General features: G+C 37.5%; 1 protein-coding gene across 1 annotated transcript; it reads right to left on the reverse strand.

The window, feature by feature from the left end:
- Window positions 1–65,021: 65,021 nt before the first annotated feature.
- On the reverse strand, window positions 65,022–208,188 carry ABCB7 (ATP binding cassette subfamily B member 7). The gene is made up of 16 exons (XM_065915787.1): window positions 208,003–208,188; window positions 123,607–123,684; window positions 121,488–121,574; window positions 108,597–108,716; window positions 93,679–93,811; window positions 92,337–92,605; window positions 91,682–91,770; window positions 91,502–91,589; window positions 90,500–90,674; window positions 89,418–89,575; window positions 88,689–88,852; window positions 88,405–88,534; window positions 85,429–85,600; window positions 83,061–83,164; window positions 74,065–74,172; window positions 65,022–66,342 (listed from the first exon to the last, which is right to left on the reverse strand). The coding sequence occupies exons 1-16, from the start codon at window positions 208,168–208,170 to the stop codon at window positions 66,127–66,129; spliced, it is 2,259 nt and encodes a 752-aa protein (XP_065771859.1). The 5' UTR covers window positions 208,171–208,188; the 3' UTR covers window positions 65,022–66,126.
- Between the last annotated feature and the right edge of the window lie 80,170 nt (window positions 208,189–288,358).

Raw genomic sequence — 288,358 nt, forward strand, 5'->3', positions numbered from 1 at the left:
GACTCCGAGAGTTGGTGATAGACAGGGAGGCCTGGCGTGTTCATGGGCTCACAAATGGTCGGACACAGCTGAGCGACTGACCTGAACTGAACTGAAATTAGTGATGCCATCCAGCCATCTCACTGTCTCTCTGTTCTCCCCATGCCCTCAATCTTTCCCAATATCAGGGCCTTTTCCAGTAAGTTGGCTCTTTGCATCAGTAAGTTGGCTCTTTGCTCCAAAGTATTGGAGCTTCAGCATCAGTCCTTCCAGTGAATATTCAGGGTCAGTTTTCTTTAGGATTGACTGGTTTGACCTCCTTGCTGTCCAAGGTACTCTCAAGAGTCTTCTCTAACACCACAGTTTGAAGGCATCAATTCTTTGGATCTCAGTGGTCTTTATGACCCAAGTCTCACACCTGTACATGACTACTGGAAAAAACCATAGCTTTGACTATACGGATCTTTGTAGTAAAGTGATGTCTCTGCTTTTTAATATGCTGTCTAGGTTTGTCATAGCTTTTCTTCCAAGGAGCAAGTATTTTTTAATTTCATGACTGCAGTTACCATCTGCAGTGATTTTGAATTCCAAGAGAATAAAATCTGTCACTGTTTCCACTTTTCCCCCATCTGTTTTCCATGAGTTGATGGGACTGGATGCCATAGCTTCATTTTTTGAATGTTGAGTTTCAAGCCAGCTTTTCCACTCTTCTCTTTCACCCTTATCACGAGTCTCTTTAGTTCCTCATTGCTTTCTACCATTAGGGTGGTGTCATCTGCATATCTGAAATTGTTGATGTTTCTCCCAGCAATCTTGATTCCAGCTTGTGATTCATCCAGCCTGGCATTCAGCATGATGTACTCTGCATATACATTAAATTACCAGGGTGACAATATACAGCCTTGACATACACGTTTCCTGACTGTGAGCCAATTCATTGTCCCATGTCCAGTTCTAACTGTTGCTTCTTGGCCTGCATATGGGTTTCTCAGGAGACAGGTAAGGTGGTTTGGTATTCCCATCTCTTTAAGAATTTTTCACGGTTTGTTGTGATCCACACAATCAACGGCTTAAGTGTAGTCAATGAAGCAGAAGTAGATGTTTTTCTGGAATTTCCCTGCTTTTTCTATGATACAACAGATGTTGGCAATTTGATCTCTGGTTTCTCGGCCTTTTGTAAATCCAGCTTGTACATCTGGAAGTTCTCAGTTCATGTACTGTTGAAGCCTAGCTTGAAGGATTTGGAGCATTACCTTGCTACCATGAAAAATGCGTATTACAAATATTTTGGCATGTGTCCACTCTCACACTGAACTGAGAATTCCTATCTCCTTGAGGGCAGGAAACTTGCTTCCTTCTCTTTGTGTTTCCATTCTTCAGGCATATATTTGTGGAATAAAATATTTAAATAAGTGAATGAGCTGAAGACTTTATGCATACTTTTATACCAACCATGGCCACACAGATGAGTGCTCCTAATGGATTCTTCCAAAGAACAGTTGATTCTCTTTTGAGCCTAGTTTGGTCAACATGTGTATCAACAACCAGATGAGACTGAGCTAATTGCCGGCTCCTCATTCAACATGAGGTCACCCTGACCAGGACCACTGTCTCTACAAGAGGTTCAATTCCAGGGTTGGTGTGACCCTAAAGATAACCCATCCCATAGAAGATGCCCTCATGTCTCCTTGCCTGAAGTCAAATGGCAATACAGAGGGAGGGGAGTTTAGAAGAGGAAGTAGGAAGGGCAAAAAGGACAGTAGGGAATGAAAGAGAAAGGAGACAAGGAGGGAAAGATGGGGTGGGGGTAGAAAGAGCTAGGAAGGAGGGGTAACAGAAATAAGCAGATGTGCCACCTTAAATCAGATGATGGATGTTTTAGGTATTAGCTAATTGTGCCATCCTCATGTAAAATAATATCCATTGAATTCTAGTCATGCACTCTGACTAACAATGAACACCTGTGCCCTTTACACTTTGCAAGAATAGTAGCAAGGTACAGTTGACATAGGCTCTTGATGTGAGGCAGATATATATTCAAGCCCTGAGCTGTGTGACTTTGGGCATAGAACAACTCTCTGAGGCTCATTTTCCTCATATTTAAGATGGGAATAATATCTACTTTGAAAGATTATCTACCTTACAAAGATTAGTGGTACTATACATGAAGTGCTTGGTAAATAGGAGGTCAACAAATGATAGCTACTATTATTATGTGCTTTCAGGAGGCTGCATAGTGAAAAAACACAGACTTCAGAGACAGATCAAGGTTTGAATCCTGTTTCTGCCATTACCAGCTGGATTTCACATCCTCCTTCTGAGAATTAACTCTGTCACCCTTTGAATTGCTACCTATGAGGTACAATATAAGAGATAGAAGCATGGTCTCTGGAGTTTTAAACCTGGTTTATTGTGTAACCTAACATTTCAGAGCCCTACTTTCCCCATTTCAAAAGTGGGAGGAATAAAAATAGTACCAATTTCCTAGGGTTGTTGTGAGGATTAATTGAGTTAATTTATGTCAGATGCTTAAAATTGTTTCTGGTAGATACTAAGATCTCAAAAAAAATTACCTATTATTATCCTAAAATACTTTATGCACTTACCATCTCATTTATTTCTCACAGCATCCTGTGAAACGTGTATTCCATTCTCATTTTACAGTTAAGAAAACTGAGGCTCAGGCTTCTTCAGACTCCTATAGGTAGTAAATGATAGAGCCTAGACTAAAAGGTGTTCTCTCAGTAGCTTTAATGTGTCCCTCTTCTCCTCCACTTTAAACCCTAATACCTACACTTTTTCTCAGTACTTTTCATTGAATGCCATACAATGTGTCAGGTGTGCCAGAAACTCATTCTGGAAATGCAATATAGACTCATTCTCTACAGACATGCTGATGGACTTTGAGCCTACTTGTTAGAAGAGACATGACTTCTGAACATTCACCTACATATCTATCACCTTCTATGAAAGCTAGATCTACCACTTACTGCTCTGCAGAAGTTGTTGAATATCGTCTTCCTCCAGAAATCAGAATTCTCTTTCTTTGTACATTTGGTCATCCTGCCAACATGCTTTCACTTTTGTCTGACCTAATCAGCCAGAATCTAAAGATCTAAAATATTAATTTCCATAAACACACTTATAACCCAGCAAAGTTGGTTAAAAACACATTTATGTAAAGAAAATTCTAATTCTCTATAGACTTCCATTATAAAGTTAACATCATGTTTCCATGGAAACTGTCCCCATAACACACTGAATCAAAGCTCTTGGTGAAGAAGGGTCAACTGTGCTGTGTTGCCTAGGACTGGGCAAGACTGGGCAGTGTGTGAAATGATGTACATGAAAACAAAGTGATATATAAATAGAAGATAGTATTAGTAGTAAGAGCAGTAGAAGCATCCACTCTTGGCCCCACAGCCACTCTTGCTTACTTTCAGTTTCTGTAGGGGCTTCCCTACCTTTGATCTTTGTAAACTGTACTCTACCCTCCACCCCAATACCTATCATGAGCACTCCTTATCATGCCTTGTTGTTTTTTTTCTTCCATAGCACTTACTAATACTAATTGTTTTACATATTTATGGGGTTTTTTGGTCCCTCTCTCTTTAGAATGTAAGCAACATGATAATGAAGTTTGTTTATTTGATTTCACTGTTGTATCCCAGAGCCTGGAACATCTTGCCTGATATATATAGGTGTTCAATAACTATTTTTTGTGTATGATGGTTACCTTTACTTATTTATTTTTTATTGACACATAGTTGATTTATAATGCTGTGTTAATTTATGCTGTACAGCAAAGCGGTTCAGTTTATGTATACATTCTTTTCCATTATGGCTTATCATAGGATATTGAATATAGTTCCCTCTGCTATACAGTAGGATCTTGTTTATCCATCTTGTGAATTATAGTTTGTATCTTCTAACCCCAAACTCCCAATCCACCCTTCCTCCACCCCCTTTGGCAACCACAAGTCTGTTCTCTATGTCTGTGAGTCTGCAATAATTATTTATTGAAAAAAGGAAGGGATGAATGAATGATTAAATGATGACTGTTGCTCCCTCTGTATGAAAAATCTCATCTATATGTCTCAACCTCCCCCACAACCTCTGAATGCAGCAGAAGTATCACTTCCTCAAGGATAAGATTTCCTGCTGCCTTAATTTTGGTTGTATCACCCTATCAAATCTTGTTACTACAGCCTATGCTTTTCCTATAGAACATACTTGCAATTAAATAACAAATTCTATCTTATTTGTTGTCTGTCCCTCTCAAGACAGACACTCTATGTTGGCAAAGATTACACTGTGTTCGCCTCTATATCCTTAGTGTCTAGAGTAGAGCCTGACACATAAGAGGAGCTTAGTAAATAAGGTATGAGTGACTGAATGGAAGTTGTGTCAGTTATGGAATGGAACAGAGGGTCTCAATTTAAGCACTTACTCTTTAGCATAGAATTCAGACATGTCTAGAAGAGTGGTGGATTAGGGTGTTTAGTGATCTATTTAGATGAGGGTTTGAGACTTGTGGGAAATAATTCAGCCTAAGGAAAAACAGAATGGAAGCTGACAAGGTTGGATGGATAGCATGATAAAGGTAAAAGTGAATAGAACATTAGTTGCAGTGTCTACCACTTAGTTTGCTCTTTGTCCCAGGTCTTGGGACACTCAAGCCTGAGTTTTAAAAAGTGTGTAATGGGAAGAAAACCAGTGATAGCTCTTTTGCCAAAAACAGAAGATTTTAAAACATGGTGTAGCCCTGCTTTGGGAGCTTTCCCAAAGCCCTGCTTTGGGAGCTTTGGGAGTATAGCCTAAACATGGAGCTACAAGAAGACCCATTTTGGCTTCCAGTTCAAGATGGTGGAGTAGAAGGACATGTGTTCATCTCCTCCTGCAAGAGCACCAAAATTGTAACTAGCTATTGAACAACCATCGACAGGAGGATGCTGGAACCCACAAAAAAGAAAAAAAAAGATACCCTATGTCTGAAAACAAAGAAGAAGCCACAGTGAGATGGTAAGCGGGGCACAATCGTGATAAAATCAAATCCCATACCCACCTGGTGGGTGACCCACAGACTGGAGACCCACAGATTGGAGAACAATAACACTAAAGAAATTGTCCCACTGTTGTGAAGATTCTGAACCCCACGCAAGGCTTCCCAGCCTGGAAATCTGACAAATGGACTGGGAATCACCATGGAATCTGACCTTGAAGGCCAGTGGGATCTGATTATAAGCCTTCCAAAGGACTGAGGGAAACAGATTCCAGGCTTGGAGGGCACAAACAAAATTTTGCATGCACCAAGACCCAGAGGAAAGGAGCAGTGACACCACAGGAGACTGAACAAAAACTACCTGCTAGTGTTTGAGGGCCTCCTGTGGAGGAGTGTTTCGGCAGGGGCTCACCACAGGGACGGTTGCACTGGAAGATCCCCCTTGGCGTAAACCCTCTTGGAGTTCGCCATTAACCTGTAGAGCCTGTAGACCCCCCAGGGCTGGGTCGCCTCAGGCCAAAAAACTACCAGAGAGGGAATGAAACCCCACTCATCAGCAGATAATTGGATTAAAGCTTTACTGAGCAAGGCGCTGCTCACCAGAGCAAGACTCAGTTTTTCCCATCACCAGTCCCTCCCATCAAGAAGCTTACACAAGCTTCTTAGCCTCATCCATCAGAGGGCAGACAGAATAAGCAAGAAGCACTGTCTCACAGCAGCTAAAACAAAAATCAAAGTACAGAAAGTTAATCATGATGAAAAAGCAGAAAATTATGTCCCAGATGAAGGGACAAGATAAAATCCCAGGGAAAAAAAAAAAAAAAAAACTAAATAGAGAGGAGATAGGCAACTTTCCAGAAAAAGAATTCAGAATAATGATAGTGAAGATGATCCAGGATCTCAGGAAAACAATGGAGGCAAGATTGAGAAGATGCAAGAAATGTTTACAAAGACCTAGAAGAACTAAAGAACAAACAAACAGAGGTGAATAATACACTAGAAGGAATCAAGACTAGAATAACTGAGGCAGAAGAATGGATAAATGACCTGGAGGACAGAATGGTGGAAGTCACTGCCATAAAACAGAATATAGAAAAAAGAATGAAAATAAATGAAGACAGCCTAAGAGACCTCTGGGACAACGTTAAACACACCAACATTCATATTATAGGGGTCCCAGAAGGAGAAGAAAGAGAGAAAGGACCTGAGAAAATATTTGAAGAGATAATAGCTGAAAACTTCCCAAACATGGGAAAGGAAATAGTTAATCAAGTCCTGGAAGCACAGACAGTCCCAGGAAGGATAAACCCAAGAAGGAATACACCAAGACACATAGTAATCAAACTGACAAAAATTAGACAGAGATAAAATATTAAAAGCAACGAGGGAAAAACGACAAATAACACACAAGGGAACTTCCATCAGGCTGTCAGCTGATTTCTCAGCAGAAACTCTACAAGCCAGAAGGGAATAGCATGATATATTTAAAGTGATGAAAGGTAAGAACTTACTACCAAGAATATTCTACACAGCAAGATTCTCCTTCAGATTTGATGGAGAAATCAAAAGCTTTTCAGACAAGCAAAAGTTAAGAGAATTCAATACCACCAAACTAGCTTTACAACAAATGCTAAAGGCACTTCTCTAGGCAGGAAACACAAGAGAAGGGAAAAACCTACAGAAAATAAACCCAAAATATTAAGAAAACGGTAATAGGATCATACATATCAATAATTACCTTAAATGTAAATGGATTAAATGCACAAACTGACAGAAATAGACTGACTGGGTGGATGAAAATATGTGCATGTATGTACTTCCACTTACCATATCACTTTGCTTGACCCACCCCTACAAACTGTATGTTATTGTTTTATATTGTTAAGTTAATCATGTTCCCATAATGGCTTGCAATTGCAATTATATTAGTTTTTTCTGGCGATTGATTCTGAAAACTGATAAACATCTTTTATTATTGTGATTATGTAACTATTACTCACTTAATACCATTGTATCATGATTCATCAACAGAAATATAATAGAACTTTATATCACCAAAACTAGGATCTAATAGAAGAAACTGTAATAAATTTTTAAAATTCAGATGCATATTAGTTGAACAATACAAACGCTCAGGTATAGCTTTTTTTCTCCAGAGCTCCAGATATGTTTCTAATTAGCAGTCATGTTTTAAAAAAACTGAACTATATGATGATTGTTCACTTTTACCTAGCTTGTTTCACTTTTTCTATTTTCTATTCAGTGCTCGCATTTCATTTGGTTTATGTTCTCCAATGTCTCCATTTCTTCTTTTTTTCTTGATGTTCTTTCTCAAGCCTTTATCAGGTGTAATAGAAAAGCTTTTGTATATATATATGTATTTTAGAAAACTTACGAATTTTTGCCTAACTAAAAAATTGATGACATTTTTGAGTCCACTTGTTTGATTTAATATGAATAGAATGTTAGATTTCTAATTAAAAAATAGATATGCAACAAGCAACAAAGGCTTACTGTTTAGCATAAAGAACTATAATCAATATCTTGTAATAACCTATGATAGAAAATGATTTCAAAAATAATATGTTTATCTTTGTATAACTGAATCACCTTGCTGTGCACCTGAAACATTGTAAGTCAACTATACTTCAATAATATATATATATTTTTTTTTTAAAAAAAAGAAGACTCATGGTGAAGAAAATAAGGTCAGCTCCTGGTGGCAGCACCATCTTTGGCAGACATTGACTGTGGTGACAGTGATGCCAGCAGTGGCTGCATCAGCTCTGGAATATGAGATGCCTGCAGTTTAAGTGCCCCAAGGAAGAAGAAAATGGTGGAGATAAGTTTCAACTGAGAGGATTGTGTTTGTGAGGACATTTTTTTGGCAAAACCTAAACACAATTAGGTTACAATATTCTAATCCCTATCTAGTAATTTACTTTGTAGAATTTATTTTGCCAAGTCTAGGATATTCTGTTTCTTTTGGTAATAACCAGGGACAATTTAGCCTCAGATGCCCCAGTCATGCCAGCAATTTTCAGCAACATTCACATCTCTCTCCTTCCATGTTTTCAACTGATTGTGTTGTTTTTAATTTAATTTTTTATTGAAGGATAATTGCTTTACAAAATTTTGTTGTTTTCCGTCAAACCTTAACATGAATCAGCCATAGGTATCCGTATATCCCCTCCCTTTTGAACCTCCCTCCCATCTCCCACCCCACCCCACCACCTCTGCCCCTGTTGAGTTTCCTGAGCCATACAGCAAATTCCCGTTGGCTATCTATTTTACATATGGTAATGTAAGTTCCCATGTTACTCTTTCCATACATGTCACCCTCTCCTCCCCTCTCCCCGTGTCCATAAGTCTATTCTCTATGTCTGTTTCTCCACTGTTTCCCTGTAAATAAATTCTTCAGTACCATTTTTCTAGATTCCATATATATGTGTTAGAATACAATATTTATCTCTTTCTGACTCACTTCACTCTGTATAATAGATTCTAGGTTCATCCACCTCATCAGAACTGACTCAAATGTGTTCCTTTTATGGCTGAGTAATATTCCATTGTGTATATGTACCACAAATTCTTTATCCATTCATCTGTCAATGTACATCTAGATTGCTTCCATGTTCTAGCTATTGTAAAGAGTGCTGCAATGAACAATGGGATACATTTTTTTTTAAATTTTCGTTTCCTCAGGGTATATGCTTAGGAGTGGGATTGCTGGGTCATATGGTGGTTTTATTCCTAGTTTTTTAAGGAATCTCCATACTGTCTTCCATACTGGCTGTATCAATTTGCATTCCCACCAACAGTGCAAAAGTGTTCCTTTTATTCACGCCCTCTCCAGCATTTATTGTTTGTAGATTTTTTGATGATGGCCATTCTGACTGGTGTGAGGTGATATCTCATTGTGGTTTTGATTTGCATTTCTCTAATGGTGAGCTCAGATATGCAGATGACAACACCCTTATGGCATAAAGTGAAGAGGAACTAAAGAGCCTCTTGATGAAAGTGAAAGAGAAGAGTGAAAAAGTTGGCTTAAAGCTCAACATTCAGAAAACTAAGATCATGGCATCCAGTCCCATCACTTCATGGGGAATAGATGGGGAAACAGTGGAAGCAGTGACAGACTTTATTTTTGGGGGTTCCAAAATCACTGCAGATGGTGATTGCAGCCATGAAATTAAAAGACACTTACTCCTTGGAAGGAAAGTTATGACCAACCTAGATGGCATATTAAAAAGCAGAGACATTACTTTGCCGACAAAGGTCTGGCTAGTCAAAGCTATGGTTTTTCCAGTTGTCATGTACAGATGTGAAAGTTGGACTATAAAAAAACTAAGTGCCAAAGAATTGATGATTTTGAACTGTGGTGTTGGAGAAGACTCTTGAGAGTCCCTTGGACTGCAAGGAGATCCAACCAGTCCATCCTAAAGGAGATCAGTCCTGGGTGTTCATTGGAAGGACTGATGATGAAGCTGAAACTCCAGTACTTTGGCCACCTCATGTGAAGAGTTGACTCATTGGAAAAGACCCTGATGCTGGGAGGGATTGGGGGCAGGAGGAGAAGGGGACAACAGAGGATGAGATGGTTTGATGGCATCACCGACTCGATGGACATGAGTTTGAGTAAACTCTGGGAGTTGGTGATGGACAGGGAGGCCTGGCGTGCTGCGATTCATGGGGTCGCAGAGTTGGACACGACTGAGCGACTGAACTGAACTGAACTGAATGATGAGCTACGTTGAGCATCTTTTCATGTGTTTGTTAGCCATTTGTATATCTTCTTTGGAGAAGTGCCTTCAACCAGTTATTTTAAAAAAATAAAGTAACAGCTTTATTTAGATATAAGTAACATAACAAACAATTTACCATTTTGTTTTTGGCCACACCACACAGCATGTCAGATCTTACTTTCCCAACCAGGGATCGAACCTGCATCCCCTGCAGTGGGCACAAGGAGTCTTAACCATTGGACTTCCAGGAAGTCCTTCAACAATTCACCATTTTAAAGTGTACAACTGAGTGGTTTTAGTATATTCATAGGGTTGTAAATCACTTTTAGAACACAATCATTGCCCACAAAAGAAACAAGAAATTCTGTACCCATCAGCAGTAATATGCCATTTTCCCCCATCTCCCCCTAACCCTACACAACCACTCATCTATTTTGTCACTATAGATTTGCTTATTCTGAACATTTCATATAACTAAATGGGTCATATAATGTGTGACTGCCTTCTTTCACTTAATATAATGTTTTCAAAATCCATTCATGCTGTACCATGTATCAGAGCTTCATTCCTTTTAGTTGATAAATAATATTTCATTGTATAGATATTTAAATTTATTTATCCATTCATCAATTGATGGACATTTAGGTTTTTCCATTTGGGGGCTGCTATGAATAATACTGCCATAAACATTCAGACTAGTTTTTGTTTTCATTTATTTTATGTATATATCTGGAAGAACAGTTTCTGGGTTATATATGGTTATATTTCATCTTTGGAGTAGCTACCAGACTGTTTTTCAAAGAAGCTGTACCATTTTACATTACCAGCAGGAATATATGAAGGGTCTAACTTCTCTACATCCTCACCAACACTTGTTATTGTGATTGTAGCCATGCTGTGCTGTGCTATGCTAAGTTGCTTCCATCATGTGACTCTTTGTGACCCTACAGGCTGCAGCCCACCAGGCTCCTCTGTCCATGGGATTCTCTAGGCAAGAATACTGGAGTAGGTTGCCATGCCCTCTCCAGGGGATCTTCCCAACCCAGGGACTGAACCTACATTTCTTATATCTCCTGCATTGGCAGGTGGGTTCTTTACCACCAGAACCACCTGGGAAGCCAATAGCCATCCTAGAGACTGTGAAATGGTATATCATTGTAGTTTTCATTTGCATTTCCCTAATGGCTAATGACATTGAACATCTTTTAATGCACTTATTGATAACTTGTATAATTTCTCTGGAAAAAACTTTATTCAGATCCTTTCCCCATTTTTAATTGGGTTATATGACTTTATAATTGTGTTGTAAGATTTATCTATGTAAAATGTGGTTTGCAAGTATTTTCTCATTCTTTTAGTTTTCATTTCAGTTTCTTAATGATGTCCTTTGAAACACAAAAGATTTTAATTTTGATGAAGTTCACTTTATCTATTTTTTCCATCATCACTTTGGCTTTTGATGTCTTATCTCAGAAACTACTGTCAAATTTAAGGCCATTAAGATTTATTCATATTTTCTTTGAAGGGTTTTGTAGTTTTAGCACCTACTTTTAGATCTCTGTTCAATGTTCAGTGTAAACATTTTTGTTTCTGGGCTTTCAAATGAATCCCACAAATCTACATTTCTGTCCTTAAGCCAGTACCTCATTATCTTGAATACTGTATCTTTGTACTAAGTTTTTAAATTGCAAAGTGTGAATCCTCCAACTTTTGCTCTTTCTCAGGAATGTTTTGGCTATTGGGTCATTGAATTTACATGTGAATTTTACAATCAGCTTGTCAATTTTTCTAAAGAATACAGCTTGGATTTTCATAGGGACCTGTAGAACCAATTGGGGTTGTGTGTGCATGTGGGCGGTCAGTCGTGTCTGACTCTTGGCAACCTTGTGGACTTTAGCCCACCAGGCCTCTCTGTCCATGGGATTTCCCAGGCATGAATACTGCAGCAGGTTGCCATTTCCTTCTCCTGGGGATCTTCACCACCCACAGATCGAACCCACATCTCTTGTGGCTCCTGCACTAGCAGGCAGGCTCTTTACCAGTTGAGCCAAGGGTGACCTAGAGTAAAGCAGTTTAGAAAAGTTTTCTCAGCAAATCAATAGGTCTCAAAAGTTTACAGAGAACCTTCATACTAGAGGATGTGGCTCTCTCTCTCTCTCAGAGAATTTTCAGTAGTTGCTCCTAACCAAAACTGAAAGAGAGAATCTGACATAAATGTCTAGCAAGTATCCTTCCATAAGACTATCTGGAATATATCTCTGAACTGCATAAATGTGCCAACATGCCCTCTCTACCTAGCTATCTTACAGGTACTTCAAAATGAATTTGTTACTTTCTCTACAATTCTACCCTGTCTCCTAAAAACATCAGAGCCATCCTTGTCTTCCTTTTTGCCTTCATCCAAATCTATTCTACCTCAGCAATCTCTATTGAATATGCTCCCTGTCCCACCCCTCCCACCTTCTTTTTGTTCCTACTGCCACTGCCCTAGGTCAGACCTTGATTCTGGACTATTATAGAAACCTCATCAGTTTTGCTACTTTGCTTTTTTTGACCTTATGTGATTTTCCATATCACAGCTGGCATGGTATTTTTAAAAATGTAAAACTCATCCTATCATTCCCTTGTTTAAAAACCATTAATGGCATTTCAATGCTGACAGTAAAAGCATCCTTACATCTTTAACATACAAAGCTTTACATGACCTATATCTTAGCTATCTTTTCAGCGCCTCTTCTCCTTACCACTTAATTTCCACATGTATACCCTCCAGTCATATCAACTGTATTGTTGATCATCCTGTTCGGGATGCCAATTGTCTTGCTGTTCACACTGTCCACAGTGTTAGCTGAACCTGCGGTAGGCAAGGCGTGAACTAAGAGGCTGGAAGAAGACTGGAGGAGTCATAGGAACTGCAGACATGTTTATTCTCTCCTGGCTGGCACAGCAGAAGCAGTCATAGCATAACCTAACAGAACACAACCTCTCCCTCGCTGACACAGCAGCCATAACAGTATTCTCTCCTGGCTGGTGCAGCAGCTCTAGCAGTAGACACACTATAATCTCTTCTCTTGTGGCTGACCCAGTGGACACAACCGTGACACAGCAGTAATATCGCTGATTTATGGCTGGAGCTGACATGTCCCTACAGAACAAAGTAGCTCGTGACCAAGCTCGAGTACCTCATTACGCACATGTGCAGTGCTACAGATGATCTCAGTTATAAGTTACTATTTACAAAATGTGGGACAAAAAAGCCTGAACATGCCATCTTGGCTGATTTGCTCTCTCCCCACACCAACCTTCATAAATTTTCCTAATACGCTATGCTTATTCATACCCCATGCCTTTGTACATCTTATTTCATCTCCTTCCCATGGTCTCTGCCTGGTGAACTCATATTTATCTATCAGTCCAGTTCACAAGTCACTTCTTCTGTGAGGACTTTTCAAGCCTGAGGTAATCAGTTTGTTCTCTATGTCATGTACAATTCACTGTTATAAGCACATCATGTTATAATTGCTTTTCTAACATCTCTGACTGCCCCACTAAACTCAGTAGTGGAAACTGGGTCTAGGTTGGAATCATCTTTACATCAGCCTCTAGCACAGCACTTGGTACAAAGCAGGCATTAAGAAAATCTTTGTCAACAATCAATCCTTCAACAAACAGTATGGTCTTATTATTGCGGCTTTCAGTAAAGTCACATTGGCAAATGGATAGAAACCTCATGAACACCTGGATTCAGATGCTCACAGTGATAGATCTAGATTTTAGTACCAGAAAACTTCTTCTACAGATAAAAAGGGATTTTCTCCCACTAGACAAATTCATTTTTGAGAAGAATTTTAAAAAATATTTAAAAAGAATATTAGGACTTCACATATATAAACAAATAGGAAGCTAAAGATGAAAACTGCATTCATTTCAGAAAATACTTTCAGTTTTTTGGATGGAAAGGGACTTTATTTAAAATTATGGTTTGAAGCAACCTAGATGTTCATCAACAGACGAAAGGATGAGAAAGCTGTGGTACATATACACAATGGAATATTACTCGGCTATTAAAAAGAAGGCATTTGAATCAGTTCTAATGAGGTGGATGAAACTGGAGCCTATGATACAGAGTGAAGTAAGTCAGAAAGAAAAACTCCAATACATTATATTAACACATATATATGGAATTTATAAAGATGGTAACAATAACACTATATGCATGAGACAGCAAAAAGAGACACAGATGTAAAGAACAGACTTTTGGACTCTGTGAGAGAAGGCGAGGGTGGGTTCATTTGAGAGAATAACATTGACACATGTATATTATCATATGTTAAATAGATCACCAGTCCAGGTTTGATGCATGAGATAGGGTGCTCAGGGCTGGTGCACTGGGATGACCCTGAGGGATGGGATGGGGAGGGAGGTGGGAGGGGAGTTCAGGATGGGGGACACATGTACACCCATGGCTGATTCATGTCAGTGTATGGCAAAACCACTACAACATTGTAAAGTAATTAGCTTCCTATTAAAATAAATAAACTAATTTTAAAAAATGGAATTGAAAATGTAAAAATGCAAAAAAAATATAAAATTATGGTTAATTACACATACACACATACTAATCATTAAATAAAAAATTTGAGAGTTCATATTCACATTGTATTAAAATAATTATATGTGTTTTAGCAAAGGGAAAAAATATGGTTGTTTTTGTTGAAATACTTAATTCTCTTTTTTAATACAGTCTGGCAAAAAATAACACCAATATTCATGATTAACCTGTTGAATAGTAGATGACTTGTCTCCTAGTGACCTCACAAGTACCTGCTTCAATTAGCTATAGCAAATAAAAATTTTTTTTCATCACTTAGTTTCCTTATGTAGGTGCAAAATCAATCTGAAAAGAGGAAAAACATGTCATTACTTCAGAGTGTCTTGGTGTGTACCTTATAAAATGAAGCCTACATCTACTGCTGAGTTGCAGAACCTGCATTAATGCTATAGCAAACAAGAAAGCATTTTTCCATGAAAAATGTCACGATGTTGTAGTTAATAATCTGATTCATGAATCAGACAGATAGAGGGTTGGTCTCAATGACCTCTTATTTCCCTTCCATTCCCTTCCCTTATTTCCTTCCATTGCCAATATTTTATAGCTCCATGAAACAAAGTCTTCCTAGCCTGTGATTTAAATATATTTACTTTAAATAAAAACCACTTTACTACAAAGCACATTTGTATGTCTTTCATTACAAAACCAAAGATGGACTTTCATAAAAGGGAAAATTGGGACCAAATGATAATTTTAAAAGTACACACTCAAGAATGCAAGAAGTCTTTCCAAGTGACAGTTAAAGGGGGGAGGGAAAGATCATTTACTGATAAAGTATTAATAGTACTTCTCAGTACAAATCAAACAGTACAAATAGTATCTCTCATTAGAAAAATTAGTATAAGGTCAGAAACTATCTACCTCTAGTAAATCCTTTTAAAATAGCAAACTACTGATCTATTTTTTATTTAACTAATCTTTTTGAACTGCTTATAATTTAAAGTTACAACCTTTTTGATACACAGGATATAATCATCTTTTAAAATAATTATCTTGTGATTTCTTTTAGGGTTAATTTTCCCACCTGATGGCTTTCCTCCAGATGTAGAAAACCTCCAGCAAGGCTTCGAGAGGAATATAGCATAGTCAAGGTCACTGGTTCTGGTATCAGTCTTGGGGATTCAGATCTCTTATGACCTTAGGTCAGCTCCTTAAAGGAAATGAAGTAAAGTTTTACTAGTTATAAAATGGATTGTAATAAGGATTAGGTGAGATAACTTTCTTCCAATAATAAATGATCAATAATGGTTGGTATTATTAGGTTGCAGCTCACAAATGATCATTGGCATTTAGAGCTACTTGAATCTTCATTTTGTAGGGCTTTCTCAATTAAACATATCTTCATTTTTTTTTTTTTACCTTTTCATAAAACTTTGTTTTATTTTTCTTACATAAATAGAGAAACAAAAAAGGGGCAGGAACTTTTAAAAGACTATAAATGTGAACCTGTGAGGGTGGCTAGAGATTTTAGCTATTCACTTGGATTTATAAGGGGCTTCCCAGGTGGCACAGTGGTAAAGAACCTGCCTGCCAACACAGGAGACACAAGAGATGCTGGTTCGATCCCTTGGTTGGGAAGAGCCCCTGGAGTAGGAAATGGCAATCCACTCCAGTATTCTTACTTGGAAAAATCCCATTGACAGAAGAGCCTGCAGGCTACAGGCCATGGGGTTGCAAAGAGTCAGGCATGACTGAGCACACATGCAACTGGAGTTACAAACAATTTCACTCAATGAGTTTTTTCACTGTGTAAGGGAACAAGATGGCCTTTCATTTCACTTCACAAAAATAGGAAACAGGATGAGAATCACTGACTTAAGTTGTAGCCAACAAAAAGAGCGGATTGATTTGTTGAATAAGTAGTTATTTATCTAGTGTCTCTAATGTGCAAAGTTAAGGCAAATTCCCACTATAGGGTACCTAGATGAGGAAGATGCCCTCTTTGCTCTTGAGGAGCTTACAGTTATATGGAAGAGGTAAGAAAACATAACTTTGCTTTAAAATGAAGTATAGTTGGGCTTTGCAAGTGGCACTAGTGGTAAAGAACCCATCTGCCAAGGCAGGAGATATAAGAGACATAAGAGACACAGGTTTGATCCCTGGGTTGGGAAGATCCCCTGGAGAAGGGAGTGACTACCCACTCCAGTATTCTTACCTAGAGAATCCAATTGACAGAGGAGCTGGGCAGGCTACAGTCCATAGGGTCACAAAGAGTCAGAGATGACTGAAGTGACTTAGTATGCATAGCTGATTTACGATGTATGTTAATTTCTGCTGTACAACAAAGTGACTAAGTTATATATGAGTATATCAGTTCAGTTCAGTTGCTCAGTCGTGTACGACTCTTTGTGACCTCATGAGCCGCAGCACGCCAGGCCTCCCTGTCCATCACCAACTCCCGGAGCCCACCCAAACCCATGTCCATTGTGTCAGTGATGCCATCCAACCATCTCATCTTCTGTCGTCCCCTTCTCCTCCTGCCCTCAATCTTTCCCAGCATCAGGGACTTCCAGTGAGTCAGCCTTTTGCATCAGGTGGCCAAAGTATCGGAGTTTCAGCTTCAGCATCAGTCCTTCCAATGAACACCCAGGACTGATCTCCTTTAGGATGGACTGGTTGGATCTCCTTGCAGTCCAAGGGAATCCCAAGAGTCTTCTCCAACACCACAGTTCAAAAGCATCAATTCTTTGGTGCTCAGCTTTCTTTATAGTCCAACTCTCACATCCATACATGACCACTGGAAAAACTATAACCTTGACTAAATGGACCTTTGTTGGCAAGGTCAGGTCTCTGCTTTATAATATGCTGTCTAGTTTGGTCATAACTTTCCTTCCAAGGAGTAAGCATCTTTTAATTTCATATATATATACATACATACACACATTCTTTTTTATATTCTTTTCCATTATGGTTTATCATATAATATTGAATATAGTTCCTCGTGCTATATAGTAAGACCTTATTGTTTATCCTTCCTATATGTAATAGTTTGCCTCTACTAACTCCAAACTCCCAATCCATCCTTTCCCCACCCCCACCCTACCCCCACCTTGGCAACCACAAGTCTGTTCTCTGTGAGGCTGTTTCTGCTTCATAGATTAGGTTCATTTGTGTCACATTTCAGATTACACATAAAAGTGATATTATATTGTATTTGTTTTTCTTTCTGACTTATTTCACTTAGTATGATAAATCTCTAGTTGCATCCATGTTGCTGCAAATGTCACTATTTCATTATTTTTATGGCTGAGTAGTATTCCATCCTATTATATACATATACCACATATTCTTTAAGCAATTCATCTGTGAATGGGCATTTAGGTTGTTTCCATGTGTTGGCTGGAGAAGAAAATGGCAAGCCACTCCAGTATTCTTGCCTGGAGAATCTCATGGACAGAGGAGTGGCAGGCTACAGTCCATGGGGTTGCACGACTGCAGTGACTTAGCATGCACGCATGTCTTGGCTATTGTGAATAGTCCTGCTATGAGCATAGGGGAACGTGTATATTTTGAGTCATAGCTTCATTCAGATATATGCCCAGGAGTGCAATTGCTGGATCATATGGTAACTCTATTTTTAGTTTTCTGAGAAGTCTCCATACTGTTTTCCATAGTGGCTACATCAACTTACAATCCCACCAACAGTGTAGGAAGATTTCCTTTTCCCTACACCCTCTCCAGCATTTGTTATTTGTAGACTTTTTAATGATGGCCACTATGAATTGTGTGTGGTGTTACCTCATTGTACGTTTCATTTGCATTTCCTTAATAATTAGCGATGTTGAACATCTTTCCATTTGCCTATTAGCCATCTGTATTAGCCTTAGAAGAAATGGAGTAGCCATCATGGTCAACAAAAGAGTCTGAAATGCAGTACTTGGATGCAATCTCAAAAATGACAGAATGATCTCTGTTCGTTTCCAAGGCAAGCCATTCAATATCATGGTAATCCAAGCCTATGCCCCAACCAGTAACACTGAAGAAGCTGAAGTTGAATGGTTTTGTGAAGACCTATAAGACCTTTTAGAACTAACACCCAAAAAAGATGTCCTTTTTATTATAGGGGACTGGAATGCAAAAGTAGGAAGTCAAGAAACACCTGGAAACAGGCAAATTTGGCCTTGGAGTACGAAAAGAAGCAGGGCAAAGTCTAATAGAGTTTTGCCAAGAGAATGCACTGGTCATAACAAACACCCTTTTCCAACAACACAAGAGAAGACTCTACACATGGACATCACCAGATGGTCAACACCGAAATCAGATTGATTATATTCTTTGCAGCCAAAGATGGAGAAGCTCTATACAGTCAGCAAAAAGAAGACCAGGAGCTGACTGTGGCTCAGATCATGAACTCCTTATTGCCAAATTCAGACTGAAATTGAAGAAAGTAGGGAAAACCACTAGACCATTCAGGGATGACCTAAATAAAATCCCTTACGACTGTACAATGGAAGTGAGAAATAGATTTAAGGGACTAGATCTGATAGAGTGCCTGAAGAACTATGTATGGAGGTTCGTGACATTGTACAGGAGATAGGGATCAAGACCATCCCCAAGGAAAAGAAATGCAAAAAGGCAAAATGGTTGTCTGAGAAGGCCTTACAAATAGCTGTGAAAACAAGAGAACTGAAAAGCAAAGGAGAAAAGGAAAAATATTCCCATTCGAATGCAGAGTTCCAAAGAATAGCAAGGAGAGATAAGAAAGCCTTCCTCAGCGATCAATGCAAAGAAATAGAGGAAAACAACAGAATGGGAAATACTAGAGACCTCTTCAAGAAAAACAGAGATACCAAGGAAACATTTCAAGCAAAGATGGGTTCAAAAAAGGACAGAAATGTTATGGACCTAACAGAAGCAGAAGATATTAAGAAGAGGTGGCAAGAATACACAGAAGAACTTTACAAAAAAGATCTTAATGAGCCAGATAATCATAACGGTGTGATCACTCACCTAGAGCCAGACATCCTGGAATGTGAAGTCAAGTGGGCCTTAGAAAGCATCACTACGAACAAAGCTAGTGGAGGTGGTGGAATTCCAGTTGAGCTATTTCAAATCCTGAAAGATGATGCTGTGAAAGTGCTACACTCGATATGCCAGCAAATTTGGAAAACCCAGCAATGGCCACAGGACTGGAAAACGTCAGTTTTCATCCCAATCCCAAAGAAAGGCAATGCCAAAGAATGCTCAAACTACCGCACGATTGCACTCATCTCACACACTAGTAAAGTGATGCTCAAAATTCTCCAAGCCAGACTTCAGCAATACGTGAACCATGAACTTCCAGATGTTCAAGCTGGTTTTAGAAAAAGCAAAGGAACCAGAGATCAAATTTCCAACATCCGCTGGTTCATCGAAAAAGCAAGAGAGATCCAGAAAAACATCTATTTCTGCATTTCTGACTACGCCAAAGCCTTTGACTGTGTGGATCACAATCAACTGTAGAAAATTCTGAAAGAGATGGGCATACAAGACCACCTGACCTGCCTCTTGAGAAACCTGTATGCAGATCAGGAAGCAACAGTTAGAACTGGACATGGAACAACAGACTGGTTCCAAATAGGAAAAGGAGTACGTCAAGGCTGTACATTGTCACCCTGCTTATTTAACTTATATGCAGAGTACATCATGAGAAACACTGAGCTGGAAGAAGCACAAGCTAGAGTCAAGATTGCCAGGAGAAATATCAATAAACTCAGATATGCAGATGACACCATCCTTAGGGCAGAAAGTGAAGAGGAGCTAAAAAGCCTCTTGATGAAAGTGAAAGAGGAGAGTGAAAAAGTTGACTTAAAGCTCAACATTCAGAAAACTAAGATCATGACATCCAGTCCCATCACTTCATGGGGAATAGATGGGGAAACAGTGGAAAGAGTGTCAGACTTTATTTTGGGGGGCTCCAAAATCACTGCAGATGGTGATTGCAGCCATGAAATTAAAAGACGCTTACTCCTTGGAAGGAAAGGTATGACCAACCTAGACAGCATATTAAAAAGCAGAGACATTACTTTGCCAACAAAGGTCCATCTAGTCAAGGCTATGGTTTTTCTAGTAGTCATGTATGGATGTGAGAGTTGGACTGTGAAGAAAGCTGAGTGCTGAAAAATTGATGCTTTTGAACTGTGGTGTTGGAGAAGACTCTTGAGAGTCCCTTGGACTGCAAGGAGATCCAACCAGTCCATCCTACAGGAGATCAGTCCTGGGTGTTCATTGGAAGGACTGATGATGAAGCTGAAACTCCCATACTTTGGTCACCTCATGTGAAGAGTTGACTCATTGGAAAAGACCCTGATGCTGGGAGGGACTGGGGGCAGGAGGAGAAGGGGACGACAGAGGATGAGATGGTTTGATGGCATCACCGACTCGATGGACATGAGTTTGAGTAAACTCTGGGAGTTGGTGATGGACAGGAAGGCCTGGTGCGGTGTAATTCATGGGGTCGCAAAGATTCAGACACGACTGAGCGACTGAACTGAACTGAACTTATTTGCCATCTGTATATCTTCTTTGTAAAAATATCTATTTAGTTCTTCTGCTCATTTTTCAGCTTTTTTTAATTGCTGTTGAGTTATATGAACCATTTCTTTATTTTAGAAATTAAGCCCTTGTCAGTCACATTGTTTGCAAACATTTTCTCCCATTCTGTAGATTATCTTTTCATTTTGTTTACAGTTTGCTGTGCAAAAAGCATGTAAGTTTGATTAGTCCCATTTGTTTATTTTTGTTTTCATTTCTATTTCATTGGGAGATTGACTTAAGAAAACATTGGTAAGGTTTCTATCAGAGAATGTTTTGCCTAGGATCTCTTCTAGCCGTTTAATGGTGTCATGTCTTATGTGTAAGTCTTTACACCACTTTGAGTGTATTGTTGTACATGGTGTGAGGGTGTGTTCTAACTTCATTTATTTACAGGCAGCTGTCCAACTTTCACAGCATCCCTTGCTGAAGAGGCTTTTCCCCATTTTATATTCTTGCCTCCTTTGTCAAAGATTGACCATAGATATGTGAGTTTATTTCTGGGCTCTCTGTTCTTTTCCGTTAATCTTTATGTCTGTTTTTGTGCCAGTACCAGTTTTGATGACTGCAACTTTGTAGTATTGTGTGAAATCCAGGAGGGTTCTGCCTCCTGCTTTGTTCTTTTTTCCTTTTATGATTTCATATGAATTTTAGGATTATTTGTTCTAGTTCTGTGGAAAGTGTCATGGGTAATTTGATAGAGTTAAATATGTCCATTGCTTTGGGTAGTATGTTCATTTTTTTTTCTAAATTTTTAATTGCAGGAAAATTGCTTTACAATGCTGTATTGGTTTCTACCATACAACATCATGAATCAGCCATAATTATACATATACCCCCTCCCTGTTGAGCCTCCCTCCCATCTCCTATCCCACCACTCTACCTCATCACAGAGCAGCAGGTTGGGTTCCCTATAATATATAACTTCTCATCCAGCCATTTTAATTATATTAATCATCCTAATTCAAGAGCATGGGATATCTTTCTATTTCTTTGAATAATCTTTAATTTCCTTTATTAATGTTTTACAGTTCTCGGCATATAAATCTTTCTCCACCTTGGTCAGGATTATTCCTAGATATTTTTTCATGTGATTTTAATATATATTCTTTTTCTGATATTTCATTATTAGTATAAAAAATGCAACTGCTTTCTGTATTTAATCTTGTATCCTCCTACCTTGCTGAATTCATTTATCAGTTCTAATAGTTTTGTGTGAAGTCTTTAGGGTTTTTTTATATACAGTATTATGTCATCTGCATATAATGACAATTTTACCTTTTTCCTTCCAACTTGGATACATTTTATTTCTTTTTCCTATCTGATTACTGTGACTAAGACTTCTAATATTATATTGAAGAGAAGTGGTAAGTGGGCATCCTTGTTCCAGATTTTAGCAAGAAGGCTTTGAACTTTTCATGGTTGAGTATTCTATTGGCTGTGGGTTTGTCATAAATAGCTTTTATTGTGTTTTGTTCCCTCTATATCCACTTTGGTAAGAGGTTTTTTTTTTTAATAATGAATATATGTTCAATTTTGTCAAGTGCTTTTTCTGCATCTATTGAGATGATCATGTGGTTTTGTTTACTTCTTTTGATGTGGTATATCATATTGATTGATTTGTGTATGTTGAACCATCCTTGTGAACTTGGGATGAATCTCACTCACAGTGTATGATCTTTTTTATGTGTTGCTTGATTTGGTTTGTTAATATTTTGTTGAGAATTTTTGCATCTATATTCATTAAAAACATTGGCTTATACTTAGAAAACATAAGTTTAAAAGCAAGATTCACTGTGCTGAATGCAAATAGATTAGCACAAAGTGTGGTCAATTTCTCCTAATACCTTGAAACATTATCTCTTGGCATAGCAAGTATTCTTTATTCATTTAAAACATTAGTCCATGCATTTTAACTGAAGACCCAGAATCTTGCTTCTACCTACTTGTTCTCAACACAAACAGAGCTTAGGTCCACCTTCAATTTTCCAAACAAATTGAGAAGGGCAGAAAGTTCTCACATTAGCAAAAGATCTCACTTTTTTGGTAATTGTTGCAACTGCTTTCTCACAAAGCTCTGTTGTTACTATCATTATTGGTATAATTACAGAGAGCCAAATGGGCTGCCATTTCTCTGGCAGGCACCATCTGCCTCTTCAAATTAAATTGAGCAAATTAATCGGTTGCTAGATCTCTTATTGATGTAGTGGACATAGTGATCTGTGGTGGTAACAATAATAGAGAGCCAGGTTTGAGTACTAACTCTACCACTAACCAGCTGTGTGACCTTGGCAAAATCATTTTCCTCCCTATACCTTCATTTCCTCATCTGTAAAAATGGGGCTAGTAACAGTAATCTCACAGAGTTGGTGTGAGACTGAAATGTGAAAGTGTTTCATAATCTACACAATTGTGTGCATGTGGGTTGGGGAGTCATTTTGTTTTTGAAACCAAGTTTGTCTTCCTCCAATCCAGAGCATCTTTAGAATTATTGGGATTTTTCATCCAAATTGATTTCTTTTTATCACAGTGGGGTTGTGAATATCTTAAAGAAAGCTTGCAGGTTTTCAGTTAAACACTTGAAGTTTACTCATCTGGATGAAATATTTTAGGACCTGGTGATCACTTTTTCTGATTTCTCTCTTTATAAAAAGCCAAAATTTCCACCATCTCAGAGGTGGTGTTTTTTGTTAGCATGTACAGGAGGGCACAAGAAGATGATGATGATAAATAGTGTTGAAGATGTGAAGGGGCTTTAGAAATTAAATAGTCCAACTTTCTCATTTTATGCTTCCCTGGTGACTCAGCTGGTAAAGAATCTGCCTGCAATGTGGGAGACCTGGGTTTGATCCCTGGGTTGAGAAGATCTCCTGGAGAAGGGAATGGCTACCCACTCCAATATTCTTTCCTGGGAAATCCCATGGACAGAGGAACCTGGTGGGCTACAGTCCATGGGGTCCCAAAAGAGTCTAACGTGACTTAGCAACTAAACAACGAGTCCTGTCTGCCTTTCAAGCTTATCATAAGGATGTAATGAAGCAATGGATATGAATGGGGCTTTTGAAACATTACATACATTTTTGTTTTAGTATTGTTTATTAGCACAATAGCAAATGCAGATTTAAGCAGTTCACAACTTTGAACCAATCCACTAAGCAACTCCTACTCCATGCCTTACAGTTGACAGCCTAAGATATTTTACTACAGGTTTTCACAAGGTCATCATTGCATTTTGGGTATCCCTTTACTGTCCAGATTTGGGGAAGCAGAGCCTTCCTGTTTTTAGGAGGGCAAGTTTCCATTCCTGATCCATATGAAAGAAAATTTAAAATGTCAGAATTGAATAAGCAGAATGGAAAGAATAGACAATGTGGACAAATAAAAATATTGATTTTTATTAGGTGATGAGAAACTAGGCAATTACGGTCTCAGATTTCTGCTGTTATTATAATAGAAAACTATAAAAATGAGAAAAGTAAAGATAGTTGCTTGGAATTAATTATGTAAGTTCATAGCTTTTGTTTGAGTTGCAACATTACTATTCATTTAAAAGCCAGAAGAGAAGGAGAGAGATTTCACTTTTTTCTGATAGAGTGATGGGATTACAGTAAAATAAAATAAAGGGTAGCTATAGGCCTAGGTTCCATTTATGTGTATGTGTGCACATATAAAACCACCTCTTGCTAAAAGATGATGATACTCAAAAGCCTTCAGAGAGAGTGTGACATCTGCTCTGGGGGAGTCACACTTGGGACAACTTGATTGACCATTTTTGGCACGTTCTGATCTAAACTGGATTGTCTATTGGCTAACCATCTTTTTTTAATTAGGTCCAACTCTCAGCAGGCACATATTTCCATCTGGTTAAGTTTAGAATGCAAGCTGTTTTTTTTTTTTTTTAAACTACCTTAAACCAATACTAGTCTAAGCAAAGGGGTGATATAAATCAGGGGTGAATGTCATAGTTTTGAGGGATCTTCAAGCCTGGATTTAAAGAAGAACAAGGATAAATATTTTTAAAAGATATAAAAAGAAATGGAGAGAAAGAAAATGCAGACATCTACAAAAACTGGTGCACTTGGATGGTAAAACAAGAAGCTAATGTGTTAGGTGCCTGCATTCTCTCAGTGGAGGGAGGTAGCCATAATGAACAGGTGCTTAGTGCATAGACAGCTTTCTGCTACTTGGGTCTCTCAATGTTTCTATGTCAAGTACTAGCTTTTGAGACAGTGCATCATATTATCAAGTCACATAGAGATACAAGAGAGATGACAATAAGCAAAGCAATTTGGTGTATAACATACTAGTGCAGGACGGTAAATCAGAGGCCTGAGGGCTTTGCTTGGAATCAGGTCAATAACGGTGTTGTTGGCCCTTGCTTAACCTCCTCTGCCCTTCATTTTTGGTATTAATTCCCATAGACTTGTTTAGGGACGGAAGGTGAAGGGCAAGTCAGATGATTGAGAAACATGGTTACTATTTCTTTAGAATGTGTTCATAACCCTGATATTGACAGAGCAGCCTGAGGCAAAGCCTCCTATATCCAGGTGCTTTGTGATTCTGTCATAGGCTGGGGTTTAGTGGATGTCCCATGGTTGTTAGAATTTTGTAAAAACACTATTCATTTGACTAATAGCCTGGATCAGGCTGGCAATGCCAGGAAGCAAGTTCTGGCTGGTGTCAGAAATCCAGGGGTGGTTTTTTTCAATTAAACATTTTAAATTTTGAAATATGTAAGCTCATAAGAAATCGCAAAAATATAGAGTTCCCACGTACTCTACATCCAACTTTCCCCAATGATAATATACTATATAACCATAGTACACTATCAAAACCAGAAAAATGACATTGGCACAATATTATAAACTACATACATGCCTTATTCAGATTTCATCAAATTTTACATGCATTCATTTATTTGGGTATTTTTAAGTGAAATTTTATCACATGAAAACTACCACTACCATCAGGATACAAAAACCTTCCATCACCAGAAATAAGTTCCCTTGTGCTATCCTTTTATAGTCAGTCACACCACGAGTGTTCAGTTTTAACTAAATTTTAACCTCTCTAAAGTGGCCTCTGTTAGAAAATACTCTCCTGAAACCGCTCTTCCAGATCAAACTGCCATGTCTGACCTCCAGAGGAACACTGTTTTCTCATTAGTCTCTGGTACAAGTGTGAAAAATTTTCTCTTTGCTTGGTTTCTCTTAGCACAGCTATAAAAGGTTGAAATTTTTAAAAGAAAAAAAAAATGAAGGGAGAACACAAGGAAAATAAAGAAGCACAAAACATACACACAAAAAAATCAAGCTTCCAATAAGCTCCGGGAGTTGGTGATGGACAGGGAAACCTGGTGTGCTGCAGTCCATGGGGTCACAAAGAGTTGGATATGACTGACTGGCTGAACTGAACTGACTTAACTTGCTTACAAGGCTCTTAAGTCATACCCCATGCTTTATTCTGTCTCCTTAGCTACTTGTGCTTAAGCCCCTAGACAGTGGTTACCACAACTCCTAGATATCTTGACTATTTTACTCACCCTCCAAATCACCATATGGCAGGTGTCACTGTATTTCCTGTTACCTATTCCTTACTTTCCTTTCTTTCACCAAGTACCCCACATCTTCAAGCCTATATGGCCATTCACTCAGTTATAGTTTCCCATCTAACATTATATCCACAACTGATTGGTGACTAAACCAACTAATATTCTCATCCTTCAGGTGAGACACTGAACAATAATATATAAGCACACCTCACTGAGAGTCAATTTCTAGGTAGGTTGATAAGAAGTCCGGGGTCCCCAAGGAGGAGAAAGGGGTCTGAGGCTCTAGAAGAGGAGATAGGTGTCTGGAATTCTCAAGGAGGAGAAAGGGTCAAACATCTTTTTTCCCCCTACATTCCTTTGTCTTAGTCACATAAAATGTTTTTTTTTTTCTTTAAGCCCTGAGCTGATGATTACACAACAAAACAACTGTTTAAACTCTTCAGTAAGGATTATATAACAACAGTGTATCCTGCTTGAGGACAGTTTCTCCTTTATGAAAACCTTCTGACTAATCCTTTTATCTTAAAATGTATATTATGGGAGTGGGTCTGGCAAAATTTTTACAACCTTGAGACATTCTTTTAATTTATTGTAATAATCAATTAGAAAACCATATAACTTCCCTTCTAAGACTAGCAAGTGAGGCACTCTCCATCCCCCTTCTGCTGTCTATGTCAGAAGCTTTCTCTGACCCTTTTCACTTTAATAAAACTCTGCTACACAGGTTCAGCTGGTAAAGAATCTGCCTGCAATGTGGGAGACCTGGGCTCGAACCATGGGTTGGGAAGATCCCATGGAGAAGGGAAAGGCTACCCACTCATGTTTTCTGGCTTGGAGAATTCCATTGACTCTATAGCCCATGGAGTCGCAAAGAGTCCAACACAACTGAGCGAGTTTCACTTTCACTTTCACACAAAAGCTCTTGAGTGATCAAGCCTGGTCCCTGATCCTGAAGTCAAATCTTCTTCGGAGATTGCAAATCTGACATCGTTCACCATAAGTTGTCATCATTTTATTACATTTTGCTTTACTGCTTTGCAGATATCAGTTTTTACAAATGAAAGGTTTTGCCATTCCTGCATTGTCATATGATGGCTAGCATTTTTTAAGCAATGAAACATTTTAAAAATTAAGGTATGTACATTGCTTTTTAGACATACTGTTTTGTACACTTAATAGGCTACAGTATAGTGTAAACATAACTTTTATATGCCCTGGAAAACAAAAAATTGGTGTGACACACCTTATTGCAATAATCACTTTATTGCTGTCCTCTGGAATGGAATCCACAATATCTCCAAGGTATGCTTGTGGTAGTAGCATAAAGCCTTAAGATCTCTTGCTACAGAATTCCAGAAAGTAACCATAACATCACTTAGAGTTATAGGGTATGTTCTCACATAGTTGTCTGTAAAAGGGTCTTCTCTTACAGACAAATGTGTGAACTCGGGGGGAAAGGACTATATGATTTGTCTATGGCTGTGTAACAAATTACCACAAACTTAGGTACTTAAAGAAACATTCATTTATTACCTCATAGTTCTATAGACGTCCACACATAGTGTAGCAGTGTTCTCTGCTCAAAAGCTCACAAGGCTGAAATTATGATCTTGGCAGGAGACTTTAGCAAAGAATTTGCTTCCAAACTCATTCAGGTTGTTGGAGAATTCATTTCCTTGAAGTTATAGGATAGAAGTCCCTACTTTCCTCCTAGCTATTGACTGGGGAATTCTCTTAGCTGTTAGAAGATGCCCCTCTCCATTGGCAGTTCACAACATGGATGTTTGCTTTATGCCAGACAAGCTGGAGTTCACTCTCTGATTTCTTCCTTGGAGAAAACTTTCTACTTAATTTAGAAAGATAGTAATGATAACCCTATATGCAAAACAGAAAAAGAGACACAGAAGTACAGAACAGACTTTTGAACTCTGTGGGAGAAGGTGAGGGTGGGATGTTTCAAAAGAACAGCATGTATATTATCTATGGTGAAACAGATCACCAGCCCAGGTGAGATGCATGAGACGAGTGCTCGGGCCTGGTGCACTGGGAGGACACAGAGGAGTCGGGTGGAGAGGGAGGTGGGAGGGGGGATCGGGATGGGGAATACGTATAACTCTATGGCTGATTCGTGTCAATGTATGTCAAAACCCACTGAAATGTTGTGAAGTAATTGGCCTCCAACTAATAAAATAAAATTAAAAAAAAAAGTGCTCATGTGATTAGGACAGACCCACTATATAATCTCCCTATTTAAGATCAAGTATGCCATAGGATATAACCTAATCATAGGCATAAAATGAATCATTTTCACAGTCCTTGGGACTATTCAGTACATGAACACCAGGAAGAGGGAAATCTTGAGGGATATTTTATAATCCCACCTACAACAGGACACACTTTTTCTTTTTAATTTCCCTTGAATGCCTTATTCTCCATCCAGAATGAAGGCTGAATGATGTATTAATATATCATAACTTCTCAATTGATATGCCATGAACAGGTAATACGTAAGGTCAGATATTGATTCCTTCAATCTTTGGGAAGACAAATCAGAGTCTGGGGTGAATGAACCCCTAAGCTTAGTGAACTCAAGCCATGCACTGTCTTGGTCACATGTCTCAGGAAGCTGTGAAAATATTAGAATTTTTCTATGTGTGCCTGACACAAAAGAGATCAGAAACAACTTTAATAGTTTTGGAAGATCTAAACAAGCTATTCAGACCAGTATGAAATGTGTTACGAACTTAGATATGACAACTGTTCTAGACAAGGACACTGTGATACTTGACAATGACTTGGATATGAAAGGTACTATTTAGAATACAGACATGCTACCCAAGAATTGTGTGTGTTATGAACATTAAAATTAAAACTGAATTTTCCCCATTATATGATTAAATAGGAAAATTTATGAAGCAATAAAATATAAATCTATGTTAATAGGCACACACAATGTGCTGTGGGCTTAGTCGCTCAGTTGTGTCCAACTCTTTACGACCCCATGGACCATAGCCCACCAGGCTCCTCTGTCTATGGGGATTTTCCTTGCAAGAATACTGGAGTGGGTTGCCACACCCTCCTCCAGGGGATCTTCCCAACTGAGGGATCGAACCCAGGTCTCCTGCATTGCAGGTGAATTCTTTACCATCAGAGCCACCAGGGAAGCTCCAGTTTGTGACAATAACAATATAAATGTGGATGGAAGAAGTGGTATAGGAGGAGAATATCGTGTAGGACTGAAGCAAAGTTTGTATTAACTAAAACTAGATTGTGATAAATTTAAGAAATTGTAATCTTCAGGGTAATAATTAAGAAAATAACTAAAAATACATAGAAGGAGGGATCAGGATGGGGAATACATGTAAATCCATGGCTGATTCATGTCAATGTATGGCAAAAACCACTACAATATTGTAAAGTAATTAGCCTTCAACTAATAAAAATAAATGGAAAAAAAATAAAGGTAATATACTGTAAAAAAATACATAAAAGGAAAAGAGAAGGGAAGCAAAGTTACAATACAAAACAAAAATCAGTTAAATACAGAAGAAGACAGTGTTGAAGTCAATGAATAAAAAAGGCATCAGGCACAGAAAACAAAGAGCAAAATGGTGGAAGTAAGTCCTTCCTTATCAGTAGTTACTTTAAATGTAAATAAATTAATCTTTCCAGTTATAAAGGAAGAAACATGAACCAACTAACTATACACTGCCTACAAGAAACTCACTTAAATTAAAAAACACAAATAGGTTGAAAGTGAAAAATTATAAAAAGATATCTGATGCAAACAGTAACCAAAAGAGGGTTGGGGTGGCCATAGCAAAGTCAGAAAAAATAGACTTTAAGTGAAAAATTGTTATAAGAGAGAAAGAAGGACATTATATGTTGATGAAAGGATAAATCAATAAAGAAAATATAACATTTATAAATATACACATATCTAACAAGAGAGACCTCAAATATATGAAACAAAAATTGACAAAATTGAAGGACAAAATAGACATTTCTACAATAGTATTTGAAGACTTCAATAATCCAATTTCAGTAATGGATAGAAAAACTAGACATAAGATAATAAGTAAATAATGGACTTAAACAACACTATAAGTTAACCTAACAGACATGGACAAATACAGAATATTCCAAACAACAGCAGAATACATGTTATTCTCAAGTGCAAATGAAAATTCCTCTGGGTAGACCATACTTACAAAATAAGTCAATAAATTTCAGAAGACTGAAATCACACAAAGTATGTGCTCCAACAACAATGGAATTAAACTAGAAATCAATAGCAGAAATAAAACTGGAAAATTTACATGTATCTGGATATTAAATAACACATTCTTAATCAATGGGTTAAAGAGTAAATAACAAAGGAAACTAGAAAATGTATTTTTAGTGAATGAAAACAAAACCACAACATACCCATACTTAGAGGATACTGGAAAAGCAGTTCTCCAAGGGAAATCTATTGCTGCAAATCCCTGCATTAATAACAGATTTCAGGCAATTCCCTGGTGGCCTAATGGTTAGGATCCCAGACTTTCACTCTCAAGGGCGTGGATTCAGTCCCTGGCTGGGGAACTGAGATCCAGCAAGCCTTGAGGCACAAACAAAACAAAACAAAAACAAATAGCGCATATCTTAAAAAAAAAATCTAAAAGTAATATGTAAATTTACACCTTAAAGTACTAGAAAAAGAAGAGAAAATTAAACACAAAGCTAGCATAAGAAAAGCAGTAATAAAGATTAGATATAAATGAAACAGAGAATAGAAAAACAACAGAGAAAATAAAACCAAAAGTTGGTTATTTAAAAAGATCCAAAATACTGACAACACTTTAGATAGACTAAGGGAAAAAAAAAGAGAGAGAGAAGACTCAAAGTACTATAATCAGGAGTGAAAGGGGAACACTGCTATCTATCTCACTGAAAAAAAATATTATGAGAATACTATGAATACCTGTATGAAAATAAATTGCAATAACCTAGATGACGTGAACAGATTCCTAGAAATACATAAACTGCCAAAATAGACTCAAGAAGAAATAGAAAATCAGAACTGACATTTATATAAGTGAACAAGCTGGATTAGTAATCAAAAATTTCCTAACAAAGAAAAGTTCAGGAAGAGATAGTTTGAAAAACATTTAAAAAAGAATTAACACCAATTATTCTCAATCTCTTCCAAAAAAATACAGCAGGATAGAATGCTTCCTAAATCATTCTATGAGGCTAGAATTACTCTGGTACCAAAGCCAGACAAAGACATCACAGGAAGAGAAAATTATGTGCACCAACTCTGAATGCAAATATCCCCAACAAAATACTAGAAAACTGAATCCAAGATCATATTTCAGTTCAGTTCAGTTCAGTCGCTCAGTCGTGTCCGACTCTGTGACCCCATGAATCGCAGCACGCCAGGCCTCCCTGTCCATCACCAACTCCTGGAGTTTACTCAAACTCCTGTCCATCGAGTCGGTGATGCCATCCAGCCATCTCATCCTCTGTCGTCCCCTTCTCCTCCTGCCCCTGATCATATTTAGAGGGATATATATATGTCAATTGTCCACATGAAACTCATAAACTAACATTACTTCAATAAAAAATAAATCTAAAATAAATAAAATAAAACCATTTAACTTCCAAGAGAAAAAAAGATCTAGTAGAATTTATCTCAGGAGATATTCAGAGTAGTATTCATAATAGCCAAAAAACTGAAAATAAGCAAAATGCTTTATCAACTTGTAGATGGATAAAGAAAATATGGGTATATTCATATAATAGAATACTATGCAATAATATAAAGGCGCAAACAACTGATACATACTAGACTATAGATGACATTCAAAACCATTAAGTGAAAGAATTCACTATTTTAGGTACAAAGTATTATTCTGGGTGGTGCTGTGGAGGAATTTAAATGAAATTTCAAAAGAAGCTTACAGTAAAGAAAGACACAAACACTCATGTCCACTCATGTCCACAAGTCCAAAGTGTGAAGGATGTATGAGATCAGGAGAGATGAATTTCAATTGGAGATAGCAACATAAGTTTTTTGAAAGATGAAAATTTTAGCTGGACCTTCTTTGAGAAATGAATAAACCTTTGAGAATAGTACAACAGTGCTCAGTGAAGCAGTAATAAACAAGGGCCAAAAGGTAAAAGTAAAACATATGGAGGGTCTTAAACGCCAGTCTGAGGAATTCAGTTCAGTTCAGTCACTCAGTCGTGTCCAACTCTTTGCGACCCTGCAGCATGCCAGGCTTCCCTGTCCATTACCAACTCCCAGAGCTTGCTCAAACTCACGTCCATCGAGTCAGTGATGCCATCCAACCATCTCATTCTTTGTCATCTGAGGAATTAGGATCTTATTAAGAAGTGAGCCCAAGTATAGATATATGTTTTAGAAAAATAATTCTGATAGCACTGGGGGATAGGAAGGAATGAACTGGAGGGGAGATGAAAGTAGAGGCACAGACCACTCAGGATTCTACAACCTCCATTTGAAAGTAATAAATGGTGTTGGATGTTTGAGGTAATAAACCTAATTTAGGAAAGTGCAATGAGAACAAAGATAAACTACAGATAGGCTAAGAGCAAAGGTCTGCTGTTTGAATGAATAAACAAATGGTAAATCAATGTTATTTGGCAAAATACTGGTTTTTGTGGAATTCTGAAGACATCAATAGGTGACTAGAATGAGGCGTCTGACTTTAAAGAAAGAATATAAGAAGGAGTTGTATTGTGATATACTTGTGTATCTGATATGAAATATTGTTTGGAGAGTTCCAAATATGTTTTGAGCAGGTCTTTGGGCAATCAATGGAGGAACAGCAAATGCTGGAGCTTAAAATAACTCAAGCTTCACACTAGTCTAAGTTGGGCATTTCTTAGGTTTTTCTTGGACTTTTAATCTTTCATTTGCTCATACATTTTTTTTTTCTAAAAGTCTAAATGTAATTTTAGGATAGTTTCTTAGTTCAATTTTTGATAATAAAAGTCTGATGACCTCTTAAATTCACAGAGTAATAGATAGAACATGCTGGAAAAAGACTTATAGGAATGGAAAAATACTTTAGAGCCTTAATTTATTCAACGGAGGTAAGGAGGCCATTTAAAAGGGTATTAACAAGAATTAAAAGGTGAGAAGCTCTATAACTGTTTAAATTATTGAAAATCTACTATGTTTAACATACATTTACTGAGACATAAGTGAGGGCCTTACTAGATGACATGGGAGTTACAAAGGTAGACAAAATGGTCTCTGCCCTTCAGGAGCTTACAGTCCAGTGTGGCATAGATAGGAAAAAAATCACAGTGTGTACAGGCCTGGGTAACTAGAAGAGTGGCTAGTACCTTAGTAGGAGTGAGAGGAAAAAACCTGTATTTGTTTTTATATTGGGCCACCTGATTTCTTTCTTTTTTTTGGTGGGGGGTCAGAGTTCGTGGCATGTAACATTCCTTAAATATTATACTTTAGCATCTCTCAAAATGTATGGAGTGGAAATGGGCATTTTGGATTGGAAAATAAAAGATAACTTTATTTGTAAGTCTTGTTGTGGCATTCAACTTTTATATTAAGGAGTTCAATGTTTTTACATATATTCTCACTCTTATACCACTCCTGTGAAGTATATGGAGACAGACATTAACTAGAGTTTGCAGTGAGGTCATCGCTCCAAGATCCCTCAACAACAAATAGCAGAGCAAGGACTGAAAGGTAGGTTCCCTAATTCTCACTCTAATTTCCCCTAATTTAAACTCCACTCCTTCTCAAGATGATACTTTAAAAAACACATTAAGTAAAATCCTCCCCATTAGGTACTGTCAACTATAATTTGTTTGGGGCTTCCCAAGTGGCACAGTGGTAAAGAATCTGCCTGCCAGTGCAGGAGACACAAGAGACACAGGTTCATTCCCTGGGTTGGGAAGATTCCCTGGAGTAGGAAATGGCAACCCAACCCAGTATTCTTGCTTGAAAAAATCCCATGGAGAGAGGAGCCTGCAGGCTGCAGTCCAGAGGGTTGCAAAGAGTCGTACATGACTGAGCATACACGCAACTATATTTTGTTTATGACATTTTTGCTCATTCTAAATCTTAGTCCCTGTAAATATATTAAAAACATTGCACTGGAATTTATTGGAGATGGATTTTTAAGTCTAGGCAGACTTGTAAGTGTCTGTAGACTGAATTCCCAGTAAATTCCACCATTAATAGGGACTTTATAAGTCTGAGGTGTGTGATATTCCCTGTGAATTCACCGAGAAGAAGGGCAAAAACTGAGCTTGGCAGCTGCTTTCCCTTAAAAACTGGAGCCCACTTTGATATGGTAATTACTGCTTCCCAGATGCCTGTTTAAATCATATCCCTATAAGATTAGTCAGTCAATACACTGAGTTTCCTATTATGTGCTAGGCATGACATAAACTAGAATTCCACCATTTACTAAGTCAGAACACCTGTAAACAAAGAGAAATTGGAAATCTAGATCTGGTTACCAAACAGTTCTTTCTTTAGACTGTAAGTTCTTGAATGTTGTGTGTGGATGGTTACAATTTGTGTGTGTGTGTGTGTGTGTGTGTGTGTGTATACACACTATATGTGGAAGTGAAAGTGGTAGTTGTTCAGTCGTGTCCGACTCTTGGCGATCCCATGGACTGTAGCCCGCCAGGCTCCTCTGTCCATGGAATTCTCCAGGCAGGAATATTGGAGTGGTTAGCCATTCCCTTCTCCAACGAATCTTCCCAACCTGGGATCGAACCTGGGTCTCTTGCATTGCAGGCAAATTCGTCACTGTCTGAGCCACCAGGGAATATATATACATATACCAGTAGGGTTTCCAGGAGGATAAAGTACAAATTCTCTTGTTCGTAAAAGTTGTAGGGGTATACTCCATATCTTGATTGAGATAAAAGTCAAGGAAGAGTCTTAAATTGCCAAAAAGTTCTTTGCTATGAATAATCTAAGTCTTTCCTGCAGTAAAAGAAAGACATTAACTCTTGTTCTGAATAATATTATGAGGGGCTATGTAAAAGTTAGAAAAGGAGGAACTCATGATGAGTCCTGGCCTTTAGAGGCTCTGTCATTCATTCATTCATTCAATGATTCATTCATTCATTCATTCAATGATTCATTCATTCATTCATTCAATGATTCATTCATTCAGATATGCATACAGCAAATATATATTGAGTGTCTGAGTGAAAGTGAAAGCCGCTCAGTCATGTTTGACTCTTTGCGACCCCATGGACTATACAGTCCATGGAATACTCCAGGCCAGAATACAGGAGGGGGTAGACTTTCCCTTCTCCAGGGGATCTTCCCAACCCAGGGATCAAACTCAGATCTCCCACAGTGCAGGAGGATTCTTTCCCAGCTCAGCCACAGGGAAGCCCAAGAATACTGGAGTGAGTAGCCTATCCCTTCTTCAGCAGATCTTCCTGACCTAGGAATCGAACTGGGGTCTCCTGCATTGCAGGCGGATTCTTTATCAACTGAGCTATCAGGGAAGCCCATGTTGAGTGTCTACATTGTGCTAGTTACTGGGGATACAATGGTAAACAAACATTATTATGTGACTTGAGGTAAATCACCTCTCTTCTTGGGCCTGAATTTTTTCATCTATAAAAATTAAGGTCTGGGATTTGATCTTTAAAAACACTTTTATCCTTGAAGTAAAGATATGAGTGTGAAAATGCTTTGCTAATGGCAAAACACTGTAAAAAATGTTGAGTATATGCTTTGTCCAAAGACAGCACATGCCACAAATTTGTTTTCCCACACTTATTTTCAAGGATTAACTTACTTGCACAGAGTTCATATAGCTCACTCTAAGTCACTGTTGAGACCATGACTCTGTCTCTGTCTAGAAAACAATTTCCTTGACAAGAGATCACATTGCTAATAATGCTTGGAGCTTCAAGTCATAAATCAAAATTCTATATGCAGAACACTTCTCTAATGTTTTGGTCTCAGTACCAATTTAGAACTCAAAAGTACAGAGGACTCCAAATAGCTTTTGTTCCTATTGATTATATCTATCAATATTTACTGTATTTGAAATTAAATCTGAGAAAAATGCAATATATCTGTTTACTAATTTATTTTAAAATGATAAACCTATCACATGACAGAAATAATGTAACATTGTAGTGAAAATATAGTTTACAACAAATTAGTGAGAAGGCTGGCATAGTTTTACAGCTTTGGAAATTTCTTTAATGTCTGACTTAACAGAAGACAGCTATATTCTCCTATCTGCTCTGTATTCAATCTACTGTGATATGTTGTTTTGAAGAAAATTTAGCCTTACTCAGAGATATAGCTGGAAAAGGGGGGAGTATTTTAACAGCTTTTTTCAGATAATTATGGATATTCTTTTTTGATTCTACAACAAAATTTGACCAGTGGTAGTTTCTTTTTTTATTTTATTTTTTTTTTTGCGTACTTTTTTTTTTTTTTTAATTAGTTGGAGGCTAGCTACTTCACAACATTGCAGTGGGTTTTGTCATACATTGACATGAATCAGTCATGGAGTTACATGTATTCCCCATCCCGATCCCCCCTCCCACCTCCCTTTCCACCCGATTCCTCTGGGTCTTCCCAGTGCAGCAGGCCCAAGCACTTGTCTCATGCATCCCACCTGGGCTGGTGATCTGTTTCACTATAGATAATATACATGCTGCTTCAGTAGTTTCTTTTGTAAAAAATAATTTTATTTATTTTTGGCTGTGATGTGATTTCATTGCTGTGTGGGCTTTTCTCTAGTTGCAGTGAGTGGGGGCTTCTCTCTAGTTGCTGTGGATGGGCTTATTGTGGTGGCTTCTTTTATTGTGGAGTATGGGCTCTAGGGTGTGTGTGCTTCAGTAGTTGTGGCGCATGAGCTCAATAGTTGTGGCTCAAGGGCACTAGAGCACAGGCTCAATAGTGGTGGCACATGGGCTTAGTTGCTCTGTAGCATGTGGGATCTTTTTGGACCAGGGATCAAACCTATGTCTCCTGCATTGGCTAGCAGATTCTTTACCACTAAGCCACCAGGGAAGCCCAGTAGTTTCTTAGAGTTGACACAGTGTAGAATCTGAAACCATATAGATGGATTTAGACTCAGTTACACTGAAATCTATTGGTCTATCTTGCCCTTTGAATGTATCTTTTTCCTATGTGTGATTTTGTTACATCACTCATATGGAAAATATTAATACCAGTTCACTGAATTATGTATGTATTCCAAACACTGATGCATTCCATTAAAAAACATCAAAAATATCACATTTGTTAGTATCACCACTGATCTCATCAAAAAAGTCACTAAGTATAGGGAAGCTGTCAGGTTTAGAGTGGTAGATACAATTTTTTTTAATTCTAATTTTTTCCTGAAAACTCAAAATTTATCACTGGTAATAAATATGGTTCACTGCTTTCCTTGCTCACTTCATTAATTTTCAAGAAAACATCTGTCAAATGCTCAATTCTGAATAACCATAGTTCTACCAGTCCTTCTTTCAAGTAAAAGTGGCGTTCCATGGAAAAAAAGTGGCTAATTTGGCTCTCAGTTCAAATAAGTGTAAAAGTGCTTTTCTTGGAGACAACTATCACACTCCAATGTACACTGAAAGTGCTTTGTGTATACTTTCCATTTCATCCTAAAGAATATTTTTAAAACTTGTGCTCAAGGGTTGAGTTAATAAACTGACTTTTACTACTTTATTAAGGATATTCTGAAATGAAACTAGCACATTTATTTCAGCATATGATGGTGAAGAATACAATGTCTAGGTATAGTTTGGTACCACTGTCTTGATTCATGCTGAGAGACTGGCAGTTTTACCTCCTAATGCTGTTGCACCATCAGAACAAAGGCCAACATGGTTGCTCTAGGATAAACCATGAAATTCAAAAAAGTTATGCAGCAAAAAAAGAAGTCATGCAGCACTTCCATATTATTAATACTTGTATGTGTTTCCATGCATTCTCATCAACTTCAGCCACATTTAGATTCAGGCATTTTTAAGGCAATAAATAAGGAGGAAGAAATATGTCATTCTTCATATTTGTAGCTAAATATTTAATTACATGACTTACTGTATCATTGGAAAGTGTCTGTACCACTATTTCTTTTATTGACTTTTCATTCAGTAGGCATTCATTAAGCAATGTCAACTGTACAAGGCTTAATTAGTCTCTTAGTTACTGTGTGTGTTTTGCTAGTCAATTTATGATAATTGCAAGGAGATCAAACCAGTCAATCCTAAAGGAAATCGGTCCTGAATATTCATTGGAAGGACTAATGTTGAAGCTGAAACTCCAATACTTTAGCCACCTGATGCAAAGAACTGACTCATGGGAAAAGACCCTGATGCTGGGAAAGATTGAAGGTGGGAGAAGGGGACGACAGAGGATAAGATAGTTGGGTGGCATCACCGCCATGATGGACATGAGTTTGAGTAGGCTCCGGGAGTTGGTGATGGACAGAAAGGCCTGGCGTGCTGCATTCCATGGGGTTGCAAAGAGTTGGACACGATTGAGCTGAACTGAACTGAACTGATAAAGCCAAGAGAAACAGTTTTCATCATATTTAATTTGCAGTTTCACCTAGTTTCTTTGGAGTATAGTCCTCCCTTTCTTGACTCAAAAAACTCTATAACTCAATTATCATGTCAGTTTCAAGATAAAAATATTTTCAACATCTCTAGAAATGGTTGGAGTAGCTATAGGTTGAGAAAGTGGTAGTCTCCTTTTTATAAGTCAATGATCCATCACTAAGAAAAATATAAATATGACTTTATAATAGTATAAATATTAAATTCTATAATAAGCTTTAGATAAAATGTAAAAAATTTGGAAGGTTTTGAAAGTTTTAAAAAATTTAGCCACACACAAAAAAGTGTATTTACTTCTTGTGCTTCCACATAGGCATTGGGGAATCTTTAGAATTTTTAAATCACTATTTGGTGGATAATAAGGAGATTACAGAGATTATTGAAGGTATAACCATAGATGGGCTTCCCAGGTGGCAATGGTGGTAAAGAATCCACCTGCTAATGCAGGAGGTACAAGAGATGAAGGTTTGATCCCTGGGTTGGGAAGATCCCCTTCAGTAGGAAATGGCACCTCACTCCAGTATTCTTGCCTGGAAAATTCCATGGGCAAAGGAGCTTGGCGGGCTATAATCCATGGGTCCATGGGGCCACAAAGAGTTGGACACAACTTAGCACTGAGCACATAACCACAGATAGCCTGTAAGAAACAGTTGAGTAATGAGAACAAACTGAATTATTTGTAACAGACTGGTTCCAAATAGGGAAAGGAGTACGTCAAGGCTATATATTGTCACCCTGCTTATTTAACTTATATGCAGAGTACATCATGAGAAATGCTGGACTGGATGAAGCACAAACTGGAATCAAGATTGCCAGGAGAAATATCAATAACCTCAGATATGAAGATGACACCACCTTTATGGCAGAAAGTGAAGAAGAACTAAAGAGCCTCTTGATGAAAGTGAAAGAGAAGAGTGAAAAAGTTGACTTAAAGCTAAACATTCAGAAAACTAAGATCATGGCATCTGGTCCCATCACTTCATGGCAAATAGATGGGGAATCAGTAGAAACAGTGGCTGACTTTATTTTTGGGGGCTCCAAAATCACTGCAGATGGTGATTGCAGTCATGAAATTAAAAGACGCTTACTCCTTGGAAGGAAAGTCATGACCAACCTAGACAGCATATTAAAAAGCAGAGACATTACTTTGTCAACAAAGGTCCATCTAGTCAAGGCTATGATTTTTCCAGTAGTCATGTATGGATGTGAGAGTTGGACTATAAAGAAAACTGAGTGCCAAAGAGTTGATGCTTTTGAACTGTGGTGTTGGAGAAGACTCTTGAGAGTCCTTTGGACTGCAAGGAGATCCAACCAGTCCATCCTAAAGGAGATCAGTCCTGGGTGTTCATTGGAAGGACTGATGCTGAAGCTGAAACTCCAATACTTTGGCCACCTGATGCGAAGAACTGACTCATTTGAAAAGACCCTGATGCTGGGAAAGATTGAAGGCAGGAGGAGAAGGGGACAGCAGAGGATGAGATGGTTAGATGGCATCACCAACTCAATGGATATGAGTTTAGGTAAACTCCAGAAGTTGGTGATGGACAGGGAGGCCTGGCGTGCTGCGGTTCATGGAGAGTCATACACGACTGAGCGACTGAACTGACTGATAAACATAAACACCATAAATACCAAATAATACCAACATAAATACCAGATAAACATAACCATATTTGTATCCTAAACCTACTACCTTAGAAAATTCTAGAAAACACAATAACATAAACATCAACTATCTGAACAATGATGTCATTGTATATCACGTAGACTCTGGAAAACACTATACTTAGGAGAGGATGAAAATGAAAAAGGCAAATAATGTCTGAGTGAGGTAGACTGGGACCTGGCATACTTTGCTGCAGTGCTGCAATGCTTACACCTGAACATAACTCTCCTGGAGCAACAAAATAAAAAGAAACTACATGGGACTAAAAATAACTGCATGCATGTGCAAAGAGACCAAAAAACCCAACTACCACTTCTGAGGAGCCTGATGCTAAAACAGGGTATTTGAGCAAAATCAGGGTATTGAGCATGACCCCTGTACTCAACACCACTCGAGGGGTGAGCAAACAACCTAAGTCATCCCTCTAGCCTGACCCCTGGAGACACCCTTACCTTCTCCCCACATAAGGAACAAGCACATCCTCCCCATTAGCAAGTGAGCAAGGGAAACTGTTACTTGTTCTTACTCCCCATTGCTTCAGCAGGGACCCCAATAAAGCCTTGCCTGAATTCCTTGTCTGGCCTCTAGTTGATTTCTATTGATTGGGGACAGCCAAAAACCCTGGCCAGTATCTGATTTATGGCACCCACCATGAGGCAGGTGTCCTCTTCTGGGGAAAGAATTTAGCCACCTCCAGGGCCACTGAATGCAGCTTCCCAATGGTGACATCTGAACCTTTTGTTTCAACATCACCACATTTGATAAGCCTACCTTCTTGACTCCTGGTGGCCTCAGTACCCTCATTTAGGCAATACTTCTCCCTCCTCCTCATCCTTTGCCCTCCCCTGAAATCTGCTTCTTCTCTATTTTCTCCTCTTTCTGTCCTGGGGTCTTTCTTTTATGTAGTTTTGTCTACCCAACTGCACCTGCAAATCTCTGCCACAGTTGTGGGCACAGCGGAGCATTTGAACCTTGAAATACAAAAGCACTACACATTGCCTGAGATTCTAGCCTTGGGTTGCTTGGTAGGATTTTAAAGAACAAAAAGAAAAGAAAGGAGCTTGCATTTTTCTCTCCTCTGCATTTACAATGTATTAATAACTGTTCTACCTGGGCTCCAGGAGCTTGTATCTCTCTCTTCTGTTTCTACAGTCTAACTATTCTGCCTGGGCTCTCAGGAACTATCTGATTCATCTGTAGTCCCCAGATTGAGGGCAGGGGAAAGGGTCGTTTCAAATTCAAGTGGGAAAACTATGAGATCTCTGATTGTTTATGTCTTTATGTAAAAATTAACTTGTAAATGACATGTATTTAATTAGGAAGGAAATGAGTGTTTATATACATTCTCAGAAATATAAAGGAGGCTCACCAGAATATATTTTGTGTTCATGTGAACTGGTAAATATTCAATATTTAATAAACATCTGGTATTAGAGTTAGCTTAAGCTTGTGGGTTTAATGCAGACCTGTCTTTAGAGTCATCAACATTAAGTATAATACTTTTATTATACCTATGGTTACTGAAAGTCAGTACGTGCACATTATTTTTGTTATGAAATTTGTCAACAGGAAAAATAACCTGATATTAAATTTTTAAGTAAATGTAACTAGGATAAGAACTTTTTGGTAGACTCTATAGCAATAATTATGTTTTGGAACTGTCCAGCTAAAACAGTCTCTCCATATCTTGGTAAATCGAAGCTAAGTTAAAATGACAGTAATGCATTATCCAGGCCATTTCAATAAGATAAAATACTGGAACTTTAATTATTAACAGGTCTAAATTTACCTACTTTTCTCTTCTTGTAAGAGAGAAATTAAGCTGTTTTGTGCCACCTTGAGATGTTCTCTACCAATCTATAGGATGCTAATGAAAAAGGTAGTTCATAGTTGTTTAAGAAAAGTAGAATTGTGTTTTCAGAAAGGAGGAATGAAAAAGTATTTTTTAAAGGGAAAAAAAGGGTGATTTTGTCCTTAAGCCAGTTATTTCTAAGTGGAAAGAATAAGGGACAAAGTATGGCTTCAGAAAGTTGCAGAAGGTTTGTGGAAGAGGAGCACTGAGAAAAGAGTTAGGTATATGGTCAGGATTTTCTAAAGTTGGATTATATTTAATTAGGTAAATGGATTTATCTGTTGTCCCAGAAGGGAGGGACCAGTTCCTCCAGGGTTAACTCCTAGCAGAACTTCCTGTCACCTAGGATCAGGAAAAGTATGCTATCTTAAGGAAGTGGCAAATGGAGAACGGAAAATCAGAGTATGTTGATATGCCCTTCCTTTTAATTGATTTAGCCCAATGCAAACAGAGTATGGGAAAGTTTTCTGAAGACCCTAGTATGTTTGCTGAAGGGTTTCAGATCCTAACTCTGGCCTTTGATTTAACTTGAAAGGATATCCAAATAGTCCTACCTACTTGCTGTGCCCTGAGGAAAAACAGAGAATTTTGGCTGCAGCCCATGAGTATGCTGACCAACTCACCAATGACTAGTCCAAATATTGCTTTATGGGTAGAGATACAGTCCCAATTCAGGAGCCTAATCAGAATAATAATTCTTGGGAAAGAACAGAAGCCAGGAAGCACATGATCCAATGTGTATTAGAAGGGATGAGAAAGTATATCAAAAAGCCAGTTAACTATGAGGTTAAAGGAGTGACCCAAGAAGAAATAGAATATTTAGCCATCTTTTAGGGACAACTTGTGGAAGCTTTTAGAAAATTTACTAACATTGACCAGTCCATTCCCAAGGATCAATCCATGCTGGAACAACATTTTATCAACCACTCTGCCCCTGATATTAGGTGAAAACTCCAAAAGTTACAATCAGGCCCACAAACCCCAATGCCCCAACTCCTAGAGGTGGCCTTTAGGGTATTTAATAATCGAGATCAAGCTGAGGAGGAAGAGAGAACCTGACATGAAAACAGGCAAGCCAGGGCTTAAGCTAAATTGATGGCCATAGCTGTCACCCATGCCTTGCAACCTCAGGACAACCCAAGGAGGCCAAGGAAGTTTTAACCATTTGCTTGGAGATAAATCAGAAAAGGGGAATGCTTCAAATGTATGTCAACTGGCCACTGGGGATGAAAATGCCAGAAAGAAACTCCTGTCCATGCCCACTCTACCAACAAACAGGTCATTGGATGTGGAAAATGTCCTCAGTCCCAAAGGGAATGGGGGCTTCCACTCCTAAGATAGCCATGCTGAATGACTGAGGTGGCCCAGGGATTCTGGTGGCTCCTGCCAATGAGATGTCTATCTCCACTGAGGAGCTCCAGGTGGTCCTTGATGTGGCTGGTAAGAAAATCAGCTTTTCTAATTGATACAGGAGTTACCTGTTCTGTCCAGATCTTTCTCACTGAGCCTCTTTCCTCCAAAAGTTGTACTGTGACAGGTGTTGACAGAAAGCCTCACACTCATTTCTTCTCTGGGCCTCTCACATGCCAGTTTAAAGGGTGTTTGATCTCACATGTCTTTTTAGTTGTGCCTGAATGTCCTACCCCACTAGTGGGGAGAGACCTTCTGGACTCCCTCAGAGCCATATTATAATTAGGACGCTCCAAAGCAGCCCCTTTGCTTGACTCTAAGACAAATCAGCTAGAAAAGCAAGGTTTTATTCCTAGTCATATTGTACACTCAGTAAACCCTGAAGTTTGGGACAAAGGAATTCCCAGAAGGGCCATAAGTGCCCAACCTGTAAAAATTAGCCTTAAGCCAGAACTCGCTTCTTCTAACAAGAGACAGTACCCCATAAAGTTGGAATCAAAAAAAGGTTTGAAAACTCTCGTGGAAAAATTCTTAAAACATGTTCTTTTAGTGCCTTGTTAGTCTTCATGCAATACCCCTATTCTACCAGCTGTTAAGCCAAATTTAGAATATCAAATGGTATAAGACCTTAGAGCAGTAAATGATACAGTGGTTCCTATACATCCCGTTATGGCCAAAGCTTATAATATATTAGTCCAGATTCCTGGAGATGCCAAATGCTTTAACTGTGCTTGACCTCAAGGATGCCTTCTTTTGCATACCAGTTTATCCCTTATCTCAGTATGTTTGCCTTTGAGTGGACTAACCCTGATTCAGGCCAAATGCAACAATATACCTGGGTAGTATTATTGCTTCAAGGGTTTCAGGACAGCCCACACTTGTTTGTCTAGGCCCTAAGAAAAGAACTCAAATAAAAGAAAGGGTATGTAGATGTACATAGTACATAGATAACATATTAATATGTAGTCCCACCATGGAGGCCTCAGATCAGAATACCATTCAAGTTCTTAATATCCTGGAGGCCCAGGGCTATAGGATCTCCCAGAAAAAAAGCACAAGATCTCAAAGCCACAAGTTAAGTATCTGGGACATATTATAAACCCTGACAGTCATCTTCAGATAGAAAACAAGCTATATTAGGTCCAAGTGCCCTGAAGACCTAAAAAAAATACCCTTCATACTTTCTTAGGCATGGCAGGATTTTTCAGAATTTGGATTCCAGTATCCAGACTAATGGCTAAGCTTCTATGTGAATCCACTTAAGGCCTAAATACTACAAAGAACCACTACTTTGGACTGAGGAACAAGAAAAGGCTTTAAATAATATCAAACAGGCCCTCACCAAAGCTCTTGTTCTGGGTCTCCCCAATTTAAAATAATTTATCTGGTATATGGCTGAAAAACTTGGGACAGTCCTGGGGATCATTGTACAAAAGCTACTAGAAGTTCCACAGCCTATAGGCTATTTTTCCAAACAGCTAGATTCCATGGTCCAAGGGTGGTCTGGTTGTCTCCAGGCGGTAGCTGTCAATGCTTTATTAGTGGAAGAAGCTAACAAGCTTACCTTTGGACAGTCACTGGAAGTCCAGACTTCCAAGGGATTCTGGAGATTAAAGGCCACCACTGGCTAACTGGAGACTGACTTAATAAGTATCAGGCTTTACTTCTTGACTCCTCAGAGGTAACCCTCAAAACCTGCCACACCCTCAACCCAGCTAAACTAATGCCTCTGGAAAGCCCAGAACTAACACATTCCTTGAAATCCTAGACCAGGTTGAAGCCTAGAGGCCTGATGTAACAGATCAGGCCATAGAAAAGCCTGAGGAAGAATAGTTTACTGATGGCAGTAGTTTCATTAAAGATGGAGTCAGGAGGGCAGGGTATACCATTGTGAGTGTTTATAGCGTTATAGAAGCAAAACTTTTGCCACGTAACTCTTCAGACCAGAGTACTGAGCTAATAGCCATAACTTGAGCTTTAACCTTGGAGGAAGAGAAAATTATAAACATATGTATATAGACTCAAAATACGCCTTCTTTGTTTTACACGCCCATGAAGATATCTGGAAAGAGAGAAGACTTTTAAATGCAAAGAATTCCTCTGTATGGGGCTCAGATTTTACATCTCCCAGAAGCAGCTCAAAAAACCAAAACTACTAGCAGTCATTCACTGCCGTGGGCACCAAAAGGAAAATTCTCAAATTGCCCAAAGGAACAACAGGGCAGATTGGGAGGCAATAATGCCCATACCAGCTAGAAAACAACATGGATAAAATTCAACAATGAGCCACTTGGCTTCAGCAGACAATTAATCCTTAATTAACCAATCCTTACTATTCATTGATGTTAGTCACTCAGTCATGTCTGACTCTTTGTGACTCCATGGACTGTAGCCCACCAGGCTCCTCTATCCACGAATTCTCCAGGCAAGAATACTGGAGTGGGTTGCCATTTCCTTCTCCAGCGGTTCTTCCCAATCCAGGGATCAAATCCGGGTCTCCATCATTGCAGGCAGATTCTTTACCATTAGAGCCACCAGGGAAGTCACTATTCATTATGGGTGGGGAAATTAAAAACTAGTTCTCTAGTTTGTTCTCTTGGATCCCACAAGGTATAAAAAACTTTCTGGCGGGAGATTTTCATTTTCTTATAGCCCTTTTCTCTTTAGTCATCATGATTTATGCTATATTTTGTCTAGTGCTTTGTTGTCTTCCCTACTATTGTAAACCTGTGACTAACACTTTTTGGTCCAAGAAAGAGACCAGTTCAGTTCAGTTTAGTTCAGTCGCTTAGTCATGTCTGACTCTTTGTGACCCCATGGACTGCCGCACACCAGGCCTCCCTGTCCCTCACCAACTCCTGGAGTTTACTCAAACTCATGTCCATTGAGTTGGTGATGCCATCAAGAAGGAGACCAAGGACCACCAAATCCAGATCTTCCCATTCTAAAAATAGAGAAACATGTTAAACTTTAACCCTCAGATTAGTGAAAAAAGAACATATACTGAAGCAGAATGGCTTCCTGGCAGGGGTGACATTGCCTCCCCTCTTTGATCAACAGTTAAGGAAGCCCTCCCAAAGTTACCCTGGTTCCTTTCCTTTATAGGCCCTTTAGTGGCTATTGTTGTTCCTCTCATTTTTAGCCCTCATTTGTTTAACCTTTTGGTTAAGTTTATGTCTTTTAGGCTCCAACAGTTTGAAGGAAGGCTCAGGATGGCTAAAATAATTCAACCAATTCCAGTGGAGGATGGCCCAAATCCCTATAGGTCCTTGGAATAGTCAATGAGGGACTTCTATACTTCTAGGGTAGGTCAGGGTCTATGGCCCTGATTCAGTAGGAAGAACTTTCAGAAGAGACCTTCAGCCCCCTAATCCCTTAAGAATAAGGGTGTAGAGTCTCTAAGGGGGGATGAGACAGATCGGGACCTGGGGCCCTTTGCTGCAGTGTTATAATCCTTGTACCTGGACATAACTCTCCTGGAACAACAACATACAAAGAAGCTCTAAAGGACTGAAAATAACAGCAGGCATGCAGAGATAGGGCAAATTCTGGACAAAAGATACAAAGAGACCAAAAAACCCGGATGCCACTTCTGAACAGCCTGGAGTAAGGGTTTTGGGGGCAAAAGCAAGGTACTGATCATACCCCCTACACACAACACCACCAGAGAGGTTGGGAAATCACCTATGCTATCCTTCTATCCCAACTCCTGGACATACTCCTACACTTACTCCATATAAGGAACAAGCTCCACTCAGCAAGGAAGCAAGCAAGGGAATCTCTTATTCTCACTCCCCACTGCTGCAGCAGGAACCCCAATAAAGTCTTGCCTGAATTTCTTGTCTGGCCTGTAGTGAATTTCTATTGATTGGGGGAGGCCAAGAAGCCTGGTCAGTATCATGAATATAATTATAAAAACTGCCTTGACCTCACAGACTCTGGAGAAGCTCATGAACCCTCAGACCACATTCTGAGACTCTCTGATCTAGATTTCCCACTTCCCAATATGACATGGAGCCATTCAATTAATTTCTACATGTTTTCTTGCTTGCAAGATGAAGGAAATTTAGACTGGGTGACTTTCTGAAATTGCTTGCAATTCTCAGGTAGGAAGACAAATGATTAACAGAATAATTATTCATAATCCTCCCTAAGTTTACTTATTCCCCATTAGATCATGATTATGATTCACTTCAAATTTGGTAATATGCCTTCTCCAGTCAAAAGTAAAGTATTGAGAACAGAGCAGTCATAGAAAAGGTAGCCTGTACATTTTCTCCCCAAGCAACAGTTTCCAATCCTTCCCTCCTTTCTCCTTAACAAATTAGTTTCTGAAACAGGAAAATAGTTATTGAAAAATATCCTTAAGTGTCCTGAACAATTAAAATATTTTTACTACTGCTTCTTGACAACTGTAACGACAATACCTATAGAAGTTACACAAAGAAAAAAAGAATCAAAACCTATCAGTACAAAAACAAAAACAATGACAACAATGAAACAAACTAACAAAAAACAAAGGAAGCCAGGAAAGAGAAAAGGAGGGATAAAAGGACTACAAGACAATCAGAAAACAGTCAACAAAACAAAATGGCAATAGTAAATCCTTTCCTATCAATAACTACTTTAAATGTAAATGGACTAAAATACCCAATAAAAAGATACAGTGATTTTTTTCCATTGTATATCCTTGCCTCCTTTGTCAAAGATAAGGTGTCCATAGGTTCGTGGATTTATCTCTGGGCTTTCTATTCTGTTCCATTGATCTATATTTCTGTCTTTGTGCCAGTACTATACTGTCTTGATGACTGTGGCTTTGTAGTAGAGTCTGAAGTCAGGGAGGGTGATTCCTCCAGTTCCATTCTTCTTTCTCAAGATTACTTTGGCTATTCGTGGTTTTCTGTATTTCCATACAAATTGTGAAATTATTTGTTCTAGTTCTGTGAAAAATACCGTTGGTAGCTTGATAGGGATTGCATTGAATCTATAGATTGCTTTGGGTAGAATAGCCATTTTGACAATATTGATTCTTCCAATCCATGAACACAGCATGTATATTATCTATGGTGAATCAGATCACTAGCCCAGGTGGGATGCATGAGACGAGTGCTCAGGCCTGGTGCACTGGGAGGACCCAGGGGAGTCGGGTGGAGAGGGAGGTGGGAGGGGGGATCGGGATGGGGAATACGTGTAACTCAATGGCTGATTCGTGTCAATGTATGACAAAACCCACTGAAATGTTGTGAAGTAATTGGCCTCCAACTAATAAAATAAAAAAAAAAAAAAAAAGATACAGTGATTACATGGACTAAAAAACCAAGATCTCACTGTATGTTGCTTACAAGAAACTTACTTTAGATTCAAGAACACACATATGCTGAAAGTAAATGGAAGGAAAATAATATTCTTAGCAAATGGTAAGAAAAAGAGAGCAGGAGTGACTACAATTACAGCAGACAAAATAGATTTTAAGTAAAAAACTGTCTCTAGAGACAAAGGTCAATATATAATGATAAAAGGGTCAATTTAAAATGAAAATATTGCAAAGATAAATATATGCACCAAACATCAGAGCACCTAAGTATATATGGAAATATTAACACATCTGAAAGGAGAAATTGACAGCAATGCATTTATAGTAGATTTCAATAACTCACTTTCAATAATGAATAGAATATCCAGACAGAAAATAAACAGTTGACCGAAACAACACTATAGACTAAATGGACATCACAGATGTATACAAAACTTTCTACCCAACAGCAGAATACATTCTTTAGAAGTGCACATGAAACATCTCCAGGATAGATCATGTTATGCCACAAAACAAGTCTTAATAAGTTTAAGAATATTGAAATCATACCAAGTATCTTTTCCAGCCGCAGTAGAATGTAACTAGAAATCAGTAACAGCAAGAAATGGAAAAATTCATGAATATTTGGAAGCTAAATGGCATACTTTTAAAGAACCATGGGGTCAAGTAGGAAATCAAAAGGTTAAAAATGATTTTGAGACAAAAATAAAAATGCAGGATACCAACATGTATGGGATGCAGCAAAAGCAGTACAAAGGGGGAATTTTATGGTGAAAAATGCCTACATTAAAAAAGAAGAAAGACTTCTCTAGTAGTCCAGTGGTTGGGACTTTGCCTTCCAAATGCAAGGGCTGCAGGTTTCATCCTGAGTCAGGGAGCTAAGAACCCACTCGCTTTGTAGTCAAAAAACCAAAACATAGAGCAGAAGCAATATTGTAACAAATTCAATAATGACTTTAAAAATGGTCCACATTTTAAAAAATGAATGTAGATGAAAAAGTTCTCAATAAAATACTAGCAAACTAATTCAACAGCACATCAAAAAAGACCAAGTGGGATAGGTCTGAGATGCAAGGTTGGCTTAACATATGCAAATCAATCAATAAGATATACTACATTAATGGAATCAAAACTACATGATCATCTCAATAGGTTCAGCAAAATCATTTGACAAATTTCAATATTCATTCATGATTAAAGCTCACAAAAAATAGGTATGGAAGGAACTTACCTCAATACAATAAAAGCCATGTATGAAAACCTCACATCATAATCAGGGAAAATCAGAAAGTAAAGATGCCCACTCTCCATTCAATATAGTACTGAAAGTACTAGCAAGAGCAATCAGACAAGAAAAAGAAATAAAAGGCATCAAAATTGGAAAAGAAGAAGGAAAATTATCTGTTTGCAGATGACATAATCCTATATATATAGAAAACCCTAAAGACTCCATTAAAAACTCTTAAAACTAAGAAACCGATTCAGTAAAGTCATAGGATAAAAAGTCAACATATAATCAGCTGGATTTCTTTAAGCCAACAGTGATCAATCTGAAAGGAAGAAAATCCCATTTAAATGGCATCAAAAAAATAAAAACCTTAGGAATAAATTTAACTAAGGAGGTGAAATATCTGTTCACTCTCAACCAAAAAACATTGGTGACAAAAGTGAAGAAGGCACAAATAAATGTAAAGGTATCTGTTTTCAGGCACTAGAAGAATTAATATTGTTAAAATGTCCATACTACCCAAAGCAATCAGATTCAATGTAATCCCTAACAAATTCTTACAGCATTTTTCACAGAAAGAGAACAATCCTAAAATTTGTATGAGTCCACAAAAGACCCTGAATAGCAAAAACAATTGAGAAAGAATAAAGCTGGGAAAACTGGATAGCCACATGCAAAAAATCATTGCCAAGACCAATGTCAAGAAGATTTTTCCTTATGTTATCTTTTAAGAGTTTTATGATTTCAGGTCTTACACTTAAGTATTTGATCCATTTTAGAGTTATTATTGTGTATGGTGTAAGATATGGGTCCAATTTCATTCTTTTGCATGTGACTATCCAGTTTTCCCAGCACCACTTATTAACATTAAAGGAAGTGTTCTTTCTTCATGGTGTATTCTTAGCATCCTTGTTGAAAATCAGTTGATCATATATGCTTGGGTATGTTTCTGGGCTCTGTATTCTGTTTCATTGGTCTACGTGTTTGTTTTTATGCTAGTAACATACTATTTTGATAGATTTCTAATGCGATTTAAAATCAGGAAAAGCCTCCAGCTTTATTCTTTCTCAGTTGTTGTTGCTATTCAGGGTCTTTCGTGGACCCATACAAATTTTAGCATTGCTCTACTTCTGTGAAAAAACCCTAGTTAATTTTGCAGTATGATGCTTTCTGAATGTACTGAAAGCAGAACTCCCCAGTGGTTTCTGCTCATACCTTGACCCCGTCCTTGGAAATTCTCACCCATTTGTCCTAGGTTCTTCAGATATGTATCCAGGATTGAAGGAGTTGAGAACCACTCCTTGACTCCAACATAATTGAATAGTCTTTGCAGATCATTTGATGGGGATTACTTTGTCAACAAAGGTCCATCTAGTCAATGCTATGGTTTTTCCAGTAGTCATGTATGGATGTGAGAGTTGGGCTATAAAGAAAGCTGAGCACTGAAGAATTGATGCTTTTGAGCTGTGGTGTTGGAGAAGACTCTTGAGAGTCCCTTGGACTGCAAGGAGATCCAACCAGTCCATCTTAAAGGAAATCAGTCCTGGATGTTCATTGGAAGGATTGATGTTGAAGCTGAAACTCCAATACTTTGGCCACCTGATGCGAAGAGCTGACTCATTTGAGAAGACCCTGGTGCTAGGACAGGTGCTAGGTAGGAGGAGAAGGGGACAACAGAGGATGAGATGGTTGGATGGCATCATCGACTCAATGGACATGGGTTTGGGTAAGCTCCGGCAGTTGGTGATGGACAGGGAGGCCTGGCATGCTGTGGTTCATGGGGTCGCAAAGAGTTGGACACGACTGAGTGACTGAACTGAACTGATGTAGAGCAGATTCTAGCTCTGCTTGTTGTCAGTTGGCTAACTCTCGGCTTGTTGCTCAGTGATTCAAGATCTCAAATTCATCATAGTTGTGGAGGCTTGATGTCCAAAACAAAGGTGTTAGCAGTGTCATGGTCCTTCCCAAACCTCTGGGGGAGGATTCTGTCTTGCCTCTTCCAGTTTCTGGTAGCCTCAGGCATTCTTTGGCATGCAGATGCCGTTACTCTAATCTCTGCCTCTGTCATCAAATGGCTATGTTCTCCTTGTGTCTGTCCTCACACATTTTAAAGTGGAGCCAAGGAGTGGTTCTCAACTCCTTCAATCCTGGATACATATCTGAAGAACCTAGGACAAATGGGTGAAAATTTCCAAGGACGGGGTCAAGGTATGAGCAGAAACCACTGGGGAATTCTGTTTTCAGTACATTCAGAAAGCATCATACTGCAAAATTAACTAGGGTTTTTTCACAGAAGTAGAACAATGCTAAAATTTGTATGGGTCCACAAAAGACCCTGAATAGCAGCAACAATTGAGAAAGAATAAAGCTGGAGGCTGCTATTCTACCCAAAGCAATCTATAGATTCAATGCAATCCCTATCAAGCTACCAACGGTATTTTTCACAGAACTAGAACAAATAATTTCACAATTTGTATGGAAATACAAAAAACCTCGAATAGCCAAAGTAATCTTGAGAAAGAAGAAAGGAACTGGAGGAATCACCCTCCCTGACTTCAGACTCTACTACAAAGCCACAGTCATCAAGACAGTATGGTACTGGCACAAAGACAGAAATATAGATCAATGGAACAGAATAGAAAGCCCAGAGATAAATCCACGAACCTATGGACACCTCATCTTTGACAAAGGAGGCAAGGATATACAATGGAAAAAAGACAATCTCTTTAACAAGTGGTGCTGGGAAAACTGGTCAACCACTTGTAAAAGAATGAAACTAGAACACTTCCTAACACCATACACAAAAATAAACTCAAAATGGATTAAAGATCTAAATGTAAGACCAGAAACTATAAAACTCCTAGAGGAGAACATAGGCAAAACACTCTCCGACATAAATCACAGCAAGATCTTCTATGACCCACCTCCCAGAATATTGGAAATAAAAGCAAAAATAAACAAATGGGACCTAATGAAAATTAAAAGCTTTTGCACAACAAAGGAAACTATAAGTAAGGTGAAAAGACAGCCCTCAGATTGGGAGAAAATAATAACAAATGAGGAAACAGACAAAGGATTAATCTCAAAAATATACAAGCAACTCCTGAAGCTCAATTCCAGAAAAATAAACGACCCAATCAAAAAATGGGCCAAAGAACTAAACAGACATTTCTCCAAAGAAGACATACAGATGGCTAACAAACACATGAAAAGATGCTCAACATCACTCATCATCAGAGAAATGCAAATCAAAACCACAATGAGGTACCATTACACGCCAGTCAGGATGGCTGCTATCCAAAAGTCTACAAGCAATAAATGCTGGAGAGGGTGTGGAGAAAAGGGAACCCTCTTACACTGTTGGTGGGAATGCAAACTAGTACAGCCACTATGGAAAACAGTGTGGAGATTTCTTAAAAAACTGGAAATAGAACTGCCATATGACCCAGCAATACCACTTCTAGGCATACACACTGAGGAATCCAGATCTGAAAGAGACACGTGCACCCCAATGTTCATCGCAGCACTGTTTATAATAGCCAGGACATGGAAGCAACCCAGATGCCCATCAACAGATGAATGGATAAGGAAGCTGTGGTACATATACACCATGGAATATTACTCAGCCGTTAAAAAGAATTCATTTGAATCAGTTCTAATGAGATGGATGAAACTGGAGCCCATTATACAGAGTGAAGTAAGCCAGAAAGATAAAGAACATTACAGTATACTAACACATATATACGGAATTTAGATAGATGGTGGCGATAACCCTATATGCTAAACAGAAAAAGAGACACAGAAGTACAGAACAGACTTTTGAACTCTGGGGGAGAACGTGAGGGTGGGATGTTTTGAAAGAACAGCATGTATACTATCTATGGTGAAACGGACCACCAGCCCAGGTGGGATGCATGAATCAGGTGCTCTTGCCTGGTGCACTGGGAGGACCCTGAGGAGTCGGGTGGGGAGGGAGGTGGGAGGGGGGATCGGGATGGGGAATACGTGTAACTATATGGCTGATTCATGTCAATGTATGACAAAACCCACTGAAATGTTGTAAAGTGATTGGCCTCCAACTAATAAAATAATATTAAAAAAAAAAAAAAAAAAAAATAATAGCCCTGCTATCTTGGGCCAATTGTTTAACCTCATTACTCAATCTCATGTGCATTAAAGTATGATCTGCCTTATAAAAAAAAAAAATAAAAAATAAATCACATTTAAAACATTTAAAACGTTTTAATGTGTTTTAAATGTCCACATTTAAAACGTTTTCACATTTTTCTGCCATATTTACTGAATGAGTGATATTCACACAAACCCTATTTACCAGGGCCTGAAAACTTTTGTTAACCAGAAGGAGTTCATTAAAAAACTTTACCACACTTGTGTTAGAGCTGGTCATGTTAATCATCTTAGAACATTAACTATAATTTTAAACATTAAATTAGGATGGCTACACAAACGGATGCAGAGACCACACAAACAAGATGTATTCTGAGCTAGAGGTTAAATGATACACTAATAGATTTCATGTGATCTTAAAACATGAAGAATAGTGTTAATATCTCTGAAAACTTACAGAGAGCATGACCACTTGAAATTGCTATGAAAGCTTCACTTGATATTATTACACTTATCATTTTTTTCCTTTTTTTAAATGCAGATAGAAATGGCAGGACCTTAGGGAAACCAAAATCCTGTAGTGAAATATTATTTTTGAAAAGGACACTCAGCAACAAGTCTAGAAAGCTGTTCTTTTCATTCTGAGTGCTCTCGTTACAAAAGCCTTAACACCCGAGTTTTAACATGAAGGGAAATCAGCTGGGAGAACAACTGGCTCAACCAAGTACTCAGTTAATTCCTAATTATTCCATAGCTGAAAATTTTATTCTCAGACTATCAATGCCTAAACTTTCTTCTTCCTTTGTGTATTAGACCTTTGGTCATTTTGTCATTCCTCCCCATTATCACTAGGCTAAAGTGAGATAAAAGAAAGGATAAGCAACTGATTTTCATATGTTAATAAATCTGGTGGTGAATAGGAAATTGAAATGGGACTTAAAGTTTTTATGAATTTCATGTATTTATGACAATTCCTGACCACCATGAAGTTCACTGTTCTAGTGGCAGTTACTTATTGTTGTACAAATGAGTGATATGTTGCATTGAAAGGAAAATAAACACAAGGAGGGACTATATAAGGCTAGAAAACCTACAAACTAAATTAAGGGAGTCAAACATGGGAAAAATCAGAAACTTTCAGGAGTTTGGAATATTTAGATACTGCCTTTACAGGAAAATTTTGCTGAACACTGGACTAAACCACCTGAGATTTCTTCAAATTCTGATCATCTATATAACTATGAGACTATTAATTTTTAAAATATTAACTATAATTGCATCTTATTTTTAAACTTGCAGCATCTAATTTATGTAGTGGCTTTTCTTTATAGACAACCTGGCATATAATATTACTGGTAGGAGAAGGGTTTGTTTTTCATGTTTCATGAGTACTGTTAAAGGCAGCATCTGTAGATGCTTTTTTTTTTTTTTTTAAACATCATCAATATTTTAAGTAGGTAAATGAAACTTTGGAAGTAGCAGTTGAAGATTCCTATAATTGAGACCAGAAGAAAAACTGAGGCTACTGATTTCTTACTTCAATGCACCTCTTGAAATACAGAAGTAAAACACTAGCAACATACTACAGTGTCAGCATATGTACAAAACACATCTGTGTCATGAACCACACAACACGGGTATAGTCAAAACACTTTTCCTGTATCTGTTATCAGTAACTTCCCATCCAACCCCCACCACACTATCTATAGGCAACTACTAATCTACCTTCTATCTTTATAGATTTGCATGTTCTAGAATGAAAGCCTACAATATGTGGGAAGCAGTCATAAGTAACACAGATTTGTTCTTTTTTATGACAATAACAATATTCCATGGTTTGGATAGAAACGATTTTATTTACCATTCATCAATTGGTGTATATTGAGTTGTTTACATTTTTGGTTGTTAGGAATGATGTTACTATGAATGCTCATGTATGAGTTTTTGTGTGAACATATATTTTCAATTCTCTTGGGTAATGTATCTAAAGTAGAACTTCTGGGTCATACAGTAACTCTATGTTTAAGTTATTAAGGAACTATCAGACTGTTTTCCATATAAGCCACACCATTTTACATTCCTACTAGCAATGTATGAGAGTTTCAGTTTCTCCACATTTTTACAACATTATTATTTTCTTTTTGATTATAGTCAGTGTGAAGTGGTATCTCTTTGTGGTTTTGATATGCATTTCTCTAATGACTATCTTTTCATGTTTTTATTAGACATTTGTATATCTTCTTTGGAAAATTTCTATCCAGCTCTTCTGCTCATTTTTAATTATTAAGTTTAATTATTAAGATTTTTAAATTATTAAGTTGTAATTATATTCTTTATATATTCAGGATACAGCCTCTTATCAGATATGATTTGTAAATATTATGTCCCATTCTAAGGGTCTGTTTCTTCATAGTATCATTTGAAGTACAAAAGTTGAGTTGTTGAATTGCTAATTTGATGATGTTCAACTCATCTATTTTTCTCTTTTATTACTTGTGCTGTTTAGGTCTCATCTAAGAAACAAGTGCTTAATCCAAGGTTATGAAGGTTTAATTTTGTTTTCTTCTAAGAGTTTTAGTTTCCTTACATTTAGGTTTATGATCTACTTTTGACTTAATTTTTATATATCTGTAAAGGAGTTTATGTTCATTGTTTTGCATGTGGATATCCAGTTGTTGAAGCTCTGTTTGTTGAAGAGAATGTTCAGTCTTTATTGAATCATCTTGGCACCCGTTGTCAGAAATCAGTTGGCTGTAAATGCAATGGTTTATTTCTGGACTCTCAATTTTACTCCACTGATTTGTATTTCTAGCCTTAGGTCAGTAATATATACATCTTGATTACTGTAGCTTTGGAGTAAGTTTAACAGTTTGGAAAGTTGAGTCCTTTAGCTTTGTTTTTATTACCTAATTGCCCTGACTAGATCCTCCAGTGCAACAGTGAATAGAAGTGGAAAGACCAAACATTCTTGTCTCATTCCTGATGTTAGGAGGACAGCATTCAGTCTTTCACTATTAAGTATAATGTTAACTGTTTTTCATAGATGGCCTTTATTAGGTTGATGAAGTTTCCTTGTATGTCTAGTTTATCAAGCATTTTTGTCATGAGAGGGTATTGGATTTTGTCAAATGCTTTTTCTGCATCTAATGATATGATCATGTGCTTTTTGCCCTTTATTATGATGGTGTATTACATTGATTTGTGCAAGTTTTATTAATCTTGTATGCCTCCTTGACTATGCTGTACAGTTGTTGGATTGTTTATCAGTATTTTTTGAGGATTTTAGTATCTATACACATAAGGGATATTGTTCTCTAGTTTTCTTGTATCTTTTATTTCAGTATCAGGATGATACAGGTCTCACAGAATGAGTGCAAAAGAATACCCTCCTTTAATTTTTTGGGGGGGGTGATTGTGAGATATTGGTATTAATCTCTTCTTAACTCTCTGGCAGAATTCAGAAGCACTGGGCTTTGTCTGGGCCTAGGCTTTTCGATTAGTTTTGGATTAGTAATTTAATCTCTTTACTGCTTACAGATCTATTCAGCCTGGCTATTTCTTCTTCAGTCAGTTTAAGAATTTGCCCACTTCCTCTAAGTTATCTACTTTGCTGTCATACAATTTTTCATAGTCTTTTACAATCTTTTTATTTCTGTTAGATCAGTAGTGATATCTGCTCTTTCATTTTTTTTACTACTATGAATCTTCTGTATTTCTTACCGGTCAGTCTAGTTAAAAGAGTTAACAATTGTGTTGATCTTTCCAAAGAACAAGCTTGTGATTTTGTTAATTTTCCCCATTAATTTTATATTATTTCTTTTCTTCTCCCTTTAGGTTCAGTTTGGTCTTCTTTTTCTAGTTTAAGGCAGAAGTTTAGGTTAGTGATTTGAGATGTTCCTTTTTTAAAATATAGATATTTACAGCTATAAACTGATCTCTAACAAAAATTTTAGCTGCATCACATGTTTTTGTTGTGTTTTCATTTTCATTCATCTCAAAGTATTTTCTAATTTCCCTTGTAATTTTTTGACCCATATTTAAAGTGTCTGATTGCCTTCTGAAGTCCCCAAGTTTTTTTCCTTTATTACTAATTTCTAATATACTGTAGTCAGGGAACACTCTTTATATGATTTCAATCTTTTAAAACTTATTGAAGCTTGATTTATGGCACAGTATATGGTCTATGAAGACTAGTCCATGTACACTTCAGCAAATTGCATTTTTCACTTTTCTTTTTGATCTTCTCTATAGTTTTCTATCCATTATTAAGTGGGGTCTTGAAATCTTCCACTGTAATTGTTGAATTGTCTATTTCTCCTTCTAAGTCTGTCAAGCTTTTGTTTCATCTATTTTGACAGGTTCTTAGGTGCATACATGTTTAAAATTGTTAAATCTTCCTGACAGATTGAATCATTAATCATTGCAAAATATCCATTTTTATCTTTCAGTTCAGTTCAGTTATTCAGTCATGTCCGACTCTTTGTGACCCCATGAACTGCAGCATGCCAGGCTTCCCTGTCCATCATTAACTCCTAGAGTTTACTCACTCATGTCCATCGTGTCAGTGATGCCATCCAACCATCTCATCCTGTTGTCCCCTTCTCCTCCCACCTTCAATCTCTCCTAGCACCAGGGTCTTTTCCAATGAGTCGGTTCTTTGCATCAGGTGGCCAAAGTATTTTTATCTTTAGTAACATTTATTTAAGGTTTATTCCATCTGATATTAGTATAGACACTCTAAAAAGCTTATGGTTGGTGCTTGCATGGTATATATATTTTTCCATCTTTTTATTTTTGATCTGTAACTTTATGGAGTATTTCTCCTATAGACAGCATATTTGAACAAATTGGACTTATGAATGTGCTCTTGGAATGGAACTTGTTCACATGTAGGAAACATACTGCATTGAGCTCCTCTAGTACATTTCTTATTTATTGTACTTCTCAACTTCATAATTTCCAGTTGGTTTTTTCCCCTATTTCTTTATTGACAAATCTTTACTACATCCACCATCTGGGTCCTACCTAAGGCAATGTTTATTGCCTGCTTCCTGCCCCCTCCTCCTTTGTGCAAATGGGTGATTTTCTTGTTTTCTTTGCATAAAACTCGACATTTTATATAGTATCTTGTAATATCTGTGGATAATGATCCACCTCCTCTGGGGGACTGTTATCTGCTTGGTTATTTTCCCTGCAGTATGCAGTCTGATATTAGGCTTTCTCTATCTTTTAGTCTAGGTACCCAAGTGTTGCCCCTGGGTTGGCATAAAGCAATTAATGGTCAGTAAGATTTTTACCCTTTACCATTGGATGTGTGTGTGCTTGGAGGGTGCTACCATAGTATAGAGTTTACTTTTGACCTATGTTCAGCCAGAGACTAGTACTTGGAGGTTCCTTTTCTGTTCTGTGTGAGCACAGTCTTGGACATACAGTGTTTGAAATTGCCAGGAATGCGTGCAGTTTTATTTTTAAGCCTGCGTTCCTAGGAGTCACATCTGGGTGAGAGCAACTTTTTGCTCAGTCAGTATTTTGTCTAGTTCCATGTGCCAGTCAAACTTCTCCCATGTGTTGATGGTCTGCATGTATTATGAAATACTTTTAAGTCTGTCCCATGTTCCACTCTGACTGTCCCAAGTGAGTGCAGCCCAGCACATGCACTCAGACTTTTCAATTCTCAGAGTTGCCTGTGTTCCCAGGAGGCACTTCTGTGCTCTCTCTGGTTTAACTTCTGGATGCCCTACTGATTTGCTTGCACCAGCTCCTCCTAGTAGCTCTCCACCAAGATCTCCATTGTTTTTGACAATGCCCTTTGGGATGGAGTTCTCCATGCTTTGTTTCAATGAAATCAGCACCCTCAGGTAGACCTGTGGAACTTTTTGTATTCATTGAATGCCTTCCCCTTTGGAAAGAACCTCTGCATCAATGAACCAGAGCTGGGGGCAGAGGGCCCTGAGTGAAACCACCACTCTATGAAAAGGCACCAGGACATGGTGGCAGTCCATGGTACTCTTGGTTTTTCGCTCCTTGAGTGAAACCTCTGAGTTAGCTGAGGTGGAAAAAATCAGGGTCCCAGTATTCTCAATCTGTGCATGGAGTGGTTCCACCCTAAGAGTGGGGGGTGGGGTGGTAGAAAGGATCTCTAGTCCTCTTGCTTGTGCTTGCCTGGAATACATTTTTTGCAGCACAGGGTTGGGGAGATGAGAAATGCAAGCAGTTACCTTGCAGGGTGAAACTGTAGCCCCACAGTAGGAGTTGGGGAAAGAGGAGCCCTATCTCTTCCTAGTATCTTCACACTTGAAAAGAACAGAGCATTGAGAGAAGAGCTTCTGTAACAAAGACCTGGTGAAGTGGAGAGTATGTCAGTAATTCCTCAAATGCCAGACTCTTGCTGTTCTTACTGAGACTTAATAGGTTTCTCAAATGAATGTTTTTCCATTTGCTTTATGCCCTTTGGATAATTTCTAGATACTTCAAATAATTTTTTAAAAAATAATTTTTTACCAGTTAGGCTGTTGTTTTGTTGAAGGTCTACAGAGCCCCTTACTTTACCATGCTGGATGTCTCAACCTCAATATATTTTTGAACATAACTTCTGGGTCAAAATGTGGTTCAGCAAAAAGCATCAAAGACTGATGCTTCTGAACTGTGGTGTGGAAAAGACTATTGAGAGGCCCTTGGACTGCATGGAGATCAAACCAATCAATCCTAAAGGGAATCAACCCTGAATATCCATTGGAAAGACTGAGGCTGAAGCTGAAGTTCCAATATTTTGGCCACCTGATGCGAAGAGCTGACTCATTAGAAAAAATCTTGATGCTGGGGGAGATTGAAGGCAGGAGGACAAGGGGACAACAGAGGACAAAATGGCTGGATGGTATCACTGACTAAATGGACATGAGTTTGAGCAAACCCCGGGAGATGATGAAGGACAGGGAAACCTGGTGTGTGCGGTCCATGGGGTCACAAACAGTTGCACACGACTGAGTGACTGAACAACAACAACAACAAAGAAATGGACTGATGTCAGGACCCAGAATTTTCATCCACTTGGCTAATAGTAAGTTCAGTGACTTCTCCTGAAATAGTTTCCTCATTTTTAGAACGAAGAAATTTTATTAAAGGACCTCTAAATTCCTTCCACCTCTAAAATCCAATGATATTATAAAACAGAAAGTCATCAGTGAAAAACATTCTAGTGTAGCTGTGTGAGAACAGGAAATACGCAAACAATCCATTGCCTTTGTTTTAAACCAAAAATGTTCCAATCCATTTCTAGTTAAAGCTAGTACATTTCCAATTCTACCTAATCAAAATACTAATTTAATGCATGGTTTGCAGTTAAGGCATTTTTCTACCCTAAAGGTTTCTTTCTTAGTCATTAGAACTGAGAAACTGGGGGCAATAGAAGGCTGCCTTTCACTGACTGGTCATTAAAAGTATGACAGCTTAATGCTAAGTAAAAGCACTATAATTTGCTACCATTTTACCCATATTATGAACACTAGAAACAATTACTTTCTCTTTGAGACAATTTCAAGTTTTCACTTTTTGCATAAGGCTGTAAGGCCATACTCCCAGAGTGTCTATTAAATCTGTACTTATTTGGAGTGTATGAATAGCAAAATATTAATTCTCCCTATGCATTGCAGAAGAGTTGCTTCAATGGGACACCCATTTCGAGCCACAAAGACATAGTTTATTTAGTACTGATTATCTGCACAGATTGTTACAACAATACATCTGTGGTAAATAAGCTTCCACACTGAGTTATTTTATCTTAACCAATTTTAACCAGTTGATTTGACTTCATACTGTCATTTATTATGCAGTTTATATATTCAAAATCTATATACTCAAAGCAGGAGAGAAGGGACCTTTCTATAAAAAAGCTGCCTTTGTAAACATATTTAAATGCTTTCAACTACCAATACACAGTAGAATATCCTATGATGAAGTTACAAGGTAAGAGAATCATGAGTATATACTGGTCAAGGTTGCTTTTCCTGAGACAACCAGCAATAAAGAAGGATAGGAGCAAGATGGCAGTGTGTGCAAAGTGATCCAGAAATAAGGAATCATATTAATTTTAAATATCTTGCCTTTAAAAGCAAAACATATTTTTAAACTAACCATCTTCACACACTGAGCTTTGTCAGCATCTAAGGGAAAAGGCAAAATATTTAACTAAAGGTATAGAAAAGGTTCAAATCCCTGCAGAGGAGAAGTAAATGCATATTTTGAGTTTATCCAAATGCTAAGGCCTCTTTGTGATTCTCACAAGTGACCATCAGACTTGAGCTGTTCAAAAATTTCCAAAGGAGCCCATCTCCTCACCAAAATATTTCTATGTTAAAACCTTCAGGAAGGCATCTGGCCCAGTTTTTATGATCCCAAATTACCTTGGCTTCAATTTAGTCTTTGTAAACTGGGATTCCCTTAGGAAGAAAGTAAAATTTTCAATCTTAAAAATAAAGGGATATTAAGAAACAAAACCCTATCCCCTGCTCCATTTTCAGAGCCCATATGCCAAAATTGTAGCTTATTCATGCCAAGACATTTAAAAAAACATTATTTTGTGATGTTAACTTTGAAACTTGTACTTTTGTGTGTAATATTTTAATGTAAAATTAGTACATTATGATAAATGTCCCTTTCTTGGAACTTCCTCTGAGTGAATAATCCTAGGAAGTTTTTCTTTCATTTTAATTTGTCTACTATGTCAGTGTATAGAACCACCTTAATAAGATGGAGTTAAGAGAAAAAAATTGGAGCCCATTATACAGAGTGAAGTAAGTCAGAAAGATAAAGAACATTACAGTATACTAACACATATATACGGAATTTAGATAGATGGTGGCGATAACCCTATATGCAAAACAGAAAAAGAGACACAGAAATACAGAACAGACTTTTGAACTCTGGGGGAGAACGTGAGGGTGGGATGTTTTGAAAGAACAGCATGTATATTATCTATGGTGAAACGGACCACCAGCCCAGGTGGGATACATAAGTCAGGTGCTCGGGCCTGGTGCACTGGGAGGACCCTGAGGAGTCGGGTGGGGAGGGAGGTGGGAGGGGGGATCGGGATGGGGAATACATGTAACTATATGGCTGATTCATGTCAATGTATGACAAAACCCACTGAAATGTTGTAAAGTGATTGGCCTCCAACTAATAAAATAATATTAAAAAAAAAAAAAAAAAAAAAAAGTGGGGGTGGGGGAACCCTATGAAGTATAAGATATCGCTGTTTCACTTATTGTACTCATTTAAAGTAAAACATTATGCTGTACTAAAAAAAAAAAAAAAAAAAAAAAAAAAAACAAAAAACTTAGTTGTAGCCCCTACAGTAACTGTGTTTTTCAGGTAATTAAAGTTTTCATTAGCTGAAAATACTGGTTAATGACCACAGTGACCCAATGGTCTAGAGACCACCTCCAACCATATGAAAGTACTTTCAAATTTCTTAGTGGGGGAATTATCCCCACCCTAAAAACATTCCTGTCCTTCTTTGACTATATGTTTCCCATATCACAGAATCACTTACTTTGAATACCACTATTCACATTCAAAATGAATATTACCAATGATTATTTCAATTTTACCTGCTTGATTATAAAATTGCAATAAAATTAAATATTTTCTATCAGCAACATTAAAAATGTACTAAAGGAATTAACAGAAGCAGAATTTCTATCTAGACTAACCATTATTTCTAGTAATGCAGCTGGGTTATTCAAAGGACATGTTTTTTTGGTTGCTGTTCCTCAGAAAAGCAATCACATCTATGGTTTTAGAGTAAGAAATGTCCCAAACCTCCCCTCATATTGCAGCTGATTAAGCATCTCAGTGTTAACTTCAACTCCAAAAGCAAGATCCTACCACTTGCTCTGGTATCAAAGACTAACCACAAAATACTAGCTTCAAGCTACTTATCTCATCACCTTTATATAACAAAACTGGAGACTAGACTTAGATAAGCTTAGATATCTACCTACTAATGACAACAACATAAATCAGAAAAAAATTAGTCTCATTCATACCAAATTATCATTTAAAATACAATAAAACCATAGGCCAATAAAATAGATATTTTAACACCTTTTCTGAGAAACAAAGACTCATTATATACAGTTATGAGCAACAAAGCCTTATTATATACAGTTTTTCAAGCTGAATGATTACTACCAAACAAATTAAAGCAAATTCAACTTGGAAAAGGAAAGGAACTTTCTTAAGTGAATATATACCAACATTTTATAATTATTCCTAACCAGTAAAACTTAATTATCTTGTTTGGTCTCCTCCTTGTTATTTCAAGCTTAAACTCATTAAACTACTGAAAAAGGAAGGGAAGATCTGGTAATAAAGTAATTCTGAAGTGTCAACACAGATTAGAGGCTTGATCATCTAAATATTTTTGTAATCCTCTATTTGTCTAAAGGTTATTAATAATTGTTAAATAGATTTTGCTTTATACACATGTGTGTGTGCACACATCCCATTCAGTTGTTTCTTTGTATAACTTCAGATAGCAAAAGCAGTCCATTTAAGATGGAAAAAGAAAACCCAATTAACATCCTAAGCTTTTTAGATCACTTCCAGTATGCTGCTGCTGCTGCTAAGTCGCATCAGTTGTGTCCGACTCTGTGCGACCCCACAGACAGCAGCCCACCAGGCTCCACCATCCCTGGGATTGGGCAACCCAAACTGGAGTGGGTTGCCATTTCCTTCTCCAATGCATGAAAGTGAAAAGTAAAAGTAAAGTTGATCAGTTGTGCACTCCCAGTATAGTAAGTCTCAAATTATAACAAGGTTTGCGAATCTTTAAAGACAAATTATGATTTTTTTGTCCAAAACCAATGCTACATCTCATTTGGTGGAAAAATAAAATTCCCAGCACTAGATGACAGTTATAATGCTGATTAATGATGAACATTCTATATATCAACATGAGAACCAAGGTTTTTTCTCTTAAAGATATATGGTGGCAAGTATTTCTAAAAATTTAAGTATTGTTATCTATCATTCAAGTATTTCAATGGAGAAAGAAAATCTACACTTTTAAAAAAAGAAATAGATACTTTTCTTCTAAATTGTCAGCATAAAAGAGGTTTGAAAAACTACAAAAATTTTGGAAACCAAGCTGATTTATCTGGTTATTGATATCAAATGACTGTCAGGCCTCAAAAATGGAAATGGGGTATAGTCAAGTAGTAACAACAATTATGCTTTGACCACAACTAAGGCAGTAACAAGAAAATAATTAGGAGATAAATACAGATTCCACATCAAATAGATTGTGAAAGATGTAAAACTCAATTCCCTTTTCAAATAAATCTTATCTAAAAGAAGGACTACAGAAAGTGGGAATGTCTGATTTTTTTTTAATAAAACAATTCTGCTTCAGTGCAAATGTGTAGTCAAGGTAAAAAGAGGAAGGAAGGAAGGAAATGAGAGAGGGAGGGAGTGAGTGAGTAAGGGAAGGATGAAGGAAGAAAAGAAAATGTTTCATATGACTTAGCAGGAACAGTTTCCACAGCCTTTGACACTGTTGACAATTTCTTCTTGTAGTCTCTTCCTTTCTTCTTCTTTGGACACATTTTCTTTCTTTGCATCCCATTTGGGCTTATCATGGTTCTGCACACGGCTGCTCTGTGTATGCCACATTTCTGAATAGATACTGCTAGGGTTAGCAAGCAAATCATGGTGGGTACCACGTTCAGCTACCTTACCCTAATAAGCAAAAATAAGAGAAACATAGACAAAGTCATATAACTAGCATAATAATTGAAAACACATAATACTTTCCAAGTAAGAATTTTGAAAGACTGCATTCATTAAAATAATTTTCCCTATTTCTTAATTACAGTATATGTGGGAAAATTCAAGGTAGGAATGCCTTCATTACTGTTGAGCTACCAGTATGATAAAAAAACCAAAAAGCTATGAAATTCTATATAACATAAAGTATTTCACTTAAAGAAAATAAAGCCTGAATGTTTTTTTTTTTTCATTTTGAAGAGCAGAAAAGGAAGGTGAAGATTTTCTAAAGGTGGTATTTTCTGTAATCAGTAAATCATATTTAAATCAAAAGCAGTTATACAGGGATTTAAAGGATTTAAAAATAATATGCCAAAACCTTATGTGTACTTTGAAATAAACAAGATTTCTCCATGATGTTTATTTCTTCCAGTAGCTATTTTTCTTAACAATAGCTATTAAACTTAACACTGCATAGATTTGGTATTGATGCCAAACTCTTATATCTGCAATTAATTTGTCTCCTGAGAGCTACTGTTAAACATACTGGAAGACAAAAGTAATTTTGTCACTTTCAGTGGTGCTCCTGGTGATACGACCTTTAAAAATATAACCTTAAGCTAAATAACTGAAATTTGTATGTGCCCACTTCTGAGTGGTTAATTTAAGCATCTCCTTGATTTCTGGCTGGAGAGTCTGAGAATTATTTTGCTCTGCTAATTGAATTCCTCTGGATCCTGCATGTAGTCCTCAACTCCAAGGTGTGTGGACAACTTCATTGGCATAAAAGTCCCCATGGTTAAATATTTTATACTTTTTTATTTACCACTGTAAAAAAAAAAACAAAATAAAATTCTCAATGCACAGATACAGAAAACAAATTTATGGTCACTAAAGAGGACATGGAGGGGAAAAGGACAGTCGAGTATGGAGTTAATAGATACACACTACTATATATAAAATAGATAAGCAAAAAGGATTTACTCAATAGCACAGGGACTTTCCTGGTGGCTCAGACGGTAAAGAATCCGTCAGTAGTGCACGAGACCCAGGTTCAATCCCTGGGTTGGGAAGATCCCCTGGAGAATGGAATGGCTACCCACTCCAATATTCTTGCCTGGAGAATTCCATGGACAGACGAGCCTGGCAGGCTACATTCCATGGCGTTGCAAAGAGTCAGACGTGATTGAGCAACTAACACTTTCCTTTCACTTACAGGGAATTGTATTCAATATCTTATAGTAACTTACAATGGAATATAATCTGAAAAAAAAACCTGAATCACTAACACAACATTGTACATCAATTATACAGCAATTAAAAAAAAATCTTCTATGAAAGCTGCATCAAAAAATATTAGAAAGAATGGAACTATTTTTGCAGAAAAGTAATGAAATAAATTATAAAAATTTATCCTATAGTAAAAAATGTGTAGTTTAAATTATTTTACTTGTATTAAAGCATAAATGTACATAGCTTAAAAGTAATTACAAAGCTGATAAAAAGTATATTCTTTTGTCTCCTCCGTCTCTACCCTTGAATACCTCCTTCTTATCCCCCAATTTGTAGCTATTTATTCTAGCATTTACACACACAGATACATATTAATGAGATCCAGCACTTTCAAATATTCCACTTTCCCATGCCTCAAATTCACTCTCCTAATAACATTGGTTATATCATAAATGTTATTTAATAAACAATGTTTGCTTTATCATAACTATGTAAGTATTACCTGTTGTCAGGTACTAGGACTTTATATATACTTTCTCTTAATTTCTTATTCTTCCTGGACTTAGTAATTGCCTTATTTTTTCATTTGCTTAGTTTTCTGTCACTACTGGTAATCCGTTCTAAACTTTAAGCTTGTCTGAACAGTGTTTTTCTCATTATCAACTATGTTATGTAATCTATTATTTAGCACCCCCCCCACCAGAAGATATTTCTCTTACAGCTTTTAAGCTGTTTTCCTTATCCTCAATTCTGAAATTTTATGATAATTTGTGTATTCTTTTTCCTCCCTCTGTTTATTGTGGTGGCTATTTGCTAGGCCCTTTCAATCTGGAAACTCATGCTCTGAAGTTCTGGACATTTGGGGGATATTAGTCTTTGGTTATATCCTTCCTTTGTCTGACTCCCTTTTTCTAGAATGTTAGTCAAATGTTGGACCTCTTAGACTAATTTTCTTGTTTTCAAATCTTTCCTCTATTTTCTCTCTTTTTGTTTTACTCTTTAGAGATTTCCTTGACTTTATTTCAGCAATGACAGTTTTGATTTCCAAAATCTCTTTTTCTCCAATTGTTTCTTATTTATTTACCATCCCATTTCAAATTTGAAATGATGCTAGAATGGTAAAAATGAACACCTATATATGCTTCTCCTGGGTTAGCAACTGTTACTTTTTCCACATTTGCTTTCTCTCACTTGATCCTATCTCTAAATTTATATTACTTTTTGCTAAATTATTTAAGAGTGAATTGTGGACATCATAACATTTCACCCCTAAGTATTTCATTAGCATGTGTCTCCTGAAAGGGCTTCCCAGAGGGCACTAGTGGTAAAGAATCCACCTGCCAATGCAGGAGATGAAAGGTTTGATCCTTGGGTCGGGAAGATCCCCTGAAGAAAGAAATGGCAACCTGCTCCAGTATTCTTGCCTGGAAAATTCCATGGACAGAGGAGCCTGGTGGGCTGCAGTCCATGGGGTCACAAAGAGTTGGACACGACTGAGCATGTACACACACACACACCTGAAAACAAGGACATTCCCCTATATGACTGGAATACAACTATATCACACCTAAGAAATTCATCTAATTTATAGTCCATATTCAGATTTTACCAATGATCCCAATAATACACACACACACACACACACACACACACACACACACACATATTTTCCATCCAGGATCCAATCAGGATCAACATGTTGAATTTATAAGTTTTCTAGTCTGTGTGAGTATGACAATAACATTTCTAAAATATCCAGGCTTATTTTCTAAAGAATGAACTTCAAGTTGTATTTCTCTAGTTTTTCCTGATTCTTAGATCTAGGCTAAACATTTTTGCTGAAATACAATATAGGTGATGATATGTCCTCAGTGTATCATATTAGGAGATATATGATGTCAGTTTCCTCCATAATTAATGATATTAAGTTTGATCATTTGGTTAAGGCAGTGTCTACCAGATTTCTCTATTTTAAAGGTATTTTTTCTTTGTAAAAGTAAAGTAATCTATGGGTTAAGTGACTATTCTATTCCCCAATAGTTTTTCACCATATGGTTTTAGCAAACGATGATATTTATCTAAATCTTTTACTACAATAGTGGCTGTAAAATGATTTTCTAAATGTATCATTCCTTATATGTGTGTTAACATTCTTTTTTTTTTTTATTGAGTTACAATTACCATACTATATTGGGTGGGATGGAGGGCCATGAAGGAAAGGATATATGTATACATACAGTTAATTCACTTTGTTGTACAACTTTGTAAAGCAACTACACCCCGATTAAAACAAAAGAAAGCATACAAGTTTCAGATGTATAACACAGTGATTGTTTTTATATATTATGAAATGATTACCTAAGTTCAGTTACCATCTGTCACCATACAAAGTTATTATATTATTGACTATATTCCTTATGTGTAAACTACATCCCTATGACTTAGTTTGTACCTCTTAATACCCTTCACCTATTACATCTATCTCCTCACTCTCTCCCCTCTGGCAATCACCAGTGTGTTCTCTGTATCTATGGTCTGTTTCTGTTGTTTGTTCATTTGCTCAGTTTTTTTAGACTCCACATATGAGTAAAATCATATGGTATATATTTTTCTCTGATGTATTTTCATTTGGCTTGGCATAATACCCTCCAGGTCCATTAATGTTGCTGTAAGTGGTAAGATTTTATTTTTAAAGAAGCGCTTTCCCTAGGCATTACTATAGAATTATAGATTTACTTTTTATTCAGTGTGTTGTAATTTATAAGTAACATTTTTTAATGATCAAGTTATCCCACATTTGGCCAGTGGGAATCCACCCAAAATGCTCCTTGATTCTTTTTGTTGAGGAATAGCATTTTGTGTAAGATCTAGGTGCTAGTTATACTCAGTACTACTGGGATTTCATTGCTTCTAGACCTTTTCCCTGAACAGAGTTAGGAACTTTTCATCATAAACTAATATTGATAATTCTGTTCCAATATAACATCACAAGGTTCTTCCTCCCGTTCTCCTATTCCATATCTGTATCTTTCTTCTCCCAAGTAAGATCTTTATTTCTCAACAACATCAATATATTAACTCATATGCTCAGTCATATGATATACAGAAAATAGTTTCAAAATAGATACTCCCATACTACTAACAACAAATTTACTAAGTTCAAATCTGAGTTATATTTATCCTTATATTCTACTAAGGCTAAAAAATAAGAGCAGTGTGTTCAAAAGTTATTACTTGGGTTGGTTCTGCATGCTATTTTTCTTCTTCATGGTTATGCTATCAATTCTTTATGCAGATAGTTTTATTTTTTTCCATTTGCTTTAAATTCATATATTTTCTTAAATTTAGTTTTTTTCACTCTCCTGTTTCACCTTCATCAAGAGGCTCTTTAGTCCCTCTTCACTTTCTGCCATTAGAGTGGTATCATATGCATATCTGAGGGTGTTGATATATTTCCTGGCAGTCTTGATTCCAGCTTGTGATTTATCCAGCCTGTCATTAACATGATATACTCTGTATATAAGTTAAATAAACAGGGTGACAATATACAGCCTGTCATACTCCTTTCCCAATTTTGACCAGTTGTTCCATGTCTTGTATGCTTCTTGACCCACATACAGGTTTCTCAGGAGACAGGTAAGGTGGTCTGGTATTCCTATCACTTTAAGAATTTTCCAGTTTGCTGTGATCCACATAGTCAAAGACTTTAGTGTAGTTAATGAAGCAGAGGTTGATGTTTTTCTGTAACTCCCTTGCTTTCTGCATGATTCAGTGAATGCTGGCAATTTGATCTCTGGTTCCTCTGCCTTTTCTAAATGAAGTTTGTACATCTGGAAGTTCTCAATTAACACACTGCTGAGACCTAGCTTGAAAGATGTTGAGTATAACCTTACTAGCATGTGAAATGAGCTCAACTGTATAGTAGTTTACAATCTTTGACACTGTCCTTCTTTGGGACTGGAATGAAAACTGACATTTTCCAGTCCTAAGGCTTATACTTGTTAAAGTACTTTTAATGTTTTATATTTATAAGAAAAGGCTCTATGTACATGATGGCATACAATTGAAAAGTTCAGTAAAAAGCACAAGAGCAGATTTTACTTCAGATACTTAAACATCAATGAGATAATAAAGTATATTTATAAACTTCCCATTTTATACATTCTAGACAATTATACTGAAAAAAAAAATCAGTTTACTCTTTAGTGAATATTAGCATTTTTGAGCAAGTGGTAACATAAAAAAGAAATAATATCCATATAACGGAAGTAAACATCCTATAAGAAATTTTAGTGATGCAAAAAATTCTCTCTCAGTACAGAATGTAGAGGAGAATGCTTCTGCTCTCAACTCCCAGTACTTATGCTTTCAAAATGATAAAGAATTGAAGGTTTACTTGTTAGATGGTAAAAATAAACATAGAGAACATCATTAGAAATAATCAAGTACAAAGGTGGGTGGAGATAAAATATCCCTACAGAGAGGAGAAAAGTAAAACTATTACAATTTTCAAATCTACCAATTGCAATAGTGGCACTCTGATCTATTCAGAATATTTAGAGAGTACACTCTTACAGTAATTCCCTCAGAGAAATAAAGTAGGCTGTCATTTTTCTTACTTTCCTCATGAGAAAAATACAAAATAAAAATGGCCATGTTTGAAAATGACCACTTTATTTTATGATAATTTTCTTTTAAACATCAAGGGTGTGTGCAGGTATTAGGAAAATGAAAATATGAAATCACTGAAGACATTAAGCAAATATTCTGTACAGAGCAAAAATGAATGCAGAAAAATTGTTTTAAATACAAAACCTTTAAAACTGTTTCTAACATATTAGGATTTAATGCTTTCCTCATCTAACTTTGCTCTTAAAATGTTAATAAAGTGAGAATTAAGCTCCTCATCCCTCCTCCTCCTCCTCCTTCCACCCCCTTCGCAGCCTCCGCCTCCACCTCCCTGCACCCGCTGAGGAGCTCTGCCAATAAGAGTGGTGGCCGCGGTGGCAGTAGCGCCCGCAGCTTCAACTCAGGTCCATCTCACCCTGCAGCAGCCATTAGACCCCTTGCACTCCAGCTCGATGGGCTGGGAGCCACTCGCTCCTCTCGGCCACAGCGACACCGCCCTCCCTTGGGGCTCCTCCCCGAGGAGCCGAGTTTGCGCCGGGCCAGCCTGTCCGCCCGGCGCTGCCCCGGCCCTCTCAGGCCGCATGAGGCTGCCCACGCCCGGCCCCGCTGCCATGGGCTATCTTGAAAACAGAAAATACTGAGGACGAGCACAACGAGGAGAAGGAGCAGTGTGAGGCCAACAAGAAGATCAAGAAGCAGCTGCAGAAGGACAAGCAGGTCTACCGGACCATGCACCATCTGCTGCTGCTGGTGAATCTGGTAAAAGCACCATTGTGAAGCAAATGAGGATCCTGCATGTTAATGGGTTTAATGGAGAGGGTAGCAAAGAGGACCAGCAGGATGCAAGGAGCACCAGGGATGGACTATATAACCCCTAGATGATGGCTTCAATTTCTCATCTTCCTGGCTAGGCCTATCACACTTCACATGCTGGAATTGCCAGTGTTCAGTTCAGTTCAGTTCAGTCGCTCAGTCGTGTCTGACTCTTTGCGACCTTGTGAATCATAGCACACCAGGCCTCCCTGTCCATCACCAACTCCAGGAGTTTACTCAAACTCATGTGCATTGAATCGGTGATGCCATCCAGCCATCTCATCCTCTGTCGTCCCCTTCTCCTCCTGCCCCCAATCCTTCCCAGTATCAGGGTTTTTTCCAGTGAGTCAACTCCTGGAATGAAGTGGCCAAAGTACTGGAGTTTCAGCTTCAGCATCAGTCCTTCTTAGGAACTTCTAATAAGAATACTATTCTGTTGTTGGGGGATGGGCCCCAACACCTAACCTCTAAAGATAACTGAAAAAAAATTTTAAAAACAAACAACAGCAACAAAAGTAATCCCTAACTGAAAAATATGTAGTGTATCAACCAACCAAAGCATCTAAATAAACAGTGATTGACAGCTTACTGTACCAAAAGTTGGAATTTGAGAGCTATGACCCCTCTCTATTGAACCACCTTCCTATTGAACCACCTCTTGTGTCCTTCCTAGATGCTATACTAGATCTCTGACTGAACCTTACTAATACCTACTAACAGCCTGCTCTTCTATTGGTGACTCTGTTCTACAAGTAAAACTTAAGTATTAACAAATGTGATAAATAAAAATTCTCTGCATGTCTCAGCAAAAAAAAAGAATGAATTAATACAGTTTATTCATTTTTGTAAGTGGCATAGGTTGTTCCTATCAATGGAGATAAAAATGGAATCCTATCAGGATACAATCTTATTCAAAGAACACAAATTCTAAAAATTTCTTTAGAAACAATGTAAGTTGCTTGTGTTTGCAACAATTTCTAATGTACTTCAAACATTAAACTTTAAAGTTAAATGTCTTACCTGGTTCAAGACAATAATTTCATCTGCATCAACCACTGTTGACAATCTGTGTGCAATGAAAATAGAAGTTCTATGTTTCACTGCATCCCTCATGGCACCAAGAATAGTCTGCAAGTTTGACAACAAGAACAGTAAGGGGGGAGATTTATCTATTAGGTAAATGTAAATCAAAATAACCGTATTATTTCTTAAAAGAACATATAAAATGCCAGTTAATTTTGTTATATAAACTTTATACCACTACCAAATATTGTACCCAATCTAATAGTTACGAACAAGAGAACAAATCAATCAAAGAGAGAAGGCAAACATGACCACATTATCATGGAAAAAGCTAGCTTTAAGATAGGCAACCACTTCTTTAAATTAGCTTTAAGGTGGATATTTCCCAAACTTAAAAACAAACAAATAAAATGAATCCACTGATGGCAGGAGAATAGCTAGGTATGATGTTTATCTGGCCAAAGAGAGCAAAAACAAAATAAGTAGGCAACCAAATGATATCATGCAGAGAAATTAAAAAAAATCAAGAAAATATAGAAGACTCAAAGAGCACAGGAATGTTTACTTTTCCTTAGTTCTAACTCAGAGGACAGAAAGATTGACAAGGACAACTGTTCATGTTTAACTTGAAGAAACTTCTTTTTCAGAAGTATTCTGACTTCTTGAGGTATTCTGGAAAATACACTTTTTTTGCTTACTGTTTATAAAATATAAGAGAGGGCTTCCCTGGTGGCTCAGTGGTAAAGAATCCACCTGCAAGGCAGGAGACACAGGTTTGACACCTGGGTTGGCATAATTCCTTGGAGAAGTAAATGGTAACCCACTCCAGAATTCTTGCCTGGGAAATTCCTTGGACAGAACAGCCTAGTGGGCTATAGTCCATGGGGTCACAAAAGAGACATGACTTAGCCACTAAACAAAAATAACAAAAAAGTAAGGCAGCTGTATATATATTCAGCTATACTTGGAAACTTGGGTCTAAGTACAATTAGCTAGATGGAAATAGCAATGTGGGGGATGGGGATAGGACCAATGTCTTCCTATAGGTATATCTAATCACTGTATTTATTAAAGGAATAAAAATACCCAGGAAAAGAAGACCTTAAACTTTACTATGGCAGACTGAAAATCAAGTGCAGACTGAAAATCTAAGAAAAACTATGATGCTTGAGGCATCATATCTTACACTCAAAAACTTAAACTGCCATCCTAATGATGCTCTGGACCTTTTTAAAAGGTCAATTCAAACTTACTAAATCTTCTGATAACTCATTCCCTCAGCAGGGGACTCTTTTCTGCTGGCAATTAATGGATTATGCTCCTTGAGATAATAAAGGTATGTGCCTCAAATAATGACTGTTGTGGGGACTCTGAATTTGCAATACATGTGGATGACACATTTTTAGATTTAAAGTTCTTATAAGCAGATTCCTAGTCTGCTCGTGAATGGGGTCTAATGCAGCTTAAGGTTCTCTTTAAATATAACAAATTGTCAGATTAGCTTAAGATGGCAGAGTAGAAAGACATGAGCTCACTCTTACACAAACACCAAAATCACAACCAACTACTGAACAACCAAAGGCAAAAAAAAAAAAAAAAAAAAAAAGCTTGAACCTAGCATAAAAGATACCCTACATCCAAAGGCAAAGACACAATAAGATGGTAGGAGGGGCACAACATGATAAAAATTATACCACAGAAGTTCTTCCACAGGAGTGAAAGTCCTAAGTTTCACATCAGACTTCCCAGCCTAGTTCCAAAGAGATGGGGAAAGCAGAAATGCCACTCTTGGAGGACAGACACAAGGTTGTGTGTGCACCAGGACCCAGTATAAAAAAGCAGTGACTTCACAAGATACTATGCAAGACCTATCTGTTAATACTAGAGGGTCTCCTGCAGAGGCAGGTGGCAGCTGTGGTTCACTATGGGGATAAAGACACTGGCAGTGCCATATCTGTGGAGTACTCATTGATGTGAGGCTACTAGGGAGCCACAATTAAACCCATCCCACCACAGACAGGTGGCTTCAAGTCTCCATGAGCATGGCACTGCCCACCAGAAGGACAAGACCCAGATCCACTCACCACAGGGCAGGAACCAGTCCCTCCCATCAGGAAGCCTACACAACTCCTTAGACAGCCGCATCCACCAGAGAGCAGAAAACAGAAGCAAGATGAACTACAATCCTGCAGCTGGCAGAATAGAGACTATAATCATAGAAAGTTGGATAAAATGAGATGTCCTAGATGAGAGAATAAGATAAAACCTCAGAAGAAAAACTAAGTGGAGACAGACACCTATTAGAAAAATAACTCAGAAATGATAGTGAAGATGATCCAAGATCCTGAGAAAAAAAAAAGACCAAAGATTGAGAAAATGCAAGAAAGGTTTAACAGAGACCTAAAGGAACAAAAGAACAGAGATGGACAATACAATAACTGAAATGAAAAATACATGGGAAAGAATCAACAGCAGAATAACTGAGGCAGAAGAAGAGATAAGTGACCAGAAAGACAGAATGGTAGAAATCACAGAATAAAGAAAAAAAAAAAAAAAGAAAGAAAAGAAGTCAGTCTAAGAGACTCCTGGGCCAATATTAAACATAACAACATTCACATTATAGGAGTCCCAGAAGGACAAGAGAGAAAAAGGACGTGAGAAAACATTCTGAAGAGACAATAGCTGAGAACTTCCCTGACATGGGAAAGGAAACAGTCATCCATGTCCAGGAAGCACAGGGAGTCCCAAGCAGGATAAACCAAGGAGGGATATACCAAAACACATAGTATTCAACTTGACAAAAATTAAAGACAAAAAAATACTAAAAGCAACAAAGGAAAAACAACAAATAACATACAAGGGAACTCTTTAAGGTTATCAGTTTATTTCTCAACAGAAACTCTGCAGGTCAGAAGGGATTGGCACAATATATTTAAAGCAATGAAAGGGAATAACCTACAACCAAGAATACTCTACCCAGCAAGGTTCTCATTCACATTTGATGGAGAAATCAAAAGCGTTGCAGAAAAGTTAAAGCTAAGAGAATTCAATATCACTAGACTGACTTTGCAACAATTACTTAAGTTACTTCTCTAAGCAGAAAAGAAAAGGCCACAAATAGAAACAGGAAAATTATGAATGGAAAAAACTCACTGGTAAAGGCAAATATACATTAAAGGAAGGAAACAGTCTACACAAAAATATGGTATCAAAGCCAGCAACTGTGAGGAGAGGAGAGCACAAATGCAGGGTATTGGGAACAAATTAGAATTAAAAGACCCGCAACTTAAAACAATCTTGCTAATATAAAGACTGCTTTATCAAAACTGGGCTTCCCTGGTGGCACAGCAATAAAGAATCCATCTGCAATGCAGGAGACACAAGAGACTCGGGCTCAATCCCTGGGTTGCAAAAATCCCCTGGAGAAGGAAATGGCAACCCACTCCAGTATTTCTGCCTGAAGAATCCCATGGACAGAGGAGTCTAGTGGGCAATGGTCCATGGGATCACAAAAAGTTGGATACGACTGATGTACCTGAGCATGACACATACCAAAACCTCATGGTAACTGCATACCACAAATCTAAAATATTAACAGATACACATACCAAAAAAAAAGGAATCCAAACACAACACTAAAGTTAGTCATCAATTCACAAGAGAACAAAAGAGGAAGAAGAGAAAAAATGACCTACAAAAAAAAAATCCGAAACAATCAAAACAGTGAACAAATGGCAATAAGGATATATATATATATATATACATTGATAATTACCTCAGATATGAATGGATTAAATGCTCCAACCAAATGACATAGACTGGCTGAATAGATACAAAAATAAGACCACTCTATATGCTGTTTATGAGAGACCAATTTTAGACCTAGGAACACATATGGACTGAAAGTGAGGGGATGGAAAAAGGTATTCCATGCAAATAAAAATCAAAAGATGGAGTAGCCATACTCCTATGAGAAGAAGCAGACTGTAAAATAAAGACTGTTACAAGAGACAAAGAAGGACACTACATAGTGATCAAGGAATCAATCCAAGAAGAATATATAATAATTATAAATATATATGGATCCCATATAGGAGCACCACAATACATAAGGCAAACACTAAGAGCCATAAAAAGGACAAATCAACAGTAACACAATAATAGTGGGGGGACTTTAACACCCCACTCTCTTCAGTGGACAGAACATCCAGACAGAAAATTAGTAAGAAAATACAAGCTTCAAGACAGACTTAACTGAGATTTACATGACATTCCATCTGAAAGCAGCAGCAAATACTTTCTTCTTAAGTGCACAAGGAACATTCTTCAGGATAGATCACATTTTGTGCCACAAAGCAAGCCTCAGTAAATTTAAGAAAACTGAAATCATATCAAGCATCTTTTCTGGTCACACTATGAGATTAGAAATCAATTACAAAAAGAAAAAAAAACCTGTAAAAAACAAAAACACCCAGAGGCTAAAATATATGTTACTAAATAACCAAGATGTCACTGAAGAAATCCAAAAGGAAACCAAACAATATCTAGAAACAAATGACAGTGAAGACATGATGACCCAAAACCTTTGGGATACAGCAAAAGCAGTTCAGAGAGAGAAGTTTACACAGCAATTCAATCCTACCTCAAGACACAAGAAAAATATCAAATAAACAACTTAACCTTATACCTAAAGCAACTAGAGAAAGAAGAACAAAAAACTATTAAGTAGTAGAAGGAAAGAAATCATAAAGATCAGAGCAGAAATAAATGAAATAGAAATGAAGAAAACAGTAACAAAGATCAATGAAACCAAAAGTTAGCTCTTTGAGTAGATCAACAAAATTGATAAACCTTTAGCCAGACTTATCAGGAAAAAAAGGAGAAGATTAGAATCAATAACATTAGAAATGAAAAAGAAGTTACAACACTACAGAAACACAAAGGATCATAAGAAACTACCACAAGCAACTATATGCCAATAAAATGGACAACATGGAAGAAATGGACAAATTCTTAGAAAAGTATAACCTTCCAAGACTGAACCAGGAAAAATAGAAAATATGAACAGACCAATCACAAGCACTGAAATTTAAACTGTGATTAAGCATATTCCAACAAACAAAAGCCCAGGGCCAGATGGCTTCACAGGCGAATTCTATCAAATATTTAGAGAAAACTTAATGTCAATCCTTCTCAAAATCTTCCAAAAAATCGCAGAGGGAGGAATACCCCCAAGCTCATTCTACAAGGCACCATCATCCTGATACCAAAACCAGACAAACATATCACAAAAAAAGAAAATTACAGGCCAATATAACTGATGAAAATACATCCATAAATTCCCAACAAAATACTAGCAAACCTAATCCAACAACATATTGAAAGAATCATACAACATGATCAAGTTGAATTTATCTCAGTGATTTAAGGATTCTTCAATATATGCAAATCAATCACTGTGATAAGCCATATTAACAAACTGAAGAATAAAAACCATATGGTCATCTCAATAGATGCAGATAAAGATTTTCACAAAATTCAACACCCATTTATGATTTAAAAAAAACTCTCCAGAAAATGAGCATAGAGGGAACATAACCTCAACACAATAAATATGACAAACCCAGAGCAAACATCATTCTCAATGGTGAAAAACTGAAAGCATTTCTGTCAAGATCAGGAATAAGACAAAGGTGCCCACATTCACCATTATTATTCATAATTACTGAATTATTCCATTATTTGGAAGTCCAAGTCATGGCAATCAGAGAAGAAAAATAAAAGGAATCCAAATGGGAAAAGAAGTAAAACTGTCACTGTTTGCAGATAACATGATTCTATACATTGAAAATCCTAAAGATGCAATCAGAAAACTACTAGAGCTAATCAATGAATTTAGTCAAGTTGCAGGATACAGAAATCTCTTGCATTCCCATATACTAACAACAAAAGATCAGAAAAAGAAATTAAGGTGACAATCCCATTTACCACTGCAAAAAAAAAGAATACCTAGGAATAAACATACCTAAGAAGGCAAAAGACCTATACACAGAAAACTATAATGATGAAGGAAATCAAAGATGACAAAAACAGATGGAGAGATATCAAGTTCTTGGATTGAAAGAATATTTTCAAAATGATTATACTACCCAAGGAAATCTAGAGATTCAGTGCAAGCCCTATGAAATTATCAATGGCATTTTTCATAGAATTAGACAAAAAAAATCTTAAAATTTGTATGGAGCCATAAAAAACCCTGAATAGACTAAGATAACTTGATAAAGAAAAACGGAGGTGGAGGAACTGGGCTCCCTGGCTTCAGACTATACTACAAAGCTACAGTCATCAAAACAGTTATGGTACTGGCACAAAAACAGAAATATAGACCAATGGAATAAGACAGAGAACCCAGAGATAAACCCATGCATCTATGGGTACCTTATTTTTGACAAAGGAGGCAAGAATATACAATGGGGCAAAGATAGCCTCTTCAATAAGTGGTCCTGGGAAAATTGGACAGCTATATGTAAAATAATGAAATTAGAACATTCTTTAACACCATACATAAAAATAAACTCAAAATGGATTAAAGATCCAAATTTAAGATCAGATACTATAAAACTCTTACAGGAAAATATAAGCAGAACATGCTTACACAAATTGCAGCAATCTCTCTTTTGATCCATCTCACAGAGTAATAGAAATAAAAACAAAAGTAAATGAAACCTGACTAAACACAAAAGCTTTTGCACAACAAAGGAAACCATAAACAAAATGAAAAGACAACCCACAGAAGAGAGAAAATATTTGCAAATGATATTACTGACAAGGAATTAGTCTCCAAAATTTACAAACAGCTCATGCAGCTCAATATCAAAAACAAACAACTGAATCAAAAAATGGACAGAAGACATAGAGAAATTTCTACAAAGGAGACACACTGATGGCCAAGAGGCACATGAAAAGATGCTTGACATCACTAATTATGCAAATCAAAACTACAATGAGGTATCACCTCACAATAGTTAGAATGGCCATCATCAAAAAGTCTAGAAACAATAAATGCTGGAGAGGGTGTGATGAAAGGAGAATTTTCCTACACTGCTGGTAGGAATGTAAAACGGTATAGCCACTATGGTCAACAGTATAGAGGTTCCCTCAAAGCCTAAAAACAGAGCTACAATATTATCCAGCCATCTCACTCCGTCTTATAATCTGGAAAATAAAATGGTTCAAAAGGATATATGCACCCCAGTGTTCATTATGGCACTGCTTACACAACAGTCATGGCCTGAAGCAGCCTAAATGTCTATTGACAGATGAATGGATAAAGAAGATATGGTATATGTACATAATGGAATATCATTCAGCCACTAAAAAGAATGAAATAATGCCATTTTCAGCAACGTGGATGAACCTGAAGATTATCATACTAAGTGAAGTAAGTCAGAAAAAGATAAACATCATATGATATTTATATGCAGAATGGGGGTAGGGTTAGATTGGGAGTTTGGGATTGACATGTACACAATGCTATATTTAAAATAAAATGTCAGATGTCCCTGGTGGTACAGTAGATACGAATTTGCCTGCCAATGCAGGAGACATTGGTTTGATCCCTGGTCCAGGAAGATTTCACATGCCATGGAGCAACTGAGCCTGTGCACTACAACTACTGAGCCTGCATGCCACAAGTACTGAGCTCTAGGGCCTGTGAGCTGCAATTACCGAGCCCATGTGTCTAGAGCCTATGCTCCACAATAAGAGAAGCCCAAGCACCACACTGAAGAGCAGCCCCTGCTTGCCACAACTAGTGAAAGCCTGCACATCACAACAAAGACCCAGTGCAGCCAAAAATAAATAATTTTTAGAAAAGTCATTCCATTAAAAAATATATAAATAAGATTTCAAATTTTTTTTTCTTCTTTTTATTTTTCAGTGGGTTTTGTCATACATTGATATGAATCAGCCATAGAGTTACACGTATTCCCCATCCCGGTCCCCCATCCCACCTCGCAGTGCTCAGGCCTGGTGGGCTGTGAAGATTTCAAATATTTTAAAATAAATAAATAGAACAAATCCTCATGCTAAACAACTGACCTGGAAACTAAGTTGTTTTAAACATATGGTAGAACAACTAGTATCCCCCAAACCTTAACTCCATATGCAAATATCAATATATGTCATACATGTTGTGAAGCTGAATTCAGCCCTATCCTTCAACAACATGGTTTTACTATATATTCAAGTAAAATGTAGATGAATGGAGGCAACTGACAAATTACATCACTCTTATCTTCAGTGCTTGGAGAAGGAAATGGCAGCCCTCTCCAATATTCTTCCCTGGGAAATCCCATGGACACAATCTTCAGTTCTAGATTAAGGGGATTCATTTATGATATTATGACTGCCGTCAAGTCTTTAGTTTAATACAAAAATGTTATGAAGTCTACTGTGGCTTCTGGGTAGTACCATGACATTAATTTCATAACATCTTAGAGCTTCACAATACTTGTTGTAAAATGAACATAAATCGATACCAGCACCGTAGCACGATACTTGTTGTAAAATGAACATGAATTGATATCAGCACTGTAGTCTGTGTGTGCCAAGTTTGCACCTTAGTGAGCTGCTCCATGATAAGTGAAAGCTTTTCTGGTATGTACTGTGTCAGAACCATTTACATGACTTGTTTCAATGTGTGTTATGTGGCTGATTAGGTGATTCCCAGAGCTTTGGAAGATGCAAGCATTATACAATAAGAACAAAAGGTGCCACATAGTTTCAAAAGGAGATATATTTGCAAACAGGCTTAAAATATGTGATAATCTGGCATTCTTACTATCAACACTTCCTTTATTGGAGAAAAGGGCTAAGCACCTCCTTTTGAAGCTCATTCAAAAAGCGAAAGAATGTAGCTATTTACTGAAATTTCCATGGAAAAAAGTTAAGCAATGAGAATTGAAGAGTTTTATGTTTTCACCATCATTTACCTCTTCAGTAATTGAATCTAAAGATGAAGTAGCTTCATCATACAGAATGACTGGGGGGTTCTTCAAAATGGCTCTTGCAATTGCTACTCTTTGCTTTTCTCCTCCTGGTAAAGAAAATTTTAACAGAGTATAACATAAAGACATATTTTATATTTCTAGTATTTTTCCATTAATCATAACCACCAAGTAATACCTTCAATATTTACTTTTACTCTTGATTATTCATTTTACTCATTTTTAAGAGTCTATGTTCAGGGACTTCCCTGATGGTCCAGTGGTTAAGACTCCATCCTTCCAATGCAGGGGGCACGGGTTCAATCCCTGGTCAGGGAACTAAGATCCCACATGCTGTGAGTGCAGCAATTAAAAAAAAAAAAGTCTATGTTCATATATAATATTCCTTGACAAACTATATTCCCTGGAACATTAATGTAATTCTGGATTCTGACTTCATGGCAGGCAAAAAGAACAAAGAGGGGAGGTGACAATTTCAATTCTATAATTACTTCTCTCACCAAAAATATGCTCATGACATACATTATTTTATATGTACTTTATATTACTTCCCAACGAACAGTGACTTCAGATAGAAAAATTCCAATATGACAGAATCCACAAAGCCAAAAACAAATTCAATATATGAAGTCTGAAAACCTGAAGACATGAAACTATGACTATCTAAATTTAATTCTTAATATAACAAAGTACCATTCAGCCAGTATTCTGAAAGACTTTCTTTTTTTACAGAAAGCTATTATTTTCACAGCACTCTTTCAATGTTAAGGCCGTATCCTAGGACCTCTTATTTCACCTTAGTTCTTTGCTATAGGGCTCTAGCATAGCAGAATTTTAAAACAGAAAGAATACAGAGGCCCAGAAAAGTTAAGTGACTTGCTCGAGGTCACAGAGCAAGTTCTGGCAGAATCTGAACAAGACTTGACTAATTCCCAGTCCAATGTTTTTTCTTTCACAATGTACGAACCCACAATTACTCCTAAATATACTCTGAAGAAAATAAAGAAACCTTTCTTTCTTCATTGGAACTCTCATAGGTCTAAGGCCATCAATCTTACATAAAACTTTGGTTGGAAGTATAAAAGATTCCCTGGTGGCTCAGACAGTAAAGAATTTGCCTGTGATACAGGAGACCAGGGTTTGATCCCTGAGTCAGGAAGATCCCCTGGAGAAGTGAATGGCTACCCACTCCAGTATTCTTGCAAGCTGCTTGCACACAGAATGTACCTAGTCAATGTTGTGATGCCAGTTTATCATGAGAAATAAGATTCATTAAAATTCATGTGGATATTCTTCATTCTCTTTTTCTTACCCTCATCCCTAATCTATAAATCTCTCCCCGAAACTAAGCTAGAATGAAGAGTAAATGCAAAGAGTGTAGCATGTTTATATGAGTTACATCAATACTTTCAGGCACTAGATATTATCATACTTTCAGAATTCAAATAATTCAGGGCAAAGAAACATTTTTATGAATCCTCAAGAAAATTCATTTTAGGATAATCCATTATAAAACTTAATAATCATCTCATAATTAAACACTTAAAATGAAGAAGCCCTAAAATTTACTTGGCCACTGAACAAACAAAGACAGGAAAATGAAGCTGGCTATAAGGAAGCATACCAAGTATAAGGAAGTCTAAAGTATCAAAAATATCCCATAATAATCTAAGAAATTATGAGGAGATACACTGTGCTATGCTTAGTCGCTCGGTCGTGTCCGACTCTTTGCAACCCCATGGGCTGTAGCATGCCAGGCTCCTCTGTCCATGGGGGTTCTCCTTGCAAGAATACTGGAGTGGGTTGCCATGCCCTCCTCCATGATCTTCCCAACTCAGGGATCAAATCCAGGTCTCCCACATTGCAGGCAGATTCTTTACCATCTTAGCCACCAGGGAAGCCCATGAACACTGGAGTGGGCAGGGAATTGAACTGGGGTCTCCTGCATTGCAGGAACATTCTTTACCAGCTGAGCTATGAGAAGATACACTATTTACTATCAAATTACTTGTCTTTACTCTTCTTTCCAATGTGAATAATGATCTTGGCTTTCCTTTAAGATAATAAGTTAACACTGATCTCACCATATATCAGTAACTTACTATTAAGCACTTACAGTGTTTGCAGCTGTGAGTGAAAAAAAAAAGAGACCTGCATGATTTTGTAACAGTTACTTCTAGCATGTTGAACTGTTTATTTACAGTGATAGACAGGAAACTGGGAACTTTGCCAAAAGAGACTAGATAAGCATTAGGTTTGTACTCTGTCATTACATTTTCTAGTAAATGGTTCTGACAAATTAAAGTTTGAAGGGTGAATATAAGTGGGGGCCAGGTCTAAAATCTTTGATTACCTGAAAGCTTGAGTCCTCGTTCCCCTACTTGAGTGTTATATCCATGTGGCATTCGAAGAATTGCATCATGGAGTCCAGCTAATTTTGCCACTGCATATACTTCCTCAGGTGAAGCACTGATGTTTCCATATAAGAGGTTGTAGTAAATGGTATTATGGAAGAGGACAGCATCCTGGACCAGATTTATATATATACACACATAGATATGCATGTTTCATATTTTAAAAATTCAAACAATAGTAAAGACATAAAGAGTAAAATGTGATTAAAGGAGTCTTTTATTATTATCATCCTTCATGCCTGCTCCACTTCCCAGAGCTAATCACCGTGAACCATTTGTTGTGTATCATTCCAAACTTTTTCTGATACATTTATATGCTTAAACATACACCTTTTTCCCCCCACAACAAAAGTGGGGCCATACTGTATAAGTTGTTTTTTTCACTTAACACATTCTGGGGATTGTTCATGTCAATAACAGAAACATACCTCATTCTTTTTAACAGTTCTGTGATACTAAGGATGTATCATATTTATCTTATCCATTCCTATACTGATGGATATTAGTTAAAACTTTTGCTACTGTAAACAATGTTGAAATAAAATATCATTGTATAATGACTTATACATACCCATGTATTTCTATAAGAAGGATTCCTAGAAGCAGACTGATGGGTTACAAGCATACATTTACCCTTAACTGTCTTCCAAAAACGCTCCAACAGCATATACTCCAACCAACAATATATGAGGGTGCCAGGTCCCCATATCCTCAACAACCCTGGATATTAATAAGTTTTCATTGTTGCTACTTTTATGGGTAAAATGTGGTTTTTGCTTAAATTGGCATTTCTCTTATTACTAATGAAATTGAATATATTTTCATATATTAGTATCTCAGAAGCTTTTCAATTGGATTTAAAGCACAGAAAGCAAAGAATTTATGCATTATAGATATTTGGGGGGAGAAAGTTCACTGCAAGCATTCATTTGATATTTCAATTTATTCTGACATGGCACACTAAAGCTAATTTACTTAATGCGAGTATCTACCTACCACTTTTTAAGTATCCAATGGTTGTAAGGCAACAGTTAGTAAGATGAAACAAAATGATTCTATTGATTAACATTAACCAATGCACTCAATTAATTAAGATCTTCTTTAATATCATAATCAGCCCTAGAGTTACATATATTATTTCAAATCATATTTTAATAACTTTTACACCTACTACTAATATAAACTTTTCTTGTATGGAGGTGGTAGTTCAATCCAATGAGTTTAAAGTTCTGCAAAGAGAAAATACTTATTTTTAAATATTTTCTATTTAGAAAAAAAAATGCTAACTGGAAATGTTAAAAATACAAAATGTATGGTAAAATAAAAGTTAATTAAACAATACATAATCCCACCAACCAGCAATAACTACTATTAACATGTTGGTGTATTTTCTCCAATTTTTTTCTGTTACATGTATTTACTTAATATTATAAAATGGAGATATTACATTTTGTTTGGAAATTCTTTTTCAACAAACTTTGTATCTGAGTATTTTTCCATGGTATTCAATACTCTTTACAAACATGATATTTATATTGTTCCTAATTTCTGCTATTATAAACAAACTATAATGAACAGCTTAGCATATAAAAATCTGTTCACTTCTCTGTTTATTTCCTTACTAAAACTTCCTAGAGACAGAATTACTGTAATAAAGACTAAATATTTTTCAGACTCTTGTTATATACTGCCAATTTGCTCATCAGGAAAGCTGTATGCTTCCTCCAGCAAGAGACTGGCCATTTCACATAGCCTTACCCAAACTAGACATCATGAATTTTTAAATCTTTACTGGTCTGATAGGTGAAAAGTGGTATACCACTGCTGATTTAATCACTAAGATTTCTAATGAGGATGAGCATCTTTTCTTTCATTTATTGACCATGTATATTTTTCCTTAGTGAATAAAATGCTTTATTTTTCAAAATAATTCAACATATAGTCTACAAATCACCTAAATCAAAATCACCTAGGAGGCATGTTCGCAAATGCAGGTTTCTGAGGTTCATACTGCCCTCATAAACAGTGTGCGAAAGGGAGTTGGAATTTCAATAATCTCCCTAGGTGACTCATGCACTCCAAATTTGGGATTCTCAGTGAAAGGGAGGACAGGGCAGAGTGGCATGCGTCAGATCACTTGAGGACCTTTTACTAGCTACATAACATGGACAAAGAAGCCTGGCAGGCTACAGTCCATGGGGTCGCAAAGAGTTGAACACGACTTAGCAACTTAACCACCTATGCTACAACTAAGTCCCAGGTCTTTCTATTGGCTTTCAGCATCAGAAAAGCTTACAACCTATAAGGCTATCTCCTTATCTTCTCAGAGCTTACTCTGAACTTGTTTCACCCTACAGTCACTCAGCAAATACTTGTTAAATGCTCACTATGGGTCAGGCACTGTGCTTGGTACTTGGGGACAAGGCATACCAACTTGAAGTTGGCAGCCAAATTGCTTTATAATTTTTATAAATTTACTATGTCAAAAACTGCTCAAATAATAGTTTTCATTTACTGAACAGTTATGTGAGGGACATTGTACTTGGTGCTTTACACATATATCTCTAATCCATATTAATTCTGTCCTATAAGAAAAATGATATCTTTATTTTACAGATGAGGAAACTGAGGCCCATAACTATACAACATATAGGGGTTAAAGCTGGGCTTAGAATCCAGTTCTGACTCCAGTCTGAGTTCTTTCCTTAGTTTTCTTTCTAAGGCTTAAAAAAAATCTTCCCATCATGAAGATTTTTAAATTCATGCTTTTTGGTAACAGAATATGGCCTGTAGGGCCTAACGCTTCCAACTTAAATTAACATATACTGACTCCTTGGATCCAAATTATTCTAGTAAAAGATCCAGCAACTTAACAAATATTCCCCCAAATAGGTTTTTTTCCTTTTTTTAAATACCTGAGGTACCACTCCCACTGCCCTCCGAAGGCTTTCCAGGCTCACATCTTGTATATTTTGACCAGCAAGGTAAATGTTACCCTTTTGAGGCTCATAGAAGCGAAACAATAGCCTCACTATTGTGCTTTTCCTGAAATGGAAAACAAGGAAAGGTTATATAGCTCCAACTGGCATTAAGGAACCTCTATTTTAAACTACAGTAATCATTTTATTATGACAAAGAAAAAATATTACATTGGGAATCATCAATGATGCAAAATTTTATAAACAACTAAATTACCCACCCTGACCCACTACCTCCTACAATAGCCACTTTCTTTCCTGCAGGGACTTCAAAAGATATTCCATTAAGGACTTTCTGCCCCTCAATGTATTCAAAATGCACATTATCAAAGGCCACCGTAGCTGTCTGTGGTGTGATCTGAAGGGGAGATGCCATCGCTTTGTCCTAGCAGGGAATAAAAAAAAAAAAAAGCCACTTTATACACCGCCTAGAGTATTGCTATGCAGATAATTTTCTAATTCACAGAGATAAAAAGGAAAATAATGGGAAAGGAGAAAGTTTATAAGTGGAGTTAGACCACTTCTATGCATGCTTTTAAAGATCTGTTTTTTTCCTCACTGCTAAGGCAAAAATCCTGAATGCTCTGATTTCTGATCAATTTGTTTTGGGGAGGAAGAGAGATGGTGGGCAGGGGAGAAAGGAGGTTGAGATTATAAGGAGAGGCAATAACATTTTGTATCATTATTAGCAAAAGTAAATCAAGTGCAAATACAAATAATTGAAGTTAACAAAATTTAGTGTCTAGGTATAAAATTCTTTGCTAATGTTGTAAGGTTTCTAAACATAGAAGTAAAAGTTGTAACAGCCTTTTAATACAAATTATAGTCCCAGTTCCTGCAAAAGATAAATTAGTTTGCTAACATGGTGATATAAGACTGTTATCCCAGAATAATACCATTAAGGGATGATGCTTATATGCTTTAAAAAAGGTATTAAATACATTACTTACTTTAATTCGGGTGTCTACCTTGAGTAGAGTAAACAAGGTGTTCATATCTATAAGTGCTTGTCTAGTCTCTCTGTATACAGTTCCCAGAAAGTTAAGGGGTAATGAAAGCTGAAAAAGCAGTCCATTCACCATTACTAAATCTCCAACAGTAAGGGTACCTTAATATGCAGTTGGTAGAGAAAAAAAAATACTTTAGATGTCATGAACTTTCCAGTTTAAGATAAAGAAGTTTACAGTTTATTACTGTGGAATACAGTTCAAAACATACATAATCAGTAATGGTAAGGCTTACTCTAATTCCAAAACATTTTAACCCATGATTTAGGAATATAGGGAACTAAATATGTGCTAAGTGGAATGGGAAAAGCCTACCCATACACTACATATGATATATAAGAAAAAAGAATGGTTAAAAAAAACAGAAAGAATGGTTTAAAAATGCAGACTGAAATGGAAGGCTGAAAATCTTTCCTTTCTTCCTAAGATACTAGCATAATATAAAGTAGAATTTTTTAAAAGTATAAATTAAAACATTGGAGCAAATGGATACCATGATTGGGAATGATCAATCATATATTAAGGTCATAGTGAATGAAAGAATCCTAACTGAGCAAGCAAGTTACAGAAAAGAGGCAAGGATATTATTTATTTTTGAAATGTTTTACAAATGAACAGCCAATAGATAAAAGCGTTACTAGTAATTTTTTTGTAAGACTTTTCATGCTTTAGTCCTTTGTACTAAGCACTAAGTTAATTACATTTCTTTCCAGGTCCACAAGAGAAATTAGAAATATTAGATGCTAAAAAGTATGTTACTCCTAAAAGAATCAGATTGAAGCCCCACAAAGAGCAATCCCAATCAATGAGAAAATCAGTGCTAAATTTGTAGCATTAAACAAAAGAAAACAACATACCATCAAGAAAACATACTGTGATACAAAAATGAAAGTACTCCAAGGATGTTATAGTACCTTATTAAATATGCTTTATATTTAAGACTAAAATACATATTCCTTTCACTAATATTTATTTATAAAGGTGAAGTAAAACACTGACAAACATGAAAACCACAGATCTATTACCTGCCACAATTCCCTGACTGGCGAGTACCATTATGGCTGTTAAGCCAACACTGAAAATAGCACTTTGACCAAAGTTCAGCATAGCCAGAGTAGAGGTACTTTTCAATGAAGCAGCTTCATATGTCTTCAAAAATCCATCATATCTTTGTGCTTCATAATTTTCATTATTAAAATACTACAAAATACATAAAAATAGCAATTACATACAAGTATAATTGGAATCAGACTTTATCTATGGATACAATTTTGTATTGCACAGGAAATTTTAAAAACTGACTTTCACTACATTGGACTATGGTATGCCTGCAGTTTTCGACAATGGACAGTATTTTAAAAGTCCATAAAATTCATCCCCGAAATATTTAAAGAATGCCTAGTTAATTTAAATCCAGATCTATAAAAGCTGTCAAGGGACTTCCTTCACAAAGCCTTCCCTTGATCCCCTGAGACTCTCTGAATTCACAATTTCATTGCCCCCACCACATTATGCCTTTTTGTGTCATCACTTGCATACTTTAACTCTCCCAATGCTTAGCAAATTCTGGGAGGGCAAGAATTAAACAGCAATCACTGATTTTACTGCCCTCCTCATTACAAGACTTAGCATAGTGCTTTGCATACAAGAGGCATTCAGTAATATTTGTTAAATGGAAAAATGAACAAATAAATGAAAGAATTAGTGAAAAGCACTATGCTAGGCACTATGAAGGATAGAGAGTCAAATCTCAGTGTGCATTCTGAATCAAATGCTAACTATACTATCACTTATAAATTATTTATACCACTTATAAATTAATTTAGAAGGTAAAGTTCTACAAAAAATGAAGTAGAAAGAAAGGGCAATTCCTAAATAAAAGAAAAACAATAAAGTACTATTATTTCATCATACCAAGAGATCCTATCCTAATCTGCAGCTCTAACTTACAGCACCTATAATATTAAATGGCAGAACAAATCTTAGTGCAGTGTGAAAGGAAGAAAAAGTCAAATTAAACATATTACCTTCACAGTTTCATAATTCAGCAGCGAGTCTATGGCAGCATTGCCTGCATCATTATCTGCTTTGTTCATTTCTATTCTAAATTTAGTTCTGTAAGACAAAGATGTACATAGGTATGGAATGTCTGCTATAGAAGCATAACTAATTTCTTCACCTTGACTGACCTCTGGGGAATACCTTACCTCCACTGTGTGATGGCAACTGTGAATGCTGTGTATGCACCAAGTGTCCCAAGGGTCACCAATGCAAACTGGGCACCACATCTATAATACTGGAAAAGGCAAAGAAAAAAAAAAATAAATGAGCTTAGTCATTATTCCTGTCAAATAGTTTATAATATATAATAACAAACCTCAAAGATTCTAATTAAAAATATGTTGGTATAAAGTTGTATATATGGAAAACTAAGTAAGAAAACAAATACCTTAGAAAACCAACTTTAAGTTATACACATACTTTTATTATAAAATATGAAATGGTGAATCATTATGCCTAAAATGGTATGAATTGTGAATAGCAAGAAACCTAGATAATCTGAGCATACGAGTCCAAAGTCATATACCATAATGTCTGCTAACAACAAAAAAACTGCAAGCATTAGCTAAATGACTGATCTACGTGTAGAACTGAACAACTCTTTACAACAACAACATGATAAAAGACTTTAGATACAGTCCCTTGAAGCTTATGGCAAAATAATAAACTGCATAATCCTTCCGGCATCATGGAATTTTGCTTTAAAATCATCAGCATGCAACAGTACAAAAGCTTCAAGTACTAAACATCTACTAACCAGAATGTATGATAAAAAGTTGTCATGAAAAATGTTTTACTTACCAAAACACCACTGACAAGAGTCACCTCAAACACGATGGGAAGAAGATTAAATACTAAAGCACTCAGGACAAAACTAATACCCCTTGTCCCTCTGTCAATAGCCTTTGATAAAGCTCCTGTCTGTCTGCTCAGGTGGAAAGCCAGATCCAGGTTGTGAAGATGGAGAAAGACATTTTTGGCAATTCTTCGGATTGAATTTTGGGCTACCTTGCCAAATACTGCATTTCGAACTTCATTAAAAAAGGCAGCTCCCGCTCTTGATACACCATCTAACAATACATTCAAGAAAGAATGGGGTGCAAAAACATTAGAATTGTTGCAGTGCAAAAAATGGCAAGGGCTCAGAAAATGTTTTTACAATGAATGAGCATATCACAGAATACTTACACTAAAAGAAACCTAGAAAACATCTAGCTTAGTGAGTAATAATTTCCACCACTATGAAAATCTTTCATTGTTATTTACCCCCATAAGGTTCTAGATGTTGAAAGATTTTTTCCAAGTAAATACTTTTACTAAATAGCAACCCCAAAGATCCTGATACTGGGAAAGATTGCAGGAAGGAGGAGAAAGGGACGACAGAGGATGAGATGGTTGGATGGCATCACTGACTCAATGGACATGAGTTTGAGTAGGTTCTGGGAGTTGGTGATGGACAGGGAGGCCTGGAGTGCTGCAGTCCACAGGGTAGCAAAGAGTCAGACATGACTGAGCAACTGAACTCAACTGAACTGAGCCCATAAGGTCTTATTATAGATAAATGCACAGTATCTGTTGAGGTTTTAAGATCTAATTCAATTCTCCCAAGAAACAAATGATAAAATTGATATCCTGAAAAATCCAAGTGCTTTGACTAAGCATGCTCCAACTCAGTTCTGAATCTCACAGAGTATCTTTTCTATGGCATGGGGACATAAAGCATTATATTCTTTATAAATTGCAGATCAGTGTCATGGCTACTGAATATAATTTAAAAACATATTAATACACATATATCATTATTTAGCCATTTTCTGTTTAAAAGCTAACAACAACAGCAAGAATATAAATATAGTCTTACTAAAAAGATATCTTATAGGGAGTCTATTAGAAGTGGTTGTTATGAATTTAATATCTTATTTCATGTTATTGCTTTCTAGAACTTGGAAACTTTTATTATATAATTTTTGGAAAGTATATCATACAAAGAACATTTAAAAATCACCTATCAAAAAAAATTGCACATAACACAAATATCCAAAATGCTAAGTTGTGTTTGTGGTAAAAGGTCATATGCTCAAGTATGATGAAACCCTCTTGAAGAAAGTCAACACCTGTAGACAGATTAAAGAACCACACATACAGCCAATCAGAACTGCTGTTGCCATGGTTGCAACTGTATTTGGTGCATCACTCAGGTTCAGCATGTTTCCCGACATCTGGTTGAGGCTGTCTACAGCATATTTAAACATGAAGGGAACCACAATATTCATGGCCTAAAAACATAAAAGTAGCAATTATCCATCATATACAAATTATATTTTTTACAAAAGTACAAATATTTACCTTAAACTAGCATTTATAGGAATGTTTAGATATTAACCATTTACCATGGAATCATTTTTCCCAGTTTATAAAGATAAAATCTTTGGCAGTGGGAGAGCCGTCATTTTAGGATTCCTACCTCACACTGACTGTCATGTTAATATTCATTTACAAGCTATGTGCATTAGTCAAATGCTCCCACCTCCATGAAATCACCCCTGATCATCCACTCAAAAATGCTTTCTTTGTTATCTAAAATCCTACAGAGCTCATGGCATATACAGCAAATTACCTTATGTTATAGTTATTTGTGTATATATTTTTCTTTTCTACCAGATTCTTGACAGTCTATATCATATTCCTCTTTCTGTCCCACTTACATTGAGTACAATGCTTTGTAGGTAGAAGGTGAGTACAATGTTTTGTAGGTAGAAGGTATTCAATAAATATGTGTAAAATTATTTATTCACCAAAACAATGGTAAAACTGAAATTACACAGCAAAAAGGATCTCAAAAGCAGATAAATTATAAGTATCTGTGGCTGATTCATTCACCACTGGCAGGGGAAAAAGAAACAACACTGATAGATATATTTGCCCCAGAAAAAATCCCTTTGCTCCAATACCATATAAAACAAAACCCAACGAATACCAAACTAAATTTTCAAACACCAATCTATTTCTCCATGAGAATATACCAAAAAAAAAAAAATTAGGGGTACAATGCTTTCATATATTCAAGATAAGTTAGTCAATCACTCATATTTCAAATTTTCTATAAAGTTATATACTGTTAAAAACACTAACCATCATTTAGAAAAAGGAAGTTGGTAAAGCTGACCATTTTCTTTGAAGAAATTAAATTCATATACATTAATAATGTGAAAACAATTTTATAAGACTTAACAAAAACAATGAAATCCCAGTTCTTGTTAGTTCCATTATTATATCATTCATCTTTGATAAACAGAAAGAATATGGTCAATAAACCTAAGATTAGTTACAACTGACAAGAACTACGTAAACCTTACCAATCAAGATGTCAAATGTATAAAAGTGCCTTAGCAACCAAGTAGGTACTGTAACATTTAATATCATTAAAATAGACAGCAGATGTTGGAATATTTTAAAAATTCAATGCTATGGAAAAAAATTGCTTAAAACTTTAAGATTTATAACTTCCCAAATATAATCTAATAAACAGTTGGTTTCAAGTAACATAAAAATTTCTAAATTCTGACTCCCATATAATCATATATTCTTAGGCATTTTGCTTCTACTTGAAATGGTCTCCCTGCTCAATTTACCTCTCCACTTTGTTCTTCAAAATCCACTTTGAATCTCATTCCCATCATGACACCTTTTCTAAAATCTTCAGCCCTTTTGGCACTTTCTATTTTCTGACCTTTCTTTTTTTATAGTTTAAAGCACAGCATTTATAATTTTTTTTATATATTTATCACTCACTTTATCTCCAGGTGCATGTGTATGGATAACTCAATGGAAACCTTTTGCAACAAACATTTTGTAAAAATAGCTATACAAGTCAGCAATGGTGCCTAGGTACCTATCACAAAGGTGAGAGCTGAATGAAATGGGTATTACCTCTAAAATTGAGAAAACTCAGGTTCTATGATTTTTAATGACTTGTTTAGTAAGCAGCGGGGCTGGAATTAAAATCCAGGTCCACTCTGAAATTCAGAATTTTTTGCAGTATACCATAAGCATATCAGCAGCTTATACAGCAGGGCCAATAGTATTTAATTACTTTTGTACCCTAAAATGAATGGAGAAGGAAATGGCAACCTACTCCAGTATTCTTGCCTGGAGAATCCCACGGACAGAGGAGCCTGGCAGGCTACAGTCCATGGGGTCGCAAGAGTCGGATACGACTCAATGACTAATCCACCACCACCACCACCCTAAATGGATACTCTTAAGTGTAATGCTTAAACCAGTTACAGCTGGTAACAGATGAAAAGTATTTAAATAAATCTGCACAAGTAATTTAAATAAATTTGAACAGATTCCAGGTTTTCTGTATAATAAGGCTAAATCCCCTCACTTGCATTCCAGTATACCAGGGACTCTTTGGTGGCTCAATGATAAAGAATCTGCCTGCAATGCAGGAGACATGGTTCAATCTCTGGGTCAGGAACTTCCCCTGGAGAAGAAAATGGCAACCTACTCCAGCATTCTTGCCAGAGAAATCAAATGGACAGAGGAGCCTGGCAGGCTAAAGTTCATGGAGTTGTAAGAATCAGTCATGACTTAGTAACTAAAACACCACCACACTTTTGAGTGCAAGAAAAAGTGATAGTTACAGCTAGCATGCAATTCTCACAATGCATAGCCCATTATATCTTTGCCATACTTAGAGTAAATCGTCACTGAAACTAATGTATCACCAAGAAAATTGTGCAATTTTATTTTTTTGAAAACATATTTGCATTTGGTCAAATTGGGAGCATCCTTATAAGCATATAAAGAATGTGAATGTCATCTGTCTGCAGTTAGCACAGTGCTAAGAACATACACTACCTGTAATGATAACTATTGATTACTGTCAGTTTCCTAATAAAAGTAATTTTTAAAAGAAAAGGAAAAACACCAAAGAAATGAAAAAGATTACATGTAGATGTTATCTACATTTAGACCATTAGTATACCATTACATGTGGTTTCCACTGATAATGTGATATTTTGAGGATGTGTTCAGTTGCTCTGTCATATCTGACTCTTTGTGGCCCCATGGGCTGTAGCCTGCAGGCTCCTCTGTCCATGGAATTTTCCAGGCAGGAATACTGGAGTGGATTGCCATTTCCTACTCTGGGGGTTTTCCTGACCCAGGGATCAAATCCACGTTTCTCAGGTCTCCTTTGGCAGGTGGATTCTGGGACTGGGGGTGGTGGTGGTGGCAAATATTGATTTCCCCCTAATATTCTGCCTTCAGCAGAACTAGACTTAAATCATCTCAGACAACTGTGTTTTTTTAACTTTTCATTTTGAAATAATTACAGGCTGACAGGAAGTTGAAGAAGTAGTACAGAGACTCATAACCCTTCACCCAGCATCTCCTAATGATGGCATCTATTATATAGCTGTAGTTCAATATCAAAACCAAAAATGTACATTGGCACATTACTGTTAACTAGGCTATAGAACTCATTCAGTTTTCATCATTTTAAAATGTGTATTAGTGTATGTGTGGTTTGTATGTGTTATCTATATGGTTCTATGCAATTTTGTCCCATGTTCAGATCCATGTAATCATCACAACAATAAAGACACAGAACCGTACCATCACCACAAAAGAACTTCCTTATGCTACTTATTTATATTCCTTCATCAAAGATGATGCATCTATCAATAGCTCATCTCTTTTTACTGCTGAGTACTAGTCCATGGATGTAGCAGAATTTATTCAACCACTCACTCACATCTTAAGGATATTATGGTTGCTTCTAGTTTGGGGCTATTATAAATAAAGATGTTATGAACATTTTCATACAGGTGGTCATATGTTTTCATTTCTCTGTGATAAATGCCCAAGTGGGTAATTGCTAAGTCATACGGCAAGCCTACACTGAACTTTTTAACACACTGCCATACTCTTTCAAAGTGGCTAGTACCACTTTATATTACTACCTTTAAAGTATGAATGATCCAATTCCTGTGCATCCTCACCAACATTTGGTATCATCACAATTTTTTAAAAAATTTTAAACTATTTTAATAGGTGTATAGTGATATTTCATTGTGGTTTTAATTTGCGTTTCCATAACAGCAAAGATGTTGAACATCTTTGCATGTACTCTCTGCAGTTCATATATCCTCTCTGATAAAATATGTTTGTGTCTTTTGTACATTCTTTGTTCAGATTGTTTTTTGCTAATGAATTTTAGGAATTCTTTATATTCTAGATAGAGCCCTCTGTTGGTTATGTGATTTATAAATATTTTCTTCCTGTACATAGCTTGTCTTTCATCCTACTGAGGCACCTGAATTCCTACCCCACCTAGAGTCATAAGGAGTCCCTTTCCCTAGGAAACAATGGAGGCCAAGGTAAGAACCAGGACTTTCAAACCCATTTGCAGAGCAGTGCCATGAGAGGCCTGCTAAACAGAAAGATTTAAATGAGATTCAGTCTCATAGTACCCCAAATGCCTAGGTTTCAATAAAAAAATCACTCATCATCCCAAGAATGCCTAAGATAGCAACGTGAATAAGAAAATGCAATAGACAGAAATATTAGAACTACCTGACTAGAATTTCAAAGTAGCTATCATAAAAGTACTTCAAGGAACATTTATAAACATGCTTAAATCAACAAAGATAGAATGTCTCAGCAAATAGAGATAAAAGAAGCAAATGAAAAATCTGAAACTGAAAAATATAACTGAAGTAAAAAAACCTGAATGGATGAGATCCATGGCAGAATGAAGAGAACAAAGGAAAGAATATGCAAACTTGAAGATAGAACAATAGAAATTACCAAATATGAACAACCGAGAGAAAATAGACTTTAAAAAAAGCCAGTAAGCAAGACCCAGAAACCTAAGGGGCCATAAGAAAAGAGCTAGCATTCCTTTTCAGAGTGCCAGAAGAATAAGAGAAAAATTGTGAAACTGGAAAATGTATTCAAAGAAACAAAAACTCCTCTAATTTGGCAAAAACAAACCCAAGAATTCAAGAAGCTGAGCAACCACAAATAGGGATAAATCCAAAGAAATCCACAATTAGACACATCAACATTAAACTTCTAAAAGTTAAAGACAAAAAACTACTAAAAGAGCTAGACACAAATAATACATTAAGTATAAGAGAAAAACAATTTGAAGACAGAAGATTTCCAGGGAGGCTAGCAGGAAGTGGCATTTTTCAAGTGGTAAAAAGAACTGTCAACCAAAATCCTATCACCACAAATTAGCCTTCAGAAATGAAGGGAATAGCAACACATTCTCAGAGTAAAGAAAACTAATAAGAATTCATTAACAGCAGACTACATACTCATGGGAAATGCTAATAGAAGCAGTATGAATCCCAGAACATTAGGATTGAAGGAAAAGTAACAGAAATGGTAAATATCTAAGCAAATATAGTAGCATATTCTTAAGTTCTATAAAATACATTTGATGGTTTAAAGCAAAAATTAAAACACTGACTGACAGGGTTTTCAATGTATGCAGATGTAACACATAAAATGATTTGTTTTTTTTTTTTTTTTTTGAATTCAAGTGAATTCTTTTTTTTTTTTTTTTAATTTTTTTATTTTTCAGTGGGTTTTGTTATACATTGATGTGAATCAGCCATAGAGTTACACGAATTACCCATCCCGGTCTCCCATCCCACCTCCCTCTCCACCCGATTCCTCTGGATCTTCCCAGCCCAACAGGCCCGAGCACTTGACTCATGCCTCCCACATTTGTAAACATAAAGGGGGTCTTAGAGGGTGGTAAGGTTTTTTACATTTCACTTGAAGTGATAATGTACTGATTCTAAGTAGATTGTGAAAAGTATATTATAATTCCTAGAGCAACTACTAAAAACTTATACAAAGAAATAGACCAAAAGGCACAATAGATAAAATGGGATAGCAAAACCTGTTCAAAAAATGCAAAATATGGTAGGAAAGGTGAAACAAAGCAACAAAATAAAGAGACAACTAGCAGAAAACAAATAATAAAATGGAAGACCACTATTTTCAATAGCTAGGACATGGAAGGAACCTAGTTGTTCATCGACAGATGAATGAATAAAGAAGTCATGGTACATATATGCAATGGAATATTACTAAGCCACAAAAAGGAACACATTTGAGTCAGTCCTAATGAGGTGGATGAACCTAGAGCCTATTTTACAGAGTGAAGTAATTCAAAAAGAGAAAAACAAATATCATGTATTAATACATATATATAGAATCTAGAAAAATGGTACTGATGAACCTATTTGCAGGGGAGTAACAGAGATGCAGACATAGAGAAAAGATTTGTGGACACAGTGGGGGAAGGAGAGGGTGAGACAAATAGAAAGAGCAGCATATGTATTACCACATGTAAAACAGATAGCTGGAGGGAATTCCCTGTTCCCAAGGAAGCAGTTCAAATCTGGGGCTCTCTGACTACTTGGGCGGGGGGGGGGGGGGGGCGGGTGGAGGGAGGATGGAGTGGGGTGTGGGAGGGAGGTTTAAGAGGAAGGGGACATACATACGCCTATAGTTGATTCATGTTGATATATGGCAGAAACCAACTTAATATTGTAAAGCAATTATTCTCCAATTAAAAATAAATAAATTAAGATAAACAAACTCAACTCGGGTCAGCTCTCAAAAATAAAATGGTAGCCCAAACTCTGAATACATCAGTAATTACCAATACAATTAACATTATAATGAGCAATATAAATGAACAATTATCAATGTATCAATAAACAAGCAATGAACAACTGGAAACCAAAATTTTTAAAAATTTACAACACCCCCCGCCACAAAAACAAATTCTTAAGTATAAACCCAGGGGTTCTCAACCTTCAGCACTACTGACATTTAGATAATTTTTTTTTGGGGGGGGGTTATTTTTTTATTTTTTTTCATTTATTTTTATTAGTTGGAGGCTAATTACTTTACAATATTGTAGTGGGTTTTGTCATACTTTAGAAAGATAGTAATGATAACCCTATATGCAAAACAGAAAAAGAGACACAGATGTACAGAACAGACTTTTGGACTCTGTGGGAGAAGGCAAGGGTGGGATGTTTCGATAGATAATTTTTTCTTATAGGAGGGGCTGTTCTGTGTACTTCAGGATGTTTAGTGTCTAACCTCTACTGACCACAAGCTAGTAGCACTCCCCAGCACTGTGCAAATGTGACCAATAAAATCCCTCTAAAGTGTTAAAGTTTCAGTCATTGTGTCCAACTCTTTGTGACCCATGGACTGTAGCCTGCCAGGCCCCTCTGTTCATGGAATTCTCCAGGCAAGAACACTGGTGTGGGTTGCCATTCCCTTCTCCAGGGGATCTTCCTGACCCAGGACTGAACCTGGGTCTCCTGCACTGCAGGCAGTTTCTTTATTGTCTGAGCTACCAGGGAAGCCCTAGATACTGCCAAATGTACCCTTGAAGGGCAAAATCACCCCAATTGGAACCACTGATCTAATCAAATATGTACAGTATCTATATGTTGAAAGCTACAAATGCATATGAAATAAATTACAGAAGATCTAAATAAATGGGGAGACATACTGTGTTCATCAACTGTAAGAATCAACATAGTAGGGGGCATCAATTTTCCCCAACTGCTCTAGAGATTTATTAAAAATCCATTTAAAAGTCCCATCCAGCTTGTTTGTAGCAATGATTGAAGAAAAGAAACTAGAAAAGTCAAAATAATTTTGGGGAAAAAAATCAGAAGAACCTTACTACCTCTCTTTAAGATGAACTATAAAACTACAGTATGGAAGGCATTGTGGTGGTGATGAATGGAGAGACACATAGATCAAAGAAACAGAATTCAGAAAATGATGACATACAACTATCTATCTATCTGAGAAAGAATAATGGCTCCCTAAATATCTCCATGTACTAATATCCAGAACCTAAAAGATGCTACCTTACATGGTAAAATGGACTTTGCAGATGTGACTTAACTAAAGAATATGAGCTGGGGAGAGTATTATGGATTATCTAGGTGGGCCAAATATAATCAAAAAGGTCCTTACAAGTGGGAAGTAGGAGGGCCAAAGTAAAGAAAAAAACAATATGACTATAGAATCCAAGAGTTGAGAGTCAAGAAGACTGAAGATGCTGCTAGCTTTAAGATGGAGGAAGGGGCCTCAAGCCAAACGATGCAGGTGACTCCTAGATGCTGGAAGTGAAAGTGAAAGTCGCTCAGTCGTGTCCAATTCTGGGACACCATGGACTATACAGTTCAAGGAATTCTCCAGGTCAGAATACTGGAGTGGGTAGCCTTTCCCTTCTCCAGGGGATCTTCCCAACCCAGGGATCAAAACCAGGTCTCCCACACTGCAGCGGATTCTTTTCCAGTTGAGCCACAAAGGAAGCCCCAAGAATACTCAAGTGGGTAGCCTATTCCTTCTCCAGCAGATCTTCCCAACCCAGGAATTGAATGGGGGTCTTCTGCATTGCAGGTGGATTCTTTACCAACTGAGCTATCAGGGAAGCCCAGAAGCTGGAAAAGGCAAGGAAACTGATCCTCTCCCAAGAGACTCGGAGGGAGCACAATCCTGCTAAATGTCTTTATTTTGATCCAGTGAAATCTAATTTTGGACTCCTGACCTTTAGAAACATAAGACAATAAATTTGTATTGCCTAAGTATTAAATTTTTGAAAAGCTGTTATAGCAGCAATAGGAAACAAAGAAAATTCAATGGGGAGAGGAGAGCCTTCATGTAGGAACAACCAGACAAAACCATCAAACTTCATTTAAATGCAAAACAATAATTAATGCAAAATGGAACATAGATCTAAATGTAAATATAACTTTTAGATGAAAACACAGGGAAAAATCTTAATGACCTTAAGTTAGGCAAACAGTTCTTAGCATAACAACCAAAGCATAATCCATAAGGAAAAAAATGATGAACTGAAACCTATTAAAATTTAAAACATTTATTCTATATAAGATACTATTAAGGGAACTGAAAAACAAGCTATACACTGGGAGAAAATATTTGCAAATTATATATCTGAGAAAGGTCTCATACAGAATATATAAATAACTCACTAAACTCAACAGTCCAAATAAAAATGGGCAAAACATTTGCACAGACACTTCATCAAAGTGGACATATGGATGGCAACAAAGCACAAGCAAAGCTATTCAACATCATTAGCCATTAGGGAAATGTATATTAAAACCACAAGAAAGCACTATGCCTGATGATACTAAGGGTAGTACTAGGTTTGTGCAAATGTAATCGTGGTTTTAGACCATGAACTTTAAATCATTATAACTAGGCTCAAATACATCTTTATTAATCAAAATAAGAACCATTACAATCAATACATTTTTGCCAATGAGGAGTTAGTTTGTTTATTCTTATACCATAAAAATCTGTGCTTCAGGTTTCAACAAACTTTTTAGAAAGTATTTTCTGCGCCTGCTGGTTGTGGAATCATTTTCCCTGCAAAAATGGTGTCAAGATACTTGAAAAAGTGGTAATCAGTTGATGAGAGGTCAGGTGAATATGATGGATGAGGCAAAACTTCATAACCAAATTCATTCAAACTTTGAAGCACTGGTTGTGCAACGTGCAGCCAGACATTGTCATGGAGAAGACCTGGGCTCTTTCTGTTGACCAATGCTGGCTGCAGGCATTGCAGTTTTTGGTGCATCTCACTGATTTGCTGAGCATACTTCTCAGATGTAATAGTTTTGTCAGAACTCAGAAAGCTGCAGTGGATCAGACTAGCAGCAGAACACCAAACAATGACCATGACCTCATTTTGGTGCAAGTTTGGCATTGGGAAATGCTTTGGAGCTGTTTCTTGGTTCAACCGCTGAGCTGGTCATCATCAGTTGTCATATAAAATTCACTTTTCATCACGTGTCAAAATCTGATCAAGATATGGTTCACTGCTGTTACACAGAATAAGAGAAGACGACACGCAAAATGACAACTTTTTTTTTTTATTAGCTCGTGAAGCATCCACTTATTGAGCTTTTTCACCTTTCCAATTTGCTTCAAATGCCAAACAACTGCAGAATGGTTGACACTGAGTTCTTCAGCAACTTCTCATGTAGTTGTAAGAGGATCAGCTTCAATGACTGCTTTCAACTGGTCACTGTCAATTTTCAATGGCCAGCCACTATGCTCCTCATCTTCAAGGCTCTTGTTTCCTTTGCAAAAACTTCTTGAACCACCACTGTACTGTACATTCATTAGGTGTTCCTGGGCCAAATGCATTGCTCATGCTTTGAGTTCTCTCCACTGCTTTACAACCCATTGTGAACTTGAATAAGAAAATCACTTGAATTTGATTTTTGTCTAACATCATTTCCATAGTTTAAAGTAAATATAAAATAAACAGCAAGTAATAAGTTATCAGCAAAAAACATAAAGTGAGAGATGTGCATTAATATGATGTATAACATAACCACATTTATTTAAGAATGTATTCCAATATCAAAGGTAAATTTCAACAATGCAAAAACCACAGTTACTTTTGCACCAACCTAAGGAACAACATCCCAGGTGGTGCCAGTGGTAACGAACCCCCTGCCAATGCAGGAGACATGAGTCTTTCAATCCCTGGGTCTGGAGGATGTCCTGGAGGAGGGCATGGCAACCAAATCCAGTTTTCTTGCTTAGAGAACCCAAGGGACAGAACAGCCTGAGGGGCTACAGTCCAAAGGGTTGCAAAGAGTTGAACACGACTGAAGCAACTTAGCATGCATGCACAATAAAAAGAAGTGAAGCAACTGAAACTCTCATATATTGCTAATGGAAAGACAAACAGCCACTTTAGAAATTAACCTGGCAGTTTCTTATAGAGTTAAAAATACACTTACCATAACCAAGCAATTCCACTCCTAGGTATTTATACTGGAGAAATGAAAACTCAGATTCACACAAACACCTGTACTTGAGTGTTTACAGCAACTCTAGTTATAATTGCCAAGAGTGTGGAAAGAAACAAAATGTCTGTCAGCAGGTAAATGGATCAATAAACTCAAGTATATCCAAACTATGGGATACTGTTCATTAATAAAAGAGAATAAACTAGTGATAGAATCAGCAACTTGCATGAATGACAAAGACATTACACTGAATTAGAGAAACCAACTCAAAAGCTTATATATTTTATCTTTCTATTTATATGGTATTCTCAAAATGACAGAACTACAGTGATAGAGAACAAATGAGTGATAACTGGCAGTTAGGGGTCTAAAGAGGATATATCTACAAATGGGTTGCAAAAAGGAGATTTTTTGGAATGATAACACTTTTCTGGGCCATGCTGTGACAGTAATTATACAAATATATACCTGGTAAAAATCATAGATCTGTAAATCAAACAGAGTATATTTTATTGCATGTATACTAAAAATAAAGCCAGTATCACACGTCACACTACATCCAGCTCCCTTAGGGGCTGGAATTATCTAAAAATAAAGCTAGATGATATTGTATTTCATAAAAAGTGACTCAATATGAACTTTCATATTAAGAAACTAGTTATTTTTACTAAATTATAACCATATGACAAATGAATATGAAATAACTACAAAGTATTCATGAATTTAAGTTCAAGAGAAATAAAGGAACTTATTTTCACAAAACTTTTTTCTTTCCTAGATGAAAAACTTGAAGTTATATATATAAATAATCTGCTAAACTCCTAAATTTTCACAGAGACTTGTATATCATTAGGGAATTGAAATCATTTAATTTTAACATCCAAAGGTACAATTTGGGACATGGAAGAACAAAGTTAAGGAAAAAGTAAAATCACCATAAACAAAGGTCAAAGGTGCAATGTCAAAGCTGACAGAATGATCTCTGTTGGTTTCCAAGGCAAACCATTCAATATCACGGTAATTCAAGTCTATGCCCAAACTACTAATGCCGAAGAAGTTGAACTTGAACAGTTCTATGAAGACCTACAAGACTTTCTAGAACTAACACCCAAAAAAGATGTCCTTTTCATCATAGGGGACTGGAATGCAAAAGCAGGAAGTCAAGAGATACCTGGAGTAACAGGCAAACTTGGCCCTGGAGTACAAAACGAAGCAGGGCAAAAGCTAACAGAGTTTTGCCAAGAGAACACACTGGTCACTGCAAACAACCTCTTCCAACAACACAAGAGATGACTCTACACATGGGCATCATCAGATGGTGAATACCAAAATCGGATTGATTATATTCTTTGCAGCCAAAGATGGAGAAGCTCTATACAGTCAGCAAAAACAAGACCAGGAGCTGACTGCGGCTCAGATCATGAGCTCCTTATTGCCAAACTCAGACCTAAATTGAAGAAAGTAGGGAAAACCACCAGGCCATTCAGGTATGACCTAAATCAAATCCCTTACAATTATATAGTAGAAGTGACAAATAGATTCAAGGGATTAGATCTGATATTCAGAGTGCCTGAAGAACTATGGATGGAGATTCATGGCATTGTACAGGAGGCACTTATCAAAACCATTCCCAAGAAAAAAAAATGCAAATAGGCAAAATGGTTGTCTGAGGAGGCCCTACAAATAGCTGAGAAAAGAAGAGAAGCAAAAGGCAAAGGAGAAAGGAAAGATATACCCATCTGAATGAAGAAGCAGAAGATATTAAGAGGTGGCAAGATTACATAGAAGAACTATACAAAAAAGATCTTAATGACCAAGATAACCATGATGGTGTGATCACTCACCTAGAGCCAGATATCCTGGAGTACAAAATCAAGTGGGCCTTAGGAAGCATCACCATGAACAAAGCTAGTGGAGGTGATGGAATTCAAGCTGAGCTATTTAAAATCCAAAATCCAGGTGATGCTGTGAAAGTGCTACACTCAATACGCCAGCAAATTTGGAAAATGTAGCAGCAGCCATAGGACTAGAAGAAGTCAGTATTCATCCCAATCCCAAAGAAAGGCAATGTCAAAGAATGTTCAAACTACCACACAACTGCAGTAATTTCACATGCTAGCAAAGTAATGCTCAAAACTCTCCAAGTGAGGCTTCAACAGTACATGAACCGAGAAATTCCATATGTTCAAGGTAGATTTATAAACGACAGAGGAACCAGAGTTCAAATTGCCAACATCCACTGGATTATAGAAAAAGCAGGGGAATTCTAGAAAACATCTACTTCTGCTTCACTGACTACACTAAAGCCTCTGACTCTGTGGATCAGAACAAATGGTGGAAAATTCTTAAAGAGATGGGAATACCAGACCACCTTAACTGCCTCCTGAGAAACTGGTATGCAGGTCAAGAAGCAACAGTTAGAACCAGACCTGGAACAACAGACTGGTTCAAAATTGGGAAAGGGGTACGTCAAGGCTGTATATTGTCACCCTGCTTATTTAACTTATATGCAGAGTACATCATGCAAAATGCCAGGCTGGATGAAGCACAAACTGGAATCAAGATTGCTGAGAGAAATATCAATAACTTCAGAAATGCAGATGACACCACCCTTATGGTAGAAAGTGAAGAAGAACTAAAGAGCCTCTTGATGAAAGTAATAGAGGAGAGTGAAGAAGTTGGTTTAAAACTAAACACTCAAAAAACTAACATTATAAAAAAAAAAAACAACAACAACTAAGATTATGGTCTCTGGTCCTACCACTTCATGGCAAATAGATGGGGAAACAATGGAAACAGTGAGATACTTTATTTTGGGGGGGATCCAAAATCACTGCAGATGGTGACTGCAGCCATGAAATTAAAAGACACTTGCTCCCTGGAAGAAAAGCTATGAGAAACCTAGACAGCGTATTAAACAGCAGAGACATTACTTTGCTGACATAGGTCCGTCTAGTCAAAGCTATGGTTTTTCCAGTAGTCATGTACGGTTGTGAGAGTTGAACCATAAAGAAGGCCAGAGGCCAAAGAACCGATGCTTTTAAACTATTGTGCTAGAGAAGACTTGGATTCCGTGGACTGCAGGGAGATCAAATCAGTCTATCCTAAAGGAAATGAACCTTGAATATTCATTGAAAGAATTGATGCTGAAGCTCCAATACTTTGACCATCTGCTGCGAAGAGCTGACTCATTAGCAAAGACAGTGAAGCTGGAAAAGATTGAAGGCAGGAGGAGAAGGGGACCACAGAGGGTGAGATGGTTGGATGGCATCACCAACTCAGTGGAAGGACGTGGAAGCCTGGCATGCTGCAGTCATGGGGTCGTAAAGACTCAGACACGAATCAGAGACTGAACAACAAATGACTATTATTGTACCTAAAGATAATAGACTTCACTGAGTTTAAAATCTGAATTAATTGAGAGAGTTTTTCTTAAAAACCCAGTCATTATCTTAACTTTGCCTTATTAAAATGTGTTACTGCACAGTGATGAATTGAGGTGGCTTGTTGTTGTTTATTCGCTAAGTCTTGTCTAACTCTTTGCGACCCCATGGACTGTAGCATGCCAGGCTTCCCTGTCCTTCACCATCTCCTGGAGTTTGCTCAAACTTATGTCCATTGAGTTGGTGATGCCATGCAACCATCTCATTCTCTGTTTTCCCCTTCCCCTCCTGCCCTCGATCATTCCTTGCATCAAGGTCTTGTACCAAAATGCCCGGCTTTTTGGCCTTTTTTTAAAGTTTTTCTATTTTTTTTCCTTTCCCCCCCCTTCATGTCACACTGCTGTTTATTACTTATGACTATCAATGTACCTAAAATGTCTTCATCCTCTTCTCAATTTACTAGGAACTAAGAACTAAGCTTACCATAAATATGTATCAGTAAGAGCCAAAGGACTCTAATGAGTTTCTTTTATAGTTTCTTTTGCTTTGCTACATCCAATGATCTTGCGTCTTACAGTGGTTTCAGGAGTGAATTCCATTAAAATGAGGCTGTTACAAGTCTGATCCATAGATAAGTCAGACATTAGCATATAATTTTCTGCTGACTGCACAGAAGAGTTACATAAATTAGGGTCCTAAATGTTGAAAATACTACTCCAAATGTGGCTTATATCAGTCTGAGTTTCATTATTAGAAAATGTCATGGTATTTCATAGCTATAGCAATAAACAAAACATAATTCTTCTTATTCTTACCTTTGCTCCACCTAAAAATCCCAAGGAAATGGCAACTCTAGCTCGTAGATCTGGTCTGTCTTTGGGCCATACATAAGAGAGCATTGCTTTTATGATTTTCCGAGTATCAACATCTTTTAACTGTTGGAAGAGAGAACAAAGCAGAGAGTATAACACGTCATTCAAATATAAGTATAGTTTAGTAATGTAGAATTATATAAATATTTGAGGAAAATACAAAAAACATTACAAATATAACTTTTATTCTGAATCTAAGGTCAATATCCTTTAAACTGAAACTAATTCAACAGATTTTCAAAAGTTACTTATTTCTCTTTATTTCTTACTTTCAGCTATAGCCATCCTCATATTGCCAAAAAGTTATTCATGTACTGTACATTTACTTCTTATCTACTAAGCTATCAAAATATTATGTAAAATTTAAGAAATATTTCTATATTTTCATCTTCGTGGTCAAAATCTTATACACACACACACACATACATACATACACACACTCTTTATCTGTATGTTTATATAAAATATTTTGGAACCCTAAGTCCAAACTCATGATAGAGCAAAGTTACAATACAGTGTTTAGTAAAGTACGAGTCTTGGGATTGACTATATAGAACAGAAGTTGGGTTAGGATTATTTAAAAAATTCAACAAAACCATATGTTTCAAGTCATACTTAATCTGACTTAAATCTACTGTACATTTTTCTTTTTCCCAAGTTCCCAAGGCAACATTCCCATTAATAAATCTTTTTATTTTAGTTTCAGCATTTGGAAACAGAATATTAATCAAAATCACACTTTCCAAAGCCAAAATAAGATCAGTGTGTGTGCACTCTCAAACTACTATATTATTTTAGTTGGTGAAATAATCCCCATTTTAAAACTTGAAGTATCTACTCAATTTCTCGAAAACATATTAAAAAAGAAAAGTAAGTTAATGTTCATTGTTGGTAAAAGTGTATGGAAATAGGTACTCTAATAACTGTTAATGGGAGAGTGCACTGAAATAATCTTTCTGCAAAGGAATTTGATATCTGCCATTAAGCTTTGAAAATAATTCTGCCCTTTATGTCAAGAATTCCACTTCTGGGAACTTAATGCTTTAAAAACATATGAATATTCTCCAAGTTGTATCAATCTTACTTCCTGAAAATCTCTTGAATTTGTCTTGTTCTTTCTATTTCCACCACAAACGTAATCTATCACCATTTCTCACACAAACCACTGCAACAATCTCCTAACTGATCTCCCATCTACTCTGCTCCTTGTCCAATTAGTTCAGCCTGCAAAAAATATTGTTCTCAGTTTAAAACTCTTCAATGGCATCCTATCAATCTTAGGATTAAGATCAAAGTCCATAACATGGCTTATAAGGCTCTGCTTGGCCTGGCCCCTAGCTACCTCTTTAGTCATATCTTATACAACTGATATCATTGTTCATGCCACATTATACCTTTCTTCAAGCTCCCAAAATAGACTATAATCTGTCCTGCCATGGGGCCTTTGCACAATACCTTTCACTTTGTCTGGAATAATCTCTCTCTCTCTCTGTAATACCAACTCGCCCTCAACTCCTTCCAACTAGTTAAAACTGCCAGCTCACGCAGCACTTCCTCAATGAGGTCTTCTTCCTTAATCCCAGTCAGGATCCTTGGCTCTATTCTCTCACAGAACAGTATTCCTTTTCTTTCAGAGAATCCATTTCAGTTATAAACTATATATATAGCAATGTGATTACCTGATTAACTGCTCTCCTGCTAGAATGCAAATTCCACATGTGTAGTAACTTTGTGTTTTGTGCTCACTGCTGTTGTTCAGTGGCTCAGTTGGGTCCGACTTTTTGTGATTCCATGGACTGCAGCACACCAGGCTTCCCTGTCCTTCACTATCTCCCAGAGTTTGCTCAAACTCATGTCCATTGACTTGATGATGCCACCCAACCATCTCATCATTTGTCACCCTCTTCTCCTCCTGCTCAGTGTTGTAACTCAATACTATATACAATGGCTGACACACAGTAGGCAGTCAGTGAGTATTTATTGAACAAAGACATGAAAATTTAGCTATAAGGATGTTTATTTGCACGCTGCTTTGATAGGGAAAAAACTGGGTTTAAACTAAATGATCACAATGGGGAATTATGTAAATAAGTCACAGTGAATGCACACAGCAAAATATAGCCATTCAGAAATATATACAGTGAAACAGAAACATGTTAAGTGAAAAAAAGATAGTACGAAATGTATGTTCAGTGGAAAAAATGTTATATGTGCATGAGTTTTACACATGCATACAAGTGGGTCTGGAAAGCAATACCCTTAAAGTGTTAACATTAGAAACTTGAGTAGATGGAATCATTGATGATTTTTTATATTCCTTTTTGCTTTCTTATTTTCTGTAGTTCACATACAATAAGAAGAAAATGTAATTCATTTTGAGAGTGAAGAGTTAGATAATTTCAAATAGATCTGCACAGCAAAGAATCAGAGGAAACTGTCAACATAAACCCAGGACAACATATTACAGAGGGGAGTTTTTATATTATAGTTATTTTATCCAAGGCTCAGTATACTATTTTTCTAGTCTCTTTTATTCAGTTTATGGAGTAAATAGTAAAAGAAGCAAAACTGTCCATATTTATTGAAAACAACACTACCTTCTTAAGTTGGTTTAAATAAACTGTACTACAAAGACAGGAAATGCTGAGAGTATAATTCTTAATGCTTTATTTTATACACATATATAGTCACACATATGAGCTTTCATAACTGGTAGGGTATTTTTAAAAATGGAATAAGGCTGTAATTTCAAAATTCATGCTTCGAATTGAACTACTACTAAATAAAAATAATTTAATGTGCTATAACACAAACTGGGACATTTCAACCACTCTCCCATTTCACAAGTTTCATCTGTTGTATTTTTCTTGGTGGAATAACAGAAAAAAGGCCTTGTTTCCATATATCTTTAGAAACACTCTTTCCTGTCAAAAACCTTCTACAACACACCCAAAAACTTTTTCAATAAGGACACAGAGAAGTTATGGCTAAGAGCAAGAAAATTATCCTAGTTGGCTTAATAGTGCATAAAATGTCACCACTTCATTCAACAAAATGGGTTCTGAAGTTGTGTAATCATGCATTATGAGTCCACTAGGCTATAAGTACATGCCTTTCAGTTGCAGTGTAGATAATCAACTATAAAGTTTGGAAAATAATGTCTTTTTTTAAGGACAGGCCAATTCAAACAACCATTTCAGAGGTTGAGGCATATTTTTAAAGTACTTTAAACCAATTTATTACTGTTGCACAAGAGTAAAATAAAACTGAAGGCTTCAATATGGATTCTGAAATATACCACCTTTCAAAATTACCACAGTTAATTCATACTGGACACCCAATGGTAATCTTGAAAGACAAAAGATTATCTAAGCTAAAAAAAGACTAGTCACAGCTTAGAGACTGAATCAGATATAATCTTCACATCAACTAATCTTTTCATTTCAGACTGAGCAACACAAATAGCATATACACCATTTTAAGATCATATTATTAAAGAAAGGTGAAAATGTACGAAATGGTCAAGAAGAATGATAAGAATTGAATTATCTGAAAACACACCATGTGAGGAGTAATTACAGTATGGGGGAAAAACTCCAATTTTCTTAAGGAAAGAAAATTCTTTCTCAAGGGTCAAAATTCCTGAAGTAATCAATGTAGTTTTTCTTTAAACCTTGTTTATTTATGAAATTCTTTAACTTTTCTCTTTATAATTTTTACAATAAATACAATTTAAAAGTCATTTAAAAAACATAACCATGATAACTATGTATCATGACAACAAAAGTTCTCTAAAATGAATGCTATAGAAATACCATTAAAAAGGCCTGTAAAAGTAGCAGTCAATCTGCTTTCCTATCCTGCTAACATATGCAATGTGGCCTTCCTGCCATGGCTAGATAGCCTCAAATTCAAAACACAAACCTGATATTTTAAGCCCCATTAAACTAGAAAACTACTACTATATTAGTATGAGGAACAAAAGTTTTTAGAAAGGTCTCAACTATATACTGGCATTAGCTAGCCATAATAGAGGGAAACAATTAGATTCAGAATAAAACCACAAGAGTAACAAAAGAAGGAATTCAAACTGGCTCACTAAGACCTTTTAATGGTAACAAAATTGTACCTATTCTTTTTCCCTAGAAAGCATTTTTGGAAGAAAAGGTTTGGAGACATCAAAAAGCTGTCAAAGAAGAGATGAAAGTAAGTGAAAACAAGCTGTACAAAAACAAAACAGCAGGTGTCAGAAAAAGAAGCTTAATTCATAACAGACACAATGCCCATAAACATTTATTTAACTAATGAATTAACTGTTCTTAAACACATAAGGACAAGTTCCAAGAAGAATACCTAAATGTATTCAATTTATCAATATACAGTTATCTTTAATATCTGAAAATTCTGAATACCTAAATGCTTGATTTATTAAGTTATCACAACTTTGCACAGATTTATAAATATTTACTTATTTGGTATTAATATACAGTTTAATAAGCTTTATGAGTCTGGGTAGATAAGAAAAATAATAAACGGAATATCTACTTGTACAGAGGGAGCTGAAACTGCAATCATAGCACAGTATGCCAAAAACAAACATGAACGAAACATCGGAAGCACCTGACCCAATAGGGTATAACTAGAAAGCCACAAATTTTACTGCTTATAAGCAGCAGTGCTCAATTCAACAGGATGACCTGAGGGAAAGATACAGTTGCTCACAGTCATAAGTGTTGTCAGTGAATGTTTATGTTTTGCACAACAAAGGAAACTATAAGTAAGGTGAAAAGACAGCCCTCAGATTGGGAAAAATAATAGCAAATGAAGAAACAGACAAATGATTAATCTCAAAAATATACAAGCAACTCCTGAAGCTCAATTCCAGAAAAATAAATGACACAATCAAAAAATGGGCCAAAGATCTAAACAGATATTTCTCCAAAGAAGACATACAGGTGGCTAACAAACACATGAAAAGATGCTCAACAGCACTCATTATCAGAGAAATGCAAATCAAAACCACAATGAGGTACCATTACACGCCAGTCAGGATGGCTGCTATCCAAAAGTCTACAAGCAATAAATGCTGGAGAGGGTGTGGAGAAAAGGGAACCCTCTTACACTGTTGGTGCAAATGCAAACTAGTACAGCCACTATGGAAAACAGTGTGGAGATTTCTTAAAAAATTAGAAATAGAACTGCCATATGACCCAGCAATACCACTTCTGGGCATACACACCGAGGAAACCAGATCTGAAAGAGACACGTGCACCCCAATGTTCATCGCAGCACTGTTTATAATAGCCAAGACATGGAAGCAACCTAGATGCCCATCAGCAGACGAATGGATAAGGAAGCTGTGGTACATATACACCATGGAATATTACTCAGCCGTTAAAAAAGAATTCATTTGAATCAGTTCTAATGAGATGGATGAAACTGGAGCCCATTATACAGAGTGAAGTAAACCAGAAAGATAAAGAACATTACAGTATACTAACACATATATATGGAATTTAGAAAGATGGTAACAATAACCCTATATGCAAAACAGAAAAAGAGACACAGAAGTACAGAACAGACTTTTGAACTCTGTGGGAGAAGGTGAGGGTGGGATGTTTCGAAAGAACAGCATGTATATTATCTATGGTGAAACAGATCACCAGCCCAGGTGGGATGCATGAGTCAAGTGCTCGGGCCTGGTGCACTGGGAGGACCCAGAGGAATCGGGTGGAGAGGGAGGTGGGAGGGGGGGATCGGGATGGGGAATACGTGTAACTCTATGGCTGATTCATATCAATGTATGACAAAACCCACTGAAAAAAAAAATAACTAAATAAAATTAAAAAAAAAAAAAAAAGAAAGTCGCTCAGTAGTGTCTAACTCTTTGCGACCCCATGGACTACACAGTCTATGGAAATCTCCAGGCCAGAACACTGGAGTGGGTAGCCTTTCCCTTCTCCAGGGAATCTTCCCAACCCAGGGATCAAACCCAGGTCTCCTGTATTGCAGGTAGATTCTTTACCACCTGAGCCACAAGGGAAGCCCAAGAATACTACAGTGGGTAGACTATCCCTTCTCCAGCAGATCTTCCTGACCCAGAAACTGAACCGGGGTCTTCTGCATTGCAGGCGGATTCTTTACCAACTGGGCTATCAGAGAAGCTCTTGTAAGTGAATAACTACAGCTAACAACCATGTAAACAGGACACAAAAAGACAATTTAAAAAAAAATTAAAACACACCTGGAGTAGCTCACCTGGTAGAATTTCAGATATTAAAGATAACCGTATATTGATAAATTGAATACATTTTGCTTCTCAAGTCAGTAACTTCTTATGTCTCACCAGAAAAGGCTGCCCAGCACTGAAGCAAGAGCATTTTTTTTTCTACCAAAAGTCCATTTGTTTAAAGGGAGTGGAGCAATCTGGTCTCTGATAGGAAAATGAAAGAGTAAGAAAAGAGAAAATGATCTGTTGATAAAGACAACAGAATCACTTTTTCTTTAGTTGATGAATTTATATATGAATTCTAGTTTTAGAGACATTCTTAAATTTCAATAACAAGAAATGTTCTTACATAATCAAGGGAATTTGTTTAGAAGGAAACAAGTTAGGGTAAAACTTATGGAAAGGAAGAAAAATATACCAAAAATTTTTGGATGCTACTTGTTTTGTATAAATGTGGGTCATAGGCTGAAGGTTTTCTTCCAGAAACTAATTAAGCAGAGAATTTGGAAATGCCCACAATTTTGAGGAGAAGCAAACTGTCCAAAGAACTGTCTTTTCAATCCAAGCTAAAGATAACTAACTGCAATTAAAGGAATAATTTTAACCACTACTTCAATAATCTCAGGGATAACAGTAGTTTGATAAAAGCCAGGCAAAAGATAAGAAACTTGAGTAGATATTTAACAGAAAAATCTAGAAAGTATGTGGAAAACTTTTCCCACATTATTGGAGATATAAGTATAATGAATTTACAGGTAGAGGGGGAAAGATATATTAATTGTCAGGAAAAGCTTTGCAATTACTGTAACTTTCTCTATACCTCAAGGTTTGTTTTCTAGGCTCTGTTGGTCTGAAGCTGCAATGAAGAACTTGGCAAGCTGTAAAGTGAAAAGGCCCTAGGAAAAAAATGGCTTATTCTATGAGATGGAGTTGTACCCAAGTCAATTTAATAGTTATAATTAAAAAAAAAAAAACTATGAAGTTGAATTATATTCACAATGGCCAGTAAGTGAAAACTCTATCCCAAAAGGAGGTCAATTTGAGAAATCAAATAAAGATCACAAGGCTGCTTGATGATGGATGTTATCAGAGCTGAAAAACAGCCTCTCCATGTCATCCAGGTATTCCTGTACATTAGTCTGTGTGCCAATTCATTTTAACAAGTTTGAGGGCTTACTATTCCATTCTCTCCCCAATCTTCAATTTTTTAATATCCTAAGTTGCTACTTCACTTGATTATACCAATATTTATATCAAAGACTCTGACTGCTCTAGTAAATGCTCATCTCTCTTTTAATACTACTAGCTTCTGACAGCATTCAATCAATGACGATATCTTTACACTTAAAAATGAGCTAATGCTTTCACTGTTAGGGATAACAGTAGCTTGATAAAAAGCTAGGTCAAAAGATAAGAAAAAGCTGGGAAGATATCTAATGGAAAAATTTACAAAGTAACTGGAACACTTTTCCCACATTATTGGGGATAAAATGTCAAGGAAAATCTGGGAAGTAGTCCTTATATTAAGTTCTGCATTATTCATGTATTTATTCAGTTCAATTCAGTTTAGTTGATCAGTTGTGTCCGACCTTTGTGACCCCATGAACCGCAGCATGCCAGGCCTCCCTGTCCATCACCAATTCCCAGAATCCAGCCAGACTCATGTCCATTGAGTTGGTGATGCCATCCAACCACCTCATCCTCTGTTGTCCCCTTCTCCTCTTGCCCTCAGTCTTTTCCGGCATCAGGGTCTTTTCAAATGAGTCAGCTCTTCGCATTAGGTGGCCAAAGTATTGGAGTTTCAGCTTCAACATCAGTCCTTCCAATGAACACCCAGGACTGATCTCCTTTAGGATAAACTGGTTGGATCTCCTTGCAGTCCAAGGAACAATAAAGAGTTTTCCAACACCACAGCTCAAAAGCATCAATTCTTTGACGCTCAGCTTCTTTTATAGTCCAACTGTCACATCAATACATGACCACTGGAAAAACCATAGCCTTGAATAGATGACCTTTGTTGGCAAAGTAATTTCTCTGCTTTTTAAAATGCAATCTAGGTTGGTCATAACTTTCCTTGCAAGGAGTAAGCGTCTTTTAATTTCATGACTGCAATCACCATCTGCAGTGATTTTGGAGCCCAGAAAAATAAAGTCAGCCAGTGTTTCCGCTGTTTCCCCATCTATTTGCCATGAAGTGGCCGGATGCCATGATCTTAGTTTTCTGAATGTTGAGTTTTAAGCCAACATTTTCACTCTCCTCTTTTACCTTCATCAAGAAGCTCTTTAGTTCTTCTTCACTTTCTGCCATAAGGGTGGTGTCATCTGCATATCTGAGATTATTGATATTTCTCCTGGCAATCTTGATTCCAGCTTGTGCTTCATCCAGCCCACACTTTCTCATGATGTACTCTGCATGTAAGTTAAATAAGCAGGGTGACAATGTACAGCCTTGATGTACTCCTTTACCTAATTGGAACCAGTCTGTTGTTCCACGTCTAGTTCTAACTGTTCGTTCCTGACCGGCATACAGGTTTCTTAAGAGGCAGGTCAGGTCGTCTGGTAATCCCATCTCTTTCAGAATTTTCCATAGTTTACTGTGATCTACACAGTCAAAGGCTTTGGCATAAGTCAATAAAGCAGAAATAGATGTTTTTCTGGAACTCTCTTCCTTTTTCGATGATCCAGCAGATGTTGGCAATTTGATCTCTGGTTCCTCTGCCTTTTCTAAATACAGCTTGAACATCTGCAAGTTCACAGTTCACATATTGCTGAAGTCTGGCTTGGAGAATTTTGAGCATTACTTTACTAGCATGTGAGATGAGTGCAATTGTGTGGTAGTTTGAGTATTCTCTGGCATTGCCTTTCTTTGGGATTGGAATGAAAACTGATGTTTTCCAGTCCTGTGGCCACTGCTGAGTTTTCCAAATTTGCTGATATATTGAGTGCAGCACTTTCGCAGCATTATCTTTTAGGATTTGAAATAGCTCAACTGGAATTCCATCACTTCCACTAGCTTTGTTTGTAGTGATGCTTCCTAAGGTCCACTTGACTTCACATTCCACGTTGTCTGGCTCTAGGTGAGTGATCACACCATCGTGATTATCTGGGTCATGAAGATCTTTTTTGTACCGTTCTGTGTATTCTTGCCACCTCTTCTTAATATCTTCTGCTTTTGTTAGGTCCATACCATTTCTGTCCTTTATTGAGCCCATCTTTGCATGAAATGTTCCCTTGGTATCTCTAGTTTTCTTGAAGAGACTTCTAGTCTTTCCCATTCTGTTGTTTTCCTCTATTTCTTTGCACTGATCACTGAGGAAGGCTTTCTTATCTCTCCTTGCTATTCTTTGGAACTCTGCATTCAGATGGGTATATCTTTCCTTTTCTCCTTTGCTTTTTGCTTCTCTTCTTTTCACAGCTATTTGTAAGGCCTCCTCAGACAGTCATTTTCCTTTTTTGCATTTCTTTTTCTTGGGGATGTATTTATTAGTACAGCATTATCTTCCTGGCATAGGAAATGGCAACCCACTCCAGTATTCTTGCCTGGAGAATCCCATGGACAGAGGAGCCTGGCAGGTTATGGTCCACAGGGTCACAAAGAGTAGTACATGACTGAGCATGCATGTACAAGATTATAAAAATAAATATACTAATAGATGCTTCTTTATCTAAATATACTAATATCTAGTATCTATCAAAATATACTAATTTAGGTATCTAAATTAGTATGGTGGTTTAGTTGCTAAGTCGTGTCCAACTCTTGCGACCCCATGGACTGTACCTCACCAGGCTCCTCTGTCCATGGGATTTTCCAGGCAAGAATACTGGAGTGGATTGCCATTTCCTTCTCCAGGGAATCTTCCCGACCCAGCAATTGAACCCAGGTCTCCTGCACTGCAGGCAGATTCTTTACCGACTGAGCTATGAGGGAAGCCCCTACATCAGTATAGGATTATCTAAATATACTAATATTATCTAAATACTATCTAAATATACTAATTATCTAAATATACTAATAAGTTTATCTAAATATACTAAAAGATGCTTTGTTAAAAGCGGGACATAAAAAAGTTTAAATGCAGAGACAAAGTCCCAAAATCCTTCAAAAATTTGAAGATTCTATTATAAAACAAGCAATTCTTTAATTCATCTATTTTAAAAAGAGGAACTTCCAAATAGTGAAACTGCCACTCTTTTTTTCACAACCCCTTTACTATAGCCACAATGGGTAAAGGAATGATTTAAATGCCTTCTGAGCAGAATTATTAATGCTTATTAAAAGTTTGGAACATACAAGTACAAATGCACAGAAAGTAAAGCGACAAGAATTTCGGTTGGTTATAAGTTAAAATCTATAGTTTGTAGAGTGATAAAATTTCAATATGGTATTGTAGATATTCTGCCATCTAAACTGTTAAGTTTCTGGGGACTTCCCTGGTGGTCCAGTGGTTAAGAATCCATCTGCCAATGCAGGAGATACAGGTTCAATCCCTGGCTCCACATGCTCTGGCTTAACTGAGCCCGTGTGCAGCAACTACTGAAGCCCACACACCCTACAGCCCATGCTCCACAACAAGAGAAGCCATTGCAATGAGAAGCCTATGCACCACAACTAGAAAGTAGCCACCACTCACTGGAACCAGAGAAAGCCAGCAAGAAGCAACGAAGAGCCCATGCGCCACAATGAAGACCCAGCACAGTCAAAAATAAATAAATAATAAATTAAAAACTAAACTGTTAAGTTTCTCAACAGCAGGGACTACGTCTTGTTCATTACTGTATTTCCAGTTACTTAACATAGTTTTGTACAAGGCAGGTATTCAATAATACATACATCTAAAATGAATGGATCATAGTAGAGTATAGGACTTATAATAATCTCACATAGTAGTAACAGCAGATAATATTTACTGAACATTTCCTGTGACAGGCACTATTCAAGCTTTGAATGGGGTGAATCATTCAAATTCCCTTTGCTGTGTTTATCATCCCCATTTTAAAGATGAAGAAACTGATACATACAGAGATTAAGTAACTTGCTCAAAGTCTTTCCAGTAGCAAGTGATGGAGCCAAGATTCAAACCTAGGCAGTCAGTCGCCACAGCTCAAGCTCTTAAGTAAAACTCCATACCACCTCTTCCGAAATGAGTCTGAACAAGCTCTGGGAGATAGTGAAGGACAGAGGAGCCTGGCGAGCTGCAGTCTATGGGGTTGCAAAGAATCAGACACAACCTAGTGACTGATCAACAACAATAACACTGCCTCTTTTCTGGTGTGCCTTCATGCTTTATTGTTCTATGATTACTTATAGCTAATGAGGCTAAAGTAACACAAAGATGGCAGGGAACAAAGGAAAAAGAGACCAAATATAAAGATTTACAATGAGTTTTGCTTTGCTTTTATTTTATTGGAGAATAAAGAATCTATCTTAGTCTACATTGCTTGAGTCTAAGAGACATGACTGCTTTTCCTGCATTATTCAACATATTTTTGGTATGTTTAGAGCACTACTTATAAACTATCCTTAAGGGGCCTTGCTGACAATCCTGAAAGCTGACAGACTGATGCAAACAACATGGTGTCATGCCATATCCATATATCAATAATATACAATAAATGTCAGTATTTATATTATTTTTTAAAATTCTATTTTATAATGCACTGTTTCTAAAGACAACCAGGACAAATGTTAATATGCAAAAATGGGACAGAAACATGAATGTGATGTATTTTAAATTCTATGAGAGAAGTTACATGGGAGATTAAAGAAACAGGGAGAAAAGCACTGGAAAGGTTTTCTTATCAATCACCTCCCACCAATAAAATAGTAAATTTATTTACCTCTCTGAAATTTAGAGAGCGCTTTTACATAAAATTTGTTCACTTGCCACTAACCCTGAAAATATCATTTCTACTTAGAGATACCATGTATATACTGGTTGGGTGAAGTTAGAGGAAGAAAATAAAGGCAAACTTAGAGAAAGAGGGCCAGATGGAGAATTGTATAACAGTATTCCAATGACAGTTCCACTCACTCAGAAAAAAGTGTAATGCAATTTCAATCTTTTGATTTCAGTGACCCTACTGTTTAATCTTGTCTGTATAATGTTTAATCTTGTCTATATAATGCTTAATCTCGTCTGTATAATGATAAAGAATATGGATAATTAAATAAATGGATCTGGTAAATGGAGTATTTACCATGAAGCTAGGGGACACTCTAGAATCTTTCTAAACCAAGAATATAGAAGGGAAAATATTATCATTCACACACACACACACACACTACTTGTAAGAGCTAAATGTAATATGTAATTTATCTCATAAGGATAGATGATAATAACACATAACCTCAACAAATACTACTTAAAATAATGTTTAGGTCGGTAACTAACTTTTTAGTTTTTTAGTCAATCATGACATTTTTTGTCTTAAGTCTGAGAAAAACTCATCTACATAACCATATGGTTTTGTATTAGAAAAATTGCAGTTACATGAGTCAATCAAAATATTCTGGAATATAATAACTATATATATATACATATATATAATTATAGCTATCTTCCAATCAGCTATAAGAATTTTCAGGTACTTGTTATTGTCTCTTACCCCTTCTTTCGGGTCTGTGTGGAGTCCTCCTCCTGCATGACCATGCCAACATGTCCTCTTTTCTATCAGTGGCCATGCCTGGAGAGCCTAGTTGAAGATAATACCAAGCCATCTATTAGCTATTAAAGAATCTCAGATCTTTAAAAATTTGACTTAGGCAGTCTAATCTGATGAATGTCGCCCCAACAAATTCAGAGGCATAGCTTTGAGCCTAGCATAGCTAAGTAAAATACCTTCATAATAAGCTTACAGATACACTTATACAAAGAATATTGAGATATAACAAATTACTCATACAGAAGTTACTTTCTCTAAATAGTTTTCGAAATTAATACTTAAAAGATTTAACTTGTAATGTACTTCTATTTGATTTATACCAGCTTTCTTATTGTCATTTGCTACTAAGTACTGTGTAATCCTTAACTCTTATTACTGGCAAATATATAATACAGTTAATTAACTGTATTCCACTTGCTTTCCATGTGTATAACATTCTTGTTTTATAATTCAATATAGTTGATTTTATATAACTCATTCTTATTATTCTGACTTGCATATATATATAGAAACAAAGTATCTTTAACTACGTCACAGTCTATCTTATGTTACAGTAATTTGTATAAATCTTTTGTTTTTACTCCTACATGGTAGATTTCTTAAGATTAGGGACAGTCTCTCAAATCCTTGTATCTCCTATGGCCCATACCACCGTGTCTTGCAGATGGGCTTGTTGAATTAGTTTATAAAACAAAGCTATCTACAAATTTCTCAACTAGTCTTGAAAATATCCAAACATCTTGCCTTTTATAATTTTTTAAAAGGCCCTATATTACTGATCAGTTTAAAAAAACAAAAATTAAATCTTTTGGAAAATATATAATAGTTGAAAAGATAGTAAAGATTAAGCTTTTTAAAATTTTAGGCTTGCGAATTTGAAAGTGTTTCCTCAAAAAAATACTTCATAAAGTACATGGATATAATAACGCTTCTCCAGTAGCCATAATAATAATTAGTGAACAAGGGCATAGTTCTTTACAATCACAACTGTATATCAATACTGAATCCTAAGAGTATCAGCTCAGGGTCAAGCTATGAAAGTGGAATTACAGAAATCAAAAGTACCTTCTTGTTCTCATCAGTTGAGACCCAAAAAGTAATTGCCATAAATGGGTCATTGATTTTTGGATCAACAATTGTAAAGCATTTTTAAAGGAAAAACATCAAAAAGTAATATTTACTGTGACAATGTCATTTTGTGACATTTTTTTCCCTTTAAAAGACTGATAAGTTATATCAAAGGGTCTGGTAAATAACTCACAAGATAATGAGGTCATCAACAAAGCAAAATATTTTATATATGTATAAAATATACATAAACAGTGGTGTCATAAATAATGAGAAGATGGAGCACATTCTCCCTTAAAACTTTAATAATGGAAAACCTAATTCGTTTCTATAGCTTCTGCATAAATTAGAACAATGCCTTGTACCTTAATGGGAAATAACTGTTAAACAGAAAGAAAAAATAAAGGAAGTACTTACTACTCAGGAGCTAGACTGTCTTCTAATTTTCTTGTCTTTCTATCTTAAGAGATTTATTTGTTTCTTTTAAAGCACTGAGAATTTTTAAAGGTGTCTTTCACTTACATTAGCAATGAAAATAAACCCTCATTAATAGGTAAACTCAGCATTACCTACTCTATGGACTCTAATAAGCTTAGAGTCCCTTGATATTCTGCTATGTGAACATCTTCTAAGGTAAAAAGAAACTTTACTCACTTAAAAAATGTACAGTATTCCATACATCACATACAAATTACAGGATAAATTTAAGCATCAACAAGCTGCCATTACGTTTATAAAAGTTTTCTAAAAGCATTACTCTTGTTGGCATTGATCTCAAAAGATTCAAATATATCTCTCCAGGTGTAGAAAAACATCAAGATTTCTTTCTCCACTTCCAGTAGCAGAAATATATCTTGTTATTCATCTTGCCAGTATTTAGAAAAAAAAAAAAACTAAAACTATTTGGAAAATATGTAATATAAATTAGAAAATGCTCAAAGGGCTAACACAGTTTTCCTAGCTATATGCAGAAGAAATGTATGCTTCATCTTACCCTTGTAGCATCTAATAACTCTCTTGAATTGCCTTTTCCTAGTCTCTGCCATGTAGTATGTCTTAGTAACTCTGAGATCTGCAGAAGAGAATAAAAAAAGAGGTCAGAAATTTCAGAGTGGACAGTTAATATTCAAATATTTCTTTTATAGTCCAGGTGCTGTGCTGTGCTTAGTCGCTCAGTCATGTCCAACTCTTTACGACCCCAAGGACTATAGCCTACCAAGCTCCTCTGTCCATGAGGATTACTGCTCATGAACATGCATAAACTAAAACCATAGCCAATATGAGAAAGATGCTTCTAACACATATCTAAAACAGCAAAAAAATATGTGGTCCAGATATAAAATAAATTATATTGCCCCTTAGAAGTATCAAATTGTACTTTCCATTTACCCTCTTTCTCCCTAGGTTTCTCTTTGTTTCTGAAAGCCTCTGAAGTCTTCAAATCCATTTCTTTCTTAAATGGTTTCTCTGCTCTTTTCAAACACTCCTCCCTTTATTGCACTTTATTATACGCTCCTTCTTTAGTCTTAATTCTGAATGCTAAATTTAGATAATGGTCATAAGATCAGTTTTGTCAAGGTTTATAACCAGGTGATGGACTCTTGGGCTAATCATTGTGTTGATAATATTCCAAAAATGGAGTTGAAAGAAAGCAGAAAAAAAATAGACATCTCTAAAATGGGCATACATCCTTCTAAAATGCACCATCATATTAGTGAAGAAAAATTTGCATATTAGGTTAAGAGTCTCCCAAAAAGCAGGTAATACGTGGGCTTTCCCTAAGCTACAAATGAGTTGTAGAAATGATGAATGTTTTCATATAAAAGTCAATGCTGTACACTGTAAAAGAGCAAACATTAAACCAACCAAGAAAACAATCTCCATATACACACAAAATAGCTAACCAAATTATTGAGAAAATTAACTCAGCTGCTTTCTAGAATGTAACCAGTGGGAGAAGTTTCTGTTTATGTATACTTGTAAACAGGGGCTTCCCAGGTGGTGCAGTGGTAAAGAATCTGCCTGCCAATGCAGGAGATGCAAGAGAAAAGGTTCAACCCCTGGGTCAGGAAGATCCCCTGGAGGAGGGCATGGCTACCCACTCCAGTATTCTTGCCTGGAAAATTCCACAGACAGAGCAGCCTGGCAGGCTACAGTCCAGGGGGTCGCAGAGTCGGAGACAACTGAGCACATACTTCTAAATATATAGGCATTCCCTAAATTACAAAAAATTCAAAAATACTAATAGCTATTTGTACTGTCTTGTCAGGCCCAAGCTCCTACAACATGTGATGTACCCTCAGATCTCTACAGGACTTCTATTGTCAATGATGCCTTTCTGGTGCTTATGTCAATTGTTCTCCTTACAGCTTTTCACCATGCTAAGACCTCAAACAAGCTTTACTCCCTCATTTTCCTATTTTTCATAACCCCCTAGTTCAAGTAACTATAAATCAAGTAAGATATTGCACATGTTTACACATGCATATACAATTTAATCTTCTTTGCCTTTCAAAATTTGCCCCGTTATCTCATGATGACTATCTATCTTCTTTATTCTCTCTCAAAACACTGCCTCTATACTGCCAATAGGTAAAAGATAAATGTTGGTGATACACTCAAATTAACAACAAAAACATACTTTCTAAAGTGACATTAGTCAAAATAAAGAAAATTTACCATAAAATCTAAGTAAGCCCCTGAAAGTACCCATAAAATCACTTCAAATTTTCTAGCTATCTCTTTATTCTTCTCTAATCAAACCATATTTCCCTTATGCATCAGGATTCAATGTAAATAATTTTAAAATATTCATATTCACAAAGAACTTCATACTAAGATAGCATTGTAAAATTATGAGCTATTTCAGGCATATAAAAAGGTAGGAAAATAATGAATACAATATGTATTCACTACCCCACCTAAGAAATAACACATAAAAAGAAAGACCTTGACATGCTCCTCTACAATGTCATCTCTTTCCTGATCCCCAGAGAAAATCATTTAAAACATCTTTCATTGCAAAAGCAAAAACGACAGTCACATAATGTGTTAACTCCTTTTGAGGGCTATTTAAAATGCTCTGATTTCTAAACAACAGACTTACAAACACTTCTGAAACACAATGTATTTGTAAGTTAGTGATTACCTCTACTATTAAAATGCTGGAGGAAGGAGTTTATAGCAAAAAAAAAATTACTTAAAAATGGAGAAGGCGAGAGAGGGGACATATGTATACCTATGGCTGATTCAGGTTGATGTTTGGCAGAAACCAACACAAGTCTGTAAAGCAATTATCCTTCAATTAAAAAATAAATAAATTTTTTAAAAAGTCAAAAAATGAAGGAGGGCAACAAGAGAAAACAAGATGATTAATTCTTTAAAATTTAATTAGAAAATTAGAGGGTTGAACTAGATGCTCTAAGGTCCCTTTTAACTCTAAAATTCTGTGGTTTTTATGGAATAAAATGATAATGCTGCAGTTATTAACTGGATTTTAAAATGCTTAACTGGGATTATACTTATTTCTTCAACAAATCTAGCACCTGATTTTATTAATAACCCCACCCCTCAAAAGACACACACAGAAATAAACCATATATTATTGAAACTAATAGGCACAACCAATGTACACAGATACTATACAAATGGAATATACTGGAAGCAACAATCTGCCAGTCTGTTTGAAGAGGCAGACAGATTAAAACACTGGAGAGTCATGTTTATTTTACCTAAAAAAGAAGAAATTCTAGCAGAGCCTAGAAGTCAAAGATTCTGTGGCATCCAAGCATAATAATGTATGCTCTCATTCTGATCAGCACTATTTGTCCACTAATTAATATAAATATTAATCTTTGATAGACAGTTGCATAGGCACAATATTTTACTATGTGTAGACATTCAATTATTACTTACAAAAATATTATCAACACTAAAACCATCAATCTAGCAGACAGAACTACCTCCACGTAATGAGACCAAGACTCAAGCAAGCAAACCTATCCAAATTACATTTTTCCTTTAAGATAAAAACTATATTTTACTAAAAAATAATCCTATTGGGTTTCCCTGGTGGCTCAGTGTTAAAGAATTCCCCTGCCAATGCAGGAGATGCAGGTTCAATCCCTGATCTGGAAAGATACCACAGCCGTGGAGCATCTAAGCCCATGCTCCACAACTACTGAGCCTGTGCTCTAGAGCCTGGGAGCCACAACTACTGAGCCCCTGCTCTAGAGGTCACCGTGCCACTACTGAAACCCACTCGCCCTAGAGACCAAGCCAAGCTCTGCACGAGAAAAGCCACTTCAATGAGAAGCTTGCGCACCACAACTAGAGTATCCCCTGCTCACTGCAACTAGAGAAAAGCCAATGCAGCAATGGAGACCCACCACAGTGAAAAAAATAAATTAATTAAATTTAAAAATAATCCTATTATAAAATTCTTTAGTGATTATTAAATATGACTGTATCTTTTTTATTTATTTGCTGCACAGTCTTTAGTTGCAGTGAGTGGGGGTTACTCTCTAGTTGTGGTGTGCAGACTTCTCATTGCAGTGGCTTTTTTTGTTGCAGAGCATGGGCTCTAGCAGGCTTCAGTAGCTGCAGAATATGGGCTCAGCAGTTGTGGCTCATGAGTTCTAGAGCACAGGTTCAATAGTTATGGTGCACAGGCTAAGTTGATCCACAGCAGGTGATATCTATCCCAATCAGGGATCATACCTACGTCTCCTGCATTGACAGGCGGATTCTTTACCAATGAGTCCCCAGGGAAGCCCAAATGTATCCTTTTTAGAATAGTTATTTTTCGTAATACAAGTTATGTTCAGTGTTTGTGACACTTGAAGAAATACCTAATAATAGGTTAGAGAGCAATATATAAATTGTCAATTGGAAACAAAACTAAGTTTACAACTATCCATCCATGATGCATGTACTGCTTAACAATATCAAATAGTCATGCATGAATACTGTTATCATTTGATCATTAAAAAACATCAAACATTTAAAATTAAGCTCTCAATATATTTTAAGGAGAAACTATCATATTTAAAATTACATTTATCTGACTTTAAAAGTTTAAAAATCTGAGATAAATGCTATTTGAACTTGATTTTCTTCCCAATTTCTTCAAAACTAGCTGGGAGTGGCAGGGGGCAGGGGTGGATGAAGAAAAGGAGAGAAGGAAGTAGAGAGGTGGGTGGAGGACTTGAGGGGTAAGAATGGAAGAAGAAGAGGAAAGAAAATGTGACTTTTTACATTTTGTAATTGTATTCCTCAATTGTAAGTTGAAGGATAAAGAATTTCCTTCATTATGTTAGATATTCAATAAACATGTGTTAAATGAATGAATAAATGGCAACATAGCTCAAGGATCATGGGCAGCTCACATCACCTAAGTATTCACTCATTAAACCACAAAATCATCGAACTACATCACCATAAAATTTGATGACTCTAGAATAGGGGTTATCAAATATTTTTTTCTCTCTAAAGGGCCAGAGAGCAAATATTTTGGGGTTTGCAGGTATACCACCTGTGTCACAACTACTCAGCTCTGTCACTGTAGCATAAAGACAGCCACAGATAATACACAAATAAACGTGTGGCTGTGTTCAAATAAAACTTTACTCATGAACACTGAAATGTGAATTTCAAATCACTGTCATCTGTCAAAAAATTCTTTATTTCATTTATTTTATTAGTTGGAGGCCAATTACTTTACAATATTGTAGTGGTTTTTGCCATACATTGACATGAATCAGCCATGGATTTACATGTGTTCCCCATCCTGAACCCCCCTCCCACCTCCCTCCCCATCCCATCCCTCTGGGTCATCTCAGTTCACAAGCCCCGAGCACTTGTCTCATGCATCCAAATTATTTTCCCAACCACTAACAAATGTTAAAAAAAAATTCTTAGCACAGAGGCCCTGCAAACATAGATGGCATACCGGAGTTGGTCCAATGGCTAGTAACTGCTGGTAACCTGCTCTTGATGATTTCTAAAATTCCCTTCAGCTGCCTCCTGCTCTGGATTTCTAAAATCCCTGCAGCTTCTAAGGATTCTCATAATGACACAGAAAATCAAAACATTTCCACAAAAAAAAAAAAAAAAATCACTATCACAAAAAATAAACTCACGAACAAAATTATCCACAGAATTCTCCTTTTCCTCAACCAATTTTCCTTTTTATCTACCAATTTTTACGTCTCTGAGGGCATAACGTCAGCAGCAGGCATATTCAGCAGTTTGCACAAAAACTCTTCATATGTTTGTTTAGGCAACTTCTGTGAAGAAAGTTTAGACTTCATTTCCCATTCATACAAGAAACTCTTTGTCATCACATTGTTGTCATCGTGAAACCTGTTAACTGTTTCATATGTTTCATCTAAGTGTTGGGAAATTCCATGCTGTTTGCTAATAAAGTAATAAAGAATTACAAGGCATTTGCCAAATTCAGGGCAATAAAAACTAATGACTCAATGTTAAAAGGTAAAAAAACAAACAAACCAAAAAAACACACAAAACTTCAGAACCAGTTCATTTTAAATTATGAAATTAGGGAGAAAATACATGAAGAGAACCTCATCATATTAAAAGTAATTCACCAAAGGCATATTTTAGAGACATTTAATTAGTGGATTATTTCTCTGGGCTGACTTCCAAGAACTTTAGGAAACTGGTATAAATCTCTGTGCTTCTAAGATTCCTAGCCCTATTGTGTTTGTGCACAGAATGGAGACATTACTACACAGAGTGCAGCTGGAATGCTGAGATAATATGAAAGAAGTTGAGAAAGTAGAATTGGACCTATTTTTTGCTACTTTACAGATTCAACTTCCATTTTGTATATTTATTAATATGAACTTTGGAGAAAATTCTGAAGTACATTTCTTAACTCTAAGTTTCATTGCGGACAATCTGAATCAGTAGCAAATCTGACACTTCTGTTTAGTAATATTTTTCTATAAATGCTCTCATTATGTTTGCTGCTTTTTACTGATATATCAGATTGCCACTGGTGAGCAAATTACCTGGGATAATTACCCTAAACTCATACAGGATAAGGTTTTCATTTACTTGCGTCATTCTGCAAGGCTCACTTATGCAGGTCGTATCCAAAATACTTTTGTTTTCTTTATATGCATTCCAACAAAATCTAATAACAGGCAGTCCTTTGCTAGAAAAGACATAATCTTCTCTTATAACATAGGTAAAGATTTAAAATATTGATATAAACATAAAACCAACTCCAGGACTTATAAATGATACCTAAAAGGCTTCAGATGAGCACTAGATGAAAAAGGCATTTTAAGGAAGGTATTTGGTTTTGTGAATTTTAAATCCCTTTAGACTTATTCATATTTAGTTTCTTTCCAGCAAGCTAAAAGTTAAGTTCTTTTATAGAGGTTGGTAAACACACACAGTTGGAGCTGATAGCAATCTGCTATTCCCTTCAACATGGGTGTCTCCTCTTTATCGTTTTGCTACCTCCTTTTTCTCTCTAATAATGTGCTAGTAGATTTTTCTTTCTCTTCTATCTGCCTATCTTTTTTTTTATCTGCTTATTTTTTTAACTGTTAGCTTAGTTCTTCTCGTCGCACTCAAACCTGAGAAGGTTGCTAGCCTCTACTACGTTATCTTCTCATGGTCTTATTTAACACAGACAAGATGGAGAACACAACTGTAATATTTCTCATAACACAATTATTGTCCAAAACAACTGACTTACTTTCACAAAAGAAAAAAAAAGGAACCTTTTCAAAAGATACTGCACCCCTTCAAAAATATATACACAAAAATTTCTTAATTTTTCTGTCTTTCATTTCTCTCTTTGAACCCTGAAAACTGTTGAGTTTTTTTCCTAAAACTATCCATTCTTCTTCTCAATTGCACTTTGAAAATTCATAAGGTGACCATAATTCATACAATGACTAGAACACTTGTTTTCATACAATGTCAGGAAGAAAACTAACAGCTCTCTTACAAGTATTTTATGAGCTGCATATTTTTCCAAATGTCTTCAAGAGAAGCAACCTAGAGCCTTAAAGTCATTCTAAAACTGTTTCAAGAGTAAACAAACCTTGCTGCAAATTGCCATGTTAAAGTTTTTAAATTGGATACACAGTTGCAAAACAAAAAGGTTTTTATCTTACACACTGTACACAACAAATTTAAATAAGTGTTCATTACGTTTTCAAAGTTTATAAGCTAAAGCTAACAGATATGGGCAAAAATATCACAGAAAGACCAATGCAAAGGTAGAATATATCTTGATCACCCTTCCACCATCATCCACCCAAAAATACCCTTAAATTTTAGTTCATTCGTAAGATCCTTAGCCAGAACAGAACAACAGATTAGCTGAAGGCCAGAGTAGTTAGCATTTTATCCTATTTTTGTATTTTAACTTGGATTTGTTTGCTGAGATACTTTTTCATTATGAAGCAACATGGATTAGAAACAGCTATACTATCTACAGACATACCACCCTGACAGCACCTGATCTTGTCTGATATTGGAAATTAAGCAGGGTCTGCCTGGATAGTACTTGGATGGGAGAAGCAGTTTTACTATAATAATTTTTAATAAGAACCACAGCAGCTACTATTCACTAAATAAACATTATTTGGCTGGCCTTTTGTCTAATAATACATTATCTCATTTAATTTTCACTCTAATCCTACAGGGTATTATTACTATTATTACTATTCACATTATACAAACTAGACACTGAGGCTCTGAAAAACTACCATGCTCAAATTCATATAGCTAGTAAGTGGTGGAATGGAGACGGATATTTCTAACATTATCAATACTAACAATATCAACATTGTCATTGGATCTAGTGAGTTTACTTTACATCATTGAAAAAGCAAGATAATTCCAGAAAAACTAGAATTGTAAACTACTTTACTTTATTGTGACTACACCAAAGCCTTTGTGTGAATCACAACAAACTGTGGGAAATTCTTAGATGGACATACCAGAACATCTTACCTGCATCCTGACAAATCTGTACGCAGGTCAAGAAGCAACACTTAGAACTGGACATGGAACTACAGAATGGTTTCAAATTGGGAAAGGAGTACATCAAGGCTGTATATTGTCACCCTGCATATTTAACTTATATGAAGAGTACATCATGTGAAATGCCAGGCTGGATGAAGCACAAGCTGGAATCAAGACTGCCAGGAGAGTTATCAATAACCAGCACCCTTATGGCAGAAAATGAGGAAGAACTAAAGAGCCTCTTGAAGAAAGTGAAAGAAGAGTGTGAAAAAGCTGGCTTAAAACTCAACATTCAAAAAACAAAGATCATGGCATTCAGCCCCATCACTTCATGGCAAATAGATGGGGAAACAATGGAAACAATGACAGACTTTATTTACTTGGGCTCCAAAATCACTTCAGATGGTGATTGCAGTCATGAAATTAAAAGACACTTACTCCTTGGAAGAAAAGTTATGACAAACCTAGACAGCATATTAAAAAGCAGACATATTACTTTCCTGACAAAGGTCTGTCTAGTCAAAGCTATGGTTTTTCCAGTAGTCATGTATGGATGTGAGAGTTGGACTATAAAGAAAGCTGAGAGCTGAAGAACTGATGCTTTTGAACTGTGGTGTTGGAGAAGACTCTTGAGAGTCCCCTGGACTGCAAGGAGATTCAACCAGTCCGTCCTAAAGGAAATCAGTCCTGAATATTCATTGGAAGGATGGACGCCGAAGCTGAAGCTCCAATACTTTGGCCACCTGATGCAAAAAACTGACTCACTGGAAAAGACCCTGAGGCTGGGAAAGACCAAAGGCAGGAAGAGCAGGGGACGACACAGGATGAGATGGTTGGATAGCACCACTGACTCAATGGACATGAGTTTGAGTAAGCTCCGGGAGTTGGTGATGGACAGGGAAGCCTGGCGTGCTGCAGTTCATGGTGTCACAGAGTCAGACATGAATGAGCAACTGAACTGAACTGAATTTACCCTTCCTGATTGATAACCCTGAAATGCCTAGGTTAATTTTTCTGTTGTTAAGTACGAAGACGTTCCATTGTTTGTTTGCTTTTTTTTTGGTAAAAAAATAACAACACAACTGTGTGTTAAACATAAAGGGCAACATCACCAAAAGTGGCAGAATATGAAACTTCAAATAAGTGTACATGCACTAAAACAATGATTAAGCTATCAAAAACTGACAAAAACAATTTTTCTAAAATTTGGAATCAACCAAAAAAAAATGTACAGCAAGCAGGGAATTGCATAATGAGGAAAGAAATTGCTAAATTTCAGCAGAGAGCATTATAACATTTGTGCATACCCACCTACCATATCCCATTCCCCAGATCAGAGGTAGCCATGGTGATCAATGGCATCTCTCATTCCTCCTATGGCTGGCTGCTACCACAGGTGGAAATGTGAGGCTCCTTGCTCAAAGAATTGTGGTTGTGTTTTTTAAACTGTCTGGCAGCTTCCTAAACACCTTGCTCAGGGGCTTACCTTGTTGTGCATCCTTCAGAACTCTCTACAGGTTGGAAGTGTTTAATGTTGTTTGTTGTAAAGTATATAAAGTACACATACTAGCTGCAGATGCCTGGAGCAAAAGATAATGGGGCAAGCAGGAGAAAGAATAAAAGTCTAGGAAGAGAGTCTGGGGCAGGAGGTACATGGGAAAATAAGGACTTCTTAAGAGTAGAAATGTTATATTTTTTAAAAAAGTAATGAAAGATAAATAAAGGAACACAAAAGTATATTAACATTATTTAATATGATGTGGATGGTGACTGCAGCCATGAAATTAAAAGATGCTTGCTCCTTGGAAGAAAAGCTATGACAAACCAAGACAGCATATTAAACAGCAGACATTACTTTGCCAACAAAGGTACATATAGTCAAAGCTATGGCTTTTCCAGTGGTCATGTATGGATGTGAAAGCTGGACCAAAAAAGAAGGCTGATTGCTTCTCGGCTTTTGGCTAAGATCACGTGTAGAAGGCTGACTGCTAAAGAATTGATGTTTTTGAACTGTGGTGCTGGAAAAGACTCTTGAGAGTCCCCTGGACTATGAGGAGATCAAACCAGTCAACCCTAAAGGAAATCAACCCTGAATGTTTATTGAAGGACTGATGCTGAAGTTGAAGCTCCAATACTTTGGCCACCTGATGCAAAGAGCTGACTCATGGGAAAAAACCTTGTTGCTGGGAAAGATTAAACACAGGAGGAGAAGGGGACGACAGAGGATGCAATGGTTGGATGGCATCATCGACTCAATGGACATGAGTTTGAGCATCCTCTAGGAGACAGTGGAGGACAGGGAAGCCTGCAGTCGATGGATTGCAGAGAGTAAGACACAACTGAGTGAATGAACAACAACACTGACCAAAACACTTTTATGAGAATTACATATTACAATGAAGAAGCTGAAGTAGCACCCAAGAAGGACAAAGTCAAGAACAGCTGCAGTGAAACAAAATGACCAAATTCACTTTATCTACATGAGTCCCTCCCCCAACCCAGCAGAGCTCAGTGCCAAGAAAGATTACTCAGACTTGCAACTTCTCCTTCAGGGGAAAAGAGGGAGTGCAATGTGTCACCCACATCTCAGAACTATAGAGTGCTGCCCAAGGTATTGGATTCTCTCTCAGCTTACTCAGAATGCTGATGGGCCAGAACAGCTTAGATGCTTGCAGGCGGCTATGAACAAAGGAAAGCTGGCATGGCTTTGTGTAATTGGAAGGAGGCATGCATCCTGAGGCTTCCCTTCTTACAGTGAAGGAGAGGAGTGCAAGAAACATGTGTTCAATATACAACTTTCAGAGTGCTGCCCAAAAGACTAGTTTCTATCTCTCCTCACTTGAAGCTCTGACAGAACCAGCATAGTTTGCATGCCTGGCGAATGCTGAGAATGATGGAAAGTGGCAAAGCAGTGAACACCCAGGACTGATCTCCTTTAGGATGGTCTGGTTGGATCTCCTTGCAGACCAAGGGACTCTCAAGAGTCTTCTCCAACACCACAGTTCAAAAGCATCAATTCTTTGGTACTCAGCTTTCTTTAGAGTCCAACTCTCACATCCATGTAAGACTACTGGAAAAACCATAGCCTTGACTAGACAGACTTTTGTTGGCAAAGTAATTCCTCTTCTAGGTTGGTCATAACTTTCCTTCCAAGGAGCAAGTATCTTTTAATTTCATGGCTGCAATCACCATCTGCAGTGATTTGGAGCCCAGAAAAATAAAGTCAGCCAGTGTTTCCGCTGTTTCCCCATCTATTTGCCATACAATGATGGGACCGGAGGCCATGGTCTTAGTTTTCTGAATGTTGAGCTTTAAGCCAACTTTTTCACTCTCCTCTTTCACTTTCATCAAGAGGCTCTTTTACTTTCTGCCATAACAGTGGTACCCATCTACATATCTGAGGTTACTGATATTTCTCCTGGCAATCTTGATTCCAGCTTCTGCTTAATCCAGCCCAGCATTTCTCATGATATACTCTAGACATAAAATAAATATGCAGGGTGACAATATACAGCCTTGACGTACTCCTTTTCCTATCTGGAACCAGTCTGTTGTTCCACGTCTAGTTCTAACTGTTGCTTCCTGACCTGCATACAGGTTTCTCAAGAAGCAGGTCAGGTGGTTTGGTATTCCTATCTCTTTCAGAATTTTCCATAGTTTACTGTGATCTACACAGTCAAAGGCTTTCACATAGTCAATAAAGCAGAAATAGATGTTTTTCTGGAACTCTCTTGCTTTTTCGATGATCCAGCAGATGTTGGCAATTTGATCTCTGGTTCATCTGCCTTTTCTAAATACAGCTTGAACATCTTGAAGTTCACGGTTCACGTATTGCTGAAGCTTGGAGAATTTTGAGCATTACTTTACTAGTGTGTGAGATGAGTGCAATTGTGCACTACTTTGAGCATTCTTTGGCATTACCTTTCTTTGGGATTTGAATGAAAACTGATCTTTTCCAGTCCTGTGGCCACTGCAGAGTCTTCCAAATTTGCTGACATATTGAGTGCAGCACTTTCACAGCATCATCTTTTAGGATTTGAAATAGCTCACCTGGAATTCCATCACCTCCACTAGCTTTGTTCACAGTGATGTTTCCTAAGGCCCACCTGACTTGACATTCTAGGATGTGCTCTAGGTGAGTGTGAGTGACCACACCTTCATGATTCTCTGGGTCATGAAGATCTTTTTTTTAAACCACCATATGATCCACCAATCCCAGATCTGAGTATTTATCCATAAGAACTGAAATCAGGAACTTGAAGTTATATTTGCATGCCCATATTCACTTCAGCATTTTCAATATTACCAAAATTCTGGAAGCTATCTAAATATTCACAGATAGATAGCTAGATAAAGAAAATATGGTATATCCAAACAGTGTAATATTTTTCATTCTTAAAAATGAAACTGGGAATTCCCTTACAGTCCATTCATTAGGAATCCATGTTTTCACTGCCTCGTGCCTGGGTTCAATCCATGATTGGGGTACTAAGATCACAGAAGCCATGTAGTATGGCCAAAAAAGGGGAAAGAAATCTTGTCATATGTGGTGACATTAGTTAACCTGGAAGATATCATGCTAAGTAAACTAAGTCAGTCACAGAATGACTAATACAGCATAATGCTCCTTATATGAGGGATCTAAAGTAGTCAAACTCACAAAAGCAGAAAGTAATGTGGTTACCATGGACAGGGAGAAGTGGGAAACGGAAAGTTGATGCTCACTACACATAGAGGTTCACTTATTCAATATGAAAAAGTCCTAGAGATTTCTCATAAAACAGTGTGATTAAAATTAACAGTATTGAGAGAGGAGCCAAGATGGCGGAGGAATAGGACGGGGAGACCACTTTCTCCCCTACAAATTCATCGAAAGAACAATTGAACGCAGAGCAAACGTCACAAAACAACTTCTGATCGCTAGCTGAGGACATCAGGTGCCCAGAAAAGCAGCCCATTGTCTTCGAAAGGAGGTAGGACAAAATATAAAAGATAAAAAGAGAGACAAAAGAGCTAGGGACGGAGATCCGTCCCAGGAAGGGAGTCTTAATAGAGGAAGTTTCCAAACACCAGGAAACCCTCACACTGGAGGGTCTGGGGGAAGTTTTTGAATCTCGGAGGGCAACTTAACTGGGAGGGAAAAATAAATAAAACCCACAGATTATGTGCCTAAAAGCAACTCCCAGCAGAAAAGTACCCCAGACGCCCGCATCTGCCACCAGCAAGTGGGGGCGGAACAGAGAGGAGTGGGCGGCACTGCTTAGGGTAAGGACCGGGCCTGACTGCCCTGAGGGCAATTGGAGGGAGCTTTTGTGAGTCACCAACTTAAACTGTGGGACAGCAAGAGAGAGAGAGAAAATTAACCGGCTGGAACACATTGCCAGCGGTTCACAAAACAAAGGGACCGAGCAAGTCCAGAGGAGCTAGCCAGCTGCTGACTGGCCCAGCCCCGCCAGAGGCAGGAAGCAGGGGGGAGGGGAAAGGGGCAGGCTCAGCCCCAAGGACTGCATTCCCTACCACACTGCAAGCAGGCCTCCAGTTTCTAACCAAAGACTTCCTGAGATTCTGGATGGTCGACATCCGCCAGGAGGGTCGCGGCTAGACACAGGGCGCACACACCCAACCTGCACGGGCAGGGACTGGGGCTGGGGACGCGGAGGGGAGAAAGCGCACGCACCCGACTGGCATGGGCAGAAACTGAGGCTGGGACCGTGGAGGGGAGAAGGCACGCCGCACCCAGGGAGAGTGCTCCCGTCAAGCTCCTGGCTACCTGAGCTGCTTGGGCCGGGGAAGGCACAAAACGCAGGCGCAGCCGAGTCTGCGCTTTTGTGGAACACCCGAGGGCTGGAACCGCGCGCAGCGCAGGGCACGCTCCATATAGAGCAGCCGGGAGCCTGAGCAGCATAGATGGGGAAAGCAGCGCCCGTCACCCCCCTGCAGCGTGACGGAACTAGCGAACCTGAACAAGAGCCCACCTCCGCCCGCCTGTGTCAGGGCAGAAATAGGGCACTGAAGAGACCGGCAAACAGAAGCCAAATAAACAAAGGGAACCGCTTCAGAAGGGACCGGTGCAACAGATTAAAATCCCTGTAGATAACACCGCCTACACCGGAAGGGGTCTACAAATATCGAGAAGTGTAAGCTGGAATGAGGAGCTATCTGAAACTGAACTGAAACCACACTGAACACAACAGCTCCAAAGAAATTCCTAGATATATTTTTACATTTTTTTTTATTAAAAAAATTTTTTTTCTTTTCTTTTTTCTTTTTCTCTTTTATTTTCTTTTAAAATTCCCTATTACTCCCCCATTACTCCTTAACTTTCATTTTCATAGATTTTTACGATTATTTTAACTAGGAAAAATTTTTTTCTTTTTTTTCTTTTTCTCTTATTTCCTCTTAAAGTCCTCTATTACTCCTCTGCTACTCCTTAATTTTCATTTTTATTTCACTATAACCTTGCAAAAAAAAAAAAAAATAGAAGCCCTATTTTTAAACTGAACTTCATATATATTTCTAAAATTTTCTGTTTTTGTATTTGTTTTTAATATTGTATTTTTAAGAGTCTAACCTCTACTCTAGATTTTTAATCTTTGTTTTCCAGGATGTGATATAAATTTTGGACATTTAAGAATCCAATATTCAGTTCCCATTTTTATTCAGGAGTGTGTTGATTACTCTCTCCCACTTTTGACTCTCTGTTTTCTACCTCAGAACACCTCTATTTCCTCCTTGCCCCTTCTCTTCCCAATACAATGCTGTGAATCTTTGTGGGTGTCTGGGCTATGGAGAACACTCTGGGAACAGACAACTGCATAGATTTGTCTCTCTCCTCTTGAATCCCCCTTTTTCTCCTCCTGCTCATCCCTATCTCCCTCCTCCCTCTCCTCTTTTTCATGTAACTCTGTGAACCTCTCTGGGTATCCCTCACAGGGGAGAATCTCTTCACCATTAACCTAGAAGTTTTATTATCAGTGCTGTATAGTTGGAGAAGTCTTGAGACTACTGGAAGAATAAAACTGAAATCCAGAGGCAAGAGACTTAAGCACAAAACCTAAGAACACCAGAAAACTCCTGACTACATGGAACATGAAGTAATAAGAGACCATCCAAAAGCCTCCATACCTACATTGAAACCAACCACCAAACAAGAGCCAGTAAGTTTCAGAGCGAGACATACCATGCAAATTCTCCAGCAACGCAGGAACATAGCCCTGAGTGTCAACATACAGGCTGCCCAAAGTCACACATAACACATAGACCCATCTCAAAACTCATTACTGGGCACTCCATTGCACTCCAGAGAGAAGAAATCTAGTTCCAGGCACCAGAACACTGACGCAAGCTTCCCTAACCAGGAAACCTTGACAAGTCAATTGTCCAACCCAACCCACTGCGTAAAACCTACACAATAAAAAGGAACCACAGACCTCCAGAAAACAGAAAGCCCACTCCAGACACAGCAATCTAAACAAGATGAAAAGGCAGAGAAATACCCCACAGGTAAAGGAACAGGATATATGCCCATCAAGTCAAACAAAAGAGGAGGAGATAGGGAATCTACCTGAAAAAGAATTTAGAATAATGATAATAAAAATGATCCAAAATCTTGAAAACAAAATGGAGTTACAGATAAATACCCTGGAAACAAAGACAGAGAAGATGCAGGAAATGTTTAATAAAAACCTAGAAGAAATAAAAAAGAGTCAATTAAAAATGAATAATGCAATAAATGAGATCAAAAACACTCTGGAGGGAACCAAGAGTAGAATAACATAGACAGAAGATAGGATAAGTGAGGTAGAAGATAAAATGGTGGAAATAAATGAAGCACAGAGGAAAAAAGAAAAAAGAAACAAAAGAACTGAGGACAACCTCAGGGACCTCTGGGATAATGTGAAACGCCCCAACATTTGAATCATAGGAGTCCCAGAAGAAGAAGACAAAAAGAAAGGCCATGAGAAAATACTCGAGGAGATAATAGCTGAAAATTTCCCTAAAATGGGGAAGGAAATAGCGACCCAAGTCCAAGAAACCCACAGAGCCCCAAACAGGATAAACCCAAGGTGAAACATCCCAAGACACATATTAATCAAATTAACAAAGATCAAACACAAAGAATAAATATTAAAAGCAGCAAGGGAGAAACAACAAATAACACACAAAGGGATTCCCATAAGGATAACAGCTGATCTATCAATAGAAACCCTCCAGGCCAGAAGGGAATGGCAGGACATACTTAAAGTAATGAAAGAGAATAACCTACAACCTAGATTACTGTACCCAGCAAGGATCTCATTCAGATATGAAGGAGAAATCAAAAGCTTTACAGACAAGCAAAAGCTGAGAGAATTCAGCACCACCAAACCAGCTCTTCAACAAATGCTAAAGGATCTTCTCTAGACAGGAAACACAGAAAGGTTGTCTAAGTGTGAATCCAAAACAGCAAAGTAAATGGCAACGGGACCACACCTATCAATAATTACCTTAAATGTAAATGGGTTGAAAGTCCCAACCAAAAGACAAAGATTGGCTGAATGAATACAAAAACAAGACCCCTATACATACTGTCTACAAGAGATCCACTTCAAAACAAGGGACACATACAGACTAAAAGTGAAGGGCTGGAAAAAATATTTCACGCAAAAGGAGACCAAAAGAAAGCAGGAGTCGCAATACTCATATCAGATAAAATAGACTTCAAAATAAAGGCTGTGAAAAGAGGCAAAGAAGGTCACTACATAATGATCAAAGGATCAATCCAAGAAGAAGATATAGCAATTATAAATATATATGCACCCAACATAGGAGCACTGCAATATGCAAGGAAAATGGTAACGAGTATTAAAGGGGAAATAACACAATAATAGTGGGAGACTTTAATACCACAGTCACAACTATGGATAGATCAACTAAACAAAAAATTAACAAGGAAACACAAACTTTAAATGACACAATGGACCAGCTAGACCTAACTGATATCTATAGGACATTTCACCCCTAAAGAATCAATTTCACCTTTTTGTCAATTGCACACGGAACTTTCTCCAGAATAGATCACATCCTTGGCCATAAATCTAGCCTTGGAAAATTCAAAAAAATTGAAATCATTCCAATCATCTTTTCTGACCACAGTGCAGTAAGATTAGATCTCAATTACAGGAAAAAAAATTAAAAATTCAAACATATGGAGGCTAAATAACATGCTTCTGAATAACCAACAAATCATAGAAGAAATCAAAAAAGAAATCAAACTATGCATAGAAATGAATGAAAATGAAAACACAACAAACCAAAACCTATGGGACACTGTAAAAGCAGTGCTAAGGGGAAGGTTCATAGCATTACAGGCTTACCTCAAGAAACAAGAAAAAAAGTCAAATAAATAACCTAACTCTACACCTAAAGCAACTAGAGAAGGAAGAAATGAAGAACCCCAGGGTTAGCAGAAGGAAAGAAATCTTAAAAATTAGTGCAGAAATAAATGCAAGAGAAACAAAAGAGACCATAGCAAAAATCAACAAAGTTAAAAGCTGGTTTTCTGAAAAAATAAACAAAATTGACAAACCATTAGCAACACTCATTAAGAAACAAAGGGAGAAGAACCAAATTAACAAAATTAGAAATGAAAATGGAGAGATCACAACAGACAACACTGAAATACAAAGGACCATAAGAGACTACTACCAGCAGCCCTATGCCAATAAAATTAACAACTTGGAAGAAATGGACAACTTCCTAGAAAAGTATAACTTTCCAAAACTGAACCAGGAAGAAATAGAAGATCTTAACAGAACCATCACAAGCAAGGAAATCGAAACTGTAATCAGAAATATTCCAGCAAACAAAAGCCCAGGACCAGATGGCTTCACAGCTGAATTCTACCAAAAATTTAGAGAAGAGCTAACACCTATCTTACTCAAACTCTTCCAGAAAATTGCAGAAGAAGGTAAACTTCCAAACTCATTCTATGAGGCCACCATCACCCTAATTCCAAAACCAGACAAAGATGCCACAAAAAAAGAAAACTACAGGCCAATATCACTGATGAACATACATGCAAAAATCCTTAACAAAATTCTAGCAAACAGAATCCAAAAACATATTAAAAAGATCATACATAATGACCAAGTGGGCTTTATCCCAGGAATGTAAGGATCCTTTAATATCCGCAAATCAATCAATGTAATACACCACATTAACAAATTGGAAGATAAAAACCATATGATTATCTCAATAGATGCAAAGAAAGCCTTTGACAAAATTCAACACCCATTTATGATTAAAACTCTCCAGAAAGCAGGAATAGAAGGAACATACCTCAACATAATAAAAGCTATATATGACAAACCCACAGCAAGCATTACCCTCAATGGTGAAAAATTGAAAGCATTTCCCCTGAAATCAGGAACAAGACAAGGGTGCCCACTCTTACCACTACTATTCAACACATAGTTTGGAAGTTTTGGCCACAGCAATCAGAGCAGAAAAACAAGTAAAAGGAATCCAGATAGGAAAAGAAGAAGTGAAACTCTCGCTGTTTGCAGATGACATGATCCTCTACATAGAAAACCCTAAAGACTCTACCAGAAAATTAATAGAGCTAATCAACGAATATAGTAAAGTGGCAGGATGTAAAATTAACACACAGAAATCCCTTGCATTCCTATACACTAACAATGAGAAAACAGAAAGAGAAATTAAGGAAACAATACCATTCACCATTGCAATAAAAAAAATAAAATACTTAAGAATATATCTACCTAAAGAAACAAAAGACCTATACATAGAAAACTATAAAACACTGATGAAAGAAATCAAAGAGGACACAAACAGATGGAGAAACATACCGTGTTCATGGATTAGAAGAATCAATATTGTCAAAATGGCTATACTAGCCAAAGCAATCTATAGATTCAATGCAATCCCTATTAAGCTACCAACGGTATTTTTCACAAAACTAGATCAAATAATATCACAATTTGTATGGAAATACAAAAAACCTCGAATAGCCAAAGTAATCTTGAGAAAGAAGAATGAAACTGGAGGAATCAACCTGCCTGACTTCAGACTCTACTACAAAGCTACAGTCATCAAGACAGTATGGTACTGGCACAAAGACAGAAATATAGATCAATGGAACAGAATAGAAAGCCCAGAGATAAATCGACGAACCTATGGACATCTTATCTTCGACAAAGGAGGCAAGGATATAAATGTAAAAAAGACAACCTCTTTAACAAGTGGTGCTGGGAAAACTGGTTAACAACTTGTAAAAGAATGAAACTAGAACACTTTCTAACACCATACACACAAAAAAAAACTGAAAATGGATTAAAGATCTAAATGTAAGACGAGAAACTATAAAACTCCTAGAGGAGAACATAGGGAAAACACTCTCCGACATGAATCACAGCAGGATCCTCTATGACCCACCTCCCAGAATATTGGATATAAAAGCAAAAATAAACAGATAGGACCTAATGAAACTTAAAAGCTTTTGCACAACAAAGGAAACTATAAGTAAGGTGAAAAGACAGTCCTCAGATTGGGAGAAAATAATAGCAAATGAAGCAACAGACAAAGGATTAATCTCAAAAACATACAAGCAACTCCTGAAGCTCAATTCCAGAAAAATAAATGACCCAATCAAAAAATGGGCCAAAGAACTAAACAGACATTTCTCCAAAGAAGACATACAGATGGCTAACAAACACATGAAAAGATGCTCAACATCTCTCATTATCAGAGAAATGCAAATCAAAACCTCAATGAGGTACCATTACATGCCAGTCAGGATGGCTGCTATCCAAAAGTCTACAAGCAATAAATGCTGGAGAGGGTGTGGAGAAAAGGGAACCCTCTTACACTGTTGGTGGGAATGCAAACTAGTACAGCCACTATGGAAAACAGTGTGGAGATTTCTTAAAAAACTGGAAATAGAACTACCATATGACCCAGCAATCCCACTTCTGGGCATACACTCCGAGGAAACCAGATCTGAAAGAGACATGTGCACTCGAATGTTCATTGCAGCACTGTTTATAATAGCCAGGACTTGGAAGCAACCTAGATGCCCATCAGCAGACGAATGGATAAGGAAGCTGTGGTACATATACACCATGGAATATTACTCAGCCATTAAAAAGAATTCATTTGAATCAGTTCTAATGAGATGGATGAAACTGGAGCCGATTATACAGAGTGAAGTAAGCCAGAAAGATAAAGATCATTACAGCATACTAACACATATATATGGAATTTAGAAAGATGGTAATGATAACCCTATATGCAAAACAGAAAAAGAGACACAGATGTACAGAACAGACTTTTGGTCTCTGTGGGAGAAGGCAAGGGTGGGATATTTCGAGAGAACAGCATCAAAACATGTATATTATCTATGGTGAAACAGATTACCAGCCCAGGTTGGAAGCATGAGACAAGTGCTCGGGCCTTATGCACTGGAAAGACCCATAGGAAATGGGTGGAGAGGGAGGTGGGAGGGGGGATCGGGATGGGGAATACATGTAAATCCATGGCTGATTCGTGTCGGTATATGACAAAACCCACTACAATATTGTAGAGTAGTTGGCCTCCAACTAATGGAAATAAATGGAAAAAGAAATCTAGAAAGAACAGTAATCTTAGATCACACTAAGAATAAACTAAATCTGAAAAAAAAAAAAAAGAAACTACCTTGGAACTGCAATCCATTGAAGGGGTTTGTTATATGGATGCTTATTTAGCATTAATGTTATTTCCATAACATTTCGAGCAGTATTACTAAAAATTTTTTGTGTGAATCATTTAAAGAAAAAAAAAAAAAAAAAACACATTGGCAATATACTTCCAAGAAAGACAGACGTAGAGAACAAATGTATGTACACCAAGGGGGGAAAAGGGGTGGGGTGAATTGGGAGGTTGAGATTGACATCTGTAGACTACTATGTATAAAACAGAAAGCCAATGAGAACTCACTATATAGCACAAGCAACTCCACTTAGCACTCTCTGGTGACAAAGAAGGAATACATTCATACGTATCGCGGATTCACTTTTCCGGTATAGCAGAAACTAACACAATATTGTAAAGATCCATACTCCAATAAAAAATTTTTAAAAACAAAACAAAACAAAAATTAACAGTATTGTACTACACACCTAAAATTTTTTTAAGAGGGTAGATCTCACTCTACATGTCTTTTTTTTTTAAATCACGATAGAGGAAAAAATAAAAACTTATGGAGGAGATCACAAGGCAGAAGAAGCATAGTATTTTCATTTTGAATTCTCATATTACAAACAGATAACAATACAAAACAAAGAACAGAACCTATGAACAAAATATACAACATAATTAAGACACAGTAAAGTCCCCTTCCACCTCATAACACAACCACAAGGAGAGTTTGGTTCAGCAACATGATCTGCATGGTAATGGCAATTCTATAGCAATAAGCAAATACCATATGCAGACCTTAGACCAGGAAAATACCCAAACAGTACTCACCAGAAAACACATCGGTCAAATAAGGAACAATAGGTGAAACTGGAAGGGCTTTGGTCCATTCCACTAGTGGATGAATGCAAAGAGTATCCGATAATAAGTTCTAAAAGAGGTGAAAGAGCCTAATCCCATGAACGCTAAAAACTGACCAACAAAGGCTCCTTTTGAAGACACAATGAGGGACTACCCTGATGGTCCAGTGGTTAAGAATCCACCTGCAAATGCAGGGGACCCAGGTTTTATTCCTGGTCCAGAAAGATTCCCCATGCTTCAAGAGAACTAAGCCATGTGCCACAACTACTGAGCCCACAAGGCACAATTACTGAACCCATGTGCCTGCAACTACTGAAGCTGGCATACCCTACAGCCTGCGCTCTGCAACAAGAGTAGCCATTACAATGAGAAGACTGCACACCACAACTAGAGAGTAGCCCCTGTTCACCACAATTAGAGAAAGCCTGCATGCAGCAACAAAGACACAGTGCAGTCAAAAATAAATAAAAAATAAATTTTAAAAAAGACACATTGAGGACAAACTGCATGAAGTGGAATTAAAATTGATCAGGACTAGGGCAGAAAGGAAAAGAAGACCCAGACAAAGGAAACAGTGGAAAAGAGAGGCCAGATATCACCAAAAAAAAAGGTGAAAAAAAATTTTTTTAAAGGTCCACAAAGTTAGAAAACCAAGTTGAACCAAGCTTCCTTCTAAAATTTCAGCCAGAATAGTGTGGAGATTCCTTAAAAAACTGGAAATAGAACCGCCATATGAACCAGCAATCCCACTGCTGGGCATACACACTGAGGAAATGAGAACTGAAAGACACATGTGTACCCCAATGTTCATCGCAGCACTGTTTATAATAGACAAGACATGGAAGCAACCTAGATATCCATCGGCAGATGAATGGATAAGAAAGCTGTGGTGCATGTACATGATGGAATATTACTCAACCATTAAAAAGAATACATTTGAATCGGTTCTAATGAGGTGGATGAAACTGGAGCCTATTATAGAGTGAAGTAAGTCAGAAAAACACCAATAAAGTATACTAACGCATATATATGGAATTTAGAAAGATGGTAACGATAACCCTATATGTGAGACAGCAAAAGAAACAATGTATAGAAGAGTCTTTGGACTCTGTGGGAGAAGGCAAGGGTGGGATGATCTGAGAGAATAGCATTGAAACATGTATATTATCATATGTGAAACAGATCACCAGTCCAGGTTCAATGCATGAGATGGGATGTTCAGGGCTGGTGCACTGGGATAATCCTGAGGGATGAGATGGGGAGGGAGGTAGGAGGGGGGTTCAGGATGGGGAACACATATACACCCGTTGTGGATTCATGTCAATGTATGGCAAAAACCACTACAATACTGTAAAGTAATTAGCCTCCAATTAAAATAAATAAATTTAAAAAATTAATAAAATCTCAGCCAAAGTAATTTCATATGAAAATCAACAGGTGGGAGGAGCCAAAATGTCAGTGAGGGAAGACACGGAATCTGTGTCTCCCCACAACTAGGATACCTAACAGGCACCAGTGGGGAACTTCCTGAAGACAAGTGGACCAGAAGAGACCTGGAGAGAACAGGTACCAGGTAGGAGGAAGTGGAGAAGCTCGAGGCCTGGGGACCAGACATTGAGGGGCCACTGGAGGAGGGGGAGCAGTTTCGGTGCTGAAAGAAATTTGGGTGCCTGGGGCAGTTTGGGCACCTTTGGGCCCTGGGAGCAGGCTGTCTGCTCGCCTGGGAAGGGTTGTATCCTTGGGGATTGGAATATCTCCTGGGAAAAGCCCAAGGAGTTCCCCCTTTCACTTTGCAGGAGTGAGAGGCTGCTGGGGAAGAGGAGTAGTTTTAATTCCATAAGTGGTCTGGGCGCCAGGGGCAGTTTGGGCACCTCTGGACTCTAGGAGCAGTGTGCTTGCTTGCCTGGGAGGGGTTGGGACCCTTGGGGATTGGAGGATCCATTGGGGAAAGCCCCTGGGTTCCCCTTTAACTTTGCTGTGACTGAGGGGCTGCTGAGGAAGGGGCAGAAGTTCTGGCACCAGAAACAGTTTGGAAGCTACTAGGTACTGAAAGATGTATCTGCTCCACTAGGAGGGGGAGAGATCTCTGAGGGGACAGAAAGATCCACTGGGCAAGCCCAAGTTGTTCCCCTTTCATTTGGCCCTGGGATACATTCTGGAGCCCAGGGGCTTAAACATCTACCCTCCAGGGCCCTCTCTATTCACCTGCAGAGCCCTTTGCCCTCTGGGGCATACTACACTCTTCAGGGACCTCTCCACCTAGGTGGGCCCAATGGATGTGAGAGGGAGGGGGGAGGCTCCTGCAAGGAGAGAAAAATGCCTGTTGGCTTGGGAAGTCACAGACAGAGTTGCAGGAACAGGGAACTGCCTAGTGTCACTCCCCGAACGCAGTCCTGGGGAGCCTCCTAAGGCCCCCAGGCTGAGCCCTCTGCCCTTCTGAACCACCTCCACTCTTTGGGGCCACCTCCTCACTCCAGGGCCCTCCTCCAGGCCCAGTCCTTTGCCATTTGGGAGCTCCAGACCCAGGGTCTCCCTCTATTCTCTGGTTTCCTCCCACCTCCTAGGTCCCCATCCTCTTCAGGTCCCTTCACCCTTCCAGAGGCCCTGTCTGCCTGCTGGACTGGCCCTCCACCATCCAGGACTCCCCTCTACACATTGAAAAGCAAAAAATTACATATAAAGGAGTCCTCAAAAGGCCAACAGCTGATTTTTCAGCAGAACCTCTGCAGGCCAGAAGGCAGTGGCAGGATATATTTAAAGTGATGAAAGAGAAAACCTATAGCCAAGATTACTCTACCCAGCAAGGACCTTACTCAGATTTGAAGGTGAAATAAAAAGGTTTATAGAATAACAAAATTTAAAAGAATTCATCACAAAAAAGAAAAAGAATTCAGCACCACCAAATCAGTCTTACAACAGATGCTAAAGGAAATTCTCTAGCAGGAAACACAAGAGAAGAAACAGATCCACAAAACCCTAAAGGATTAAGAAAAATGGCAACAGGAAAACACATATTGATAACATTAAATGTAAACAAATAAATGCTCCAACCAAAACACACTGATTGGCTAACAAAAACAAGATCTGTGCACATGCTGCCTCCAAGAGACCCACTTCAGGTGTAATGACACATACAAACTGAAAGTCAGGGGATAGAAAAAGATATTCCATGCAAATGTGAACCAAAAGAAAGTGGGAGTGGCAATACTTATATCAGGAAAAATAGATTTTAAAAGAGATAAGGAAGGACACTACACAATGATCAAGGTATCAAACCAAGAAGATAAAGCAATTATAAATATTTATGCACCCAACTAGGAATACCTCAATACATGAGAAAAACATTAAGACACTGAAGGGGAAATCGACAGTAACACAACTGTAGGGGACTTTAACACCTCATACCAATGGCAGATCATCAAAACAGAAAATTAATAAGCAAACACAAGCACTAAATGACATATTAGACCAGATGAACCCAACAGGTATATTCAAGACATTCCATCCGAATGAAGAATACACTTTCTTCTCAAGTGCACGTGGAACTTTCTCCAGGACATAGCACATCTTGGGGCACAAATCAAGCCTTAGTAAATTTAAGAAAACTGAAATCATATCAAGCATCTTTTCTGAACACAATGATATGAGGCAAAATATCAATTACATGGAAAAAACTGCAATAAACAACCACATGGAGATTAAACAACACACTTCTACATAACAAGAGGTCACTGATGGAATCAAAAATACCTAAAAACAAATGAGAGTGAAAACACGATGACCCAAAACTATAGGATACAGCAAAAGCAGTTCGAAGAGGGAAGTTTAACAATACAATCCTACCTCAATAAACCAGACAAACATCAAATAAAGAATCTGTCTTTACACCTAAAGCAACTAGAAAAATAACAACAACAACAACAACAAAAACCCTCCAAAATTAGTGAAAGGAAAGAAATTGTTAAGACTAGAGCAGAAATAAATGAAAAAGAAATTAAGGAAATAACAGCAAAGTTAAATAAACCTAAAAGCTGGCTCTTTGAATAGATAACCAAAATTGACAAACCACACCCAGACTCGTCAAGAAAATAAGGAAGAGGACTCAAATCAAAAAAAACTATAAATGAAAAAGGAGAAATAACAATAGACAATGTAGATACAAAGGATCATGAGAGACTACTGTGAACAACTATACTCCAACAAAATGGACAAACTGGAAGAAATTGGTCACAAGTTCCTAGAAAAGTACAACCTTCCAAAACTGAACCAGGAAAAAAACAGAAATCATGAATGGACCAATCACAAGCACTAAAATCAAAACTGTGATTAAAAAATCTTCCAATAAAAAAAAAGTCCAGGGCCTGATGGTTTTACACATGAATTTTACAAAAAGTATAAAGAACTAAAGCTTATCCTGCTCAAATTCATCCAGAAAATTAAACAGGAAGAAAAATTCCCACTCATCCCAGGAGGGCATCACCACCCTGATACCAAAGCCAGACAAAGATACTACCAAAAAAAATTATGGGCAACTATCACTGATGAACATAGCTGCAAAAATCCTCAAGAAATTTGAGCAAACAGAATCCAACAGTGCATTAAGATGATCATACACCATGCTCAAGTGGGATTTTCCCAAGGATGCAAGGATTCGTCAATATCCACAAATCAATCAATGAAATACACCATGTCAACAAATTGAAAGATAAAAACCAAATGGTCATCTCAACAGATGCAGAGAAGGCTTTCTACAAAACTCAACACTCATTTATGATAAAAATGCTCCAGAAAGTAGCCCTAGAAGGAACCTACCTCAATATAATAAAGGCCATATACAACAAACCCACAGCAAACATCATTCTCAATGGTGAAAAACTGAAAGCATTTCCTCTAAGATCAGGAACAAGACAATGGTTTCTACACTCGCCACTATTATTTAGCATGGTTTTGGAAGTCCTAGCCATGGCAATCAGAGAAAAAAAAAAAAAAGAAATAAATCCAGATTGGAAAATTAGTAAAACTGAGTCACTGTTTGCAGATGACATGAAAACCCTAAACAATCCACCAGAAAATTACTAGAGCTAATGAATGTACTAAACCTACAAGATATAAAATTAATAGGCAGAAATCCGTTGCATTCCTATACAAAAACAGATGAAGATCTGAAGAAAAGTTAAGGAAACAATCGCATTCATCACTGCAACAAAAAGAATAAAATAGGTAGGAATAAACCCACCTAAAGAGACAATTAAGACCAGTATACAGGAAACTATAAAACATTGATGAAAGTAATCAAAGATGAAACAAACAGAATGAGAGATATACCTTGTTTCTGGACTGGAACAATCAATATAGTAAAAATGACAATACTATTCAAAACAATGTAGAGTTTCAATGCAATCCCTATCAAACTATCAATAGTATTCTTTCACAGAACTAGAACAAAGAATTTCACAATTTGTATGGAAACAAAAAAGACCATGAATAGCCAAAACAATCTTGAGGAAAAAGAATGGAGTTAGAAGAATCAACCTTTCTGACTTCAGTTCAGTTCAGTTGCTCAGTCGTGTCCGATTCTTTGTGACTCCATGGACTTCAGCATGCCAGGCTTCCCTGGCCATCACCAAATCCCAGAGCTTACTCAAAGTCATGTCCATTGAGCCGGTGATACCATCCAACCATCTCATCCTCTGCTGTCCCCTTCTCCTGTCTTCAACTGTTCTCAGCAATAGGGATTTTCCCTATAAGTCAGTTCTTCACATCAGGTGGCCACAGTATTGGAGTTTCAGCTTCAGCGTCAGTCCTTCCAATGAATATTCAGGACTGACTTCCTTTAGGATTAACTGATTTGATCTTCTTGCAGTTCCAAGTGACTCTCAAGAGTCTTCTCCATCACCACAGATCAAAACCATCAATTATTCAGTGCCCAGCTTTCTTTATAGTCCAACTCTCACACCCATACATGAATACTGGAAAAACCATAGCTTTGACTAGACAGACCTTTGTCCGCAAACTAGTGTCTCTGTTTTTTAATATGCTGTCTAGGTTGGTCATAACGTTTCTTTCAAGGAGCAAAGGTCTTTTAATTTCATGGCTGCAGTCACCATCTGCAGTGATTTTGGAGCCCCAAAAAATAAAGTCTGACAGTGTTTCCACTGTTTCCCCATCTATTTCCCATGATGCGATGGGACCAGATGCCATGATCTTAGTTTTCTCAATGTTGAGCTTTAAGCCCACTTTTTCACTCTCCTCTTTCATTTTCATCAAGAGGCTCTTTAGTTTTTCTTCGTATTTTGCCATAAGGGTGGTGTCATCTGCATATCTGAGGTTACTGATATTTCTCCCGGCAATTTTGATCCCAGCTTGTGCTTCATCCAGCCTGACATTTCTCATGATGTCCTCTGCATATAAGTTAAATAAGTAGGGTGACAATATACAGCCTTGGTGCATTCCTTTCCCAATTTGGAACCAGTCTGTTGTTCCATGTCCAATTCTAACTGTTGCTTCTTGACCTGCATACAGATTTCTCAGGGGGCAGGTCAGGTGGTCTGATATTCCCATCTCTTGAAGAATTTTCCACAGTTTGTTGTGATCTACACAGTCAAAGGCTTTGGTGTGTCAATAAAGCGGAAGTAATGTTTCAGCCTGTGCTACCTCCAGGCCAGCGTTTCTCATGATGTACTCTGCATATAAGTTAAATAAGCAGGGTGACAATATACAGCCTTGACGTACTCCTTTTCCTATTTGAAACCAGTCTGTGAACTATACAAAAAAGATCTTCACAACCCAGATAATCACGATGGTGTCATCACTCACCCACAGACAGACATCCTGGAATGTGAAGTCAAGTGGGCCTTAGGAAGCATCACTATGAACAGAGCTAGTGGAGGTAAGGAAATTCCAGGTGAGCTATTCCAAATCCTTAAAGATGATGATGTGAAAATGCTGCACTCATAATATGCCAGCAAATTTGAAAACTCAGCACTGGCCACAGGACTAGAAAAGGTCAGTTTTCATTCCAATCACAGAGAAAGGCAATGCCAAAGAATGATCAAACTTTTGCACAATTGCACTCATCTCACATGCTAGTAAAGTAATGCTGAAATTCTCCAAGCCAGGCTTCAACAATATGCGATCTGTGAAATTCCAGATGTTCAAGCTCATTTTAGAAAAGGCAAGGAACAAGAGATCAAATTGCCAGGATCCGTTGGATCACTGAAAAAGCAACAGAGTTCCAGAAAAACATCTATCTGTTTTATTGACCATGCCAAAGCCTTTGACTGTGTGGATCACAGTAAACTGTGGAAAATTCTGAAAGAGATGGGAATACCAGACCACCTGACCTGCCTCCTGAGAAATCTGTATGCAGGTCAAGAAGCAACAGTTAGAACTGGACATGGATTAACAGACTGGTTCCAAATCAGGAAAGGAGTACGCCAAGACTGTATGTTGTCACCCTGCTTATTGGACTTATATGCAGAGTGAAAGTGAAAGTGAAGTCACTCAGTCAGGTCCAATTCTTTGCAACCCTGTGGATGCTAAGGCTACCAGGCTCCTCTGTCCACAGGATTTTCCAGGCAAGAGTACTGGAGTGGTTTGCCATTTCCTTCTCCAGGGGATCTTCCCAACCCAGGGATCGAACCCAGGTCTCCCACATTATAGGCAGATGCTTTACCATCTGAGCCACAATATGCAGAGTACAGCATGTGAAATGCTGGGCTGGATGAAGCACAAGTTGGAATCAAGATTGCCAGGAGAAATATCAATAATGTCAGATATGCAGATGACACCACACTTAAGGTAGAAAGCGAAGAAGAACTAAAGGGCCTCTTGACAAAAGCAAAAGAGCATAGAGAAGAAGTTGGCTTATAACTCAACATTCAGAAACTAAGATCATGGCATCCGGTCCCATCACTTCATGGCAAATAGATGGGGAAACAGTGTAAGAATTTATTTTTTGGGGCTCCAAAATCACTGTAGATGGTGACTGCAACCATGAAATTAAAAGATGCTTGCTCCTCAGCAGAAAAGTTATGATCAACCTAGACGGAATATTAAAAAGCAGAAATATTACTTTGCCAATAAAGGTCCATCTAGTCAAGGCTATGGTTTTTCCAGTAGTCATGTATGGGTGTTAGATTTGGACTATAAAGAAAGCTGAGCACCAAAGAATTGAAGCTTTTGAGCTGTGGTGTTGGAGAAGACTCTTGATAGTTCCTTTGGACTGCAAGGAGATCCAGCCAGTCCATCCTAAAGGAAATCAGTCATGAATATTCATTGGAAGGACAGATGCTGAAGCTGAAACCAATACTTTTGCCACCTGATGCAAAGAACCAACTCTTTGGGAAAGACCCTGATGCTGGGAAAGATTGAAGTCAGGAGGAGAAGAGGACAATAGAGGATGAGATGGTTGGATGGCATCACCAACGCGATGGACATGCATTTTAGTAAGCTCTGGCTGTTGGTGGTGAACAGGGAAGCCTGGTGTGCTGCAGTACACGGGGTCATAAAGAGCTGGACACAACTGAGCAACTGAACTACTACTACATTACATAGTTACACATATTTTTGTATCATATAATGAAATAAAACGTACTAAGATGGTATGTGCTCTGAATAGTCATTTAAAAATCACACTAGCTCTAAAAAAGCATTGTCACTTGCTAGTCAGAGTTTTTCTATCCCATGTGCCAGCTTAAACTAAAATATCAAATTTAATGTTATGGGATTAATAAACACTGATATTGTGATTACTCAGATATAGGTGCTCAGTAATGGAATTAATGAACTTATGAAAGACTCCAGAGAGTCTTCATAGGTAGATAGGTAGGCCTATCTACCATATAAGGATACAGTGAGAAGACAGCTATTTATGAATCAGAAAGTGGGCCCTCAACAAACACTGAATTTCTGGATACCTTGATCTTAGACTTTTCAGACTTTGGAAGTGTGAAAAATATATTTCTGTTCCTTATAAGCCATTAATCTATACTATTTTATTAGAGCAGCCTCAACTCAGACAACCTCAAATAAACAACCTTAATTTTCACTTCAAGGGTTGACAAAGAAAAAAACTAAATTCAAAAATAGCAGAAAGAAGGAAATAATGAAGACTTGAGCAGAAATAAATCAAATAGAGAACATTTTTTTTAAAAAAATAGAGGGAATTCCCTGGCAGTCCAGTGGTTAGGACTCAGGTCTGTCACTGCAAGGGGCCCAGATTCAATCCCTGCTTGGGGAACTAAGATTCTACATGCCATATGGGGTGGCCAAATAATTTTTTAATTAGAAAAAATAAACAAACTGAGAAAACATTTGTAAATCATATATGTGATGAGGTTTAATATCCTGAATAAAGAAATCCTACAATTTAGCAACAACAACAAAACCAAACACCTCAATCAAAATCTGAGTAAAAGACATCAATAGACATTTATTCAAAGATACACAAATGGGTAATAAGCATATGAACAGATGCTCAACATCAGGAAATATTAGAGGAATGTAAATGAAAATCACCATTAGATACCACTTCACACCTCTTAGGGTGGCTATTATTAAAAATCAAGCAAACAGAAACCAAACAAACAAAACCCAGAAAATAACCAGTGTTGGAAGGACAATGAGAAATTGAAATCCTTGTGCATTATTGCTGAGAGGGTCAAATGGTGCAGTCACTGACGCAAATACTATGGCAATTTCTCAAGAAATTAAAAACAGGGTTCCTATATAACCCAGCTGTTCCACTTCTGGGTATATAACTAAAACAATTCAAAGTAGCGACTCAGGCATTTGTACATCAATTTTTATAACATTATTAATCACAACAGCCAAACGGTGGAAGCAACCTAAGTGTACACTGACAGATGAATGGATAAACAAAATGTAGTATATGCATAAAATAGTGTTATTCAGCCTTAAACAGGAAGGAAATTCTGACACATGTTACAACATGAATGAACCATAGACATTATACTAAGTGAAAAAACACCAGTCACAATAAGATAATATAAATACTCTGATTCTACTTATATGAGGTACCTAGACTAGGCAAATTCAGAGACAGAAAAACACATGTTGTTTTGTTGCACTTCACAGAATTAAAAAAAAAACAAATTGAAGGTTTGTGCCAATCCAGGATTGAGCAACTCTTACTGGCACCATTTTTCCTACAGCATTTGCTCACTTCATCTGTCTGTGTCACACGTTGGTAATTCTCACAATATTTCAAACCCTCTACCAACAAAAAGGTTATGACACACTGAAGGCACATATGAAGGTTAGGATTTGGGGTAATAAATTATTTCTAAAATTAAGACATAATGATGAATGGATAAGGAAGCTGTGGTACATATACACCATGGAATATTACTCAGCCATTAAAAAGAATTCATTTGAATCAGTTCTAATGAGATGGATGAAACTGGAGCCCATTATACAGAGTGAAGTAAGCCAGAAAGATAAAGAACATTACAGCATACTAACACATATATATGGAATTTAGAAAGATGGTAACGATAACCCTATATGCAAAACAGAAAAAGAGACACAGATGTACAGAACAGACTTTTGGACTCTGTGGGAGAAGGTGAGGGTGGGATGTTTCGAAAGAACTGCATGTATATTATCTATAGTGAAACAGATCACCAGCCCAGGTGGGATGCATAAGTGCTCGGGCCTGGTGGGCTGGGAAGACCCAGAGGAATCGGGTGGAGAGGGAGGTGGGAAGGGGGATCAGGATGGGGAATACGTGTAACTCTATGGCTGATTCATATCAATGTATGACAAAATCCACTGGAAAAAAAAATGGGTATATAAAAAAAAAGACACATACATTTTTAACACATAATGCTATTGCACATTTAACAGACTACTGTATAGGGTAAATAATAACTTTTATGTGCATTGAGAAAATAAAATATTCATGTGACTGGCTTTGTGATATTTGCTTCATTGTGGTGATCTGGAACTGTGGTGATCTGCAGTATCTTCAAGGTATGCCGATAGAATGGTACTTGCTAGAGGTAGGAAAGGGCTTCCTTGGTGGCTCAGTTGATAAAGATCTGCCTGCAATGCAGGTGACCTAGGTTCGATCCCTGGGTTGGGAAGATCCCCTGGAGAAGGGGATGGCTACCCATTCCAGTATTCTGGCCTGGAGAATTCCATGGACTCTATAGTCCATGGGGCTGCAAAGAGTTGAACACGACTAAACAACTTTCACTTTCAGAGGCAGGAAAACAGGGAGAATAGAGGGTTAGTCTGTAGTTAGTGGGTACAGAGTATCAGTTGGGGAACATGAAAAAGTTCTGGAGATGGATGGTGCACAACAATATGAATATACTAAATGGAACAGAACTGGGTACATTTCAATATGGTCACAGTAGGAAACTTAATGTTACATATATTTAACCATAAAAAAATAACCAAAAACAACTGGAGAAGGGAACTATACCATGCAACATGTGGGATCTTAGTTCTCTGCCCAGGAATCAAACTTGTGCCCCCTGCAGTGGAACTGTGGAGTCTTAAATGCTGGACCACCAGGGAAGTACAAAAGAACCAAATTTTTTTAAAGTATCAGAATTTATAGGATACAGTGAACACAGTGCTCAGAAACAAAGCTATAGCACTAAGTACATATTAATAATGAAGAAAGGGACTTCCCATGTGATATAGTAGATAAGAATCAGCTTGCCAATGCACAGGACACAGATTTGATCCCAGGTCTGGGAAAATTCCACATACTGTGGAGCAACTAAGACCGTGCACCACAACTACTGATGTCACTCTCTAGAGCCTGTGGGCTGCTACTGAACCCACTCTCCACAACCAGAAAAGCTAACACAATGAGAAGCCTGTGCACCACAATAAAGAGTAGCCCTTGCTCGCTGCAAATAGAGAAAGCCTGCCACACAGCTACAAAGAACCAGTGCAACTAAATTAATTAAGTAAAATTATTTTTTAAATGAAAAAAGATATCAAATAAATAACCTAACTTTACGTGTTAAGTAACTATAAAAAGAAAAGTAAAAACCTAAGGATACCAGAAGGAAATAGTAAAAATTCAAGTGGAGATAAAGAAAAAAACAATAGAGGGAAGCAACAAAAGCAAAAGTAGGCTCTTTGAAAACATCAATGAAATTGATAAACTTTTAGTCAGAATAACAAGGAGACAAGTAACTAAAATTAGAAATGAAAGTCAAAACATTACTATAGGCCTTACAGAAATAACAAGGATAAATAATTGTATGCCAACAAATTAGACAACCTAGATAATGAGGGAAAACTCCTCTCATAATAAAAATTACCAAACATAGTGCACCAGCCCCAAGCACTTGTCTCATGCATCCAGCCTGGGCTGGTGATCTGTTTCACCCTTGATAATATACATGTTTCAATGCTGTTCTCTCAAAACATCCCACCCTCACCTTCTCCCACAGAGTCCAAAAGTCTGTTCTGTACATCTGTGTCTCTTTTTCTGTTTTGCATATAGGGCTATCGTTATCAGGGAGAGGGAGGTGGGAGGGGGGATCGGGATAGGGTATACATGTAAATCCATGGCTGATTCATGTCAATGTATGGCAAAAACCACTACAATATTGCAAAGTAATTAGCCTCCAACTAATAAAAATAAATGGAAAAAAAATAAAAATAAGAATTACCAAACATAAATCACTCCAAGAAGAAACACAAAATATGAGGAGATTCACAACAAATAAAGACACTGCACCAGTAATATGAAAATTTCCAACAAAGAAAATCCTAGACTATATTGCTTTGCAGGTGATTTCCACAAAGCACTTTAAAAAGAAATAATTTAAATCCTGCTCAAACTCTTCCCCAAAAACTGAAAGGGAAGGAACACTTTTGATCTCATTCTTAAAACTAACATTACTCAGATGCATCTGTGCTCAGTTGCGTCTGACACTTTATGACCCCATGGACCATAGTATATCAGGTTCCTCTGTTCATGGGATCTCCCAGGCAAGAATACTGGAGTGGATTGCCAATTTCTCCTCTAGGACATCGTCCCATCCCAGGAATCAAACCTGCGTCTTCTCTGCTTCCTGCATTGGCAGGCAGATTCTTTACCACTGAGCCATCTGGGAAGCTCCTTAGAAGAAAATGAAATACCAAAATTCCTTATCAATACAGAGGTAAATATTCTAAACAAAATATTAGAAAACTGAGTCAAAAAGTATGTTAAAAGGATTACACACAATATTCAGGTAGGATTTACCCCAGGAAAGTCACAGTGGTTCAACACAAGAAAATCAACAAACATACTACACCACACTAGTACAATAAAGGGGAAAGAAACACTTGATCATCACAACTGATACAGAAAACCAGCTAACATACCCAATGCCTTTTTGTGATAAAAACTGTGAACAGAAGGAAACTGCTTCAGCATGATAAACCATGTAAAAATGACATCTAACATCATACTTTGTGGTGAAAAACTGAGTGTTCTCCTTAAACATGGATGACAGCTTTTAACTACTGCTACTCAATACTGTACAGGAAGTTCTAACCAAAGCAATTAGAAAAGATAAAGAAGGTGGTTGAGGATGGAGAAAGTTAGAGGACACACATTTCAAGATCAACTCTAAACTTAACAACAACTGAAAGTGCAGGACTGACATAAGGATAGACATACACACTAATGGAATAGAATTCAGAGTCCAGAAATATACCCATACACTGATGGCAACTAATTTTTTTTTTTTTTTTTTTTTTTTTTTTTTCGCTTGTTCAAAAATTACCGCAAACATTTATTGAGCATTTTCTTTTTTTTTTTTTTTTTTTTTTAATATTATTTTATTAGTTGGAGTCCAATCACTCCACAACATTTCAGTGGGTTTTGTCATACATTGACATGAATCAGCCATATAGTTACATGTATTCCCCATCCCGATCCCCCCTCCCACCTCCCTCCCCACCCGACTCCTCAGGGTCCTCCCAGTGCACCAGGCCCGAGCACCCGACTCATGCATCCCACCCGGGCTGGTGGTCCGTCTCACCATAGATAATATACATGCTGTTCTCTCAAAACATCCCACCCTCACGTTCTCCCCCAGAGTTCAAAAGTCTGTTCTGTATTTCTGTGTCTCTTTTTCTGTTTTGCATATAGGGTTATCGCCACCATCTATCTAAATTCCGTATATATGTGTTAGTATACTGTAATGTTCTTTATCTTTCTGACTTACTTCACTCTGTATAATGGGCTCCAGTTTCATCCATCTCATTAGAACTGATTCAAATGAATTCTTTTTAACGGCTGAGTAATATTCCATGGTGTATATGTACCACAGCTTCCTTATCCATTCATCTGTTGATGGGCATCTAGGTTGCTTCCATGTCCTGGCTATTATAAACAGTGCTGCGATGAACATTGGGGTGCACGTGTCTCTTTCAGATCTGGATTCCTCAGTGTGTATGCCCAGAAGTGGTATTGCTGGGTCATATGGCAGTTCTATTTCCAGTTTTTTAAGAAATCTCCACACTGTTTTCCATAGTGGCTGTACTAGTTTGCATTCCCACCAACAGTGTAAGAGGGTTCCCTTTTCTCCACACCCTCTCCAGCATTTATTGCTTGTAGACTTTTGGATAGCAGCCATCCTGACTGGCGTGTAATGGTACCTCATTGTGGTTTTGATTTGCATTTCTCTGATGATGAGTGATGTTGAGCATCTTTTCATGTGTTTGTTAGCCATCTGTATGTCTTCTTTGGAGAAATGTCTGTTTAGTTCTTTGGCCCATTTTTTGATTGGGTCGTTTATTTTTCTGGAATTGAGCTTCAGGAGTTGCTTGTATATTTTTGAGATTAATCCTTTGTCTGTTTCCTCATTTGTTATTATTTTCTCCCAATCTGAGGGCTGTCTTTTCACCTTACTTCCAGTCATCTTTTCTGACCACAGTGCAGTAAGATTAGATCTCAATTACAGGAAAAAAATTGTTAAAAATTCCAACATATGGAGGCTAAATAACACGCTTCTGAATAACCAACAAATCATAGAAGAAATCAAAAAAGAAATCAAAGTATGTATAGAAATAAATGAAAATGAAAACACAACAACCCAAAACCTATGGGACACTGTAAAAGCAGTGCTAAGGGGAAGGTTCATAGCATTACAGGCACACATCAAGAAACAAGAAAAAAGCCAAATAAATAACCTAACTCTACACCTAAAACAATTAGAGAAGGAAGAAATGAAGAACCCCAGGGTTAGCAGAAGGAAAGAAATCTTAAAAATTAGGGCAGAAATAAATGCAAAAGAAACTAAAGAGACCATAGCAAAAATCAACAAAGCTAAAAGCTGGTTTTTTGAAAAAATAAACAAAATTGACAAACCATTAGCAAGACTCATTAAGAAACAAAGAGAGAAGAACCAAATTAACAAAATAAGAAATGAAAAGGGTGAGATCACAACAGACAACACTGAAATACAAAGGATCATAAGAGACTACTACCAGCAGCTCTATGCCAATAAAATGGACAACTTGGATGAAATGGACAAATTCTTAGAAAAGTATAACTTTCCAAAACTGAACCAGGAAGAAATAGAAGATCTTAACAGAGCCATCACAAGCAAGGAAATCGAAACTGTAATCAGAAATCTTCCAGCAAACAAAAGCCCAGGACCAGATGGCTTCACAGCTGAATTCTACCAAAAATTTAGAGAAGAGCTAACACCTATCTTACTCAAACTCTTCCAGAAAATTGCAGAAGAAGGTAAACTTCCAAACTCATTCTATGAGGCCACCATCACCCTAATTCCAAAACCAGACAAAGATGCCACAAAAAAAGAAAACTACAGGCCAATATCACTGATGAACATAGATGCAAAAATCCTTAACAAAATTCTAGCAAACAGAATCCAACAACATATTAAAAAAATCATACACCATGACCAAGTGGGCTTTATCCCAGGAATGCAAGGATTCTTTAATATCCGCAAATCGATCAACGTAATACACCACATTAACAAATTGAAAGATAAAAAACATATGATTATCTCAATAGATGCAGAGAAAGCCTTTGACAAAATTCAACACTCATTTATGATTAAAACTCTCCAGAAAGCAGGAATAGAAGGAACATACCTCAACATAATAAAAGCTATATATGACAAACCCACAGCAAGCATCACCCTCAATGGTGAAAAATTGAAAGCATTTCCTCTGAAATCAGGAACAAGACAAGGATGCCCACTCTCACCACTACTATTCAACACAGTGTTGGAAGTTTTGGCCACAGCAATCAGAGCAGAAAAAGACATAAAAGGAATCCAGATAGGAAAAGAAGAAGTGAAACTCTCGCTGTTTGCAGATGACATGATCCTCTACATAGAAAACCCTAAAGACTCTACCAGAAAATTACTAGAGCTAATTAATGAATATAGTAAAGTTGCAGGATATAAAATTAACACACAGAAATCCCTTGCATTCCTATACACTAACAATGAAAAAACAGAAAGAGAAATTAAGGAAACAATACCATTCACCATTGCAACAAAAAGAATAAAATACTTAGGAGTATATCTACCTAAAGAAACAAAAGACCTATACATAGAAAACTATAAAACACTGATGAAAGAAATCAAAGAGGACACAAACAGTTGGAGAAACATACCGTGTTCATGGATTGGAAGAATCAATATTGTCAAAATGGCTATTCTACCCAAAGCAATCTATAGATTCAATGCAATCCCTATCAAGCTACCAACGGTATTTTTCACAGAATTAGAACAAATAATTTCACAATTTGTATGGAAATACAAAAAACCTCGAATAGCCAAAGTAATCTTGAGAAAGAAGAATGGAACTGGAGGAATCAACCTGCCTGACTTCAGACTCTACTACAAAGCCACAGTCATCAAGACAGTATGGTACTGGCACAAAGACAGAAATATAGATCAATGGAACAGAATAGAAAGCCCAGAGATAAATCCACGAACCTATGGACAGCTTATCTTTGACAAAGGAGGCAAGGATATACAATGGAAAAAAGACAATCTCTTTAACAAGTGGTGCTGGGAAAACTGGTTAACCACTTGTAAAAGAATGAAACTAGAACACTTCCTAACACCATACACAAAAATAAACTCAAAATGGATTAAAGATCTAAATGTAAGACCAGAAACTATAAAACTCCTAGAGGAGAACATAGGCAAAACACTCTCCGACATAAATCACAGCAAGATCTTCTATGACCCACCTCCCAGAATATTGGAAATAAAAGCAAAAATAAACAAATGGGACTTAATGAAAATTAAAAGCTTTTGGGCAACTAATTTTTAAAAGGGAGTCAAGTGCATTTCATGAGGAAAAAAAAGTCTCAAAAAATAATACTGTAACAACTGAATATCAACATGCAAAAGGAAGAAGCTGGACTCCTACCTCAATCATATAGAAAAAGAAGACCTGAAACCATAGAACTCAGAAGAAAATATAAAGGGAAATCATCATAATTCAGATTATGCAATAGAAACACCAGAAGCAAATAAACACATGAAAAGGTTCTTAACCTCATTAGTCATTTAAAAAAGGCAAATCAAAACTACAATTCAGTATGACTTCACATTCATTAAGATCGCTATACTTAAAATCTACTCCCCCCAAAATGTCAGAAAATAAGACATGTTAAAAGAAATATGAAACCTTCTCACATTACTAGTAGAAATACAAAATGATTCAACTGCTGCAGATAACAGTTTCGCAGATATTAAAAATATTTAAACACAGAATTACCATATGACCCTGTAATTACACTCCTTGATATGTACACAAAAGAACTGAAAACAGGAGCACTGAAATATATTAAGGCAAAAACAAACAGAACCAGAAGGAGAAAGAAATAGTGATACAATAATAGCTGTATCACCCAGATATACTTTACAAGTACACACAGAACACTTTCTAGGATAAATCATACATTAGGCCACAAAATTAACATTAGCAAATGTTAAGAACACTGAAATCATATCAAGTATCTTCTCTTACAACAATGGTATAACACCAGAAATTAATAACAAGAAGACAACTGGAAAACTCAAAAATACATATAAAACTAAAATATTCCTAAACAACCAATGGATGAAAAGAAAAATATTAAAAGCAAAATTAGAAAATACCACAGTCAAGTTGGCAGAATAAGAGGATGCAGAATTCATCTCTTCTCACAAGCACATAAATATGTCTACAAACAAACCCATTCTCAGAGAGCACCTGCTTGATATTAGTGTAAGACACACTTAAAAAGACAAGAAAAATCTCTTTGCAACCAGGTAGTATGAAAAAATGAAAAAATGATTCAAAGAAGAAACCAGTATCCCTGGAAGAAGCTGATTTTGTTGGTTCTGCTTCATTTTTTAATTAAAATTTTTTCTTCCATTTTGACTTTATTTTTCTGTTGTTTAGTGTTTTTACTGTTTCTGTTTTTCATTTTTCTGTTTGTTTTATATTTTCTTTGTGTTTCTCCTTAGTCTGCTTTATGATTTTGTTTTTTCATGCATTGGTTTTCTCAGTTTATTCCTTATTTTAATTTTTGAGTCCTTTCATTTATTATTTTTTTTTTCCTTTCTGTCTGCTTCTTTGTTCCTCTTTGGTTTTGTTTTTATCATTTTGTTTGTGAGTGTACTGTTGTTTTTCTTCTTGCTACTTGCCATGGGTTTTGTTTGTGTTACATTTTCCTTTTCTTTCTGTTTTCCTGTGGTCACAATGCACTTCTGCACTCTTAGTTCCCTGGCCAGGCATGGGGCCTGGTCCTCTAGTGGAGGGCTGCCAAGTCCAGGACACTGTACCACCAAACGATTTCAAGACCCAGGAAATATTAATTAGCGATGGAAGTGTCCATCTCAACACAAAGATTCAGTTCTACCAAAGACCCTGCATATTCTAGCACTGCACACCTCATTCGAAACAAACACTCATCAGCAGACAGGTTGCCTGAAGTCACACTAAGATCACAGACACCTGAAAACACACCACCTGATAAAACCATAAGGATATTCCCATAAGGATAACAGCTGATCTTTCAGTAGAAACTCTTCAGACTAGAAGGGAATGGCAGGACGTACTTAGAAAGTGAGGGAAGAGAAAAACCTACAACCCAGATCACTATACCCAGCAAGGAACGCATTCAAATATGAAGGAGAAATCAAAAGTTTTACAGACAAGCAAAAGCTGAGAGAATTCAGCACCACCAAACCAGCACTTCAACCAATGCTAAACGATCTTCTCTAGACAGCAAACACAGAAAAGGTTTATTAACTCAAACCCAAAACAACAAAGTAAATGGCAACGGGGTCATATTTATCAATAATTATCTTAAATGTAAATAGTTTGAATGCCCCAACCAAAAGACAAAGACTGGCTGAATGGATACAAAAACAAGACCCCTATATATGCTGTCTACAAGAGAACCACCTTAAACCAAAGGACACATACAGACTGAAAGTGAAGGGCTGGAAAAAGATATTTTATGCAAATGGAGATAAAAAAAGAAAGCAGGATGAACAATACTCATCAGATAAAATAGACTGAAATAAAGGCCATGAAAAGAGACAAAGAAGGACACTACATAATGATCAAAGGATCAATCCAAAAAGAAGATGTAACAATTATAAATATATATGCACCCAACATAGGAGCACCACAATATGTCAGGCAAATGCTAACACGTATTAAATGAGAAATTAACAGTAACACAGTAAAAGTGGGAGACTTGAATACCACACTCACACCTATGGATAGGTCAACCAAACAGAAAATTAGTAAGGAAACACAAACTTTAAATGATACAATGGACCAGTTAGACCTAATTGATATCTATAGGATATTTCACCCCAAAACAATTACTATACTAAATTTGAAGTATATGAAATTAACACACAGAAATTCCTTGCATTCCTAAACACTAACAGTGAGAAAACAGAAAGAAAAAATAAGAAAACAATCACATTCATCATTGTGACAAAAAGAATACAATACTTAGGAGTAAATCAACCTAAAGGAACAAAAGACCTATATATATAGAAAACTATAAAACACTAATGAAAAAAAATCAAAGATAACACAAATAGATGGAGAAATGTACCATGTTCATGGATCACAAGAATCAATATAGTAAAAATGACTAAACTACCCAAAGCAGTCTATAGATTCAATGCAATCCCTATCAAGCTACAATGGTATTTTTCACAGAACTAGAACAAATAATTTCACAATTTGTATGGAAATAAAAAAAACCTCGAATAGCCAAAGCAATCTTGAGAAAGAAGAATGGAACTGGAGGAATCAGCCTGCCTGACTTCAGACTATATTACAAAGCTACAGTCATTAAGACAGTATGGTACTGGCACAAAGACAGAAATATAGATCAATGGAACAAAATAGAAAGGCCACAGATAAATCCACGCACCTATGGATACCTTATCTTTGACAAAGGAGGTAAAATACACAATGGAGAAAAGACAATCTCTTTAACAAGTGGTGCTGGGAAAACTGGTCAACCACTTGTACAAGAATGAAACTATAACACTTTCTAACATTATACACAAAACTAAAATGGATTAAAGGCCTAAATGTAAGACCAAAAACTATAAAAGTGCTAGAGGAAAACATAGGTAGAACTCTGTGACATTAAGATACAGCAAGATCCTCTATGACCCACCTCTCAGAGTAATGGAAATAAAAACAAAAATAAACAAATGGGAACAAATTAAACTTAAAAGATTTTTCCCAATGAAGGAAACTATAAGCAAGGTGAAAAGACAGCCTTCAGAGTGGGAAAAAATAATAGCAAACGAAGCAACTGATCAAGAATTAATCTCAAAAATATACAAACAGGTCATGTAGTTCAATACCAAAAAATAATTAATAAATAAACGACCCAATCAAAAAATGGGCCAAAGAACTAAACATACATTTCTCCAGGGAGGACAGACAGATGGATAACAAACACATGAAAAAATATTCAACATCATTTATTATCAGAGAGATACAAATCAAAACCACAATGAAGTACCATCTCATGCCGGTCAGAATGGCTGCTATCAAAAAGTCTACAAACAATAAATGTTGGAGAGGGTGTGGAAAAAAGGGAATCCTCTTACACTGTTGGTGAGAATCCAGCATAGTCCAGACACTATGGAGAACAGTGTGGAGATTCATTAAAAAAACTGAAAATAAAACTGCCATAAAACCCAGCAATCCCACTTCTGGGCATACAAACTGAGGAAACCAGAAATGAAAAAGACATATGTACCCCAATGTTCATCACAGCACTGTTTACAATAGCTAGGATATGGAAGCAACCTAGATGTCCATTGGCAGACGAATGGATAAGAAAGTTGTGGTACATATACACAATGGAATATTACTCAGCTGTTAAAAAGAATGCATTTGAATCAGTTCGAATGAGGTGGATGAAACTGGAGCCTATTATATAGAGTGAAGTAAGTCAGAAAGAAAAACACCAATACAGTATATTAACACACATATATGGAATGGATAAAGATGGTAACGACAACCATATATGTGAGACAGCAAAAGAGACACAGAGATGAAGAACAGACTTTGGAATCTGTGGGAGAAGGCGAGGATGGGATGATTTGAAAGAATAGTGCTGAAACATGTATATTTCCATATGTGAAATAGATCACCAGTCCAAATTCGATGCATGAAACAGGGCACTCAAAGCCCATGCACTGGGACAACCCAGAGGGATGGGATGGGGAGGGAGCTGGGAAGGGATTTGGGGATGAGGGGACACATGTACACCACTGACTGATTCACATTAATGTATGACAAAAATCACCACAATATTGTAAAATAATTAGCTTCCAATTAAAAAATAACTCAACATTCAGAAAACTAAGATCATGGCATCCAGTCCCATCACTTCATCGCAAATAGATGGGGAAACAATTGAAACAGTGACAGACTTTATTTTTGGGGGCCCCAAAGTCACTGCAGATGGTGACTGCAGCCATGAAATTAAAAGACGCTTGCTCCTTGGAAGAAAAGCTATGACTAACTTAGACAGCATATTAGAGAGCAGAAATATTACTTTGCCAACAAAGGTCCATCCAGTCAAGGCTATAGGCTTTCCAATACTCATGTATGGATGTGAGAATTGGACTATTAAAAAAGCTGAATGCCAAAGAAGTGATGGTTTTGAACTGTGGTGTTGAAGACTCGAGAGTCCCTTGGACTGCAAGGAGATCCAACCAGTGCATCCTAAAGGAAATCAGTCCTGAATATTCACTGGAAGGACTGAAGCTGAAACTCCAATACTTTGGCCACCTGATGCAAAGAAATGACTCACTGGAAAAGACCTTGATGCTGGGAAAGATTGAAGGCAGGAGGAGAAGGGGATGACAGAGGATGAGATGGTTTGATGGTATCACCAAGTCAACGGACATGAGTTTGAGTAAGCTCTGGGATATGGTGATGGACAGGAAACCCTGGTGTGCTACAGTCCATGGGGTCACAAAGGGTTGGACATGACTGAGCGACTGAACTGAACTGAACCCTGATGGCTCAGTGGTTAAGAATATGCCTCCAAATGCAGGAGTCAGGTTAGATCCCTGGTCTGAGAGTTGGACATGACTGAGTGACTGAATTTAACTGAACTGATTGAAGGAGAGACACACAGAGACACACATTACTCAAATTAACAAAAACTAAACATAAACAAAAATGATAAAAGCAGCAAGGAAAAGGCAACAAGTTAACATATAATGATACCCACATAAGATCATCACTGGATTTTTCAGCAGAAACCCTGCAGGCCAGAAAGAAGTGGCAGGACATATTTGAAGTGATGAAATGGAAAAACGTAAAACCAAGAATACTCTACCCAGCAAGGATCTCATTTAGATTCAAAGGAGACATCAAAAGCCTTCAGTTCAGTTAAGTTCAGTTCAGTCGCTCAGTCGTGTCTGACTCTTTGCAACCCCATGAATCGCAGCACACCAGGCCTCCCTGTCCATCACCAACTCCCGGAGTTTACTCAAACTCACGCCCATCGACTCAGTGATGCCATCCAGCCATCTCATCCTCTGTCGTCCCCTTCTCCTCCTGCCCCCAGTCCCTCCCAGCATCAGGGTCTTTTCCAATGAGTCAACTCTTCGCATCAGGTGGCCAAAGTATTGGAGTTTCAGCTTCATCATCAGTCCTTCCAATGAACACCCAGGACTGATCTCCTTTAGGATGGACTGGTTGGATCTCCTTGCAGTCCAAGGGACTCTCAAGAGTCTTCTCCAAAACCACAGCTCAAAAGCATCAATTTTTCGGCACTCAGCTTTCTTCACAGTCCAACTCTCACATCCATACATGACCACTGGAAAAACCACAGCCTTGACTAGATGGACCTTTCTTGGCAAAGTAATGTCTTTGTTTTTTAATATGCTATCTAGGTTGGTCATAACTTTCCTTCCAAGGAGTAAGCATCTTTTAATTTCATGGCTGCAATCACCATCTGCCTTACAGACAAGCAACAGCAAAGAGGAATCAGGACCACCACAAATGATAATGCAACTTCTCAAGGCAGGAAACAGAAGAGAAAAACAAAACAAAACAAAAACAATTAAGAAAATTGTAATAGGAAAATCCTTCAAGCTATATTTCGGCAATACATGAACCAAGAACTTACACATGTACAAGCTGGGTTTTGAAGAGATAGAGGAAACAGAGACCACACTGCCAACATTCGCTGGATAATGAAGACAACAAAGGATTTGCAGAAAAACATCTACTTCTGCTTCATTGACTATGTTAAAGCCTTTTACTGTGTGGATCACAAGAAACTGGGGAACATTCATAAAGAGATGGGAGTATCCAGAACATGTTACCAGTCCCTGAGTAACAAGTATAGGGGTCAAAAAGCAACAGTTAGAAACGAGCTTGGAAAAACTGACTTGTTCAAAATTGGGAAATGAGTACAACAATGCTGTATATTGTCACCTTGCTTATTTAATTTATATGTAGAGTGCATGCTAAGTTGCTTCAGTCATGTCCAATTCTTTACAACCCTATGGACTCTAGGCTACCAGGCTCCTCTGTCCATGGGGATTCTCCAGGTAAGAATACTGGAGTGGATTGCCATGCCCTATTTCAGGGGATCTTCCTGACCCAGGGATCAAATCCATGTCTCCTATGTCTCCCGTATTTGCAGGCAGATTCTTTACAACTAGCACCACCTGGGAATCCCTATATGCAGAGTACATTATTTGAGATGCAAGGCTGGATGAATCACAAGCTGGAATCAAGATTGCCAGAAGTCTCAACAGATGAGACTACTCTAATGGTAGAATGTGAAGAGAAACTAAAGAGCCTCTTGATGAGGGTAAAAAGGAGATTGAAAAACCTGGCTTGAAACTCAACATTCAAAAAACTAAGATCATGGCATCCTGTCCCATCACTTCATGACCAAAAAAAGGGGGGAAAGTGGAAGCAGTGACAGATTTTATTTTTCTTGGGCTCCAGAATCAGTGTGGACAGTGACTACAGGCATGAAATTAAAAGACACTTGCTCCTTGGAACAAAAGCTATGACAAACCCAGACAGTGTATTAAAAAAGTAGAGATGCTTTGCTGCTAAGAGTCCATATAGTCAAAGCTATGGTTTTTCCAGTAATCACGTACAGCTGTGACAGTTGGACTATAAAGAAGGGTGAATGCCAAAGAACTGATGCTTTCAAATTGTGCTTGAGAGTCCCTTGGACTGCAAGGAGATTAAATCAGTCAACCCTAAAGTATATCAACCCTGAATATTCATTGGAAGGTCTGTTGCTGAAGCTGAAACTCTAATACTTTGGCCACCTGATGCAAACTGTCAGCTCACTGGGAAAGACTCTGATGCTTGGCAAGACTAAAGGCAACGGAGAAGAGGGCAACAGAGAATGAGATAGTTAGATAGCATCACCAACTCAACAGATAAGAATTTGAGCAAACTCTGAGATAATGGAAGACTGAGGATCCTGACATGCTATAGTCCATGAGGTCTTGAACTGTTGCACACAACTTAGAAAGTGAACAACAACAACAGGAACACACATTATCATTAATCATCTTAAATGTAAATGGATTATATGTTCTAACAGAAAGACACAGACTGGCTGAATGCTCACACACACACACAAAAACTGTTTATACACTGTCTACAAGAGACCCACTTCAGACATAGGGGCACAAACAGATGGAGAGTAAGGGTATAGAAAAAAGATCCTTTCATGCAAATGAAAATCAAAAGAAAGCTGGTGTAGCAATTTGCATATCAGATAAAATAGACTTTAAAATGAAGATTATGACAAGAGACAAGGAAGGACACTACATAATGATCAAGGTACCACTACAAGAAGAAAAAGAGTGTTCATGGATTGGAAGAATCAATATTGTCAAAATGGCTATTCTACCCAAAGCAATCTATAGATTCAATGCAATCCCTATCAAGCTACCAACGGTATTTTTCACAGAATTAGAACAAATAATTTCACAATTTGTATGGAAATACAAAAAACCTCGAATAGCCAAAGTAATCTTGAGAAAGAAGAATGGAACTGGAGGAATCAACCTGCCTGACTTCAGACTCTACTACAAAGCTACAGTCATCAAGACAGTATGGTACTGGCACAAAGACAGAAATATAGATCAATGGAACAGAATAGAAAGCCCAGAGATAAATCCACGAACCTATGGACAGCTTATCTTTGACAAAGGAGGCAAGGATATACAATGGAAAAAAGACAATCTCTTTAACAAGTGGTGCTGGGAAAACTGGTTAACCACTTGTAAAAGAATGAAACTAGAACACTTCCTAACACCATACACAAAAATAAACTCAAAATGGATTAAAGATCTAAATGTAAGACCAGAAACTATAAAACTCCTAGAGGAGAACATAGGCAAAACACTCTCCGACATAAATCACAGCAAGATCTTCTATGACCCACCTCCCAGAATATTGGAAATAAAAGCAAAAATAAACAAATGGGACTTAATGAAAATTAAAAGCTTTTGCACAACAAAGGAAACTATAAGTAAGGTGAAAAGACAGCCCTCAGATTGGGAGAAAATAATAACAAATGAGGAAACAGACAAAGGATTAATCTCAAAAATATACAAGCAACTCCTGAAGCTCAATTCCAGAAAAATAAACGACCCAATCAAAAAATGGGCCAAAGAACTAAACAGACATTTCTCCAAAGAAGACATACAGATGGCTAACAAACACATGAAAAGATGCTCAACATCACTCATCATCAGAGAAATGCAAATCAAAACCACAATGAGGTACCATTACACGCCAGTCAGGATGGCTGCTATCCAAAAGTCTACAAGCAATAAATGCTGGAGAGGGTGTGGAGAAAAGGGAACCCTCTTACACTGTTGGTGGGAATGCAAACTAGTACAGCCACTATGGAAAACAGTGTGGAGATTTCTTAAAAAACTGGAAATAGAACTGCCATATGACCCAGCAATACCACTTCTGGGCATACACACTGAGGAATCCAGATCTGAAAGAGACACGTGCACCCCAATGTTCATCGCAGCACTGTTTATAATAGCCAGGACATGGAAGCAACCTAGATGCCCATCAGCAGATGAATGGATAAGGAAGCTGTGGTACATATACACCATGGAATATTACTCAGCCGTTAAAAAGAATTCATTTGAATCAGTTCTAATGAGATGGATGAAACTGGAGCCCATTATACAGAGTGAAGTAAGTCAGAAAGATAAAGAACATTACAGTATACTAACACATATATACGGAATTTAGATAGATGGTGGCGATAACCCTATATGCAAAACAGAAAAAGAGACACAGAAATACAGAACAGACTTTTGAACTCTGGGGGAGAACGTGAGGGTGGGATGTTTTGAAAGAACAGCATGTATATTATCTATGGTGAAACGGACCACCAGCCCAGGTGGGATACATGAGTCAGGTGCTCGGGCCTGGTGCACTGGGAGGACCCTGAGGAGTCGGGTGGGGAGGGAGGTGGGAGGGGGGATCGGGATGGGGAATACATGTAACTATATGGCTGATTCATGTCAATGTATGACAAAACCCACTGAAATGTTGTAAAGTGATTGGCCTCCAACTAATAAAATAATATTAAAAAAAAAAAAAAAAAAAAAAAAAAAAGAAGAAAAAGAACAAATTTAAATATTTATGCACCCACAATAGAAGTATATCAATATGTAAGGCAAATACTAACAGCCAAAAACGAGGAAATCTACAGTAATACAATACTAGTGGAGGACATAAACACTCCACTTATACCAATGGATAGATTAGACAGAAAATTAAGGAAACACAAGTGGTAAATGACATATCAGAACAGGTAGACTTAACTGATATTTATAGGACATTCTATGCAAAAACAGCAAAATAAACTTTATTTTCAACTTCACAGGAAATATTCTCCAGGATAGATCACATCTTAGGACACAAATCCAGCCTCCATAAATTTAAGAAAATTAAAATCATATTAAACAGTTTCTGACCACATCACTGCAAAATTATAATTTACAAGAAAAAAAAAACTTTAAAAAATGCAGATATATAGAGGCCAAACAGTATGACACTAAATAACCAAAAGGTCACTGAAGAAACCAAAGAAGAAATCAAAAAATACCTAGAAACAAAAGGTCATTTTTGATTATGCAAAATCTATGCAACACAGCAAAAGCACTTTTAAGAGGTACATTTATAACAATACAATACTACCTCAAGAAACAAGAAAAATCTCAAACTAACTTCATACCTAAAGCAACCTAGAGAAAGAACCAAAAAAAAAAAAAATAACAACAACAAAAAAAACCCCAAAGTTAGCAGAAGAAATAAAGACCAGAGCAGAAATAAATGAAATAGAAATAAAACAATAACAAAAGATCAATGAAACTAAAAGTTAGTTCTTTGAGGAGATGAACAAAATTCATAAATCTTTAATCAGACTCATCAAGAAAAGGAAAAGAGAGGAGATGTGAATCAATAAAATAAGTAATGAAAAAGAAGTGAAAAAGAGACTACTACAAGCAGCTATATGTCAATAAAACAGACAACCTGGAAGAAATGGACAAATTCTTAGAAAAGTACAACCTTCCAAGACTGAACCAGGAAGAAAAAAAATTATGAACAGACCAATCACAAGCACTGAAATTGAAACTGTGATTAAAATCTTCCAACCAACACAAGTTCATGACCAGATGGCATCACTGGTGAATTCTCTCAAGTATTCAGTGAAGAGTTAACACCTACTCTTCTCAAACTCTTCCAAAAAATTGCAGGAGATGGAACACTCCCAAATTCATTCGATGAAGCCACCATCACCCTGATGCCAAAACGTGACACACATCACAAAAAAGATTACAGAACAGTATCACTGATGAACATTGATGCAAAAAGCCTCAACAAAATACTAGCAAAACTGAATCAAACAACACATTAAAAGGACCATACACCCTTATGAAGTGGGGTTTATCCTAGGGATGCAAGGATTCTTCAATATATGCAAATTAATCAATGTGATACACTATATTAACAAATTAAAGAAAAACCATATGATCATCTCAATAGATGCAGAAAAAACTGACAAAATTCAACCCCTATTTATGATAAAAACATCCCAGAAAGTGGGCATAGAGGGACCTGACCTCAACACAATAAAAGTCATATATAACAAACTCACAGAAAACATCATTATCAATGGTCAAAAACTGAAAGCATTCTGTCTAAGATCAAAACAAGACAAGGGTGCCCACTCTCACCACCATTATTCAATGTAGTTTTGGAAGGTCTAACCACAGCAATCAGAGAAGAAAAAGAAATAAAAGGAATCCAGAATGGGAAAGAAGTAGTAAAACTCTCATTGTTTGCAGATGACATGATTCTCTACGAATCAAAATCCTAAAGATCCCATCAGAAAACTACTAGAGCTAATCAATGAATTTAGCAAAGCTGAAGGATACAAAATTAATATATATAAATACCTTGCATTCCTGTACACTAACAATAAATGTTTAGAAAGAGAAATTAAGGAAAACAATCCCATTTACCACTGCAACAACAACAAAAATACCTAAAAATTAACCTTCCTAAGGAAGCAAAAGACCTGTAAGCAGAAAAATTAAGATACTGATGAAGGAAGGCAAAGACGATACAAACAGATGGAGAGATACACCATGTTCTTGAATTGGAAGAATCAATATGGTGAAAATAACTATATTACTCTAAGCAATCTATAGATTCAATGCAATTTCTATCAAATTACCAATAGCATTTTTCACAGAATTAGAACAAAAAATTTTATAATTTGTATGGAAACACAAACGACCCAAAATAGCCAAAGCAATCCTGAGAAAGAAAAATGAGACTGGAGGAATCAACTTTTCTGACTTCAGATTATATGACAAAGCCATAGGCATCAAAACAGCATGGTACTGACACAAAGAGAAATATAGATTAATGGAACAGAATGGAAAGTCCAGAGATAAACTGACACACCTAGGTCACCTAATCTATGGCAAAGGTGGCAAGAATGTAAAATGGAGAAAAGACAGTCTCTTCAACAAGTGGTGCTGGGAAAACTCAACAGCTACATGTAAAAGAATGGAATTAGAACACTCCCTAACACCATACACAAAAATGAACTCAAAAGGGATTAAAGACCTAAATGTAATGCCAGACACTATAAAACTCTTAGAGGAAAACATAGGCAAAAGGCTCTCTGACATAAATCGCAGCAAGATCTTTTTCGACCCACCTCCTAGAGTAATGAACATAAAAACAAAAACAAATAAATGGGACCTAATTAAACTTAAAAGCAAAGGAAACCACAAAGAAGAATGAAAAGGCAACCCTCAAAATGAGAGAAAATATCTGCAAATGAAACAACTGACAAAGTATTAACCTCCAAAATATATAAACAGGTCACACAGCTCACTATCAAAAAAAGAAACAGCCCAATCAAAAAATGGGCCCAAGACCTATACAGACACTTCTCCAAAGAAGACATACGGATGGCCAACAAACACATGAAAAGATGCTCAACATCACTAATTATCAGAGAAAAATGAATCAAAGCTACAATGAATTATCATCTCATGCTGGTCTGAATGGCCGTCATCAAACAATAAAAATTGGAGAGGATGTTGAGAAAAGAGAACCCTCTTATGCTGCTGATGGGAATGTAAATTGATACAGTCACTATGGAGAACCTTATGCAGAACACTATGGAGAATAGTATGGATAGAACTACTATATGATCCAATAATCCCACTATTGGACATATACTGGAGAAAATCATAATTCAAAAAGATACATGCATCCCAACGTTCACTGCAGCACTATTTACAATAGCCAGGACTTGGAAACAATTTGAATGTCCATCAACAGAGGAACGGGATAAAGAACATGTGGTACATATACAATGGAATATCATTCAGCCATAAAAAGGAATGAAACTGTGTCATCTGCAGAGATGTGGATGGACCTAGACACTGTCATACAAAGTGAAGCAAGTCAGAAAAAGAAAAATATCAAAGATTAACGCATGTTGTATATAGAAAGATGGTACAGATGATCTTATTTGCAAAGGAGAACTAGGGACACAGACATAGAGAACAAACACACAAATACCAAGGGCAAATGGGGATGGGAGAGGGCATAAGTCAGGTGAATTGGAAGACTGGGATTGACATACATACAGTACACTGCATAAAACAGATAGCTAATGAGAACCTACTGTATGGCACAGAGAACTCTACTTGATACTCTATGGTGATCTAAACGGGAAGGAAATCCAAAAAAGAAGGGATATATGTATATGTATGACTGATTTACTTTGCTGTACAGCAGAAACTAACACAGCAGTGTGAAGCAAATGTACTTCAATTTTAAAAATTAAAAAACACTTTGAGACAAAAGTGAAAACACAACATACTAAAACTTATGGGCTGCAGTGAAAGTAGTTCTAAGGCAAGTTTACAGTAATACACATTGGGGGAAAAGAAACAACTGAAATAATCAACCTAATGTACACCTCAAGGAACTAAAAAAATCAGAAACTAGGACCAAACTTAGCAGAAAGAAGGAAACAATACAAATTAGAGCAAAACTGAATAGAGAAGAGAACAATAGGAAAGATTAACAAAATTAAAAATTGGTTCTTTGAAGACGAAACAAAATTGATAAACCTTCAGCTAAACTAGCCAAGAAAAAGAAACACCAAATAAAACCAGAAATGAAGAGACATTATCACTGATACCACAAAAATACAAAAGATCATAAGAGTTATACGCCAACCAATCCAACTGGACAACCTAGAAAAATGGATAAACTCTTAGAAACATTAAATCTACCAAGATTCATCAGGAAGAAACAAAAAATAGAGCATAGTGACTTTAAATAATAATATTGTATTTTATAATATTAACTTAAACAACAAGGGTCTGAACTATGAGGGTACACTTACACAATCTGTGGCTGGTTGAATCCACAGATGTCAAACCATGGATATGGAAGAAATGCCTATACAGAAAACCTACTGTATGTTACATGCAGATTTTGAACTGCGCAGATGGTTGGTTCCTCCAGCCCCTATATTGTTCAAGGATCAAATGTATATTTGAAAGTTGCTAAGAGAGTAAATTTGAAAGTGTTTATCACAAGAAAAAAAACACTAACTATGTGAGGTGATGGATGTTAACTAATTGTGCTAATCATTTCACAATATATACATATATCAAATAATTGTTTTATATCTTAAATTAATACTGCTATATGCCAATTATATCTCAATAAATCTGAAGAAGAAAAAATTGAAAACAGGAACTCAAACAAGTATAATACATGTACATGCTTGTCTATAACAGCATGATTCATGATAGTCAACATGTAGAAATGGCCCAAAGATCCTCAACAGATGAATGAATTAAAATTGTGGTATATGCATGCATATACAAAGAAATAATATTCAGCCACTAAAGGGATGAAATACTGACACATTCTACAACATAGATGAACCTATGAACTATTATGCTAAGTGAAAGAAGCCAGACACAGAAGGTCACATATTGTATGACCCGATTCGTATGAAATATCTAGAACAGATAAATCAAGAGACAGGATGCAAACTGATGGGGCCTGGGGGGTGGTAGGAATGGGGGAAAGTACTTAACAGATAAGGAGTTTTACTTTGGAGCAACGGAAATGCTTCAGAGTTAAAGGTGATGGCTGTACTACATTGTAAACATTAAATGTCACTGAATTACTGAATTTAAAATAGCTATTTTCATATTATACAAATTTCACCTAGTAACTTTTAAAAAGTAATTGAATATGGAGTTATATCAAGGGCATTTAAACAGAAGTAACAAATGAAAGGCTAGACATGCATTTCTGAAGATAGTTTATCAAGTAAAATAATAATCACAATTAAATGGTTTTTCCAGTCTTACATGAAATTAATTAGCATTCCTAGTTTTGTTATCAAAACCAGTAAATACATTTATTTGTGGATACTGGCAGTCCTAGAACTCAGAACTGATTACTTTTTAAATTACACAGTCATCTAGCATCTAGATCTTCATTTCTACATACTATTTTCCAATAAAAGGCACAAGATTCCTGGTAGAAATGGATGATTTCAACACCAGGTCAGGGAAAATATAAGATGAATATGGACACTGCATGGTGTCAGAAAGTAAGGAAGCAGTGAAAAAGGACGGACGTTGGTCCAAAGGACAAACAAGAGCCAATCTAAAGGAGCTTTGAGTGGCCCAGAGCTAGGACAACTAGAGCAACAAAATAAAAGTTTAGATTATTAAGTTATAAACCATAGAATATACTTTATTAACATCTGTGAGTTCACCCTGATATAAATAAGTGAATAACTAAATGAGGGAGAAGGGAACAGCTCTTCTTTACAAAAGATGTCCCATTAGCAACCGTAAAACGAAGAAACAAAAAAACCAATGTATTTATTAGCTGAACATCACAGCAATAACTGTTGTAGGTATGCTAACAGTAGCTGGTGAAAGTTTAAGGAGAAACATGATATTTGCATATTCTCAAAGAATCTACCTCAAGATGTTTTTTAATTACAAAGGAGAAAATAGTACTTCTCACTGGAGAAACCCAGTAGACATCACCTTAATCACGCAATGGAGGTTAACATCACTAGTAATAAGACATATCAATACCATGTATCCTCTGATATTCTTGTTGTTGTTCAGTCGCTCAGTTGTGTCTGACTCGTCATGAAGCCCATGGACTGCAGCACACCAGGCTTCCCTGTCCTTCACCATCTCCCAGAGCTTGCTCAAACTCATGTCCATTGAGTCAGTGATACAATCCAATCATCTTGCCTTGCCGTCCCCTTCTCCTCCCACCTTCAATCCTTCCCAGCATCAGGGCCTTTTCTAATCAGTAGGCTCTTCACATCAGGTGGCCAAAGTACTGGAGATTTGGCTTCAGCATCAGTCCTTCTAATGAATAGTGAGGGTTGATCTCCTTTAGGACTGACTGGTTTGATCTCCTTTCAGTCCAAGGGATTCTCAAAAGTCTTCTCAAACACCACAGTACAAAAGCATCAATTCTTCGGCCCTCAGCCTTCTTTATGGTCCAACTCTCACATCCATACATGACTACTGGAAAAACCATAGCTTTGACTAGACAGACATTTGTCAGCAAAGTAATGTCTTGGCTTTTTAATATGCTGCCTAGGCAATTTGTCATGGCTTTTCTTCCAAAGGAGCAGTGTCTTTTAATTTCATGGCTGCAGTCACCATCTATAGTGATTTGAGAACCCAAGAAAATAAATTATGTCACTGTTTCCACTGTTTCTCCATCTATTTGCCATGAAGTGATGGGACTGGATGCCATGATCTTCGTTTTTTGAATGCTGAGATTTAAGCCAGCTTTTTCCCTCTCCTCTTTCACCTTCAACAAGAGGCTCTTTAGTTCCTCTTTGCTTTCAAACATAAGGGTGGTGTCACCTGCATATCTGAGGCCATTGGTATTTCTCCCGGCAACCTTGATTCCAGCTTGTGTTTCATCCAGTCCGATATTTCTCCTGATGTACTTTGCATATAAGTTAAATAAGCAGGGTGACGATATACAGCCTAGATGCACTCCTTTCCCAATTAGGAACCATTCTGTTGTTCCATGTCCAGTTCTAACTGTTGCTTCTTGACCTACATACAGGTTTCTCAGGAGGTAGGTCAGGTGGTCAGGTATTCCCATCTCTTGAAGAATTTTCCATAGTTTGTTATGATCCACACAGTCAAAGGTTTTAGCGTAGTCAATGAAGCAGAAATAAATGTTTTTCTGGGACTCTCTTGCTTTTTCTATGATCCAACAGGTGTTGGCAATTTGATCTCTGGTTCCTCTGCCTTTTCTAAATTCAGCTTGAACATCTGGAGGTTCTCAGTTCATGTACTGTTGAAGCCTAGCTTTGAGAATTTTGAGCATTACTTTGCTAGCATGTGAAATGAATGCAATTGTGGGGTAGTTTGAACATTCTTTGGCATTGCCCTTCTTTGGGACTGGAATGAAAACTGACCTGATATGATGCAGTGAAAAGGACATAGCATAATGTTGTACTGCTTAAGACACTGTAATATGGCTTCTACCACCATATCACCACAAATACTACATGAGCTACTAATTGTTAAATTCAGCAACATTTTGCATATTCATCTTATATGCCCTCTCTGCCATATAATACTATTGACCATTCCCTCCTTCTGTTTTTTTTTTTTTTTTTAGATATTCTTTCATGTAGACCATTTTTAAAAAAATTTTTTTCCATTTATTTTTATTAGTTGGAGGCTAATTACTTTACAATATTGTAGTGGTTTTTGCCATACATTGACATGAATCAGCCATGGATTTACATGTATTCCCCATTCCGATTCCCCCTCCCACCTCCCTCTCTACCCGATCCCTCTGGGTCTTCCCAGTGCACCAGGCCCGGGCACTTGTCTCATGCATCCAGCCTGGGCTGGTGATCTGTTTCACCCTAGATAATATACATGTTTCAATGCTGTTCTCTCGAAACATCCCATCCTCGCCTTCTCCCACAGAGTCCAAAAGTCTGTTCTGTATATCTGTGTCTCTTTTTCTGTTTTGCATATGGGGTTATCGTTACCATCTTTCTAAATCCCATATATATGTGTTAGTATACTGTATTGGTCTTTATCTTTCTGGCTTACTTCATTCTGTATAATGGGTATAATGTAGACCATTTTTAAAATCTTTATTGAATTTGTTACAATATTGCTTCTGTTGATTATCTCCTGGTTTTTTGGCCACTAGGCATGTGGTTTCTTAGCTCCCCAACCAGGGATCCAACATACAACCCTTTGCAGTGGAAGGCAAATTCTTAACCACTGGACTGCCAGGGAAGTCCCCCCTCCTTTCTATTGATAAAACCCTCTCATTTCTTGCCTTCTAGCATACCAATCTATCCCTATTCCTTTAACGTCTCTGGCCAATGCATATTCTCCCTGTTGGACTATTCTTTCATTTAAATTTTGGCAGTCTCATGAGTGTCTTCCTTAACCCTCTATTTTTTTCTCCTTCTGCATAATCTGCAGAAGTTATCCACGGCCACTATAAAAAAATTACCTCCATGATGATGCTCAAACTTTACTGCAAGTCTAAATCTCTTTCTAGAGTACCTACCCCATATATACAACTGTTTATTAGACATTTTCATCATGATGCCTCATAGATAGCTTCAACTCCACATACTCCAAGCTGAAATCACCATTTTCTCCAACTTTTCAAGTTTGCTCCTCCACATCTTAGTTAATAGCATCACTCTCCATCTCACTGCCTAAGCCAGATACCCAGGAAGTATACTCTTTTATTTTTTTCTTTACTCTCTGTATTGAATCACACAGTAACTCCTGCCCATTTTACCTCCTAAATAACTCCATAAACACCATCATAATCTCCCTTGAGATTCTCATCCCTTCTCTCCAATATTACCATTAAATTCTCTGAAGTTCCATCAAGTCAAGTGTCTCCCTACCTTCAATCTCGTCCATTTTCAATCCACACTCCAAACTACAGCTTTTACAAAGACGTGTCGTTTAGTATCTTTTGCCCTAAAATACCCTCTTCTTCTTTATCAACCAGACCAGTATCTACCTACACAGCCTTCAATACTCATTCATAATTCTTTATTTAGAAAGTTTTCCCTGACTTCTCTAGACTGAGAGTGGTTCCTGTCAAAAACCCTACACATACCTCTACTAAAGCACTTAACATGCTTTAGTTTGAACAGCTGGTTACCTGTTTTCTCCTCTAAATTGTGATTTCCTGGAGGGCAAAGGCTATGCCTTGTTCATAGTTGTAGCTTCAGTACCTAGTACAATGTCTGACAAATGGCAGGTAACTAATAAATGTTTGTTGAGACTGGCTGAAGATGGTATAATGTTCTTTTTGTAAATGTAAAGCTGTAATAGGCAGTAGTAAACTCTAGAAACATTAGTATGATTTTGCTACTTTTGTATGTATGACAATATTCTAAGCTAGTAACACTAACATATAAGAATTCATTTAAAAGTTTTGCAGTAGGCTTATTTAAATAGATTTACTCAAGTTGTTCATTAAAGCAATAGATTATAGTTACACAAAAGGTCCTAAATTAGAAGTAAAATTTATCAGTTTGAGTTGTGGAAAATAGAGCTAGCAAGATGAAGGGGAAAGAGACGAGTGAAAGGACTTGGGTTGTAGTGTCACTAATTAGCTGGACTCTTAAGCAGCATTCAAAACAGAAACAATGATAGTAGCCTAACCACACGAGCTGTATAGGCAGTCCTCATAAAATCCATTGCCAAAAATCATGTTTTATTACAGAACCATAAGCCAAAATTGCAACAGCAAAATTTAAAGCACTTTACAATTCACAAACTGCTTTCATATCTATCGTTTCACTTAATTCTCCCCAGAATAGTGGGTAATAAGTTTTATTCAAATGTCTATTATATAGCCTAAAAACATTGAGACTAAGGTAAAGTAGCTAAGACAAAGTAACACTCTCATGCTTCAAAATCTTTCATAATCCTTCAAAACCTTTCAAAATCGTTTCATGATATTAGACTGCTTGGTGACAAATCCTGACAACTCTTCCTCATGATAGGCAGTACAGGCCCTTATCATTTCTCTTCTATATTACTTCAATATCCTCCTAACTGATGTCCTTATCTCCAATCCCTGTCTACTTCCAATCTAGCCTTCAAACTCCAGGCAGAATTATATTCCTAAAACAAATTTGATAATATCATTCCTACTTCAAATTATTTTCTAGGCCAGCCATGTCCAACAGAACTTTCTGTGATTATGAAAATGTTCTGTTATCTATGTGGTTAAACAGCCACCCGGACACATGTGGCTATTGAACACTTAAGATATGTCTTGTGTGACTAAGCTACTAAGTTTTAAATTTTATTTAATTTTAATTGAAATTTAAATAGCCACATGTGGCTAATGTCTACTGTATTGAAAGTACAGCTCTAAGCAAATAAGAAGCCCCCTTTATTTTTCTGAACCTGGTGAAGACTGATGAATAAATAAATAGGTTATACCAAAGTGTTAGATAGCTGCCTTTTTTCTTCTCTCTTTTTTTTTTTTTTTGTTTTTTAAACTTTCAGTAGCTAGTATGTAATATTTTGGTAATTTTTTTGTAAATACAAGAACTTGATTTTGAAAACAGAAGCATGAGTATAGATCATTATTGAAGAGAAGAGAAGTGAATTTGCTCAGTCGTGTCCAACTCTTTGTGATACCATGGACTGTAGCCTACCACACTCCTCCGTCCATGGGATTTTCCAGGCAGGAGTACTAGAATTGGTTGCCATTTCCTTCTCCAGAGGATCTCCACAACCCAGGGATCGAACCTGAGTCTCCCACATTGTAGGTAGATGCTTTATCATCTGAGCTACCAGGTAAGTTATAGATCTTTATTAGGGAGCATAAAATATGTAGAATACCTATGCTACACAAATTGAAGAAAATGCTGAAATGAAGAGGAAATACAGGGAAACAATATTTAATAAACCCACAATTTCCTAGTAAAGTGATAACCAAAACTGGCTAAATCTAAAAGTTGCAGAATATTTCCAGGAAAGCTTCTTAAACTTGTTAAAGACTGTTTTACATGTTAAAAATTAATCATTAAGTCATATGCAAGAATGCTAAAATGCATTACTAGTAGACAAAACAGAGTTCATATGAAGATATTAATACAACCTAGTCAAGAAGATCAGAGCACCAACTGAAAAATTTAAATATGAAAATTTTGTCATTATAAAAACAAGTTTACTAAATGCCAAACTAGAATAACAAGTGAAAGTTCCTTTTTACTGTCCTTTGGCCTCCCAATCCTCTCCTCTCCAGAAGCATGTTTGCAGTATACTATTCCAGCTTTTTATGTATTTACATACACACATACTATCAGGGACTGAATTGTGTCTCCTCCAAATTCCTGTTTAAGTCCTAACTCCCAGTGTCTCTAATGTGACTGTATATGGAGATAGGACCTTTAAAAAGGTTAATTAAGATTAAACAAGGTCATTAGGGTGAACCCTAATAAATGACTGGTATACTTAATGAGACGAAATAAGACATAGACATGCACAGAGAAAAGACCTTGTGAGGGAGGACACAGAAGACAGACATCTAACAAGCCAAGGAGAAACGTCTCAGAAGAAATCAACCCCGCCAACAACTTATCTCAGACTTCTACCTCCAGAACTGTGAGAAAATAAATTTCTATTGTTTAAGCCACCTAGTCTATGGTACTTTTGAGGCAGGAGGCACATGGATCCCCCTAGGGTAAAGCAACTGGAGATTCATTCCCTATGGATCAAAACTCCAAGACAAGAATAGCAGGACAATTAAGGGAGAAGGCTGGGCCCTGCCCAGACCACATATTTCTCATTCTCAAAGTCAGGAGACCTCCCCAACCACACATGCACAGAAAAGTTCCTTGGAGGCCAAAGGGGAGTTATGTCAAGGGATGTTCCCTACCCATACATCTTTTTGGCAAAATCCCTCTTGACTAGGAGATGTGTGCCACACATGGGAGGATCCTGAGATTTACCACATATGGACTGTGAACCAGGCAAATCAAAATGATTGGCCAAAGGAAATCTGGAAAAAATACCCCATAAAAGTAATTCAAACTGCCATCAGGGCATGACTCAGGGACTCCCCCTCTGAGTCTGCCCATGTGCCTATCCACACAGTTTGTACTCTTTTTCCTCATGATAAATACTTAACTTGCTTCACTGCTTTCCATCTTTGTGGGAATTATTTTCTGCAAAATCGAAGATCCAGGGCCCTTGTCACTGACCTCCAGCCTTGTGGCTAGGATCTGGGGCTTTCACTGCCTTGACCCAGCCCAATCTCTGGCTAGTAACCCAGCCCCGCTCCAAGCCATGGCAGGCTGAGGCCACCCAAGATCACTTTGTTACAGCAGCCCTAGCAAACACATACGTACAGACAGCTGTTAGGCCACTACAGTTAAAATAGTTGAAGAAAGAGTTCACACTTGGCAGATAATTGTATACTTAAAAATATGAATATATTACAATGACAAGTTACTCAAGATCAGTTAAAAATAATTTGATAAGTAAACCAAAATAGAAGCTTCAACTTCTCTTTTCTAGTATGCTTTTAATATAAAAGCATGATAATAAAAAAAATCTTACACTCTTAGGATATAGTTTCTCTACTCTAACATCTCTTTCACCCCTGGATGTGGTAAAGAAAAATTAGAGAACTAATAAACTAATAAATAGCCTGTAGTTAAAATTGCTACAAGCAATAAAATTTTATATATCTTATCCCTCAAAGAACTCCATCTTGTAAGTCATTTTTTTAAGCAAAAGATGCCTACTAATAAAGTAACTCAAAAATTTAAAAAACATATATGCTTTGGTTATCAAGCAAACACTAACATTTGGTGACACTACCGTACCACAGTACCACCTAGTGACAGAAATGCAATGGACAAACTTAATAGGTTACCCTCAAGTTTAATAATTCCACAATCTGATTATGATTTTGCTGAAATATACACTTTATGTAGAAATGAGCTTCCATTCTGATGCATGGTGCTGAAAAATACCCTTTACATAGAAATGAGCCTTCTGTTCCAATGTATGGTACTAAAGCAAACACTATTTATTCCATGTTAGACTTTGTTTTGATTTGGTTATAGGGTTTAATCACTCATTTTATTAGTATTCTCTGTGCTTGCTACATGTGAGACACTATGCCCTGTTCTGTAGAAGATAAAACAAGGTGATTGGAATGTACCTGTCTTTTAGGTGCAAAAAACCTTATCTTCTCCACAAGACACACATGATAACTGTATTAGTAGAAAAAAATGTTATCGGAATTCAGAGAAGGAAGAAATCAATGTCTTACAAGCTTATGAGGAATGGTTCTATTGGCATAAATTGGTCCTTGAGCTAAGATTTGAACAAAAGAAAGGAATTAGAGAGAGGACATTTCAGACAGAGGGAATGATATAAATGAAGGAACAAAAACAAAAAAGCACAAGGTTCAAGGAACAGTGAACAATCCAGGGTGGTTGGAGGGGCAGGGTATTTATAGGGAAATAGTTAATAATATGGCCAGCAAGCTAGTTAGGTGAAAATTCTTTAGGGTCTTGAACAGCAGGCTAAGGTGTAGAGTCCACTGAAGTTCACAAGCAAGGAAGTGATACTTAACAGAGTTATGTTTCAGAAAGAATAATCTGGATGATTTTTTGGGTGGGATGGGATGAAAGGATGAATGCCTAAAGGTAGTAAGAAAAGTCCTGCATAAACTTACACAGACCTAAAACTAGGGCAGAAGTTGAGAGACTGTAAAGGACAGAATAGGCCATTGCTACTACAATGAAGGATTCACCTACCTCACAGGGCTACTGTGAAAATCAAAGGATATAATAAAATATTTGAGAAAAGTTTATTTACTCACTAGTGACAAACCTTACAATGGTGTGGAGAACAGAAAAGAAGACTTTAGGGAGATTTTAGAAAAAGACGGAGAAAACAAAATGATTAAAAGACCTAATTTTGGTAAAGACTGAGTACTAAGGAAAATAATGCCTGTAAGAAAAAGAAACAGGATTTAAAATTATCTCAGCAATGTAAAAATGATGTACATATAAGAACTGGAATTCAACAGGAAAATGGAAGATAAGAAGTAAGACTGTGGGTATTTTTCTCATGTTTCTATTAGATGTGATTTTATACAGTTAAAAAGAGAAATATGTAAATAAAATAAAAAAGGAAAATTATAAGAATCACATACAGAACAGGCAACTTTGCCTCTATTATATAGTCTGTTTTATAACACGGCAAAAACACACTCCACACTCCTTTGAAAAACCAACAACTTTAAGATCACAACACTGAGTATCAATGTATTACTGTATCTTCCATTTAATAAAAACAGGCTTTTATGCATCTGTGCATTTTTCTAGAGGGGAAGTTCATAGCCTTTATTAGATTCTCAAAGGACCTATTGATCTAAATGAAAGTTTAGAATGACTATTATGAACTTTTATTCCCTCTACTAATAATTACCAATTTAAATCAGTATGTCAATGGTTTAGAGAATGCTATTTATTCAACTATTTCAGGATGAGGGGTCCTCTGAATTCCTCTTCTCAATTCCCAGTGCCACTTATGCAAGTGGCAGAAGACCTTTAGACCTAGAAAGGTTTTAAGACCTTTTTATTTCCACTCCTATCATTCACAGTCCATATTTAAGCCTCATCTTTATTTTATAAAAATTTTTATAGTAATGCTGCTATTCTCCACCAGTTTCTTAGAACGTTTTATACTTTCCCAGATGATTTTAGAACCTAGCTTACTTTCCCTCCACTCTAATTCCATCTCCCCAACACTAGAAAAATACTACACTCAGCATCAATCTCAGTTCTCCTACTCCTACACTTAGATCAATAAGTAGTATCAGAAGAGATAGAATACAGTTTTACCCCATTAAAAATTCGTGTGAACTTAAATGGAGCCTATGTTGTTCCTTGAAAACTACTACCAGTAATAAACTAGCCTCACAAAGTAGAGGTAGTATATATTCAAAGGGGTGAGTCAGTCAGTTCAGTCGCTCATAAGCTCCTTGTGACCAGCAGAAAACCTTTTGTAAAATGAGTGTTTGATTGCATTAAACTCCCTCTTCACCAATATCTTGCATATTGACCTTCCTCCGTTGCCTCTTTGGAGCAGTTTCTCAGAGCTATCTGAGGTGCTGTCTCCCAAGTTGTTGTCCTCATTTGTGCATCTTTTTAGTTGACAGTTATGGCGAGAAACCTATATGCAGGTCAGGAAGCAACAGTTAGAACTTGACATGGAACAACAGATTGGTACCAAATAGGAAAAGGAGTACGTCAAGGCTGTATATTGTCACCCTGCTTATTTAACTTATATGCAGAGTACATCATGAGAAACGCTGGGCTGGAGGAAGCACAAGCTGGAATCAAGATTGCTGGGAGAAATATCAATAACCTCAGATATGCAGATGACACCACCCTTATGGCAGAAAGTGGAGAGGAACTAAAAAGCCTCTTGATGAAAGTGAAAGAGGAGAGTGAAAAAGTTGGCTTCAAGTTCAACATTCATAAAACTAAGATCATGGCATCTGATCCCATGACTTCATGGGAAATAGATGGGGAAACAGTGGAAACAGTGTCAGACTTTATTTTTGGAGGCTCCAAAATCACTGCAGATGGTGACTGCAGCCATGAAATTAAAAAATGCTTACTCCTTGGAAGGAAAGTTATGACCAACCTAGATAGCATATTAAAAATCAGAGACATTACTTTGCCAACAAAGGTCCGTCTAGTCAAGGCTATGGTTTTTCCAGTGGTCATGTATGGATGTGAGAGTTGGACTGTGAAGAAAGCTGAGCGCTGAAGAATTGATGCTTTTGAGCTGTGGTGTTGGAGAGGACTCTTGAGAGTCCCTTGGACTGCAAGGAGATCCAACCAGTCCATCCTACAGGAGATCAGTCCTGGGTGTTCATTGGAAGGACTGATGCTGAAGCTGAAACTCCAATACTTTGGTCACCTCATGTGAAGAGTTGACTCACTGGAAAAGACCCTGATGCTGGGAGGGATTGGGGGCAGGAGGAGAAGGGGACGACAGAGGATGAGATGGCTGGATGGCATCACTGACTCGATGGACATGAGTTTGAGTAAACTCCGGGAGCTGGTGATGGACAGGGAGGCCTGGTGTGCTGTGATTCATGGGGTTGCAAAGAGTTGGACACGACTGAGCGACTGAACTGAACTGAACTGATGGTGACTGATGAAGGGAACCAGAGTGGACTTTCCTCTTTCACCTGAACTCCAAGAGGAATTAGAGCTTTTACCAGCAGCAGCCTCTTCACCCATCTGATGCCCCAGGGAGTGCAGACGAATTTGGTAAGACTCGCCTGGTTCTCAGATCTCCCATATTGGTTGAGATCCTTAATTTTACTTGGTGGTGGAGCAGGTTACCTGTCCCCTCCCAGGAAAAAGATACTTGCAGGGGAGGGGCAGTTGAAATATACCAGGACATACCTAATCAAGGTCTACATGCAAAGTGGGGCTCAATTGAAAATACTGAGAAATACCTGTTCAGCTGAAAGATACTTGGTGGGGAGGTTCTGGATGAAAGACACTGGGGGGGGGGGGCTTGCTGGTTGAAAGATACCACGGTTGCTCAGTTGAAGGAGACTGAATGCTCTGTGCTAAGTAGTTTACACACCAGGTAAGAGGCTAATGTAATGCTTTTCCTCAATTTGGCTGTGTTAATAGAATTTGTCAGGATAAATGTGAAGAGTGAATTTTATCCACGACAAATTCAACTTAAAATGGGAAATAGATCCTCTCAAATACAGAAACAAGGGGCACCAGAAAGTAGCCTCTAACACCTCCAGCCAGGGTTAGTGAAGTGAAAGTTGCTCAGTCGTGTCTGACTGCGACCCCACGGACTTAAAACTTGGTTCTAAGAACTTAGAACTTGGTTCTAAGTCCACGGAATTCTCCAGGCCAGAATACTGGAGTGGGTAGCCTTTCCCTTCTCCAGGTGATCTTCCTGACCCAGGAATCAAACCAGGGTCTCCTGCCTTCGCAGATTCTTTACCAATTGAGCTATCAGGGAATCCCAGCATTATGTACATACAAAACTTATAATTGCAAGTACCTACTTAAATGGGGAAATTATACTAAAGGAAATCTCAACCTAAAATGCCCAAATTGGGATTCTTATGATATTCCAAGGAGAAGGAAACGGCAACCCACTCCAGTGTTCTTGCTTGGAAAATCCCAGGGACAGAGGAGCCTGGTGAGCTGCTGTCTATGGGGTCGCACAGAGTCGGATACAACTGAAGTGACTTAGCAGCAGCAGCATGATATTCCAAAATTGCTATTTTTACAGACACCATTAGAAAAAGCCACACTCTGACTCCTGGCATGCTCACAGAACAAAGGATCGTGCCCTAGTGAATACTGAAGGGGGGCAAGCTGGCTGCCATTTACGGCCTCAGAGGCAGAGAGGCAGGTGTACAACAGCCAGAGACAGAAGGCAAGGGGTGGCCGCAATCTTGGCCCCAGAGATAGCATCTGCCACCAAGCTGTGAGCAGATCGCTAGTTGCTACCCATGTCTTCCTGGGATCTTAGACAGCTCAGATCTTCCAGGAGTCAGGAGTGTCACAACCTAAGGCCAGCTCCTCTGAGGCGACACATGGTCCACCTGGGACTATGCCCTTGCAGCTCACCCAGGAGCCCAAGTGGCTTTTCAGTGGGAGGTGCATGCTCACCTTGGACTGTGGCAATGCCCATGTGCTTCAGCCACTGCAAGTGCTCCACACATATGCCAGTGGTGTTTGCAGTGTCCCTCCCTCTCCAGAGCACAACTGAGAATTAATCTCCAAAATATTCAAGCAGCTCATGTGGCTCAATATCAGTAAAAGAAACAACCCAATCAAAAAGGGGCTAGAAGACATTTCACTAAAGACAACATACAGAAGGCTAATAATCACATGAAAAGATGCTCAAAATCACTTACTATTAGAGAAATGCAAATCAAAACTACAATGAGGTATCATCTCACACTGGTAAGAACGGTCATCATCAAAAAGTCTACAAACAATAAATTCTGGAGAGGGTGTGGAGAAAAGGGAACCCTTTAGCATTGTTGGTGAGAATGCAAATTGATACAGCCACTATGGAGAACAGTACAGAAATTCCTTAAAACACTAGGAGTAAAAAAAATATTATGACCCAGCAATCCCACTGCTAGGCATATAACCAGAGGAAACCAGAACTGAAAAAGACACATGCAACCCAAAGTTTATTGCAGCATTATCAATAGCTAGGACATGGAAGCAACCTAGATGTCTATCGGCCAATGAATGGATAAGGAAGTTTTTATACTTAGACACAATGGAATATTACTCAGCTATAAAATGGAATGCATTTGAGTCAGTTCTAATGAGGTTGATGAACCTAGAGCCTATTATACAGGGTGAAGTAAGAGAAAGACAAATACCATATATTAATGCACATATACAGAATCTAGAAAGTTGGTACCAATATCAACCATATTGATGTATGACAAAAACCTATGCTTTACAATATGGTAAAGCAATTATCCTCCAATTAAATTAAATTTTTAAAAAAGAAATTATCACTGGTATTTATGTTCACCAATCTACAGAATGCTAATATAAATGACAAATTAGGTTGCTTAAGGAAAGTACGATGTGTCTTTTCAGTATGGTATGAGGAATGGAATTGCATTTTATGAAGGGAAAAGGAAGTAGGTGTGACTTACACTTGGCTGTTTCAGGATGGGAAAGCAAGGTAATGGAGTAATAGGTACAGAAAGTAATAAGGTCTGTGGAAAGTGGAAAAGAGGTCAGTGCATGGTCAGTACTAAGTTTAATAGCATTTGCTATCAAGAGAATAAATAAACTTAATTTCACAATACATGGTAATATATACCCCAGTTGTTGCTAGTTGGGGCTATGATACTGTAATAATATTTTTTAAAATTTACATCCAGAGAGGAAGTTATTCATGATGGTTTTGTGACAGCTGTTTTTAGGGTTTTGGATCACATTATAGATATTTAGAACTATTATCCTAAAAAAAAAGAACTATTATCCTGTGACTTATGTAGGACACCTAATATGCTGAGTATCTGGCACTTGAAATCCTGTTTTATTGCTGGAGGTCCACATCTGTGGTTGACCTCTGTTGTTTTAAAAAATAAATGAGAACTATCCAATGAAAGCCAATTCAAAGGCTGGCTAGAAGCCAAACTCAAATTCCTATTCCCAGTAAGAAATTTAAATAAAGTAGTTAGACAAAAAAAGAAGAAAAAAATGAAAATTTAAAACTCTGAAAAAAATAAATTTAATTAAGGTTACTTTTTTAAAATTAAGTTTACTTTTAAATGAATTTAAAAGTAAGCTGGTGTAAAAACTTGAATTTGGTTTTTCTACCTGTTAATAGTACACACTTTCTTCAGGTGTTGAACTGCCTTTGATAATAGATTTACATTCCTTTTCCTCTTAAATGATCTGTTCTGTATTTACTTTTGCAATCCTTTATTGTTACTTTGGCTAAGTGAATAGCTATTGTTTCCGAATGACCTATGATCCTATCTGACTGAGTGTTCTAAACCCTTTGGATATTTGACAAAACTTCCTAAATCAAATTCTAAAGAAGCACTTTTGAATTCTAGCTAATTTTGGGATGTTTCAGAGGGCCCCTGAAACATCCCAGAGAGATTAAACCAATTAGGTTCATTTGGTATGTTGAATTACATGGGAAGTATTGTCAAATGAGTAATAAATCTCAGGTTATATTGGATGGTAAATGTTACTGATATCCTAAAAATTATATGGAGTTAAAATTCTATGTCCTGGTAAAATATTATCAGTCATAATTTTAGTTATATCTTAAAGTTTTGTCACAGCACTAACCAATTTTCAAAATACTGCTTCCTTTTCAAGAAGATTTACAGAAAGGACTTTTGGATAAATTCAAGTTTCTGAACAGGGTAAGACATTAAATGATTCTCAAGGGAAACCTGATGGCTTCACAAAGATTAACAAAAGGACTGAATGAACTGGTGAATATGCTTATAACTTTTATGGCTTCTATCTGAAAAATTACTGGTTTGAATCTGTGTTTTCCAGGTATAAGGAAAGCTTCCCCTCAAACTGATTATAACTTAACAGCAATTTGGTAAGATGATATTTTTGTTAAGCAAAATTGAAACATTCTCTTTTCTCTCTACCTGATGCCTCCAGAGATTAGAAACTCTTAGGTTTCCAGTACCTTTATCAGATAACTTAGGAAGGCTATCTCACTAACAGCTCAAGAAATTTTGGAGACCTTGAGAAGGGAGGAATTCACCTAGATCTGTCAAGCAAAATCTGTGATAAGCCTTTGGTGTGACTTTCCTAGCCCTGAGAGGATTAAAAAAAAACAAGTTCAGTCTGAGACTCTTTTAATTATTTTAATTGGAGGATAATTACTTTACAATATTGTGATGGTTTGTACCATACATTGACCAACATGAATCAGCCATGGGTGCATATGTGTTCCCCCATCCTGAACGCCCCTCCCATCTCCCTCCCCACCCCATCCCTCTGGGTTGTCCCAAAACGCCAGCTTTGAGTGCCCTGCTTCATGCTTGCACTGGTCATCTATTTTACATATGGTAATACACATGTTTCAACACTACCCTCTTGAATCATCCCACCCCCACCTTCTCCCACAGAGTCCAAAAGTCTGTTTTTACGTTGTGTCTCTTTTGCTGCCTTGCATATAGGATCATCATTACCATTTTTCTAATTCCATATATATGCATTAATATACTGTATTGGTGTTTCTCTTTCTGACTTCACTCTGTATAATTGGCTCATTTCATCCACCTCATTAGAACAGACTCAAATGCGTTTCTTTTTATAGCTGAGTAATATTCTATTGTGTATATGTACCACAACTTCCTTATCCATTTGTCGGCCAGTGGACATCTAGGTTGCTTCAATGTCCTAGCTACTGTAAACGGTGTTGCAATGAACACTGGGGTACGTTGTGTCTCTTTCAATTCTGGTTTCCTTGGCATGTATGCTCAGCAGTGGGATTGCTGGGTTGTATGGCAGTTCTATTATTTCCAGTTTTTTTAAAAGAATCTCCACACTGTACTTCATTGTGACAGTACCAGTTTGCATTCCCACCAGCAGTGTAGAGGGTTCCCTTTTCTCCACACCCTCTCCAGTATTTATTATTTCTAGTCTTTTTGATGGCAGCCACTCTGACCAACATGAGATGATACATCACTGTGGTTGATTTGCATTTCTCTAATAATGAGTGATGTTGAGCATCTTCTCATGTGTTTATTAGCCATCTATATGTCTTTTTTGGAGAAACGTCTGTTTCCTTCTTTGGCACACTTTTTGATTGGGCTGGTTTTTTTTGTTTGTTTGTTTGGTTTTTTTTTGGTTTTTTTTTTTGTGGTATTGAGCTGCATGAGCTGCCTGAATATTCTGGATACTAAGTCTTTGTCAGTTGCTTCATTTGCTATTATCTTGTCCCATCCTATAAGGCTACCCTTTCACCTTGCTTATAGTTTCCTTTGTTGTGTAAAAGTTTTTAAGTTTAATTAGGTCCCATTTGTTTATTTTTGTTTTTATTTCCATTACTCTGGGAGGGGAGTCATAGAGGATCTTGCCATGATTTACGTCAGAGAGTGTTCTGCCTATGTTTTCCTCTAAGAGTTTTATAGTTTCTGGTCCTACATTTAGATCTTTAATCCATTTTGAGTTTGTTTTTGTGTATGGCATTAGAAAGTGTTCTAGTTTCATTCTTTTACATATGGTTGACCAGTTTTCCCAGAACCACTTGTTAAAGAGATTGTCTTTTCTCCATTATATATTTTTGCCTCCTTTGTCAAAGATAAGGTATCCACAGACTTTATAAGAGTTTTAGCAAAGCAAAAAAAGGAAGTCTGTGATCAATTATGGTTATAAAATCATTAGGCAAAGCTTACTGAACCCAGGTTTATTTCACAAACAAACTAGTTTTAATGTGGTTATATCTGGTAAAAACAATGATAATTTTAGGGAGAAAAGCTGTTTCAATGAACATTAAATCCCAGCTAACGGAGGTCTGTATTTGCTAAGACTCATTTCCTGGATAGTTCTTTGCTGTTATGGTATATTAATATAAAACTTAATTGACTTATTAAAGGACATCCTAAGTTTGCTTTTGAAGCTTATCTCAGCAATCTATTTTTGGATGAAAATCAAATGCCTCACAACCTGCAACTAGGACTATAAAATGATATAATTTAAGGGATTGTCTCTAACCCGGATGGAAAGACTTTTTATCAAGTACTCTTAACTACATCATGCACAGTGAAACTGAAGGGAAACTGATTCTTGTATTCATAATTCACACTTAAAAAGGGCCCAGACACAAAACTGGACTGTAGAGAGGACTGCCGATCTCAAACTCACTTTAAAATGACACTTGAATAGAAGAGGAGCTACACTCACACCAGCGCGAGAAGACAACGACATCAGAAGTAGAGAGCTTGCCCAAAATGCCGGCCTTGATTCATATAATCATTTATAATGTTTTCTTGAATTCTTGGAACCTTGCTTATAAATCAAATATTTTCTATCATGGACATGAGACTGCTGCTGCTGCTGCTGCTGCTGCTGCTGCTGCTGCTAAGTCGCTCCAGTCCTGTCCGACTCTGTGAGACCCCATAGATGGCAGCCCACCAGGTTCCCCCATCCCTGGGATTCTCCAGGCAAGAACACTAGAGTGGGTTGCCATTTCCTTCTCCAATGCATGAAAGTGAAAAGTGAAAGTGAAGTTAATCAGTCGTGTCCAACTCTTAGCGACCCCATGGACTGCAGCCTACCAGTCTCCTCTGTCCATGGAATTTTCCAGGCAAGAGTACTGGAGTGGGGTGCCATTGCCTTCTCCTGGACGTGAGACTACACTAGTTTTAAAACTCAATCCAATTACTGGGTTTATGGCCAATTACGTATGTCTAGTACTTCTAGGTTACCTTGGTGGATTTCCCCCCTCCAAAGCTCTGATTGGACTGCTCCTAGGAAATTTATTTTAGAAGACAGTTCAGTCCTATTCTGTCTACTCATGATATTACTAGATGGCATCCTCTCACCTGGGCAATTAATAATATCTGCTCTGACCCTGGCCATAGATTTAAGTTTTCTCTTAGGGCCACTCAAAGTCAATCAGAGCAACAAGCTAAGTCTCAATCAAAAACTGTAACCTCTCATCTACTAAAAGGAAAACACTCACAACTATGGGATGAACCTACATAGTTAACACCAGGCTGCGGTCATTAAGTTTAAAAGCTCTTCTATATTGGAAACAATTAAATCATACTAAGAATGATCAAGTTAGTAACATTATGAAACAAGGCTGTTGCCTTATTACCTTAGAGTCAGTGATTGGTACAGAACTGACAAGGTCAGGCGATCAGGGATTCACTGGATTGCATCTAATGGAACTTGGTGGATTATGGTACTAATTTATGGCCTTGGCTTCTACTGGGATAGATAGGAAGGTGTAGTCTGGGATTCCCCTGAACTCAAGGTTATATACAAAACAAATTAGAGGTAACCCCAGCCAATCTACCATTGATACGAGTCTGATGAGTCAAGAGATCTGTATTCTCCCAGTATGACCATTTAGCAGCTATTTTTTGTGCCTTCAATAGGATTGGAAAATGTAACTGACCACACTGAAGCCTTAACAACTTTCACTCAACAAGCTTTAAATAATAGTAACCAGGCTATTAGCCTACTGAACTCTGAGGTCTCTATGATAAGGAAGGCAATGCTACAAAACTGCATGGCCCTTGACATCCCTACAGCATCTTAGGGAGGCACCTGTGCCATTATTCAAACTGAATGCTGTGTTTTCATACCTGATGAATTCTCTAATGTAACACATTTGATGAACCACACAAAAAATCATATTTCTGCCTTGAGTGACCCATTCTCTAGTCTTGATCATCTTTTAAAAAAACTGGTTTGGTATGGGAGGCTCATGACTGAAACATTTACTTATAATTCCACTAATGCTATTAATTATATTATTTGTATCTTGCCTGTTTTACAAGATAATATATATACTGATTCTTGTATTACCAAGAGTATGATTGAGCCTCCAACAAAAATGATGATGACTAGACTTGAAGCAGTCAATCAAATGTTTAGACCAACATGCAATCAATGATTCTAACAGTGTAACCTTAGATATGGGAGGATGTAATGAGAGGGAATATTTTCCTGAACCATAACTAGAAGACAGGTGTCCAGAGATCTTTGACTATTAAAACCTAGTCAAGTAATAGCACTTGAGTGACCTATCAGCAATATCTTCTCGAGAACCAGGAATGAGCCTTGCCAGCAATGTGGGACAAAATGGTCATGAAATGCCTTCCAAAGTATGGTCGAATTTATTACCATGAGGAGGCCTTACCAACTACAAATTAGCATTTGCCAGTCAACTACAAATTGGCACTTGCCAAGAGCATTCACCATCAACTGAACAAAAAGAAGGATATTTGCCATCTGCCTGTGCTGTTGTAGCTACTGACCTTTGACACTCCCTGAAGGGAATTCAGGGTGAAGAGTGAGGCACTCTACCCTCCAGGAAAACTGGTGGAATAAGTCTCTAAAGATAGATATTTTCAGGAACTGGTTTCAAGACGCCAATCTTTGCCTCTCCTCGTATCTAGAAAAGCACGAAATCCCTTCATGAAGACACCAGCTCCTAGTGATTAGCAGAAAACCTTTTGCAAAATGAGTGCTTGACTGTACTGAACTCCCCCTTCTGCAAAATGTTACATATTTACCTTCCCTCTCTACCTCACTGGAGAAGTCTCTCAGAGCTATCTGAGGTGCTGACTGACTCCCCATCTGCAGTCCTCACTTTGCCCCAAATAAAACTTAACTGGCAACTCTCACAAGAGCATCTTTTTTAGTCAACAGAAACCTGCAAAGAGAACCATGGACACATTACAGTAAAAATAAAGAAAATCAAAAGAAAAGGGAAAATCTTGAAAGTTCAGTTCAGTACAGTCGCTCAGTTGAGTCCAGCTCTTTGTGACCCCATGAACTGCAGCATGCCAAGCCTCCCTGTACATCAGCAACTCGCACAGTTTACTCAAACTCATGTCCATTGAGTCGGTGATGCCATCCAACCATGTCATCCTCTGTCGTCCCCTTCCCCTCCTGCCTTCAATCTTCCCAGAATCGCAGGGTTTTTTCAAACGAGCCAGTTCTTTTCATCAGGTGGCCAAAGTATTGGAGTTTAAGCCTCAACATTAGTCCTTCCAATGAATACCCAGGACTGATCTCCTTTAGGATGGACTGATTGGATGTCATCTCAGTCCAAGGGACTCTCAAGAGTCTTCTCCAACACCACAGCTCAAAAGCATCAATTTTTCTGCACTCAGCTTTCTTTATAGTCCAACTCTCACATCCATACATGACTACTGGAAAAACCATAGCCTTGACTACACGGACCTTTGTTAGAAAAGTAATGTCTCTGCTGTTTAATATGCTGTGTAGGTTGGTCACAACTTTCCTTCCAAGGAGTAAGTGTCTTTTAATTTCACGGCTGCAGTCACCATTTGCAGTGATTTTGGAGCCCCCAAAAATAAAGTCAGCCACTGTTTCCCCATCTATTTGCCAAGAAGTGATGGGATCGGATGCCATGATCTTAGTTTTATGAATGCTGAGCTTTAAGCCAACTTTTTCACTCTCCCCTTTCACTTTCATCAAGAGGCTCCTTAGTTCCTCTTCACTTTCTGCCATAAGGGTGGTGTCATCTGCATATCTGAGGTTATTGATATTTCTCCTGGCAATCTTGATTCCAGCTTGTACTTCCTCCAGCCCCAGTGTTTCTTATGATGTACTACGCATATAAGTTAAATAAACAGGGTGTGACAACATACAGCCTTGATGTACTCCATTTCCTATTCGGAATCAGTCTGTTGTTCCATGTCCAGTTCTAACTGTTGCTTCCTGACCTGTATACAGGTTTCTCAAGAGGCAGGTCAGGTGGTCTGGTATTCACATCTTTTTCAGAATTTTCCACAGTTTGTTGTGATCCACACAGTCAAAGGCTTTGGCACAGTCAATAAAGCAGAAATAGATGTTTTTCTGGAACTTTCTTGCTTTTTCAATGATCCAGAGGATGCTGGCAATTTGATCTCTGTTTCCTCTGCCTTTTCTAAATACAGCTTGAACATCTGGAAGTTCATGGTCCATGTATTGCTGAAGCCTGGCTTGGAGAATTTTGAGAATTACTTTACTAGTCCTGTGACCACTGCTGAGTTTTCCAAATTTGCTAATATACTGAGTGCAGCACTTTGACAGCATCATCTTTTAGGATTTGAAATAGCGCAATTGGAATTCCATCACCTCCACTAGCTTTGCTCATAGTGCTGCTTTCTAAGGCCCACTTGACTTCACATTCCAGGATGTCTGGCTCTAGGTGAGTGATCACACCATCGTGATTATCTGGGTCGTGAAGATCTTTTTTGTACAGTTCTTCTGTGTATTCTTGCCACCTCTTCTTAATATCTTCTGCTTCTGTTAGGTCCATACCATTTCTGTCCTTTATTGAGCCCATCTTTGCATGAAATGTTCTCTTGGCATCTCCAATTTTCTTGAAGAGATATCCAGTCTTTCCCATTCTATTGTTTTCCTCTATTTTTTGCATTGATCACTGAGGAAGGCTTTTTTGTATTTCCCTGCTATTCTTTGGAACTCTGCATTCAAATGGGTATATCTTTCCTTTTCTCCTTTGCTTTTCACTTCTCTTCTTTTCACAGCTATTTTTAAGGCCTCCTCAGGCAGCCATTTTGCTTTTTTGCATTTCTTTTCCATGAGGATGGTCTTGCTCCCTGTGTCCTGTCCAATGTCACGAACCTCCATCCATAGTTCATCAGGCACTCTATCAGATCTAGTCCCTTAAATCTATTTCTCACTTCCACTGTATAGTCATAAGGGATTTGATTTAGGTCATACCTGAATAGTCTAGTGGTTTTCCCCACTTTCTTCAATTCAAGTCTGAATTTGGCAATAAGGAGTTCATGATCTGAGCCACAGTCAGCCCCCATTCTTATTTTTGCTGACTGTATAGAGCTTCTCCATCTTTGGCTGCAAAGAATATAATCAGTCTGATTTCGGTGTTGAACATCTGGTGATATCCATGTGTAGAGTCTTGTCTTGTGTTGTTGGAAGAGGGTGTTTGCTATGACCAGTGCTTTCTCTTGGCAAGACTCTATTAGCCTTTGCCCTGCTTCATTCTGTACTCCAAGGCCAAATTTTCCTGTTACTCCAGGTGTTTCTTGACTTTCTACTTTTGCATTCCAGGTCCTACAATGAAAAGGACATCTTTTTTTGGTATTAGTTCTAGAAAATCTTGTAGGTCTTCATAGAAGCATTCAGCTTCAGCTTCTTCAGCATTACTGGTCGGGGCACAGACTTGGATAACCGTGATACTGCATGGTTTGCCTTGGAAACAAACAGAGATTGTTCTGTCGTTTTGGAGATTGCAGCCAAGTACTGCATTTTGAACTCTTTGCTGACTATGATGGCTACTCCATTTCTTCTAAGGGATTCTTGCCCACTGTAGTAGATATAATAGTCATCTGAGTTAAATTCACCCATTCCAGTCCATTTTAGTTTGCTGATTCCTAAAATGTCATTGTTCACTCTTGCCATCTCCTGTGTGACCACTTGCAATTTGCCTTGATTCACGGACCTAACGTTCCAGTTTCCTATACAATACTGCTCTTTGCAGCATCGGACCTTGCTTTCATCACCAGTCACATCCACAACTGGGTATTGTTTTTGCTTTGGCTTCATCTCCTCATTCTTTCTGGAGTTATTTCTCCACTGATCTCCAGTAGCATACTGGGCACTTACTGACCTGGGGAGTTCATCTTTCAATGTCCTATCTTTTTGCCTTTTCACAGTGTTCATGGGGTTCTCAAGGCAAGAATACTGAAGTGGTTTGCCATTCCCTTCTCCAGTGGACCACATTTTGTCAGAACTCTCCACCATGACCCGTCCATCTTGGGTGGCCCTACACGGCATGCCTCATTGTATCATTACACTATATAAATGTACATTTTTTTCTATTTTCTTCTTTGTACTGATTTAAAAAGCAATCACATAAAAATATTTATATAATGTTTGGTTGAGCCTATAACATAGAGAGATGCAATACACTTGCCAATAACAGCACAAAGGAAATGGGTGGCAGCACAGCTGTATTGGGCTAAGGGATGAATCCTAATGGTAACTCAAACACAACAGAACAAATGAAAGGAACAAGAAATGATAAATATGAAGCTTAAAGTAACAAAAGCCATAAATATTTATTTACCCTCCTTTCTTATATCAACTTCTTTAAAAGTCATAAAATTATATAAAGTCATAATTATGACAATATATTGTCAGGACTATAACATTTATAGATGTAATATATAGAGAAGTAAAGCAACAAAGTGGGGGAAGAAACCAGAACTATGCAAAAGTAATGTTTCTATAACTCACTAGAATTAAGTTATAAAATTCTTAGAAGAAAACATAGGATAAATCTTCATTACCTCAGATTTGGCAATGGATTTTTAGCTATAACACCAAAAGTATGACCAATAAAAGAAAAAAATAGATAAATTTGACTTCAACAAAATGAAAAACGTCTGGGCTTCAAAGGACACCATCAAGGACAAAAAAGACAATCCACACAATGAGAGAAAATATTTATAAGTCATATATCTGATAAGGGACTTGAATCTAGAATAAGGACTCTCATATCTCAATAATAAACAGAACAATAATCCAATTAAACATTGGGTAAAGGACCTGAATTGACATTTCTCCAAAGAATACATTCAAATGGCCAATAAGCACACGGATAGTTGCTCAACATCTTTAGTTACCAAAAAAATACAAATCAATACCACAAGGAGACATGACTTCACACCCACCAAAATGGCTAGACTAAAAAAGTCAGATAACAACTAACAGCTAGGATATAGAAAAACTGGTACCCTCAGACACTTCTGACAGTAATGTAAAATGCTGTAGTCACTCTGAAAACCAGTTTGGCAGTTTCATAAAGAATTAAACATAGAATTACTATATGACCCAACAATTCTACTCTTATGTATACACCCAAGAGAAATGAAAATGTTATGTCCATATAAAATTTGTTTTATGTGGGCACACTGTTACTAGATTTATCATGGTGCTCATTTTGTAAGGCATACAAATGTCAAATCATTATGTTATACACCTAAAACCAGCGTAATGTTGTATGCCAATTACATTCAATAAAAAATAGTTAAATAAAAAAAAAAACTTGTACATGAATGTTAAGCACCATTATTCATTACAGACAAAAGATGGAAACAACTTGAATGACTATCAACTGACGAATGAATAATCTTACATCCGTATCATCAAATATTATTCAGCTATAAAAAGAAATGAAGTATTTAATGCATGCCATAACACAGATGAATCTTGAAAACATAATGCTAAGAAGCCAGTCTCAAGACCAAATATTAAATGATTCCATTTATGTGAAATGTCCAGAACAGACAAATCTATAGAGATTGAACATAGATTAATGGTTGTGTAAGTCTGGTGGGGAAGGGGGAATGACGGTGATAGCCAAAAGGTTTCTTTCTGAGGTAATGAAAATGTAAAACTGACCATGGTGATGGTGGTATGTATTGCTGAATATACTAAAACCCACTGAATATAATAAATCCATTGAACTGTACACTTTAAGTGGGTGACTTTTAGATATGTGAACTAATCCCAATAAAGATGTTTTTAAAAATGAAGAAAGTACATTATCAGTGTCAGGATCAAGAGTTAAGAACTCATTAAACATATATTAAAAAAGCATTATGGATTACGTATATGATGCCTCAGTTTCTACCATATCAATATTAATGAAATAAATCCAAAATTCTGTCATTCAAAACTTGTAAGTCTTTTTAATATGAATTAGTGCAACAGAGAGGCAACTGTATAATAATCATTATAATTTATGTCTTATCATATAAAATCTTTCCATTTTAAGAAAAAACTTTTTCTTAATAAATAACCTCAAATAAATAATAATAAACTCAAAATGGATTAAATACCTAAATATAAAGCCAGACACTCTAAAACTCTTATATTAGAGGACAGGATAGCCAGAACACTCTGACATAAACCACAGCAAGATCTTGATACACTTCCTAGAGTAATGAAAATAAAAACAAAAATTAACAAATGAAGCAAAGCAGTCGCTCAGTCGTGTCAGACTCTTTGTGACCCCATGGACTGTAGCTTACCAGGCTCCTCAATCCACGGAATTCTCCAGGCAAGAATACTGGAGTGGATTGCCATTTCCTTCTCCAGGGGATCTTCCCGACCCAGGGATCAAACCTGGGTCTCCCACGTTGCATGCAGACACTTTACAATCAGAGCCACCAAACGGGACCTAGTTAAAAGCTTTTTGCACAGGAACAGAAACCATGAACAAAACAAAAGGACAACTCACAGAATGGGATGTGACAGACAAGGAATTAATCTCCAAAATATACAAACAGCTTATGCAGCTCAATAGAAAAAAAGTGCAAATATGGGTGGAAGACCTAAATAGACATTTCTCCAAAGAAGACATACAGATGGCCAAGAGGCACATGAAAAAACGTTCAACATCACTAATTATTAGAGAAATGAGAATCAAAACTACAATGAGGTATCACCTCACATCAGTCAGAATGGCCATCATCAAAAGATCTACAAACAATAAATTCTGGAGAGGGCTTCCCTTGTGGTACAGTGGATGGGAGTCTGCCTGCCAATGTAGGAGACCCGAGCTCAATCTCTCGCCTGGGAAGATTCCACATGCGGTGGAGCAACCAACTCCATGCACCACAACTACTGAGCCCACGCTCTAGAGCCTGCAAGCCCGCACCACAAATACTGAAGCCTGTATGCTCTGGGGTCCACAAGCCATGACAACTGAGTCCACATGCCACAACTACTGAAGCCCTTACACATAGAGTCTGTGCTCTGCAGCAAGAGAAGCCACTGCAGGGAGAAGCCACTGCAACAAAGAGTAGCCCCCACTCACCACAACTAGAGAAAGCCTGCATGCAGCAACAAAGACCCAGCTCAACCAAAAATTAATTAATTTTAATTAACTAATTAAGATTAATTAAATTAACGGGGAATGTAAATTGTTACAGCTGCTGTGGCAAACAGTATGGAGGTTCCTTAACTAAAAATAGAGCTACTATATGACCCTTCAATCCTACTCCTGGGCAAATATTCAGGAAAAAACATAATTTAAAAAGATACATGTACCCCAATATTCATTACAGCACTAATTACAATAGCCAGGACATGGAAGCAACCTAAAGGTCCATGAACAAAGGAATGAATAAAGAAGATGTGGTACATATATACAAGGGACTGTTATTCATCCATAAAAAAGAACAAAATAATGCCATTTGCAGCAACATGGATAGACCTAGACACTGTCAAACTGAGTGTAGGAAGTCAGAGAAAGACAAATATCATGTGATACTGTTTATATGTGGAATCCAAAAAAAAATGGTACAAATGAACCTATTTATGAAAAGGAAATAAGAGTCACAGATGTAGAAAGCAAACTTATGGTTACTAGGGGAGAAGGAGGTAGGCATAAACTGGGAGATTGGGACTGACATGTACAAATTGCTATATTTAAAATGGATAACCAACAAGGACCTACTGTATAGCACAGGGAACTCTGCTCAGTGTTATATGGCAGACCGGATAGGAAGGGAATTTGGGGAAGAATGGATACATATATGTATGGCTGAATCCCTTTGCTGTCCACTTGAAACTATCACAACATTGTTAATCAGCTATACTTCAACATAAAATAAAAAGCTTTAAAAAATAAAATAAAAAACTAATAACCTATTTTATAAAAATAGTACAGGGAACTCTACTCAATATTGTAATGACCTATAATCTAAAAAATAATAGATATATGTATATGTATAATTGATTCACTTTGTTGTACAGCAGAAACTAACACAACATTGTAAATCAACTATACTTCAATAAAAAATTATTTTTAAAAAATGAAGAAAGTATCAGTGTCAGGATCGAGAGTCAAGGACTCCTTAAAGAGAAAAAAAGGCACTATGGATTAAGTATATGATGCTTCAATTTCTAACATATCAATATTAATGAAATAAATATAAAATTCTATCATTCAAAATTCTTAAGTTCTTTAATACTAATTAGTATAGTAGAGAGGCAAGTGTATAATAATCATTATAATTTAGGTCTTTTCATATGAAATCTTCCCATTTTAAGAAAAAACTTTTAAGCATTTCCCTCTATGAATTATAGACTAGACAACTGTCTAGTATAATTATTAGATAATGGGTTTCCCAGGTGGCTCAGTGGTAGAGAATCTGCCTGCCAAGCAGGAGATACAGGTTTGATCCCTGGGTCACAAAGATCCCCTGGTAAAGGAAACAGCAACCCACTCCAGTATTCTTGCCTGGAGCATTCCATGGACAGAGGAGCTTTGTGGGCTACAGTCCACGAGACTGAAAGAGTTGGACACAACTCAGTGACTAAACAACAATTATTAGTTAAGTATCTTTATAGTTCAACACACATTCACTGTGTGATTAGTGTCTGTCACAGTCTTAATTACCCTTATGTAAATATCTAACACACAAAAGGCAATAAACAAATGAAAGGCCTTAATGGCTGTCATTTATCTATACTAGAACTTAGTCTCCTCATCTGCAAAATTAGAAGGCCTGAATATGATCTTTTCTAAAGTAGTACCATTCAATAGAAATTTCTACAATAATGGAAATGTTCCATATCTATATGGCTATTCAGCCTTTAAAATGTAACTAACGTAACAAAGGAATTAGATTTTTAATTTAAGCAGCCACATGAAGCTAGCAACTACCACACTATACAGCACAGCTCTAGGACATAATCCTGTGTGAAAAACACGTTTCCCAATACATCACTGTAACCACATACAGGTGGGAATATCTATGTATGTGTATGGCTCGGCTTAAAAAAAAAAAGAACTCCCATATGATCTAGCAATTCCATTTCTGGGAATATATACAAAGGAAATGTAAACACTAACTCTAAAAATATCGGCACCCCCATGTTCACAGTAGCATCACTTACAATAGCCAAGACATGGAAACAACCTAAGTGTTCATCGATGGATGAATGGACAAAGCTATGAGATCATGCATGCATGCGTGCTAAGTCACTTCAGTCATGTCCAAAACTTTGAGACCCTATGGACTGTAGCCTGCCAGGTTCCTCTGTCTATGGGATTCTCCAGGCAAGAACACTGGAGTGGGTTGCCATGAACTCCTCCAGGGGATCTTCCCCACCCAAGGATCAAACCTGCATCTCTCAAGTCTTCTGCACTGGCAGGTGGGTTCTTTACCACTAGCACCACGAATGACACACATACACTCATAAAACAATACTTCCCTAAATACATATAAAGCATTGCTATTTTCTTTCCTATTCTACTAAATTTCATTTAAAAACAGTGCTGATCCAACCACTAATATGATTTCATAACACAGCACTAAGGTTCCTTTCAGCTCTAAAATACACTATACATACTAATGATTTGTTCTAAAATTATGCACTCAGTGTTTATTTTGTAATCTTAACCACAAGTAACTAATTAATCTGAAAATTTGCCTCAGGTTCTATCAGGGTCCACTTTAAAAAGCCTTATAATCATTCATCTCCCTGTTAACCCCAAATTTTCAAAAAAGAGACAAGAGTTCCATGCCTTTAAGAAGTAGAAGACAAAGGTAATATCTTTTCCTTGCTTTTTACACTTCAGAAATGGTAACCAAAGGAAATGGCAGGATGTAGAGGAGAGTGGAGGAAACTGTGGGGATAGTATTCATGTAAAGAGAAAGCTAACTTTTTTATTGCCATTACTTCCTCTGAAACTCTTAATGACTTACTTCTCCTTTCCCCTCATTCTTGGAGCCTGAAAGTCCTACAAATTTTATCTTAACTTCATCTGGCTTATTAGGGGGCTAGAGAACAAGACTGGTTCCCAAGAGATCACGTGTTACAAATTTCAACTACAAAATGCTTTAAAAAAAACTTTAATAAAAGGATCTGATTTGCTGCTCTAGTCCAATCTGCCATCTCCTGTCATGAATTCCTCACTAGTCTAAACTATAAGCAGTTCTACAAAAGGTTCATGTTCTCTCTTACCTGTGGGCCTTTGCACATGCTATTCCCTCTTTAACTAACTTCTAATTTTTCAGATCTTGGCTTCAATACTTCAGTTACTCAAGGCAATGTTCTCCACCTCAAGATTAGTTTTGATGCCTCTCATGTATATTCTTACAGTACTTTATACCTTCCCCATCATTGCTCTACTGTATTATAATTGCTTTAAATATTTATTGACAAAGAATCAAAACTTAAGAGGTTGTTCATCATATAAAGCTGACAACATTTTAATGATTCAGATGAACAAGGGGTGCCATTTAAGCTTTTTGTCAACTATAGGCAATAAAAAGATACACTGAAGTACAAGCATTATACAAATAACAATTTAAATAACTATTCTAAAATGAGAGATAATAATGAATACAAATATTAAGATGCACTGTAGCCACAGCTACATTCATTAGTTAAAGATAAGATTATGGCTTCCAAAATGACCTGTGTACACACAGGAACACTATTTTCAGATCAAAGGATAAAGATGTTTACATATAAATTTAGGGCGGTCTATGTTTTGGAGACAGAGATAATTACCATTTGAACCTATCAAGAAGCAGTCAGCAAGGGAGCTAACTGGAGCTAACTCAATTTGCCGCTGGTTTATAGGTAGCTGAATGGCAACCCACTCCAGTATTCTTGCCTGGAGAACCGCATAGACGGAGGAGCCTGGTAGGTTACAGTCCACGGGGTTGCAAAGAGTCAGACACGACTGAGCGACTTCACTTCACTTCACTTGTAATCTTCCAGCGCCCTCCAAATTGCTACTTCCCGCTGAGTAAAATCTCAACCATTGGCAAATTGGTCCCAAACTCTTATTACTAACTTTGGGAAGTAGCCCAGTTTTCCTTGCATTTAGAAAAGTAAGCTGTCTGGGAATGGTGTCTGAGTGTGTGTGTTAGTCGCTCAGTCGTGTCCGACTCTTTGCGACCACATGGACAGGGGCCCGCCACGCTCCTCCTTCCGTGGGATTGTCCAGGCAAGAATACTGGAGTGGGTAGCTATTTCACTTCTCCAGGGTATCTTCCCCACCCAGGAATTAAACCCTGGTCTCCCGCTTTGCAGGCAGACTCTACCGTCTGAGGCACTAGGGAAGACTATGGTGGTGTCTACCCTACCTCTTTAATTCAGAGGAAAAACTGGAAATTATGAGCGTCACCAGTGCTCCAGGTGCCCTCTGACTGAAACCTTACGTCCCGTTCCCACTTACTGTACCCTAAAGATTTTCTTCACCCTCTCCTCAAATTTCTAACCCTAATTTCCTTCACTGCTCCAAGCTAGCCCTGACAACCTTTCTTCTTTGCACAGTTTCTGACTCAAAGATACAAAAGCAATTTTTTCCCTATAGGTCCCCTTGTCCTTCAGCCTACACATTCCAAGTGAAGGGCATCTCACCTGAGAGATTCCAGCAGTTCCCGAGCCGCGGAGCTGACGTGACCTCCACTGCGGACCTGGGCCCCGTAAAGAGACTAGAGGCCGCATCAGAATCACCGCGTGCCGGCGCTTTTCGAAAGCAGCCGCCGCAGCTGCCCAGCGCCAGGAATGTATCGCGAACAGCGCCATCTTGAGCGAGGATAGAGGAACCGAAGAAGAGGATTGTGGGACGCTGGCGGTCGGAACTCGCTACCTTAATCCTTCTCCCCCTCCCTCTCTCCCTCCCAGGCGGAGACCGGAAATAGCTTCTCTGTAAAGATTCTGCCACTTTAGCGTAACTGCTTCCCCACGCCCTCCAACCCCGGCTGGTTTTCGAGTGTTTTTCTTACACAGCCGGGAATATCGGGATAACATTGTCTTTCTTAGCTTTGATATGTCAGATAAAACACAGGATGCAAAAAAAAAAAAAAACAACAACACACGATGCGCAGTTAAATTTGAGTTTCAGATAAACGGTGAATTATTTCTTAGTATAGTTATGTCCCCAAACCGTATTTGCTAAATCCAGCAACCCTATCTTGTCAGTTGTCTCACTCTTCTGCCGACTCCAACTCGGTGCCAATATCCCCTCTCTCCATTTTCCCTCTGAATATTCTCATCACTCTCCAGTGTACTACTGCTTAGGGCAGATTAAACTACAGATATTGATGTCCCCAGGGAGGAAGCTTCATCTGTGAGATTCACTTGGTGCGTTGTTGTTGTTTAGTCGCTAAGTCGTGTCCGACTCTTTTGTGACCCCATGGACTGTAGTCCGTCAGGCTCCTCTGTCCATGGGATTTTCCAGGGAAGAATACTGGAGTGGGTTGCCGTTTCCTTCTCCCTGCTGTGTTGTAAGCGCTTTCATTTGGCTGATTGTTTTTCTTCGCACAAACTTTGGAGCAGTTTTCCGTCGGTTTTCTGTTGCTCTTGGGAGGATTTTATACGCACAAACACACACACCCCTTTACTCTGCTAATTTGCCTCTGCACCTCACTTTTGGTTTCTGCAGTATCTAATTATTGTAAAATAGCTAGATTTACTGAAGGATGGTAAAATGAAAATATGTGCAGAGAAGTCCGTGTTTAAAGACGCGTTTATATTCTTTTGTCACCACTATCATCCAACAAAATGATGTTGAAATATGTTTATGATTATCTAGGAAACTATATTTCTAAGCATTAATGCTACCTGAAACCCTGGAAACGGTAGTGTGGTTTGCAATATTATATTCACTGCTGCATTCTCAAACTTTCACATAAGACAGGCAAATAATTATGAACTAGTTATGTAGAGGCACCGTGGACTAATGATAAGTCTGATAAAGACAAAGGATATGCATGACCCATGCAGTTAGCTTTACCTTGTTTCAGGATTCATATTACACTTCAGGTTTCCAGAGAAGAAGATGCTTGAAAGGAATTATTTACAGACTAAAGGAACTGTTTAAGACTGAAGTTTCCAGTTGAAGGGAATTCCATGTGAAGGAAATGGCATGTTTAACAGCAAGAAGACATGAGAAAACACCTCCAGGTTCAGGAGTCTAGGGAGTGTGTGGCATAGTAGTAAGAGATGGGCCTGAGTGAGCAGAGACGGTAAAGGGGCTTGTATTTCATTCTAAGTTAATGCTTGATCCTATATGAGTGAATGGTTTTAATCAGTAAGAAAGTGAAAGTTGCTCAGTCCTGTCTGACTCTTTCTGAGCCCATGGACTATATAGCCCTTGGAATTCTCCAGGCCAGAATACTGGAGTGGGTAGCCTTTCCCTTCTCCAGGGGATCTTCCCAACCCAGGGATTGAACCCTGGTCTCCCACATTGCAGGCAGATTCTTTTACCAGCTGAGCCGCAAGGGAAGCCCTTAATCGGGAATGTAACATGATTAGATTTGTCTGTTCATTAAACCACTCTGGCTTAGTAAGGTTGTACTGGAGGGAGTTCAGACTGGAGTCATGAATTTAAGGCAATAGTCATAAAATAAAGACCTGAACCTGGCAGTAGCAAGGGCAGTAGGTTAATTCCAGAGGTATTATGGAGATAGAATTGACAGAACTTAGTGACTACTATGTGATATTTCTGGCTTCTCATTGTCTAGTTGACAAATCAAAAGAATGACAAATCATTCTTTCATTAATGTCTACTTAAATCATCATTAATAAACATTTATTCAGCATCTATTCTGTTAACAACACTTTACACTAGAGAAGCCCTAGATTCTACCAATGATTTCTATAATAGCTGAGTATTGCTACTGAATCTTTCTACCCAAGTAAAGTACTCTCCAGTAATGCTCTAATTTAAAGTAAAATTCAGGAACTTAGGGATTCCCTGGTGGTCCAGTTGTCAGGGCTCTGTGCTTCTACTTCAAGGGGCATGGGTTTGATCCCTCGTCAGGGAATTAAGATCAGGCATGCTTCGGGGTGGAGCCAAAAAAATTTAAAACTGTGGGAACCTATACAATATATATTTTGTGATAGGCTGTCAGATATAACGTGACAAGATAATATCTTAAATTTATATACTTTTGGAAACACTCACACACATTATCTTGCTGGATCTTAGTAACATTTTTGTGGGTATTTCTTGTTGCTAGTAGATAAAGAAGACCAGGGTCATGATGTGTTAGAGTCAGAACATGAACTGTGGTATTCAAGCTACTATTCCACTGTTCTTTACACTAAAGATGTTACCCACACTCAAATGCAAGATTTAATTGAAAGTCTCTATGGGCCATATAGAATTCTCAGATTATAAATAAGGCATAATCTCAGAAGTCTGAAACATTTGATCCTACAGATGATTTCTCAGGAGTTTTGAGATGTTTCATTATAATCACCTACAGGCATTATTGTCATGGAGCAACAGCTGTAAGGTTTTTGACTGGAGTCACAACATTTTTACCAAAGCAGTTTTATTGTAAGTCAACTCCTCTGATTAAGAAATGTAAATAACATTGAAATAACAAAGTAGTTACTCTCTGATGAGCTAAAGTGAATCAAATATGAGCCAAATAAACCAAAGAAAATTTCCAGTGCACCCAGAAATAGAACATGAAGCATAACAAGAGTTGTGCACTGGGGAGAACTGCAGCAATAGGCCAACTTGGCCTGCAGTAACTTGACACATATGTGTTGGAAATAAACTAGAGAGAGGAAAACACAATAAAAGTCACTATAAATAGCTGTTGAAATTCATACCTTATTAATCCTCACATCAAGCCTTCAGAATATGTATTATTTATTCATATTCCCATATTTATGAGGAAACAGGCTGGGTCAGGTTGTAATTTGATAGAGGTCACAGAGCTAATGGGACAAAGACCAAACCTAGGTTTCATGACTCTGAATACGGTGCTGTTTTCACTGAATTACACCTGAAATGTGGAAGAAACACTTGAGTACTTCAAGAACGCCACAGTAGTCTTTTCTAGTTCTAGAAAATGCCAAAACTTATCCCTACCTCGGTGCCTTTGAATTTGCTTTCCCCTCTACCTGGAACTTTCCCCTATACCTGGAACTTCTTCCTTCCTGGAGACTTTTTATTTATTTATTTATTTATTTTCATTTATTTTTATTAGTTGGAGGCTAATTACTTTACAATATTGTAGTGGGTTTTGTCATACATTGACATGAATCAGCCATGGATTTACATGTATTCCCCATCCCCTGGAGACTTTTTAATGACTCAAATATCACCTGCTTAGAGAAGCTTTTCAAAAGCATCTTATCTAAAGAAGTCACCCCCTGAACCTACCATTCTCTATCATTGCTTTGTTTTTTTTAACCCTAAAATCTTGCTATTCTAAGAGTGGTCCACAGACCACCAGCATTGGCATCACCTAGGATGCCAGTAAGAAATGCAGAATCTCAGCCCTCCCCCCCCACTAATGATTCAGAATCTGCATTTTAATAAGAATTCCCCAGTTTATTCATATACACATTAAAATTTGAGAAGCACTTTCACATTAAAATTTGAGAGGCACATATCACTTTCTAAAACTAACTTGATTTTGTGCATTTTTAATGTTAAGAAATATTTCATCATAACTGAAGATTGTGAAGGAGAAGATAATGGACACCCACGTACCTGTAACCTGGCTTAGTCATATACTAACATTTTACTATATTTGCTTTATATTTTGAAAAGAACAGTTTACTGAAGACCCCTGTTTTAGCCCTCTCTAGCCCTAGTCACTTTGTCCATGTAGATTTATTCCTGTTTTATTCCTTTATGTTACTTTGGTGGAGTTTGGAAAGAAGGAGACAAATAGATTTGAATAATTCACCATGATTATCATGATGCCTTACATTTTTTATGAAGTGTGTATATACTTAATACAGAGTGGTTTAATGAACATAGAAATCTAATCATGTTTCTTCCCTGATTAAAACCATTCACTTGCTATAGGATCAAGCATTAACTTCTTAGAATGAAATACAAGCCCCTTTACCACGGACAAGGATTGTATAAGAAAATTATATGTCAGTTTTAAGACTAGATCTTAGTTCCCTCACCAGAGATTGAATGTGAGTCCCATGCAGTGGCTTTCCTGATGGCTCAGCGCGTAAAGAATCTGCCTGCAATGCAGGAAACACAGCAGATGTGGGTTTGATCCCTGGGTCCAGAATATCCTCTGGAGGAGGAAATGGCAACCCCTCCAGTATTCTTGCCTGGAGAATCCCATGGACATAGGAACCTGGCAGTCTGCAGTCTATGGGGTTACACAGAGTCGGACATGACTGAGCATCTAAGCACATACATCCCTGCAGTGGAAGTGCAGAGTCCTAATTTTAAAAGATAGGTATTATATAGAAACAAGATATATGAAAACATCAGAAAGTATATTTAATAAAATTCAACACTTATCCAAGATTTCAAAACTCTTTAGTCTTCTCTAAATTGGTAAAGGGTATCTTTCTCACCATAAATAAACATATTTCAAGCATTTAACTTAATGATGACAATTTAGTAGTGTTTTCCTTAAAGATGGGACTATGCCAAGGGTGCTCACTTACCCACTAATATTTGACATTGTATTGGATAGAAGTAATGGTCAATGCAATAAATGAGAAGTAGAAACAAAAGGTATAAGGATTGAAAGAGAGAAAATAGCAGTATATTATAGATTATTTTTCCAGTTTAAAAAAATAATCTATTGATAAACTAATAAAAAACAATATAGTTATACAAGGTTGCTAAGTAGAAGGTTAAAAAATAATCAGTATACTGTAGAGGATATAATAATTTTTTTAAATTTTACTTTACAACATCGTATTGGTTTTGCTATACATTGACTTGAATCCGCCATGCATGTACATGTGTTCCCCATCCTGAACCCCCCTTCCAACTTGCTCCCCATCCCATCCCTCTGGGTCATCCCAGCAGAGCAACAATTTTTTAACTTGTCCGAATTTTCTACACCTTGCTACTTATTTGTGTGCTTTGTTCTATTAATATCAGTAGTAAAATGTAGCACCATGGATGTGGATTTGTCAATTTCTTCTTGTAATTTGCCCTTAAGTTGATATCTTTAATATAAGGTGCATACAGGTTAATGATTGTTTTATCTTCATGGTGGCTGAAAAATTATTAAGTCATTTCCTTTTTATTAATAATAATAATTTTCACCATGAGTTCTCTTTTGTCTGATACTAATATCACCATATCATTGCCTAGTGTATTTTTTCTACCCCTTTATTGTTAGCCCCTCTTTTTTGATAGTTTTAGGTATGCCTTTGTAGCAACACACACCTGAAGGTGTTTTTATATCCATTCTGAGAGTCTCTTTTCATAGATACCTATGATTAATTTACATTTATATATTAACTATAAACATATTTGGGCTGGTTTCTATTATATTATTTTGTATTTTATTCTTGCCATAGTTTTTGTTTACTTCTTTTTCCCTTCTTTTCTGCCTTCACATGAATTTATTGAAATTTCCCCCCCTACTGGTTTGAAAGTTATGTATGTTATTTACATTTCTTTCAATGATTATACTTATAACTTTAAAGCTACTTATGTTACTATACATTTTTCTAACACAGTCTAAAAGTAACATTTCTAGCCTTCTCCCAAAAAATAAAAGACTTTTGAAACTCCCAAGTTTCCCCTTCTATCTCCCTAGTTATAGTAGTTTAGATTTTTATTCTATCTACCTCTTTGAATTAATTATCATGATTTCTTATAGTCAATACTTATTTAGGTATTTCAACATGATTCACTGATGTTTTTGTTCAACATTGCTTAATTCCATCACACTTCTTACTTCTGATTTCATTTTCAGTCTTACTGGAATGCATCCTTTCAGTTCAGTTTAGTTGTTCAGTTGTGTCTGACTCTTTGCGACTCCATGGACTTCAGCATGCCAGGCTTCCCTGTCCATCACCCATCGCCATCACCATGCATCCTTTAGCAGTTCTTTTACTGAAGTTCCGTTGTAGTATACTTTGAGTCTTGAGTCCTGAAATATCTTTATTTCGCTGATTATCAAGTTCTAAGTTGATAGATTACTTGATTAGATTTCCACGGGCCTAAGTTTTTCCATTATTACATACCCTGGTTTTCTCTTTTGGTGGTAAGAGTCTTTGTATACTTTGTAATTTTTAGTTATGCTCTCTTTTTTCAGAGAGAATTGTCTCCTGGATTGTAGAGATGTCACTATGGAGCAGTTTTGTATTTGTTTCCACAGTGCCCCTATAAAGGTTTAGGGCCAGTTTTTACAGTTTATTCTTTTAGTTTTGCTTTTCTATACCATATATGTAGTATGCATGTGGACCCCACACCCATGCATAGTGGAGATTTTCCATGGAGGACCTACAGCTGAGAATGGATTTCCTGCTTATAAATCCACATTCACAGGCTAAGGGTCAAAGTTTTAGCAGTACTTCCTACTGCAGGAAGCTCAATTTCAGCTCACTACCCACGCACTGGGTCTGTGGCTTACCATGCATTTCAGCAAGGCGTTAAAACTCCAGTCACGTGAGGGTGGAGGAACAGTTTGACTACAAAGAAACATGGAAGAATTTGGTGAGACTTTCATATCATGATTGTGGTAGTTGTTATACTACTTTATGTGTGTCTTAAAACTTGCAGAACTATAAACCAAAAGGGTGATTTTATTTTGTACCTAAATTTTAAAAAGGAAAAATAATACCCCAGACTTTGTATTACAACTACGTCTGACTCCTCTTAGGAGCATTGAGCTTCAACTCTTGTTTACTCTTCTGACTTTGCATTTCCTCTTCATTTCTGACACATAGAGAGTTTCTTTGTTTTCAAACTCAATTATGCATTTTTTAAAACTAGGGGAGTGTTATTTTATCCAACTTGTCTATGTGTTTGGAGGGTGTAGAAAAGTGTTTCTCACATCTTGTCAGTTAACCCTGTTGACTCCATTATATACCTCTTGATCACATGACACTTATACTTTAAGGAAATACAGCCCAAAAATTACTCCAAAAGAAAAAAATAAGGGAAACAGCACAGAAATGCTTATATCAGTGTAAATCATAATGACAACTTTTGAAAACAATCCCAGCTCTTACATAAGCGGTTCAATGGAAAACTTCAATGACAATTATATGAAAAGTATACGACTTGTGTTGGTATATGGAAGAGTGTACATGAAATAATGCTGAATAAGACAGAACAGAAAGATATATAAATATATATATATACACACACACAAAAACACATACATATATGTACACATAAACATATATATATATATAAATTTGTGTATGTATATGTGTATGCACATGCATACTAAATCACTTCAGTCTTGTCCACCTCTTTGCAACCCTATGGACCGTGGCCCGCCAGACTCCTCTGTCCATGGGGATTCTCTAGGCAAGAATGCTGGAGTAGATTGCCATGCCCTCCTCCAGAGGATCTTCCTGACCCAGGGATTGAGCCAGCGTCTCTTATGTCTCCTGCATTGGCAGGCAAGTTCTTTACCACTAGCGTCACCTGAGAAGCCCGTATGTACATATCCATGTACACATATCCACATTTATTATTGTTAGGATATATCAGACTATTGATATAATATATTTCAAAGGACACAGTACAAAATAAATAACTGATGTTTTGAAGTTATGTTTATCACTCCCCCTCTTTTTTTAAGATTTTGTTTTGATGTGGACCATTTTTCAAAAGTCTTCATTAAATTTGTCACAATATTGTTTCTGTTTTATGTTTTGGTTTTTTGGCCATGAGGCTTGTGGCTCCCTGACCACAGATCAAACTGGTACCTCCTGCATTGGAAGGTGAAGTCCTAACCACTGGACCCCAAGGGAAGTCCCTTACCCCCTTTGTGAGGGGAACATTTACTGAGCATTTATTCTCTTCTAAGTACTCTGCTTTAACTGGTATCATCTAATTTTTTCCTCTCATAAGCCCATATAGAGTAGGTTCTATTATAACCTCCACTTTTCAAATGAGGAAAAGGAAGCTTAGAAGTTACTCAGGAACATGTAGCTTGGAAGTGGTTGATATCTAAATCCAGAGGGTCTTATTCCAAAGCCCAGGCTCCTTACCACTGTGCCATTAGAGTGTTTTTCTTTTTTAATTTCCTTTCATTTATTTATTTATTTTTGGCTATGCTGGGTCTTTGTTGCTGTGTGCAGGCTTTCTCTAGTGCAGCTATCGGGAGCTAGTCTTCATTGTGGTACCAGGGCTTCTCATTGCAGTAACTTCTCTTGTTGCAGAGCACAGGGCATGCACGCTTCAGTATTTGTGGCACTCGGATTCAGTAGTTGTGCCGCAAGGACTTTGTTGCTCCACAGCATGTGGAATCTTCCCAGACCAGGGATTGAATCTGTGTTCCTTGCATTGGCAGGTGGATTCTTAACTACTAGACCACCAGGGAAGTACTAGAGTGTTTTAATCATAGTTGTTTGTGTTAAAAAAAATTTAAACTCCTCTATCCATGGGATTTCTCAGGCAATAATACTGGAGTGGGTTGCCATTTCCTCCTCCAGGGGATCTTCCTGACCCAGGGATTGAACCCACATCTGCTATGTCTCCTGCATTGCAGGCAGATTCTTTACCACTGAGCCATTGGGGAGGCCCCCCAAATTTAAAACTCATGCTAAATTTTAATTATTTTTTAGTCTAATAAAAGTTTAGAGATTTTATTCAAATTTTCTTGGGAGGCCCCCCAAACTTAAAACTCATGCAAAATTTTAATTATTTTTTAACCTAAAAAAGTTTAGAGATTTTATTCAATTTTACTTCTTTACTTCCAGGGGCAAAATATTCTACAAATTTAAAAATTATCTGGTTCATTTGCATGTTATACAAAATAATTGTATCTTAATCCTTCTCATGTATAGTAACAACAGCTATTAATTATTGAAAGCTTAATCTATAATAAGGACTTGCTATATGGTTTACATACATGATCTCATATAATCTTCCCCGGTGTTGTATGAGGCAGGTAATATTATGATCAACTTTTATTTTCTGCTTAGAAAAACTGAAATTTGCAGAAGTTCAGGATCCTTCCCAAAGGTACTTACATATTAAGAAGCAGAGCCAGAACTCAAACTGAAGCTTGACCCTAAAGCCTGTGCTGTCAACCTAAACTGTAATGTCTCCTCATATGTTTGTCAACATGACCCTCAGAGTTTAAGGAGCATGCCAAAGCTGTTTTCACTTCCTAATATTGTGGGCAATCCTGTGCATTGTAAAGCAGCAACCAAGTTTTCCTTGGCAAAGAATGATCTTGTGGAAATTTTCGTGGGACTGTGGGACTCCATGCAGATGGCACAGTAAGAATCATTGTTTTTCTGAAAACTATGCATACCATTGCCCAGAGAATAATCAAGTGAATCCCTTAGAATTGTTGCTAGATAGACCATGATTTCAAGTTTATTCAAAATCTATTTAACTTGCTAATTTCATAGCTCCATGGTTTTACTCTGGTGTTAAGGAACCAATGAACTGTGAAAACTTTTTTTAAAATCTGTGTGCCATGTAAGTCCATGATGAAGCTGTATGCAGCATGTTTTTAATCTTTCAGAACTCACTTCAGTTTCCATCTTAAAGTGCATGATCCAAAGGTCAGCAGAGTGAAATGAGAAAATGAGAATTGAAAAATCAGAGAGTGTTATCTGGGAAATTACTTTAATGAGGCATGTTACAAAGGGGTTGGTAGACTTGAGTATGACATCAATTTTTAGGCTGAGCTTGATGAAGATTCCTTTCAGATCTTAATGTAACATCTTGAATTTAACATCTCTGGCTATTAAAACTCATGATTATGTGACTTCTTGTTAATCAGAAAATCGTTGCTCTCCTTATGTTTGAATGTGGTTTTCCAGCAAAATCAGATTTTTTAAAAGATCTATTAATTATCCAGGCAACTGCAATAATATGACACAATGTCACATTTGTGTCTCTATGACACAATCATGGAGAAGGAAGGGAACACAGGTACATGGAGGCAATACTGGATGGTATGATTAAAAAAAGAGTCCATATGACATTGTATTCACTTCCTGTTTCCTCATAACAAATTAGCACAAACTTGGCAGCTTAAAACAACATACATTTACTAATTCACAATTTCTGTGGGTCAGGAGTCTTGGTACAAATCAGCTGCATCTTCTGCTCAGAGCCTTACCAAGATAAAATCAAGGTGTCAGTCAGGTCTGCAATCTCACCTGAGATGTGGAATCCCTCCCTCTTCCTAGCTCTCTGACTGTTGGCAAAACTCACTTCCTTGAAGTTGTAGGACTGAATTCATTGTTTTCTGATGGATATTGGCTGGGAACTTCTTTCAGTTTCTAGAAGCATCCTCAGGTTCTTTCTAGGTGACCCCCTTGATAAGCAGTGAGCTTAGTTGCTTTTTCAAGGCCAGAAAGAGAATCTCTTTTGCTTATTTCTTAATTGAGATAAAATTGGTGTATAACATTGTATTAGTTTTAGGTTTACAAAAAACTGATATGGTATAAAATTGTTGCAAAAATGATTATCACAATAAGTTTAATTAGCATCCATCTCCCCACATAGTTACTAATTCTTTTCTTGTGATGAGAACTTTTAAGATCTACTCTCTCAGTAACTTTCAAATAAATATTCAACACAGTATAGATAACTACAATCACCATGCTGTATATTACATCCTCATGACTTATTTATCTTATAATTGAAAGTTTGTACCATTTGACCACCCTTTTACTTTGATTCTTTCCTTCAGGAAAGGCCTAAATCCCCTTTTAAAGGGCTTTCCTGATTACATGAGGCCCAGTCTGAATAACCTCTCTTTTGATTAACTTAAAATCAACTGATTAGGGACCTTAACTACACCTACACCTTCTTCATCTTTGCCATATAACATAACCAAATCGAGAGAGTGCTATCCCATCATATACACAAATTCTTCCAACACTCAAAGGGAAGGAATTGTACAGGGCATGTACACTAGAGGGCAAAAATCTTGGGGGCCATCTTTAAACTTTGCCTATGATGAAAAACAAGTTCAAGATCAAGTTGTAAATTAATACTTATGTCCACAGAAAAACATATGCATGAATGCTCATAACAGCATTATTCATAATAGCCAAAAATACTCATCAACTAGCAACTGGATAAATAAAGTGTGATATATCCATATAATGGAATATTATTTGACTATACAAAGGAATGAGGTGTTGATACATTACAACATGGATAGACCTTGAGAGCATAATGCTAAGTGAAAAAATTCAAAACACCACATATTGTATGGCTCCATTTATATGACATTCCCAGAATAAGCATATCTGTAGAGACAGAATGTAGACTAGTGTTTGCTTAAGACTTTGGGGTTTGGGGTAAGTGCTGGAGTGGCTGCTAATGAGTATGCAGTTTTCTTCCTGGGATAAAATGTTCTAAAATAGATTGTGGTGATGCTTGTGCAACTCTATGAATAACGTAAAAGCCACTGAATTATATTCCTTGTATAAGTGAATTAGATGGGGTGCTTGTGCATGCATAGTCAGTCATATATGACTTTTTGCAACTCTGTGGGCTGTAGCCTGCGAGGTTCCTGTGTCAATGGGATTCTCTAAGCAAGAATACTGGAGTGGGTTCCCACTTCCTCCTCCAGGGGATCTTCCCGACTCAGGGAACAAACCTGTGTCTCCTATATCTCCTGCACTGGCAGCCGAATTCTTTACCACTGAACCGCCTGGGAAGCCCGGATTAGATGTACATGAATTATATTTCAATAAACTTGTTAATAAAAGATCAAGTTGTACTACTTGATAACTTCTTTGAAATTCAGGAATTTAAACTTAGTTTCCTCGTTCTTAACAGATATAATAATACCTACTTTACAAGGTTGCTGTGAGGATCAAATGATATAATTATGGGGATTGTTTTGTAAATTGCAAAATGGTATACAATTTTTATTTACTTATATTTGACTGTACCACATGGTATGTGGAATCTTGGTTCCCTGAGCAGGGATTGAAACTGGGTCCCCTACAATAGAAGCACAGAGTCAACCACTGGACTGCCAGGAAAATTCAGTGCTATAAAACTTTAGAAAATCATTATTATGTAGTCTATAGCTCTGCAATCAAGGCAAATCAAACTAATTCTTTTTCAGACTGTCTTCATAATAGTACTCAGTATAATAATTCTGATAGCTGCTGTCGTGGTCCAGGCGTGGGTTGGAAAAGAATTTCCAGACATGAGACAGAATGAGAGGGAAATAAAGTTTATTAGAGTGGGAGACACTGTTAGAACAGTGAGCCAGCTCAACGGAGAACAAATGTTGAACAAGGGTACTTCAGTTCAGTTCAGTCGCTCAGTCGTGTCCGACTCTTTGCAACCCCATGGACTGCAGAACGCCAGGCCTCCCCATCCATCACCAATTCCCGGAGTTTACTCAAACTCATGTCCATTGAGTCGGTGATGTCATCCAACCATCTCATCCTCTGGCGTCCCCTTCTCCTCCAGCCTTCAATCTTTCCCAGCATCAAAGTCTTTTCAAATGAATCAGCTCTTGGCATTGGGTGGCCAAAGTATTGGAGTTTCATCTTCAACATCACTTCTTCCAATGAATATTCAGGACTGATTTCCTTTAGGATGGACTGGCTGGATCTCCTTGCAGTCCAAGGGACTCTCAAGGTTATAATTCTTCAACACCACAGTTCAAAAGCATCAATTCTTTGGCACTCAGCTTTCTTTATAGTCCAACTCTCACATCCATACATGACTACTGGAAAAACCAAGGCCTTGACTAGACGGACCTTTGTTGGCAAAGTAATGTCTCTGATTTTTAATACACTATCTAGGTTGGTCATAATTTTCCTTCCAAGGAGTAAGTGTCTTTTAATTTCATGGCTGCACTCACCATCTGCAGTGATTTTGGAGCCCCAAAAAATAAAGTCTGACACTGTTTAAACTGTTTTCCCATCTATTTCCCATGAAGTCATGGGACTGGATGCCATGATCTTAGTTTTTTGAATGTTGAGCTTTAAGCCAACTTTTTCACTCTCCTCTTTCACTTTCATCAAGAGGCTCTTTAGTTCTTCTTCACTTTCGGCCATAGGGGTGATGTCATCTGTATATCTGAGGTTATTGCTATTTCTCCCAACAATCTTGATTCCAGCTTGTGCTTCATCCAGCCCAGCATTTCTCATGATGTACTCTGCATGTAAGTTAAATATGCAGGGTGACAATATGCAGCCTTGACATACTCCTTTTCCTATTTGGAACCAGTCTCTTGTTCCATGTCCAGTTCTAACTGTTGCTTTCTGACCTGCATACAGATTTCTCAAGAGGCAGGTCAGGTGGTCTGGTATTTTCATCTCTTTCAGAATTTTCCACACTTTGTTGTGATCCACACAGTCAAAGGCTTTGGTATAGTCAATAAAGCAGAAATAGATGTTTTACTGGAACTCTTTCTTTTTCGATGATTCAGCGTATGTTGGCAATTTGATCTCTGGTTCCTCTGTCTTTTCTAAATCCAGCTCAAACATCTGGAACTTCACACTTCACATTGTTGAAGCCTGGCTTGGATAATTTTGAGCATCACTTTACTAGCGTGTGAGATGAACGCAAGTGTGCGGTAGTTTGAGTATCCTTTGGTATTGCCTTTCTTTGTAATTAGAATGAAAACTGACATTTTCCAGTTCTGTGGCCACTGCTGAGTTTTCCAAATTTGCTGGCATACTGATTGTAGCACTTTCACAGCATCATCTTTTAAGATTTGAAATAGCTCAACTGGAAATCAATCACCTCCACTAGCTTTGTTTGTAGTGATGCTTCCTAAGGCCCACTTGACTTCACATTCCAGGGGTCCCTAGTCCACCTTTATACCCAGGGTACAAGGAGTGGGATAGAGGTCTTGTGGGTCATTTGCTGATTGGATGAGGCATATATACTGAGTTGGAGGGGAGGAAGAGTAAGGCAAATATCTTCTCCCTATGGGGTAGGAGGGGAGACAGGTTATACTGCTCAGGAGGACCTGAAATCTATTAATAGTTACAACATGGAGGAGGGAAGGATGATAAGGGTCTGTTTTTTCTGTTCTTGCATTCCAAGACCCTCCTTGGTTTTATCTGCTCTTTCATCCTTGGGTCACCACATTCTTCCTTCTCTTTATTATATTTAGGGCCAGTTCTTTGGCCCCTTTTGATACCCTACTCATGTCTAACTATCTACTTATTTCCCTTCTCAGGCATTTGCAAACCCTGTCTCAGGAGAGAAGGGGCGATGATCACTCTGCCTTCTTCAGGTTGTACAGGGCCATTGTGGGGCTCCGGGTTCCCTTTGCCTGCTCTCTGTCAGGGTGCATCTATGGAGGGAGATGACAGTCCATGGAATGATAAGGTGACTCATTTCAGCATTGTCTAGGTGTTTGTTGGTCAGGGAATATTCTTGTCATACTACCACTTGGAGATTTGTTGTATTCTAGAAGAAACAAACTTAACAAGCAAGTTAAAGGTACGTGGCCCAAAGATTAATAGAAGTAGAAAAGTTGCTCAGGGGCTAGCCAGGAGAACCAGGACCAGACACTGGTTTATGACATTAGTGTTTCTCTAGTACAAGAAGATGCCCAAGATACGAATTTGGGCTCATAAAATCTTTACCTGAAAACGTCTGACTATCTGAAGGCTGGTTCTTGTGGGTTTTTCCCAGAGCACAGAGTGCCTTATTTCTGATCTCCACCCTGAACTCCTTTCAGGGGATATTGACGGTCAGCAGCTTGTAGTGGTCATGAAGTAATCCTTGTAGAGGCAGCTGGCAAGTGCCAACTTCCAGTCAGCAGGGTCCCTTCATGACCACATGATTTGTGGGCATTATATGGCCATTGCGTCCTGTGGTGCTGGGAAGGCTCATTCCCAGGTTTAACGAAGATTCCATTGACAGGTCACTCAGTGTTCTATTATTGAAGCAGGCCTTGTGAATAGCAAAAGTCTCTGAAACATACCTGTCTTACTAGCCTCTTGGTCCAGGAAAATATTCCCTCTTGTTGTTTCTTCCCATATCTAAAGTTACATTATTACAACCATTGATCTCATATGGAAGTGCATATCAGCATTTTATCACAGACTCAGTCACACATTTGGCAACATAAGAAACAATCTTCTGAAACAAGCAACATAGAAAATAATATGGCTAGCAGTTATTAGTAAGGTCACAAGTAAGAATTATAAGTCAAGAACTTTCATTAGGTAGAGTCCAGTATACCCTAGGTTATCTGACTTTGTTTGTTAAATAACTATAGTCTGGTGTTAATCTCCTGGTTGTAGATCATGGAGCATCTGATCTTTATCCAAAGACTGGTTACTGAGATAAGCTTTAGAAACAAACAGGGTGTCCTTTTTAATAACTTAATTAAATCTTTTAGTAATATAACATAACAACAAAGAGCTATCTCAGAAGTGAGCCTTAGTAAACATTAGACCTTAACTAACAATACTAGAAACTTAGTTTAACAATTAACAAAACTTAATATTCAGTGAAACATGATTTTTTTATTATTAGGGCATTAACCCTGTAGCCAGAGAAGGCTTTAACCCATCAAATAAAAATGAGTTTTATCAGGGAGCCAGGAAAAGCCAAGCAGCCATCGTGGATTTCCCATAGCCCTGACTCTTTGATTTACAGCTATTGTTCACCCATTTTTTAATTCCCCGATTTAGGAGTAGACTGTTGCCATGTTTTAAGGACATCAGGATAGCAAAAGTCTAACCGTGAGGGCTTATTTTTTGTAGAAGCCAAATGATCTTTGTCTACATGTACCAAAATCTTAAATAGTGCTTCTTTACTTTACCAAAGTAACAAAAGATTTTAAAAACAAATATAAATCACTTAAAAGCAAAGAAATTCATAATCTGTTGTCAAAAGCTTCATTCTAAGATAACATTGTTCTCTTAACATAGTGAGTAGACTAAATTCTAGTCTGTTACCAGTTTACCAGATAACAAACAAACAAAATTTGTTTATTGCTTAATGTTAGAAAAGTCTTTTCCATAAATCTTGAAGTAGCAGTATTCTTGCAAAGGCATCAGGGAGAAAACCATAGAAGGCATGTTTAAAATCTGATTAAAAGATGCTTACTCCTTGGAAGGAAAGTTATGACCAACCTAGATAGCATATTTTAAAGCAGAGACATTACTTTGTCAAGAAAGGTCTGTCTAGCCAAGGCTATGGCTTTTCCGGTGGTCATGTATGGATGTGAGAGTTGGACTGTGAAGAAAGCTGAGCACCAAAGAATTGATGCTTTTGAACTGTGGCATTGGAGAAGACTCTTGAAAGTCCCTTGGACTGCAAGGAGATCCAACCAGTCCATCCTAAAGGAGATCAGCCCTGAATATTCATTGGAAGGACTGATGCTGAAGCTGAAACTCCAATACTTTGGCCACCTCATGCGAAGAGCTGACTCATTTGAAAAGACCTTGATGCTGAAGATTGAGGGCAGGAGGAGAAGGGGACGACAGAGGATGAGATGGTTGGATGGCATCACCGACTCAATGGACATGGGTTTGGGTGGACTCTGGGAGCTGGTGATGGACGGGGAGGCCTGGCGTTCTGCAGTCCATGGGGTCACAAAGAGTTGGACATGACTGAGCGACTGAACTGAACTGAAAATGCAACTGACAAAGTAACTTGGTCATTGCTGTGACTTGTAACACTTTACCATGATAACTAGAATTGTAACTGACAATATTTTATCCGGGCATATCATATCTACATAAATTCCTCATAATTTTAGGATATCTATATTAGTAACATCAACCATACAGTATAACCTGAGAAAATTTATCACCCCTTCAACAGTACTTCCCATAAAATTTAACATGTCCAATGAATCCAGGTAGTTTAATAGCTCTTTGGGATGTCTCAGGGGTCCTCTGAAGCATCCCAAAGTTAGCTAGAAGTCAAGTTATTTAGGAAGTTTTGTTGATAAATATCAAAAGGGTTTATAACAGTCAGATAGAATCATATAGATCACTATGAAACTATATATTCACTTAGCCAAAATAACAAAGAAGATTTCAAAGGTAAACATAGAACAGATTACTTCAGAGGTAAAGAAACTTAAAATCTATTATCAAAGACAGTCTGATATCTCAAGAAAGCTTGTATTTATGCACAAAACTCTTCCCTTGGGGTGCACTTTCCATCAAACCTTATCACTCTCTATACCCATTACTTTGTTCTCCCATCCTGAAACAGCCACCTGTAAGTCAAATCTACTTCCTTTTCCCTTCATAGAATGTAATTTCATTTCTCATACCTTCTTTACTGAAAACACACATCATACTTTTCTTAAGCATCCAAGAACTGACCTTTATATTAGCATTCTATAGATTGGTGAACATAGATACCAGTGACAATCTCTAAAAAAATTCTAGAGAATATCTGAGGATGGCATCAAACATTATTCATTGGTAGTCCAAAATCTCTTTAGTTTCTGTGTAAGAGGAAATTAGTGTTAAGTAGCAAGTGTTTCAGAATCTTATTCTATTTAGAAATGACCTAGCTATTCAATAAAGTTCCATCACTTAGTTAAGCACTACCCTAGAAATTCAGGTTACCAAAATCTACTGAGACTGTTTTAGACAGACATTTATAAAGTATAGTTATTCTTAATAGAGTTTATCCAAAAGTTCATATCTCATTTACATTTGTTTTGAAGTTTCTTCACTCGAGGTCCTTTCCTTGCTGATAAACTTGTAACAGATATAACAATATAACAATACCTAGCGTATAATAAACCTAGGCACAATGAAAATATCATGCTTAATGTTAATGACTCTTAGACATGTCTATATTAGATTAGCAAACCAACATTAATACTATATATTTAATATTGACTATTTCCCAGTTCACGTGACTCTGATATTCATTTAGGTTAATTTCTCTTGTCTTTAGAATTGTCTGATTTTAAGTGCTTACTTTTCTTTAGGCTAAGTAAATTAGAACTCATTTACAACTTCAGAATATTAAAAAAAAAAAAAAGACACACACTAAGACATACATAAATCCAGACAGACAGACAGACAGAAATCTCATAGTTTTCTGCTTGATATTTAAAATGTCTCTTTGACCCCCCCCCCTATTTTTTTCATTTATTTTTATTAGTTGGAGGCTAGCTACTTTACAATATTGTAGTGGTTTTTGTCATACATTGACATGAATCAGCCATGGATTTACATGTATTCCCCATCCCGATCCCCCCTCCCACCTCCCTCTCTACCCGATCCCTCTGGGTCTTCCCAGTGCACCAGGCCTGAGCACTTGTCTCATGCACCCAACCTGGACTGGTGATCTGTTTCACCCTAGATAATATACATGTTTTGATGCTGTTCTCTCGAAACATCCCACCCTCGCCTTCTCCCACAGAGACCAAAAGTCTGTTCTGTACATCTGTGTCTCTTTTTCTGTTTTGCATATAGGGTTATCATTACCATCTTTCTAAATTCCATATATATGTGTTAGTATACTGTATTGGTCTTTATCTTTCTGGCTTACTTCACTCTGTATAATGGGCTCCAGCTTCATCCATCTCATTAGAACTGATTCAAATGAATTCTTTTTAATTGCTGAGTAATATTCCATGGTGTATACGTACCATAGCTTCCTTATCCATTCGTCTGCTGATGGGCATCTAGGTTGCTTCCATGTCCTGGCTATTATAAACAGTGCTGCGATGAACATTGGGGTGCACGTGTCTCTTTCAGATCTGGTTTCCTCAGTGTGTATGCCCAAAAGTGGTATTGCTGGGTCATATGGCAGTTCTATTTCCAGTTTTTTAAGAAATCACACTGTTCTCCATAGCGGTTGTACTAGTTTGCATTCCCACCAACAGTGTAAGAGGGTTCCCTTTTCTCCACACCCTCTCCAGCATTTATTGCTTGTAGACCCCCCCCCCCTTTTTTAAGTTCTAATTTGCCCAAGGCTGAGGTCTCAGGCAAAGTGGGTTGTGTATTTCAGGGACATGGAAAGGGTTAACTTCAAGTGTTTCCTTCAGTTCGGTTCAGTCGCTCAGTCATGTCCGACTCTTTGCGACCCCATGAACCGCAGCATGCCAGGCCTCCCTGTCCATCACCAACTCCCGAAATTTACTCAAACTCATGTCCATCGAGTTGGTGATGCCATCCAGCCATCTCATCCTCTGTTGTCCCCTTCTCCTCCTGCCCCCAATCCCTCCCAGCATCAGGGTCTTTTCTAATGAGTCAACTCTTCTCATGAGTTGCACGCTTTTTAACAAGCTAGTTGTTTTTAATTGCATATGCAAGAAGAACTGGTTTTGAAGCATAGAGGGAAGTTTTTGATCCTTCAGGCTTTTGAATTTAGGAAAAAGACCTGGACCAAAGGGGACCTCAGAATCCTTTCCTAGAGATCATATGGATATGAAAAGTCGAGTAGGAGTCGTCTAGGAAATCTGAAAGAGAGAGACAGAGGACAGAAGAGAGGGAGGCAACAGAAAGACACATGCAGCATGAGTTCCTCAAGACTGGATTCTGACCGAGGGCCATGAAGGACTGAAGGTAAGGAAATTCTGAGTCTTTCCCTGCTTTTGGCAAAAGCTAGTGTGCCATTCAGAAGCCATTTTTTGGGTCCCCCATTTTGTATTGTGGCCAGGCTTTTTGCAGGGTCAAAATTTTCCAGTTTCTGAGAATGTAGCCAAGGGGTGAGTCTGAAAGAGGCTCCCAAGATGTACCAGAACCCATCCTTAACTTATATGCCATAGAATGGGGGCACTGAGAGTCACCGACTGGCAAAAAGTCGTCCCTTTTTGTCTCAGTGATGTCTCCGTGCAACTAATGGCACGAAAATGGCCGACCGTCCCAACAGTAGCATCTGACAGTGTGGCTAAGGCACCATGTGATCCAAGCAAAGAAAGACAGAGCTAAGGCACCATGTGACCCGGGCAGAGAAAGACAGAGATTCCTGGGAGCAACCAGGTGACTCACCTTTTGGCAATTCCCTGAAACATGGAAGGTACTCTTGGGGTGGCTCAGAGGCAACACCTAGGCTCCTGTAAATCAATCCGGACCAAAAAGGGAAAGAAGTGAAACTGACAGGGAAGAAGGCTGAGGAATCCGCCTTACAATCCTATTGGGGAGGAGGTGGCCAGGGGATGATGATCTCTGTTTTGCTTCAACCACTATGTGCCTGATAAGGTGCACAATAGTTGTTTTGCTGGGGGCGGATGCCCTTGTGGCCTGATCCGTTCCATGTCCTCCTTATCTTCACATGGGAGTCTTCATGTGGCGGGCACCCTAATGGCTTTTAAGTACCTGACCCATGCCCGCACAATATTGGTTGGCCTAGTCCTCAGTTGAAAAGAAGACAAAGGAGAGATCCTCACCCATTCGGGCAGCAGCTACTGGGGCTCAGTGAGCAGTGGGGCCTTTGGAACACACCAGAGGGTAACCCTGGCCAGAGTTCCTCAGTTGCTTCCACAGCACTTGCCTGTTCGCAGAGGGTCCCTATGAGAAAGGAGAAGTGAGGAGGTAGGGAAGAGACCCCAAGTCGCCATATGGGCCACCAAATATGTCGTGGTTTGGGCATGGGTTGGAAAAGAATTTCCAGACGTGAGACAGAATGAGAGGGAAATAAAGTTTATTAGAGTGGGAGATGCTATTAGAACAGCAGGCCAGCTCAAGGGAGAACTGACGTTGAACAGGGGTCCTTAGTCCACTTTTTTTTTTTTTTTACTTAGTCCACTTTTATATCCAGCGTACAAGGAGTGGGATAGAGGTCTTGTGGGTCATTTGCTGATTGGATGAGGCACATATACTGAGTGGGTGAGGAAGAGTAAGGCAAATATCTTCTCCCTATGGAGTAGGAGGGGAGACAGGTTATACTGCTCAGGAGGACCTGAAATCCATTAATAGTTACAACATGGGGAGGGAAGGATGATAAGGGTCTGTTTTTTCTGTTCCTGCGTCCCAAGACCCTCTTTGGTTTATCTGCTCTTTCCTTCTTGGGTCACCACAGTTGGGTTTCACCATTGTATATTTACAGAAATAAATCCTTCTTGCCCTAGTATATACAGTTCCTTTTATTCTCAACGGAAATGGAAAACAGTTGCTCAATACTATCTATCCTTTCATCTACTTGAAGTCTTTTTTAAAAATTATTTATTTATTTGACTGTGCTGGGTCTTAGCTGCAGCAGGCAGGATCTTCTGTGAACTCTTAGTTGCGGCATGTGGGATCTAGTTCCCTGGCAAGGGATAGAACCCGGACCCCCTGGATTGGGAGTGTGAACCCCTAGCCACTGGACCACCAGGGAAGTCCCTACTTGAAGTCTTATATTTACATATACACCATGGAATATTACTCAGCCGTTAAAAAGAATTCATTTGAATCAGTTCTAATGAGATGGATGAAACTGGAGCCCATTATACAGAGTGAAGTAAGCCAGAAAGATAAAGAACATTACAGTATACTAACACATATATATGGAATTTAGAAAGATGGTAACGATAACCCTACATGCAAAACAGAAAAAGAGACACAGAAGTACAGAACAGACTTTTGAACTCTGTGGGAGAAGGTGAGGGTGGGATGTTTCAAAAGAACAGCGTGTATATTATCTATAGAGAAACAGATCACCAGCCCAGGTGGGATGCATGAGACAAGTGCTCGGGCCTGGTGCACTGGGAGGACCCAGAGGAGTCGCGTGGAGAGGGAGGTGGGAGGGGGGATCAGGATGGGGAATACGTGTAACTCTATGGCTGATTCATATCAATATATGACAAAACCCACTGAAATGTTGTGAAGTAATTAGCCTCCAACTAATAAAATAAAATTAAAAAAAAATAAAATAAAAAATAAAATTCCTTAATCTCACCCATACCCGCAAGCTAATTCAGTTTCAAAGCTAAATAGGCACAAGTTCTATAACCTTCACTAATAAATCTTCATAAATTAAAATACTATTCCCCTCTTCTGATCCTTTTATATGTAGAAGACAAATAGGGGCTGCAGGCTTTAAAGTAAGATCTGCCTTGAGGTCTAGCTATAACAAATGATGTTGAAAGCAAAGGTCATAGGAAGGATAAGAGATCAGGGATTGTAGGCAACATGTTATTTGGTTGAAACTAAAATGAATCCAGAGATTACAATTCTATGGTTTGAAGTAGCAGATGAAATTACAGAGAAGATTGACAGGCATGTTAGTGACATGTTAAAATGCTTGCAATATAATACTGAAAGAAAAGGCTAAATTAAAAAAAAATTGTAGATAAAGTATATTCATGTGGATAAAAATTGAAAGAAAAGTGATTAACAGCTAGTTGGTTAATTTTTTGATTAGTCAAAATTTTTAAAGCTTTCTAATATTATTTTCTGTTTTAAAATAATAAATATAATGTAAAACAAGGAAGTATTCTCATATCATGGAAAGTTCCTAAAATATAAGTCATTCTATAGTCTGATTCTGGAGACACATTATGAGTAAGATGAAAGTGAAAAATTATCAACTGAGCACATAACCAATAAAAGACATCTTAAATTTAGCATTTAAACATGATACCAAGTACATTGTAAGGTCATTTAATTTCAACTGCATTCCCAGTAGACATGAGGCATACTCATAAAAATGATGCAAGGAGGGCAAGCGTAATGAGGTTATTTTTTAGAAACTTTAAAAGGTCATATCAAAGGAGAATTTTCAAGTCATTATCCTAATATCTCTTGTGACACCCAACAAAAGGTTTAAGAAAGTATCATAAATCATTATAGAGAAATTACCAAATCCTAACATATCTGAGGAATCTGAAATTTTTGCCTTGTCCATGATTATTTAAAAATAATAATACTATGATCTTCTACTACCATAACAAATATTAAACAACCAATGTATCTATGATTATTTAAAAATAATAAATTTCTGAGCTTCTCCTGCTACAATTAAAAATAAAAAATACTAAATGATCATATTTACAGAATACATCCACATGAGTTCAATCCCTGGGTCAGGAAGATCCCCAGAGGAGGGCATGGCAATCCACACCAGTATTCTTGCCTTGAGAATCCCATGGACAGTGGCGCCAGGTGGGTTACAGTCCATAAGGTCACACAGAGTCAGACATGACTGAAATGACTTAGCACAGACATGGCCAGGACCCTGCAGGGCATTCCCAGGGATGGATCCTGTTCCCAACATCCTCCACCTTCCTTTGCCTCTTGTTTGTAGAAAAGCTTAGCTTCCTAGGCTTTCCCCAAATTTCCAAAGAACAAATTTAATCAGAGAAGTGAGAAAAAGCAGAAACAAAGGAAAAGTATCAAGCAAGACAAAATAATAATAGTTTAGCCATAAAACAAAGTCAGTGACCTTTAGTTCCTCGTCAGGGCAATTGATAATATCCTGAGCCATATCCTTGAATTGTTTTGGAGATACTAAAACCCCCACCAGGGAAAAGAAGTTAATTTCAAGCTGACCACAAGTATGGAGACCCCAGACAGAGATCTCAGACATGTTAAAACTGGAAGGTTGATGATGTTAACTCCCAAAACACCACCTTGTTACCTCATCACCAACAAATTAGAAGGATGTACATGAGCATATCATGAACCTTGAAATCCTCTACCTAACACTGACTTTAAACCCCTTTCCTGAAAGCCATTGGGAAGTTTGGGTCTTTTGAGCATGACCTGCTCATTTTCCCTGCCTGGGCTGACATTGGGTACCTGAAATAAATGGTGTACTTTCCTTGCTGGTGTACAAGCAAGCTTATACACCTTTCCTACGCCTCTGATGAGCAAATCCAAGTTTGGTTTGGAAAATGTTTCTTAGCCTTGAAAACTACTTTGTGACAGATTAATCTTACTTTTTAAGCTTTATTTTCCTGATCAATAGTTCACAATATTGCTCACTATCAAATTCAAGTTATTCAAAATCATACTATTTCTTTAACTGACCCTCAGTCAATCAGTTCAGTTGTTCAGTCGTGTCCAACTCTTTGTTACCCAATGGACTGCAGAACGCCAGGTCACCCTGTCCATCACCAACTGCTGGAGCTTGCTCAAATTTGTGTCCATCGAGTTGGTGATGCCATCCAACCATCTCATCCTCTGTCATCCCCTTCTGCTCCTGCCTTCAATCTTCCCCAGCATCAGGGTCTTTTCCAATGAGTCAATTGTTTGCATCAGGTGGCCAAAGTATTGGAGCTTCAGTCTCAGTGTCAGTCCTTTCAAGGTTTATTCAGGACTAATTTCCTTTAGGATTGACTGGTTGGATCTCCTTGCAGTCCAAGGGACTCTCTAGAGTCTTCTCCAACACCATAGTTCAAAAGCATCAATTTTTTGGCACTCAGCTGTCTTTATGGTCCAACTCACACATCCATACATGACTACTGGAAAAACCGTACCTTTGACAAGATGAACATCTGTCAGCAATGTCTCTGCTTTTTAATATGCTGTATAGGTTAGCTTTTCTTCCAAGGAGCAAGTGTTTTTTAATTTCTGGCTGCAGTCATCATCTGCAGTGATTTGAGAACTCAAGAAAATAAAGTCTGTCACTCTTTTTATTGTTTCTCCATCTATTTGCCATGAAGTGATGGGACCAGATGCCATGATCTTAGTTTTTTGAATGTTGTGTTTTAAAAGTTTTAAGCTTTTTCACTCTCCTATTTCACTCTCCTATTTCTCCTCTCCTATTTCAGAGGATTTTTAGTTCCTCTTCACTATCTGCCATAAGGGTGGTGTAATTTGCATATCTGAAGCTATTGATATCTCTCCCAGCAATCTTGACTCCAACTTGTGCTTCATCCAGCCCGGCATTTCCTATGATGTACTCTGCATACAAGTTAGTAAGCAGGGTGACAATATATAGCCTTGACATACTCCTTTCCCAATTAAGAACCAGTCCATTGTTTCATGTCCGGTTCTAACTGTTCTTGACCCCCATACAGATTTCTCAGGAGGCAGGTAAGGTGGTCTGGTATTTCCATCTCTTAAAGAATTTTACACAGTTTTTCATGATCCACGCAATCAAAGGCTTTAGTGTAGTCAAAAAAGCAGAAGTAGATGTTTTCCTGGAATTCTCTTGCTTTTTCTATGATCCAATAGATGTTGGCAATTTGATCTCTGGTTCCTCTGCCTTTTCTAAATCCAGCTTGAACATCTGGAAGTTCTTGGTTCATGTACTGTTGAATCCTGTCCTGGAGAATTTTGAGCATTACTTTGCTAGCATATGAAATGAGTGCAATTGTGCAGTAGTTTGAGCATTCTTTGGCATTGCCCTTCTTTGGGATTGGAATGAAAACTGACCTTTTCCAGTCCTGTGGCCACTGCTGAGTTTTCCAAATTTGCTTGCATATTGAGTGCAGCTCTTTCACAGCATCATCTTTTAAGATTTGAAATAGCTCAGCTGGAATTCCATCACCTCCACTAGCTTTGTTCGTAGTGATGCTTCCTAAGGCCCACTTAACTTTGGATTCCAGGATGTCTGGCTTTAGGTGAGTGATCACACCATTGTGCTTACCTGGGTCATTAAGATCTTTTTTTTTATACTTCTTCTGTGTATTCTTTACCACCTCTTTCTTTGCATTCATCACTTAGGAAGGCTTTCTTATCTCTCTTTGCTATTCTTTGGAACTCTGAATTCAGATGGGTATATCTTTCTTTTTCTCCTTTGCCTTTCACTTCTCTTCTTTTCTCAGCTATTTCTAAGGCCTCCTCAGACAACCATTTTACCTTTTTGCATTTCTTTTTCTTGGGGATGATTTTGATCACGGTCCCCTGTAAAATGTTAGGGACCTCTGTCCATAGTTCTTCAGGTACTCTGTCTATCAGATCTAATCCCTTGAATCTATTTGTGACTTCCACTGTTCATAATGTATAATAATTAAGATTAATGTGATTTTAAAAATCTGTGTCTTTCAACTTTCTTCTCTGTATTTTAGGCATTCCCCCCTACCTTCTCCCTATTTACCAATTACCACCCTATTGCAAAAAGAAATTGCATTTGAGAAGAATGATTTTGCAATAACAAATAAAAATAGAAGTGTCACATTTTCTACTCAGTAGGAATAGAGCTGGAGAGCTAGAATTTGGTAGAATGTCCAAGGTTTTCTAAAGAAGAGGAAGTCTTGACAGAGTATTGTAGCCTCTTCCACAAATCTAACTCCATAATGCATGTGGGTACATGAGAATATAATATTTTATAAGTTTTTTGAGAAATAATTGACATACATCACTATGTAAGTTTAAGGTGTTCAGCATGATGGTTTGATTTACGTATACTGTGAAATTACTACCAAAATAGGTTTAAATAACAACCATTATCTCAAATAAGTAAGATAAAAATAAAAGAAAAAAAATTATCCTTGTGATGGAACCTCAGAATCTACTGTCTTAAAAACTTTCCTACATATTATGCAGCAGTGCTAACTATAGTCATCATATTGTATGTTACATTCCTAGTGCTTGTTTATCTTATAAATGGAAACTTGTTTCTTTTGACTACCTTCTTCAAATTCCCCTTGCCTCACCCCCTGCCTCTGATAATCACAAGTCAGATTTCTTTTTCTATGAGCTTAGTGTTTATTAGGTTCCACCTACAGGTGAATTTATACAGTATTTGTCTTTCTTTGGTTTATTTCACTCGGCATAATGTCTTTGAGGTCTATCTACTGTTGTCACAAGTAGCAGAATTTCCTTGTTTCTTGAAGGTTGAATACATACTCAATTATCAAAAAACAAGGAAAATAGATAAAGAAATTGTGAAATTATGTGTATAGATATATAATGATCTCACAGAGTTTCCCAGGTGGCCCTAGTGATAAAGAACACCCCTGCCAATGCAGGAGATATAAGAAAGGCTGGTTTGATTTTTGAGTTGGGAATATCTCCTGGAGGAGAGCATGACAACCCACTCCAGTGTTCTTGCCTGGAGAATTTCATGAACAGAGAAGCCTGGCAGGCTACAGTCCATAAGGTCGCAAAGAGCTGGATATGACTAAAGCAACTTAGCATGCATGCATGCATGATCTCATAACTTTATCCATTCATCCACTGATGGACACTTAGATTGTTTCCATGTATTGGCTATTGTAAATAGTGTCACTATGAACATGAGAGTGCAGATGTTTTTAGAGTTAGTGTTTATATTTCCTTTGTACACATTCCTGGAAATGGAATTGCTTGATGGTACAGGAGTCCTTGTTTATTTGGCTGAGCCATGCAACTTGTGGGATCTTGGTTCCAGGGATTGAACCCTAGCTCTTGCAGTGAGAGAACAGAATTCTAACCACTGGACTGCCGATGAATTCCTGAGAGTTCTATTTTAAATATTTCTAGAAACTGCCAGACAGTTTTCCATAGTGACTGTACCAATTTACAATCCCATCACCAATGCACAAGGGTTATCTTATCTCCACGTCTTTGTCAGAATTTATTTTTCTTTATTTATGTAATTTTAATTTTATTTGAATACAGTTGATTTACAATGTTGTGTTAGTTTCAGTGTACAGCAAAGTGATTTAGTTATACACATACATATATTCATTCTTTTTCTAGATTCTTTTCTCATATGGGTTGTCACAGAATATTGAGTACAGTCCCCTGTGTTATACAGTAGTCCTTGTTGTTTTTCTATCTTATGTATTGTAGTATGTGTAGGTTCATCCCAAACTCCTGATTTATTCCTCAACCTACATTTCCCCTTTGGTAACCATAAGTTTGTTTTCTACATCTGTAAGTCTGTTTTTGTTTTTGGCAAGTGCATTTTAAAAATGTATCATTTCAAAAAATTTGATTCCACATATAAATGATATCATTTGGTATTGTCTTTGTCTGATTTACTTTATTTAGTATGACAATCTCTAGGTCCATCCATGTTGATGCAAATGGTATAATTTCATTCTTTTTTATGATGAGTAATATTCCATTTATGGTCTCATAAAATGAATGCAAAAGTGTTTCCTTCTCTTTGTTTTTTTTTTTTTTTTTTTTTGAATAGTTTGAGAAGTATTGGTGGTAATTCTTTAAATATGTGGTAAAATCCACCACTGAAGTCATCTGGTCATGAGCTTTACTTAATTGAGAGATTTTTGATCACTGATTCAATCTCCTTACTAATAATTGGTCTTTTTTGACTTTCTTCCTGTTTCAGTCTTGTTAGATTGTATGTTTTAAATAATTTTTCCATTTATTCTAAATTATCCAGTTTGTTGGCATATAATTGTTCATAGTAGCCCTTTATGATCCCTTGTATTTCTGTGGTACCAGTTGTAATGTCTTCTTATTCTTTTATAATTTTGTTGATTTGAGTGCCTTCTCTTTTTTCTTGGTTAGTATCAGGAAGATCCCCTGGAGAAGGAAATGGCAAACCACTCCAGTATTCTTGCCTGGAGAATCCCATGGAGGGAGGAGCCTGGTAAGCTACAGTCCACAGGGTGGCAAAGAGTTGGACACGACTGAGCTACTTCATTCACTCCCTCATAGCTAGCTCATCTTTTCAAAGAACCAACTGTTAGCTTAATTAATCTTTTCTATTGTTTTTTCTCTTTTCTATTTCATTATTTCTGCTCTCATTTTGTTATTTCCTTCCTTCTGCTAACTCTGGACTCAATTTGTTTTTCTTTCTCCTTAAGGCATGAAGTTAGGGTCTTCTTCTTTTCTATAAGGCATGGAGTTAGGTTGTTTATCTGGGGAGATTATGATATCTTGGTGCTTGTATTCCTTAAGACCATTCAAATTCCTCTACTCAGATTCTCTGCTAAACAGTTTTAATCTAGTCATATTTTTTGCTTTATGAAAGATAATAAATTAAATAAAATGTGCAAAAGGTAAATGACTAGTTTTATGAATTCTTTTAAAGGTGAATACCTTTTAAAGTGGAAGTAGCTACTATTCATGTGAAAAAATAGAGCATCGCCAAATTTCTAGAAGCTCCCAATCACAAACCTCCCCTTCCACACAAAAGGTAACTAACAAAATCCTTACTTTAGCTAGTTTTGCCTTGTTTTCAATTTTATTTAATGAAACCATACAGTGATTTCTGCAACTGGTATTTTTAGTCAACAATTGTTTGCAAGATACATTCATGTTGTTGCATGTAACTGTATAAGCTATTTTATTAGTGCATAATATTCCATTGTATGACTATGCCAAAATGTGGTTATCTACTCTCTTGTTGAAGGATATTTGGATTATTTCCAGTTTGGAGTCATTATGAATAATGCTGCTATAGACATTCTTATACATCCTTTGGTGCTTGTATTTCTGCTGTGAACATACTGATTAATGCATCTTTTTATTTGTAAGCATCTTTATGTATTCTGCTATAAGTTCTTCATTGGTTATATGTTTTACAAAAACTTCTCTCACATTGAGTCTTTTAAAATTATAGTAACAGCTCTCAGCATGCAACTTTTGTTGTTGCTGTTGTTCAGTTGCTAAGTTGTGCCCGCCTCTTTGCAACCCCAAGGACTGTAGCCTGCCAGGCTTCTCTGTCCATGAAATTCTCCAGGCAAGAATACTGGAGTGGGTTGCCATTTCCCTCTCCAGGGGATCTTCCTGAACCTGGGATCGACCCATGTCTCCTGCACTGGCAGGCGGATTCTTTACCACTGAGCCACCTGGGAAGCCCAACACAACTTTAGTATTGCTCTTTAATAGACTCATGGTCTGGACTATATATGTCTCTCTATTTTACCTATAATATGGGTTCAAGTGATTTACCAAATATGGTAAATTTATTTCTGCATAGTTTTTAAATGCTATGCTTGACCTTTCATATACATGTAATATTATAATTTCAAAGATAGTTTTCAAATATTACTGTGCAACAAATTGTTTACACTAGCATTGAAAAAGGAATTGTCTAAGTCTTCAGGTACACAATGGCTCTGGGTCTGGAAAGATTGGTTCCTTAACTGAAAGGACAAGAAGGAACGATACAGATGAAATAAACTATCATTTCTACCAAGAACTACATAAATCTAACAAGCCAATAAAGGACTCATGTAGCCTGCCAGGCTTCTCTGTTCATGATATTAAAGCAATAGAAGTTCTCAGGTGACCAGCCTCTTGGTTTGAACAAAACGAACAGTTCCCTTGTAGTTCAATTGGTAAAAAAATTTTTGCCTGAAGTGCAGGAGACCTGGGTTCGATTCCTGAGTCAGGAAGATCCCCTGGAGAAGGAAACGGCAACCCACTCCAGTATTCTTGCCTGGAGAATTCCATGGACAGAAGAGCCTGGTGGGCTACAGTCCGTGGGGTTGCAAGAGTTGTACATGACTTGGCAACTAAACCACTGCCACAACAGTTGTCTAAGTTGTGGGCTTTAAGTAGTAAAGCCTTTTAATAGTAAGGCTTAGCCTTGAAATAATTTTGCCCAAAATGAGCTTCTAATCTTTTTTCTTTTGTACTTATGATGTGCTATAATTCAAAGTAATACGAATATTTAAAACTCTTTCAACTCCCTTATATTTTGTACATTTTCTCCCTACCCCTTCCCTGTTTACCAAATACAGTAACAGTTTGCCCTGTTATTCTTTACTTTTCCCCTTGACCTTCCATACCAGACTCTTTTTTTGCATGTGCAATCTTCATGCCTAGTGATTATACCACACACACACACACCTCTTGGAGGTTGACTGATGGTATTGCAGAGTGGTTTCTAAACATCTGGTATTATAAAAGGTGGCATATACCTCAAAACAAGGAAAGAACAGGGAGATCTACAATACTCATTTTTTCCTTAATGTACATTATATGTTCTTTAATTCACTCAACATTTCTATAACAAAGCAAGATGACATTACAAAAGCACTGTAATGGGTGCAAAATTAAGTGCCACAATAATAGGTCTTTGTCCTTTAGTTGAAGGAGCTCATAAAAAAATCTAGTAAAGGACATAGAAATATAAAGAAGTAACATGCAAAGTAGAATTACCAATAGTAGGAAGAGCAAAATGATGCTGGTGAAAAAGGGAAAAATAATTTTGACTGAGAAGGGGCAAAGACCAGAGAAAATGTGGCACAAAAAATATTTGAACTGAATTTTGAAAGATAGAATTTCAGTAGAAGGAAAAGTAGAGAGGAGAGTATTTCAGGTTAATGAACTGACACAGGTGAGAGAATACACTATTTACTACAATATAGTCAGAGGAATGTAGCAGATGAAGCTACAGAAGTAGGACAGGTAAGATTATGGAAGTCTAATAATAATATTAATAAAAACAAACATTTGCTGAACTTTTGTGTTATACCAAGCAAACAGTATGATTTAATCAGCTCTATAGGATAGGTATTAACTTTTAGTCCCATTTCATTTATGAGGAAATTTAAGTTCAGAGCGTAAGTAAACTACTTCAAGTTTAACAACAACTTGGTCTGCAAAGATTCAAGCCCAAATCTACTTTATTTATAGGCCTATGCTCTTAACCACTAGGCTGTACAACTTAAAGATTTTGGAATTTATTTTGTAAGCAGTGGGAGGTCATTTGAGGAGGGGACTGAATATGATTCAACTTGTGTTAGGAAGCCAGCTGACAACAGTGAGAAGGAAGGATTGGAAGGGAGAGAGACTAAATGACAAGGAAACAAGTTAGTAGAATATGGCAACAATTAAGTTGAAAGATGATGAGGGACTGAAATAGGGAGGGGCAGAGGAAGTGAGAAGGAACAGATTTAATATTGTGAGAATATACTGGATAGCATTTGGTGACTGCTCAGATAGGAAAAGGCTTCCCAGGTGGCACTAGTGGTAAAGAACCCACCTGCCAATGCAGGAGGCATAAGAGACACGGGCTTGATCCCTGGGTCAGGAAGATCCCCTGGAGGTCCTATGCATGCTAAGTTGCTTTAGTCTTGTCAAACTCTTTGCGACCCCATGGACCATCATAGCCTGCCAGGCTCCTCTGTCCATGGGATTCTCCAGGAAAGAATACTGGAGTGGGTTGCCATGCCATGTCCAAGATATCTTCCCAACCCAGGGACTGAACCCACGTCTCCTGTGACTCCTGCATTGCAGGCAGATTCTTTGCCACCAGGGAAGCCCCTGGAAGCCCTAGTGCATGGAAACCCACTCAAGTATTCTTGCCTGGAGAATCCCATGGACAGAGCAGTCTGGCAAACTATAGTCCATAGGGTCCCACAGAATTGATACTACTGAAATGACTTAGCATGCGGGCAGATAGTAACCATGAAAAAAAAAAAAAAAAAAAAAACAAGAGGATTTTTAATTATGATGATTGGGAAGATAATGGTCCATTTAAGCAAGGGGAAACAAAGAAAGTATCATAGGTCTTGGGGTGCACTGTGAAGAGTGGGATGGAAGAAAGTAATGAGCCTGGTCTGAAATATGTTGCATTTGAAGTCTTAGAATAGAACACAGAAAGAAATCGGCATCTGAAGTAAACTGAATAAATATTTCAAAGCTCTTTTGCCACACACATATGAGACTGCAAAGTTTCAATTATAACCTTCTGCATTTAAGTCAGGGTAGCAATTCATTGATTTTACATAGCATTTTAAGTCATAAAGTTGCAAGTTAAATCCAAGTGGTTTAATTCAGTGTATACAATCCATGAAAAGACAAAAAGCTATGACACTGAAAGATAAACTCCCCAAGTCTGTAGGTGTCCATTATGCTACTGGAGAAGAGTGGAGATATAACTCCAGAAAGAGTGAAGAGACAGAGCCAAAGCAAAAACAACACCCAGTTGTGGGTGTGTCCTGTGATGGAAGTAAAGTCCAATGATGTAAAGAACAATATTGCATAGGAACCTGGAATGTTAGGTCCATGAATCAAGAAAACTGGAAGTGGTCAAACAGGAGATGGCAAGAGTGAACATCAACATCTTAGGAATCAGAGAACTAAAACGGATTGGAATGGGTGAATTTAAATCAGATGACCGCTATATCTACTACTGTGGTCAAGAATCCATTAGAAGAAATGGATTATCCCTGATGGTCAACAAAAGAGTCTGAAATGCAGGACTTGGATGTAGTCTCAAAAACAACAGAATGATCTCTGTCCATTTCAAAGGCAAAACATTCAATATCACAGTTATCCAAGACTATGCCCCAACCAGTAATGGTGAAGAAGCTGAAGTTGAATGGTTCTATGAAGACCTACCTTCTAGAACTAACACCCCAAAAAGATGTCTTTTTCATTATAGGGGACTGGAATGCAATAGTAGGAAGTCAAGAGATACCTGGAGTAGCAGGCGAACTTGGTGTTGGAGTACAAAATGAAGCAGGGCAAAGGCTAATAGAGTTTTGTCAAGAGAATATACTGGTCATAGCAAACACCATCTTCCAACAACACAAGAGAAGACTCTACACACGGACATCACCAGATGTTCAACACCGAAATCAGACTGATTAAATTCTCTGCAGCCAAAGATGGAGAAGCTCTATACAGTCAGCAAAAACAAGAATGGGGACTGACTGTGGCTCAGATCATGAACTCCTTATTGCCAAATTCAGACTTGAATTGAAGAAAGTGGGGAAAACCACTAGATCATTCAAATCCCTTATGACTATACAGTGGAAGTGAGAAATAGATTTAAGGGACTAGATCTGATAGAGTGCCTGATGAACTATGGATGGAGGTTCGTGACATTGGACAGGACACAGGGAGCAAGACCATCCTCATGGAAAAGAAAGGCAAAAAAGCAAAATGGCTGCCTGAGGAGGCCTTACAAATAGCTGTGAAAAAAGAGAAGCAAAAAGCAAAGGAGAAAAAGAAAGATATACCCATTTGAATGCAGAGTTCCAAAGAATAGCAAGGAAATACAAAAAAGCCTTCCTCAGTGATCAATGCAAAGAAATAGAGGAAAATAATAGAATGGGAAAGTCTAGAGATCTCTTCAAGAAAATTAGAGGTACCAAGGGAACATTTCATGCAAAGATGGGCACAATAAAGGACAGAAATGGTATGGACCTAACAGAAGCCAAAGATATTAAGAAGAGGTGGAGGAATACACAGAAGAACTATAAAAAAAGATCTTAAAGACCCAGATAACCATGATGGTGTGATCACTCACCTAGAGCCAGACATCCTGGAATGTGAAGTCAAGTGGGCCTTAGAAAGCATCTCTATGAACAAAGCTAATGGAGGTGATGGAATTCCAGTTGAGCTATTTCAAATCCTAAAAGATGATGCTGTGAAAGTGCTGCACTCAACACGCCAGCAAATTTGGAAAACTCAGCATTTGCCACAGGACTGGAAAAGGTCAGTTTTCATTCCAATCACAAAGAGAGGCAATGGCAAAGAATGCTTAAACTACTGCACAATTGCACTCATCTCACACGCTAGCAATTCTCAAAATTCTCCAAGCCAGGCTTCAACAATACATGAACTGTGAACTTCCAGACGTTCAAGCTGGATTTAGAAAAGGCAGAGGAACCAGAGTTCAAATTGCCAACATCTGCTGGATCATTGAAAAAGCAAGAGAGTTCCAGAAAAACATCTATTTCTGCTTTATTGACTGTGTCAAAGCCTTTGACTGTGTGGATCATGGCAAACTGTGGAAAATTCTTAAAGAGATGGGAATATTATACCACTTTGTCTGCATCCTAAGTAATCTGTATGCAGGTCAAGAAGCAATAGTTAGAACTGCACATGGAACAACAAGCTGGTTCCAAATTGTGAAAGGAGTACATCAAGGCTGTATATTGTCACCCTGCTTATTTAACTTATATGCAGAGCACATCATGGGAAATGCTGGGCTGGATGAAGCACAAGCTGTAATCAAGATTGCCAGGAGAAATTTCAGTAACCTCAGATATGCAGGTTATTGTCACCGTTATGGCAGAAAGCAAAGAAGAACTAAAGAGTCTCTTGATGAAAGTGAAAGAGGAGAGTGAAAAAGTTGGCTTAAAACTCAATATTCATAAAACTAAAATCATGGCATCTGGTCCCATCACATTATGGCAAATAGATGGGGAAACAATGGAAACAATGAAAGACTTTATTTTGGGGGGCTCCAAAATCACTGCACATGGTGACTGCAGCCATGAAATTAAAAGACGCTTGCTCCTGAGAAGAAAAGCTATGACCAACCTAGATAGCATATTAAAAAGCAGAGACATTACTTTGCCGACAAAGGTTCATCTTGTCAAGGCTATGCTTTTTCCAGTAGTCATGTTTGGATGTGAGAGTTGGACTATAAAGAAAGCTGAGCGCCGAAGAATTGATGCTTTTGAACTGTGGTGTTGGAGAAGACTCCTGAGAGACCCTTGGACTGCAAGGAGATCCAATCAGTCCATCCTAAAGGAAATCAGTCCTGAATATTCATTGGAAGGACTGATGTAGAAGCTGAAACTCCAATACTTTGGCCACCTGATGCGAAGAACTGACTCATTTGAAAAGACCCTGATGATGGGAAAGATTGAAGGTGGGAGGAGAAGGGGACGACAGAGGATGGGATGGTTGGATGGCATCACCGATTCGATGGACATGAGTTTGAGTAAACTCCGGGAGTTGGTGATAGATAGGGAAGCCTGGGTGCTGCAGTCCGTGGTGTCATAAAGAGTCAGACATGATTGAGCGGCTGAAATGAACTGAACTGATACAATCCACAGTAAAAAAAAATTTAGTGCCTGATGCAACTCCTCAAATGTGAGTGATGATATTGATAATGTCAAGTTTCTATTTCAATAGTTATATGGCTTCTTCTAGAAACTTCTTAAAATATTTGGTAATTATGAAAACAAAATATCACTTGAGAAGTATTCTCCCAGCATCCTTACTACAATGCCTTGTGTAGGGAACCTTTACATTGCTATTGAAGATGTGTGTGTTTTATTAAATAAACATAAAGGCAGACCACCTTCATAAAATAACATACAACAAGCTTGAGAAAATGAAGTGACTATTACTGAGATAAGACATGACAGGAGAATTTTAATGATAAAGAAAGAAATGATTCAAACAGCTCAAGTAGATCAATATAAAAAATAAAAAAGATCTAAGTAGACATTTTTCCAAAGATGACCTATAGATGGCCAAGAAGCACATGAAAGATGGTCAACATCACTAATCAGATAAATGAAAATAAAAGTACAATGGGATATCACTTCACAGCATTTAGAATGGCCAACATCAAAGTCTGCAAACAATAATGGCTGGGGAGGATGTCGACAAAGGGAGTTCTTCTACACTGTTGATGGGAACGTAAATTGGTACAACCACTATGGAAAACAATATGGAGATTCCTTAAAAAAACTAAAAACAAAGCTACCATACAATCCAGCAATTCCACTGCTGGGCACATATCCAGAGAAAGCCACAATCTGAAAGTATATATGCACCTCTATGTTCATTTCAGCCCTGTTTACAATAGGCAGAACATGGAAGCAATCTAAATGTCCCATTTGCAGCAACACGGATGGACCTATTTACAAAACATAAAAAGAGTCACACATGTAGAAAACAAACTTATGGTTGCCAAAAAGGATGGGGGGAAGGATAAATTGGGACTTTGAGATTGACATATGCACACTACTGTATATAAAATAGAAACTAACAAGAACCTACTGTATAACACAGGGAAATTTATTCAACACTTTGTAATGACCTATATAGGAACAGAATCTAAAAAAGAGCCATATATATATATATATATATATATATATATATATATATAAAACTGACTCACTTTGCTGTACAGAAGAAACTAATAAAATATTGTAAATAAACTATACTCCAACAAAAACTAATTTAAAAAAGAAATGAAATAATGTTGACATGATATAGTAAAAAAGATTTTCTAAGTGAATTAATAGGTCTTTACACACCACAAATTAATCTTCATACTAGGCAAGGAATATTGGTTTTGTACATACTAGATTTTTCTTTTCCTATAGCATTTTATTCTTATTAATATGTATGTTGCATACACAATTCATCATTTTAAAGGATACACTTCAGTGGTTTTTAGTATATTCACTGTAACCACCAAGTCTGTCTAATTCTGGGACTTTTGTATCACCCCCCCAAAGAAACTCCATATCTATTACCATTTAGTCAAATAACCCTCCCTTTCTCCATCTTCTAGCAACCATTAATCTACTTTCTGTTTCCGTGGAGTTTCTTGAACTAGACATCTCATATCAATGGAATCATACAATATTTGGCCCTGTCTATCTGGCTTATTTCCAGACATTATGCTTATTATTACTAGTTTTCAAGGTTTGTACATGTTGCAGTATGTACTTAATTCTATTTTATTGCTGAATAATATTCCATTGTTTGGATATCACATTTTGCTTATACCTTCATGAGCTGATAGATATTTGGGTTGTTTTCATTTATTTTTGGATACCAAATAATGGTGATATTAAATTTATGTACAACTATTTGTATGACCATATGTTTTCATTTATCTTGGGTTGATACCAAGGAACGGAATTGCTGGATAATATGATAATTAAGTGATCTCCTTCATGGATCACAGCTTGGTCATGGTGAAGGGATTGCATAACTCAATAAAGTTATGAGCCATGCCATGCAGGGCCACCTAAGACAGACAGGTCATAGTGGACTATACTGACAAAACGTGGTCCACTGGAGGAGGGAATGGTAAACCCACCCAGTATTCTTTCCCTGAGAACCCCATGAACAGTATGAAAAGGCAAAAAGATATGACACTGAAAAATGAGCACCCCAGGTTGGAAGTGTCCAATATGCTACTGTGGAAGAGTAGAGGGCAATTACTAACAGCTCCAGAAAGAATGAAGCAGCTGGGCCAAAGCAGAAATGAAGCTCAGTTATGGATGTATCTGGTGGTGAAAGTAAAATCTGATGCTATATAAAACAATATTGCATAGGAACTTAGAATGTTAAGTCTATGAATTAAGGTAAATTGCACAAGGTCAAGCAGAAGATAGCAAGAGTTAACATTGACATCTTAGAATCAATAAACAAAATGGACAGGCATGGGCGATTTAATTCAGGTGACCATTATATTTACTACTGTGGACAAGAATCCCTTAGAAGAAATGGAATAGCCCTCACAGTCAACAAGTGTCTGAAATGTGGTACTTGGGTGCAATCTCAAAGATGACAGAATGATCTTGATTCAATTCCGAGGCAAACCTTTCAATATCACAGTAATCCAAGTCTATGCCCCAACGACTGATGCCAAAGAAGCTGAAGTTGACCAGTTCCATGAAGACCTACAAGACATTCCAGAACTAACACCATAAAAAGAACTCCTTTTTATCATAGGGGACTTGAATGCAAAAGTAGGAAGTCAAGAGATACTTGGAGTAACAGGTAAGATTAGCCTTGGAGTACAAAATGAAGCAGAGCAAAAGTTAACATTTTTGCCAAGAGAATGCACTGGTAATAGCAAACACCCTTTTCCAACAACATAAGAGATGACTCTACACATGGACATCACCAGAAGCTCTATACAGTCAGCAAAAACAAGACTGGGATCTCATTGTGGCTCACAACATCAGTTCCTTAGCAAAATTCAGGCTTAAACTGAAGAAAGTGGGGAAAACCACTAAGCCATTCTATATGACCTAAATCAAATCCCTTCTGATTATACAGTGAAGGTGACAAATAGTTTCAAGGGATTAGATCTGGTAAACAGAGTGCCTGATGAACTATGGACAGAGGTTCATAACATTGTAGGAGGCAGTGATCAAAACCATCCCAAAGGAAAAGAAATACAACAGGCAAGTGGTTGCCTGAGAAGGCCTTACAAATGGCTGAGGAAGATAGAGAAGCGAAAAACAAAGGACAAAGGGAAAGATGTATCCAACCGAGTACAGAGTTCCACAGAACAGCAAGGAGAGAAATGCACAATGCAAAGAAAGAGAGGAAAACAATAGAATGGGAAAGACCAGAGATCTCTACAAGAAACTTGGAGATATCAAGGGAATATTTCATGCAAGAATGGGCATGATAAAGACTAGAAATGGTAAGGGCTTAACAGAGGCAGAAGAGATTAAGAAGAGGTAGCAAGAGTAAACAAAAGTACTATACAAAAAAGGGTATTAATGACCAGGATAACCATGATGGTGTGGTCACTCGCCTAGAGCCAGACATCCTGAAGTGTGAAGTCAAATGGGCTTTGGGAAGTATTACTACCAACAAAGCTAGTGGAAGTGATGGAATTCCAGCGGAGCTATTTGAAACCTTAAAAGATGATACTGTTGAAGTGCTGCACTCAATGTCAGCAAATTTGGAAAATCCAGCAGTGGCCACAGAACTGGAATAGTCCAGTTTTCATCCCAATCCTAAAGAAGGGCAGTGTTAAAGCACGTTCAAACTACTGGACAATTGCGCTCATTTCTCACGCTAGTAAGGTTATGCTCAAAATCTTTCAAGCTATGCTTCAGCTGTACTTGAATTGAGAACTTCCAGAATTACAGCTGGGTTTAGAAAAGGCAGAGGAATCAGAGGTCAAACTGCCAATATTCGTTGGGTCATAGAGAAAGTAAGGGAATTCCAGAAAAACATCTACTTCTGCTTCATTGACTACACTAAAGCCTTTGTGTGGATCATGAGAAACTAGAAAATTTTTAAAGAGATTGAAATACCAGACCATCTTACCTGTCTCCTGAGAACCCTCTAAGCGGGTCAAGAAGCAACATTGAGAACCTTACATGGAACAACTGATTGGTTCAAACTTGGGAAAGGAGTATGACAAGGATGTATATCATCACCCTGTTTATTTAATTTATATGCAGAGTACATCATGCAAAATGCTGGGCTGGGTGAGTTACAAGCTGGAATCAAGATTGTTGGAGAAATATCAACAATCTCAGATATGCAGATGATACTACTGGCTCCAAAATCACTGAAGAAGGTGACTGCAGCCATGAAATTAGAAGATGCTTGCTTCTTGAGAGGAGATCTCTGACAGACCTGGACAGCATATTAAAAAGCAGAGACATCACTTTTCCAACAAAGGTCCATTTAGTCAAAGTCTTTCCAATAGTCATGTACAGATGTGAGAACTAGACCATAAGGAAAACTGAGTGCCAAAGCATTGGTGCTTCTGAGTTGTGGTGGTAGAGAAGACTCTTGGGAGTCCCTTGGACAGCAAGGAGATCAACTAGTCAATCCTAAAGGAAACCAACTCTGAATATTCATTGGAAGGACTGTTGCTGATGCTGAAGCTCCAGTACTTTGGCCACCTGATGTAAACAGCCATCTCACTGGAAAAGATCCTGTTGCTGGGAAATATGGAAGGCAAAAGTAGAAGAGAGTGGCAGAGAATGAGATGGTTGGATAGCATCACTGACTCAATGGACATGAACTTGGGCAAACTTTGGGAGATAGTGAGGAGGTCTAACTGCTTCAGTCCATGGGGTCTCAGAGTCAGACTCAACTTAAGAGACTGAACAACAAGAACAGTGATAATTCTATTCTTAACATTTAAATTTTTTAATTTATATTTTTTCATTTTAATTTATTTTTTATTGAAGGATAATTGCTTTATAGAATTTTGTTGCTTTCTGTCAAACTTCAACATGAATCGGCCATAGGTATACATATATCCCCTCCCTTTTGAACCTCCCTCCCATCTTCCTCCCCACCACATCCCTCCAGGTTAATACAGAGCCCCTGTTTGAGTTTCCTGAGTCATAGAGCAAATTCCCATTGGCTATTTATTTTATATACAGTAATGTAAGTTTCCATGTTACTCTTTCCATACGTCTCACCCTCTCCTCCCTTCTCCCCATGTCCATAAGTCTGTTCTCTATGTCTGTTTCTCCCTTGCTGCCCTGTAAATAAATTCTTCAGTACCATTTTTCTAAGTTCAGTATATGTGCCTTAGAATACGGTATTTATCTTTCTTTTTCTGACTCACTTCATTCTGTATAATAGGTTCTAGGTTCATCCACTGTCAGGGACCATTTAACTATAAGATTCTTGGATGTTGTTTTCTGTTTCTCATGAAGTCTTTGCTCCTTATCAGTCCCTGGTAGACATGAACAAGTGGAGCAGCACGCTGTTCCCAGGACTAAGGTCATGGGATGGAACACATGCATGGATTTCCTTCAATAACCTACTACCCTAAAGTAAAACTGTTTAGTCAGGACCCTCTTGCTCAAGATATGGATTGTCTTCTGGCCTTGTGACAATTGTTATTTCTTGTTATTCCCTTGGTAATGGTTGTTATACGTTTGGTTTTTTGTTCTTTGCTTATCTTTATTTTTTACCTAAAGCTTCCTTGTATAACAATATATAAGCTCACGCTAACATGAATAAAGCACCCTTGTTCCACTAGAGACTTGGGTCCCCCATGTCCTTCTTTGTCTCTCTGGCTAGTTCTTTGGAGCATGGAGGCCTGCCAAGCTCACTTTCCTGCCCAGGCTTTCAAGACCTCCTTGAGAGGATGCCCTGTGCCTTCGTGAGTGGTACAAGCCCTATTCTAGGGCTTTATTGGTTTTCCATGTAACTCAGGGAATATTAGTCTCTCTCTCTCTTTTGCTTTCTTTTTATCGACTTCTGTCCCCAGGTTCCAATCCGTCAAGAAGATAGCAACAATCCACCTCAGCAGAACTGACTCAAATGTGTTCCTTTTTTTGACTGGGTAATATTCCATTGTGTATATGTACTACAACTTCTTTATCCATTCATCTGTCAATGGACATCTAGGTTGCTTCCATGTTCTAGCTACTGTAAATAGTGCTGCAATGAGCAATGGGATACATGTGTCTTTTTTAGTTTTGGTTTCCTCAGGGTATATGCCTACGAGTGGAATTACTGGGTCATATGGTGGTTTTATTTCTAGTTTTTTAAAGAATCTACATACCGTCGTCCATAGCGGCTGTATCAACTTACATTCCTACCAACAGTGCAAGAGTGTTCCCTTTTCTCCACACCCTCTCTAGCATTTATTGTTTGTAGAATTTTTGATGATGGCCATTCTGACTGGTGTGAGGTGATATCTTTTTGCCGTTTTGATTTGCATTTCTCTAATAATGAGCGATGTTGAACATCTTTTCATGTGTTTGTTAGCCATCTGTATTTCTTCCTTGGAGAAATGTCTGTTTAGGTCTTCCCCCCACTTTTTGATTGGGTTGTTTGTTTTCCTGGCATTGAGTTGTATGAGCTGCTTGCATATTTTGGAAATTAACCCTTTGCCAGTTGTTTCATTTGCTATTATTCTATCCAATTCTGAGGGTTGTCTTGTCACCTTGTTTTTAATTTCCTTTGCTGTGCAAAAGCTTTTAAGTTTAATCAGGTCCCACTTGTTTACTTTTGTTTTTATTTCCATTACTCTAGGAGGTGAACCATAGAGGATGTTGCTTTGATTTATGTCATCGAGTGTTCTGCTTGTTTTCCTCTAAGAGTTCTATAGTTCTGGTCTTACATTTAGGTCTTTAATCCATTTTGAGTTTATCTTTGTGTATGGTGTAAGAAAGAATTTTAATTTCATTATTTTATATATAGCTGTCCAGTTTTCCCAGCACCATTCACTGAAGAGGCTGTCTTTGCCCCATTGCAAATTATTGCCTCCTTTGTCAAAAATAAGGTACCCATAGGTACATAGGCTTATTTCAGGACTTTCTATCTTGTTTCATAGGTAAAGATTTCTGTTTTTGTGCCAGTACCATACTGTCTTGATGACTGTAGTTTTGTAGTATAACCTGAAGTCAGGAAGGTTGATTCCTCCAGCTCCATTCTTCTTTCTCAAGACTGCTTTGACTATTCAGGGTCTTTTGTGTTTCCATATGAATTGTGAAATTTTTTGTTCTAGTTCCGTGAAAAATGCCATTGGTGATTTGATAAGGATCACATTGAACCTGTAGACTGCATTTTGTAGTATAGTCATTTTCACAATATTGATTTTTCCTACCCAGGAACATGGAATATTTCTCCATATGTTTAGGTCATCTTTGATTTCTTTCATCAGTGTCTTATAATTTACTCTGTACAGTTCTTTTGTTTCCTTAAGTAAGTTTATTCCTAGATATTTAATTCATTTTGTTGCTATGGTGAATGGGATTGATTCTTTAATTTCTCTTTCTGATATTTCATTGTTAGTATATAGAAATGCAAGTGATTTCTGTGTATTGATTTTGTATCCTGCAACTTTGATAAATTCACTGATTGGCCATAGTAATTTTCTGATACTATCTTTAGGGTTTTCTATGTATAGTATCATGTCATCTGCAGACAGTGAGAACTTCACTTCTTCTTTTTTGATCTGCATTCCTTTTATTTCTTTTTCTTCTCTGATTGCTGTGGCTAGGACTTCAAGAACAATGTTAAATAATAGTGGTGGAAATGGACACCCCTGTTTTGTTCCTGATCTTAGGGCAAATGCTTTCAGTTTTTCACCATTGAGAATAATAATGTAGGCTTATCATATATGGCCTTTACTATGTTGAAGTAGGTTTCTTCTATGCCCATTTTTTTTGAAGAGTTTTAATCATAAAAGGGTGCTGAATTTTCCCAAAGGCTTTTCCTGCATCTACTGAGATTATCATATGGTTTTTATCCTTCAATTTGTTAATAACATGTATCACATTGTTTGATTTCCATATATGGAAAAATCCTTGCATCCTTGGAATAAACCCAACTTGATCATGGTGTATGAGCTTTTTGATGTGTTGCTGAATTCTGTTTGATAAATTTTTGTTGAGGATTTTTGCATTGATGTTCATCAGTGATATTGGCCTGTAGTTTTCTTTTTTGTGTGTTGTCTTTGTCTGGTTTTGATATCAGGGTGATGGTGGCCTCATAGAATGAATTTGGAACTGTTCCTTCCTCTGAAGTTTTTTTGAAAGAGTTTTAGAAGGATAGCATTAACTCTTCACTAAATGTTTCATAGAAATTCTCCTGTGAAGCCATCTGGTCCTGGGCTTTTGTTTTTTGGGAGATTTTAGATCACAGGTTCAATTTCAGTGCTTATAATTGGGTTGTTCACAATTTCTATTTCTTCCTGTTTCAGTCTTAGAAGATTGAACTTTTCTAAGAATCTGTCCATTTCTTCCAGGTTATCCATTTTATTGCCAAATAATTGTTCATAATACTCTCTTTAGTCCTTTTTATTTCTGCATTGTCTCTTGTAACCTCTCCTTTTTCATTTCTAATTTTGTTGATTTGATTCTTCTCTGTTTTTCTTGATGAGTCTAGCTAGAGGCTTGTCAATTTTGTTTATCTTCTCAAAGAAACGACTTACAGTTTTCTTAATATTTACTTTTGTTTATATCATTTCTGTTTTATTTATTTTTGCTTTCATCTTTATGATTTTTTTTCTTCTATTAATTTTGGGTTTTCTTTTGTTCTTCTTTTTCCAGTTGCTTTAGGTGTAAAGTTAGGTTGTCTATTCAATGTTTTTATTAGAATTGTATTGGTATAAACTTCCCTCTTAGGACTGCTTTTGCTGCATCCCATAGGTTTTGAGTTGTCATGATGTCATTGTCATTTGTTTCTAGAAATTTTTTTATTTCCTTTTTGAATTCTTCAGTAATCTGTTGGTTATTTAGAAACGTGTTGCTTAGTCTCCATGTGTTTGTATTTCTTACAGTTCTTTTTTTTTCTTTTAATTGATATTTAGTCTCATAGCTCTGTGGTTGGAGAAGATGCTTGATATGATTTCAATTTTCTTAAATTTACTGAGATTTCATTTGTGACCCAAGATTTGGTCTATCCTGGGGAATGTTCCATGTGCACTTGAGAAGAAGGGGTATTCTTCTGCATTTGGATGGAATGTCCTGAAGATATCAATGACATCCATCTCATCTAATGTATCATTTAAAACTAGTGTTTCCTTATTAATTTTCTGTTTTGATGATCTGTCCATTGGTGTGAGTGGTGTGTTAAAGTCTCCTACTATTATTGTGTTACTGTCAATTTCTCCTTTTAAGTCTGTTAGTGTTTTTCTTATGCATTGAAGTGCTCCTATGTTGACTGCATATATATTTACAATTGCTATGTCTTCCTCTTGGATTGATCTTGATCATTATGTAGTGTCCTTCCTTATCACTTGTAATCTTCTTTTTTTAAGGTCTATTTTGTCTGATATGAGGACTGCTACTCTAGTTTTCTTTTGCTTCCCATTTGCATGGAATATATTTTTCCATCCTCACTTTCAGTCTATATGTGTCTTTAGGTTTGAAGTGAGTTTCTTTTAGATAGCATATATATGGGTCTTGTTTTTGTATCCATTCAGCCAGTCTGTGTCTTTTGGTTGGAGCATTTAATCCATTTCCATTTAAAGCAGTTATTGATATATATGTTCCTATTGCCATTTTCTTAATTGTTTGGGGCTGATTTTATAGATCTTTTTTCTCCTCTTGTATTTCTTGGTTATATAAATTCCTTTAACATTTGTTGTAAAGCTGGATTGGTGGTACTGAATTCTCTTATCTTTTGCTTGTCTGAAAAGCTTTTTATTTCTCCATCAATTCTGAATGAGATCCTTGCCAGGTACAGTAACCTTGGTTGTAGATTTTTCCCTTTCAGCACTTTAAATATATCCTGCCATTCCCTTCTGCCCTGCAGAGTTTCTGTTGAAAGACCAGCTGTTAAGCATATGGGGTTTCCCTTGTATGTTACTTGTTGCTTCTCCCTTGATTCTTTTAATATTCTTTCTTTGTGTTTAGTTGTTTTGGTAGTTTGATTAGTATGTGTTTTGGTGTGTTTCTCCTTGGATTTATCCTGTATGGGATTCTTTGTGCCTTTTTGGCTTAATTGACTATTTTCTTTTCCATGTTGGAGAAATTTTCAACTATAAGCTCTTCAAAAATTTTCTCATACCCTTTCTTTTTCTCTTCTTCTTCTGGGACCCCTATGATTTGAATGTTGGTGCGTTGGATATGGTCCCAGAAGTCTCTGAGAACATCCTCAGTTCTTTTAATTCTTTTTTCTTTATTCTGCTATTCAGAAGTTATTTCTGAAGAGCATTTTATCTTCCAGCATACTGTTTCATTCTTCTGCTTCAGATATTCTGCTATTGATCCCTTCTAGAGTATTTTCAATGTCAATGATTGTGTTGTTTGTCTCTGTATGCTTAATTTTCATTCTTCTAGGTCTCTGTTAATTGATTCTTACATTTTCTCTATTTTCTTTTCAAAGTTTTTGATCATCTTTACTGTCATTATTCTGAATTCTTTTTCAGGTAGTTTGTCTACTTCCTCTTCATTTATTTGGGCACCTGTGTTTTTCCTTCATTTGTGTAGTATTTCTCTGCCTTTTCTTTTCTTTTTAGACTTATTGTATTTGAGGTCTCCCTTTCCAAGGCTTCAAGGTTGAATTCTTTCTTCCTTTTGGTTTCTGCCCTCCTAAGGTTGGTCCAGTGGTTTGTGCAGGCTTCGTATATGGTGAGATTCGTGCTGAGTTTTTCTTTCTTTGCTTGTTTATTTTTCCTCTGATGGGCAAGGCTGAGTGAGGTTGTAATCCTATCTGCTGATGATTGGGTTTGTATTTTTGTTTTATTTTTTTGTTTAGATGAGACGTCCTGCACAGGGTGCCACCAGTGGTTGGGTGATGCCAGGTCTTGTATTCAAGTGGTTTCCTTTGTGTGAGTTCTCACTATTTGATACTCCCTAGGGTTAGTTCTCTGGCAGCCTAGGGAGCTTGGAGTCAGTGCTCCCACTCCAAAGGCTCAGGGCTTGATCTCTGGTCAGAAATGAAAATTCCACAAGTGGTTCGTTATGGCATTAAGTGAGATTAAAACAAATATCTGACAAGGAGGAACCAAAGATGAACTGCAAACAAATGGCAGTTACAAAACCAGGCAAATAATAATTAAAATAATGGAATATACACATATACAACCATGAGCAAAGTGAAAACAGTGCAACAAAAAAAGGTACAATAGACTGACTTGGTAAACAAAGGAAATCAAAAATTATATTTACCAGTTAAGAACAAAACTAATTAAAGCACAAAGTGGAAAACAAAACTAAAGCAAGGTACCAAGTGGGGAATAAAGCAAATAAAATAAAACTAACAAATATGTTGAGAGGAAAGGAAGGAAAGAAAGAATAGATATGCAAAGTTAAACAGAGGTAGATGAAAAAGATTTATATGCATTAAAGATTAACTGCAAGGGGAAAAGAACAGTAGGAAAGGCAAACAAATGAATAAATGCATAAAAATATAATAGTTTAAAAAATTAAAAGTTAAAATTATAAGAAAGAGAAAAGAAAAAAAAAAAAAACAGAAGAAAGAAAAAAGGGACAAAAAAGGAGAACTCCACAGAACTGCAAAAGCCCAATGTAGATGCAGAGGTTTATAACCACAATAAAAGTATAACTGAATATAAACATATACATATATACCCATTAGCAAAATCAAAACTGTCCAACAAAAATTAAGTACAATAGAATAACCCAGCAAGCAAAGGAAACCAAAAATTAAGTCTACCAAAAGAAATCATGGATTGAAAAAGACTTCAATAATCCATGAACTGATCTACTAAATCAATGCAATCCTTATCAAAATTCCAGCTGCTACTTTTTCTTAATGAAAAAGCTGATCATAAAATTAATATGGAATTGCATGAGACACAAAAGAGGCAAAACAATCTTGACAAAGAAAAACAAGGTTGGAGGACTTTCAATCCATGATCACAGGATGTCTTTTCTTTTATTTAGATCTTATTTAACTTTAATTTTTTAACATGTAGTAAGTTTTAATACATATCCTGTTGAATATGTAAAGTTAATTATCTGGGGTACAAATGAGAATCTAGAAGTGAATTCTTGATTGAAAGATCAATTGCTGGATCCTTGTTTCTAGTAGTACAGTAGTCTAGTAGATTAAGTATCTTGATCAACTCTCCTACTGAAAACTAAAAGTGTTGGATAGATGCATCAACAACTTCAAAAGAAAAAAAGAGTAAGAAAAAAAAGTGATGTGAATAAGCAAGAGAAAAGTGAAACCCTGAACATAGCTTTCACAGTGAGGGGATACACTGCTGCCAGTTAAATTGGGCTTCTGTTTTCACAATCTGGTGGGATGTAGGGAAAGAAGAGAAAAGCCAAGTGCTTATTTCAAATGGAAAAGAAAAGAAGATCCATTGTAAAGTTCACATACCACTGACATCACTTAGGGGAAGAGTGATAATGTATGACAAAAACCACTACATGTAGGGTTATCGTTACCATCTTTCTAAATTCCACATATATGTGTTAGTATACTGTAATGTTCTTTATCTTTCTGGCTTACTTCACTCTGTATAATGGGCTCCAGTTTCATCCATCTCATTAGAACTGATTCAAATGAATTCTTTTTAACGGCTGAGTAATATTCCATGGTGTTCAGAAAAAGAGACACAGAAGTACAGAACAGACTTTTGAACTCTGTGGGAGAAGGTGAGGGTGGGATGTTTTGAAAGAACAGCATGTATATTATCTTTGGTGAAACAGATCACCAGCCCAGGTGGGATGCATGAGTCAAGTTCTCGGGCCTGGTGCACTGGGAAGACCCAGAGGAATCGGGTGGAGAGGGAGGTGGGAGGGGGGATTGGGATGGGGAATACGTGTAACTCTATGGCTGATTCATATCAATGTATGACAAAACCCACTGAAAAATTAAAAAAAAAATAAAAAAAACCCACTACAATACTGTAAAGTAATTAGCCTCCAACTAATAAAAATAAATGGAAAAAAATTTAAAAAAAGAAAGAAATAAAACTGTCTTCCTTCCCACTCACTGGATGGAAAATTGCCTATCCCAAGCATTGGCACAGTGAAAGAGGAAAAAAAATCCTCCCTGAGAGTTCTTAATCAAACACCAATAGCCACTCACATTTACATTACTTAGTGAATTAAAAAAAAAACCTCAAGCCAAGAATTTTGGTGTGTGGTAGCAAAGGCAGATTTTTCTATAGAAACTCACTTTCATCCCATGACTCAAAGAATAAATATAAATTTCCAAGAAATATGAACTCACACAGAAAAATTACTGAACATTTAAGGATACAAGATAATATGAATGAGAGTCAGCAGAAAATATAGGCAGCAAAATCATACCCATTAAGACTTTAATATTAGAATTATCAGAAATATGAATATAAAAGAATATTTATAATATTTAAAAAAATAAAGTTAACAAAATAAAAGTAAAGAACTAGAGCCCTGCAAAATCTATTCAAGCTGTTTTGAAAAACAATCCAAAAAGCTTTAGAAATAAAAACTGATTATAATGGAAATTAAAAACCCAGTAAACAATTAAGAAAATGACTATGCAAAACATAGATGTGACATGGGACTTATATTTAGGATACATAAAAATTCCTAAAAGTAAGCAATAAGTGGACAAAACCCCAATAATAAATGGGCAAGAAACTTAATGGACACTTTATAAAAGCTCAATAAGCACATTAAAATTTCTCAATAACATTAGTCCTCAGGGAAAAACAAATAAAAACCAAAATGAGACATCAGTACACATTCACTAGAATGGGCAAGATTTAAAAAAAAAACAACACTGAAATACCAAATATTGAAAAGGATGTGGAGTCACCAAAATACTCATACTTTTCTGATGGGAATGTAAAATGGTTCAATAACTTTGGAACAAGTGTTAACAATTTCCTCTAATGGTAAGCATACACTTATTTTTGACTCAACAATCCTACCTCTAGGTATTTACTCAAGAGAAACAAAAATATCTGTCCTCCAGAAGTTTTAGAAGATTTTTATACCTTAATTCATAATAGCAAAAAACTGGAAATACATCAAATGTCCATCAACAGGAGAAAGCATTTAAAAATTGTGGTATATTCATCCAATAAAATATTACTTAGTTATAGAAGAGGATGCATTACTGATAACTTACAACAATATGAATGTATCGCCCAAATAGTATGCTGCATGAAAGAAAGCTGGAAACAAAAGTGAATATACTGTACAATTCCATTTTTAAGGAGTCCTAGAATAGATAAAACTAGTCTATCAGTTCAGTTCAGTTCAGTCGCTTAGTTGTGTCCAACTCTCTGCGACCCTATGAACTGCAGGACGCCAGGCCTCCCTGTCCATCACCAACTCCCGGAGTTTACTCAAACCCATATCCATTGAGTCAGTGATGCCATTCAACCATCTCACCCTCTGTCATTCCCTTCTCCCACCGCCTTCAATGTTTCCCAGCACCAGGGTCTTTTCAAATGAGTCAGCTCTTCGTATCAGGTGGCCAAAGTATTGGCGTTTCAGCTTCAGCATCAGTCCTTCCAATGAATATTCAGGACTGACTTCCTTTAGGATGGACTAGTTGGATCTCTCTGCAGTCCAAGGGACTGTAAAGAGTCTTCTCCAACACCACAGCTCAAAAGCATCAATTCTTCAGCGCTCAGCTTTCTCTATAGTCCAACACTCACATCCATACATGACTACTGGAAAAACCATAGCTTTGACTAGATGGACCTTTGTTGTCAAAGTAATGTCTCTGCTTTTTAATAAGCTATCTAAGTTGGTCATAGCTTTCCTTCCAAGGAGCAAGTGTCTTTTAATTTCATGGCTGCAGTCACCATCTTCAGTGATTTTGGAGTCCCCCAAAATAAATTCTGTCACTGTTTTCATTGTTTCTCCATCTATTTGCCATGGAGCGATGGGACTGGAGGCCATGATCTTAGTTTTCGGAATGTTGAGCTTTAAGCCAACTTTTTCACTTTCCTCTTTCACTTTCATCAAGAAGCTCTTTAGTTCCTCTTCACTTTCTGCCATAAGGGTGGTGTCATCTGCATATCTGAGGTCTAGGTTTAAGAAAATTAGAATAGTTGTTTCTGGCAATGGGAGACTGGGAAGTGGCATGAAGAAACTTTCTGAAATGATGTAAATGTTCAATAGTTTGATAGAGGTACAAGTTACACATGTATCCATTTGACAAAACATTAGAGTGAAGATTAGAGCATTTCAGTATACATAAATTATGTTTTAAAATATCTATAAGATAATTGAGTTGGCAGTGGAGCAGGGAGTCAGGCAGAAACATAAAATAAAAATGGCAGAAGTTTCATCATTGCTAAAGCTGGTTGATGGGTGTATGCACATCCATGTTACTATTCTGTATACTCTGTATACTTCTGAAATTTTACATACTAAAAAGCTTAAAAATTCACCGAAACAGATATAACAGCAGTTTTTCCCTTTCACTTTTATTGAGATGTGACACATAGCACTGTATAAGTTTAAGGTGTACAGAATGATTTGACTTACATACATCATGAAATGATTATCACAATAAATATAATGAACATTTATCATCTCATACAGACACAAAATTTAAAAAATAGAAAAAAATATTTTTCCTTGTGATAAAATCTCTTAGAACTACTCTCTTAAAACCTTTCACATATAACATACAGCAGCATTAACTGTTTATCATGTTGTACATTTTATCCCTAGTACTCATCTTATAACTGGGAGCTTGTGCCTTTAAACTATCTTCATTCAGTTCCACCTAACTCCATCTGCTGCATCTAGTAAACACAAATCTGATCACCTTTGCTGTGCTTTGCTTGTTTTTGAAGTACAATTGACTTACAATACTATGTTAGTTCCTATGATACAGCATAGTGATTCTGTATCTCAACATATCTCAAAATGATCACCTTGATAATTATAGTTATAATATATCACCATACAAAGATACTACATAGTTATGGAGTGTTTTCTCACACTATATACTTCATACCAGTGACGTTTAATTTGAAGCTGAAAATTTGTACTTCTTAATCCCCTTCACCTATTTCTCTCTTGCTTCACTCCTCTGTCCACTGGCAATTACCTGTCTGTTTTCCACATCATAATTCTGTTTCTGTCTTACATTTGTTCATATGTTTTCACACATAGGTGAAAACATACAGCATTTCTCTTTATCTGTCTGACTTATTTAACTTAACAGTACCCTCTAGGTCCATCCATATTGTCATAAATGGCAAGAAGTTACTCTTTTATTTACATTATGTGTGTGTATATACATATGTATATACATATCTTCTTTATCCATTTATTTATTGATGGGCATTAGGTTGTTTCTAGGCTTTTCTGATAGCTCAGTTAGTAAAGAATCTGCCTGCAATGCAGGAGATCGAGGTTCAATTACTGGGTCAGGAAGATCCACTGGAGAAGGGATAGGCTACTCATTCCAGTATTCTTGGGCTTCCCTTGTGGTTCAGCTGGTAAAGAATCTGCCTGCAATGTTGGAGAACTGGGCTCCATCCCTGAGTTTGGAAGATTCCCTGGAGAAGGAAAAGGCCACCCACTGCAGTATTCTGGCCTGGAGAACTCCATGAACTGTATAGTCCATGGGGTCTCAAAGAGTTGGACACAACTGAGTGACTTTCATGTTGCTTCCATAACTTGGCTATTGTAAATAATGCTGCAAGAAACATAAGGATGCATATATATCTTCTAATTATTGTTTTCATTTTCTTTGGATAAATATCCAGGAGTGGAATTGCTAGGTCATATGGCAGTCCTATTTTTAATTTTTTGAGGGATCTCCATACTGTTTTCCATAATGCCTGCACCAATTTGCATTCCTACCAACAGTACACCAGGGTTCCCTTTTCTCCACATCCTCACCAACACCTGTTATTTGCTTTCTTTTTGATAATAGCCAATCTAACAGGTGTGAGGTGATATCTCATTGTAGTTTTGACTTGCATTTCCCTGATGATTAGTGATGTTGAGCATCTTTTTAATATGCCTGTTGGTCATCTGTACATCTTCTTGAGAAAAATGTCTATTCAGGTAATCTGCACATCTTTTAATCAGGTTGTTTGTTTTTTTTGATGTTGAGTTGTATGATTTCTTTGTATGTTTTAGATATTAACCCATTACCAGATATGCCATCTATAAATTAAACAACTCTTGTTAGAGCCATAAGAGAAGTGAGGTCAGAGAGCATACTACAGCTTCCAAAATTGGAGAGAGCAACAGATAAATACAGCAAATTACAACTTACCAGAGCAAAACTGCATAAACAGAAATCTCTGTAAGAACCTGTGCCAGAATAGGGGAAAGTGAACTGAAGTTGAACTGCTGAAGGAATGGTGTGCTAAGTTTGAGAGATTAAAAACTGCTGGGGGACTCAGTCATCAGGAGTCCTTCACACATCTGTCAGTTTTACCTCCTGGAATTCTGTCAGGTTCTCATAGTGAATATAGGGGGAAGTCCCTTTTTTGCTTCCATCAGGGGAAGAGGAAAAGGAATAATTTTGAAATGTGCAAGAGCATTCTATTCTTCTTAATAAGATCTATACTGTTTAATCAGATCCAAACTGTTGGGATTTATCAGAGCCTAACTGATCTAGAGGAAGGGAAGTAACCCTAACTAGCTCACTCTATGCTTCCACATGAGGGAAGGGAAATACACAACTGCAGCCCTCTATAGACATACTGGGGCTTCCCTCATAGCTCAGTCAGTAAAGACTCTGCCTGCAATGCAGGAGACCCAGGTTTGATTCCTGGGTCGGGAAGGTCCCCTGGTGAAGGAAATGGCAACCCACTCCAGTATTCTTGCCTGGAGAATCCCATGGACAGAGGAGCCTGGCAGGCTACGGTCCATGGGGTCGCAAGAGTCAGACACGGCTTAGCGACTAAACTACTACTACTATAGACATATTATCCCACCTAAAGGAGGGGCACAAGAAACTAGTGTGAAGTTAACAGTTCAGAGGCACAGGCTCACTAAAAGACTGACACCTATTTATAGGATTATAGAATGCTTCCTCCATCCCCACATATCACTACCATATTACTAAAGTTCTATGTGTGGCAGTTCTTTTTATTCAATACATCTTGTTCAGTTATTTAAAAATATTACTGGGCATTCTAAAAGGTAAAAATACAGTTTGAAGAGCAAAAGCAAGCATATGAACCAGATTCAAATGTGGCAAGGATGGTGGAATGGTCAGACTGGGAACTTAAAACAATTATGATTAATATGTTAATGGCTCTAATGGACAAAGGAGACAGCATGCAAAAACAGATGGGCAAAGTAAGTAGAGAGATGGAAATCATAAGAAAGGACAAAAAGAAATCCTGTATGTCAAAACACCATAACAGAAATCAATGTCTTTAAAGAACTGGACTTTAAAGTAGACTGGACTTGACTAGGGAAGGAATCTCTGAGGTTGAGGATTTCTCAATATAAACCTCCAAAACTGAAAGGCAAACCAGGAAAAGAGACTGAAACACACCAGAACAGAATATCCCTGAAATGTGGGACGACTACAAAAGGTGATACGTAAGCATAATAGGAATACCAAAATGAGAAGAAAAAAGAAGGAAGAGAAGAATATTCCAAATAATAATGAGGGGTAGTAACATCAGCAAGATGGCAGAGTAGGAGCTATCAGCCTTTGTCTCCTTCCAAAAACAAAGACAGCTACCCATGAACAAAAATGGTCTTGGAAGGCTTAAGAATCCAATACAAGAATCTATAGCAAGAATAGTGATGTCATCAAGATGACAGAGTAGGAGACTCCAACTTCTGTTCCTCCACAAACATCAACAATGAGACAACATTTGGTAGAGAAACTATGGAAAACAGAATGGAGTTTCCTCCAAAAAATAACGATACAACTGCTATATGATTGAACAATCCTACTTCTGGGTATGTATCTGAAAGAAATGAAACTATTATCTCAAAGAGGTATCTGAACTCCTATATTTATTGTAGCACTATTCATAATAGCCAAGACATGGAAACAACCTAAGTGTCCATCAATGAATGAATGGATAAAGTAAGCGCAGTACAAGATGGAAGATGTTGGAGATGGGAGATCACTTTCCTCCCCACTAATACATAAAAAAATTAATCTGCATGTGGAACAAGAACTCCTACAGAACACCTTTTGAATGCTACCAGAAGACCCCAAACTTCAAAAAGGATAAACCAATCTCCTTAGAACGAGGTAGGGCAAAAGATAAAGACATAAGAAGAGATAAACGATTTCAGGATGGGAGGTTGTGCCAAAAGGAAGAAAGTCGTGAAGGAGGAAAAATTCCTGCACACTAGGGCACCCCCTCACAGGTGGGGCCAGAGTGGGGTTCAGAACCTTAGAAGGCAGTGCAAAGGTGGGGGCTCAGAGGGCAAAACAGAGAAAATTCACCACAGAAATCACTGCCAAATATCATTTCTCAGCCAAGAAATGAATCACAAGCTTCCATCTGGAGCGATGGTGGGGGCGAGGTGCTGAGGCTCAGATGCAGGCGTCAGATCTCAGGGAGCAGTCAGGAGTGGGCTGCCGTGAGGATACTCTGAGGGGGCTACTTCAACACAGTGGAGGGAGTCCAGAGAAAAGACTGAATGTCCCAGAGTGGCAAGAAGTCATTGTTGCAGGGACACTAACGGGATACTCGCAGACAGTAGCTGAGTGCGGGACACTCACAGACAGTAGTTGAGTGCCCAGTGGCGCAAGTCAAAACCAGCAAAACCAGAGTGCCATTGTGAAATTAGAGTGACTGAAGAATTCTTGCCCTGAGGGAATAATTCCTCCAATGCTTTGGCCTTGAGACCAGAGCTCTCTGAATCACTTACCTAGACCATCTCTAATTCCTAAGTCTGAAAAGAAAAAAAAGGGAACAAAGCTTTTATAAAAGTTTCTTATCCCAATCGTCATTTACAATTAGTGAGCTTTATATTGTGATATCTGATTCATAACTAAGTTTGGAAAACAAAGCTATGAGATATCTTGTTGTGTCTATTTGGATATATGTATGTCTCAGTATGTGCTTTTGTGTTTGGGTAGTATTGCTGATCGCTGAGTTTAGTTTGTAAATGACCTCTAATTTAATTGACCTAAAGAAAAGTAAGTGCTTCCCAGGTGGCGCTAGAGGTAAAGAGCCAGCCTGCCAATGCAGAAGACAGAGATGTGGGTTTGATCCCTGGGTTGGGAAGAGCCCCTCGAGGAGGCCATGGCCATCCACTCCAGTACTCTTGCCTGGAGAATCCCACGGACAGAGGAACCATGGCAGGCTATAGCCCATAGCGTTGCAAGAGTCGGACACAACTGAAAAGACTTAGCACACACGCATACCACTGCCAAAGCCGGGGAAACTACCTGAAGCAGTGAACAAAATGCCACTGATGTGGTGCCAACCCCAGAGGTAGCAGCTACCACCAGGCTGTGAGTAGGCACAGGTTACTGCCCAAACCTTGCTAGAAGCTTAAGCAGTTTGGTTCCTCCAATGGATCCACGATCTGGGGCCAAGTCCTCTGGGAGAGCACAACACATTCCTCAGACTGCAACAACATCTGGCAGGTCTCTGTTGCTGCAGGCTCACCCTGGTAATCCCAACTGTGACTGCCATATTCTTCCCTCTCTCCAGCCCAAGTGAACAGGCGAGCCCTAATAAACCTTGGCATTTGCTCTCTCATGTCTGGGTGGGGAACAGACTGTGGACTTTAGGGGCAACTGTGAAATTTAGGAGCGAGTATAAGTTGGAGCCAAAGCATGGTTTTCCAGTAATCATATATGAATGTGAGAGTTGGACTATAAAGAAAGCTGAGTGCTGAAGAATTGATGATTTTGAACTGTGGTGTTGGAGAAGATTCTTGAGAGTCCTACTTTCACCTCTTTGGTCCATCATTGCCAAAATAATCACTCTCATTTCCTTTTTTCAGAACACCCAATAACTCATCTCCTACTGCATCAAGTGGAACAACCCTCTGCCTGGCTTTCTAGCCACCTATCCTACCTTACAATTTTATTTCTCTCCATTTTTCAACATCAGTGATTCTCTACTCCTCTACATCAGTGGTTCTCAAGCTTGAGCAGGCATCAAAATCATAGGGTTGGCTTGTTAATATGCAGGTTTTTGGGGGCCACCTCTAGACTTTCTGATTAAGTTAAATCTGGGTAGGGCTCAATATATGCATTTCTAACAAGTTCCTTGGTGATGTTGATGCTGCTGGCTTGGGGACAACTCTTTGATAACCACTGCCTTCCATTATCTCTCTACTTGACCTAATTTTCAGTCTTCTTGTATTGTCAGTCCCATTAATTTATTCTTTTCTTCTATGTGCATCCATTCTATTTTCTTTGCCTAGAATGTTCTGTCCTCCACTTCCCTCCTGGGCTTAAGTACTTATCCAGTTCAATTCAAGACCATCAATCTCTCTGTTCTGACTAGTATCGCTCAATACAATGCACATTACACAGTTTAATCCTTTATTTTATGCTATTTGCTTTTATTTCATTCATGTGACTTGTATGTCCAATAATGTAAATATTTTATGGCAGGAATTATATTTTTTCTGCATCTCCCAAAGATAGAATCTAGCACAAGACTGAATACATATAAGGTGTCTAATAACTACTTAACTGATTGATTTATGTGGTTAGCTCATAAATTTTGTTCGTGAGATCATATGCTTTTCATTATGTCCATAGCTAGACACTGACGAAGGAAAATATCTCAGAGGTTCGACTTCTGCTTTTAGCCTTAAATGCAGAAGCACATGACAACTTTTATGCCAGCAGAGTGATCTTGTCTGTCACATCTTCCCAACTTTGTGTCTGTCTTAATGCACTCAGAATTACAAGGCAATGATTATTACAATGATATTATATAGAAAAACGTGCATGATTGCAGCCTTATACTTAATGACAAATAATAGCTGAGTGTTTCATTCCAGCTTAGAATGAGGAAGTATGCAGTAAAAAAGCAATTTGGTGCTGGTCACCACTTTTAAAGTCTTCAAATCCTTTCGACATTTATGACACTGGCAGATAGTCAAAAGACACAGTATTTTATTTCACTCCATGTTAGAGAGGTTGCAAAGTTATCTCTTTGGTCTGTGTTGCTTTATTGAGCAGAAGATGTGGCATTCAGATGAAAAAAAAGACCTTGCTGAAGTTGATAGTTGCTTGGGGCTGTGGTTTTTGCAAAATGCATTCAACATAAAATTTAAAAATATATATGTAAGTCAATCATGAAGCTCCACAATTTGCTGTTTTTTATTTATTTATTTATTTTTTATTAGTTGGAGGCTAATTACTTCAATTTGTTTTTATATTTGACTGCCAGAAATGTTATAATGCTCAACAGTGACTAAAGACGGTATCAGTTCAGTTCAGTTCAGTCGCTCAGTCGTGTCTGACTCTTTATAGCAAGACACATTCAAGGACAATGATGTGTTCTAGATTTCTGGATTGTTTCCCTGAAAATAATGTGGTTTGCCTTGATCACAATGAGCCAGCAAAGCAATACCACTTTATCTTCTGTTTTAGATACTAGAAAATTCTAAATTTCAATGGCATTTATTTGCTTGTTAATTTTCAAAATGTCAGGTTTAAAAAAAATGCCTTGGAGTTTACTACATGTATAAGTAATTTTAATATCTTTAAAAACAACAGTAGCATGAAAATAAGAACCACTGCTCCTTTGTTTGTACTAATTAAAACTTTGGCTTTGTAGTAACTTAAAAGAAGGATTTTCTTCTAAACTGTTCCCTAGAAAGCTGATTATCAGCTCATGGGTCAAGGGACTGCAAAAGGTAGTGTCATAGTATAAATATATCACAACAGATGTTTAGTAAGTATTTGTTAATGCAATCATGCCCAGCAGGTCCTTGGAACCCCTGTCCATAAATATAGTCTTAAGAGGTTCTAGTATTGCTCTGTGGCTGCTTGTCTGGAACTTGAAGAATTGAGGAAGAGGGGTCTTTTCAGTTTGGAGCCACCTTGGAAGATTCACTCTGGTACCATAGCTCAGAAAATCATATGAATTTATGAGTTATGTGTCCAAGTATACCTGCTACTGTTGCTAAGTCACTTCAGTCGTGTCCGGCTCTGTGCGACCCCATAGACGGCAGCCCACTAGGCTCCCCCGTCCCTGGGATTCTCCAGACAAGAACACTGGGGTGGGTTGCCATTTCCTTCTCCAATGTATGAAAGTGAAAAACGGAAGTGAAGTCGCTCAGTCGTGTCTGACTCTTAGCGACCCCATGGACTGCAGCCTACCAGGCTCCTCTGTCCATACTTAAATATAGTCTTGCAATCTGTCAAATAATATTTACAATATAAATTTGATATCTTATAAGAAAAAATACTAGCTTTTACTACATTCTTCTCACTTTACCTGTATTTACAAATTTAATTGTAACAATAACTCTATGATGGAAGTAGTATTTTTAGCCTATTTTAAAGATGAGTAAACCAAGGTACAGAGAAGTTACTTCAGTTTCTTAGGGTAAAAGTCTCTTTACATTAAAATGTATGCTAGAGAAGGTTTAAAAGGTCTCTTTTACATATACACAATGGAATATTACTCAGCCATTAAAAAGAATTCGTTTGAATCAGTTCTAATGGAATGGATGAAACTGGAGCCCATTATACAGAGTGAAGTAAGCCAGAAAGATAAAGACCAATACAGTAAACTAATGCATATATATGGAATTTAAAAAGATGGTAACAATAACCCTATATGCAAAACAGAAAAAGAGACACAGATGTACAGAACAGACTTTTGGACTCTGTGGGAGAAGGCGAGGGTGGGATGTCCTGAGAGAATAGCATTGAAACAAGTATACTATCAAGGGTGAAACAGATCACCAGTTCAGGTTGGATGCATGAGACAAATGCTCAGGGTTCGTGAGCATTTGGTCTTCCACTGGGAAGACCCAGAGGGATGGAATGGGGAGGGAGGTGGGAGGGGGGATCGGGATGGGGAACACATGTAAATCCATGGCTGATTCATGTCAGTGTATGGCAAAAACCACTACAATATTGTAAAGTAATTAATCTCCAAATAATAAAAATAAATGAAAAAAATTTACAGATATTAAAAAATAATAAAAGATTTCTTTTCCTAGAAAAACATACTCCTCTCTTTCCCTCACTTAATCATGCCTAGTTGTTGAGACCACATGACTACAAAGAAATTATCACCATATACTTGATGATGTGCATGCATGCTAAGTCTGACTCTTTGCAACCCTATGGGCTGTAGACCGTCAGGCTCCTCTTTTCATGGGATTCTCCAGGCAGGAATACTGAAGTGGGTTGCCATGCCCTCCTCCAGGGGATCTTCCCAAACCAGAGATCAAACCCTGTCTCTTATGTCTCCCACTGGCAGGCAGGGCCTTTACCACTAGCACCACCTGAGAAGCCCCTTACTTGATGGCAGTATATAACCTAATTAGAGGCTAAGTATATAAGAAGAAATTAGCAGCCACCCCAAGTGCTTGCTTTTTCAAACTTGAACACACAAAATTATAGGATAAGGAAGGAAGGAAGAAAAAGGCAAATGTCACACTCTATTTCCCACAAGTTCACTATTCAAGCGGGAGGCTGAACCTAACCTACTGGGTCACTGATTATGGGATTTATGGTGGAAAACTGGGTCATCTCTAAAGCATCGATTCTCATTTAATGTGGGCATTGGAAGATAATGGCCAGTAAACTAATGTATCTATGTATAGGGTTCCAGGTTAGGACTAATTTGGGTTACAATCCCAGTGCCATCACTAATTACCTCTATATCCTTTGCTAAATTGTTTCATGTTTTTATGAAACAGTTTCCTCATCCATAATTATGGAGGGTAGGGGCAGGTAATAATAGTAGTATCTATCACATCAAACTGTTGAGAGGATTGTTCGAAATATAGTGCATACAAGTTCTTAACCCAGTGTCTGACACCTGGTAAATACCCCAAAGGTCATTATTAGCAAGTGACATTCCAGGTAGAAGAATAAAATAAATAGGGGTCTGGTATTAGGTATACAGGGCTTCCCTGGTGGCTCAGATGGTAAAGAATCTGCCTGCAAAGCGGGAGACCTAGGTTTGATCCCTTGGTTGGGAAGATAACCTGGAGGAGGGCAAGGCAACCCATTCCAGTATTCTTGCCTGAAGAATCCAATGGACAGAGGAGCCTGGCAGGCTACAGTCCAGGGGATCACAAAGAGTCCGACATGACTGAGCAACTAAGCACAGCACAGCACAGTACATTAGGTATACAAGGATGAGTAACAACAAATAAGACTAGAAAGAATTCACTGTGGGTCTTAGGAAGGCCCAGAATGTCATGCTAAAGAATTCGGATTTATTTTATAGTCATTGGGGAGGCATGGAAGGCTTGTGATCAGGCAAGTCCAAATACCATCAAATATAGTCTCAGAAAAATGTGTCGGTTTTTATATGGAAAACTAAATCAATTCATTTTGACAGACTGAAGCGACATGTGTGAGCATATCATGTCTGTCCAAACTCATTGTCGGTTCAGTTCAGTTGCTCAGTGGTGTCTGACTCTTTGTGACCCCATGGACTGCAGCATGCCAGGTTGCCCTGTCCATCACCAACTCGCAGAGCTTACTCAAACTCATGTCCATCAAATCGGTAATATCTTCCAACCATCTCATCCTCTGTTGTCCTCTTCTCCTTCCACTGTCAATCTTTCCCAGCATCAGGGTCTTTTCCAATGAGTCAGTTCTTTGCATCAGGTGGCCAAAATATTGGAATTCTGCTTCAGCATAAGTCCTTCCAATGAATATTCAGGACTGATTTCCTTTAGGATGGACTGGTTGGATCTCCTTGCAGTCCAAGGGACTCTAAAGAGTCTTCAAGACCACAGTTCAAAAGCATCAATTCTTGGGTACTCAGCTTTCTCTATAGCCCAAATCTCACATCCATACATGACTACTGGAAAAACCATAGCTTTGGCTAGACAGATCTTTGTTGGCAAAGTAACGTCTCTGCTTTCTAATATGCTGTCTAGGTTGGTCATAGCTTTTCTTCCAAGGAGTAAGTGTCTTTTAATTTCATGGCTGCAGTCACCATCTGCAGTGATTTTGGTGCAAAAATAAAGTCTGTCACTGTTTCCATTGTTTCTCCATCTATTTGCCAAGAAGTGATGGGACTAGATGCCATGATCTTAGTTTTCTGAATGTTGAGTTTTAAGCCAACTTTTTCACTCTCCCTTTCACTTTCATCAAGGGGCTCTTTAGTTCTTCTTTGCTTTCTGCCATAAGGGTGGTATCATCTGCATATCTGAGGCTATTGATATTTCTCCTGGCAATCTTGATTCCAGCTTGTGCTTCATTCAGCCTGGTATTTCACATGATGTTCTCTGCATATAAGTTAAATAAGCAGGGTGACAGTATACAGCCTTGACCTACTCCTTTCCCAATTTAGAACCAGGCTGTTCCATGTCCGGTTCTAACTGTTGCTTCTTGACCTGCATACAGATTTTTCAGGAGGCAGGTAAGGTGGTATGGTATTCCCATCTCTTGAAGAATTTCCCACAGCTTGTTGTGATCTATACATTCAAATGTTTTGGCATAAACAATAAAGCAGAAGTAGATGTTTTTCTGGAACTCTCTTGCTGTTCCAATGATCCAGTGGATGTTGGCAATTTGATCTCTGGTTCCTCTGCCTTTTCTAAATCCAGCTTGACCATCTGGAAGTTCACAGTTCACGTACTGTTGAAGCCTGGCTTGGAGAATTTTGAGCATTACTTTGGTAGTGTGTGAGATGAGTGCAATTGTGTGGTAGTTTGAACATTCTTTGGCATTGCTCTTCTTTGTGATTGGAATAAAAACTGACCTTTCCCAGTCCTGTGGCCAATGCTGAGTTTTCCATATTTGCTGGTATATTGAGTGCAGCACTTTCACAGCATAGTTTTTTAAGATTTGAAATAGCTTAGCTGGAATTCCATCACCTCCACTAGCTTTGTTCATAGTGATGTTTCCTAAGGCCCATTTGACTTCGCATTCCAGGATGTCTGGCTCTAGGTGAGTGACCACATCATCGTGGTTATCTGGGGTCATGAAGGTCTTTTTTGTATAGTTCTTCTGTGTATTCTTGCCACCTCTTCTTAATATCTTCTACTTTTGTTAGGTCCATACCATTTCTGTCCTTTATTGTGTCCATCTCTGCATGAAATATTCCCTTGGTATCACTAATTTTCTTAAAGAGATCTCTAGTCTTTGCCATTCTATTATTTCCCCCTATTTCTTTGCACTGATCACTGAGGAAGGCTTTCTTATCTCTCCTTGCTATTCTTTGGAACTTTGCATTCAAATGGGTGTATCTTTCCTTTTCTCCAGTGTCTTTAGTTTCTCTTCTTTTCTCAGCTATTTGTAAGCCCTCCTCAGACAACCATTTTGCCTTTTTTCATTTCTTTTTCTTGGGGATGGTCTTGATCACTGCCTCCTATACAATGTCACAAACCTCCATCCATAGTTCTTCAGGCACTGTATCATATTTAATCCCTTGAATCTATTTGTCTCATTGTAGTCTTTGCTTATGATCATTATTATATAATTACTAGTACAGTAATAATTTGCATTTAAGTTTTATACTTTCTATTGAAACTTGAAAGTGCTATTACACCTGACTGTGAATCTACAATTATAGAAGAATTTGCCCTGTTACTCTGACATTCTAAATTGTTCCCCAGAGTTAAACAATGCAGAGGAATAAAAGGCAAATAAATGTAGTGGTGGTGGTTTCGTTGCTAAGTCATGTCCAACTCTTTGCGACCCCATGGACTGTAGCCTGCCAGGCTTCTCTGTCCATGGGATTTTCCAGGCAAGAATACTGGAGTGGATCGCCATTTCCTTCTCCAATAAATATAGTGTTGGAGGGAAAGATGATTTATTAAAAGAAAGTCAGGAAATTGCAGCTCATTCCCAGGTAGCACTAGTGGTAAAAACACACCTGCCAATGCAGAAGATGTAAGAGATTTGGGTTTGATGCCTCGGATGGGAAGATCCTCTGGAGGAGGGCATGGCAAACCACTCAAGTATTCCTGCCTGGAGAATCCCATGGACAGAGGAGCCTGGCAGGCTACAGTTCATAGGTTCACACAGAGTCAAACATGACTGCAGCGACTTAACATGCACTCACTTGATCCTCAGAACTCAGGAAAGCTGGGCCTCACGTGCCAGAGAAGATTTCAGGGTAATTCTTGGGATGGCCTTTTGGTCAAAATAGAGAGGTCCAAAACTGGCGATTCTGAGAAACACTAAGCCAGGAGTTCAGAGGGACTGGAGAGAGGAGGGAAGAAATAAACCATAAACAAAGGATGAAGTAGTGCGTTGAAAGTCAGAGTTATAAATAGGTAAATAGCTAAGATTTTCAGGGCAGAGCCCCCAGAAGCTAAGGGGAAGAGTTAGGCAGTTAGTTTGGATTAGGATGCTATGGACCAAGGGCTTATCTGAAGTCCTGTCTCAGAACATATTGAAGAAGGTGAGTGGGAGGCTGTTTATGAGCCCTGAATAAACTATGAAATTGCAGAAAGTAAAGTCATGGTATCACACTTGAACTGTGAAACTTGTAGAAGGAAGAATTTTAGCTCATAGGCAAATATCAAGTGGAAACAGTTCCCTTGAGAATCATGACTGATTTTTTATGTCATGAAATTATTTGTACACTAGTAGACCACTTCAGTATTCTTGCCTTGAGAACCCCATGAACAGTATGAAAAGGCAAAATGATAGGACAGTGAAAGATTAACTCCCCAGGTCGGTAGGTGCCCAATATGCTACTGGAGATCAGTGGAGAAATAACTCCAGAAAGAATGAAGGGATGGAGCCAAAGCAAAAACAATACCTAGTTGTGGATGTGACTGGTGATAGAAGCAAGGTCCAATGCTGTAAAGAGCAATATTGCATAGGAACCTGGAATGTTAGGTCCATGAATCAAGGCAAATTGGGAGTGGTCAAACAAGAGATGGCAAGAGTGAATGTTGACATTCTAGGAATCAGCGAACTAAAATGGACAGGAATGGGTGAATTTAACTCAGATGACCATTATATCTTCTACTGTGGGCAGGAATACCTTAGAAGAAATGGAGTAGCCATCATTGTCAACAAAAGAGTCCGAAATGCAGTTCTTGGATGCAAACTCAAAAATGACAGAATGATCTCTGTTCATTTCCAAGGCAAACCATTCAATATCACGGTAATCCAAGCCTATGCCCCGACCAGTAATGCTGAAGAAGCTGACATTGAACGGTTCTATGAAGACCTACAAGACCTTTTAGAACTAACACCCCCCAAAAATGTCATTTTCATTATAGGAGACTGGAATGCAAAAGTAGGAAGTCAAGAAACACCTGTAGTAGCAGGAAAATTTGGCCTTGGAGTATGGAACGAAGCAGGGCAAAGACTAATAGAGTCTTGCCAAGAGAAAGCACTGGTCATAGCAAACACCCTCTTCCAACAACACAAGAGAAGACTCTACACATGGATATCACCAGATGGTCAATACCGAAATCAGACTGATTAAATTTTCTGCAGCCAAAGATGGAGAAGCTCTATACAGTCAGCAAAAACAAGACTGGGAGCTGACTGTGGCTCAGATTATGAACTCCTTATTGCCAAATGCAGACTTAGATTGAAGAAAGTGTGGAAAACCACTAGACCATTCAGGTATGACCTAAATCAAATCCCTTATGATTATACAGTGGAAGTGAGAAATAGATTTAAGGGACTAGATCTGATAGACAGAGTGCCTGATGAACTATGGACGGAGGTTCATGACATTGTACAGGAGACAGGGATCAAGACCATCCTCATGGAAAAGAAATGCAAAAAGGCAAAATGGTTGTCTGAGGAGGCCTTACAAATAGCTGTGAAAAGAAGAGAAGCAAAAAGCAAAGGAGAAAGGGAAAGATATTCCCATTTGAATGCAGAGTTCCAAAGAATAGCAAGGAGAAATAAGAAAGCCTTCCTCAGTGATCAATGCAAAGAAATAGAGGAAAACAACAGAATGGGAAAGACTAGAGATCTCTTCAAGAAAATTAGAGATACCAAGGGAACATTTCATGCCAAAATGTGTTTGATAAAGGACAGAAATGGTATGTACCTAACAGAAGCAGAAGATATTAAAAAGAGGTAGTAAGAATACATAGAAGAACTGTACAAGAAAGTTCTTCACGACCCAGATAATCACAATGGTATGATCACTCACCTAGAGCCAGACATCCTGGAATGTGAAGTCAAGTGGGCCTTAGAAAGCATCACTATGTTAACAAGGCTACTGGAGGTGATGGAATTCCAGTTGAGCTATTTCAAATCCTAAAAGATGATGCTGTGAAAGTGCTGCACTCAATATGCCAGCAAATTTGGAAAACTCAGCAGTGACCACAGGACTGGAAAAGGTCAGTTTTCATTCCAATCCCAAAGGAAGGCAATCCCAAAGAATGCTCACACTACTGCACAATTGCACTCATCTCACATGGTAGTAAAGTAATGCTTAAAATTCTCCAAGACAGGCTTCAGCAATACGTCAACCATGAACTTCCAGATGTTCAAGCTTGTTTTAGAAAAAGCGAAGGTACCAGAGATCAAACTGCCAACATCTGCTGGATCATCAAAAAAGCAAGAGAGCCAGAAAAATATCTATTTCTGCTTTACTGACTATGCCAAAGCCTTTGACTGTGTGGATCACAGTAAACTGTGGAAAATTCTGAAAGAGATGGGACTACCAGACCACCTGACCTGCCTCTTGAGAAATCTATATGCATGTCAGGAAGCAACAGTTAGAACTGGACATGGAACCACAGACTGGTTCCAAATAGGAAAAGGAGTACGTCAAGGCTGTATATTGTCACCTTGCTTATTTAACTTATATACAGAGTACATCATGAGAAACGCTGGGCTGGAAGAAGCAGAAGCTGGAATCAAGATTGCCAGGAGAAATATCAATAACCTCACATATGCAAATGACACCATCCTTATGGCAGAAAGTGAAGAGGAACTAAAAAGCCTTTTGATGAAAACGAGAGAGGAGAGTGAAAAAGTTGGCTTAAAGCTTAACAGTCAGAAAACTAAGATCATGGCATTTGGTCCCATCACTTCATCACATATAGATGGGGAAACAGTTTAAACAGTGTTAGATTTTATTTGGGGGGGCTCCAAAATCACTGCAGATGGTGATTGCAGCCATGAAATTAAAAGATGCTTATCCTTGGAAGGAAAGTTATGACCAACCTAGATAGCATATTAAAAAGTAGAGACATTACTTTGCCAACAAAGGTCCATCTAGTCAAGGTTATGGTTTTTCCAGTGGTCATGTATGCATGTGAGAGTTGGACTGTGAAGAAAGCTGAGCACCGAAAAATTGATGCTTTTGAACTGTGGTGTTGGAGAAGACTCTTGAGAGTCCCTTGGACTGCAAGGAGATCCAACCAGTCCATCCTGAAGGAGATCAGTCCTGAGTGTTCATTGGAAGGATTGATGCTGAAGCTGAAACTCCAATACTTTGGCCACCTCATGCAAAGAGTTGACTCATTGGAGAAGGTCCTGATGCTGGGAGGGATTGGGGACAGGAGGAGAAGGGGATGACAGAAGGTGAGATGGTGGATGGCATCACCGACTTGATGGACATAAGTTTGAGTAAACTCCGGGAGTTGGTGATGGACAGGGAGGCCTTCATGGGGTTGCAAAGAGTCGGACACGACTGAGCGACTGAACTGATCTGAACTGAACTGAACTGAGGCACAAATTATGCAGAACTGAATTCTCCCTCATTCTCATCACTGTCCATAAGAGAGAATGAAGGGATGCATCAGTCAAGTTCTTATTGATGATTTTTGAATTTATATTTGGCACAATAGGGAACTAAGTAAATTATGGTACATTAAACTTATGGAATTTGATACAGCATGAAAAAGGATATATATGGAAACCAAATTGAAATGAAAAGCAAATTGTAATAAGGGGTTAAAATTATATATGTTCTCCAATTATAGCTATTTGAGCACATTTTTATAAAATATATGGGTAGAAACTGGAAAGAAACATAGATAAATAAAAATAACTTGGTTATACTGGTGGAGATAGAATTTTTCTCTTCACAATTTTATGATGTATTTCTTTAATATGATGCTTTTCTCCTTTTTGTTTGTTTTTCCTTTTCAAGAGTAATTAATGCTTGTGACAAAACTGTTTAGGGAGTAAAGAATTAAGGAAAGGAAAAGGAGAAGTTCTCAAATTCAGTTTTCACTCACATGAATGTACATATATTTCTCCATATATTAGTAAGATGAGCCCAGATCTCAGTTTGAGACAATTAGGGGATCACTGAAGATTCCAATATTGATTCCTTTGTTTTCTTAGTCCATTCTTTCTTTCTGGCTGATGTCATACACTGACTTCAACTACCACGTTTTAAAGACTTTCAAATCTTGACTAACTTTCTTTCCTGAACTTTAGACTTCTATGGCCATCAACTAATCACACAATTTCCACCTGGATATAGCATAAGCAGGAGATGGAAATGGCAACCCACTCCAGCATTCTTGCCTGGAGAGTCCCATAGATGGAGGAGCCTGGCGGTGTATAGTCCATGGAGTTGCAAGAGTTGGACATGACTTAGCGACTAAACCACCACCATACATACCATAAGCCTCTCATATTCAAAAATTCTATCATCTCTGCACCTTTCAAACCTGCTTATCTTCCTTATTCCCTACTTTAAACAATCATGGTTCAAATAGTTTTATAGACGAAATTCCTCGGTTCCTTCCTTTCCCGCACCAGCAACACTAAATTAATTTGCCTATTTCATCCATTCCACTTTTAGAGTATCTTTTGTATCTAGTCTACTTCTTCCCTCTCCTCTGCAATTGTCCTATCCCAGACCGTCATCATCTCTCACACGACCTATTGTAATAGCATCTCCCTGCTTCTAGTATTGTTACCCCTTTACTATAAGCTCCACATTTATGTCAGAATCATTCTTTCAGAACAGAGTTTGAATCACATAATTTTTCTCAAAAATTTGCCTAAATTTTAAAAATCTAAGCACTTAACATGGCTTTTCAACTATTTCAAGATCTGGCCCTGACAGTCAACTTGTATAGTAAATCTCTCCACTCATCCTAAATCCCTGTAGCTCCTTTTTGGAACACTTCTTGGTTTTTGTCCCCTGCCCTTGCACTTGTTCTCTAGTCACTAAAATCTTAAACTTCAGAGTCTAACTCAAATATAACCCTTTTCATGAAGTCAGTGTTATGTGCCTCAATGGAAAGCAACTATTTTTCCCTTTCTATTCTCACTGAACACTACCTGAGCTTCTTTTATAGCACCTATTTCAAACTTCCTTGCATCATAATGATTTGTGTCATGACAATGAACTTTACTAGACTGCAAGTTGCTTGAAGACAGAAATAGTGTTGCACTGATTGCTTATCCCTGAAGATATCACAGTGCCTAGAACGTTGAAGATACTGTTTTGAATTGAATTAAACTGAATCTGTGACCTGAGACTGACGAGGATTCGTCCCTCCTTGCTTTTTCTCACAACAACTACAGGACTCAGGATACAATTTGGTTATAAAGAAACCTGTATATTAGAGAGTTTTTCTTAACCAGAATGTATTCTGTTTGCCTCTGACCTGGAAATAAATTAAAAAGCCATGTCCTAGGCCCAAATCTCTAACTGTTCCTTCTTTCCACTAATAAGTCTAGTCTGAGCTCATAAAGGTCAGTGGAAACAATCTTGTCAGAGTAGTGAGAAATGCATGATTCATTTATCAACTAGCTGGGGTTTGGGAAGGAATTGAGAGATCTATCTGTTGAAATCTCACCATTCATCAGCAGTACCTTGTCCTGGGCAGCCAGCTTGCTGTTAGCTACTTACTAATTTTAACTCATTTTCCTCTTCTCCCAAAGGTTCTTGGGTTAGTTTATTGACTATATAAAAAGAATCAGAAAAACCACCACAAATTGTGGGATTAACATTGACTTGTGTCAGAAAACCTGGATCTTAATCATGATTCTGCCACTATCTTGCTATGGAATATTGGGTAACTGACTTCCTTTCTCTGAGCTGAGTTTCTCTAATCTGTAATCATTAAAAAAATCTTTTTATTTTTAACCTGTAATCTAATTTTCAATCTTTTTTAAATGTGTAAAACAGTTTTAACTAAAGATAGCAACTCCATAAAAGGAGAGGATAAAGAATGAGATGACTTACACCAGCCAGAATTGCCATCATCAAAAAATCCACAAACAGTAAATGCTGGAGAGAGTGTGGAGAGACGGAACCCCTCCTACACTGTTGGAGAAATGTAAATTGATTTAATCACTATGGAGAACAGTATGGAGGTTCCTTAAAAAACTAAAAATACAGCTAACATACGACCCTACAATCCCACTCCTGGGCATATATTCGGAGAAAAACATGATCTGAAAGTATACATACATCCCAATATTCACTGTAGCACTGTTTAAAATAGCCAAGATATGGAAGCAACCTAAATGTCCGACAGAGAAGTGGATAAACAAGATGTGGTATATATACACAATGAAATATTACACAGCCATTAAAAATGAAATAACACTCTTTGTAGCAACACGGATGGACCTACGGATTGTCATACTGCATGAACTAAGTCAGACAGAGGAGAAATATCATAAGCTATTCCTTATATGTGGAATCTAAAAAGAAATTATACAAATGAACTTACAAAACAGAAGGAGACTCACAGACTAAGAGAATGAACTTATGGTTGCTGTGGGGAAGGGATAGCTAGGGACTTTGGGAAGCTAAGGTACACACCACTATGTTTAAAATGGATAACCCATAAGGACCTACTGTATAGCACATGGAACTCTGCTCGATGTTATGTGGCAGCTTGGATGAAAGAGGGTTTGGGGGAAAATGGATATATGTATATGTATGGCTGAATCCCTTCTCTGTTCACCTGAAACTATCATAACATTGTTAATCAGCTACAAACCAATATAAAATAAAATTTTAAAAAAATGGGATGACAAGAAGTATTTGGTCTTCATAAAGCAGTACAAAATAGATCCATCATCAAAGATCATTTAATTTTTAATTGAGGCATGATACAACATTATTTTGGCTTCATATGTACAGCATAAGGAGAAGGCAATGGCAACCCACTCCAGTACTCTTGCCTGGAAAATCCCATGGATGGAGGAACCTGGTAGGCTGCAGTCCATGGGGTCGCTAAGAGCCGGACACGGCTGAGTGACTTCACTTTCACTTTTCACTTTCATGCATTGGAGAAGGAAATGGCAACCCACTGCAGTGTTCTTGCCTGGAGAATCCCAGGGAAGGGGGAGCCTGGTGGGCTGCCGTCTATCGGGTCACACAGAATCAGACACGACTGAAGTGACTTAGCAGCAGCAGCAATACAACACAGTGATTCAGTATTTGTATATGTTGTGAAATAATCACCTCAGTAAGTCTAGTTAACGTCTGTCACGATACATAGTAACAGAATTCCTTGCTTGAGATGAAAACTTTTAAGATTTACTCTCTTAGCAACTTTCAAATATGCAACAGTATATTTACCATAGTCACCATGATGCACATAACGTCCCATGATAACTGGAAGTTTGTACCTTTTGACTGCTTTCACCCATTTTGTCCCCTCCACACTCTGACTCTGGCAACTACAAATGTGTTCTCTGTATCTATGAACTTGTTTGATCTTTTTAAGATACCATGTTTAAGTAAGATCGTATTTAAGTATTTGTCTTTCCCTGTCTGACTTACTACACTTAGCATAATGCTCTCAAGGTCCATCCATGTTGTCATGAATGGCAAGATTTCATTCTTTTTATGGCTAAATAACCTTTCATCATATGCCTGTAGTCTGTTTATGACTGAATAACATTCCATTATGTGAGATGTATTTTCTTTAAAAAGACTAATTTATTTATTTTAATTGGAGGCTAATTACTTTACAATACTGTGGTTGTTTTCCCATACATCAACATGAATCAGTCATGGGTGTACATGTGTCCCCCCCATCCTGAACCCCCATCCCACCTCCCTCCCCGTCCCATCGCTCTGGGTTGTCCCAGAGCACCGGCTTTGAGTGTCCTTCTTCATGCATCAAACTTGCACTGGTCATCTATTTTACATATGGTAGTATACATGTTTCAATGCAAATCAAAACCACAATGAAGTACCATCTCACGCTGGTCAGAATGGTTGCCATCAAAAAGTCTGCAAACAATAAATGCTGGAGATGTATTTTCTTTATCCATTCATCTGTTGATGGACACTTAGGTTTTTTCTATATTTTGGTTATTATAAGTAACTCTGCAATGAACATAGGGGTGCATATATCATTTTGAGTTAGTGTTTTCATTTTTGGGGGGATAAATAACTAGAAGTGGAATTCCTGGATTATACAGTAGTTTTATTTTTAGTTTTTTGAGGAATCTCCATAGTGGCTAAATCAGTTTACATTTCCACCAACAGGCACAGGAGTTCCCTTTTCTCCACATCCTTGCCAACATTTGTTATTTTTGTATTTTTCATAATAGTCATTCTCAAATGTGTGAAGTGATATTATTGGTTTTGTTTGCATTTCCCTGATTATTAGTGATACTGAGCATCTTTTTATGTACTCCTTGGCCATTTGTATGTCTTCTTTAGAAAATGTCTATTCGGAGCTTCTGTCCATTGTTTAATCAGATTGTTTGTCGGGTTTTGCTTTTAAGGTATATAAGTTATTTTTCAGATATATCATTTGCAATATTTCACATTCAGTAGACTGCTTTTCATTTTGTTGGTGGTTTCCTTTGATGTGCAGAAGCTTTTTAGTTTGATGTAGTCCCACTTGTTTACTTTTGCTTTTGTTGCTTTGTCTGAGGAAACAGATTTAAAAAAAAAAAACTATTGCAAACACCGAAGTTTTTGGTGACAAACCCAAAAACTCATCACCAAGACCTATGTCAAGGACCTTACTATCTCTGTTTTCTTCTAGGAGTTTATGGTTTCAGGTCTTACATTCAAGTCTTTAATCTATTTTGAGTTAACTTTTCTGTATGTGTAAAATAATGGTCATTTCATTATTTTGCAAGTGGTTGTCCAGTTTTTGCAACATCATTTATTTGAGACTGTCCCTTCTCCATTGTATGTTCTTGGCTCCTATGTTGTAAATTAATTGACCATATATGCCTGGCTTTATTTCTGGGCTACCTAATCTATTCGATTGATCTGTGTGTCAATTTGAAATTTCAAAGTGTGTATCAGTTTGAAATAGAACTGAATAGATAGCCCAGGAAAAAACCCATCAGATAGCATGATGCCTCCAGCTTTTGTCTTTTCCTCAAGATTCCTTTGACTATTCAGGGAAAGACCATTTAATTTTTAAAGATTAATAATACAAAAAACATAAATTGAAGTGCAAGAAAAAACTTTTTATAAATATGATTTAATTAAAGATTTTAAATTTATTTTCTCCCACAGTAGTTAAGCATGCCTTTTAAAATAATAAGAGCTGAGAAAAATTAGCATGTGCATCATTCAGGATTAGAGGAGACAACATGCAAAGTCTCTAAAAAGATGAAGTTTGACCAGGCCATGTGTAAAATCCTTTCATGCTTTGACATTGTATAGGGTATGACAATGGTAATAAACCCACCACAGTAGTAGGTGATCAACAAACTTATACACATTGGGTAAAATTTATTATGTGTTTGAGTTTGTGGCATAGGCTGTAAGTGCTAAAGAAATTCAGATAGAAGGTTTGCAGAAACAGAAAGTAAACGGTTGGAATACCAAGAATATAATTTCTGTGTTCAACTTTGAGTTTTGGGATAAATTCTTGAAATGGCGGAGTAGAAGGACATGGACACATCTCTTCCTGTGAGAGCACCAAAATCGCAACTAGCTATTAAACAACCATCAACAGAAGGATGCTGAAACCTACCAAAAACATATACTCCAAGTCCAAAGACAAAGATTAAACCGCAGTGAGACAGTAGGAGGTGTGGAAACACAATAAAATCTAATCCCATACCACCCTGGGGGGCGACCCACAAACTGGAGAACAATAATACCAAAGAAGTTCTCCCACTGTTGTGAAGGTTCTGAGCCTCGCATCAGGCTTCTCAGCCTCGAGATCTGGCAAAGAGACTGGGAATCCCCAGAGAATCTGACGTTGAAGGCCAACAGGATTTGATTACAGGATTTTTACAGGACTGGGGGAAAACAGAGACTCCACTCTTGGAGGACACAAAAAACTCTTGTGCACACCAAGACCCAGGAGAAAGGAGCAGTGACCTCACAGAAGACTGAACCAGACCTACATGCTAGTGTTGGAGAATCTCCTGTGGAGGTGTGGGTAAGTAGTGACTCAGTGCAGGGACCTTTGGCACTAACAATAAGCAGTCCTGGAAGTCCCTTGGCATAAGTTTTCTTGGAGGTTGACATTAACTCTATCATAGAGTCCAAAGATCTCAGGGCTGGTTGGTCTCAGGTCAAACAACTAACAGAGAGGGAGTGCAACCCCCCCCCCATCAGCAGATACTTGGATTAAAGTTTTATTGAGCATGGCCCTGCCCACCTGAGCAAGACCCAGTTTTTCCCACTGCCAGTCCCTCCCATTAGGAAGTTTAGACAAACCTCTTAGCCTCCTCCATCAGAGGGCAGACAGAAGAAGCAAGAAGAACAACAACTTGTAGTGGCTAGAATGAAAACCACATTACAGAACATTAATCAGAATGAAATGACAAAGGGTTATGTCCCAGATAAAGGGAGAAGATAAAACCTCAGAGAAAGAACTAAATGAAGTGGAGATAGGCAACCACCCAGGAAAAGAATTCAGAATAATGATAGTGAGGATTATCCAGGATATCAAAAACAGAATGGAGAAGATGCAAGAAATGTCTGACAAAGACTAAGAAGAAGTAAAGAACAAACAGAGATGAATAATACACTAGAAGGAATCAATAGCAGAATAACTGAGACCAAAGAATGGAAGTGACCTAGAGGACAGAATGATGGAAATCACTGCTACAGAACAGAATATAGAAAAAAAGAATGAAAAAAAAAAAAAAAACAGAAGACAGTCTCAGCAACTTCTGGGACAACATTAAACACACCAACATTTGCATTATAGGGATCCTAGAAGGAAAAGAATGAGAGAAAGGACATGAGAAAATACTTGAAGAGATAAAGCTGAAAACTTCCCAAACATGGGAAAGGAAATAGTCAACCATGTCCAGGAAGCACAGAGAGTCCCAGGCAGGATAAACCCAAGGAGGAACACACGGAGACACATAATAATAAAAATGATGAAAATTAAAGACAAAGATAAAATATTTAAAGAAATAAGGAGAAAAGGACAAATAATATACAAGGGAACTCCTATAAGGTTATCAGCTGATTTCTCAACAGAAACTCTACAAGCCAAAAGGGAATGGCATGATATAGTTAAAGCGATGAAAGGGAAGAAACTACAACCAAGAATACTCTACCCAGCAAGACTCTCCTTCAGATTTGACAGAAAAATAAAATACTTTCCAGACAAATAAATGTGAAGAGAATCTACCAAACTAGTTTTACAACAAATGTTAAAGGAATTTTTCTAGGCAGGAAACACAAGAGAAGGAAAAGGCCTACACAAAATAAACCCAAAACAACTAAGAATATGGTAATAGGATCATATATATTGGTAATTACCTTAAATGTAAATGGATGAAATGCACCAACCAAAAGGCATAGACTGGCTGGAAACATGTGCATGTATGCACTTCCACTTACCACATCACTCTACTTAACCCTCCAAACTGTATGTAATATTTTATATGGTTAGGTTAATCATGGTTCCACTATGGCTTACAGTTGTTGTTCAGTGGCTAAATCATGTCTGACTCTTTGCAGCCCCATGGACTGCAGCACACCATGCTCCTCTGTCCTTTACTGTATCCCAGATTTTCCTGAAATTTATGTCATTGAGTCAGTGATGCTATCTAAACATCTCATTCTCTGCCAACCCATTCTCCTTTTGCCTTCAATCTTTTCTAGCATCAGGATCTTTTCCAATGAGTTGGCTTGTTACATCAGATGGCCAACATATCGAGCTTCAGTTTCAGCATCAGTCCTTTCAATGAATATTCAGGACTTATTTCCTTTAGGATAGACTGGTTGAATCGCCTTGTAGTTCAAGGGACTCTCAAGAGTCTTCTCCATAGTTTTGGAAGCTTTGGTCACAGCAATCAGAGCAGAAAAAGAAATAAAAGGAATCCAGATAGGAAAAGAAGCAAAACTCTCACTGTTTGCAGATGGCATGATCTTCTACATAGAAAACCCTAAAGACTACCAGAAAATTACCAGAGCTAATCAATGAATATAGTCAAGTTGCAGGATATAAAATTAACACACAGAAATCCCTTGCACTCCTATACTCTAACAATGAGAAAACGGAAAGAGAAATTAAGGAAACAATTCCATTCACCATTGCAACGAAAAGAATAAAATACTTAGGAGTATATCTACCTAAAGAAATGAAAGACCTATACATAGAAAACTATAAAACACTGATGAAAGAAATCAAAGAGGACACAAATAGATGGAGAAATATACCGTGTTCATGGATTGGAAGAATCAATACAGTGAAAATGAGTATATTATGGAAAGCAATCTATAGATTCAATTCAATCCCTATCAAGCTACCAATAGTATTCTTCACAGAACTAGAACAAATAATTTAACAATTTGTACGGAAATACAAAAAACCTCAAATAGCTAAAGCAATCTTGAAAAAGAAGAATGGAACTGGAGGAATCAACCTGCCTGACTTCAGACTCTACTAAAAGCCACAGCCATCAAAACAGTATGGTACTGGCACAAAGACAGAAATATAGATCAATGGAACAGAATAGAAAGCCCAGAGATAAATCCACGTACCTACAGACACCTTATCTTCAACAAAGGAGGCAAGAATACACAATGGAAAAAAGACAACCTCTTTAACAAGTGGTGCTGGGAAAACTGGTCAACCACTTGTAAAAGAATGAAACTAGAACACTTTCTAACAGCATACACAAAAATAAACTCAAAATGGATTAAAGATCTAAATGTAAGACCAGAAACTATAAAACTCCTAGAGGAGAACATAGGCAAAACACTCTCCGACATAAATCACAGCAAGATCCTCTATGACCCACCTCCCAGAATATTGGAAATAAAAGCAAAAATAAACAAATGGGACCTAATGAAACTTAAAAGCTTTTGCACAACAAAGAAAACTATAAGCAAGATGAATAGACAGCCTTCAGAATGGGAGAAAATAATAGCAAATGAAGCAACAGACAAAGGATTAATCTCAAAAATATACAAGCAACTCCTGCAGTTCAATTCCAGAAAAATAAATGACCCAATCAAAAAATGGGCCAAAGATCTAAACAGACATTTCTCCAAAGAAGACATACAGATGGCTAACAAACACATGAAAACATACTCAACATCACTCATTATCAGAGAAATGCAAATCGAAACCTCAATGAGGTACCATTACATGCCAGTCAGAAGGGCTGCTATCCAAAAGTCTACAAGCAATAAATGCTGGAGAGGGTGTGGAGAAAAGGGAACCCTCTTACACTGTTGGTGGGAATGCAAACTAGTACAGCCACTATGAAGAACAGTGTGGAGATTTCTTAAAAAACTGGAAATAGAACTGCCATTTGACCCAGCAATCCCACTCCTGGGCATACACACCGAGGAAACCAGATCTGAAAGAGACACATGTACCCCAATGGATAAGGACGAATGGATAAGGAAGCTGTGGTACATATACACTATGGAATATTACTCAGCCATTAAAAAGAATTCATTTGAATCAGTTCTAATGAGATGGATGAAACTGGAGCCCATTATACAGAGTAAAGTAAGCCAGAAAGATAAAGACCAATACAGTATACTGATGCATATATATGGAATTTTAAAATATGGTAATGATAATCCTATATGCAAAGCAGAAAAAGAGATACAGATGTACAGAACAGACTTTTAGACTCTGTGGGAGAAGGCAAGGTTGGGATGTTCTGAGAGAATAGCATTGAAACAAGTATACTATCAAGGGTGAAACAGATCACCAGCCCAGGTTGGATGCATGAGACAAGTACTCAGGGCTGGTGCACTGGGAAGACTCAGAGGGCTGGGATAGAGAGGGAGGCGGGAGGGGGATTCGGGGTGGGGAACACATGTAAATCCATGGCTGATTCATGTCAATGTATGGCAAAAACCACTACAATATTGTAAAGTAATTAGCCTCCAACTAATAAAAATAAATGAATAAATAAATAAATAAATACTCACTGAAGTTTTGACTGGGAAAAAAAAAAGAGTCTTCTCCAGCATTCTGCCATTTTTGAGATTGCACTCAAGCATCTAGTTTGTTTCATTATTTCTATTTCATATTCAGTGCTCACATTTCATTTAGTCTATGTTTTCCAATTTCTTCAACTCTCTTTTTTTGTTGTTCTTTCGCAATCGTTTATAAGGCATAGTAGAAAAGCATTTGTATATATACCCACTCTATGGGAATTTGAATAGAATTTGTATCCTAGTGCTGTCTGAAAATTGTATAAATCCTAATTAGGTTGAATTGGTTCATATTGCTTTTCAGTTCAGTTCAGTTCAGTCGCTCAGTTGTGTCCAACTGTTTGTGACCCCATGGACTGCAGCATGCCAGGCCTTCCTGTTCATTGAGCCAGTGATGCCATCCAACCATCTCATCTTCTGTTGTCCCCTTCTCCTCCCGCCTTCAATTTTCCCCAGCATTAGGGTCTTTTCCAATGAGTCAGTGCTTTGCATCAGGTGGCCAAAGTATTGGAGTTTCAGCTTCAACATCAGTCCTTCCAATAAATATTCAGGACTGATTTTCTTTAGGATGGATTGATTAGATCTCCATGCAGTCCAAGAGACTCTCACGAGTCTTCTTCAACACCACAGTTCAAAAGCATCAATTCTTCAGCGCTCAGCTTTCTTCATACTCCAACTCTCACATCCATGCATGACTACTGGACAAACAATAGCCTTGACTAGACATTCCTTTGTTGGCAATGTAATGTCTCTGTTTTTAAATATGCTGTTTAGGTTCGTCATAATTTTTCATTCAAGGAGTAAGAATCTTGTAATTTCATGACCGCAGTCACCATTTGCAGTCACCAGTGATTTTGGAGCCCCCCAAAATAAAGTCTGTCACTGTTTCCACTGTTTCCCCATCTACTTGCCATGCAGTGATGGGACCAGATTCCATGATCTTAGTTTTCTGAATGTTGAGTTTTAAGCCAACTTTCTCACTCTCCTCTTTTTTTATCAAGAGGCTCTTTAGTTCTTCTTTGCTTTCTGCCATAAGGGTGGTGTCATCTACATATCTGAGGTTATTGATATTTCTCTTGGAAATCTTGATTCCAGCTTGTGCTTCATCCAGCCCAGCGTTTTTGCTCTTTCAGGTCTACTATATCCTTCTACTTCTCTGTTTTCATTCTATTAATTACTGAGAGTTTGGTATTGAAACTCAAACTGAAAATCTTAATTTATCCACTTAAATATATAATTTTAATATATAGTGGAACTATGGGGCTTACCAGGAGGAGCTAGTAGTAAAGAATTTATCTGCCAGTGCAGGAGATGCAAAGACATGTCTTCAACCGCTGGGTTGGGTAGATCCCCTAGAGTAGGAAATTGGCCCCAGCTCCAGTATTCTTGCCTGGAAAATTCCATGGGCTGAAGAGCCTGGTGGGCTACAGTCATTGAGGTTGCAAAGAGTTGGACATAACTGACCACTCCTACTATTATAGTGGAACTATATGTAACCTTGTACTGTATTTTTCAAGTCTCCTGTAAATGTGTTATCATACTTTCATAATTTAAAAAATGAAAGAGAAAAAAGAAATTATGAGAAATTTATGAACTGATTTGGCATGATTTCCAATCTATGAACTGACTTGGAGTGATTTAAGTAAATAAAGCAATGTATTAAAGAGTATCTGTATTACCCTATGTGAAAGAAAAAAGGAAATGGAAGAAAATCTATGTGTATTTGCTCATTTGTGAAAAAGAAATGCAGGAAGAGTAAACCAGAAACTAAATGGAGTTATCAACATGGGGTGGTTGTGAAAAGGGGACAGAATGGGAAAGTTGGAATCAAATAGTAAGACTGAGGGAGGAGTGATTCTTATCTCAGTATGCCTTTTTGTGTAACTTTGACTCTTAGTACTATAGTAATGTTTCACATACCTAAAAAATAAATAA

Source organism: Muntiacus reevesi, chromosome X (genome assembly GCF_963930625.1).
Source record: "Muntiacus reevesi chromosome X, mMunRee1.1, whole genome shotgun sequence".
Lineage (NCBI taxonomy): Eukaryota > Metazoa > Chordata > Mammalia > Artiodactyla > Cervidae > Muntiacus > Muntiacus reevesi.

What these genes read in the sequence shown, in the direction of transcription:
- ABCB7 (XM_065915787.1), bottom strand. Translation starts at nt 208,170, where the DNA reads ATGGCGCTGTTCGCGATACATTCCTGGCGCTGGGCAGCTGCGGCGGCT. An exon ending in CAGTCAGGGAATTGTGGCAG is followed by an intron (nt 89,576 to 90,499) that starts GTAATAGATCTG and finishes CTGCATATTAAG; the next exon opens with GTACCCTTACTGTTGGAGAT. An exon ending in CAGTGGGAGTGGTACCTCAG is followed by an intron (nt 85,601 to 88,404) that starts GTATTTAAAAAA and finishes AATCTGGTCCAG; the next exon opens with GATGCTGTCCTCTTCCATAA.